The sequence below is a fragment of the Diorhabda carinulata genome, chromosome X, assembly GCF_026250575.1.
Source record: "Diorhabda carinulata isolate Delta chromosome X, icDioCari1.1, whole genome shotgun sequence".
NCBI lineage: Eukaryota > Metazoa > Arthropoda > Insecta > Coleoptera > Chrysomelidae > Diorhabda > Diorhabda carinulata.
Window position 1 is genome coordinate 20,008,605 of NC_079472.1, and position 265,470 is coordinate 20,274,074.

Sequence of the window (265,470 nt, forward strand, 5' to 3'; positions counted from 1 at the left end):
AGAAAATTGTGCTTAACTTTTGTTTGTTTTCGCGGGCCGGATTTCAACGCTTTGCGGGCCGGAGATGGCCCGCGAGCCGTAGTTTCCCCATCCCTGGTGTAGACGATAGGAGATCATTCTATTTACTAATTAGGTAACGTAATTATTAACGTTATTAATGTTTAATTAACTTTTTATTACACAAACTACCAGTTCCTTTTTTTACTTCAAATAACGCCGATGACTTTTGAGAGATCCATTTATTACTGTAATTACGTTACCTAATCGTCTACGCTATTTCAATTACCTTATTCAAACTGATGAATGATCCGGAAAATTTAGTTATTTTTTTTTTGGTTTCCTTTTTCCCTAAGACTTTGGACAAAAAGGAATATATTTTTTAAAGGAGAGAATTAGGAGCATTTGATAGGTATTTTTAGTTTTTCCAGAGAACACTTTGGGCCGGAAATAAAAAATATTTTCTAATCTGAATTTGCAACCAAGGTTTTAATTAATATCTTTTTATCGAATCAACAAGAAAATTCGTGATTTGAATATTCAGAACGAGCATTGAAAATCCTTTCGTTTCATATATTTTTTAAAATTTTTCCGAATATTTGGCTGCTAGCTTGATGGAGCTGGGTTATGTCACGGTTTATATATCAAACATTATCTGAAATTTGTACATATTTCACAAAAATTTTATATATAATCATTGTAGGACTGAAATATAAATTTTTAATTGTACTTCATGAATTTATTGAGGTTATTCCAGCTGCAGGAGTAGTCGATTTTGAGATGGCCGTATTTACTGAAACCGAAATGCGGTTTAATTTTTTTCTGTTTTTCTACATCATCGTAAATTGGATACATAGTATCTCTTCGATCACTAGGAAATTCTTCAGTTGAAGTTTGTGATTGTATCCTAGAATTGTATCTGAAAAAAAAATTAAACAGAAAATAAATATTTAATATATGTAAAATTATAAATTGTATTTAGTATGTCCGTTTAATGCACTACGAAAAAATAAAAATAAGGAACCCAAGTATAAATAACTAAATTCAGAGATAAGACGGAAAATAAGATAAGCTAAATCTGAATGGTTTTCAAGAGAGTGTACAGAGATTGAGGATGGAAGGCACGAAATATTTCATCTTCATAAGAAAATCAAAGAAACCACGGATGTGTAGTAGGTATAGCAATCTTGAAGATAAAAATGGACAAATCATCTTAGATATAGATTGAAAGCTAGCTATGTGGAAAGAATATATAGATGATTTATTTGACGATGATAGAGAAGAGATCCAAAGAATGAAAGAACCACTGGTTGGCCCAGATATAAAAATAGATGTAGTCTGAAAAGCCATTGCAAATACAAAAAATGGAAGCAGTCCTGACGGAATTTCTACAGTATTGTTTAAAAATCTTGAAACCAATTACCGTAGATTACTAACTAAACTGTTTAACGCTATCTATCACAAGGATGTAATTCCAACGGATTGGTTGATATCTTCTTCTTCTACTTCTTGGAGATCTGTCGATCTGTTAATTCTGAAGCTGCCTCTGCATCTTTTCCTGAAAGGTGGATTGCCAACTATCTTTCCACCTTTTAGGTGGTTTCCCGGGAGACTTTGAGCCGGGCGGGTTGTTTTCTAGGACTATTCTCGGAAGTCTGTATTCGTCCATCCGTCTTACCTGGTTGTACCACTGCCTCTTACGTTGTCTTCCCCATCTCACAATGCCTAGTATCCTGCATTGCTCTTTGACATCTGTATTTCTTAACTGTCTCTTCTTGTTTTCCCCACTATTGTTCTCAGTGTTTTCCTCTCGCCCACCCTCAGCATTTGTTTCGTCTTGTTGGTGTCCTCGCGGACTTCCGTTCAGTACGTCAGACAGGACTGTATACTGTCACCTAGTACTTTTCAATTTATACTCGGAACATATATTCCGAGAGGCCTTTGGTGAAGATGTTAAGAAGGTATAACAATAAATGGGGTGACCATAAATAACTTCCTATACGCCAATGAAACTGTCCTCGTAGCTGATTCAATCGAAGGTTTACAAACGTTATTAGATCAAATGGTTGAGAAATGTAAGGAGTATGAAATAAATCTTAATACCAAAAAGACTAAGTACATGATCATCAGCAAAAATCCAGTAATCGATGGTGACCATATTGTGGACAATGAACCATTGAAACGAACGGAAAAGATTAACTATTTGAGAATTAAGAAAGTTAGAGCAGCATTCATTAGACTAAAAAAACATCTTGTGTAGTCACGATCTAAGTTAACAATTTTCGCGTCAGGGTATTAAGATGTTACGTGTTTTCTATTCTTTTGTATGGTATGGAAGCATGGACACTGACTCTTAAAAAGCAACAGGTCGATTGTCACTTTATGTTTATTGAAAATTTCTGATTACTATTGACGCCAATTGAAGTCGAATCACATCAATTCTTATATATTTGGCTGAATTGGCGTTTACTTTTGTCAGATATATTCGATTTACAGCCATTGAAGCCGTATGAGGTCGATTGTCAACTCTTAAAAAGCTCGAAGCTTTCGATATATGGACATATAGGCGTATGCTCCGAATCAGCTGGCAGGATAGAATACGTAATGACGACGTTATGGTGCAAATGAGAAAGGAGAGAGAGATTATAAGGTTTGTTAAGACCAGAAAATTATCTTACTTCGCACATGTTAGACGCATTAGTAACACGTATAATATATTGCATCTTATCATCTAGGTAAATATAGAGCTGCAGTGAACAAAATTATCATAGCCAACATCCGATAACGGATTCGGCACTATAAGAAGAAGAAGTGTAGTTCGTGGGTATTACTCCATACTATTTAAATAAACACATACATATATAAGATGTAGTCACTGAGACTCTTCAGTCTAAGTTGGAATTAATGTATTTTCTAATAAAAAAAATAATATTTGGGTAGTTGTATCCACAAAGGTGATATATCTTCTTTACTTACTCAACGCATGAATCTCCATATGAGTAACTTAGACTTCTATCTCTTGTTTTATAAGAGAGTGGTAATGCAACTCGTCGAAACATCCCCTTTTCATCGTATATACCAAACACTGAATTTTCTTGCACAATTCCTTCAGCGTAGGGAGACACGTCTTCTTCTGCAATTGAAGACAACATCTTTTTAGTATAATTATTTTATCAGTAATGTCGTTTATTGTAATAAATATTGATTATTGACATATGACATTTATCTATAATGTTTTTATTAAAATTTTCTAATAATAAATCATACTTGTCACTTTTTAGACTCGAAATATTTTGCCAATTATTGGTTTTAGTGTAAATCGACGTTATTTCAATTTTCGTATTCGCAAAAATTAGGACCTATTTGGGCATTTAGTCATTCTAGCTTTCTCGTTTGCTACACATAATAAATATATGGTAGTTAAGGCTTGAGGTCTTGAATTCAAGACTTTCTTATCGATTTTAATTTCTTGTTCAGTGACTGAAATATTGATATTTATTGACCTCACATGTTTTATTGTTGAGTCTTCCTAGTACATTAAAAATTGATATTTGAATGTATTCATGATATTCTTAATATCTTCCTAAAATGTTAAGCTATAAATCAAACAGTGGAAATAACTCCTTAGTCGATTTCTCATCAATTTAGCTCTCAATTTCCACTAATTACTACAAGCACTGCGAATCCCAAAAGAAAGCTATTATATCCTTACGAAATGGCTGTACGTATCAAAATAGAAACGCAGTCCTCACTAATGTCCTCCAGAACTTGGTCAAGAAATATCGAATCACCATAACCATTTAGAACTAGATGGAGTAGGTTTCTGTTCAGAATGCAGTCGAGCGAAGACTAAAAATAAGCATCTTCTAAGTTATTATATAGCTGCTATAAAAGATCCGAATACATGGGTTTATGAAAGCACTCGTCCTGGACGCTTAACATATGGGTTTTACTCGTCTAGTGATGGTTTCGCCTGGCGTGTTCTCGTGTCGTCTGCGCTACGGTGCCTTCTCATCCATGTTTTGACAGAAGGTTCCGTTTGGCCCATGATGTTTTATAAACATAAGGCGAGAACATTAGAGACATTTTCATTTTCTTCCTCACCAAACCGTACAGCCGGCCACTGATCAGTTTCCAGGACTTTTAAGTCTGACAATAGTCTACCTTACTGGCTGAGGTAGCATCCGCTGACGCTGATGTTGATTCATGACTGGATTTGGTAGAAAACATTCTTTTATTAAGATTGTTTATTACACTGGTTATAAGTTAGCTATGGTTCATGACCTTAATCTTTTGGTTGTTTGTGAGGGGAACATTGTTAAAATGGCCCACTTTCTCAGCAACGTAAGCTTCAAGAGACTTGGTTCCAGGTTTTTCTTTGAGGAGTTCAAAAAATTGAATACTTCTTCTGATTAACTTATCCGGATAAACAACAGTAGTTTCTCGAGTTTGCAAAAATTCTGACAGCATTGAAAGTTCTGTCAAAATATCGTACATAACGGCAAGATTTAGTAGGAACTGAGATGACGAAATCAGCTTGGAGAGACCACTGTACATAGCTCTTTCTGTTGAAGTTCTGTCTGCGTTTACTTTAGCCTTTTCAAAATTGTTGTATATAGCAGAGTATTCATACCACACTGAAGAAGCAGTTCGGAACGAACTTGCTACCCATCTAGTTTTCAGAATCTTTCCTATTTTCTGTATTTCTTGTTCTAGCTTTGAGGCAAATTCAGCTAGTTCACGCTGATGTTTCGGTGATTTAAGTATAGATAGAGTATATTTTATCCATAAAAATCTAAAAATCATTTACGACTCTAACTTCATCGATTGCATCAGTTAATACACAATAACACACAATAATGCCTGGATACATTTTCCTCGGCCTCTCTGCAACGCCTGATTTCTTCCCTAACATTACGCTGGAACTATCACTCGCAAATGAAATCAAGTTCTCCTTCAGGTAATTTTTGTCGAATCCGTGGTTTTTCAAACAACCCAGTAAACTGTCTACGACGACTTCAGACGTTTGTTTACTCTATTAGGTCTAAAAATAAAAAGTGCGGTGGATGCTTTTTGCTGAATTCGCACTTTAAATAGACGATTAGAGTGGACTTTACACCAAGGGTAGTTGACTCGTCAATAATTTCTGCTGCCGTATTCCTCGAGTATATTGTAGCTTTTGTAGTTCTAAAAGATCAAAATGGTCAGTATAGGGCCTATTTTTTTGGCTAAATAATAAGCCGTTCTGAACACAGTTTTTATTGTCTCAATGTGTGTAGAATTCATTGAATCACTTATTTTTTCAATTGTCTCAGATTTGGCTACTTCAGTGATTCGTTCTGCTGCTTTGTGGCTGTACGATATTTTATGGTCAAAAATCTTTTTTCTCAGTGACGTTAGTTGAGCAGTCTTAGTTTTACCATTAAAGGTAACTAAGTACGAACGCCATTCATTAGGTTGCTTGATCGTTCTATCCTATAGGTATCTAAATGTGAAACATTTTTACATTTGATACAGCCAAGTTTTCCATTTTGCAAACAAGGCATGGAAAAGCTTCTTTTTTTGCACCCACATTTCTTGGGTCCAAACAATAGGCTACTTTAATCCGGTAGTAATGGTTGCTTCCTCTGTACAAAGACGTCCATCCAAATTAAGTAAAGGATTGGGTTGCGAAATATCATCATAGGCATTACCTTTATTTTCATAGTACACTCTGTATTCCCTCGTCATTTGAAGAAGGAGAAGAATCAGGTTCAGGTTCTATTTTCCCTCGGATGAAAAATGAGGTTAAAGTTTTCTGTTTTTTCCTATCAGGTTCCATTACATTGCTTAACCAAACTCAATAGGAAACATGCCAAAAATAAAAAATAACCCAAAAATAGAATCGATTGATAGCAAATGAATTAACCGAATACAACGAACACTGTTAACGCGCGGATCAGTGACAAGTTACTGAGAAAAACAAGGCGAGAACTGCGTAGTGTGGAGAGAGGCCATTGGCACCGTGGTAGCACGTGTCTGAGCGCGCAACTCTCAATGCGGCCATTTTTATAATGGAGATCACAACAGAAATATTCGCGATCGCAGCGGTGGTGGAGGGAGAGGATGATCTTTTACATTAGAAGTTCTATTGCACTTTCAATACAGACAGAGTAAGGGGTTTTTTAACTTCTTCGCTAAAAATTATGATTTAGTTTACTTTTTAAATTTATGTAACAGTAATTTTGTCATTACTGGCCGGAACAAAACACAAAGCATATTTTAAAACACCCAAAAACCAGTACCGGAACGGCGTTCCGACACGTTCCGCTACCATGACACCACTGTGTAGGTATTATTATAAATACCTCCTTCAAATTATTTCTTAGAACCATCAAAAACTAGCAACTTATGCTGATTTAAGTCCTTTTAATTTTACTGTAGAAAATAAATTACTAATAAATCTTCGTAGCGTTTTACCATCGAAGCAATATATATCGATGCATCTGTGAAAGTATATAAAATTAATGGATTAAGAGTAATTCTGGCGTGAAGAGCTTAAATACCTAGTAATTACCTTAACATTCAATGAATTTAAAATACCATTTAACATCGTATTTTGCAGTATTATAGTTTTTAACGAGCAGTCCGATTGTGTGAGGTTAGTTCAGAAGAAAAATATAGCGATCTAGTAACACTCATCGTTAATCTACAGGTTTTCAACCAGAGATGCAGAGATATGAACAGGGTTGTATTTTTCACCTTTCCTATCAAAATTTATTCCGAAAAAATATTTAGGAAAACACTGGCAGAACTATTAGATGGTATCAAATTCAACTGAGACGCAATTAACTATACTAGATATACCGAAGACACAGTAATTACAGTAAATAAAGATGAATAGGTACAAAATATGCAAAAAATATACGCGATTATATTTTCGAACATCGAAAATATAACTGGCGCAGTCATTTATTTTTCCAGAAAAAAGTATTATAATACTACAGCACGAAATCTACATTCATCGAGGGACAGGACACTGTAAGTGCCAAGTCTCCTATATCTATAATTTTTCCTTTTTTCACTTTTTCCTTATAACATCGTTGAGTAACTAAGTATAAAAGAAGATAATCCAGATTAAAGATGGTAACAGCAAATCCTAAAAATCTCAACTGGGAATTATTTAAATTAAAAGTGGAAAATATCAAACCTTACGACGGCGATATTAATATTTTGAATAAATTTACCATAGAAGTAAAAATCTAATTGCATTTTATATTAATCGTGACACAAACTTACAAGTATTAGAATGCATACAAGTTAGTGGGAAAAGTTGTGGTTTTGTTAGGGAATAGAAGCGAATTAAACACATGGCTAAACATTGAAGATGCATTAATACAATGTTTTGCTGCCAGAAGAGAGGTAGACTGCATATTACAGGAACTAATAAGAGCAGGACCCTTCAAAAATGAAAACCTTATAACTATTGGAAACAGATTACAATTATTAAAGAGCCAAACAATTCAAAGGATAAGTAAAAATTTAAACTTGAGTGATTAAATGATTAAAAACAACATGCATCTCAAAAAGCCTAGCCCGCTAGAGGATGTTATGGCTTATGTCAACGAAAATTTCGAAAAATTATATGTTCAATTTAATAAGGAAATAACCAAAATAATCAATACAATAATAATAAATCTTTATATACCCATATATACCCTTTATTACCCATATCGTCAACACTTTAATAATAATAATAATAATAATAATAATTATAATAGAAATTCTAATTATCCTATAAATAATAATTGTTATGAGTATAATAATAGTAATTACAACAATTTCCGCGTCAACTAATAAATATAAATCCTAGACCAAAACAGTGGCGAAATTATCCTACTGACTGCGCCAGTTATATTTTCGGACATCGGTCATCTGCTTGAATATATAAAAAAAAACAGAAATACGAGCTCGAGCTATGTTTAACAACATGAAGAAAATATATACCAGCAAAGATATTTTTCACGACTGAAATTAAGTGTACTAAGTTGCTACATATTTCGAAAATATCCTGGACGGAGCACATCAACAATATGGAAGTTATGTAGAGATTAAGGAAAGAGAAGTTAGTCGATGGAACTGGATTATTTTGACCTCATACTAAGACATGGTTGCACAACCTACACCAGTGGTTTGGAGTATCATCTGTTGACCTATTTAGAAACTCAGTAAAAAAGATAAAAATAGCCTTGTTAATAGCCAACGTTTGTAACGGATAAGGCAATGACAGAAGGAGATATTGGTGTTGGAGGTTTATTATTAATAATATAGGAACGAGCTATAAATAATTTAATTTATTTATTTGGAATTTCAAGTTACAAATAAATTGAAAATTGATTATATTGAATTCTAGCATATTTTATTGCGGTTTTTTCTGTTAACTATCACCCTATTCCCTGAAATGACCATTTTTTTCATTAGATAAAGCGGAAATATAAAAATAGTGTCACATACAATCAAAAAATAATAATTACATTGTAAAGTGAAATTATTTATTTGGGTTAGATATTTATCATGTAATATGTTCAAACAATTAAAACTTACTTAACAGAAATCGCTCCTAGCAATCCATTTTGACCTAATTTTTTACTAAATTACATATTTAAGCCCATGGTAGCGTAACGTTATATTTTATCTGAGCATTTTTAAAAATTAACGATTTCCTTCATTAATTTCATATTGAAAGTTACTTAGAAAATGAATAGGTAAATGTGAGTTCTATTTCAACACCTGTTGTTTCAAAATTTGTTTTGTTGCCACGTCTATTCTCCGAAAAATCTACTTCTGCTTTTTAGTATGAAACACAACTGTCAGAAGATAAACAAACATTCATTATAAGTAGTAGCAATCTGATAAAAGTGTTATCCTTTGTTATAGTAAATGAGATTTTCAAACAGTGGAGGATTTACAGATTCGCCACCAGTAGGCTATTAATTTTTTTTGCCACCGACCTCTTAAATTTGATATCTCAGCGCTAAATTATTCATATTATATTTTCAATTAATAAAATTTCAACTTTATAATATGAAAACTATGATTCCGTGTAAGATCCTTGTGAATTTTTACTCCAAAGAACTATTTAAGCAAAAAAAAATGCTGAGATCCCCCCCACATAGGCGAATTTTTCTTACTTAAAGAACATGCTACCGTTTCCCAAGCTGAGGTATTCGCTGTGATTGATTGTAAACGTGGGATAATCAATTTAAACTAAAAAAGCAAAGCTGCCGTACAATCCAAAACCGCCGAAATGTTGTGCTCTAGGTTAGTAGTGACTGGAAGAAAATCCTATAAGAACTTGTAAGTGATGACTGCAAGATCTAACAGACTCGTTCAATAGATTGGAATCGGCAAATCCGCCAATAGGCTCAGAAACCATTCTTGGTGTTGTCGAAACAAGTTGAGACAAGCTAAGGCACACATAGATGGGCCTTCTACCTCTGTTAACAACTACTTCACTCTCGACTCGACAAGTGACTAGACTCTTAGCCGAACACGGTCATCTTAGACGTCATCTCTACACTCTAGGCATCACGGACGACTTGGTGTACTGCTAGTGTATGAAGGAGGAATAAAGTGTTGACCAACTCACTTGTGAGTATACAATACTCATACAGGTGCAGTTCAAACACTTTGACAAGCTTCACAGCTTGCTTAATGATGTCAAAGGCTCTTTAAAATGGCAAGTATAGCACGATGAAACTACTAGAAAATCTATGTGCTTAACAGTCTTCCATTCTATTATGAACTATGAAGCAAAGAAAATTTCATGTACTACTTCTATTTAAGATAAGTGACGTTTTGACAATTGCTAATTACATCATCAATATTGAATGTTGATTGAATTGTTTATGTAAAATTAATAATTCAGGGACATTACGGACATGGGACATAGTTAAAAATTATAGTAATTATTAGTTCAAAACTATTATTGAATAATTTGTAGAAATAACTGATTTTCTGTGAAAATTTCTCATCCTCCCGTGCGAAGAAAATTTGCCGCCTCTTGAAAGTAGGCTACAGTCTACTGAGCCTGCTGGTGAATCCACCACTGTGTTTAATATGAAGTTTGAACAACCTTTTTTAAGTTTGAAGGCCCACTCCAAATTGAACCCAGCCCACGCGAGGGCCAGGCCCAGCCCATGTCCACTTTTTTTTAATAGTAACGCATATTGAACACAGCCCATGCTCACGATTTATACCCAAATCCCCATTAGTATACAAGATGACAGCGACCCAGCAGCTTCTTCTCGATCTGGAGTCTGAATCTGAGGATGACAAAAGATTTATTATGTTGGAGCTACCAAAAAAAAAAAAAAGAAAGTAATACAAATGAGTATTTGCGAAAAAGAGTTAGTTACGGAGAGTTCAAGTTATCTGGTGAAATTCCAGAAATATGTTCAAGAAGGCTAGCTACCCACGACCCACTAAACCGTGTTGCAAGTACAACTCGGTACCACGCGAACCAGGTTGGGCCGGAGCTGGTCGTGGGATGGGTTCAATATGCGCCCCTCCATTTGCAACAACGTTCTACAAAATAATCCACGCGTGTGCTATGAGTGGGTTAAATCAAGCTCAACAGAAGGTCACGGAATGTTTTTTTGTCCCTATAAAAGATTTAGCACCATTCGATTGCTCATATTTAAAATATAATATTTTTCCATCACATCACTGAATTTCGTCACTTTTGTTTTTTTTTATCAAATTAGTTGGTAAAAAGTCAGAGCGATGTACTCGTTAATGAGTATTTACCAGAAAATTGGTTAAAGTTAATATTTTTAGAGCTGACGAATATTGTATTTTCGACCGGCAGACCAAATAATTTATTCGCTTTCCTCTCTTGAATAAAAAATGTTCAGGTTATGCAACTACGGTATTTTACATTTTTATCTATTTATTTACGATTCGCAAGACAATTGCAAATATCTCTGACAATAATTTCGGCCCCGAAGGTTGAAAGTTGTTTTTAACCTAATTACAGTTTCCTGCCACTAAAGGACAAATACAATTACAGTATTTAAGAGATTTTATAAGTCTTATCTCTGTAATCAATAGTCTTATTTAAAAGAATAGTAATTTGATTTGGTGCGGTGTGTATTTTGAGAAATTTAGTTAACCTCGGATATATCTTTGTTACTTACCTACAGCTTGAATTATTCCGAAAACAATTAAAAATGAAAAGGAAGTAAACAATTAGTAATTATTAATTATATCGTTATCAATTTGTCTTCAGTGATATGTCACTTGTGAATAATAGATTTACATACGATACAAATCAACTGAAGAACTTGGTTTCTCTAAGATTTATAAAAAATTAGATCATTAGTGGTAAGTTTGTTTGAATGAATGAAGCAAAATAAATGCAAAGATTTCTATTTATTTCAATTAGAGAAACTCATGCAAATATACAAGTTAAGTCCTTTAAAAAAGTTATGTAATAATTATTTATTACATTTTATGGTGGATTATATACCGCGTTATAACGATCGATATTGCATTATACTATTGAAAATGAAAAACTGCCCGTACTGCAACTTCTTTTTCAAAACGGCTTAAGAAAAATTTCATGAAAAGTTGTATTCTGTACAACGTTTATAATAAATGTATATAGCAGTGATACTTTTGGAGCAGAAATCTGAAAAGTTGATTTTTGAGATATTTCACGCCGACAAGATATCTGTTAAGACTTTTGGGTCAGCTTTTGGAATTTGAAAATGAGGGTCTATTCAACTTTTTATCTTAATAATCTTCATTTTGAAGTGAAATTCTGAATATGACTATATTATGTCTATTATCATTATCATAATTACGAAGAGGGTCTCAGGACAATGTGCACAGACAAAAAAAAAACACACACAAAAATGTTGAAAAAATATATATTTATTGCGTACTTATTGCGTAATGTACTTAAGAATCGTCAAGCTCCTCAAATTAGCCATTAATTGCCTACATAACATCTTCATTGTTGGAATCTTTGACCATTGAGCCATTTTTTCCAGGTCTGGAAACGATAAATTATCCAATGGGGCCGAATCTGGTGAATAGGGTGCATGAGGTAGTAATTCAAACTTTATTTCATTAATTTTGCCCATTGCAATAACGAATGTTTGAACCGGTGCATTGTCTTGATGAAACAACACTTTTTTTTAGACAAATGCGATCGTTTTTGCTTGATTTCTTCGCTCAAACGTTCCAATAAGTTTGCATAATACTCGCCGTCGATAGTTTTTCTTTGTTCAAGTTAGTCAATGAAAATTATCCTATGCGCATATAAAAAAATCGACGCAATGACCTTGCCTGCAAATATAACGGTGTTTGCCTGCTTTGGAGCCGATTCTCCCTTTTCAGTAAATCGTTTTGATTGTTCTTTTTTTTCAGGTGTGAAGTGATGGATCCACGTTTTATCCATGGCTCTATTTCAGTGAAACATTTATAAACACTCGATGGAAACATCTTCAAGACGCTGTTTTAGATCAATTGTGAGCAAACGCGGTACCCATCTTGAGCACAGTTTTCTCATATTCAAATTTCAAGTTAAAATCGATACATCGCACTTTTTGAAATGCCTACTAGCTCGCGCACTTTTTGTCGACGATTATTCAATATCCCTTTATAGATTTTCTTCAACATTGCGGTGCTGGACTTCACAGGCCATACGGCCTCGTTTAAACAAAAAGTTCACTATTGAAGTTGCCAACCGAACTAGGTACTTCTGGGAGCATCCTCGTATATGAAGAAAAGAAAGTCTTTTGAAACAATCACTATAATTAAAATATTTTCAATACTATACATTTTCTGTTTAATTTTGACGCTGGTATTGATGAACGCTTTCTAATGTTTCTAATTACAAGTTTACTTACAAATACCACGGATTCAATCAATCGATAATTTCAGTATTTTATAAATGTTCCATCGTCTTCTGTTTTGTAAACGGCAAAACATCGTTTACCTACATTTGGTACAAGATCATAACCGTAAACCAAAAAAAGTATCAGTAATTACTAGACAAGTTCTTATTGTTTCTGTAATGATTACTTACCAGTTTTTTCTAATACTGTTATAGTTTAACAAACTAAAAATGAAATTAGTCAGCTCTGTTTTTGGTATAAACATTCAAAAGCAACTAATAGTACTGTAGGTATAGGAATTATCATCTTTTTCATTTCTTAGACCTTTTTATATATTTATATATAATGATTTATGTCGGTTTTAGGTCTCTGTTGATAGAAAATCAGTTCAAAATAACAGATAGAAGTTTGAAGTTTCGACTAATTTCCGTCTTTATTAGAACATTTCTTGACATTGACAATTTACGTTATTATATTAATCAACACATCACCTACAACATGAATATCAAAATAAAGATAAAATCAAAATAGAAATTTGTTTTAACAAGAAAAATTTAATTCTTTTACATTTCAAAAATACGTAGCAGCCATAATGTATATAATTAATATAATTACGCAAATTGTCAATGTCAAGTCATATTTTGCTGAAGACCGAAATGCCACCTGTTATATTAAACTATTTTGTATTAAAAGAAACCTAAAATGAACATGAACCATCATGAAAAACATTTATAATCTGAAATATTGGCGCTGTTTAAATTCCATGTTTTATATTTATGATAATAGACAATATTCGAAAACTAAATAATGATTTATATGAAGTAGAAACTCCTTCAAAGTGTCTTCTGCTGTAGTTATAAGAGACCTTACCTGTCTCATAATCATATGCCATTCTTCTTTTGGTTGGATAGTACATTTCACTTCGAGTTTGTCTATTCTTCTTCTCGTACTGTTGAATGTCTTCTATTGCGGCGTAATTTTCTTGGTCGCTTAAGATTGAATCGAATCTCTCTTCTCTGATATTCGTCATTGCAGATGCAAAAGATGAAGATACTATAAAAATTGGTATAAATTAGTGAATTTTGACTTTTCTTGGAAATATTTTGAGTATTCATAACTAAGTCATTCCATGTAAAGTATACTAAAAATTGTTTACCTGGCTTAGCTTTTTTTCCGGGTACATAATCGAATGAATTAGTCGGTTCTGCAAATTCTCCTGAACTTCCACTAGGACCACTATGACTAGAACTAAGCTCCATGGAGTCGAGGTGCTCCCTAATATAAGCGTAATTCTCCAAATCCCATGGATCTATGTAAGGTTCTTTATCTACAAGAGAATCGTCCGTCTCGTTTTCAGTAGGTGACCAGTAGTAAGAATCACCTGGCATTTTGAATCCTAAAAGAAGTTATCATAATATATTGATGCATCTCGAATCACGTCAGCACTTTAAAAAGAGGTATGGTATGACTGAATATTATGAGGAGATTAATTTAAGTTTACAAGAAAATGAAAATTAACACATTTTGATATTTAACTAAAAAATTACAAATATAATATTAATAAAAAAATAAAATGAGTGGCGATTATATTAATGTAACAGTCGTAATAGTTTGAGGTGCAAAGTAATCATCTTTATAGTAAAGTAGATAAAAATCGACTACAAAACTTTCTTTACTTATTTAACCTTGAAAGATAATGGTCTGTTTTTGAAATGATCCTTAGTAAGTGTGAGAAATTCTAAATTAATCCGTAGTTCAAAAGTGTTCAAAAAACAATTTGTAAAAAATTGAAGATAGTTTTTTTGAAGAACGATTGATACGAATACCAAAAGTTAGTGCCCTTTTTTAGCAGAAGAAAAAAGCTGGTCAAAAGGTTTTGGGCCAAAAATTGAGCTTTGTTGTTGGGCTTATAGTTATGCAGGGTTTAGAAAGTCTTGTCCCAGAGTATTGAGAATCCTACAGATTTCGCACTCGTACGGAAAGTATAGCAAAAATCCATCTCTATTATTTAAATATTCTTTTGTCAGAAATTTAAATGGTTTAAAAATAACGACTCACATCACACTGGTTGTAGACACATCCAGTAATCTAGTGTACATTTGGTGTTCTGTTTCGTAAAATTCCAGGGATCTAGTTCAATAGACAATCACAAACATGCGTGTTTCGATAACCAAGTTATCGTCTTCACATCTGAAGGTAAGCAGTGGTGAGTGTTTGTGTAGTGGTAGTGTAAACAGCGTATTTAGTATAAGTTGGTGGTAGAAATTGAAGGAACAGCTTCTGTTAGAGCTATTAGTATGAGGAAGCTAGTCTAAAAGGTAGTAAAGCCAAGTCAATCAATTTAAAGCCGTAATAAAATTGTTTAGAATCCAAATGCCTCGATGAATTAACTCAATTTTTTTAAGAAGAAAGTTGAGACAAAGTGAAAATTGTGATTTGAGACTGAAGTATAAAGAAATTTAAGTACAAAAGGGTAATAATTGGATGAATATAGAACAGAAATAGTGAGTACTTGGTGAACATAGAAGAAATTTTAAGAGTGAAAAAATAAAAACAAAACTCAAACTATCTAAAACAACAATAAGGCTCATCTCGACAAAAAAAGGCCGAAATAATGCTGACAATTATGAGACAAAAACCAAAAAAGAATAAATGAAGATATAGAATTGTTGGAGGGAGAGGATGTGGTAAAGATCATAATAAAACAAATGCTAATAAGGCTGGAATATATAGAGAGATGGACTGGAAGGTGGGATAAGAATGATGGTGGAGAGGACGCAGTGCTCAATGGAACGAGGTCGAGATAGTAGGATGAGGTGGATATGGATTTGGTGAACAAGCAAATTGCTATAGATATGCAAAAATGGAGAGAGATCTTAAACGAGCTGAACGATGAAGAGTGAGCTTGACATTAAAAGGACCTCAGAAGGTCATATGAATTCTATATAAATGTACTGAAAGTTGCGTTGATGTATTCATTTGTGGCAATACATTATTTCAGGGCTCTGCCACAATGACGGAAATGTAACATCGAGCTCCTGAAATCTACTACTTAGTCACCGAGCCTCAACCCTTTAGGAAATTTGTGAGAAAGAGAGAAATGCTTTATTGTCAAAAAATTGTTACAATTTTTAGATAAAAGCTTGTAAAAACTAGATACAAGTAAAATAAAATTCCAATATACAGAAGAAAACTACAATGGGTAACAAAATTATAGGTAAGAGAATTAAATATTATAAGAATAGTTTACAGAATAGAAGGCACTTTCCAGTAAATATGCCCTAAAATTATTGCGAAATGCAGGAAAAGATGATATCGATTTGATTTCAATTGGTAAGTGATTGTGCATTTTTTTGCATTGTAAAATATTGAGCGTGGAGTAGGTAAGTAAAAATCGTGCCTCCGTTCTGAAATTGGAGAAGCGTGCTTATGAATTAGGCGGAATCAATGATGAATAAGGAAGGAGGAATCAGAATTTTCAATCTTTTAAAAAAGTCCCTGCAGTTAGCCCTGTGGTTTGGTCTCTTTTGTAGTTTGGACATTGGATCAATTGGATCAATTACAATCACAATAAGTGCATATTAAACTGCTAAAAAGTGGATAAGTTTATTTCTTTGGAAACTGGTCTCAGCGCAAAACTAAAAAAAGCTGAAACGCAGCTGGAGCTCGTAGACTATGGAAATATTATAATCTTTATGTAAAAAGAATTTCTAGCGTAATAAAAGCAAAAATTGGACCTAAAAAGTATTGGGTTTTTATTAAAACTCATATAAATCTAAGTATACTATGTTGTAATCAAAAAAATTGACAGATCGTGTTAAATACTTTTGGAAAAAAATGTAGAGTGATGGATATGTACCACGACAATGTCGTATATGGAGTGAATGAATATTCTTCTGACTTCTTTTTTAGGAAAGGAGAGATATAAATGGAAAAATAAATCTAAAGCATTAATTTGAAAAGTGGGTGGATTGCTCCGAGAAAGTTTACTAAATATATGGGTAATAGATAATGGTACAAATTGAGTAAGAAAAAGAAAAGGTTATTGAATTGGTGATAAGGTTCAAAATAATCTTTAAAAATGTCTCATCAATGGTACTAAAATTGAGAAATTCTGCATCCGAAATAAATAAATAAAACGTTTTTACTAAGATGCGATAAAACACAATAAATAAAATCACCGTTAAGTGTGACTATTCCCATAAAATTTTCATGTATATGTAAATTTCGTGGGACCTTTTCAATAAGCGTAATAAACCAAAGATTTTATAATGCTCAAGACGTTGCCGTTCTTAAACGAGAGTTGCATAAATATTAACAAATTGGTTTATTGTTTTTGCTAAAATGTTATGGGTAGGTAGAGAAAAATTTTATTTCTGTTACAATTAAATGTGTTCGAAATACTTAATCGCCGACATACATACATTAATAAACAATACTTATATACCATGTGGAATTAAAAAAGGAATAAACTCGTTTGGTACAGAGCTTTTTATTTTAATTTGACGGGAACAGTATAAAATATAGTTATGTTATGTTGTTATTGAACATTAATATTATATTTATGAGATTCTGATAAGATTTTGTACCAGTTCGTTGATTCGACCTCTTTCATTATCTTCATTTACAAGACATCGTCGACTTATAACCAAAAATAAATAAATTAAAAATTAAGATTCACAGATTTAGAGGTTTAGAAAAAGCTAAAATCAGGTACAAGTGCAAGTGCGTTTTCTTATATATATTTCTTAATTTATGTTTCTAAATCTTCTTGATTTTAGGTCTCTTATTTATAATTTTTCAAGATAGATACAATTGATGTTTAGACTTTTCTTTAAGTATTTATCAAAATTTGATATTGACACTGACAATTTGCGTATTTATATTGAGAATAGATCAACTTTATCATAAATATCAAAATAAGAATAAAATCAAACTAGAACTTGTTCCAATAAGAAAAATGAATTTTTCTCTAGTCCTTACATCTCAAATATATAGCAGTGGTTAAATCAATTATTTGTAGTTTTATTAGAATTTACAAAATAGAGCAAAAAATGTTGCTTAAATTATTTAAGTATTTTTTATCATTTATAGCTTTTTCGTTCTTATGAATGTGAATAATTTCTAAAAATTCTCTTTTTCGGGTATTAGATTCCGTTTCAAGAATTTTTGAACCTTTATAATTGAATTTATGTTTTTTTTTTTGAAATTTCATGGTTAGTTAATGCAGTTCTATTTTTTTATCGTATTGATGACCTCTTAGTCTCTTTTCTAGATACTAAGATGTCTGCTCTATGTAGAAAGCATAGTAATATGAAATAAACATTCAGAAAGCGTAATTATTTTTACATTTGGGAAAAAATATGATTTGGTCATCTTGACCTGTACAAAAAAAGAAGACACACTTGACTCGGTGAAAATTAAATGCAGTATAATGTAGTCAAAACTGAACTTTATCAACTTACTTTGACACAAAAACTGAACTAGTTAGAATTCGATTCAAACTAACTTTCATAGTTAGATGGTTGTCGTACTATAGGTTTCTTTTTGATATCATAACGTTTGTCGAGCATAACATTAGAAGGCTGCTTTTCTTTTTCTGTGCTATTGACAACCGACTGATTCACAATTTTATGAAATATCACCTTGTATTTTGCTACCATAAACTTGTAGAGCATCAATATATTTGTATTTGAAAGGATATCAACTATTTTTGTTGCATATAATGTGTCAATTTGATAAATCATTGATAAAGTATATGGCAGCATTTGTCTCTGCAGTTTGTCAATTCTTTTCTTAACTTTTTCTTCATCCCTTTGCTGTAAATTTTTCTCGTAGGCTATATTGGAAATCTCGGTTTTATCTTTAAACTGATTACACGCTTTGGGCGGAAGAATACAATTTTGTATTCTTCACAAAAGGTTATTTCTGTTACATAACTTTCACCTCTTTCTGTGCTAAGTCGATCTGGTCACTCTTATTGATTCCCTTAGTGATACGATTCACAAATTTTCATTGATTAACGGCTGTTGAAGGCAAACATTTATGTAATTGCACTAATTATAGTTTCTATATTTCCATTTTTTTGCTTTCTGTTAAAATGTAAACTAAGTTAGATTCCGAATTCAATTCTTTGTATACTTTCATTTATCATATATCAAATATCAAAATAACAATAAATAATTTACCATAATTTATATATTTTTTAAAATAAACTATCGTCACTATCACTCGTGAATTCAGTTGAATTTTTCTCTTCCGAGGAGAACATAATTGAATCACAGTTGTTTTCTACCTCATCAAGTGGTGCCAAAAGTTCTGAATTTACGACGGTAATACTTTCCATCGTTTCTGTGGCAATTTTCTAGGCTTGTAATAACTAGGTAAGATGAAACTGGCAAAATACTAAAAATATTTTCATAAGTGAAATGTTTTGACGATTTTCTAGTGTAACTTCTCTGATATGCTTTCAAATCTTCTTTCCTGAATTCTTGTAATTCTTCAGATAGTTGCCCTATGGGATATGTATCTACGGTTTTCAACATCGTTTCTATTATTATTTTTGGTAGTGACTTTTTGTCTATTTTGTATCAGTAAAGAGCGCCAATGCCTCATTGGGTGTATAAACCATTTTTGTTACGATTATTCTCTTATCATAAATGTACTTTTCTTCTTCTTCTTCTACTTCAGTGATCAGTGTCGACGCATCTAATTTTCCTTCTCTTCTTAAATTTGAGCTGCTAAGCCAACTCTGATGCGCCCAATTCTTCCCTAACAGATTTGGTTTTTCTTCTTTTAGTTCTCGGTACAAAGTTACTTCGGGGTATTTCTTGCAAAAAATTGATGGTATCTCATCATGCAAATAGGAATTGAAAACAGTTCATTAAGCCAAGCACCATTTTGCTCCAGAAATCTTGTTTCTATTCTATTAGCGATTGGCCACCTTTTTGAAAATGCGAAACAGCTCAAAAATACTACGTTCTACATATTTTAAAGTTTCTTGATCATGCCCTTCAGATATTAAATGATTGCGAACAACATTCTGAGCATGTTGATATTTTTTCATATTATTTTCACTCTTCATTTCTTGCCAAATGGAGAACGGAACCTTACGATTCGTAAGAAAAGTCGTGAAATGGAATAACCGCATAAAAATTATTTTTTAAAGGGGCTGCTAATTTTCGTTTAGCATATTATATGTACTGTGCTCTTTTTTTTAAAACCAAAAATTAAAACGCAACTAGGCGGGTCTAATTTTGTATCTCTAGAAAAATTTTACTATTTATTAGTTTTACTTTGACTTTAATATTTATATATTAATATCAAAATATGTTCCAAGATTCCTTTTTTCCATAACTAGATTATATTCGAAAAACACAAATACTTAATTAGCTCAAAATTTTCTTTAGATTCACATCCCTTTCACGGCATTCCTGAACTCTTTAGAATTCAGACTTTTTTTCAGATTTTCAGTGTCTAGGTTGCATTTGTTTGTGTAGGTCTTCAAGATGCTTACAATTCATCCCATTCAGGTTTTATGGACAATATCATCTTTTTTTTAATTCTTTGTTGATGTAATAAAGTGAAAAAGTAAACTCTGTATTGATGCAACAAAATGTATGCATTTATGCATCGTGATTGATTCGATTCTCTGAAAGAACGTTTTCATGCATTTCTGTTCTTAATTCGAAAGTAGATCATGGTTAAACTCACATATCGTATTAAGAGAAAAAAGATTTATCTATATAAATACCTGTTTACTGAAATTGGAAGTAAACTAAATATCAGTAATATTAAAAAAGCGCAAATTAGCACGGACTAGTACGCTATGAATAAAAAAAATGCTCGTGGAAAAAAAGCTGTTAGTCTACACAGCAATAGAAAATGAATTTATGTATGAATGATGTGAGATAATATGAAAAATCATATAAACTTGGTACGAAATACCTCGAAAAACAATTTCTTCTTGACCTCTACCACTATAGGAGCAGCTGAAAAAATATGATTTTTTGATTACTTGTGTGATTATATGACATTTTATATATTGTAGCTAGACATTTTGAAATGACACGGAATCCCAGACTATAACAAGTCGTTGGGGTGTCCCTCGAGAACTTATGAATAACTTCATAAAGCATATCATGTTTGATTTAATGTTGACACAGACATGTAAGTATGAATAATTTATAACATTATCTGTTGTAAATGAAATTGCATTTCGTGTTTTGTTTTTAAATAAACTGGAATAACTGACATAAATTGAACAAAACACTATTTGAAGATAGAAATATCAGAAAATATTTGAAATCGTTAAAAGCATTCCGAAAAAATATTAAGTATATACACGGAGGATGTTTTCAACGTTCACCTGAGATGTCAGCAGTCTGTATAAGTTGAGATTAATATTTGGGCTTTCGTTGAACCCCCGACATGGTAACTCCTATACATCGGAGACAGCCATAGAGAAGGCGAAGGACTACTCGGATTAGAACTTTTCTTGACAAAAAAAGTTGGAAAGAGTTTACCCGAGGCAGCGAACCACACACACACACAATAAGACAATCAGGAAAAGAAGCCAATAGTGTATAGCCAACAGACAAAAAGATAAGACTTCCCAGAATATCCCACAGGGGAGAGGAAGGAGTCTATGTGCGAAACTGCGACGCGAACGAGGATGAGGACCTGTCAAAATGACAGGTGGTTCGTGGAAGATCCTTTTTCGCACTCATCCGTGGATTTATCCGGGGGCGAATGCTTAGAAAGACGGGTTTTTTCACGCTCACATGTGTGCGTTCGTTGAGTAGTTCTCATTGGAATTTCAATCATTTGAAATGCTTAAATGGAAAAAATTGGGTTTCTAAGGCTGTCAGTGAATATTTGTTTTTCAAAGACAATGCGTCTATTTAAACGAAGGGTAGTTAGACACTCCTCATAATCATGTACATAAAATTTTGGAAAAGTAGATCCTATTCTTTATAGGACAGAATGCAGCTCACCATGGTGGATGGTAAAGTGTACAACGCTGCTCCACAATGTTCTTCAATTTTCCTATCAAAAAAATGACAGATAAAGCATGCTACCTTTGGTCAAACAAGGAAAAGCGGAGACTCAAGAGCACTTAAGCGTGAAACGTACTGTAGACGTGTGGAAAGGTGATTTTGGCAACACGAATGATTTCGCCACCTACAAGTAGCTGGAGTTAGGTTCTTATTTACCGCCTAAAAGTGATATGAAGGTCATAAGGTGAAATTGAAAAAATTCGAAGATCATGGGATGGACACGGTCAAGCTTCACGTTGAGCTGTATCTATGCCAGCCTAGGTTCCCACGCTCCATAAAATTCCTCTGCACGAGACAACTGTGATGAAACATGCTTTATTACCAATTGGATTAACATACGAAGAAGCTGCAGGCAATTCCGGTAGCCCAATCCAGTAGGTGATACATTCTCGGAAGAATCTGCAGGAAAACTTAAGGAGATTTATTTTGAATAATCGTTAGAGGTTATTACGATTTTTATTCAATAGTTTTTAGTTTTCTTGTTTCTGCGCTTTGGTTTTCACTTTTGTTCAGTTTGGATCAAAAGCACATGCCTTATTGACGCGGTATAAGCAAAACGAATCGGAATTTTTACGTCGATTCATAACTGTAGATAAAATGTGGAACCACTATGAAATTTCTGAAACGAAGAAACTGTGAGGACATTCGATTGCACGGGGCGAATATGTTTCTAGAAGGCTAGGAAACTAATTTGATAAATAAATATGATTATAGAGCAAAAATGTCTTCGATTGGATGATAAATCTTGAGAAGACCCTTGTGTAATCGTTCCATTTGCCAATGTTTTATGGTCAAATATCGAGATAACTTGATTGGTTTTTATTAACTTTTTAACGCAATTCATCTGAGAGGTCAAGTACATTTCTTATTATTGTTCCCTTAACCGAAAAAGAGAGGCTAGAAGTTTTAATGACGGTAGGTTACTTGAAAGAATAAGTTTCATTTAACGAGACCAGGAATAAGCGACGATGCAAATTTTTATATTTTGCTGTCAATAGAAGACAACGCAACAGAAATTGCCTTGCATTAAAATATTAGTCACTCGTTTGTAGTTAAGTTTTTAAAAAATAAAAACTGTACCCATACAAAGTTCCACTTGTTCACGAACTCTTGAGAAAGGATTTTTGTGAAATATTCATGAGGCATTGTGATAAAAATCCGAATTACCTAAATAAGGTAGTATTTTAAAACGTTTTGTTCAAGTGATACAGTAAATCTACACAATTCTCCCTATTGGGCTTGGCAAAACCCCCACTGGATTCGATCAAAACACAACCAGCGTCCCGAAAAAATTATATTTGGGTAGAAAAATTCATTGGTCTATAATATAGAAATATTAATTCTTTTATGGGAATTTAACAGCTGAGCGATATTTGGAACAACTTTGTATGGCAGTGCTTCTAATTGCGACATTTCCAGATCAAAAACATAGGGAAAACATTATCTTAATATTTACAAATGATTGGACCATATGGTGAACTGCCAATTATTATGGAGTTTTTCTAGTGTTGATATTAAATGTCACAAGAAATTTTATTCTCTTATAATCAATGAAACCGTTTCACTCGATACCCGTCCTAACCTCTCAGTTCTTCCAAGGTATGCCGATCACTTCGTAGTACCTCAGCCAGAAATAGTAATCCAAAATATTCCTTGAATTCAGCTACCTCTGTAGGCTTTGCGTTTCTAACTCTTAGAAAGATAGATGGAAGGTCTACTCTCTGTTGTAAAACTATTTAGATCAAAATATTTTCTACTCATTTTAGTCAATGTAATCCCATACCAGTTCCATTTGTCAATTTTATAGTGTAAGAGACCTATAAACTGATGCTTCCAATAAACTAAGCGCATCTGTTAATACTTCCTGCTCAACCATCGGTCACAGTTTAATTAGCGTATAATTAGATATATTAAACTTTATGTTACTACCATAAAACAGATTTTCACTTTAACAAGCTCCCTTAACAAATTTTAAACATTACAACATCAATTTATAATTAATAATATTATTAGTTGAACGGCATCTAAAAAATGCGCCGTTGCGTGTCCGAGAATTCAAATGTAAATAAAGAAAGCCACTACAGGTATTTTTGTTTGTATTAAATTTCATCTGTTTAATCCCATTGTTACGGTTCGCTATAAAAGATACCGAGATATATCTTTACATGAATCTGGTTGAAAAAATAAGCATCATTAAAATTCTAAAGTACTAGTTGTGGAAGAGATTTCCGCAATATACTAAAATATATATATACAAACTTATGTAACGGTAAATAGGTGACATATTTTTTATTACACATTGAAATAGTACTTTTGAGGTTTCTGTTAGAGAATGGATTTGCCAGTACTCACCAATACAAAAATTCAAGGTATAGCACTCACCAATTACATGAATATTTTGTCGAGTGTCGTTTTGAATGTTGTATTTTGAGTGACATGAATTAAATAATTTATAAAAAATTTAAGATGTCACAGTCACAATTCTCTATTAACTGATTCCCCGATAAAGTATACATTCGAAGATGTATTGATATCTAGTTAGCCTAGACCAGTTCCATGCATAAGCAAAATATTGTGTTACCAAAGCAACGAACAATAAATTATTAGAAGTGTCAGTGTAAAGTTTGACGTCAAAAAAGTAAACCAGAGCTACGCAATAAATTAAAAAATTCGAGTATAGAGCCATCATCAAGTACCTGTATTTAAAAGGGTTAAGAGGTAAGCAAATTTACGAAGATATATAAGAAATTGGACTGCAAGCTTCTAAAAAGGTAAAATTTCCATTGAAGATGATGACCCATCGGTAAGGACATTTTCTGTGTTAGTCCCCGAAGATATCAATGCAGTTCATGACATGATTTTATGAGACCGACGAACTGGGCTAAAATGAATATCTGAAACACTGAATATTTCATATGAATGCTTTCATCATATAGTTCACGTCAATTTGATCATGAAAAAAATTGCTGCAAAATGGATCCCCAAATGATTCAATGTTGACCAAAAGCATGCAAAGGTGAAAGCATCGCGTTCGATCTGTACTCAATTTGAAAACGATGTAGACTTCTTAAACCGAATTGTTACTGTGGATGAGACTTGGGTACATTTCTACGATTCAGAAACAAAGCAACAATCGATGGAATGGCGACACTCTGGTTCTCCGAGACCTAAGAAGTTTCGCGTTCAAAAATTTGCTGGTAAAGTTCTTGCTTCAGTTTTTTGAGATTGCCATGAGTAAGTATGTTTGATTTTTTGGATAAGGGTAGAACAATAATTGGAGGTTACTATTCGACCACTCTACGGGAAAAAATTAAAGAAAAAAGACTCGGAAAGCTATCCAAAGGTGTTTTGTTTTTGCAGGACAAAGCCACTACACACAAATCTCATTTGGTCATGCAAAAAAATCGATTTGGCTTCGTCCGACTATCATCTCTTTTCTAAACTGAAAAAAAGTTTAAAAGGTCGTAAATTTTCTTCGAACGAGGAAGTAATAAAAGCTGGTTTGCGAGTAAGAACCTTTTTTTTTTGAGTTACTTATGGGACGCCGGCGATCCGAATTATAAAAATAAATCTTTAATGAACTCTTCATTGTTGTACTTTCCTCTCACTCGAAAAGGCAACACTTAATTTTTTAATTATAAGTAAATTAATAGCACTTCCACATGTTCTGTCCAATGTGGACAGGTCGAATAACTGGTTGAATGTTTTGATAAGCGTCTGTATTTCTCTGTTGCAGATAGTCATTGTCTATTTTGATAATATGATTAGATCATACGAGGGTAAATGCAATACAATGTAACCATGTTTTTGTATGAGTTCATCAAACTAACACTTTATTTATTCGTATAATTTTTTCCATTAGTCATTCCATCTTTCAGTGAATTGTTATTGGATTAACCTGTATCAAATGATATGATGGATTGTCACAAACGAATAAGGATTTGGCAGGTAGATTTGGTATTAGTTTTTCCCCTAGCATTTTGCCGTAATTCACTGAATTCGTTTCAAAATGATAATCTCATGTTTTGATACCTGAAGTAAATAACAAACAATAACTAAATCTCATGTGACCTCCCGTAGGAACTATTAGCAATTATTGTACTTTTGAAATAAAAAAGTGTTTTGTGGATTTAGTCACACCAACTTTTCGAAGAAATCTGACCTGCTATCATTTTTCAAAAAATTCGTCTTGTTGAGATTTCCTATGCGTTTTCTTGTACTGCTTCCCGCATATCTCTGTTTTCATATTGACTCTTTCCATAGAGCTTATTGGAACACCTCATTTCTCCTATTTTTTAAAAAAATTCAGTAAGTTCAACTCGAAATAAACTCCGTATCATAGAATAGTTTTTCCTTTTCTCTGCGTGGATAAGTTTGCAAGTACTGCATAATTTAAATTTAAAGATGCTTTTTTCCACTGTGAATACAGTGTCCAAATCACCAACTTTCGAGGCGAGTGATCTATGTAAAACTTAAATCAGTTATCCTAAGTTCAATTTATTTTTTGAACGAAAGTGATGTAATCCAATTAGGTGTTTTCCAAATATGAACCAATAAATGATTCCTTTCTTTTTTTTGGTATTTTCATTTGATGTTAAACCTATTCTAATAAATTTCTTATAAAAATTAATTTCAATAATATATTTCGTAAAGATTGAAATTCAAAAGTAATTTTTATGAAAAAACCTACTTATTATTAAAATATATTTAGAATGAAGAATATATATTCAAGAAAATGAAGCATAATTTCCATATTTCATTTTGTAACCTATCTGTTCATCTTTATGGTGTTACTGATTCCCCACGAGCTAATACATCTGATATTATGAAAGATTAATAAAAAAATCAGATCAGAAGTTTGCAGACGTTTAACTATAAAATTATATCATTGAAACAATTATACAAGTTGTTTCTAATACGGAAATGATGAAATTTTGATCTGGATTTGCACGCTTTTATATTTTAACTAATTAGTACATTCTTTAAGCTACAAAACGTTAATTGTAATAAATCTTTGCTTTCATCCATTTCATTATATTAACAAATTGTATAATGGAGCTAGACATTCATTCATTTCAATCTATATTAAAGTAAACATACTGTTGAGTATTTTGTACCCCCTTGACAAACATGATTACAACAGCAATTATTTTATAGAAATAATATTATATAAAGTAAAGCTTTTAGTAATAAAAATAACAGCTTTGTGAACTAAGAATGCATTAATTTAAGAAAAGTTTTAAAGAATTTGACATATATTCGAATGAAGAAAATTGTCATTTGAGATTGCGCATTCACTCACAAATGCACAAACAGCGTAAAATATTTCTGACAAATTAAGTTTGCTGCTGGGTCCTGCAGAAATTATCGTTTGTTTCTAGCAAACGATTACCTTTTTTCATAAAAAAATGTCATGGTGGTGTATTTAAGCTTTAGCTTTTGATAAGCCAAGAAATAAGTTCAGAAACACTGATATGCTCCAGGATTACCGGCAAATATAATAATTCGATGGTTTCAAGAGTCTAGAAATGTGATTAAACAATAAGTGCTGGACATCCAAAGCTCAAAACTATGAGGATCAGTCAATTCTTATCATACAGTTTTTTTTTCCAGAAAGAAACGAAGATATTTTGAGCATTATATACGGTAATTGGACAAGACTTGAGTTTGTATTGTACGACATTGCTTGACCACACTGCACAAGAATGCTTCAAAATGAAGCAAATATGTAGTCTAAATCAGACAGTGAAGTCGCTGGAAATGAATTCTATTTTTTACACACGTGATAATTAGCGAATAGGACATATTATTATCCTCTGATTGCTCATCTGGAGCTGATTATAGCGATCGAAGGATAACGGTACAAATTAATTATTTCATTGCTACGGGGCGTATCAATTTATTACCTTTATTGAAATATTTTCTGATTTTATTCCTACTATTTGTATATCAGCTTCTTAGTTGCTTCAGATAAATTATTTAGTAATCTAAGTAATTGCATCGTCTCCAAACACATCAACAGTTTTGCTCTTTTTATTGTGTCGAAGATTGTTACTAGATCTATAAATTTTTTTTCTTCTTCTGGATTTTTTCTCAGATAAGTTTTTGACAAAATTTTTTGTCACTAAAAACTTAATGTATAGCTTATTTTTACTAGATTCATGATTCTATTATCACCTTCAATTTCTCCTTCTCTATATGCCGGTATTATAAAGTTATGTTCCAGTCTCTTGGTATTCTTTGTTCCTTCCTGCTCTATGCGTATTCCCCAAATCCATTTTTTTTCTTTTTGTCTACATATTTTATCATTTTTAGAGATAATCTTCTTCATTAGAATTTACTGTCTTTATTTTATAAATTGCCTCTCCTACTTCTGTTTCTTTGGTAGTGATTTTGGTTTTGTATGTTCACTTTTTCTTCCTGTGCTTTGAGTTCTTCTCTTTTACTGCCTCTACATCTTGTTATGTGGGTCTAGAATTTTCTATTATCTACTTTTTATGCTCATCTACTGCTCATAAAATTTTCTTTGTTATCCCATATTCTCCTTTTTCCTTTTATTATAATAATCTTTAACTTCTTGTGCTTTTCTTGTCCACCATATTCTCATGTTTTTTATCTCTCCATTGCACTCATTCCATTTAGTTAGTTTTTCATATATCTTATATCTTTTCTGAAGCTATCAATACTTTTGTATTAAATGACATTCAGCTTTCTTGTAAATTAGACTATTTCCTTTTCTAGTATTTGAAATTGTAGACTTGTTTAATTCTCATTCTATTTCTGTTCTATTTTGTAAATATATTGTAAATTGGTGTAGTCCATTGTAGTCATATCAATCACATATTCAACCACTTGTCTCGATCCTTTCATAGAAAATATATGAAGACACATTTTTTAACTGAATTTCGATTTATATACAATCAGACACCGAAATTTCCAGTACCAGAACCCTCTAGAATATCTAGAATTGCATTCCTTTTTGAACTTTCCAGATTATTCTGAAAATTTCTAGAACATTCTAAGCCGATAAGAATAGTTTGCACTCATATTAGAACTTCCCAGATAATTCCATAAATTTCTAGAACTTTTAGAAATATTCTAAGTCGATCATAATAAATTGCATTCCTTTTGGAAGTTTCCAGATCAATACAAAAATGTCTAGAACTTTCTAGAACATTCTTAATGTATTAATTCTGAAACTTTCCAGATCATTCCAGAAATTTTGGGATTATTTCACAAGTCCTCATGCGTTAGAAAAGGACAGAAAGATGTTTTCATATTTTTGCCATCCACAACTACCCTCCGCGACCAAACTTTGTTACTATGATCTGAAGACCACCCCAACAGGAAGTTGATTGGAGTTGGTGGTGATTGCGAAAACCGTACCAACAAAGCATTTTATGTGTATTAATTATGGATTAATTGTAAGAAAGAAAAGAAATAACCGGGATTATTATGAAACATGTAGGTATGATTGTCTCTAGATTGTTTGTGATATATTTTATTTTGAATATAGAAATTCCATCCCAAAATTTAATAAATGATTATCATAATGTCCATGCTTTCACAAATCATTGACTTGCTTATTCGTTTGTACACATCTCTTTTACAAATTTTCTTTTCAATACACAATTTAAATCTCTTACGACTTCATTTATACTGGTTCTTAAGAAGACATTTTTGTTGTTCGAAACTAGACAATTGCGAAAGTGTGTTAATGTCAGTATTAATTTTTCTCGTTTATACTACATACTATCTGTACCTTCGCTTATACATTTTCACAATCACTGGCTTCGTCGTGTAAATAATACATAAGACACAAGGTTTTATATGAAATCGAAGATTGTTTTGAACAATTAATATTTCATATACATACCAGGTTTTTAATGACGTCAGCAGAAAAACTAAATCTTAGATGAATTTTTACAAACGGTGAAAGATATTTAGATCATTTTTTATATACATAAATTATAAAAACTTTATTTATATGTTTTTTAACTAGTTGAAACCAAGTATGATTCTTAAAAAGCTGTATCACCTTTACTTAAAATTGTATAAATAAATTTGTTGAATTCATCGATTTTCAAAGAGTTTAAAAGATGGTGTATTCCAGTATGATGTTTACTCGCACTTGTAGAAAATCTTCTAAGAATTTTTGTTATATTTTTGACAAATTTCAAGTTGAAAAATACTATAAAGTATACATGTACGAGCTCAAGATAGAAAAACGTGTAAAGAAGCCTTTAATTTTCTATTCCTATGGTATATAAAGGAACAAAGAAATCAAAGGTACTGTTTCGTTGTCGTAGATTCGTTGTTTTGCTCAAATATTTCTAGTCTAGGGAATGAGTTTGGTATTCAATTGAAAAAACTGTAGGCTTTTAATCGATTCCTTTCAAATTAGTGTGAATACTGACCTAGATATTGATATAGGCTATGCATATCATGGTTGAATGATATGTGGGGGAGTAGGGTAAAAAAGTAGCATTAGTGCAGAAATAGCTAAGCCTGTTAAGGAAAACATGCTGCACATAAACTTGCATCTACTATCTATATACTTTGAATTAAGTCTTATGGATTAGTTCCTAAACTGGACCATGTTTCAAGTTTCTACAACTTTAAAAATATAAACAAAAGAAAGCGTATTTTTCAAATAGGTTTAAATAGATTTCAATGACTTACAAGTATGATACAACTCTACACTACACCGGGAAGTTTGGTAAGTATCTTAGAAGCTACACAAGAAGATTCAAAGGAAAAAGAGGAATAATTCTATAAGTAATCCTTTGCAAATACTGTCAAGAACAATTTTTAAAATGGTTTTCCCCCTTTTAGTAGCAGGCGGTTTATTTACAGTATTTCTTCTAAATAATTACTAGGAAAGTATATTTATTTTCGCTCTAGAACTTTGTAGAATTTTATTTAGGTATATAAATTATTTGTGTAAACGCTGTTAGTTAGTTTTAAATAGTAGTGAAAATAACGAATTAGTAAAAGTAATCGCGGAAATTATTTAAGTGATATTTATAAGTAAATTATAAGTTAAATGTAGTGCATAATGTGTAAATAAACTTAAGAGACAGTGTTTATCAATTAACTCTACGAATAGAAGGAATGTGAATAAATACGAAAAAACGTTACAATACAAACCATATTATTTATGAAGCACGGAGTTTCGTTAATTCCCCCGAATAAGGGCTTTATGTTATTCAATGAAAAGCATATTGTTCTAAAAATGAAGATGTGCTAAATAACTTATACCAGTTTACATTCTACCAACAAAAATTCATGAAAATCGACAATTAAAGGGAAAAACGTCTCAAAAATAATTAATTTGTAAGTCTGTGTTATCAAAAAATGAATAATGTATTATCTCTTCCAACTTCATAAAGTGTCAGTTCAAATTACTTGTAGAAAACAATGAATAATTTAGTTTTTGTAACAATATCCAAGGAATGAAATTTCCTTTCATGAATTTCTAATGGTTATATATCGATGTCGTTTCAATTTCTTTCACAAACGCCCATAACCGGGCTTCACTATAACTTCTACCTATTAGGAATAAAATCTATTAGTATTTGTTATTTAAGACGTAATAGCTAATACTCGATATGCAATTATCCACTTTCTATGTACCGAGATTGGATAATTTAATTTATACGTACAGTAAAATAATGTATAATGTATTCAATTTCTAATATATATTAAGTGAAATATTTGTTGTTCTGGTACGTTCAGCTACTAAATTTTTATTGAACTGCTTGCGTGAAAATATCATCTTTTTCTTCTCTAAAACTCTTTATGAGTCTAAATATTATAATATAATATAAATATTAAATTTTATGCTACTACATTGATTGATCTTATTGTTTTCCATTCTTCCTTCTCTCTGTGCTACTTCTTGTGATGTACTTCAGGATTCAGTTTTAGGTCGAATTCTCATTTTGATGTTAATCAATGATACCACAGACTTAATAATTAATATTAAATTCATTTTATTCGCGGATGACAATAGAGTAATTTGTAGTGGTCCAGATATATAAGCTTTACATTCTATCAAGAACACTTTACACAGTCCTGATCTGAAGCGAACGGACACTGTGTAATCACTGAGAAAAAGCTTTAGTTTTATCCTACAACTGAGTTTAACAACCTCTAAAATCAACAATGACTTAATACGATCTTCAAATTTGATCAAATTACATGTACATGTAGAAACTGGCGGAAAAATTTTCATCTGCTTTTGTTACCATTAAATCTGTGTCTAAACATGTCGATTCTCGTTCTGCTTTAACAACTTACTCGTTGTTCGAATCGAATCTTCGCTATGGTTTGCAAAATCTATTTTAAAAAATTCAAAATTTTAACTCTTTCCGCTACGCCACAACTCAACTGAGAGACATATTTATAGTTATTCTATTAAAAGAAAAAAATTGGACATCTACTTTTACTATTTACCTCTAGTCTGGTAAAAAACTTCATCATATTCAATCAGTTTACCTTCAATCTCTGAAGACGATAACTTGGTTATCGAAATGCGCGACAGATAGTGTAATCGTGAGTGTTGGTGTAGAGGTGTTGCCAAAAAATTAATATATCAGCTACTTTCAGAATAAAAATTAGAAAATACATTTAAGTTCCGAATATTGACGAAGGCATTTCTGCTTGACAGACCTTATTATAATGTGGCATAATTCTAAAATCTATCATAAATTGGGATAGATCAATTTAGTATGAAGTAGGAATTGTATTATAATTATTATTAAGTCAAATTGTTATTTTATATTATTCAATATAAAACTATAAAATAAAACACAAAATTGTAAAATATCTGGGTATACTTTCTATCTTGTCTTATATCTTTTTAACTTTGTCTGTTTTCTTATTAGGCTTTTAGGGGTTTTCCTTTTCATGTTTTCGTAGCAATTTAAACATCTGTTGACTATTTTTCTTAGTTATTTGTTAGTAAGTCTATTGTTTATTACTCAAATATCAATTCCACATATTAAGTTACTATTTTATTAATAGCATAGTAAGAGGATATATTGATATCTAATTAGCCTAGACCAGTTCCATTCATAAACAAAATAATGCGTTACCATAGCAACGAACAATAACTTATTAGAAGTGTCAGTGTAAATTTGATGTCAAAAAAGTAAACCAGAGTTACGCAATAAATTAAAAGAAAAAAGATGTCCATTGAACTTGTAAAACTCGAAAAATTGGAGTCATCATCAAGTACCTGTATTTAAAAGGGTTAAGAGGTAAGCAGATTTACGAAGATATGCTTAATACCCTTGGTGATCAATGTCCTTCATATGCGACTGTGGACTGCAAGTTTCAAAAGAGGTTTGTTTTCGGATGAAGTGATGGTTATTTTACTTGGTAGGATTAGTGATGAAATTTCGAGTCCAACATTCCGTGGGTAAATTTTAATGGTATAGTAAAAAAATTCAACTTCGAGCATACAAATCAAATTTAATATAAAAAGAAATACTAATTTCATAATCAACAAAATTATAATTAAAAAATATTAAGTAGCAAACGAAGTTATTGTCATTGATGACTTCTTATCAAGGTAACCGACCGCCTAATCGAAAAATCCATCTATACGTGTAGGCCAGGCATATTAAATAATCTCCTTAATGAGATTTGCATCTTACCGACAAATAATACAGTGACGTGTTCGTAATTATAAAATCTACGTACACTAAGTTTCAAAAAGTCTACACCCTCAGCAGATGTTTGTTTTGAAGTAATATCTGTCCTTCCAATCCATTTTAAAATTTAAATTTAAATCATATTTGTATTGAAAAACAAGTATAAATCAAAACAAATTTTGAAAATCTGGATATAGCGTCATAACGTCGTCCCAGTGCCAAAGCCAAGAATGTGCAAATTCACCATTTAGAGAAGTAAAATGTCAATAAAAGTTAATTGACGTCGAAACCAGAATTATCTATTTTTTTTTGTTTTAAATCTTATTACTGACAATGATGTTAGCTTAGCTCACAAGTCACGATTCGGACGTGAAGAAAAAGTTTATTGACGCTGAAATCGCGTAATATAATATTTATTATTGCAAAATTTTCTACCGACAATAATGTAAAGCTTAATTTACACCATACGGTTCAGCTGTGTGAAATAAGAAGTGAATTTACGTCGAAACCAGAGTCATACATTTTTTTGGTATTTGACCAATTTAAAATTTCACCAAATTTCAATAATTTGTACTTTATAACAGAGACAATAATTGGTCGAGATCCCCCCAAAATAGTTAATCTCAATATTTGGACTTGCCGGATTTTGATACTAAGATTGTGATTTGGCAGGATTTGAAACAAAAATAAGCTTAGGCTGCAAATGGGGAGAGCTATAAAAGCTCTACTAAAGTGCTTTGTTAGCAATTTCGCAACAACCTTTATTTTTGCAACTCTAAGGCTAACCACTATATTAATGGCTTTTGGGTTTATGTGAAACATATTAAACTTTGGGTTTGTAACAGCTTAATAAGTTTCAGTTTTATAAAAGACTTTACCCTGAACCAGAATGTTATTTTTTTCTTCTTGTTCTTCTTTAGCATAATCCTTTATGATAGATTGAACTTGAAGTACCACAAGTTCGGTTTTTTTCATCTTTTTCAGACTTCCAGTCTTTAACCGGGACAGTGACTCCAACATAATGAATGGTTTTCTCAGAACTTTTTTATACTCTTCTGGCTTAAGAATAGTGTCCTTCTTTTTCAAATTTTTCTCAATCAATTCTGTGGAAAATAAAGCGCAAATGGTAAGCAACTCGCAGAGGATCATGGGTAGTCACGTGACAAAACTAGGCCGATTTGGATTTGGCGGATTTTGAAACTGAAAATGGCGTAACTACCTTTGGACTTGGCGGGTATTGCAACTAAATCTCAGCTTTCACCTCAAAATACACTAGGATGTGGCGGGATTTGCCACAATAAAACAGTTGTACTGAATTTAGCGTGGAAAAATCTATAAGAAACAATATAAAACTCAACTTTGAGAAAATATGGACTTGGCGATTTTTGATTCTAGGCACCTATACATCAATTTATAGTTAGGTTAGGTTATGTATTATTATTACTATTATTTTATCACTATTAATAGTTATGTCTGTGTATTCATTTCTAATTTAATATCATACTTAAAAGACCGCTTACTTCATAGAAAATCATACATTGTATGTCACTGACCAAAATTCGCTTAATTTCATATGCAATAGTGAGTCGTTCGCTTTGTAACTTATTGTTGACTGAATATGGAAGTTTTAGATAATGGTATAAAGACAGGATGTGGGTAATCGTTTTTAAATAATGTACATCACGTCGATATTCTTGTCTCAACTGTACATTATGTTACTTCGACATATAAAGAAACACGCCAATGAAATTATTTCAGAAGGTGGACGATCATAATTTGCTTTCTTCACTTCATAATTTTCCGTTTTAAAATAAAATCGGACCTATTTGTAAAATCGTTAAGATGTAAATAAAATATTAATACTTCACGAATTAGAAAAAAAAGGCCGAAAAAGGTTGAAGCCAACTAAACTTTACTTTAAATTTTAACTACCACATCTCCTACAAAAAAATTTCCGTCAGATTCTTCTTTTCCCAATTTCGTTATTCTATAACTGTAAAATACAACTTCTAGATTAGATAGCGAGTAGAAGGGGTATATATAAGCTGACAGTATTTGAAAAATTATTGTCCAGTTTAAATCCAATTGACAATATTTGGTTCGAATGGTTTACAATGAAAAGAAACATCCAGACTTGAAGGGAAGAGCTGAATCTTGAATACAGAAAATTAAACTAACTATGCACTAAAAATCCAAAACGTGTTAATGATACACAAACAGGTATTAAAGCCTATGAGGATATATGATATACAACTTTACCAGTTCAAAAAAATTTAAATCAAATAAAGAATCCAAAACAAGGTATTGTCAACGCCCTTTAGTATGTAAAGAGCAGCGACCTCCACAGAACCTAGGAATTGAAATAGTTACAAATAAAATATGAAGAGCTATGACAACTTCGAAGTAATTCACTTATTCCACCAACGTGGGATAGTGAAAAGATTCAAAAGAGTTAGAACTTTCGAGCTAATTAAGGTAGTGGCAAAAAAGCACAGTGCGTATTGTATAGTGTAAGAGCAAAGACAGGACAAAACTGAGATAATCGTTGGTATAGATGAATACATGAATCAACTTACCCGACAGTACAGGCATTAATATAACTATCTAATGTTGAACAGTATTTTTTCATATAATAATTCAGTATATTTTCAGGGAAATATCTTGAATTTATACAAAAGCGAAAACAATGGTTCTCATATTCTGAGGGGTGGTCAAGAAACCTTTTCTAGAAAATAAATCAATACTGAATAATTTCAGACCTTTTTGTTGTCTTAACCATTAACCCATAACTTGAGTACATAAAGTGGGCAAACTTGGTACAGTAAAAAATTGAGAAAACAAGTTAAGGAAAGGACTTGAAACATGGACTTTCGTCTTCATCTTAACAGCTCACCACTTTTGATTCGCGACTTTCTGGTACGTCTGTACATATCTAATCTCCAAATTTGACACCATACCTCTATTGACTTTCCAGGAAAAAGGAAAATAATTAAAAGAGCAACAGTTTTCCACAGAGACAATGAAGGAAATTTTTAAGAAATGCTTCCAGTCATGGATTTGACATTAGCATAAGAGCAGTTCTAAGGGAATACTTTCAATGAATTTTGTTTTTATCTTTGTTCTCAATTGAACAATTCACTTACAGACAGGTGTGAAATTAATAGAACTGTGAAGATATATTATCAGGCAGAAATAAATTGTCAGTTTAAAACCGCACTTTTTAAAAAATTGATTACAGGATGAACAAATCAATTTATATTTTTACAGAATGCTTTTAAACTTCTAAATAAATTGTTTACAAATCTTTGAAAATCAAAATAAGAGCTTTAAATTGTTCAGATATTTATTTATATATTTCAATTTCTTTCATTACCTACTATATAAAAATTGTTTAAATGTGTTATAAGACTTATTACGCATGTTGTTTATCCGTTAGATAGTTACAAAGTTGAATAACAAGTGCAATTATTGAAGGGACCTAAAAACACTGTTACAGTTGCTTCTTTAGCGGGATATCCAAACTTGGGATTAAGTAGGAAGTGGTAACATCAAAATCGGCAATATAATGGCCAGTATTAACCCACATATACTTTTAAATCTACGCTTTATTTTACAATAAAAATTTTAAGTAGGTTATTAACAATTTCAATCAAAATTTTACCACGTGAATATGCACAGATGAGAATAATATTATTAATTATCTTTTTTTTTAAATAGAGCCTTCAGTTGAGCCCAAAACTGTAAATATTAAGAATTCTAAGGAATTCTAAATTTGTGGCAAAGTGCGAGATGTTTTGTCATTCCTGGAAAACTGTACTTCTAGGAGAGTTATTAAATATAGTAGAACTTCGCCTGGAAGAATAAAGGGGGAGAAATATCGAGAGGTATAACCTCAAATAATACAGCTTTTCTCTACTAATATAGTATAGGGAATAGAGAAAGTGATGTGTGAAATCGTTCAATATTTTCGTATCAAAACAAAACGACGATATTGTTAAAAAAATATTCGACACACATATTTAGAAAGCATCATATTCTTAACGAACTTATTAGCTCCACTGAAATGTCATAATAATGATTTTAAACAAACAAAATTGGAAGATCCACCTAATTTTTGATGAAACTAAAATTAAAAATTCAAACTTGTGGATGTTATGCAAATTCTATTGCTGAAACAAACGCATGACAAAAATTTCTAATAAATTGGGTAATAAAAATTAAAATAAAAAAATCTCCTCAATATTTATAGCTATCGAAAACTATTTTAGGTATTTTCATAGCGATTCAGATGTAAATTAAAATGTAGCAATTTGAATGTAGCCTTCGAAATTCTTGACTAACAACCATTTAGTTTAATATAAACTAGTATATATTAGATGAGTAGTGGAAAAATAACGAAATTTAACAAAAATTGCAAGTAAAAAGTATTTATTGAACGTATTACGTGACAAACAAAAACTACTGAATGCATTTTATAGGGCTCTTACCAATATATAAAGGATTTCATTCATTCAAGTGTTGGAAAAAGTGAAAGTTCCTATGAGTTTTCATCGTTTACGCTGCCTAATCCCTTTATCCCTTTGATATGTACCAACATAACACATGATGGGATATTTTCGTAGCATAGATTTAGACAAAATGTTTTGAATTACATGTATCTATCTTTTAAAGTTAACTTATTATTCCCGTATATAGTAGAATCCATCTTCTGAGAATATATCGAGTACAATTCAATAATTAAAAAGGTATTTACATCGATACTTGTGGTTATTATGTAACAGATAAATCTCAACCACATTATCGACGCATAAAATAGATGCAACCCTACATAGACAAAACGCTTAATATGCTCTATTTCTTGTGCCCGAGGTAGATCACTGGTTTTCATATAAAAACATGAAAAAAATGATACTTAACGAGAAACGAGAGAGGATATAATTATTCCCATACAAAATCAAGATTTAAAGTAAATGATTTTATCAGATATAATCTAAGAATTACAGTAGCCAAGACAATGCTTGATGGGTATTCTATGGTTTCAAGTTATTGAATCCCATGCTAAATCAAGACGCTCAAAATAGATCGACTCATCATAGGAGAGGTCTTCGTCGCTGGTTTTTGTATAAAACTATCACGAAAACCAAGACAATGCTTGATAAATATTCAATGGTTTCAAGTACCCACAATGATCGATGGGATTTATCAAATGCCATGCTAAATCAAGACGCTCAAATTAGATTCTCTCATCACAAATCATTAAATGAATTCATAGAATTACGAAATTCTAAAAAAGTGTGTAATTTACACAAGAGGTCCTCGACAAATTTAACTGATTTTTGTATAAAAGTATCAAGAAAACCATGATAATGCTTGGTGGACATTTTGTACTTAACTTACAAAGTTTGAGGGGATTTATTGAGTCTTATTTTACTTAAAATTAAAAGTTTATGCAAAATTGTGAATAAGAGGTAATAGTAATTAGACTACTTCATACATGTCCTGTTGATCGTAACAATCCGTTTGTTTGTTGTAACTACTTTACAGATTACAAATAAAGTGGAGTATTCAGAAAAATATTTGTTCATTACTTTTCTTCTAATTACATCAAGTTGTAAGTTAGGTATCATTAGAGATCACTGAATATTACATTGCGGGAAGATTAAGAACAATCTAAGTACTTCCTGTTTTCGTAATCGTTTACTAAATGAAGAAAAATGACAACTATAATTTAAAGAGGTTGAAGGAGTTAAAATTTCGATGAAACAATGTATTGAATTAAACTTTCCATCAACCCTCGTATAGATTTTTCGCAGTATCTGACACTTATTCATATTCAACCCGGTTATTCCACTTTACATGACTGACTTGTACAACGGACCCTAGGAGTGATAGAGATCAGAATATTAACACGGTGACGTGTTGAAAACTTTTATCATAACTTGTCAGTCCATCATATAAAAGTGCAAAAGAAGACATTGTCTGTATATTCTTAAAAAAATAATCATGAAGCGCGATCGGTACCTATTTAAATATATTCAAGTGTCACGACCAAGTCCAAGAATTATATAAGCACGAGACCACCTTTGGACTTACATCTTCGATAATTACATAACCTACTAGTGGTATTGTTCACTAATTTGATTCGTAAATTACTATGTTCGAAACTTAATTTGTTTTTAATCGATGTACAATTTATAAAAATATCCCATGTAATTTATGTGTGAGATCATCAATAAAACAGTTGATCTGTCAAATGATAAATTTGTTTCTCATTCCAATATTGACAGCAATGGTGTTCTAAACCAATGATACACACAAGGCTCTGTCATTCGCTCTATTTTCTTTCATATTGATCACCTCTATCTTAAAATATATTCTAAAATCTACGACCTACAGAATGATGATACTGATGATGGTTCAAATACAAATCGGAGTTTTTGAATAAACACACGAAAAGTTGGCTGCACTGGACGTTAGATTATTCTGTTAGGAATCGTAGAGAATAGCCGGGAGTGTTAACCTCGCTTTTTAATGTAGGTACTATTAGCCATGAGGGAGTAGGATATACTAGTGTCTGTTGCGCAAAACATGATTATTCGTTTCTTGGTCAAAGATAATATAAAATAGGTGAAAATTTAGCCAAAATTACTCAAGCAATTCGGGAAGGGGTGCCTATCGAAGAATCGAGTGTATGAATGGTGTTCCTCTTCCTGAAAAGGCCTAGTAGTGGTGGCCAAAATTACCACATGAGCGGCGCCCCACAATAAGTGCCGTAGTAAAACTTATTTTGGGAAACTGACGCAGTACTGTACGCGATATGGCTGAAGAATTGGGCATCAGCGTAGTTAATTATTAAGTGCCGGAACTTTTAATTTTTGCATGCGTCGTTGAATTATAAACGCTTTTGGAAATATTGAATGGTAACAAAATGTTAGCTGGAATTGAGGAGCTCTGCTTTCTAGTGCACATTTGTTGTGCATAAATAAAACTTTAGAAACAACAGGTCAGTTTATATGCAGTATCTAAACTCAGAGGCACTTTAATTAACATTAAGACTTTAGAAATGATGTTTTTTTGCTTTTACAATAAGTTTGGTAAACATCTGTCTGTCTACATATTTATTAGGAATGATTGTGATATCTTATCCAACTTTTTTATTTTTTAAATGTAGTTTCCAACTTTTAACTTTCTGTGCATTGCTGTATCATTATTAACAATTTATTTACCGATAAAAAGAGTGCAAAGTAGTGTAGTAGTGCAAAAAAAGGTAACATTTCACCTGTAGCAAATATAAATCATTATTGATCAATAATGAGCTAATATATTAGCTTTTATGATTTAATCGTTTCACTAAATAAACCTTTTAGTCACTTCTCGTTCTATATTACAAATGACAATGTTAACGATTTTATTCAGTTTCCATTTTAAGATTTTCAAGTGGATAAAGATAAAGAAACACGTTCTGAAATATCTACTTCGGTAGGATGAAAATGAAAGTCACGTTATTTATTCTGTTCTAATGAAAGTCGTTTCTATAATTATTTTATAATTAAAAGTTAAAAAGTGGAATTGTTGTTTTTAATTTCATGTCCATTTAATTTTAATGCGTGAAATATCTGCGTATGGTTGAAAATAAAATTGATTTTGAGATTCAAAAATTAATCTTTTCTTTCAATATCAACATTAATATCAGTTGTTGCCAGACGCAAGGAAGATCTATGTGAAGATTATATAAAATTCTTTGCGGAATTTGGGAAAAATCTATAGGAGACTTTGTTCTAACCGTGAAAAAAAGGTCTGATTTTATCACACGTTACACTCGCAATTTAGACTAGTTTCGATAATTTTTGAAACCAAAGAAAATAATAGTAGTATGGACCCAATGGAAAAGGTGGAGAATATAATATAAATGGAAGAAGAAAAAGGGCTATCTAAGGCCGGGAAGGGGAAGGGGATGAGTTTTTAAGGGTAAAATCGGTTTATCCGGCAAAATTACAAGTCCTATGGGAAAAAGTCAAAAAGCAAAGTTATAGGTAATAAAAGTATCTACAACTTTTATATCCACACGATTTTCACATAACCTCAATGTTTATGTAAAAACTTCAAAAAACCAAGTTCTGGGTTTTATATTTTTTCTTTTACAGAAGATTTTTCTTCACGAAATTTGATGGAAACGTATCTTTTTCTGTCTTAAATTCAATGTAATTTATTTGATTCGAAATATTAATTTTTTAACCTTATTTTGACTTAATATCGAAAAAACATCCTAATTATCAATCAAAAATTCTCTCGCCAAAATATCAGCTTTTCTTAAAAAGTTGATGAGTTTTTTGTTCGTTGAAATCTCTACTTCCTGCTGATGTAAAAACATTACGAACACCATGATGAATTTACTCGGAAAAGGCAAATGAAACCAAAAAAAGTCGAAGCCGAAAAATTTTTCTTAATCATTTGTACAATTTTCAATTATATATTAAATTTTCACTGTCTAGTGGGAGGTTCCATGTTACATATATATGTTATATATATATGTTATATATATATATATGTTATATATATATATATATATATATATATATATATATATATATATGTAAGATAGAGTCTAAAATTTTAATAATTATTTGAAAAATTTGCATGATTGAAAAAAATTGACCATAGTGATGGTAATATTTTTTCACATCATCAAAAAGTAGAGATTTCAACAAACAAAAAACTCATCAACTTTTCAAAGAAAGAGATTTTTACAGTATTGAAAATTAGGGTCAAAAGAAGGTGAAAAAATGTATAATTCAAATCAAATAAACTATAATGTTTTCGTAAAAAAAGTTTTTTGTAAATAATAAAAATTAAAAATCAAAATCTTGGTTTTTGAATTGTTAACATAAATTTTGAGGTTTTACTGATTTATTTCCCCCGTCCTCTTCCCGGCCTCAAATCTCCTGTAAATTATTTTTCTGTTAATTTTCAGTTAATTAATTTTAACTTATCTTCCTTTTCCATACCAAACATTGTCCAATGAATATTTGTGATCGAAGCTAGGGCAAAGCACACACCTTTTAGATATAATAGGTTTTGCTAATTTGTTTCTACTTTTATGATTTCTAAACTACAAATAATCTTGTCACATTCTCATATGCTGTTTCCAAATCTATAAGGATTATGTGTGTTTCTATTCAATCGCAATAGAAATTTCGAAATAAACCAAAACAAAATTTAATGAAATTAAGAAAAAAGTGAAAAGAAATAAGAAGTTGGTTAGAAGAAATTACGAAGAAATCCTATCTACACAAATTTGTTTTGTTTTTTCTATAACTTTTTACTTATTAGATCTTTTCATATGTTTTTCGTAATAATTTGTCTCCATTTGATTGTCGTGGTAGAATACAAAATTATTTTTATAGCAAAAAGACATACAATCAATTCAAATTATCAAAAAAGACAAACTTGTTTTAATTTGTTAATTAAACATAATATTGTTTATCCAAAATCAGAAAATATACAAAAAAAATATTTACCTTATCAATTGTCTCCAGCTCTGAGTAGAATAAATTTAAGTTTGTATTCAAAATGAAACCAATCAATCTTCACATGAAACCACAAAAAAAACCAACACCGACCACTTTCGTTTTCACACTAATGCATATTTCTCATTAAAAAAAAAAATGAGATTAGAGTGTAAGCGCCTCGAGCAAAATGCACGCTGTCTTCCTACTATCACCATCCACTACGTACCAGTTGCATGTCTTCAACGTAGTCCTGAGTTAAGCGGTTTGCGAGTAGAGAAAGCACATGGTACTTTTGATAATCTTCGGTAATAGGGAAGAGATGGAGGTGTGTTCCACCAGTAGACACGAGTATAATCGATCGCAGGTAGCTTCAGTTATTAATATTAAAAGGATTTTTTTATAACTAACATTTTAATTTATAAATTATTTTCTATTTTATTATATATTTTAATAGAATTTAATATTGAAAAATTAAAATCCTATCCTTATATGTCAAAATCCAAATTAAAATATAAAACAATTATTTGTAGTTACATGGAAAAGATTAATTTAGCTCAAATTATGAGGTTCTTTTTCATTTATTTATTTTGCTCCATTTTTATTTACTCTTTTTTATATTTTTTTAACTCTGATATTTCATTATTTTTGTATTGACAATTCATCAGTCTAGTTTACGAAAATTGGGATCTTTGACATCGAGACCTCTAAATTTCATATTATCAAAAATAATCTAATAGCTGAGAAAGTACTTGAATATATTTCAAGGGTAGTTGGGTTAAATTTTGTTTTCGATCTCTTTTATTTGTTGATTGATCATATTATTTGTTATTATTCATCATTTTTAGAGGATTTATGGGCACTATTGTTTAGTTCAGAAGTTTAATCGGTGTTGGATCGGGTCAACAGGTACATTACTTCAGTTCTAGCCATTGCCAAGGTCATGGAGAAAGTCGTTAACCAGCTAATCTTGAGCTTGCTAACATCATCAGCGACCTTCAATACGGCTTCCGTAAACATAGATGAACTAGCGACCTCCTGGTCTATGTCACCAACGTATGGAATGAAGTCATAGAGAATATATTGGACACATCGAAGGTTTTTGACAGGGTTTGGCATGACAACCAGAAAGGTTTGAGGACAACCAGGGATGCATATTGTCACTTACTCTTTTTATCCTATAAATCAACGATCTACTCGACAAAACTGCAAATCCGATATATAGCTTCGCCGACGATGGCACACTGGTGTCGAGGCTCAAATCAACCACCCCCATAAACTTGGTTAAAACTCAAATCCGTAAGCAACAACAGATCACCACCATCAATAGCTATTTTGAAAACAAACTGGAGTGGGGGGATGCAATTTGATTGAACATTGCATAATTGAGGAATGTTTGTGGAATGTAAATTGTGATGATTATAAAAACTGCATTTCTCATGTGGGTATCTTGTCGCTGAATATCGTTCAAAACTTTCAAACCTCATCTAATTTATCTACTCCCATTCGAAGATGATTCCTATAATCGGAACCGAATCGAATCAGTTCCAGTAGAAGGATTCTAGAGATCCACATTTTATGTCTTCTTCCGTTTGGCTTCTGTTTACGTAATATCCTATCATCCTCGTCATCTAATTTGTTAATTAAAACCGTTGTTAAGTTATTTATATAGGCGCGAAATCAGACTAGTCACAGGATACTGCCATTTAAGACGTCACTTTCACACCATGGACATCACGGATGATCCGGAGTGCCGCTGGTGCATGGAGAAGGTCTAAACTGTAGACCACGTTATCTGTGAGTACCCTGTGGTTTAAACACCTGGGCAAATCCCACAACCTGCCTAGCGACATCAAAGGGTTCTAGCCAAAGCGCTTTATCGGCTTCTCAAAGGACATCGGACTTTGGTAACGTCAAGTGAGACACGACGGACTATCTGAAAGCCTATTTGCTCAACGGTTTACGGCCGCCCACACCTACGAACTATGAACGATGAACTAAGTTATTTATACAACACTTTATAGCCTGTCAGCAAGCTAGCATGTGTGAATACCAAATCTTTTGCTAGTAACGCACGCGCATTTTACTCAACCGAGTACACTGGCATGTCGGAATGAGCCTCAAGATCCGACTGCATTCAATATGTCCCTAAAAAAGGAGATAAACATTTACCAGTCAGGCGAGGAGAGGTGGAAATTCGCCAATGAGAAAGAGTTGTTGGAGGCAACTTCTATTTAGGAGATTCGGAAATGATAGGCTTAAATTCTTGAAATTTTTAACAATCCAACAAATCGGTAACTGCTAGAAGAATGATGGAATATTTCAACGATATCAATCTGTTTTTGACAGCTTCTTACATTATTCGAGGATGGAAATATTGAATTTCTTCTCTACCCCTGACTTGTCCTTCAATCTAATTGTTCATAAAAGAAAATTACCCAACGGAGAGCATTTTATGTCTAAACAGTTGAAAAAAATTATTATTTTTTATTTTCACTATTTGATATTTTATGGCTCACATTAATAATAATATATATTTGAATTTCTATTATTTTCAATTACTTACTTTGATTTATATACCGTGATGGAAATATCTTACAAATTTCTTGGAAAATACGTATAAAGCAATCGTAAGACATTTTGCTTATTAAAATTCATAAATCAGGGAAAAAATGAATGTGGCCCTTCCTAAGGAACATCTATTTATTTATGTGTTTACTACAGTTTTCAATTTGTTCATAAATTTGTAATTTCAAAAAAAATCGATTCTACTCTCCCTCTATGAATTTATCAAAAAATAAAAACAAATATTGTGAATTTAGTTTTACTAGAATTTTGACTGTTGGTGGAAGAGTATCTCAACAGTTGCATTAAAGAGCTAAAGGCGATGATAAACACAAGACACTAGTTACACACCGTGTTTGGCGTGCATTAGTTACTGCTTCAAAAATTTTCTATCCGATTCCAATTTCTTTTATCTGAAGGCTACAATCTAGAGACTAGTTTTCCAATTTTACCTTACTTCCATTTAAATAGTGTGGGCATGATAAGCGAATCCTCTTTACTTTGAATACATAATATTCAGCTTTGAAATAGTTAAGTTAAAAACAATAGTAAGTATTCTTTTATTACAACTTGTGAAAAGTTGGATTATAAAATTATTTAAAGTTTACTATACAAACTTTTATGCTTTTTCGTACAAAGGCTCTCCTTCTCTCCATCCTTGACCCTTTCACAATTGAAAATTAGCGAAGATTTCATTTTTATTTTTCCAAATAAAGTTTCCATTTTATATTTCTGTATAAGACGTGCGCCATTGTTTCTATTTTGTAGTAGACAATGTATGTACAAAAACTATTAATTGTACAGAAAAATTTTTATTACAAATAAAATATTCAAATTATTGCAATAAAGTGAAAAAAATAATGCACTTTTCCCATAAAAGTAACAAGAATAGGTTTGTGTTATAATCATATATGAAATAAACGATTGTTCTAGTCCTATACGATAAAACATTGATGAGAAACTAAAAAATTATCTAGCATAACATTTCCCATTATGATAAAATGTAATTTTTTCGGTAGCGAACCCTAATACGTTTTCCTATTTACATATTTTTTTACAACTACGTTTTGTTAAAATATATACTAGTGCCTTTTGTTCTGTGCATACTATTTGAACACCAAACGTCCTTGCTATAGTACCATGATTTTTTCCAGTATAAAGAGAAGTGCTGAAAATAAAATTGTTGTTTTATCTTCTTTTATATAATCGTTGTTGCTCCTACAAATTAGAATAAGATTAAACCCGAAACTACATTGGGTGCTTCTGATTTTCTATATTTTCAGAGGTTTTCGGTTACTGAATTAGTCTGGCAAATCTTAACAAAATTACAAGCACGGGTTTTCGAAATTTTGTAACTTTTACCTCAAAAAAAAAATTTTAAATGCGAATAACTCGAAAACTAAGAGGAATTCGAAAAAAACTACTCAAACAAAATATGTAGGGCACAAAATTATCTACAAATAAGGTATCCACTCATTTTTTCGTTGGAGCTACTATTTCTGAGTAAATCTCCCAAAAGCAGGAGCATCCGCTCGCCAATTCTCGCCAGTGCGAATTCAAACCAATTTACGTTCCAAGGGCATATGCAAACTGTTATAACTCTTGAAAAACTACCTCGTTTTCAAAAAATCAAAATACATCATGACGGTTGAGATATTTATTTTCTACTAGGGTAAGCTAGCATAATTTTCGGTTTTGGAAATTTTCGAAAATCTTGCGAGATGAAGGTATATTGGCCACATAAGAACTTGAAGTTTCAATGAATATATTTCATCACTCGCCATATAAAAACAAGCAAACCCAACGGAATAGTCCTGGAGGCAGCGTTGCAAATGACATAATCATTTCAAGTCGCTTGATTCATAGTTTTATTGAATGTTTATTAGATGTAATCTCGCTATATGAAAGTCAGTAGGAGCAGGGAGGGTGGATGGGCGAGGTGGAATTTTTTATTCAGGTAAAAATTAAATTATCCAAAACTGTTATTAGGCCGTTCAAAAATTTTACCAGGGACTGTTTATATAATACAAAAAATTATTACAATAGTCAGCGGCCTAGATAATGACAGCGATGTTATTTAAAAGTAATTATATTAGATTCATTTCAGACCGCATGAAATTAATATACATTACTTTTTATATCAAATAATATATAAAAAAAAAACCAATCAGCAAGTTGTTGCTCGGTGATAAGGTCGTCAGCAGGGCGATAACAGCATCAGATTAGCCATTGAAGATCAATTCAATGAAATGTTCAGCTGACAAGGAATCCACCTTTAATCCTTCTGCTGACCCTTCCGTTTATTTACAGTATGTATTGAAATAAATAAATAAAGAATTATCCACGGCTTGATTTTGGTTTTTTTTATTGAAATTCGCGTTTTTATCTATCTCTTTTATAATAAATGCGATAGACATCATTTTCGCGAGCTAAATCTTTATTATTTTTAATTTAAAATCTATGCTGACCTTTTTTAATAATTTTTATCTTATTCAAACTAGTTTTATACTTAATTATAAATAATTATTAACTAAGTGAATAATCATATTTATTATTATTTTTCTTTTCTTTTTTCAATAATTTAATTTTTACCTGAATAAAAATTTCTACCTTCCTCACCAACCTTGGGTACACCTACTGACCCACCATTCGATTATCAGCGTTATTGAAACTAATTGTTTCAACTAAAATCTATCGGCTTGAAATTGCCATGAAAAATGCAACGCTGCCTCCCGGACTAAAAGATTTGTCGTTCGTGTGGTTATCAATATTTTCATGTATATAACACACATAAGTACTTCTTGGTTTCAAATGTACTAACTTTTAAACAACGCGATCATGAACACTATCCTCATTCTCGGTCGATTATTATTTCAATATTCATAGACTTCTTAATAATTTATCTTTCACAAAAATGTGGCTACTCATTTAGTGCTTTACCAGGTTTTGGCTCCGGGCACTTTTTTTCGAATTCTACGTAGTTTTCGAGTTGTTCGCGAATCAAAATATTTTTGAGCGTTCAAAACCATTTTATAATGGAAATTTTGAGGTTATGAAAAAATTCAACCCTTTTTTGTACAGAATGTTGTGCTCCACATTTTTTCTCGGCAGTTTTTGTCAACATCCTCATAGTTTTCGAGTTATTCGCAATTCAAAATTTTTTTGGGTACATGAATCTATTTTACAGTGAAAATTTTGAGGTTAGGAAAAAATGCTTGAAAACTAATCGGTTGCTTCAGCACTTTTTTTCGAATCCTTCGTGATTCAAAATATTTTTGAGTGTATAAACCCATTTTAAGGTGAAAATTTTGAAGTTAGGAACAAATACCTAGGAAACTTTTTTGTAGAGAATTTTGTACACTAAATTTTTTGTTACTGCAATTTTTTTCGAAGTCTTCACTTTATAGTTTTTGAGTCATTTGCGTTTCAATTTTTTTTGAGTTTAAGTCTCAAAATTTCGAAAATCCGTGCCCATAATAAGAAAAAACATAAGAAAAGGACTATAATGACGTTTTCCCTATTGAATATTGACTATTAAATGTTTCCATTTTAATATAGAGATGTGACTCTCATTTGTAAACTCACCATACAAAACAAACTTTCATTATACAATCAAATCATTAGACCCATTTTAACATATACAGCCCCAGTCTACTACACAGGTACCAAACAAAATTTCCGCACTCAGTAGGTGCTAAAAAAAGTGTAACCGTATCGTTATTGATCATTCATGCTACCCAAAACTTCGTGGTTACATGAAATAGCCGTCATACCCACTTGTCAAAAGACAAAAATTCCAACAAACTTTTACAATTTTTGTCTGCCAAAAGATCTTCGAGAAAAAACTCATAGCCGTAAATCGCGCAGGAGATATCCACACGGCTTCTGCATGGTTCACCACTTACATAATTTGGTTGTAAAATTTCAAATTTTATTAACACCGAAATCATCGTAAGTCAAAACTTCCACATATCAATACGAATTATGCAATAATGTCAGTCATGTTGCCATGTCGCTTTTGAAACCCTGTTTTTAAGCTGCTTTTCAGAGATATTTCAGCCGAGATTCTGGGAGTCACAACTATATACCAGGAACAGATTTATTGTATCTACATCAAACTTGTGGATAATGCCCCGTTGCAAGGAACCACAACATTACATCCAGACGTACAAACGACATCTATGGATCGCCAGAACAACGGTCAACGTACTTATTGTTAATCTTTTAGATGAAATATAACTATGAAATTATAACAGAAAATAAAGACATTTTTAATAATATTAATATTCTCTCGAATTCGGGCTTCTACCATAGCCACGCTTCAACAGATTGAGACTTCTAAGTTTAAAGCGTAAATCTTTATATAATAGATTACAATCTGACTTGATGTTGAATATATTGATTATGATTCAGTTTGAATTTCACTGTTTACACTACCACTACACCAACTTTCACAATTAGACCGTCTGTTGCACGTTTTGATAACCAAAATATCGTCTTCAGAAGGTAAGTTTACCTTAAATCAGTCAGTGTAATTTTGAGTGTTGTTGTAGTGGTAGTATTAACGGCTGTAATTTGAAAAAGGGGTCAATGGTTTACCCAACGGTAACCCAGATGTTTACAGTATATAGACAACTCCGTACTAGCTTAGAGTGCCTTCAAAGCTTCTTGACAGAAAATAGCTATAGAAGAATATGGTCTTTTTTGCCTCTTGGTATTGTAAAATTCACTATAGAAATGTATTTTTTCATATTAATGTAGAATTCTATAACATAAACGTTGTTTCGAAAGATTCCTCTCAATAAAATGTCATAGATTGAAGGTTTAAACTTTTTCTCGTCTATTTCTTTACTTTATTTCTATCATTTTTTCAATTCACTATTTCGAATCTTAACTTGTATATTATCAGTTTTTTCCTTTTTTGGGTATTCCACTTTGTATTTTTCTCTTACGTCATTATTGTTATTATTGATAATGCCAAGGTACCCGTTGCTGTTCATATATGTAAACAAGATTATTGATGTTGCCTTGTATATCTCTAACATATTGTTTACACTGTTATACCATTAACCTGCTTACTGCATAATTAAAACAACTCCGGTCTGTAATGATAGATTGGTAATTTTTTTTTATTTATTCCACTTATATTTCAATGTATGTATAACAAAAATTTTACCGGCCGTTAAACATAATTTCCTGTACAAATAATGCCAACGAAACTGATAAGATTACAAATATGAGCATTAAAATTCTACGATACAATGACAAAAGATAGGTTAGCCGACTTAATCAAGGTATACTTATTCATATATATATTGATCATAATCGAGTTATATCATTTTATTTTTAGGCACAAGATAAACAAACAACTAACGATGTTAAAGTGACTATTAACACTGTAAGTACCGAGTAAAATACTAACCTCAGTAAACACACCCATGTGAAATTTCATTTACGATCATATTAACATGTTACACAATTGAAATATTGCTTATTATTTTCTGCTCATAAAATTTTCCAATTGAAATTATTTGTTTAAAGAAAAAATAAAATTTATAAAATTGTTACCAAATCAAAATGATGGATGTCCGATTGGCATACTCCAAGTTACACCAAACAATGAATATAAATAATTGTATCATTAAATTTACCATCATTTTCGTATGAATACAGTTGAACAATTTCATTGAAAATATGATTGTAATAATTTCGATAATATCATATTAAAACATTCCATTAACTCACTAGACTTAAAATTACATATTCCACGTTCACGAATGATGAAATTTTACGAAACTTTAGCAAGTCGATCAAAATGGGGTGGATCTAAAGAAAACGTTCGAAAGGGCAGAAGTTATAGGACAGTGGATAGAGGGAGTTGAGAGAAATGTAGAGACGATTAGACAATATCTGAGACAGCTAATTTCACCTAATTTCACAGGTAATACAAGGTGAATAAATAGTATAGGGATCGTGCATCTAGACTTTTACGCCAACTAGTGGTGAAAATCTCAAGTAACTGGCATTGTTTATTAATTTATTTTTTAATCATTAATATTAAAATTGATATTATTTTAATTATGTCACCTTCAAGAAAGAATTGTTGTATCCGTGGTTGTGATAATACATCACGTCAAAAACGTGGAGTTGATGTGAAAGTGAAATTTTATAAATTCCCAGGTAGCAAATTTGGAGCCGCTTGGAAAATAGCAAAAAGTAAACAGTGGATAAAAGAAGTAAAAAATTATTTGTACGTTCTGTATTGATCAACAATTTATTACAGAATTAAAGTAACCGAATTTTTGGGTATATATGACAATTTCTTCACTGTATTTTTAATTCACAGATTTAGCAACTCCGTAAGCGTTTGTTTTGTCTTCATTTGAATAATTTTTTACAGTGATTCAGCTGGTGCAACAATGACATTTTTCTATTCTTCTAGTTTTAACATTTTCCAAGAGGTGTGTTAGCGAATAAGCGGTAAGTTCGTAGTGGTAATCGGGAAGGATTCCAATTTTGATGCTTTTCGACACAAAGAGCTTCGACATTCTTTGACCTTAATCGTATCCCAGAAATTGTCGTTGGATTGGCTTACTCCACTCTTGCAAGTGACTCGTCTTTGAAGATGAACTTTCTGGAGAATTGATATAATGAATCAACACACTGATGTGCTTGCTTTTGTCTCCCAGACCTGCTTCACAGGTACAAACAGCATTACTAATGTTTCGAATCTTTTCAAGCTGAAAAACACAATTTTTATTATGATTTCAAATCACATGTCAAGATTTCTGAGAGTTTTAATTAAATTGGAATAAAGCGTTTTTAATTTAATTTGTAAAAGTACCAAAACTTTCACATCATATGTATGTGACACAACTTTAGCGGTTATGACACTTGCAAATTTGTTTTTTCAAATACACTATAGAAATCGTGAATAACTTTTTCACTTTTGCATCATTTTGGCCACGTATAATATTATTGACATGTTGTTTTCAATGAATGTTATGAGCCCACTATCTTCGCCAAAGGAACACTAGAGAGCGCTTACTTCGACAGTAGTGCTGATTTCACGCACGATCCCCATATTAAGACTATAATATGGTTACAAGAATTATGTTTGTTTTTGGTTTTAGAGCTAACATACAGATTAGAAGATTTATTTCAAAATAATACGAGTATATTTCATAAAATAAATGGAAAACTTAAAGAACTAGAAGAAGAAGTGACTAGATCAGATAACGAATCGGCTGAGGGAAGAATAAAATCTATTCAATATAATACATTGAGAACTCGATATATGAAGGTTTTTAAGAAGAACAGTGAGGAGTTGGAAAACTTTAAAAATATACAAAAATCAAATTTGGAAGCGCAACTTATTGCTAAAGGAGTTAGAGTTACAGATGAAGAGTTAGTTGCTCTTTTAGATAACAAAACCGATATTCAGGTCTTCACAGACAATGTAAGGTTTTAAATTTATAATCAGACAAATTATTATATATAATATATTGTTATAAAGAGTTGATTAAGATCACATCTTCATTCTTCAGCACTGTAAACTACTATAATTTATATTTGCAATCGATTAGTACTGAATTGGTACAGTCCAATATCTTTAAATTGAAGGGTTTGATCTGCAGATGATGTTAGTTGAAATGCAGTAGTTAAACTTCTTCTTTTAATTCAGTGTCATTTTGTTTATGATGTTATATGACAAAAGCAGTTGAATTTTTTTGTTACATTTAGATTTTAGCAGAAACACAAGAAGCCAAAAGAATTCTGGCAGATATTGAAGAAAGACACCAGCAGCTTTTAAAAATAGAAAGTATGTTAGTTGAAGTCAGGGATTTGTTCCTTCAAATGGCAATTTTGGTGGATACACAGGTAATTTGATTTAAATTACAAATCACTGGATTGATAGAGGTCTGCTGCTGACCTCATATCCTTTACTGGCATATGGCTCATTATTTTAAAATGTAAAGAATGTAAAGAATGTAATGTAACTGAATGTATGTGAGAAAATTTTAAATTTTTAGCAAGATTTGATTGACAGAGTCGATTATCAAGCAGAATTAGCAAGAGAATTTGTTGGAAAAACACCAAGAATTTTAGATAATGCTTCAAAGAAAAAGCGAAAGTACTTAAAGGTAATATTAATAAAATTTTATTGAATCTGAACTATATCTGAATATTTTTATTTCAGTGTAAAATAATTATTGGTATTGTGATAGTAGTATTTTTTATATTACTTCTAGTATCATTATTTAAGTAAATATTTTTAAAAGAAATATATGTGAATATTGTAATTTGAATAATAAATGCATTGAAAATTTATCTTAGTTTTTAATTTTTCTTCTAGACAATTAAATTTCTTTTTGGAGGTTAATGACGTATTAATTGTGTTTGTAATATATACGAGGATAGTTTCAAAAGAACCTTGCAATTGCTGGAAAAATAGTATTGTATTAAAAAGTATTTAATCTACACAGTACATACTTCAAATTTGAAGACGCCTCGTTGTTTAGTATTATAGAAAGTATATAGAATAAATAAAGCCGAATTTTTACACCGTTCCATAACCATGGATGAAACGTGGGTCCATCACTCCACACTCTAAATAAAATAACAATCAAAACATAGGTCTGAAAATGGAGAGCCACCTTCAAATAAGGCAGAAATCGTCTGCTGGCAAGCTTCTGACCACGGTTTTTTGGGATGCGCGTGGGATAATTTTCATTGATTATTTTGAAAAAGAAAAAATCCACCGGCGAGTATTATGGGTATTATTGCAACTTTTGAGCAAAGAAATCAAGCAAAAATGACCGCGTTTTGCTAAAAAGAAAGCGTTGTTTCATAAATACAATGCACTAGGTCACACATCAGTAATTGCGATTGCCAAAATTAATGAATTAAAGCTTGCATTGCTACCTCGTGCACTCTATTTGGCAGTTTTGGCCCTTTGGGTTCTTTTTTGTTCTCAGACTTAAAAAAATGGCTCGGTAGTCGAAAATTTTCCAACGATGAAGAGGTGATATAAGCAGTTAATAGCTATTCTAACGAGCTTGAGGATTTTTATCATAAAAGGGATATCAAACTTTTTAAGATTGAAAATTTTTGTGCTTTCTTTGTTGGGCCAGGTATTTCTGGAACCATAGTCGTATACAACCAATTCATCTTCGAGTTGAATGTGTTGCCTATGCACGGGAGTATTTTGGGCTCATTTTAACTTTAAATAATGAAAACTTGCAAAATTATTACTCTTATATAGATATAATATTTACCATTTTTAATCAGGGGTATCCTCAGTTGCCTAATTTTCGAAAAATACTCTAAAATTCAAAGAACATGCATGTGTGAACTATGTCGTTTTGCACTGCACTTTATGAGTACTACTTAGTCAAGTATAACTTTCAATTGGGCAGAATTGAGATAGATCTAGCTAGATACAATTCTTTAAACGAAGAGATGAATATTAATTAACGAAAAATCGTGAGACATTAACTTAATATTCTAAGAAGATAGGTATCAACACCGACATATATAGATGAGTGCAAGTCTGCTCAATGAAATTGTCTGTTTCCAGCTGAATGAGTAAACTCATGGATCCTTTTCCCAATAAATGAACTAACAAAAAAGGTGGAATTGAGTAGTCAGTTAGATCTACAAACCTTCAACCGTTGGTTGTTTTTTGCTGGGATTATCTCAAGAATAAATTATGTACGATACAGACAAATAATCTTGCAGAACTCAAATAGACTATACCAATAGCGGAATGTAACCACTCAAACTTAGAACGTTGAAAACGTTGAAATAGCAATGATGCGATAATTTATGTACTTGTTACAAATCAATTACATCCAAGTATTAAATTTTTTTGAAAAAAATCATCAACTTTTCCAGTTTTCGTTCAGAATATGCTTTATATTACTTAGCTTTTACAACATAATAATATATTAAAAATAAAGATACGTTAGGTTTGTTCTATGTAACCTAACCTAACCTAACCAAACTGCTTTGCCATTTCCAAATTATGCATCCAGAATACAAGGACAAAAAGATAAACTTTTTTGAACGAAAGCGAGAACAATTGTTAAAGTCAAAAATATTCATGCGCCACGCATCGCAGACTGTTAATGAAAATGCAACTGAGGCATCCTATATTGTTATTCATACAAAATTGCAATGGCTGGTGAAGCCCATACCATAGCAGAGAAGCTTATAAAGCCGTGTGCAATTGAAATGGTGAAATGTATATATGATGAAAAAGCTACAAAAGAGATGTCAAAGATTCCACTTTCAGATGATACAGTGGCTCGCCGTATAAGAGACTTGTCAGATTACGTGAAAACGGAGTTATTTTCCCGTCTTAAAAGTCGTGATTTTGCTCTACAAATGGACGAGTCCATTGACGTAGCGGGGCTGGCAGTATTGCTTGTATTTGTACGGTATGAGTTCGAGCGTTCTATAGAGGAGGATCTTTTAATTTGTGAGGCGTTAGAAAGTAACATTACTGATGCTGAAATTTTTAACTTGGTTAACAAGTATTTTATTAAAAATGATATTTTATGGGACAACTGTATTTATGTTTGCACTGATGGGGCAAAAGCTATGGTTGGAAAAACTGCCGATGCCGTTCCAAGGATTAAAAATTAGTCAGGCATTAGCCGTTATAAATATGCCAGTTTCATTAAAAACTGTCCTCGAAGAGTCTGTTCGAATAATAAACTTTATAAAGTCTCGACCGTTAAAAAACATGAAACTGTTTAAAATCTTGTGCAATGATATGGGAAGCCTTCATACTTCTCTACTACTTCACACAGAAGTTCGATGGCTATCTCTGGGTAAATTACTACTTCGATTGTTTGAGTTACGAGCTGAAGTTCACGCTTTTCTTTTGGAACATCCTTTTGATTTACAAAGAAGAATAATTGATAAACACTATTTGTTTAGACTTGTCTATTTAACAGAAATATTTTCTAAACTTAATGAAGTGAATTTATCACTTCAAGGAAAACAGATCACAGTGTTTACAGCAAATGATAAAATAGGATCTTTTAAAAGGAAATTACAATTTTGGCTAGGTAAGTAGCGTCGAAAGTGAGGAGTTTTACTGTTTTCCGACACTAAAGGAATTTTGTGAAGAGACGAATACCTCAAGAAATAGTTACTGATATCACTAATCATTTTAGAAACATGGGAAGCTCGGTAACACAGCACTTTCTTAATGAATTGGGTACCAATCTGGAAAAGTATTTATGGGTTAAAAATCCTTTTCTTATAAATGAAAAACCTCCAACTTTATGCTTTCAAGAATACGAAAAACTTATAGAATTTACTTCCGATTCTTCACTAAAACTAAAGTTGGAGAATCAACCAGTAGCAGAGTTTTGGTGCAGCCTTAAAGAGAAGTATCCAGAGTTGACAAAAAAGCTTTTTCCTTCCTTTAACCATTTGTAAGCACATACCTTTGCGAAACGGGATTTTCTTCAAATATTTTCACCAAAAGCAAGTACCGCAACCGCTGGATGCCGAACCAGATATTAGTTTACAGCTATCTTCAATGAAGCCAAATATTGAAGAAATTTGTAAAAATAAAATACAATATCATCATCCATCACATTAGTCTTGTTACATACACACTAAAAATAAAAATATGCATTTTTTACTTGGTTTTATTAATTTAATTTTATTCCTACTTTTCTTCAACTAAACACCATACGGGGCTCCGTCATATTTGACTATGTAGGGGCACCGCCTTCAAAAAAGTTTGAGAAACGCTGCTTTAGAGTAACATTGTGGTCGTTTTGTTTTTACAAACAGAAAAAAAACGTTTTATTATAAATTCTTTTCTGAATATTCAGTGATACAATAGCATTTACAATTCGCTTCCCTTTTTCTCTATATATCGGGATAAAGAAGAAACGGTTTGAACCAACTAAATTAGTATAAAAATCATAAGAAAACTCTTCAAATTATATATGAGAATGTCATTAGATTTATAAAATAGTGAGAGTTTTTACGTTAATAAACATGAATGTAAGTACGAATAAGATAAGTTACGTAATGTTTACAAATGTCAAAATTTTATTTTTTTAATCAATTAAAACTACTTTATTATCCATAATTAATTGCTAGCGTAGAGTTTATGAATATAATTTTGTGAAATTAATGGTCCAATAACAAATAAATTCAATGCTAATAAGACCATTACTATGAAACTTTGATGTAAAGGTCTCTTAGACAATTTTGTCTCGTTTTGTTCAAATAAATTGAAAAAGGAGCAGACTAAATCAGTTAATTCTGGAAAAAAACATTATAGCTTCATATTTCCGCTGAGAACCATCCTTGACCATTCGTATCAACGATATATATTAGAGATATTTTTGAGATTCGTAGGGAGTATTTATATTCAATCAATCAATGTAATTTGTAGGACGTGACATTTTAGAGAAGGTAGTTTTAGTGAGTACAAAACTCTATTCAATCTAAACAATAGTGACCGTTACCTAGCATTGGTTGTTTGGAAGGTATGTGGCATTAAAATCATAAAAATATTATTAAATATTCTCCTACCAATAGAACCTGCTTTCTCGTATTTTCTTTTTCTCATTTCCTAATATATTGAAATCGAAATATTTCAACTTTAGATCTTATTCCATATCTTCTTCATTTTCTATATAAGTTCCATGTTCTTCTCGTTTCTCCTTCATCATCTCTGTTTTGTTTTTGTTTATCTCTATATTAATGTTTTGATATCAGTCATTTTTTGATTTTAGGAAACTGGAAAAGGAGAATATAATTTATTGTGAATATTACAAAGTTCGAAAGTTACCTTTTCGAAAACATATAATTAAAAATTATCTCCGAAACATCATGAATTAAAATAGAGGCGTTGTTATGAAAAAAAAAGAAAGTAGTTGGTCCATTTTTTAGGTCTGTAAAGTTTCACAAACGAAGCTTGTCAAATTCTGAATTTCCCATAGTTTCTCTTCAACAAATTCTGATTGATATATGTCCACATAATAAAAGGAAACAATGACCATCACCTTGATTTTAGACTTTTATTGATGGGCGAGTTTTTACTAAATTTTTCGATACGATAGACATAAATGAAATCCAAATCTCCATATTAAATTCAGATCTTCGTGAAGACAATCTTTAAATTTCGTATAAATACAATTATATTTTCTCTTTGTTTATCAGTAAAATATGTCTGATCAAATATGTCACTCATGTCATTTTCAAATCATCTATTAAGCTGTCTTTTTTCTTTTTAACGTGCAAGTTTGACCACTTTTAGCATATTTTCATCTGGTTTTGAAATCGTCTTCTGTTCTTAACTGTCTCATTTCCACGTCTAAATTGCTCCTGTCTCTTGTGAACTGTCATCAAAATCCATCTATCAAGATAGACACTGTACACAATTTCTGGCTAAACATATAGAACCAGGCGGACATGGTTACTCAAGTAAGAACTGACCATAATTTAGAGCTTTACGAAATTTTTAGTTATTTTATTTTCTGTGAATAAAATTGTAGCTATACCTATATGAGTAACGCCATTTTCTTTCCAGTATCCATTTTCTAAAGTAATTCAATAAAAATGATCACTACTTTTGTTCTGTCCATGAAACGAGTTGTTCTAAATTTTGTGGATTTTATTTATATACAATTATTCAATAACGCAATTTATAAACATTTATCTTTTGACTTATGAACGTTTATAATTTGTTTTTATTACAATAGATAATATGGTATAACAAACAAATTAAAGCAGCTAGAACAGATCAGTTATATTCATACAACAGAAATTATGTTATTGTTGACATTTGTATTGCTGCTTATTTTGACATTGATTTACAAAGTATGGGCGTATCATAATCATTGGAAATATGTAATGAAAATCCCGGGAGTTAGGGAGCTACCGATTATAGGAAATATGCTGGAACTTCCAACGGACCCTGGTAAGAAATTTTTTAATAAAATATTAGATTGCGTTAACAAACACCTCCTTAGGATCGTAATATCCATCCATCACATTTTTTAACTTCTTGTTTATTGTAATTTTTTTACAGCTGTTTTTTGGAAAAATTTGTTGTAGTTCTAAACAATATATCCAACCTTTTCTTTTTCATATTCCTGAGCCACAGCTTATAATCTATCATCTATACATCTTATTATCATCAATAGCTAATTTTTGGGTCATAGTTCATGGTTAATATGCATAGGTAGTTAGAAGATTTTGCGCATATAGGCCTTCTGATAGACCAGAAGTACCATTGGGTAATCCTAGTTCAGTAAAGCGAATCAGCTTTGTTATTACCCATGTTGCTGAAGCACCCAAACGAGCTGGACCTTGGAGATATAATTCACCAACTCATGTAGAAATTTTTATCACTCAAACACCAGCCCAGAGTACATCATTTCAGCCATTATGGCTCCATATCAGCTCTGCTATCTGAACAGATTGTATTTCTCTGGTGTTTATTGAGTAGCGCACGTCCGTATATTACATCACAGCGAATATTGTGTCATCCGCAGAAGCCTCTTCCGGCCAGGACATTCATCCTGGAAGCAACGGTGTACCAAGTGGCTTATAAGCAACGTTCGCTGCGCACCGACTTTCAATTGACCAGTTGCTCCAACCTATAATTGGTAGAGGATATTCAGTGTATATGCTAACCTTACGACTTCAAATTGTAGAGGTAGAAGATTTAGTACGATTTCAAGGACAGTGGTTAGTTCTTTTCTAGTGGTCAACTATCTCTGGTGTTTTTTATTGAAGATGCATCACAAGATTTGGGAGCAGTCTCAAACCTCAGATAATGATAGACATATTTCCTGCTTCTTCATTTTAATATCGGATTCATGGTGCTTCTCTATATGTTCGTTTGTAATTTAATTTAGTGTCCATAGCAAACGGATGAAACATTTTTACGATTAACATTTCTGTATGGATGCATTGATTTCTTTGGTTCTTACAAAAATTGTTACAAAAATATCGTGTTTGTTCATTTATTATTGTTATTGTTATTGTGATTTGTACGTGTTTTTATGTATCGCAGTGAAATTATTCAAATATGATAGATGGAGAGCGAAACATTTATATCCCATTCATAGACTGTGGAGCTTTCATGATTACTACATTTCTATACTGGGTCCCGAAGATACAGAAGTAAGTTTTTATCACCAAATACATTTTCTGGACTTATTAGAACATTTGTAAACATAAGAGTTCAAAATATATACCATCCATATCAATACTAGTAATATTTTTTATAAAAATAAAAGAAATTTTCGAATATTTAATTTTATATTTTTCTGACTGTTCCTGTAAACAATACAGATTAAAATTCATGAGGTTTTGGATATTTATTAGAAATTTAACACATTCTCATGTTTGGTAATATTTTGGACCTTTCTTGGAAATTTTATTAACTTTTCGAAAGTTTGGTAAAGTTCTGAATCTGTCTGGAAACTTCCTAAACATTTCTAGACAGTTCTGGATTTTTCTAGAAAACTAAGAACACAAGGTCTATTAACAGTCTGTATATTTATGAGAAATTTTAGTAATTTCTCGAAACTTTGTTTACGTGTTGGATCTTTCTGGGGAATTTGAGCAATCTGCATATTTCTAAGAACTTTGAACAATTCTTAATAACGTTCGCCCAAACAATTTCTGAAGTGCAGTTACAGTCCACAACTGAAATTTTCTACAAATGTTTAACGTTCCTCATATTCTAGGAAAATCTGAGCAATTTATAGTTTTATTATGTTTTAAATTGTTTTGATTAACTCTTAGCAATCACTGGAGAGTTTGGTAATGATCTGGATTTTTCTGAGAGACTTAAGTAATTTGTCAATAGGTGTGTGACGTTCTGAATCTTTTTAAGACATTTTCATCGATTTATGTGAGGTTATTAACATTCCAAATCATTCTGAGAAATTTTAGTCATTTTTTATAAAGTTCAGTAACTTCTGGGACACTTTTCTTCAATAGCTTTATGACGATCTAAATTTTTTTGAGGAACGTTGGGCAATTTCTAGCAAGTTTGATCTAAATCCTTTGGAGAAACCTTAGTAAATTTTATTTTGACCATATTTATCAATTTGGAATAATATTTGGAAAGTTTGAAAACTTTTTCAGCTATTATTGAAAAGGTTCTGTATCTTTCTGAGAGACTTGAGCAATTTCTCAATAGGTGTATGATGTTCTGAATATTTTTGAGGAACTTCTCAATTTATAGTAAATTTAATATCATTCTTAATATTTCTGTAAAATTTTAATAACTAATTTTCTAGATCTAGATCTTTCTGGGAAATGTTGAGCTATTTCTAGCAGCCATTTACTGGAGTTTTTCTCAAAATTTTGGACACGTTCTCAACTTTACTCGGAAATTGGGCTAAATTGTTATATAACTATCGCTGAAGCGGGTTTTTTACAATTAGTTTATTTAAAGATTTTGATGTAATTGTAATTTAATACCCTGAAATCATATTTCTCATTTCCTTATTCATTCATTTCAAGCTAATATTGGCTAATCCCGTTCACAATAATAAAAGCCAGCTTTACAAATTTTTACAAAGCTGGATGGGAACTGGATTGATTACCAGTAACGGTAGCAAATGGCATAAGCGAAGAAAAATTCTCACACCGGCTTTCCATTTCAACATCCTGCAACAATTCGTAGATATTTTTAACAAAGAAACTGAGGAGCTTACCAAACATTTACTTGAATTGACCGTTCAAGATTATGTAATAGACATAATCAAACCCATAACTAATTATACTCTAAGTTCAATGGGAGGTAAGTAGAATTATCTGTGGAATACTAAAAATATCATTATTTTTTCAGAAACATCATTAGGGGTAAATTTACGTGATAAAAACTGTGACGTTTACAAAGATGCTGTACATCAAAGCGGTGAGGTATTAGCTAATCGAATTGTAAAACCTATCCTTTTTCCGGACATCATTTTTATGATGACCTCTTCGTATTGGAAACTAAGAAAAATGGTTAAAATATTACATACGTTCTCTACGAAAATAATAGAAGAGAGAAAAACGTTAAAAACCGTTGATACTGGTGGTAACTTTTCGTATTCGAAGAGAAAACGATTGGCATTACTGGATTTGATGTTAGAAGCCAAATCTGCCGGTGAAGATATTGACGACGACGGTATAAGGGAAGAAGTCGATACATTTATGTTTGCGGTAATATTATTGTAATGCTTATTCTGAATTCACGTTAATCAATACACATTTTTACAAGGTCTGGTTTTGACACTATAGAGGGTGTCTCATAAATAATGTCATCATACAATCATACAAAAAGAAAGTTTCAAAGTTTTTCCCATGCAAGAATACTGCCATTGATCTGACTGAAGAATAAGTAATCTCACTGAACAAGTTCTGGGCTATATACGGGATGTTCTAGAGTTCAATGTCACCAAAACCTTATCTCTCGTATCTTTCGCAGTATGTGGTTCAGCATTGTCTTGCTGTGAGAGAAGGCTATTGGTTAACTAACAATGAATATTTCTCCTATAAAACCTCATACATTGTCATCAGCTGATAGCTCGACCATCTGGAATTATCATAAGTCCGCCAAACACAAAATAAAACTTTCTGCTGGATTTCTTGGAAACGCAAATAATGTTAACGTTCAAATTTGGTGAAGGGCGATGTTTGGGAAAACACGAATCAATTTGAATTTAGTAACTTAACTCTCATAATTTGATTTGAATATTTTTAGACTGAAATTAGCCGTACTAAAAACTTATAAGCATACAACTTCATTTGAAGTATTCAAAAATCTAATGAAGAGGAAATGTTTTTGAAAATAAAAAATTAATTTTCTTTGCATCCGATTGATTAGAACAAAAGAAATCTGCTATCGTCATACTTAATATGAGAATTCATTACTAGGTCCCACGCAGACGAATGACCTGACCGAGAACGATCTTCAAGCGTCAAATCTCCACTAATAAAACGGTTAAACCAACGCTTACAGATCGCTCATTTATTGTGTCTTGTGTAAAACTTTTTTTATTTACCATAATTATGAGCTTAGTGACTAACAAAGTTAATAATTTTAACTATAAGAATAGGTCAGTGCTGTTCAACTTGACTTCTAGGACTAAATCCATTTCGCGTATTTTTCTGAAAATTCTACGCCGTAATTGTTCCTATTTTCGGTTTACCGACCTTAATCATACACTTTGCGAGATAAGGGCTCAAAAATTTCGATATGGACGGGTTCGAGATACATTAGAAAGTTATTTTGTCTCGGCACAAGAAATATGTTATTCTGATGTGGCCAATTTTGAGTTTCATTCATTATATCGTATCTGTCATCGTAGAAAATTAACTAATTTAGTTTGTGTTAATGCAGTACTCTTTGAAGTTTCTATTCATGAGCCAATTTTCTTATTGAAACCCCGACTTCGTCTTTCTGCTCTTTTTCGGGTAAAAAGTCATAGTTTTCGACTTTTTGGAAGGGTATTCCTTCTTCACATTCGCCTGAAGCACAGTAAATGCTGCGTGAAATATTTTAGTTTTGAAAAATGCGAACTCTATCAGGAATAAGGATCTGTTTGAGCAAATTATAAATGATGTTTCTTATTTTCAGCTTATGAGACATTTTTATGCAACTTTACTTAAGAAAGGACTCGTCTAACTAATAACATAAACAATTTTTTTACAAAGCTGTTTTGATGTATCATTACGAACTAATTTTAAACTTGTAAATTTTTGTTTCAATACTAATTTTATTTTTTGCCCATACAATTATGTACGAGAGAGGTAGCTAAATATAGGTCAAATAGTTTAGGGGCGATAATTTTTTAAATAAAAAAAAATAGTTGGATGAAACTTATTGGAAAAGGTGGAAATGATAAAAATTAAAGGAAAAATAATTTACGGGCTATCTGAGGCCAGGAAGGAATAGTGGGTGAGTTTTTAAGGATAAAATAGAGTTATTTCGATTTCAGGCAAAACTACTAGTCTTATGGGAAAAGTCAATAGCAAAGTTGTAGATAATGAAAAGATCTATAACTTTTGTTGATATAATTTTTCCATATAACCACAAAATTTACGTGAAATATTCAAAAAACCAAGTTGGTGGAAAACGTGTCACTCCATGTTACATTGATAAAAATGAGTACTCTAAAATTTCAATAAATGTTTAAAAATTGTACATAATGATTAAACAAAACTTTCAGATGCTAATTTTTATTCGTTTTTTGCCTTTTCTGGAAAGGTCACCATGGTCATGTCAATATTTTCTTGAGATTTCAACAAACAAAAGTTTCAATAACTTGAAAAAAGCTGATATTTTGACGGGTGAATTTTCAACTGAAAATGAATATTTCAAATCACATAAATTACAGTGAATATTCACAAAATATTTTTCGTAGAAAATAAAAAACTTTTTTTAATTTTTTGAGATTACGTGTAAAAAGTGGGAATTCAAAAGCTGTAGATTTTTTTACCTATAGCTTTGTTATCTGACTATTTTCCATGAGCATTGATGTTTTGATAAAATCGAGATAAGCTGTGTTTTACCCTTAAATACTCACCCTCTTTCCTTTCCCGACCTCAGATCGCCCGTTAATTATCTTTTCCCTCCAATCATATTTTCCTACTTTTCCAATAAGGCTTCTATCCTGGTCTAATGGCACCAGAAGTGCAAATGAAAGAAGAGGAACATATAATTTTTATTGTAACGAAAATTAAACTGCAAATATTGTTTATAAAGAATTTTGCCAATCAAAAGATGATAACTTGATTAAACGAAAGCTTTTTCTAGGGTCATGACACATCGGCAGTAGCTCTTTGTCACATGCTAGTTATATTAGCAAATGAACCTAAATATCAGGTAAGAACATGATATAATATTTGCTTGACTTTCTTTGTATCTATGTTTTCAGCGTCTGTCTGATTCTTTTTTTCAGTAACTCCCCCCACCCATGTAAATTTAGCTCTTTCTCACTGTGATGGAAACTTTTGTTCGGTTCCTGAATTAATGTTTTTAAAATTTACACAGCCTAACCTCACACAGCATTCTAAAACTTTCAATGCACGTGTATGTGAAATTAAAACATTTTTGGCGATATACAGTAATATAATTATGGTTGATTCATGTCGTGAATTAGTTAATTTTGAAGACTGTAAAAATTTTCGGCCATTCCCATTCCACAAACACCAATATCTAATAGTATGAAAGTTTCGGTATAACCATCAACTCTTTACAGTTACAGCTACATCCTAATTTTGTTTCACCAATGGTCTGTGGTTTAATTGAATACAGCTTCGATTTAAGGTAGCCCCATCGTCTATTCTACGAAATCACATAGTCCAATTCGTCATCCGGGAAAAACGGGATTTAAATAATTAAATACCCATAGAAGATAATGAGAAGAAGACTCATCTTGTAATTGATCTGCAGCAGTATTTTTTCCATTCAAATTTCCATCAATAAATATTGATCATAGTAGATAATCACCCATTAAACCCTCTATCTTCTTGGGAACTTATTGACATCACTAAGCTGCTTGAAATTTTATCCAGACCAGAACCTCTCATATTATTGGTGAACGTGGTGATTAAAATAAAGTCATTAGTACTTAAGAATTGGATACGTGAAGAATATATTTTCCTTCTATTTAATTCGATACATTAGATCATTTTCCTTTAATTTATGAATTATTAAAGTTGTGCCATTCCTTTAAGGTAAAGATTCACATGTTTATAAGTTAATATTTCTCATTTATTTTTCTGATATAACCTCAAATTTTCCCGAAATCGATTGATTCCAATAGAAAGAATTTTATAGGAAGAAGTATATGAAGAGATAATATCCATAGTTGGCGATAATCAGTATCCCAATTGGCAGCAATTAGGAGAACTTAAATTCACAGAAAGATGCATAAAGGAATGTCTTAGATTGTATCCTAGCGTACATTTCATATCCAGAGTTGCCGGAGAAACATTTAAATCTCACAGTGGATATACAATTCCGAAAGGATCTGTATTGAATTTGTATATTTATGATTTACACCGTAGTCCAGAAGTTTGGGAGGATCCGGAGAAATTTGATCCTGATAGATTTCTTCCTGAAAACATATCTAAACGGAACCCATTCGCTTATGTTCCTTTCAGTGCCGGAGGCAGAAATTGCATAGGTTGGTTTTATATTTCAAATCATATAGTTAAGAAATAAATAACTGATTTGATTTTACAGGACAAAAATTTGCTATGTTGGAATTGAAAGCGGCACTGTGTGGAATTCTGAGGAAATTTCGACTAGTGGAAGTAGATAAACGCGAAAATTTAGTACATAAATGCGATTTGGTACTAAGACCAGTCGGAGAAGTTCGTGTTAAATTTGTTCCTAGATTAAAACAACAATGAAAATTGTATAATAAATCTTTTTATCAATATTGAAGTTTGATTATACTACTTAAGTTCGCAGCATATATGATTATTAGATTTGATTTAAACCATCATGCCGCTCTGGATGAACTACCGTTTCAGTACGACATTTACCTACCTACGAGGGTTGCTACTTAAGTTTTGAAATATGGCAATACTGATTTGAATATGTCAAATTTGACATATTTATAGTGAAACTACAGGAAAGTGTTGTCATGCAAGTGCTATTTGAGTTGTTTATATCAGATACTGGAAACATTCATCTTGACTAAAAAATGGAATTTTCGACATGGATTAAACCAACAGCAATGTGTCGATATTGCAAGATCATCATGTAACACACCGTGAGATTGTTGCATACTTGGGCATTAGTTCCATTTGTATGTATTGCATGAACATTTGGATGTTAAAAAGACTTGTTCGCGTTGGATGCTAACCAAATCCAACAAAAGTTATTCGCTCACGGAGCAATTCAATGTAAATGGTTGCTTGTTTTTTCAGAACTACTGGACAGTTCACCGCCGTTCTATTACAGCAACGTAGAAAGGTCATTTTGAATGGTACACCAGCATTTGTTTGTCAGAAGTGTTTGAAAAAATCAGGGAAACCAATCGCAGAAGTCGATTCATTCTCCACCACGATATTGCGAGAACATTAGTTCAAACAAAAACGTTTCTGAACATTCAAAACATCGAATTGATGGGTCATACGCTTGTTTGGCACCCAATGATTTCTTCTTATTCCTGCAGTTCCAAAATAATTTGCGAGGTCAACGTTTTTCTATACGTGAAGAAGCGGTTGATGCGTTCAAATCACAAAATTTAAGTAGCAATACCTATCTCTCATATACACATCAAGTTTTGGACATGCATCTTCTTCGATGTTACAAGTAGACAAAAACATAATTGAATGAAAAATCGGGATTTTAAGAGAAATTTCTGTTCAATATTAAGGAGTAAAAGAAACCATATCATATAAACAACTCAAGTAGGTAATACTAAAAATGATACTAATTCTATTGCTTAATAATTGAACTCCGTACCTATATCGAAAATTTTAAGAGTCTAAAGCTCAAGGCTAATCAGATAAGGCTCGATAGAATTGAAAAAACATCAGCAGAATTGTAATATTTATATCGTTTGTTTCTGACCCCAGTTCTCCTAAGTATAAACTACTAGTACGAATGAGATAAAGGAGATATTCAATAAAAAAAAAATGAATTTAATACTACTCGCAATATTTTCAATTTCGTTCTTGATATTTTATTTGTGGAGGAGAAAACGATATGAGGAACTTTGGAAATATATTGAGGCTATACCAGGACCAAAAGAATATCCTATTATTGGAACGAACTATAGCATGCATCATACAGCAGGTAAAAAGTTTTTGTTTATACTATTATGTATATTTCGCTTGTGAATATTGGTTTTTATTCAAATAGATTTCAATCGGATGAAACATAGATTTCCTTTAAACAAACAACAATCCGAAATCCGTATTCTACACTTTTACATACAAGTAACGCAAGTTTAGATCATTGATAGATCAAGGTCAAATCAAATTAATTTATGTTCAAAAAACTAATCGAAATCGATTCTTTTAAATTTATTGTTGCGAAAACTACATTTTTTAATATTTTTAGAAACTTTATTCATTCGGGAACGAAACCTAACTAAGGAATTTTTTCCTCTATACAGATTATGGACATTAAATGAAGCAGTAGTTACTGTATTTACTCCAGAAGATGTTGAAGTAAGAGGCATATTGATTAACCCGTTTTACAAATAACCACAAATTTATAATTTTTTATGTAAACCCTATTACACGCGAGTAGTTCGAGTGATGCTTGCCGAGTGCAGATGCCTGTAGACATTGACCTTGAACTTGAACTTGAACTTGAAAGACGTGCCTTGGTAGTTGACAAAGGCTTGCACTTCTCCAATAAAAAGGGTCCTGATAAATTGACGTTTTGGTCATCTGCAAGCGAACTCGGTGTACATGAGCCACGTCTGCCTGACAAGTAGCTCTTGCAAATACTGCCCTAAGTTGTATTATGTTCAACAGGTCAAATAATTGTGCTAATTTAAGATTCAACACAAAAGGTCGATCCACATAATCTTAATATTTTGTTTATAAACTTGATTTATTGTTTTTTTTTAACGGTATTAATTTAAATTTAATTCATTCGCGTGTTAGGAGTTTGCTGAATAATATATCTAAGTCAATCAGTTAACTAGATCCATGTCAGCATATCTGATCCGAAAAACCTGAAGGCAGCGGCTCCTAGGATATAATTCAAATTCTAAGGAAATAGGTTTTTTTCAATTTCTTTTTATTTGTTTGCCACTTTTTTTGACATCAAAACAAAGCTTTACACCCTCGTATATATAGTCAAAAGTGTTCAAACCATTCATATTTCCAACAAATTTCTTTTTACTTGTTTACTTTTGACTCTATAAACGAGGGTATAAAGCTTTGTTTTGATTGTCAAAAAAAGTTATAAAGTGTATGATACTAAATCTGGTAAGAAAAGTGAATGCAGATATATAAGGAGTCTGTTAGCGGCCAAAACTGGCGAATTAAAAGCAATTTTGAGCACTGTGCATTGTCTTGACGAAAATAAAAACTTTCGGTCCACATCTCAGTATCTTTCTAAATTTCGACAATAAAATCTTTGAATTCCATGGGAAATAGAATAATCAATTCAATGTCTGAGAACATTTTGATCATTATTTGTACTTAAATGAATTATTTCTACTTTATTTCACCTTGAAGGTTTGTTTTGTAAGACACGCTATGAACAAAATCTCACTAAACTGACTATAGTAGCAAATTGACAAGCTAGAACTGGTTCAAATTTGTTAACGCTCATATTAACCCTTGATTGTTTGAGATATACCAATTGATACAAGTAATTGTTGCAATAAAAATTAATCATCCTATTTGCTCATCACACATCATATTTCAGAATCTTTATTCGTCAGACAACGAACTAGAGCTAAAGAATTCTTTCCTTTGTATAAATTATGGACGCTCAATGTGGGAATTGTTTGTTTATTCACACCAGAAGATGTTGAAGTAAGCAAATTTTTTGTTTATCTCGGTTCACAAATTGCTACTACGGATTCAAAACATTGAAGTTATTTTCAAAATATCGTTCAAATTCCAAAAAAGGATTGTTCGTTTCAAGTCCTAGAAGAGAGATTTCGGTGTATCAAAAAGTGTGCATTGAAGGGGAACAAATTGAGGTGGCGCTTTAGTAGCATGTGGATAGATTTCAAAAACAGCGCCAGAAATTATTAGAGAAGAATAGTAAATAAATTCTTATTTAAAAGTCATATCTATTTGAACAAAATCATTAATATACAAATCCATTAGAAAATTGTACATCTAGACATGATTGTTTAATTAAAATACATTATCAAAAACTTGGTGTAAGTTCTGTGTAAGTTCATACAAACAAAATGTAATCCCTACTGTACAATCGATTATGAAAGAGACACCAATTACACTGGAGCCACGTTTAGGCTTTATTTACGATGACGATTCCTCGTTTGACTTTTGACTACATAAAACAAATCAGAAAATTGAAAGAAGAAGGACGTATGATTATATATCTTCGTCTGGAGGGGTGTTAATTAGAATATTGATCGCCGTCATTGATTCGTGGCTCGTGACAGTCCTGCATTCTTTAAAGTGCCAGGCAACATCGGTCGGCATCTGATTTATTGTATGTGTATAGTATATGCTTATATGATGATGGTTACCTTACATACTGAAATATATTTTATAAACTGATAACATTTGAGTCCAATAAGTCGATTTTAAACCGAATATTCTACTTTTACTAGAATTATTTTTATAATTGTAAGAACGTGATACTTTTAAGACACCATATATTTTAGAGTAACATCCAAAAAACGAATGATCAGTTTTTTATTTTATCGTATATGTTACCTGCCAAATCCGATTTCAGGACTAACTAGTTTTGCCTAGGCCAAACTAATTATTCCTATACGCGATAGGATCAACTAGGGTAACTTTTTTACTTTCGCGATCCCTTTGTTTTTTGGCACTAGAAAATCGAAAATCATCCGATTTCGATGAATTTTTTTTAAAATGTCCGTTTTTACGGCGGATTTTCGCAAAAAATTAAGGGAATAAGAAAAATGAAAGCTTATATTGGTTTCGGGTCTTTAAATGTTGATTAAAATGCAATCATTCACGTATAATTGTATAATATCTCTTTTCCAAATAATCAAATGAAGTTTTTTTTCATAATATACACAAAAAAACGAACAAATTTAATAGAAAATTATACAAAAATGTTGATTTATCATGTTTTAAAAATAATAACAATTTCTCTTAAAATGGACATCTTCTCAAATATAATCGTTTGTACCTTTTTTATTAAGTAATTAAAGTTATATGAACAAAATAGTATATTATGTAACAAGAGTTGTAAGTAACCCATAACGCATAAAGTGAAAAATTTTATGGGCTTACAACTCGTGTAACGTACTTTTTCTACCTTCATTCATGCATGCTACTTAAGAAAACGTGTCCAATTTGTAAAAAAATTGCATAATGTGCTGCCTACATTTAGGTAATTTAATTAAACTAAGAAGTTTAAGTTTTATTCTGAAAACGCACGTGTATGTTATTGTTAAATGTCATTTACAAGGAATTACGATTTTTAACGTTTACAGACATGGGCGTAGAAAAACATTCTTAAAATCACTTATTGTAATTAAGTGTATAATATTAAAATATAAAATTAAAAGTTAAGTGAAACTGAAATTAAATTGAAAATTTTCACCTTTAAAAAAATGGTATCTTACTAACGTTGACTGTTAGAGATAAAAAATGAACAAATATTTTTCAATTTTTTTTCCAAAATATTCGTTTTTTGTGTAGAATAGCAAAAAAATATATGAACCACGTTTGATGCTTTGTAAAGAAGTTATGAACGATTATATGCGAAGAAGTGCGTTTATGACCACATTTTAAAGTCATAAAACTATATGAAATCTCCAGGTGAGATGTTTCCCATATTTTATTTCATAAATCCGCCGTAAAAAAAATTCATCGAAATCGGTTGATCTTTCGATTTTCTAGGGGCAAAAAACGAGGGGATCGCAGAAGTATAAAATTACCTCAACTAGTAGGGCCTAGTTGAAACCAATTTAGCACAGTCGAAAGTAATTGAGCAAACCTGTCAGAACTTGCACATGCGGAAGTTAGTTTTGTCAATTTTAAAAATTGAGTTATAATTATTGCTTCTATTAAAAAAAACACTTATTATTATCTGTTATAGTATGATTCTTTGTATAACTTATTATCCATAGCTTTTAATAAGGAATCATTATTGTTCTAATAAAAATGATTATTTATATTGACTTTTTAGATTTACTATAATGTTCAGACTAAGCCGATGTAGTTTATTGTAGAGTTTGCGTTTTTATACCTGGATCAACTAGATTTGTCTAGGCTATACTAGTTAATCCTATCGCGTATAGGAAAAACTAGTTTGTCCTGAAATCGGGTTTGGTCTATAACAAATACATTTTTGTCTTCACTCAAAAAATTGCAGAAAAGTGCTCAGAATTGTAATTAATTTTTTATTATCACATAATTGAACAATACGTTTGAATTTCCTCCTCTTGGACAAATATTTGAAAATTTTTCGACAATTTCATTATCAAGTACGATTGTTGCACGGTTATCCACTTAGAAACGCAGAGCACGACATTTACCTACCTACTCCACATCAGAATTAGTTAAGAGCTCAATATTTTACAATGCAAAAAAATGCACAATTACTTGCCAATTGAAATCAAATCGATATCATCTTTTTTCGCATTCCGCAATAATTTGAGGGCATACTCGTATTTACTGGAAAGTGCCTTCTACTTTGAAAATGTCTTCTATTCCTATAATATTCAATTGCGGGCTGATGCATACTGGTCGAATGCTGCTACGGACCTCTGTATATTGAAATTTTATTTCATTTGTATCTTCATTTAGTTATTTTTATATTTATTCTTTGGTTTTCACAAGTTTTTGTCTACAAATTGTAACAATTTTTCTAAAATAAAGCATTTTTCTGCCTCTCTCAATTATCTGAGAATAAAGCGCCAAGCAATTATAATGGTTGTTAAAAAAATCTGAGAACTTATAAAACTGGTTTCATTTAAAAAATAGTAAATTAGTAAGTCGCTGGTTAGAAACTGAAAAGTGGTGGCTGTTTGTAAAACATTTCATTAAATTTGAGTAAACTCATTTTTATTATCATAATACAATATTTTTCAGTCGGTGTTGGCTAATACTAAACACAATAAAAAGGGCCAATTATATACTTTCCTTCAAGCTTGGCTTGGAACTGGACTTCTAACTAGTGGAGGTAGTCATCCATAATATAAGAATTTTGATAAAGTATAATCATATCTAATTAATTTTTCAGGTGACAAATGGTTTAAAAGAAGGAAAATTCTAACCCCGGCGTTCCATTTTAATATATTACAAGAATTTGTGGAAATGTTAAATACAGAAACTGACGTTCTTGTAGAAAATATTGAAAAATTGTGTGATGCCCCACATATCGAAATTACAAAATTGATTACAGATTTCACATTAAATTCAATTGGAGGTAATTCTAATAATTATTTAAAATTCTTTAAGCTTTACAGGGAAATAATTTGCTTGTCAAGAATGGAAATCATATAGTTCTTCAATAAAAATGCAGATGTGAAATCCCTTTCTAGCCGCTCAATCAATTGATTTATTTCTATATTACATCAGAATCCTCTTAATGCAAAAACTGTAAACTTTGCTGTGGTAATCAATATAACTTTGGAAAATAATGAACAGTTTAAGTATTTAGAAAGATTTTCTATGGAAACTGAAGAGAAAATATATTGTAAGATTGGGGCTCACGAAGTCTTGTTATCATCGTGAAATCCAACAATATCTTCTAAAACAATGTGTGTGACGAGTTGAATATGTAATAAGATAGTCATGAAAAGACCAATGGAGGGCTAAAAATTTACTGGAGAAATAATTTAAAATAGAAGTGTAGCATTGTTAAACAGACTTGGTTGGAGGAAAATACTGTGATTGATTTTGTATAATCAGAAAACTTGTTTTCGAGATAACTCGGCTTGTTCAGACATCAATTTAACTTTTCCTTGAATTGTGAAGAACCCCCATAGTAGAATTGGTCATTTAGTTGGTTCTCCTTCAGTTATCAATCAGATAATTGTGGATTGAGATTGTGTTATGAATTAGTGTACCAAGAAGAACACTTCCTATTGAAAAAAAATTCTGTTACTTTTGAAATAATAGCTTCATAATCCAAGCTATTCATTTATAAGATGATAGTTTATAATCAAACTAGTTCATATTTGTTTTAAGATAAGATTCTCCAGTATGATCAGATCACGATTACTAAAATAGTATAATTGAACAGACTATCTTCTTTTTTATCTTTCGAACAATAGCTATAGAGTTGGATCCCCAATGACGAATTAACAGGTTACAATTCGGGCAATTACTGGATATAAAAAACGCAGTGTCATCTTCCAAAGCAATAGGTGTACTTCCGTTCGATCCCTCAGTCATCCCTGACTATGCTTACCCTATTGGTACGTGCATAAACCTCTAGAAAGACTACAGTTCACTTCAATACCAAAAAACGTCCGATAACGCTTTAGCTAAGTACTTCATATGTCCCATTTCGGCTCTATAAGATCCCACCTCAGGAAAAATGTTGGATCAAATAATTCCAGTGCTGGTGACATGTGCTGTTCAATCTACAAGAAAACGCAGTAAACAGATTACTATTGTTGAAATTGCGAAGACAAGAGCTGTAAGGTAAAACCAATTTTCAAGAAAAAAGGAAATACTGTTCTTGAATCTTCAAACGATGAAGAAGAAGAATCTGCAATTATCTACGATGATTCTTCAAGTTGTGAAGATGTGGAGAAAATTATAATAAAACAAAAAAAGGAGAAGACTGGATCAAATGCAATCGGTGGTTAAAAGAAGGGTGCACCATTGTTGATGTTAAAACTTAACTGATACTTGCATATCTCATTAACGGTAATGAATCAATACGGCGCCGGGTCAATACTGCTTTTAAATGTGAGTTTGTTTCAGTTATTTCCAATAACCTGTATATTTTATACCAATAAAATGTGCGCTTAATGTCCTCGATTTGACTTTTTGAATTTTTTTAACTAAAAAAGAAACACTACTCGCGTCAACAAATATGTCAAGATTCGAACTGCATCATTTACTTTATAAGTTACTGGTAGCAGACCGATTTGAGAAGAATATTCAAATGAAGTATTCGTTACTTCTAGAATAATAATAATGTTCATTTATAGCCATTGTTTCGTCTTTTTCTTTGGGGAGGCTACCTGATTCTAGGTCTTGAGTACTTTTTATATTCCAGATAAAGATTCTCTCAAGTTGCAAGACAACAACAATGATGGCTAATTTGCAATTTGTCCTCTTGATTTATTAAATCTGAAAAATGCATCTTCGTGCTATTTTGTGTTGTTTGTGCTCACAAAACAATATAGTTATCTAAAATATGCTTTTCAATTCCTTAAGTATGGAATTCTTTATTCAAAAAGTCACGTACTCATCGACCTACCCTCGTAGACACTCATACAGAATAATTTTTTGTATTTTGTAGAAACTTCCCTTGGTTTACCTCTCCGACAAGATCCGAATTGTAATCAATACAAACAATCTGTATACGATTACGGTGAACAATTGGCGTACAGAATCGTACGTCCGTGGTTGTGGGTTCCTTTCATATTTCAACTATCATCTTTAGGTAAAAAAAACAGAGCAACAGTGAAAATCTTACATTCTTTTTCAACGAACGTTATCCGCAAACGAGAGAAAAATTTCAATCCCGAAGCAATCAGTTATTCTGGTAGAAAAAAATTGGCTCTTCTTGATATTCTTCTGAAAGCGAGACACGATGGTGCCGATATTGACGAAGAAGGTATAAGAGAAGAACTAGATACATTCATTTTCGAGGTATTATAAAACTAATCTTCTTAATATTCTCTATAATATTCTTCAAAGATTTTATGCACATCACTGACAGCTCCCAAATTTTCGGAAAAAAGTGTCAGATAGGAATGGAGGAAATGAATTTTCAATGGCATTCGGGCACCAAGGGATTTGTATGCGTCTCGAAGCTCATCAACTAACTGTTGGTAGTTTGGATCCATATTGTTGCCCAAAAATCCCCTCACTACACTAACAAATGCCTTTCATGCTCTAGGTTCCTGTTTGGTGAGCTTTTTTGCTAAATAGAAATGCAAAAGGCTTTTTTTCTTCCCATTCATCCACTGCACCAATGACTCGCTACTACTAGCACAGCACACGTGGGGGGCCCACTGTTTGTCTTGGTGTTCAATTAAAGTACCAAAATATTTGAAATAGGCTTTTTTCAAATTTTCGGAAAATGGCTTGGCTTGCAATTTCACCATAAATATAGCAAAATTTGTCAGGAGAAGTTTTACAACTGCGGCGCGTTTGACTCGACATTTTCGTCTTTATAATCACTTTTTGCACTATGAACAGAAGAGAACCACTTATTATGAAACTCAACAGAATATTAATTTTTAATGTTATTATTCTGAATAATACAGTTCAGGTATTTTTTCGGCCATAAAATTTACCGATATTAACCGCCTCTTTATAAAATTACCTACCTGCTAATGTAAACAGGGATAATTCAGCTATTGAAAAGTGGTAAGTGTTGAGCTTAATAAATATTTTTTCTATTATTGAACGGGTATTTCCATTTTAAAAATAAAGATCTTGCATGTGTTACGAAAATCTTGTCGGCCAGTGATAATTATAACAGTCTAGTTTTTAAGACACGATAAATGTAAATTGAATGAGAAAAAAATGATGAGGATGAGAAACTTGGAGTCTCTTTTGGCCTCCTGGTTAATCAGTTAAGTCACCGGGGAATAATCGGGATGAGTATTTGAATAAAAGAGCTTGACGCTACTGCAACCAAAATCTTTCAGATAGTAAAGCATATGTTGAACTAATTTTGGCAGATGGGTGCTTTAGTTAGCAAGAAAACTTTTTTTGCTGATAGAAATCATCATTCATCATTAAATAGTAGTCACATTTGAGGTCCATCGAATAATCCAGTTTATCATTTGTAGAAACTTTTTGAGCATGCAATCAAAACAGCTTCACCAAACTGCTTCATTATTTCAAGTTCTATATGCAATGAAGTCAAAATTGCTTTCCAGAGACGAATATTTCTCCAATGGTGGCTTCTATCCCGACTATCCCATAGACAAATAAAACAAGAATATTTAGCATTTTAATATCGACACATATTCGCTAGTTATTTCCATTGTATTTGATTTTTCCTATAATGGAAGATATATCTTCGTAAACTTCTTTACATATCGTGGAATATACCATAGAAATCGCACCTATTTCATTGCCGTTATATAACAAAACATATTTTAAGCTTCTTCTGTATCCTTCTCACATAATTTGACATGTTAGTCAGTGGAATCTGGAACAAAAATAAACAGAAATACTCATCTCTAACCTCATAAATCTCCATCTGATCTACTGGATGCAGAATAAAAATTCGCAACTTAACTATATTATCCCAAATCGGAGTGTAGTTAGTCATCCAGTTATTAGTTGAAAAGTCCAATCATCACGGACGAGTCCAAGTGTACCATAGATGAATTCAAATCATTTCATATCTACATCAAATGAGTAAGAATAGTTAATTTTCGTATAAGGAAATTTTCATGCAGAAAAAGTTACGGTGTTGCAGGTTTTCTGCGGTTTGCCTGTAACGTGGTGAATTGGTACCCACCCAGCAACCATCCACCGAAATCCATTTGGTTCGTCCAGCATTCTTTTTCGTCGTCGTTAATAACAACCCTCCAAAAGAAAATCTTTCCTATATTAGGGCTAATATTAAAATGTATCTTATTCCTCATCGAAATGTGTCTATTCCACACAAGAAACAACAATTAAACGAGTCTCGCTCTTTATATCATCTAGCTTCAGACTGTTATTTTGCTAGATTGAAGCCTCTTTTTAACCCTTGTTTTGGTCAGAATTTCTTCTATTATAACTTCGGATAAGTGATGGGGGTGATTTAACTTATCTTTTCCTTTTTCTGCCGTCAATTTTTATTCGGCGGATGTTTGCTGTGCATGATGAAGGTAAAACTGGTTAAGAATAAGTAGCCGATTTTCTGTGAATTTAAACACACGTTCAACACAAACTATGATAAATACTGCGGAATATTTAAACCTGTAAAAGAATGAAAGAAGAAATTTATGAAATTCTAAATCAGCTTTCATTGTTATTTCAGTGTCATATTTTATGTAGAGTATCTAAAATGTTGATTCTATAGATTAATTTCAAATGCGTAATGATTTTTCTTCTAGGGTCACGATACAACTTCAGTTTCATTATGTTATACCTTGGTCGCATTAGCTAATGAGCAAGATATACAAGTAAGTATAATATTAAACTATATAAACGGTAAAATAATAAAGTTTTTATCCTACTAAATTCTTCACTGAAAATAATAGAACTAGGACCAATTTTTACTGACGTGTTAAAGAAATCGGGCTCGTTAAATCAGTCTAGAAAACATGATCGTACTTAGAAATGCGGTGCCTGCGTTGCCTTCATGAAGGATTCGCCACTGGAGCTTGGGTCTAGTTAAGTCGACTACCCCTGTAATATAGTGTATCATTGTTGGTAATTTTCTAAAATAATCTCCTTGTCTAATTATTTCATTAATCTGTGAATTAACATTAATTTTGTTAATTTATAATAGAAGCATTATAATTATGTTACAGGAAGAAATCTATCAAGAAATTTTATCGGTTGTAGGCGATTCGAATGCGCCATCTTTTCAAGAACTAGGCGAACTAAAATTTATGGAAAGATGCATAAAAGAAAGTTTGAGATTATATCCAAGTGTGCCATTAATATCTAGAAATGCAGGTGAAAACATTCTAACAAAAACTGGTTATGTCATTCCAAAAGGATGCGATGTAAATATTTACATATATGACTTGCACCGTATTCCTGAAATATGGGAAAATCCTGAAAAATTCGATCCTGATCGGTTTTTACCTGAGAATGTTTCTAAAAGACATCCTTTTGCTTATGTTCCTTTCAGTGCAGGAAGCAGAAATTGCATAGGTTAGTCCCTTAAAAAGATTTATAACTAAAATTAAATTTTGAGTTTATACAAATTACACAATTTTTGATATTGTGAAGAGATGAGAAAAAAGCACTTAGCCCAAATTTAAAGACCAACCAAACAATTACCTTTTTAAAAGATGATTTGAATGTTTATAAAGCACAGCCTAATGTCTAAAGTCCAATAAGCAATGTTCTTAGAGCAATTATAGAACTAAAATAGGTATAATTTGAATGTTTCTTGGGCTAATAGACAGCGAAAGCCTTACGCATTTAATACAATAGGCAGAAATGTATTCAGCATTTTAGCTATATAGTCATTTATATATAAACTGCGAATATAACCATTTTATAGACAGAACCGGACCACCGAGCAGAAATCTAATAATTGAAACTACTCCTTACAGGAGCCTAGCTGTAGTTAGCATCTGGTGCTAGCCTCCAATACATCACACCTCCTGGTGGCTTTTGAACCATATATATACGATTTGATATTTGCTTTGAAAATTTGGTAATTATTTAGAATTGTGGCTTTAGGCAAAAATCGTTCCAAAAATTTTTTCACGTATTTGGGGTTGTTTCTGAGGGTACAAATGGTAAATTTAAGGCGAGGGAGACATATTATTTCCATTATTTTAGACATTACATGGTACAACTTACATATGATAACTCAATGAAATCTAACCTAACCTAACCAAGATGGTAATTATTTAGAATTGGTTAGGTTAGGTTAGGTACTCAGAAACAAACCCAAATGCGTGAAAAATTTTTTGGAAAGATTTTTGCTTGGAGCCCCAATTTTAAATAATTACAGAAAATTTTAGTGGCAGATTTGGTTTCCGAATCCCCTTTTCTTCATAATATCGTGGTAAAAACCTTATCGATGGTTAATTTTCTGGTTGATGATTAATAAGAAGATTCACTGCTGATGAGATATATTTGCTGTACAAGAGCCACGTTATCAGTACTCTAATTCTCTCATTATCTTTACCTTCCTTAGATATCCTGAGATATCACGAGCTCATCTATCTATCACTAAATGGGAGATGTGTAATGGCCTCTTGTTCTGTAATGATTATGTATTAATTTGCATCAATTTTAGGTCAAAGATTTGCCATGTTGGAATTAAAAGCGGCGATTTGTGGAATATTGAGAAAATTCAAGTTACAGCCAGTAACAAGACCAGAAGAAATTATTTATAAAGCTGACATGATTTTAAGGTCGAGCTCAGAACTCAATGTTAAGTTCGTGCGGAGAAAGTAAATAATATTCTATGTTTTTCTTTAAATTAATAAATTTGATAATAATTATATTTTGAAATAAAATTTTTCGCATTTTAATTTTTTTGCAGATATTTTTTTACTAACAAAAGTATTCATATCATTTTAATACTGGAACATAATAGAAAAAAAAAGTGATTTGCGTTAACTAAAACGATACAAAGATAAGCTTTATTAGTTTACTTAATAAGAATATCAATTTAGACAGATAAATTTGATAGAAATTATTCTACAAACCTGAAACTACACTTGGATTACGTAAAAAACACGGACGACTTCCATCTTTGATATTTCTTATTTAATTTTTATACATTTGTATACAAATTAATTCAAATTTCAATGTCAAATGACGACCTTTGCTATTCTTTCAAAAAAATTATACAGTGTGGGCTTGCGTTACTGTTTATTTTTTATATCTATTTATTATTCAAAAGCTAGCATCAACAACAACGAAAAACTACTACTGAGCTTTGCTGCTGTGTACTAAAATACCATTACCATTAATTGATATTAATAATTTTGTTGTGTTTTTCCACATTTTAACTGATATTAGGATTACATTCCTCGAGTATCGCTAAAATATTACTTCAGAAAAAACCTCACAAAATATGAGCTTTGTAATTCAACTCGAAAGGGTTGCTTTTTATTTTTTCTGCGTCAACTATAGTTTCATTTTTTACATTTCTTTGCCCAGAAACGTAAACAATTTTTGGCGGCCATATTGCTAATTATAACGTCTAATTACAGCAGTACAGCCTTTAGAAGTTGAAAAACCAATCCTCTGATCTATGTTCATAACCCAGTTTCAATATCAAGCCCTCAATGGCGTTAGAACACTCCAAATCGTTCTCTTTAGAAAACAAAACAACAAATGAACAGCTGTTTCTTTGGGTAAAATCAAATCTCTTTTGGTATCATAAGCCCCAAATGGTTAATCAAATGTGGTACTTGAGAACTGACGGGAGGTGTAAATTCTGTTTCAATTTCTTCTTTTCCGGAACTGCTTGAACTTTTTTCAGCACGACAAACTGGAGAAGACACAAGAAATACTTCCGAATGAAGGATTGCTTTTATTATCGGAGACACCTCCGCGTATGCTTCGATTTCTTCGAGAAGTTATTGGTCAAGCAAAAATAACATTTGTTTATGTTAATGATCAATTCGCGACATATCACTGTCTATTAAAGCAACCAGTCAAATTTCAGTAACATCAGATACAGAAACTGTGTAGCTCTCAATATTTATCTTGATTTTGAATATCCAATTTGAAAAATGCACGATACCACTTCATTATTAAAGGTGTAATAGTCTTTTTTTGACTTTTAGGTGTATATTCACCGCAAATATAACCAAATAAGGCCTGAGAATTAATAAATTTGCGTGACGTTTTACACGATTCAGTTGTCAACTAACTTCCAAAGGTAACTTCGCGAAAATATTAGATAACTTTAAGCCGCTTACTGAGTTAATCGGAAAAATTAAAATTTGCTTAACAGAATATTGAAACGATTTTAAATGCGAATGACAAAAACTGATATTTTGAAACGCTACAAAAAAAAACGCACAACAGATTTGATTCGAGTAATTTTGATTGTTGCCATTGTAAGTAGTTTTGCGTCCCAGATAGAATTTACTGAGTTTTATATTTTACTTTATATAGTTAAAAGGCAGTATGTCTCATAATTTTCATTTTCTTACAATATTCAAATAGACAAGAGATTTTCAAAGTTCTTCCCTCGTAGACCACTTTCAAAATCTTAATGTCTTCCCCATTTCCTGTTACATATTCTAAAAACTTGTTAACAAATGTGAAGATCTAACGACGGAAATCCCTGTAGAATCTCTCCCTTGGATCTTGCTGATTTCCTCTGGATCATTTCAGGAATCTAACGAAATTTGTACAGGTTAACCTGTTCCAATCTGAGAATAATAATAGACGAATTCTAATTGTTTTTCAATACCAGTATTAAAAAATTATTGAATCCAGCAATATACCAGTATCAATAACTACTTTGGAATTTTCTTCATTTAATTGGATTGCAACAATAAATACAATATTTAACATTTCATTCACAATCTCAGTGTTTCGAAATCATTGATCCATTGGATTTTATATAGATTAAAATCAATTTTGATTCGACTTAGTTGAGTCCAAGGCTTTCTGACTATGAAAATAGCACATAAAATTTATTGATAAAGTCGAAAAATGCTTTGGCTGTTTTAAAAGAGTGGGCTGCATCATTCAATAGCAAAATATTGGAATCCAAATTGTGTAAAGAATTGATTAATATTAAGTATACTTTTTCTGTGGTGCAATTTTCATATCTTTAATTTCGAAAATATTGAATATCAAGCCCATTTTCTCCTAGTTCCATAACTATCCCTTTCTTCAGTTGATACATGAAACTTACCCCTTATTTTAACCTTTATTTATTTATTTATTTACCAGAGTAACAGTACATTACATTACAAAGTAATACAAAATCACAAAGTAATCCGACAGAGGAAAACGAGTTTCCTGTTCGCCAGTCTGGAGACGCGAGACAAGCATGGCAAGACCCTTCTGGCCATGTTTGTTCCCCTTACAACTAACTTAAAACTAATACTACTAATAATAATACTGTTTTGTATAATGTAACAGTATATAAAAATTTTCAATACAATAATACTTATTTTAATCAACGTCGGTATAATTCCTGTTTAGTTTTATAGACTTAGATCATTTGTTAATACCTTTAACAGGATCAAGTCTTATCTTAATATATGTATATATTTTCGAAATATAATACCCATAAGTTAAAACTAAAACCCAGTTCTTCAACTTTACCCATTTAATCTATCTTTTACAATCAATAATCTATATCTTTGAGATCGTTCTTCTTGCTTTATTAGCTATTACATATATATATTTTCAATAATCCAATCTTTTAATTTTTTGTGAGAAGCTTTCATACTTATATCTAGTTCTTTAAGTTCATTTGGCAACATATTAAATATATTTATTGCTTTAATTTTGTTATTTTTATTACTTACAGTTTTGTATGTTTTTGGAAGCTGTATTAATTTACGTCTTGTAGTACTGCTCGAGTTTAAGTATATATTTTTTAATACATTATAATGATACTTGAGACTTTCTAGTGCAAACATTTGTGTAAGATTTATTGGTTTGTTTTGTGGAAAAGAATTTTTACTTATTATTTTAAGTATCCTATTTTGAAGATTTTGCAGTAGTTGCAAAATACTTTAAATGGTAATGAAATGGAAAACTTAACTGCTTACGTTGGTACTCTGCACGTAGACATGAGAAAAATATTATAAGCTTCATATCTGTTTAAAATGTACTCATTGGACTTTTAAAGAAATTTTAAATCAATATAAAGAAAATTACGAAGCTATTAGATTTTCAAAAAAAATCAACTTCTACTCATTTAATTCAATAATAACTCGCTATAAATCAGAATACGGTCCTGAATCTATTAAAAAACAAAATTGACTCTCAAATTGTTGTCAATAACCTCGAGAGCTGTTACGACCATGAACGCGTTGGTTCTAGTTGCTTTATTATTATTATTTTCTCTTTATTATTTTTGGCGGAAATGGAGATACGAAACCGTTTGGAAATATGTTTCAGCAATTCCTGGTCCTAAAGAAAAACCAATTATAGGAACATTCAGTTTTGGTACTGCAGGTATGTTTGACAAAGTTTATATGTAAGTAGGTTTTGTATTTATATTTTGTCATTTAATATAACATAACTTTTGTAGTTTTATTTTTCTGTTGTTAGAAAACAAATTTGCTATTAAAAGAAACGATTTCACTTGTTGGAATTATACAGATTGTACTTTTTTAGACATTTCAATGAAAATAGAAAGCTAGCCATCACTTGGTGATAAATATAAATAATTATTATTGAACTAATGTGGGTCATATTTTATCTATTCTGCCAAAAACATCAAACAAGTACGAAATATATACATTAAGTAATACCTATTCAGAAATTCCACATTTGGCGATAATACTCAAGATTGGCTGAATAAAATCGATTATAAAACAATTTTTTTTCAATTCATTTTTGACGAAGGAAAGAAAGTTTATTTCAAAATTATTGAAAACTCTTTCTAAACAAACACGTTCGTGCGCTATGCTAAAAATGCACTGCAACCGAAAATTGCGGTTCATTTATTTGTTCTTGTGACCGTTTGCGACTTCCGTAATAGTCCAATCATTTTAGGTAGATTTAGGCAAGAATTTCGGAAAATCGAGATACCCAGCTATCTGGGTAAGTCGTTTAAACTTGTTCATTTGATATCGTAAAATTCCTCTCAAAACATATAATTCGATGTGAGCAACTTTAAAAAAGTCAAAAAAACCGATTTTTTGCACATGTTTTGCAAATAACTCGTTTCCTACGGGTTTTCGCTATTTTTATTTTTTATCAATATTGTAGAGCATTAAATTCTCTACAACTTTTGTTTCAAAATTTTTTTCATTCGGTGAATCGTTTCTGAGATAAATAATTTTAATTTTTTATCAACAATTACATTATCTCGATTTTCCTAGATGAACTACCTTAAATGAATGGACTATAAGCACAACACACTTATTTCAAGAATTCATAGTGCAATATTCCACACAAATCCGCATGATCTGCTAGTTACAAATCCTTCCAAAATAAACTAAATCGATTATTCAAGTTGTTGCCTCCTGATAAATTGTTCTTTGATTACTTTGTAAACTACAATTTTCCCTGACGCTCTTTCAATACGAGTCGTGAACCAGTCAGCGCATAAAGCAGATGATTATCCAGTTATCGCATGGGTAAAAAATTTTTTTCGACGAAATTTCAGTCGAATCAATGCACATAAATTTTCATTGATTCATTTTCCCCTGAAAAATTTTGAAGCGGCGTGTAATACTTATTTTACCTACTACCAATATGTAATATCAAACATTACGATACTTTACCGCACTAATGGAATGAACTCATGAATAAAAAAATTGAACCTGTACAACTAGTGATGTTTATTCCAGCTGATGTGGAGGCCATTTAAGAATCGTAGTTTTTAATTTCAATTGAATTTTTTGTAGAAACGATTTCTCCTCCCATTATTGTAGAAGCTATATTTTTATTGTTTTCTAAGGATGTTTCTACATATCCTTCAGCGATTCTACTGGATTTCTATATCAGAATCCACATTTCCACAGTCGGAACTCATGTCGATACAATTATACCAAACATGGACAAATTTCCCATCTCATTTCGTAATATGAATCTTTACGACACATATCGTAAATATCTATTATGCCACTGATAAACAACAACTTTTTTTAATAAATTTTTTCCCGCATTATTTGAATAGGGGCATTCGTTGAATGATTTTTACATAAAATAATAAACCATTTCTCGCCAACTCAGAGATGCTGTATTTTGACGACAGATAAGCAAGGAGCCTCACACTTTAGGATCTTTGAAAGAAGGCGTCACGGAAACCCATTTGCAAACTATTTAGAGACGATTATTTCGACAGGGGAAATTTTTTTATATATAAAGATTTGTTGGAGTTAATCCTGATATAGAATTTGCTCCTTTGTAAGGCTGGGGTTTTGGTGAAAGGATTGTGCTGTCTAGGCTAGGAAAGAAAGAAAAAAAGGCGACAATGGCTTGAAGAATACGAAAAGAGAGGTCAAACCTAAGTGAAAACGGTTCCCTTCTGTTTGGGGATATGAGAATATATTTTGTAAACTTTTTTTGTTGTTTATCTATTTATTTGCTTCTTTTTTTTTGGTTATGTGAGAATTTTATGTTTTTTTTTCTGTTTATTTTTAATTAGAAAACAGATAATTGGGAGCGGGCAGTTACAGCTTTTGCAGTATCATTTCCTATCAACGGCCTATTTGGCTGGTGAACCGGATCATTTTATTATTATTAGATATTGTAATTAAATAATTTCAGAATAAAAAAATGGAATTTATTTATTGAATACAAATAAAATAATTTTCACTTTCAGAATATTTCATACATAAACCTCGTCGACGTTACAGTTTTTCTGCGGTTTCCCTGTAAGCAGGTGTATTCGTTCGTCAGCCCTTACACCCATCACCTACACAATACACTCCTACAGTTGCTGCGTTATCATTTTTTTTTTTCATTTTCAATATATTCTCTCTCGCGATAATAGGAGGACACACACACAGTGAATGAGTCCCATACTGAAAGAAACCATATTAAAAATCAGCCCTATCTCAGCTCTGTGAAGGAAATTTTTTCCTATATCAGGACTATTCGTGAAACATTCCAAATCTCAAAAATGTCCCTATTTCCCCAAGAGATTCCCCTTCTCTTTTGTATCTTATCTAGACGTGGTATTTCTCGAACATTTCATAATGTCGAGATAAATCACGAATTTGTGATACATTTGGGAACAACTGTCTAAAACTTTCAATTTCTATTAATACCTGAACAAAAGTGTTAAATTCCAAATTTTTATTCGGAATTGTTTCAAAACGGTGTGAAGCTTGCGCGTAAAATCAATGGAAAAAGTTTTCTTATCGTTTCGTGACGGTCTTAAAATTATCGGTTGGAATAAATTTGTAACCGTTGTGATTAAGGTCATCAATAGTAGTGACTCGAACAGTTACTATAACAGAGCTGTACTTAGGTCAGTTGAACGCGTTTTTACTATTTCTAGGAAAAGCATCTGAATTTTGGCTTTGTTGTTGATAGAGAAGATATGAATGTAGGAAAAAATATGTTGATCAAAAATATCAAAACAATGTTCAGGGCAGAAACATTTTGATTTGTTGACAAGTTTCATTTATAAAAATTAAGAATAATTTCACTGTATTACCTTAACACATGAAGTAATGTCCTTCATGGTTTTAATGTATATCAAATCTTTTCTTTAAGAATCACAATTCCTTATCGATCGAAATAATGGAAAAGAATTTTATCCTATTTATAGGATGTGGACATTAGATATACCAATAGTTGGTATATTGAATCCAGAAGACATAGAGGTAAATTACAAGCATTATACAGTTTACCAAATTCATAACATAAATTGTATTGTAGCTCATTATTAATAATCCTAAACACAACACTAAAAGTTATGTTTATGAACTTATACACGAATGGTTAGGAACAGGACTTCTAACAAGTTCAGGTAAGGACAATAAAATGATATTACTAAATTGTTTAACTTTTTTCGTGGAAATGTATAGCATCTACCAAAAATTCTCGCTAATGCTAGAAATACTCGAGACTAGTTTTTTAGTTGAGATAGTAACTAATAAATTGTAGTGCTGTTTGCTTAATACCAGTTAATTTCAATTTAGTAACATTACATTGAATTTCAAGGTCAAAAATGGCAACATAGACGAAAAATGTTAACTCCAGCATTCCATTTCAACATCTTACAGGAATATGTAGAAATATTAAACAATGAAACAAAGGTGATAGTTAATCAGTTGAGAGATTTATGCAATGAACCATTTGTTAATGTCATCAAACCTATAACGGATTATGCATTGAATTCCATAGCAGGTAAGTTGTATTTCTGTCAGGGTATTTTCAGTTATTTGATCTGCATATGGTTTTTAATTTTTCGAATCAAATTGAGAACAATATTTACAATTACCACTACAGAGACCGATAGTAAAAAGTCTGTGAAAACTGTAACTTGGTTATCGTATTGGGAGTCAGACAGTGTAATTGTGCGTGTTTAGTGGTAGCGTAAACAGTGTATGCATTATAGAAAGTAAAGTCCAAAAATAAAACCAGATATAAAAATAAACTCAAAATAACGAATAGTAAATATACCCAAATTTTCTAAAGCTTTGAATGTTTCACTTGAAGTTACTATAATGGACTTTGTTAGTTATTCTATTTAATTATGTTCTCCAAAAGAATTCAAAAGTCTTATTATATTATTAATATTGTTAATTTGATCTCGCACAACACGTTCAGGTAAAAGAGGTCAAAGAAAATGCTTTTATTATTGTGAAAAGGTATATAATATATATTTTTTATTATACAAAAATAATTTTCATACCTGGCCATCGTGGAATATACATCGATATTTTTTAAAAAGACCTGTGTACCTGTGTACCTGTGTACAGCTTTCTCTCGTTATCGGTAATTTATTATTAGTTAGTTTCGACGGTGTTAGTGAATGCTGCAGAAATTCTGAAGATTCTTATATTATTTCTTACCTTACTACTTATATTGCCATCACAATATGAAGAAGTTTTTGCCTTCTTTAAGGAACACTTCTGTTATGATAGTTGTGATAGATAATTCAATAATTAATTTGAGTTCAGTTGAGGTAAAAGTCTACTTAATGCCTCATCAGTTAACTGAAATTCAGAAAACTGCCATTATTATCCAATTGAAGGAATTGACTGCTCTATCAGAAGAGTAGCAACTCATAATGAAATTTTTTTGCACAAACTTAATATTGATAAACATATCAACAAATAATAAGCTAAAAATTGCAAAAATCTGTCCCAAGACATGCTATTCCAATAAACAGAAGTGTACGCCATTTCGTAACTAACGTATATATACATATTTGATATTCCAAGAAATCAATATGTACACAACATTAAAATATTGTCTCACTTATAGATTAGCTGTTTTGTGGGCCTTTAGCAAACATGGCAATTGACAGATAATATCATTTGAAAATAAGAGGATTGCTACTTAAGTTTTAAGATATGGCAACACGGCTGTAAATATGTCAAATCTGACATTGCCTTTGTAAAGTTTGACATTTTGAATGGTAAACGTAGTCGGAACGTGTTGTTATACGAGTGCTATTTGAGTTGTTTACAAATACTTGAAACATTCATCTTGGTCAAAAAATTAAATTAAATCCCCAACATTTTCATGCGGTCATTTTCTATGACTTTCGACGCGGATTAAATCAACATCAATGTGCTGATCAAATCGCTTCGAATTTTAGTAATGAAGCACCAGTTCAAAGAAATTCTGAAAAAAATTCAAGTCCAGTCCAAATCAAAGGTTTTGGACGTACCTCAATCGGAATGGAAAAAATGCTTCAACAATTGGTTCAAACGCATGCAAAAATGTATTGATCTTAATGGAGAATATTTTAAAAAAATGTATTTGTGTCTCAAAAATTAAGTAGCAAACCTCGTAGAATAGACAATAAAAAAAACTTCTTGTGTGTTCTAAGGTTTCTCAGTAAATTTTAATACATATACTAGTGAGCTCCAATACCAAGAAATTATTTTTCTGGTTCTCGAAATTTACAATTAAAAAACGCAGGAAGATGCATCAATCAATTTGCAATAACTTGCTACTTGATTGAATTGGAAAAAAAATAAGAATCGGTATACACAACAATCTTTTACCAATCTCATAATTTTGATTCTTGCATAACAACAAGTACACTAACAAGTAAAATGGGGAATCAAACTTCCTAATTTTATATATCCCATAATGCTACCATTCCATTTTAATGAAATTTTTGTGGTTTACTCCAGCAACAGTCTTATATACAGCAATAAGAACGGCCTTGATATATCTCCTCCATGGTTTTGATAACTCGATGGAATCAGTTTCGTTATTAAGTTATCAGGAAATTATTTTTAATGACAATGCAAATAACAATCATATTAATTAACAGTCCGTTGGAATTTTGACGCTTCTTAATTCGCTCCCTATAGATTTTAACAGATAAAAATTGTACGATAATCCCTAATATAAGGTAGATTTGGCTTACATTAGGCGTTAGTAGAATATATCCAAAGAATTTAGATAGGAACAATAGTAGAATAACATTTATTAGTTAGAAATTTAATTTAATTTAACAAAGAAATAATAAACTAAATGAAATTTTAATGAGAACCTTGAGGTTGCTGATCTTGACAATGTTTAATAATATTGGGTTCTAATTTTGACAGATATAATCGTAAGTCACCTTGTTGGCAAATGTTGAGGCGATTTCTTTGCTTAGTCAGCATTTGAGAAACCGCACTAAAACCCTTTTCCACTAGGTATGACGTTGAAAATGCCATGATTAATAGTCTTATTTCTATCCATAGTCTCTGAAATGTGTTAGTACTGCTAACTTTTATCCAAAATTCTTCTAAATGAATGTTTCGCTTCTACATTTGCCTGCAAATCTATTAATATTTCTTGAATGTGCGAAGGAGCATTAGTATGATCAGTACTAAATGGATTAATAAACCAATCAGGAATATGAATAATTTCAACATCTTTAAACCGAAGCTTCATATCTACAATTAGGCTTTCCAAATGCTTATAATAAAGTGCAATATTTTCGTCCTGTACAATTATATTACTTAAACAGGGAAATAAAGAAAAATCTTTTCTACCCATGTTATTTTTATAGAGTCTTAATTTATTTATAAAACCAATAATTAAACTTTTCACTTTAATTATGGTCACATTGTTTCCTTGCAGTTTTAAAGGTAATTCATTTATTTTTGCATATATATCTGCCAAATAAGCTATGTCACTCTTTAAAACAGATATCTCCTTTGGAAAATTATAATTTGTTGATTCTAAATAACTAATGACTGACCTCCGTGTGCAATAATAGGCGCTCATATTCTTCATCATTTTCATGGCAAAGTTGCCGAAATAATCTATCATTAAGTGGGCGTGCTTTTATTTTGTTAATTATTGATTTTACTAAATTTATTGTTTCATGTAATCTCCCGCCAATGGATTTGGCAACCAAGTGTTGCCTATGAATTATACAATGAATTGTAAAGATATTTGAATTTTCTTCCTTCAACATGGTTATAAAACCACGATGATGTCCTACCATCGAAGGGGCACCAGGCCAATATATTTTTCAAAGGAATTTGTTTTTCATCAAAATACATTTTAAAACATTCATATATTGATGTGCCTTTCGTATCAGTGCCTAAATGTCTGCTGAATAACATTTCTTCTATGATTTTTGAATCCTTTATGTACCTAACATAAGACATTAATATTGCATCACTATCCTGTACACTACTCTCATCCAACTGTGTAGTGAACTCTCGTGTTTGGAGATCCGCAGTTAGTTGATTTTCAACATCATTGACCATTTCATTAATCCTTCTTAATATAGTATCATTACTTAATGGAATCATTGACAAAATATTGGCTGGATCTGCTGAAGTCATGGTAAGAGCTTCCTTTATAACCGGTAATAAAAATTTCTCTCCAATTCTCTCGCATTTTGAGCTATTATACGTGAAATCTTATATGACACCACCAATCCCTTATTTATATTTGTGGTTGCTGTTTTGAATACATTGATTATTTTATTTCTTTTGCTAAACATTGTTTTTAAATTTTCGAAATATTCAATGTCTTTATCCTGCTTGACGGGATGTTTTCTTTTTAAATGTTCAATCATCCGGGATGGTTTCATTGCTTCATTAGAAAATACCTGATTACACAGCAAACACATTGGAAGTTAACTATTTTGTGGCGAAAAAATAAAACATTACATATTCAACAGAATATTGTCGGTTGTTCTTTTTCTGGGACATTTTTAGGAGTTGATCTATAATTCAAATTTTAAAAAAATCTGTTTTAAATATATGAAAAATAGGTAAAATTGAAAATATTTATTTACTCAATGGATAGAGGAGAACTGCCATATGCGTACCACTTAATTTCAAATGTGATTTATATATTATTTAGTAATAATTTATAGGAATATTACAATTTGAAAACAATCTATAACTACCGAAGTTGCCAATTGACCACAATTTTTTAATTATTATTCATGAATATTTGTGATACAATCATTTTTCCAAGACAATACATACAGTATGCTTTCGGATACCGGTATCCTTAAACGTATCTATATGAAAATAGTACTTCTTGAATAAGTTTATATGTACGTAAACCATTTTATTCACAAAAATATATCTTATAAAGGAAGCTCAGAAAACTCACCTGATTTCTTCAATCTCTCATAATTCACAACAAAACAATTATTGTAACGGAATTTTTGTTCCTACTTTATCGATTTAATTAGAACTTAACAATATAAAGCCTTTGTTTAGCAATAAATGACCTAATACGCATTAGGTGACCAGTATACATATGGCAACTCTCTCCTATAAGTAATAATTAACTTACCTATGATATACGGAACGAAATGAAATACGTTTATTTTAAAAATAATGCAAATATCATATATGGCGAGAGCACAACAGATTACAATCACATTGAATATACATTGTAGCAATTAAATACCAAAGGATAACAATATTGTTTTACAAAATGTTTTATTCGCTTCTTTCACAACGCATTATAAAAATGCAGTGGCCCATCACTGAAAGTGGGTATTCAAAATGATTTCGCCCACTCAAAATGGCTATCGCCCCCCAAAAGTGTATAGTCAAATAATCGCCCACTGTAAGCTTTCGATCGCCCCCCCTGGTTGAGAATCACTGGTTTAGTACTATATGTATATACGAGTAAATTTACTAAAAAAATAGAAGTCACTAATTTCGTATTGACTTATATTTTTTACAGAAACAGCCTTAGGTGTTTCGCTTAGAGAAGAATCAAATTGTACGAAATACCGAGAAGCAATTCATAATTATGGTATGTCGTTTGTTCATAGAGCCGTTCGACCTTGGCTGTTAATACCATTCATCTACAAACTAAGTTCCTTGAGAAGAAAAAATGAGGAGATGATCAAGATAATGCATGATTTTTGTGACAACATAATTAATAACAGAAAAATAAATTTTACTCCCGAAACAATGGATGATTCAAGGGGGAAACGACCAAATCTACTAGAATTGATGTTAAAAGCGAAATACACCAAAGCTGACATCGACGATGCAGGAATCAGGGAAGAATTGAATACGTTTACGTTTGCGGTAATTATTTCATCTATCGTTACCTATTTGAATTTTCTTAATACTGTATACTTAATCATTCAATTTATCATACTTTTGCCTTCAAACCGTCTGCTAGATGGTTGACATTGAGCACTATTGAGATGTTTGTCATCATAATACGTATTGAGAAAGTTTAAAACTAGTGAAAACATTCTTTGTTCCTCAGCCTGCTTCTTTCTCTAGCTTGAGTTCATGTGAGTCTATTTTTTTTTCAAATATAAAATAATTACTCATTTTGAGATACTCTATCACATTCAAACGACTGTAACTAACCAGCTGAAGGTCATAAATCTGTATCGGAGCTCCAGTGATGCTATATTGTCTATATGAATCATCTCCAGCAATGTACAGGAAGTTATTTTAAATAAATTTCAAATATATTCTTAAAAATATGCCATTTTTAATTCCAGGGTCACGATACTACAGCTTTGGCCTTAATTTATACTGTGATGCAATTAGCAAATCAACCAAAAATACAAGTAAAACATATTACCTGCTTCCTTTGAAAATATCCTAAATAATTTATATTTTAGGATGAACTTTATCAAGAAATAATGTCAGTCGTAGATGAATCCGATAAGCCATCTTATCAACAATTGGGAAAATTGAAATTTATGGATAGGTGTATCAAAGAATGCTTAAGGCTTTATCCAAGTGTACCAGTAATCGGTAGAATATCAGGCGAAGAAATAAAAACAAAAACAGGATATGTTATTCCAAATAATTGTTTCATTCATATATACATTTACGATCTCCATAGAAGACCTGAATTATGGGAAAATCCAGAAAAGTTTGATCCCGATAGATTTCTGCCTGAAAATGTAGCTAAGAGGCATCCATTTGCTTATTTACCATTCAGTGCAGGAGGAAGAAATTGTATAGGTATGACCTCGCAATTAACAGATGAATTTTTGAACCTTCAATCTGATCTAAACAAAAAAAGTCTATAATTTGGAATACATTCAAAAGGTTAAATCCCATTTTTGGAAAATGCGGGAGTGTGTTAAATGGCAACGCTGTCATTTTTATAGCTATTTTCATAGAGTGTGCAAAGTTGTACATAATTGCCAAATATCAAATGGAAATATCATATAAAGTAACAAAGTTATGAAAAATCAATAAACAGATGATTAAATATTTATGTAAGTCAAGCAAATGCTCATAATGATAATCATCGACGATTTGCCAAAATCCTAAACGTAATCGCGTTAACCATTATAACTGATTTAAAGTGAAATTATTCGACACTTGACCGGCCGCTTGACATAATTCAATATAACGTACAAGAAACTGTATGCAAGTCTCTGTAAACAGGAAAAGTAAACAAATTCCCAACCTCAAATTTTATCTAATAATTTGTACCTAGTTTAACAATGAGATACCAAAGCTAAGTTTTACGAAAGTCAGCTGATTTATTAACTAGTGTTACAATCAGATGAACCTCATCTGCGCATCCTTTTATTAAGAAATATTGCGCCTTACATTGCATTGCACGTTTTATTGCACCATGTCAAGCGGCCTTTACATCCTCAATAATTTCCCTTTGGATTGAAAAGCTCTGGGGTTTGTATCATTATAAGAATACCTGAGGATTGAGATCTGAGGATCTCAATGAGCGTTTGATTTTGTTCATTCATAAGAAACTTAGTTGTATCTTTCATCCTACAGCCAATTCCTCAATCTTTCAAATGGAAATTTAAAAAAGAAAAAATGCAATTACTTTCTAATCTTAGTTGGAGCAGCTCCTCAATTTCATCGTTTATTTGTATTTACTTCTATTACGTAAGTTCACTTTGTGCTAAACAGAAAGGTGTAATTTCACTATACAAGGATAGGGGAGAAACAAAGCGAAATCGATATATGTGAGAAGTAAAATAGAAAAGATAAATAAGGCATACCGAAAAAGAAAAGCACAGAAAATTAAACCACTTCTGGTTACCGATGAATTTTACTGATATACTATTTGCTGCAAACTTTTTCAATGCTTGATGATACTATTGAAATATTTATATTTTGATAGAGACTGAAATTCGTCAAATTTTTATCTGTCTTTCAAAAATTCATTTTATTTTAGGGCAAAAATTTGCGCTATTGGAAATGAAGATATTTCTTTGTGGAATACTGCAAAATTTCAAACTGGAATCTGTGACAAAACCCGAAGATATTATTTACAGATCAGACATAGTTTTAAGACCAAGCACAGATATAAATGTTAAATTTGTACCAAGATAAAATTTAAAAAAAAAGTGAATAAAATTGAGGATTTTATTGAAACCAATCCCCTTTATAATGTTAAGATAACATTAGCAGCACTAACAAAATCGTCCATTTCATCATCACTGTCATTTTATTGCTTACTTACTTATCCAGATCCTTTTTGCCCTTTCAGGTAGAGGGCTTGCTGGAGTTGAGTAATTATGTGGGCTCTCTTTTCCACAGTTGTTTCCATTCATTTCTATCCTGTATATGTTTTATTTCTTGCCATCTGTGCAGCACCTTCTAGGTCCTTTATTTTTTTGTAAACTCATATATCTTCCGTATTAATCGTTCATCTCATGACTTGGCTAAACAATCTCAATTACCCTTCTTTTATCAAATCTTTCGATTAACAATGTATTGAAGCCTATTTAGGTCGATTGTCACTTGATGTTGATTGATGCTTTTGATGTCTATTGACGTCGATTGATATTGGTTAAGCTGATTGAGGTCGATTGTCATTTCATATGGATTGATGTCTGTTTATGTCGATTTATGGCAATTCATGGCAATTCAAGTAATTTCAGGTCAAATGGCGTCTAAAAATATAATTAAGTTCCAAGATTTTCTTATAAGAGTGTTCATTATTCTGTCGTATATTGATATATTGTCTATCTTTCTTAGATACTGTGTCATGTTGAATAATCTTACGCATGATCCAGTTTCTCGTTTATATCTTGTTCCAGTCTCCTATTTTGTGTTAGTGTGATGCGCTCAAGGTATTTAAAACTTTGGACTTGCTAAATTTTTTATTCTTCTAATTTTATCTTATGTATTATCTCCTTATGGCTTAATATCATTTGAAAAAAATCGAAAAGTATTTCTACCTGGATTAAAGTGTTGACTGTTTAAAAATAATGATTCGAATCGAAAGGGTCCGTGTATCGTTTATAAGGACCAAGAAGCTTCTCGGTAGCCGCGACTTGAGCTTGGAGAGAAGACTGGAAGCGTCTTCGAGATATGAACCTACTGTAGAATACTGAGAATACCATGAACAGATCATCTGACCAACTTTAAATATCTTGACCACATCTGAGAGGTCCAAACTATAAGATATGTAATTAAGGAAAATAATATAGGAAAAATATCTATTGGAAGGAGATCTTTGCTTAGGAAACAGTGAAAATAGTTAAGCTTCACATCATCTAATTTATATAGGGCCGCAGTTTCCGGAGTCAAAATAGCTATGATAGACAACCTCCGAAATGGAGATTGTACGTGAAGAAGAAGAAAGTTAATACATAGTACTTTATATCTAATTTATGGATAAATGCGCTAAGGTAAAAGCACTAATTTTTGACACTAGGTGAAAGAAAAATCATTCAATTCCGCGTTCTACAAAAGTCTCCAAGAAAATAAAACTTAGGTAGTTACTAAGAATTGTGATTTCCTTGTGAACAGTTTGCATGTATTGGACTTACCAAAATAGTTTTTTTCAATTATAACAAATTTTTTCAAACATGCCTTTTTGCACCCAAAGTTGACACATTTCTCTACAAAAATTGCATATGTATTGACACTCTATCTCTATCTACACTATCACTTCTGTATCTTGTATCTTCAATTAGTTATTTTTATGTTTGTTTTGTAGTTTTTACAAGCTTTTGTCTACAAATTTTTTGACAATTAATCATTTCTCTCTCTCTTTCAGAATAGAAGGTAAATGAATTTTTAGCATAACTACCTAATTAAATTGAATTAAAGAGAAACAGACACAGAAACAGGGAACACGAATTTTTCGGGATTGCCCCAATAATATCTGGACAATTTGTATTGTGCTGACCGAGAGAAGATCATTTCCGTTGCTCGAAGGCTTAAAAACGTCCTCAGTATATTGCAGGAAAGAAGTGTATTACTTCAGCATTATCTCCAGAAACAATTTTGACAACCAGGCAAACGCATTTCGTTTCACGTTTTTTGTTAGGCAACACAACCACAACCATGTCTCCTTCATTAATTCGTTCAAGTACTTCCTCGTCACTGGACAACGTCCTATTTCTTTTACGGTGGTAGTTTTTTCAGAAACACAAAGCTATAGATTTTGTTTTGCCTGATTGAATACACTCTTTGAAGGTACGCCCAACTTAACCATGGTTTTCTATTCAAATTTAGGGCATTAATGCTTTACGCATTTTTCCTTATGTTATTCATAGAGCAGAAGAATTGAAATGGTAGTTTTTACTCACAATATTTCCCTTAAAAATTCTAAATTTGTTGTCTTACCTCACTAAGATGCAGGACAAGGTTAGCGTCGCTGGAGTGTCTGCTACATCGGCTTCAACATCAAGCAGAATATTTATATCGGAAATTGTAAGTAGTGGAAGCGGCCGACCTCAATAACTACATTCTTATCAGCAGAATTACGCCAATTTCGAGTACCTTCAGTGGCAAAGTACCTTATTTTTACATTTTGAAAATGAAGTGTCAACTTTTGGATTAGTGTCAACAATTGATGCTTTTACCATAGTAGTAATATCAAATATGTGCGGAAATTTGGACAATGACCCGAATAAAAATTATTTCAACATTCTATTTATTTGGATTGATACTGATTGAGAATTATAAACATCATTTTATCCCTACACGTCTGCAGCGTTTTAAACGATATTAATAAACAATCAAATAATATAAAAATAGATAACCTTGTGTGAAATTACATTGCAGCCTACTAGAGACAGCATTCATTCGAGGTTGTTTATTCTGCATATAAACATGTTTTTGATAATAATTGCAGTTTTGGTGACGGTCATCGGTTTTATTTTTTGGAATAAAAAGAAAAATGAAGGGTTTTGGAAACATTTAATGGCAATACCAGGCCCCAAGGCGTATCCCGTAATTGGAACTGAATATCATTTCGAGGACTCAGGTTAGATATAACCAAAACACAAATTCAATATGACATTCTTATAATAATTAATTAACAACATTGAGTGAATCATACAATTGAATACGTGAGTCATAAAAATGCGTACAAAATGTGTCAAGAATGAATATAGTTTTCTATATATTAGCTTCAGGAGGATTGTAAAATAAGAAAGGTTTTCATATTTTTTACACACTAAAAACATTATTTATTGTTTTTAATTCGTACATCGATGAAAAGCTTACACTGTTGTCCCATTCTCAACATAGTTTCCCATTTTTTCGCCATACTTTTGAAGACAGTGCTCCTTCATAAGTCGAAGTAGTCTCCCGCCATTTCGTTGAGGTCGTCTTTCTTAAAGCTTTTGCCGTTCACGGACAGTAACCCTCTGATCTTTAAGCAGCTCACTGTTGATTTTCTGGAAAATCGCATCTGAGATCTGGTATTATTATTCACGGGAGGAAGCTCATTGGTGGGAAAATTTAGTATATAGGATCTAGTTCATCTTCAGTCTTTGAAGACGACAACTTGGTTATCGAAATGCACGTCAGACAGTATAATTGTAAGTGGATATTGAATTTTTCTTGTTGTACAGATAATAATTTTCAATTATATTTTCTTGTATTTATGTCGGTGGTGTTGGAGTATTATAGATATAATATGTGACAATAAGAACAAACATGAGAGGAATTGAATCCTGTTGCCAAGCTGCCTGAGATAAGGATGGGATCGAGAGTGGGGAAGCCTATGCGCACGGCGCTGTTGTCGGATTTAGCTTAGCAGCTTCCATCGAGACTGTACCTCATTGGGAACCTCACTTCTTGTGTAACCCTCGTAGTTTTAACTAGACAGGTTTCCAGTATTTTATGTAAATACAGTGATTTTAACATATTCTTATCAGTTAAGTTAAAATTAGCGTGATTTTTACATCGAAGAGAAGATATTTCGACACAAGAATAATAATTTTATTTTTAAAAGATTATTGCTAACCTTCGTCTACACTATCAAAAAAAGTTTAATTGGATAAAATATTCATTTCTCTAACAATATTTTTTTCACAATTATTTATTTACAAAAATATAACACAGCACAAAAGTGAAACCCTATTAATTTCGAGTATTTCGGAAGTGCTTGCCCTGTAGAGATGCCTTTGGATATTCATCTTGAACTGCTCCATGTGAGATTATACTGGACAGCTAGGAAAAGAATCTACCCTGCTAGTATAGGTAAAACAGATTAAAGTCAGCGACCTCTGAGCTGTGCAAGTTTCTGGTTAACTCTGGATCGCCTATAAGTCGAATTGGACTCTTCTGTATTGAATCAAGCATCCTCAGGTTATGCTTGGGAACCGAGCTACAAATGTTTGAACAATTCTCCTAGGATAGACGAAGCTACGCCTGTTAAGTTTTGAGTACCAACTAATATGTTTAGGAAATCATTTGGGTCCTTTGTAGATTTGTATTTTGTACCCCCCTCTTCAATTTAGCTCTGGTGCCATTATATGATAAATATTCTCTCATCTTCTTCGTTCCACTAATTCATTAAGTCAAATATTTCTTCCTTATTTAGGGCAGTTGAATAGACTGATATACTATTTTGTCTTTTGCAACCTTTAATTCTTTGAATTGAATATCTGCTCATGAACCAAACGCCCAATTTGGGTATTTTTTTGTTATTATAATCAGATCGTGAAGATCAAAAAGCAATTATAAACAGTTCACCGAATAATATAATCGTGCAAATCAAAATTAATTTTCAATAATTTACTGGAATGGTCTTTCCTACTGTTCCAGAGGCTATGTTTAATAGAGATAGAAAACGTTCTGTAGAATATTTTCCAATTTACAAGATGTATACGCTAGGCATTGCAACTGTTTGTTTAATGAGTCCCGAAGATATTGAGGTAATTAAATGAATGTATCACTTTACATCGCCGCAAATCACATTTTTTTAGTTGATTTTGAATAATTCCAAACATCTTGAAAAAAGTCAAATATATAACCTTCTTCACGATTGGCTTGGAACGGGGCTGTTAACTAGTAAAGGTAAGTTTAGCTATGTATCTATAAAATGAATTCAATTAAGATACATTCTCATTTTATTATACAGATTTTCAGGTCAAAAGAATCATTTTTGTAGCATAGGGACTCAAATAATTTTAATTTTCGGAAATACCTTTATCCGTAGTCAATTATATTGAATTCTATGATGATAATGAGAACAAAGAATTTTCTCTGATGCCTTCAGAAAATAGAATGTTGAAAATGTAATTGACTATATATGCGATATCCCGAAAATTTTTCCTGGTTAATACGTTAAATATTACGGGGTAGCACATTCGAATGTGGAGGAGTGAAAGTCCCGGAAATAAACTTCAGGTCACCAAAGACGAAAAAACTACAAAGAAAAACTTGGAAATTTATTGTTTTGAGAACACAAACATAAAGATAAATGAGAAAAACTATGATTGTAGGTAACAACTAAAGATTATAAGAAAGAAACAAGAGAATAAGGAGAATTAATTATAATTAAATTATACTCACTTTAGGATCAGAAACATGGTCCACAACACAAAGCTGAAGAAATAAGATATAGAGCATGGAGATGAGATATCTAGAAAAGATACGAGGTAAAACAAGATTGTATAGAATTAGAAATCATACACACAGAAAATTCAAGGAACCAGAATGGGAGAAAATAGAATTATTAGAAGAGTATACGAAGCAAGAATATCAAAAAATACAAAAAGATCAATAAAACTATGGAATGAGGGAGTTAAGATAGCGACAGAAAAAAACGTTGACTTGAATGATATAAGATGGGAAGAAATGGATAGAAAACAATGGAGGATAGTTTGGAGAAGTGTTACTCCTTTGTAGCTCGATACCACACGCGCCTTACATCGAAATACCTTTACTACATCGACAAGGATAAAAAGGCTTAGAATGAAGTTAACTTATTACGTATAAAAGTGGGAATAAGAGCGTCTCTTGTATAACTCGAAACTCTATTATACATGTTCATTCGCACTCATTTTTAAAATTTTATACCAGAATTCAAAGCACTCGGTTCGCGATGAAATGAAACAAATGAGTGAATATTGACAAAATAGTCCTTATAAAAAGAATAAACTACAAAGTACAAATGAATCAACAGTATGGTAAACACATTGTTTACACTGAAGGTAAACAGTTTGCCTTCAGTCTCCGAAGACGATAACTTGGTTATCGAAACGCGCGTTAAACAGTGTAATTGTGAGTATTGGTTTAAATAGTGTGTTCAGTATGAATATCACCAACGGTTCCAGAAATTCCAGCTTAATAGTATGCTGTCGATTCATGAAGATCTATCATAGAAACGGTGCAAACTTACCTGCAGAGATTTCATGAATAAACTTTCCTAATGATTGTTTTTGGGTAGGTAATGGATTGATTGAAATTTTTCAATTTAAATAGTTTATTAGTTGAAAATGGTAATAGATTCATAAAGTTTAAAGTTTATTAATAACAATTTCGATAATTTTAGTTCATAAAATATTTTTTAGGTCAACAATGGCACTCGAGAAGGAAAATTTTAACGCCAGCCTTTCATTTCACTATTTTGCAAGAGTTTGTTCATATTTTTAATAAAGAAATGAACCATTTAGTTGAGGATATAAAAAAATTATGCGATCGACCCTATATTGACGTTGTCAAGCCTATTACTGAATTTACTCTGCACTCAATTGGAGGTAAATATATCGAATATTTTTTTCCTGTTTAAATTAACTCAAAATAAAATTAATGTAAATAAGAAGTTCCAATTGTGTGGCCCGACAAGGAGGTTTTAGTTTTCTCATATTTTATATCAAAACAACTATTTATTTGTTATATGCAGGTTCTAATAAAATATATTATAAAATTGGGAGAAAACAGAAACAACAAGCGTCTTAAATCTTAAATCTATACCATAATTTTGAAGAATGAAAAACTTAGTAAACTAAACCAATATATGACATTGGTTAGAACAATGATCCCATATCCGATTGAAACCAGAGTAATAAACAAAAATGAAGACGAAAATAGTTGAAGAAAAATTATGGGAATAATATTGGGACCAAACAAGAAACTAGAACGAACAGGAAAACCAAAGAAGAAGAGCTAAAATATATAAAAGCAAAAAACTCAACTGGGCGGCACACATAATAAGAAGAAGACAACATTATATAATTATGGTTATTGCAAACTGGAATAAAAAGTAATGAAAAGATATAATAAAAGTAGTCAGAACAAAACTTACTTGCAATCTTCAAGTAGGTACTGAAATATTTGTTGTAGATCAAATATAAGCTTCGTTTTGTCTAGTTTTGTTGTATCTTTTCATTTATTTTCATTCCAGTCTACAATTCCCATCGTCATCTGTCTTGTTCCTCCAGAATTTCCAAGGTCAAGTCATAGTGTTATTTTAACAATTATTTCTTTTCATTATTTGTGAGTATTATTAGTTGAGTCTTCTTTGTTTTTATGTTTTTTTTTTATTTTAATTCTACTACTTCCGTTTCCTTTTTTTTACAGTTTCTTGCTTGGTCCCAATATTATTCCCATCATTTTTCTCCAAATTTCGTTCGTGTTATTTCTCTCGTTCATATTTTTCTACTGTGGCTAGAAGAGAAAGTGATGAAGATATATAACATCATTTGCTAGGACAAAAAAATAGCAAAATTAATCAGAATACAAAAAACTTTAAGGGATCTAGCTCAAAAGAGGATTTAAATACAGATTTAACGGTTAAATGATGCTAAGAATCTTATATTTGATCTATAGCTTGCATATTATTTCTTATCTTATCCTATATTTAAGCTAGGTGCCAATGTTTTTTGTTATCAACCATTTGTCAACCATTTATCATCTTCTTCCTATGTGCGAGTTTTCCTGGTCTAATGAGATATGTTCTGAAGCCTAACTTAGCTCCATTAGTCACGAGGAAATTTCTGTAATATTTTAATATTTTATACAGTTAATAAGTATGATAAATAAGAAAATATCAACTCAGACCTGTTAAGTATTGTAACTGACTGAGATTGAATTATTTATAATTAATAAACCAATATTTTAATAGAAATTTAGATTTCTTTGCTAATAATTATAAACTTTCCGCTTTTGCTTTGTATATTACAGAAACATCTCTTGGAAAAGATCTCCGAGAAGATCCCAAAAGTAAACAGTACTTGCAAGCAGTTCTTGATTATGGAGATAATTTGATGTATAGATTGAGCCGACCCTGGTTATACCACCAATTCCTTTATAAATTAAGTTCGGTTGGAAGACGTAACGAAAAAACCATCGAAATCCTACACGATTTTTCCAGTAACATTATCAAAGAAAGATATAAACTATTCGAAGATAACGGACAAATTAGTTACACTAATAAAAAAAAGTTGGCATTATTAGATCTGATGATAAAATCTAGAAATAGCGGTGCTGATATTGACGATGTAGCGATGAGGGAAGAGGTTGATACTTTTATTCTGGGAGTGAGTGTTTGCCAAGTATTTTTATAGTAATTATACCTGTGTATTTTTTAGGGTTATGATACTACGGCTGTTTCTCTATCACATACATTGATGATATTAGCCAATGAAGAAAAAATTCAGGTAAATCTATCGAAACGTTCACTTTATCGTTACTATCGTTATTATTATTATATCCACAAATTAAAAATAATATAAGGATATAACCTTGTTCCTTTTCTATACTAATCGGTGTAGGGTGAAATAAGAAAGAGATACCAAATTATATAACAACAATCAATGTTCGTTAAGAGAAAAGTCCACAAAAAGATCATATTGAAGAAGACTTTGTCACAAGATAACAAAAAACCAGGTTCTAGAGAATGATGACGTAGAAATAGCTTGGGAAAAATCAGAAAGAACATAACATAACGAAAAGAGAAACACCAAATCGTGATTCATCAACGAAGTTAAGAAATCAGTAAACGAGAAGAAGACAGCATATCTAAAATTTAACAAACAAATACGACAATTGAAGAAAAATAGTGGTAAACATAACAACAGAAATTGAAGCGAACTTATAGGGTGGTCAGAAGGAGGTATGAAACATGTTATGTAACACAAAACTAATACAAGAAGTATAAGTAAATACTTGATAAGAATGGATAAGGTACTTTGAAAACACATAACTAGAATGATAAAAATTAGTTAACCAAGTATGAGGAAGAGAAATTGAAGAAACAACTCATCAACTTATTTCAGATAAAAATCTGAAAAAAAAACCGACTTTTGAAAATTCAGTTTTTTACTACATCATGGTGATAAGACTTGAAAATAAGATTCCAACGAATCGGGATCATATCTAAATAATTATAGAAACCAGATGGGCAAAATGGACAAAGCCAGAAAACAAAAACGCGCAGACCACTATGCAGGACACCAACTAATAAACTATTTTTTTGCCGAAATTCCGACTCTGCTCATGTGAAATAATAGTAGATAGCCATTTAAGGGAAATTAATGCTTTATAAAGATGAAAATATCATAAAATCCCTTTAGCCAATCGCATTTATCTACTGGTCTACCGGGGTAGAAACGATCCTATCAAATTACTAGGACCCGATTAACTCGATCCGTTTTCGAACATCGAGATCATGATCGGGTTAACCCAGTGGTCGGCAAACTTATTAGCCAAAGAGACAAATATGCAAATTAAAACGAAAAAAAATTTTAGAGCAAAATCTGTTTGTAAATGTAGTAAACATTCATCATAATTTTAGAGATTCATAAATTATGGATACATTGAATAAAACTAGTAAAGTATCCATATAAACACTACTTAATGTGGGGGAACGTTCTTGCATCTCCTTTGAAAGTTTGCTGAAGTTTGGTTTGTAGGTTGTTGTTTTCAATTTTAGGCACATTTCCAGGTTCTCATCTATGAGAGGACTTTGTTTTTAATAAGATTCATACTTAAAAAATATTGTTCGCATGAATACGTTGAGCCGAAAAGGAAAAGAACAGCAAACGCGAGTTTTTTTAGCTGATTATAAGCATCCGCAATACTAATCCAGGCATTGAAAATGATCATGTCGTCTTTCTCTAGGTTTTTTAAAGCAGACCACTTGTGTTGAGAACTTAGTTTACATTTTTTTCTTCTCCAATATCTCCAAATCAACACAAAGTTGTACAAATTTAGAGCTCCATATATCCTTGTTTTCCAAATTCAGTAATTGTATTTCAAAGTTACCAATGTCGATGCCAAAAGGAGAAAATTCTAAATCTGTTATCTAGCATTAAGTGGTTTTTGGCGAATGCTAAGGTCGCTTTGCTGTTTTTAAAATACTGAAACCTGTTGAGAAAGGCTCCCCTCATATTTAAAATGGTTGTTTTAAAATAGTATTTGTCAATAGAGGAATTATTTTCTTGGCGATGCTTCCTCGGGCTTGGAAAGTGAAATAATGTCCTCTTTCAAAATCTTAGGCAAAAAGAAATAATTTATTTTAGAATGAAGCGACCAACATCGAAAAAACTGTGTTCTCCTTCCTTTTAAGTTTATAATTAAGCTGATTTAGATGAGAAGTAACGTCTACCATGAAATAATGCTTTTATTTCTGGTAAAACGGACACGAAACGTTTTAAAATATTCCCTCTTGACAACCAGCGTACCTTGTTATGAATCAAAAGATCAGCGTACTCACTTTCCATTTCAAGTAAAAAATTTTTAAATTGACGATGATTAAGAGCTTTAGCTAAAATGGAGTTGATAATCGTAATCACTAATTCCATAACTTTACAAATTTCATCTGGGAATGTTTGAACACAAAGCGCTTCTTTATGAATGATGCAATGGTATGCAAGAATCTTAAGCGTCAACCCGAAATGTCCTAAAGTAAATTTAACTGCGTCTGTTCGTTGCAGTTATTATTAGTGATGTCATTTTTTAAATATACAAATTTTTTGTAGGAGGAGTTGTACCAAGAAATTATTACTATTGTGGAAAATCCAAACAATCCAATGTTTGCTGAGTTACAGGAGCTGAAATATATGGAAAGATGTATAAAGGAAAGTTTAAGAATGTACCCCAGTGCCCACGTCATCTCCAGAATAGCTGGAGAGGATATTCGAACTAAAGAAGGATACGTTATTCCAAAAGGGTGCGATATAAATATCAACATAATAGACATGCACAGAAGTCCACATCTGTATGAAAACCCTGAAAATTTCGATCCTGATCGATTTTTACCTGAAAATATTGCACAGAGACATCCTTATGCGTATATACCTTTCAGTGCTGGCAGCAGAAATTGCATAGGTGAGATGAATAACGGTTATAAACTAAGATTACAAATGAATTCGTTCTGGTCAGTAGTTTGGCCTACCCCATAATCCATGCATTAAATTTCGAAATAACACACTTTAATAAATTTCTCTTTCATATTGTCCATCGAGGGTCGAAGCGGTGTCTTACAAACCAAACCGTTATTTTTTATTTTGTACGAGCGCGTGCATATACTTTGTCCATAAGCGCGAGAAATTAAAATTTGCAAGTGACGACCAATTTGTTCATTATTCTGTAACTATGAACTATTTCTTTCGTGTTTACTCCCAGTTAAACTTATGAGACGCTATGATTTATACTTTTCTTTACTTTTTTTTTTTGTAAAGTTCGTATACGAATTGTTTTCGTTCTCTCAAATTCAAAATTGTAAGTTTTGAAAAAGAAAACTCGTGCAACAAGACAAAGGTACCATTTAATACTTACTTCTACAGTGAAAAGGAGATTGAGAGAAACTAGCCTTTTTAGGTGGGTTGCAGTGAAGACGTCAAAATAAAATTTGGAGGTTGCAGTTGGCCAAAGAACATAAAAATTGGACGCATGAAGAGTGGAAGAGAGTTTTATGCAGTGATGAATCAAAGTTTGAGGTTTTTAGGTCTAAGAGAAGACTGTTTGTGTTCAGGTCAATGGAAGAAAGGATGTTAGATGTGTAATCCCGACTGTACAACATGGCAGAGGCTCGGTAATGGTATAAACCTGATAAAAATTGGAAGATATTTTGAAAAAAGAAGGCTATAAAAAATATTAAGGGAAAATGTAGTCCAGCGTCTGATCGGCAGCATAATAACGATCCGAAGCATTCCTCGTAACTGCACAAAGAGTACCTATATGAAATAATTGTAGAGGAAAAACGTACTGAAAATAATAATTCAACACGATTGAGTTGTGGGACAAATTGGAGTTAGAAAGTATTGTCCTATTTCCATTCCACATCTTTACAATATCCTGAAAAACGAGTAGAACCAATAGACCACTATTATTTGTCGTAATTTCGGTCGTATTATTTTTTTTATTGTGTATCAGATAAACTATAGGGTTGGGAAGAAATTGTGACAGATAGTGTATAAATTTATTCATTTACAAGAGCCTCGTAGAACAGATTTACTTGTGAACAAGCCTCTTCATAAAGAATTGAAGAATATCAAGACAATTGAACTTATATTATAAACCACATTATTATTTGAAATATAATATATAGAATAAATTTCAATTCTAGTTTTTTTGTGTGTAATATTGTAGCCACTTGAAATCATTTGGTTTATTAGTGCGACCTGTTTCCTTGGTAGCTAAAGAATCTCTTTATTGATACTATTTTATTTATTGTTAGGTCAGAAATATGCTATGTTGGAAATGAAAGCTGTTCTTTGTGGTATATTAGGCAACTTCAAGTTAGAAGCTGTTACGAAACCGAAAGAATTGCGTCACAAAGGTGACATAGTTATAAGACCAATCGGTGAAATAAGAGTTAAATTTGTTCCTAGAAAATAAATACTTCAAATTGAGTATGCAATATAAACAACTTTTACGATAAGTTAGTAAAAACATAAATTATAATCTAAGATATACACCAATACCTAGTGGTTAGGTTAGGTTAGGTTAATTGACGTCATATATTATACTGATAAGAAAAATATGACAGAGAATAATAAGTTCGTTCTAACCCATCAAAAAACCGTCCTTGGTACGGTGACGAGTCTGCGCAATAGATATTACGTGTTCCAACCGGACGGTTACCGTTATAAGAACGATTCTTATTTGAGTTCCAACCGACTATCGTTTGTGAACCGTTTCTGGTACGGTCTTTTAGATACTTTGTTGATAGCAAGTACTGTTACAAGAACCGTGCATAGCTGGAGAATTCCATTGAAATAATTTGAAACTAATACATAAAATTTAAAAGAGTTCAAGATGATTTTGATTTCCTTAAGTGGGCTCCTCGAAATTAGCCCCAGGCCCCACTACTTGTTAATCCGAGGCTAACTGTTTATACATGGTATACTAATAGATAATGCAAACATTTAGAATATAATGTCCTCTGGTACATAAACAATGATTTAATTTACATTCCGTATATTTAAATTTTATTTATTGGTTGTAATATCACTACAAATGTTAAAATTGCAAACTTAACGTGAAAGTTCTTTATATGCACAGTTTAAAATTTTTAAGACACTGCTTACCAATTAACACCTTAACACAACCTAACTCACATGCTCCATATATTCCTTTTTTTCATTGACCTTCTTCGGGGTATTTTGCTTTGCTTTTTATTCCCTATAAATTTTTAAAACCTTTTATATTGAATAAAATGATATTAAATATTATGTGTTTTTCATTTTCCGCCTCTCATCAGCTTTCAATCACATGATTATCTACAAAGTTTTACAAAAAATCGAAGAGCTATCCATCGAGAAGAGAAAATCCACAAAATATTTAGGATTCACATTAAACTCGATAATGAGTTTTGGAGAACATACCTTGTACATCGTTTTAATAATAATTAAAGTATAATAAAGGTATGAATAGGTTATGAAAGACATATTTCTCAGAGTAATAAATTTATTAATAAATAACTTCACAAACTACACAAAAACACATTCTAAACTTGATAGAAAACGTGAAATCAATTGCACTGTGGTGCATAGTGCTACACCTACAAAATAAAAAGTAAACGGATATAAATTAATATATTACATACACATTTAGTAAGTACTTTTGTACAAGTCTGCGTAGAATATGAATTACAGGCATTTAGAGCAATAAAGGATAAGGTCTAATAGGGAAAATTTAATAAAAATATTTGGATTTGTGATACAAGTCGTGACAAACAATTATACTAATTTACTGAAACTTGAATTCTGAGAATCAAAAAATATTTATAAATTTATATATTAATATAATATTGAAAATATTTTAAAGATACATATCATGTCATATATTTTTTCTTTCATCCACCCTCGTACATACTAACTTACTGAAGACCACATTTTGCCAAAATGACATTACTTAATATCAAAATTATTAGCCTTAATCCTTCAATACTATTTTTGTTTGTATATGTTCAAAATTAAAAATAATTCAATAAAATAATAAACATAGTTTTTGCCAAGATTTCATTTTTTCTGTCAAAATAGGCTATTTATAGTCCTTACTTAAAAAATGAATAAAAGAAAAATAAATTTCAGCAGTCTTTAAAAAAAATTAACAAAATTTGTAAAGAAATCTACTCAAAACATAAAGCAAAATATTTCAAAGGCAAAGAAGAGGTTCAGGAATAAACATACATCTGCATATTGTTTTTTTTTCTACAAGTTGTAACTTTATGTGGCCAATAAAGGGACTCAATTCGTATGACAATTGCTTTGAAATAAGAAGGCCAACTCCATGAGATTGAGAAATAAATAGACTATCGGTTCTTTAACCGTTTGTGCATCTTTTTAAAAGCTACAGCATTTTGAAGTTACTTTTAAGATTTTGCACAAAGTTGATTATCCCTTATAACCCCTTCAATTGCAAAAAAATATTTTATAAACATTAATAAATCATAATTGGGATTTCAAGATCAATCTGATTTTCCAAAATCGCAATGTCTATCGCAATTCACTGGAAAACCATTGTCAAAATCAAATTATAAAAAAAATTAAAAAAAGTAAACTTAATCATTCAAATTTTATTGAAATGCATACATACACTAAAACAGAATCCAAATTATGATATAATATATTTCACAAGAAACAATAATTTTAATCGATTCTAAAAGTATAAGGATATTGAAAATAGAATTTCAGCAATTATTTTCTTTTATAGCAACAAAATATATTTACGTGTCATTTTCAACAACCGAAATTAAATTTGAGTATTAATTTGAATTTAGAAACCAATTGAAGCATCAATTGTTGGTGAACAAGAAGAAATTTTGGCATTGTGTCAGCAAAGAGAATATGTAGTTGTCATGGTATTTGATAATACATAAAATCTTCCGATACCTAAAATCTCAATTCAAGAGAAGTTTATTTAAAAAACTATGGCTTTACATGTTTTGAGATCACGACTTGAAGAGTTATTCAGCTGATTTCTACACTAACCAGCTAAACAAAGGAGGCCCAGAAGAAGTGTGTAGTTTCTTGTGGAAAGTATGGATCCCTTTGTCAAAGAATATTACGTCTTTAGCGTTAGCGATATTAATAATAAAATGTGAGAAATTATTTTTTTTCTATCAATAAAATACATTTACATGTTATTTTCAACAACTGTAATTACAGTCGAGTATTACTGCTAATTTAGAAATCAATTGAACCACAGATTAGAAGAGAATAAAAGGCAATTCGCCACGTGTCAAATTTTTTCATTTTATTGACGAAGTGCTTAATTGTGAGTTTGAAAAAGGGAATAAAAACCATTCACTTCGCATAAATTGGTGGAATCACAAAAACCTTTAGTAGAAGGAAAGAAATAAATCCTTTCTTTAATTCCTTCTTCCAACTGACTTTCAATTATACGTGTATATAAGTAGCGTACTTTTACTATTTTTTTTTTCAATATATAAAAACACGTCGCTTTTAGTAGTGTCACATTGGTTTAACAACGTTGCAGAAACAGTTTTATTGAATTAATCTAGTCAAACTACTATTTAAAAGATTTAATACAAAATGTTGTAAATCTTGCCTCTAAATTTGATTAAAATCTAGAGGCACTGAAAACTATGCAAAAAAAATAAACATATATATCAGAAAGTATTAAATGTCATGTGTGATATGAATTTATTGTTAAAATATTGAAAAAATGTTAGATAATTCTGCTACTTATCTCAATAATACTAAAACAAGTTTATTTCAATTAAAAAAATCAGTTATTACAAATATTATAAAATTAAAAATATCTTCGCTTAGCTCAATAACTCTATTTTAGTATATGGAATTATCTCATTAAAAAAATATGATCAATAAAAATTAAAATCATTCTTCTCATTCAAAATTAATACATAATTCCATGCTTTTTTTTTAAATAATTATAAGCAATCAAAAACATATCAAACAACATAACCTCATAAACGTTTTAAAGTTCTCTTTTTGTCTTTAAGTATTTTTTTCTTTTCTGCTGTTAGTTTTTTATCCCCTGCGTGTTTTTTGGCAAGAGGACCTTCACCAGGATAACCCTTACATTTATGTTGCTGAAAATAATAGAAAAACCAGTGATGATAAATTAATTCAAGAACACTATAGCAATATTAAAAAAACTCTTTTTAACCACCACAATTTTTCGTATTCAAATACATTATATGAATCTAAGTATTTCAATTAGTTTATGAATAAGAAAGTTAACAAAACAATCTATAATGTATAAAGAATGTAATAAAATAACTATTGCCTGTAAATTCAAGTGTATCAAAGAAATATGTAGAAATATTCTCTGAAGATACAAAAGGGGAAACAGTAACCATCCAAAAAAACCCAAAAATAATACAAACAGAAGTTAGTGGAAATATAACCTTTATATATGACCAATAGTGGTGGCTGGTATAAGTATTGAATGTGAATGCATAAGATGAACTAAAAGTGACTTTTCTGCAACCTGCCGATCACGTTTCATACCAAAATATGTTCTATTGCATATCAAAAGAAAGGGCATTTAAAACTAAGTAAAATGACACCAATCTCCTAATTTAATTAGGAGAGAAACAATGGTGATTTCAAAATATGTTGGTTACATTTTTTAGTGGATTTTGGGAAGCTTTACATAGCCGTAATTCTAAAATTTTCAATTATATGAAAAAAATTTGTAATTTTCTTAATCTCTATATGAACAACCTTCATACCGAATTTCATCAAATTCTGAGGTGATCAAGTAATTTTTTTATTTTAGTATGTTGATTTCATATGGTATGATCATATAACTTTTTGGTCTTAAAAGAGGGCTCCAAGTTTTTGTGAAGCTGCCTTAGCTAATTTGGTATTTCATATCCAGATAGGGCCAAATCCTGAGCTGCAGTGTCAAATACGATAAATTAATAAAAACAGTGTTCACTTACCTGTGCATGAATTTCTGTCATCATTTTTGCCCTTTGAGAATAGTCGTCATAATGTTCCAAAAGTAATTTACCGGCTTCCTCATTTAGTGCAGATTCAGCATTTGGTACAATAAGAAGACACTTTACAGTCTAAAAATTAATCTGGTTGCTAAAAAAATTTATTGAACAAATAATTGATTAACTTACCAAAAGTATATGTTTAATTCCGAGATCTGATTTCCAATCCTTCTTAAGAGTGTTTACACAAATTTCTCCATTTGCAGCTACATTGGGATGAAAAATTTTTGTCAGGAAATAAGCTTTAGGAGGTTCCTGTGGAAAACCTTTGCCAAGTGTAAGTTTAACTTTAAATACACCTCCAAAATATGGAGTACCTGGAATAAGAACATTTACTATCATGACTGAAATAATATTTTATATCTATATTAGTCATAGTATTCAAAACCACATCAAACAATACGCTAACAAAATGGAATCTACAAATACAGGAGGCATGTCTTAAATTAATAAAAAATGCATATTGCAATTAGTACCTGCTGGTCCATCAATAAAAGCTTGAATATCAGTCACATCTTCTTCATTGATTTGAACTTTTATACCTTCAGGAGGATTATTGACTAGATCTTGCATTTCTTTTACAACCCCTCTTATTATTTGTGGGGAGAGGTTTTCTACATTATTTGACATCTGAAACAGTTTTTTTATTAAATAACTCATTTATCAGAAAAATTCACATATTTACAGCTCCAGCAGACGCCATTCTATAAAATATCACAATTATTTAACAAAAAAAATTAACAATACAAGCATGAATACATTAAAATAACGCCATAACAACTTTAACTAAGCGTTCTAGACAAGTCAGAAACATTTTGAAATTTTCAACCAATCAGATTTTCTCCTTCATTCACAGCTTGTGTTTATCTTCACATGGTATGTTCAGACAAGATTTTTAAAAAATGATCTATTAAAACTATCTAGATCTGTACAAAGGTTTCAATCAATTTTCAGGTCAATTGTAGACTGATTTAGTTTTGTTGAAGGTATTAAGCTGCAATACTTATGATTTGTGAAAGATAAAAAAACATTATGAATTTGAAATATAAAAATGCTAAAGATCGACCATTTTTGCTAACTCACTAAAAACTGCTATTTTCAGTGTTGCCAAAAGTATCATGATACCAATTTGTATACAAGCTTATTAGATATAACTAAAAATTTAGAAGTGAAAAGTAATTGGCATAGTCATTACATTAATTTATATTCAATATTTCACATTTTTAAAATTTTTACCTAAATAAAACTTGATTCTTATTATATCTTGTAATAAACGGCAACGGTGGGAAATTGTGTTCAAAACAAAGGCGCAAATTTCGTATAACGTCTAAAACGTCAGAAATAAAAAGGTTCTGAGTGTATTCATATAAAACTATGGCTGAAACTGTAAGTTTTGTTATATTTTTTTTATATTTATTACTACTGAGTATTTCAGGATTTAGAAATCACTCATGCGCTTTCACGACATGAGTATAAAAATAATTCAACTGAAGATTTTCTCTATACAAACATTATTAGAACCTATGAAGAACCATATCCCATATCCGATCCCATTGAATATAAAATACCCTATGCTCAAACCATGGTACAAATATAATATGTAATATAGCAATTTGCTAACGAATTGATTCTGTTTTCAGGAATGTCAGATTCGAAAACTAAGATTATCTTTGGAAACTTACAGAGAATTTTTGCTTAATATTTATAGTATATTATTATGGGAAAGACAATGGCATCCAACATCTTTGGCAGCGGGTATGATAAAATTAATAGTTCAAATGTTTCTATAAAAATATATAATTCTAATTTTTAGGATGTACAGTAATTTTTATGTTGATCTGGCTGAGTGAATCCAATTTATTAACAGTTATCTCATTGCTCGGACTGATAATTACAATTGGAGATTATACTTTACCAACACTAATTTCCACTCTTTATAAAGAAGAAACTTGGAATACACGTAAACAAAATCGATTCGAAGAACTTTGCACAAATATTATTCTGTATAAAACAAAATTTGAGCTGTTGGTTTCTGCCTATTATAGAATGAGAGAAACTAATCCAAAAATGGTATTATAAATTGAAAGAAATACATAAATACCTATCATCTCTTTGAACCCGTTCCTCTCATTATTATTTAGCACATTAATGTGCTTCTTTATTTCTACAACTTTGAATTGCCAAATGGAGGTGTCTTGAATAATTATGGAGGATAGTGTAGTTGATGTTATTTAAAAAGATTTTTTTATTTGTACATAATTAAATCAGTAATTAGAATAAAAAAGGTCTATAAGTTGATTGGCTGGTATATCTCCAAGTTGTTAATGGCATGATAAGGTCTCATCCAGTGAAGAGCCCTCTATATTTCATTTAAGATCTATAGGCAGTCATATTTCTCTTTGAGGCTCTAATAATGCTTGTATCAGAATATTCTCGTCTCTCGATCATGATATTTGCTGCTATGCTTCTGGATTTATTCTGTGATGTATGGTATGCCATAAGTTCAAATTGATTTTAATACAATCTTATAAATTTAGATCTTATTGTCCATAGTTAATTTATATGTACTTCCTAATAACCAATATAACTTTTTGATTCGCAAATTAATATGTTTCAACTTATTGACTAGGTGCCATATGCTTTAGATCCAGGTGTATTCAAAGATAAAGGACTGAGTGTGTTACTGGTATTTTTATATTATTAACCATGACTGATGTTCTTTCTTAAACTGAATGTTATTTGTGCAGATTTATCTCTATTTTTGACTTCTTTGTCCAATCTTCTAAAATATTCAAGTAGTGTTGGAGATGGGCTGTGGGAGTTATTGGATAAAATGACTGTATCATCTGCAAATGTTTCTATTACAGTATTTTATGGTACCCCAGGCTTATCAGAAATGTGTCTGAGACTGTTTGCTTGTTAGGTAGAACTTGAATTATTTGAAAAAGTGTTCGTGCCACAACTCAAAGGTTTGGCTTATGTCAAGGAATACGGATGAGTAATATTTTGTTTTTTTTTAAAGGATTGGTTGATTGTATGTACAACTCTGTGGAAATTGTTGGAAATTTAAAAAAAAATGGTTTTAATCCAATTTGTTTACTACACTCTATTTTGCTTAACTCATTTCATATTGGTGATTTGTGCATATAGTTAACATTGAAGATCCAATCAGAATTAATTGCAGAGAGATAGAGTGCGGTACACCCATTTTCTCTATCACTCTATCTTTAGTTTAAGCCCACATGAACAAGCCTCACTCCCTCTATCTTTAATCTTAATATTTAGCTGCGGAGGTCATTTTGAAGGGCACGTTCCAGATCAGGCTTATAATTTGTTGCAGTCTTTCCCAAAAAACATGTGGTCCCAACTGTAATATTATCTTAGGGTAGCCTAATGGAGGGAGCTAGTGATACGAGCCTGGTGATATATTTTGTTGCTATTTTGTAGTTTTAATCTGGTTTTATAAAAAAATTCCAAAACCCACCCTACACGTCAAACTCACCCTCGCGATTACTTGCACTATCAAGTTACAGTAGCCAACTACGATTCTCGGTAGCAAAATAAGCTAACGACACGAACTCAGCGCATATTTTGTTGCTATTTTGTAGTTTTAATCTGGGTTTATCGAAAAATTCCAAAATCCACACCTATCCTGTAAACCTACTTTCCTGCGTTATTAAGCTACCGTAGCTATTGGGGTAGGTTTTGAAAATTATTGATAAAGTCACCTTGTAACAACAAAATATGTCGCTAGCTCAATACTGAAGTACCGCAACAATACTGCAAATAACCCAAAAAGAGTTATCAAGTAATATGTTATCATGAAAAATGGATCATACCATCTGAAAGCAACAACAACAAACTCTTGCCCTCCAAAATGAACCCCACAGCTTAATATACCTGGGTTTTGATAAATATTTGCTAGTTTAAAAATTTTATAATGTAAAATTAATTGAATTTTATGTTTCAGTATTTTACAGTAACAATTGTTGCTCTTTCAATATTGACATGGATTGGTGGTAGAGTAAACAACCTCTTCCTGACTTATTTATTTATCATGATCGTTTTACTGCTACCAGGAATGATACATCATGGTTTCTTAAATAAACTAACGGAGCAATTATCAAAACTGTTCACAGATCTAGTCGAAAATGCTAAAGCTAAAGTTGGACAGAAGAAAATTCAATAATATTTTCACTTGTTTTCGTTATAGATTTTCATTTTTTTCTTTTAAATTGGTATCTTGAGAAATTGCTCAAACTCAGAATATAATTTTAGTTGTAGTTATACAATTTTTCATGAAAAATTCAGTGTGATATTTAGACTGACGTTACCATATAATTCCTTAAATGTAAATTAGTTTTATATTCAATAAAATAGTTTTTCAATGAGTTTTAATTTGTGTATTACATTCGTGATCATTTTAATAACTAAAACTCTTGCATAAAAATAAATTTTATTATATTTTATATCACAATTTATGATTTTTATTCATTTAGAGCCACTTTACTTGGTGTCATCATTGCAACCTCATCATCTTCGGAAGATTCAACTTCTAGTACTCTCTCTCTATGCATTTCAATGCCGAGGATGTCTTCGAAGAACGTATGAAAATTAATTTCCTAAAAAATCGACGTTTAGTCGGAAACATAACTACATATTGAAAGTCCTCCACTGCCTATTTGATCTATAGTCCAAAATTACTAAAAAAATGTTTACGACCATTTCACTAATAGATTAATAAGGAAAGTTTAGGTGTATGAATCACACTGATACATCACAGGATGTACACGGCAATTGTAAGACCAATCATCTCACATGGGGCACTAGAACTAGTATGACTCAAACCCAACAGCTACACTAGAAGTGATTCTAAATCTCCCACTTCTCCACATAGTACTGGAAAGAGTCGTAGAGGAAACAACACTTGGAATGTTCAGAGACGAAATAACCAAAGAAAAACCGTCCTTAAATAATGACCAACAATGGGACATGCCTCAAAATAATGCATCGAAAAAGTTTAACATTGAAAAAAAATTACCTCAACACTAAGTTGTACAAGTAAGTGGGATCATAACACCATACAAGAAATGATATTAAATGGTATAGGGACGGATCTAAAACAGCAGATGGAACTAGAATAAGAGTGCATGGGCCCAGAACCAAAGACTTTGAAAGCCTGGGCAACACACCAAGCTAATGATTCATCTATCTAACCTTTCGCCACTATAGTCGACTTCCAATCCCTATGTCTTTTCAGAATTGTAATACCTGCATCCACCAGGATTGTCGCGGATGACCTTTTTACAATCAAACTGTATCCCTGTGGGCCGTGGTTGTAAACTCTAACCACCTTTTCTAAATATTTGCAATAGAACCTCGTAATTCGCTTTATTGGACTAATAAATCATTACTTGAAGCCTTTAGAATTTATAACCTCTTACCTCTGGTAAAAAGTCGAAATTTTCGTCTGTAGTATCCACTCTCATTAATGTTTTAAAACATTTGAAACAGGCTGTTCGAGTTAAAGGTTCTCCTAAAATGATGAATCACTGTAATCAAATATTTATTCGGTAAAAAATCAAGCTGCCATAGACAATTTCTGGGTAACGAAAAGAAACCATATCAGTTTAAATAAGACATAAGACACCTCATCACTATTAAGTTAATTTCATAAACAACCTTTATATATTATATATATAAAGGTATTTATATATATATTTTTATGTAATTGACGCTAAGTTTTTAGCTTATATTTCGGTTGTTTTTTCACTTTAAACATTTGGTGGGATCCAGAAAGAGTTAATTTCATCTTTATAGAGATACAATCATGAGAGCTAATCTCCCATATGTACTGATTTTTTAAACGCCCAGTGTGTGATAATCGACTTATATATTTCATTTTCTAGATAAATAAATCGTTTAACTGTGAATTTATATTTATTTCTGGTGGGTCCACTTAAAAATCCGCTATGAACCTTTGACTCCTCAATCGATGTTCTACCATTTCCCAAAGCTTCACCAATGCTCTATGTACAAACAAAAAGTTTGTTGTTGAATTTTGACTGTTACACCTGAGAAAGCATTAGAGGAAGAGCAAGGAAATCACGCGATGGGGAATAAGGGGAGCAAACATGTTGCTCGGCGGTCAAAACAGCTTTTGTAGTTAAGTGGATGAGTGCTGTTATGCAGGAGTCGTCGGCAATTCGACGGATGAACGGTTCAATAAACCAGCCTGCCACGACGATCGAGAGTAGTCGTATGATACGATACCTTCTTTAAGTACACTAAATCACTCACTCTAATTCATTGGCGAAGTCCTCGACAGAGTTAATTGAGTTCGAAGTGCCTGTCTATACACTCTTGCAATTTTGCGAGTAACTTATTGTGTTTAAGCTTCGTCTCACTTCTATTTATTCGATTCGAGCCAAAAACTGACAATGGGTTTATTCCAGAAGACTGTCTGTAGACTACTAGATTTTGACGATATGAAAATTGCGTTCCGGCAGTATCAAGTTCATGTAATGAACAAAATGTTTCACGTTCCAGAAACAAATTCGACTTGTTCAATACGAGAATTGCTATTTAAGTTTTGAGATATGGCAACACTGATGTCAAATCTGACATCGCCATTATAGAGTTTGTTATTTTTCATGGTAACCGTACTCAGAGCGTGTTGTCATACGAGTGCTATTTTTTACAGATACTTGAAACATTCATCGTAGTAAAAAATGGAATTACGAACAATTTCGTGCGATGATTTTGTTTGATCTTCGACATGAATTAAACCGACATCTGTGTGCCGATTAATTTTCTTCAACTTTTAGTGATGAAGCACCATCTCGAGCTACCGTGTTCGGTTTTCCGAATTCAATCGTGGTCTCACTTCGCTATAGGGTGAATGCCGTGAAGGTCGTCCAAAATCGGCTGTTGTGCCAGAAAACATCGATGCTATGCAAGATCGTCATTTCATACACCATGAGATTGAGGCATACTTGAACATTAGTTCCACACGCATACATTCTATATTGGCTGCCAAAAAGATTTATTTGCGTTGGATATCGCATATTTTGGCAATCGCTCAAAAAAGGTTCGTGTCGATTCGTGCATATAATTCAATGGTGGTGCTGCATAAGATAGTGACAGGCGACGAATCACGGATCCATGCTTACGAACACAATCGACTGAATGGGTCTTAAGAGACGAGCCAAATTCAATAAAAGTTGTCGCATTCGAAGCACTCATCTGATCACAATGGAGAATGTTTTAAAAAACAATAAAGCCATAATGTTCTAAAACCTCGTCCTAGGCCAGGATACCCAATCAACTGACAGTTGGTTTATCTGATGCAGTATTTTTGTTTCCAAGAAGCTTTATTTGTTATAATTGTTTTCACCAAATTGTCGTTACCTAGAAGTGCAAACAATTGATTTCATATTCATTTCAAAATTTAGACATTGTTGATGGCACTTTTTCTTTGATACAAGTCTCAAAGCTTAATTCTTTTAAGATATATTATCACATAAATATTGAAATTTCTGAAAACTAAATGTAAAAAATATAAATTTGGAAATTTTTGAGCTTCAATCAAAAAAGAATATAAATATTTAAAATATTCATATTTTTTATAGTCAAACAATTTGGATTAGATATATCATAAAAAATAGGAATCGATATGTATCGAAAGTAATTACGATTCATAGAATTCCATAGTACTTACACATTACACTCCAGGCTGTGGAATACATATATCAGATATTTATATTATTCAAATATAGTCAAAACTCACCCCCTGCTGTTAGAAGGTCTATAAATTCATCCCTGCTTATAGTATCTCTATCTTCATCGTAACAGATACGATTGAAGGCATCTTCTATATCGAAACTCGAATAACCGTACACAGGTTTGTAATTACAATACAATTTCACAAAATCTGTGAAATTGATGTCGTCGTTTGTTGTGTTACTATCGTCTACGTTTCTATATTTTACATCGATCATAATATTTTCTAACTGAAAAATGAATTTCTGACAGTAAATGAAATATGAAGAACTTAAATGTTGAGCAACGATCTAGTGGTACCGCCAAGGTGCTCTGGCACAGCGGTACAGCTGAATAGACTAATTTAAGTACTGAATCGCTGAGTTTAGTGAGAGCTAGATCCCCTTCGGTAGCGCTAGCACTGCGAAATCACACTAATAACAAACTGATTGAGAATAAGTCATGTGTCGTCTCTATTATCTAATATAAATAATCATCTACTGTTTAACAGCTTAGGGATGGTTAATTTCAGTACTATACTACTGACGTTCAGTGGAGGTTAATAATCTCAATCAGAAGAAGAAACTGTTGAGCAATAGTGAAATAATTCGGTGGCACATGCGCTATTAACTGAACACGTTCGTGGCAGACGCCATGTTTCTGAGTGCTTTTAATTTGTGCTAGGTAGCGTTTGTAAAACGTGAAAAAATTGAACTAAAACTATGACATATTAAACCAGAAATTTCCCCGATCAAATGTGTTCTGTGATCAAATGATTGATTTCGTTCATGAAGATGAGGTAAATGAATTGTAACGTTCATTTCAATATGGACTAACTATTGAGAAAAAAATAAAAAAGGCTTGACAGTGAACGCTGAACACGTTCCGCTAGGTAGCAGGAGCGCTATGCGCTGCGTCCGCCGAATGCGATCAATGAGGAAGCTTAGACTTTTGAGACAGGAGCACTCATAGGAATGTAAAAAGGATAACCGGCATTCGTCGTCGTACGTAAAACAAACTTTTTAAAAGTGTATTGTAACAATTATTAAATTTAGACTTACGCTAAAAGTCTTCCAAGAAAGTATTTTTAACTTTATTGAAACTAGTATAGATTATGGTTTAAGAGCAAAAAACAATATACTGATCAATAGAAAAATATTAATTTAGAACATTGAATTTAATATTACAACAATTTCAGGTTGGATCTATAACCTTCATGTAAGAGAAGTCCCTCAGATTGGACAGCTGAATAGACGGGAGATAAAGACTTTGGTAGGCCTAAGTTGCTATCTCTTCTCGATATTATGAAATCATTATAAAGCATTCAAAAGAATAAAATACGAGTGCAAGTATGGTACAGGGTCCTTCACGACGAGCTGAATCGATATGCATATGGGAAAGTACTGCGACTTGTATTCTGAAAATTTGCATGCATGGGTTTACCGAAATACTCGTTTCAGCTAAGATAATTTCAGTTTTCTGAAACATCCGATTATACGGAAAGTGGACCCAAACTTCGTTATTTTAAACGGAATGCTATGGTTTTTATTAAATTATATGACGCATTGTATGCCTAAAGTCCACCATTTTTTAATTATTTCACTTTTTCCAAATTTTTGGACACATTCGGCTCTCCACTAAAAAAATTATATTTCTATGTTTAAGTGCCTCAGGTCTAATATTTTTGGGATTTGGACAAATAACACTTACAACTTTCAAAATCTGTGACAAAAATTTATATGGGGTGTTCAGAAAATGATGCCCAATTTCGCTATCTAAAAACTTTATTTTTGTCACAGATTTTGAAGGCTGTAAGTGTTATTTGCCAAATCCCAAATATATTAGACCTGACTCACTTCGATTTCGAAAATGTGAAATAATTAAAAAATGGTGGGCTTTAGGCATACTATGCCTTATATAAATTTATATTCAAATTTCGCGTAGATTCCAAAAATTTAATAAAAACCATAGCATTCCGCTTAAAATAACGACTTCTGGTATAACCGGAAGTTTCAGAAAACTGAAATTATTTTAGTTGAAACGAGCATTTCGGAAAACCCATGCAAGCAACACTAGTCACAGTACTTTCCCATATATAGATTCAGCTCGTCGTGAATGACCCTGTATGTCTTTCGGCTGTCAATGTCAGTGGAAAAAGTAAGAATGTATAAAGTTAGTGTTCACTCATATCTATTGTATGAAACTTCGGAACGAAAATCAGTGTAATTGATTGTTGTTCATTTACCTCAAAGTCGGAAGGGTAAAAACCGATAGTTCTGAATAAATCCGGTATTTCGGTAACGCTGATACTATCCGTAACTCTTCTAGGAAGATCGATATTTTCTTGTTGTAAAATTTGCATATAATAAAACAAATCTTTTATTTCATGAAAGAGCCAACCTTGATAACCGCCTTCTAGTAAACAGTAAAATGGTTCTAATTCTTTTCCACCGATATGTTTCATTACTTCTACAGCGCTAGAACATAAATTAATTTAGTCTAATGACAACAGTGGAGGAATCGATAAAAATCATTGGTGGGAAATTTATATTGACTTAGATAAACCCCGTTTAAAGCCGCGCCTACTACCGACTAGCAGTGACTAATTCACCAATAAACGAGTGAATTTTATGTATGGAACACCTCAATTGTCCCGGAAACAGCTTATACGATTTTTATAAATTTTTGGTATTATGGTGGTATCTACATTGTTGTCAGATATTTCCTTTTTCTGGACAAATAATGAGCTTTGTTACTTCAAATAGATCACCCTATATATTTCGAGTTTTTAGAAATCCTTAAGAAACACTTATTATTCATCTAATGTTCCCTATACCTAATAGCCATAATTTCTCTACCAAAGTTACAATAAATATTGTACATTTAGAAGGCTACGATTGAATAAAGTCGTTTAATTTGAATATTCTTTAATAATTTATATACTACAATATAGAGTCTGAATTTATTCATTTTAAATGCCATCTACTAAACGCAAATGTTTTCGAACCGACCAAAAAACTTTTCATTGGTGAAATGTATCAATTTATGTATGAAGAAAAACTATTTGCTATTTTTTCAAATGTTGAGATCGCTATGCGAATATTTTTAAGTATAGTGCCATCAAATGCTAGTGGGGAAAGATCGTTTTCAAGGCTCTCCTTAATTAAAGATGACCACCGAACCACAATGACTCAAAAAAAACTAAAGCAATATAGCGTATTGTGTATTGAAAATGAGCTACTGAAATCGATTGACTGCACTAGTGTTATTGAAGAATTTGTAGGTAGCAAAATAAGAAAAAAATGTTTTTAATTTATGAACGTAATTTTGTACTATTTTTAGTTAGAAATAATGAATAAATTGACTATAATGAAAAATCAACTTGATGTAAGAATTCACGTAAAACGCCCGCCTTACATAGGCCCCTTAAGTATTTTGGCCCGGGGACCACGATAACTCTAAGGCTCTGAATATTTGCAAGTCTATGATCCATATAAATTGCAGACCAAAAAAGTCTCTTTGGAAGGAGATTGCAGAAAATTGACAAGTAAGTTTATTAGATTAATAAATATCCTTCTTGTTTCTTCCATAATAGGTTTATCGCTTGTTCCTTATTCGATCTTTCTCCAATTTGGCTTTAGATTGTCACTCAATATATTTCGTGGTCGACCTTTGTTCCAATAAAGTGATTAATAATCGATTGAAATCCTTCTAGTTTTCTTCTTTTAAGCACCAGTATAATTTCTTTCCTTTTTTGCGTTTTTGACGTAACCTGAGTTGTATAATTTCTTAATTATGATAATTTAACAATAATACAGTATACTTCTAGCATAGTCCATTTCACGAACTTAAATTCATTGTTAGGTATACTTGGTCCTAGTCGTCGACGACCAGCGACCATAGTTTATGGTTTCTTGTTAACTGGGTGTGAGAAGCTGCAAAGCAACGAAAACTTTGTACAAAACCCTACGAGTAGGGGCAGTAAGCTGATGACTGTTTGGAACGATTTTTTCGATGTTTTCGAAAAGAAGAATTATTTGCTTGAGATGATTGGATTATTGTTTTATCGATTGATCACTGGTGATGTGGATAATAACTGGAAGTTTGGTTGAATTACAATAATTCTAGGAGAAACTAACTCGATAAATAGTCTAATTTGAGGTACTATCTTCAAATCAATAATGACCACCACTGTTAGACAACATTTTGCAAACACCTTATTTGGATAGACTGGGCGTTTTACGCAGCTTACTCTTCCTAGTAAATGTTTACAAAACATTTTTATATACTTAGTAAATTTAGTTTGGAAATTCGTTTTAATTTCTTCTTGATTCATAAATGTGTTTGGTTCATATCTTTATGCTAAAAGTGGAAGAATAGTTTTTTATGTTTAATATGTTAAATTGTTCATCTGAAAAAACTATAATTTCATATACCTACTTACTTTACATTTACTCGCCATTTGAGAACGGAATGGTCATTAGATCCGCACGTGAAAATATATTTTCCGTCGTGAGATGCGCGAAAATCGTGCAACTAAAATTAGAGTTTTAGTCATAAATTTCTATCGTTTATATATGTGTCTCAAAATTTAACTAGTAATAACAAAGATACAAGAAATTTATTTTCAAAACTAGCAATTTTGACTTTTCAATTCAATTCCAATGTAACAATCCATACGTATGTCAACAAATTACATGAATTGAATAAATGTTCATCAAAATTTATTTAAAGTAAGTTTTTTTTTTATCGATACATTTAGAGAAAAGTAGTAATTGAAGCATTTTCGATTTTATTTTTCAATAGTAACTGCGAATTTTTTTATATCGCGTATGTGAGAATGACTATTTCCTTCGAAAAATTTAAGCCAACCAAAAAGCTGTAATATTTTATGTTTACCTAGCAACGATCAAATTTCAGCGATAATACTGCACTAGTGCAAATTATCGATAATTTGCACTAGTGCCAAATTTTCGTCTAGGATTAATAAACATCATTTGGTTTTAATTTTATATTTTAAGAAAAGGAACAATTATTGTTTATTTTAAATTAAATTTTTCTCAGGAAATAGTCTGCCAAAATGCCCTCTCGTGCATGTCAAATTGTCTCATAATTTCCTCTCGTGCGCATTCGCGCACTCGAGAAAATTAAATTATCGACAATTTGACATGCACTCGGGACATTAATATTGACAATTCAATTTTAGGAACGGGAACAAGGGATATTGATTGAGATTTTCAGTTTTTGACTCGAAATAACCCCTATTTCTATTCAGCAGTCAGTTGTCCAATGCCTAATTGTCACTCTTTCCTGTCGCTGCAGTTCTAATCGTTCAGACCTCCTACACACCTGACGTTCTATTTATTGTCTCTCTCCTTAATAATGTGTACTTTAGCCTAAACAGCCATCATTCCACTGCAACAACTTTTTGTGCTTTTTCTAAGGCTTTTGATTGTGTTGATATGATAATATTTTAATTAACAAATTGCAGTACACCTCTCGGATGGTTCAAGTCATACCTTACCAAAAGAGGTCAACTTGTAAGGGTTGATACAACGATGTCATGCAAGCCATTAGAATGAATAGTGTAATCACCCTTGAATCATGGTGCGATTCAAACCTTCTCATTCTCAATATTTCTAAAACGAAAGTTTTATCCTATAAAAATACATCGCAGCCTTTTTTATTAAATAACACCACCAATGATGTCGTTGGATCTATAAAATTTTTAGGGCTTGTTGTGGACAATTCGTTGAAATGGGAGTTATATATTCCGCCTTATCTAAAAAAAATTAAGTTCATCCTGTTTTGCGCTGAGATCAGTTTCCAAAGAACTGAAACTATCCATCTCCTTAACAGTCTATTATGCCCTTATTGAGTCGCATCTCCGATATGACCTTCCCTTCTAGGGTACTTGTGTTTCGACTCAAGCGAATCTTTAAATTACAAAATCGAGCTGTTGGAAATTCACTCGGACTAAACATCAGGGATTACTAAAAGATTAAAAATTCTGACTCTTATTCTTCTTCCTTATTCATATTTGTAACCGTTTGCCTAATTCATAAGCACGGTTCTCCAATTTCAGAAAGATCGTTGAACGGCTATCCAATTAGGAACGCTAAGAGGCTCAATATTTTACAATGCAAAAAATGCACAATCGCTTGCCAATTAAAATTAAATCGATATCATCTTTTCCGCATTCCGCAATAATTTGAGAACATATTTACTGGAAAGAGCATTCTATACGTTTCAGATCCATATAACAACGTAATCCTAATGATTGCATTGTAGATTCTGAGTCTTCGTTATTTTCCTATTTCAGTATTCCACGTGATTTAATCATTTTTCTTGCTCGAATTATTCTACATTTTTTTCTGTATTATGTGCCCCTTCTTTGTCAATTTTTTCATACTCATTGGTATTTGTTTCATACATGAAGGTCCAATAGTAGCATGTCCTTCTAAGTTAGGTTAGGTTGAAAATTATGTAAACTATGCATAATCCATTAGTTTTAAAATATCCACAAATGGTTCAGAGGATACGTTTTGTGTTATTGGTACATAATGGCTAAGACACAGATACAGCTTTCTCACATAATGATGGACGGTGTCTTACAAACACAACTGCGACCACATCTAAGCCATTGTTGAATGCCCCGTATAATAAGAACATATTTTTGAACTTATTGCAAAATTTGATGCTTCCTTGATGTATTGAAATGAATCACAGTATACCTTTAAAGTAAACTAATAAAATATAGTACCGTTAACAAATTAAAGATATTCATAATGAGAATTTATTGGAGAAGAGAAAATATTAACCTATTAAAAAATCAGTGGGGTTTTATAGAATAAATTCACTTTCTAATAGTAACGGTTACCTTTGCTGGATGGGCGAGATACCCAACATATTTATATGGATTTCCATCAGGAGGTAAAATTTGTAGACCAAAATGTTTTTGCGTACCAAAAACCATATATTTCGACTCACAATTTGCAAGTATCTGAAAAATTTAGAATTTACTCAAAATAGCAGGAAACGATATCACACGGGATCTCCCTATACATTTTTAATTATATTTTATGACGTTTTGCAACTTAATAAGCTTTACTTCAAATTTACCTCCATTTTGAGCAGGTGTTGATACTTGAAGCAGCCAAATGCCGGAGCTAAAACGAGACATTTGGGAACTTTCGTCTGTTGATAATAAATTTTCATCTTGTGCTAAAAATCGTTTTTGTAAGTAACATTTTTACATCATAGTATTTTTAACACAAAATCCGTTATAACCTTAAAATCACAAAAGTAATTTCCTCGACTATTTTGACAAACACGGCAAGGTTATGAAAACGTAGGTGATCTTTGAGAGATTTAATTTAAATTTAAAACTGAATCTTCGTCATTAATGTAAGAATTTTAAATCAATTTAAGTATGAAGTTGTCGCAAATGAAAGACATTTTCAGGTCACGTTTGATAGAAATATTGAATAGAAATTGTGAATGTTATATCTGTAATTTAGTAGAGATATGGAGATTATTGAGATTGAGTTTTTGCTCTATGTCCAGATCTAATCATTTGTGAAAAGTCAATTTTATACATTTTAATTACATTAACCTTATTGAACGATTGAACAACTGACTACTTGAGAATGAAATTTTTTCAAACTTCGAAACATTTTTTACCTCATAAAAATCTACAAAACAGTTAATTATACAGAGGCATTTATTTTACTCTTTCTTCCCTGTTTTATTTATCTACATCAATGTTCTCTATGTAAGGACCAAGGATCTCAAATATATAACAGTAATCAATTAAATTATTTGAAGTTTTATTGGAATTTACAAAATAGAGCTATAAATTTTACTTAAATTATTTATATCTTTTTTATTTATAGCTCTATTTGGAAAATTCTAATAAAACTTTAAATAATTTAATTGATTACTGCTATATATTTGAGATGTGAGGACCAAGGAAAAACTGATTTTTCTTATTAGAACAAAAATATCTAAGTTGATTTTATTCTTATTCATGATAAGGTGATCTGTAGATCAATATAATTATGCAAATTGTCATTGTCAATATCATATTTTGATGCAGACTTAAAGAAAAGTCGAAACGTCAAAATTTTTCTATCTTTCAAAAATTATTAAGAAAAAACTAATTTTGAAACAGAAGAGACCTAAAATCAACATAAACATATTATCAAAAGGTCTAAGAAATAAGAAAATATATACATACATATTGCCATATTTATAGTAGGCGGAATGTTTTCAATCTTACGTAGTTCGGCTACTACTTTTTTTGTAATTGTTAAAAAATAAAAATTTGTCAGCTCTGTTAAACTTTACGCATAAAAATTAGCGATCAGAATAACGGTGATTTTATTTGGCAAAATCAACGATGATTATATATAATAAGAATACTATGATAGAAATTATTATAGTTTGACGAAATTCGATGAAACAGGAAAAAGGAAGTTACCTGATCATCGGCTATAACGATATAACCAATCTGTTTATCCCCCACGGTGGATAACCAGTGAACGAAACACATTGGCACAGCAGTTTGTTCTATCCTATCCGAGCTTTCGATACTTATTTCTTTGCATGGGCCGCTATATATAATTAATATTGTCAATAAATATTTTGATCATTTGCAGTTTCTATATTAACACAGCACGATAGTTTTGAACCTCTTTAAGCAGGACTGGATTAAGATTTATAAGGCCCGGGGCTAAAATAATGACGGGCCCCCCTTAAGGAATTCGGAAACCCACAAAAATTCACAAAATAATATCAATACGTTAGATTTGTGGTATCAACACATCAAAAAATACAGAATGATTTCCAAATGATGGAGCCCTCTTGGACCTGGGGCCCGGGGCTATAGCCCTCCCAGGCACCTAGCTTAATCCGGCTCTGTCTTTAAGATTAAAGCTAAATCAGTGATCGCCAAACAGTCGATCGCGAGCCACCAGCACTGAGTGTCTGAGAGCGCTGCAACCGATTAGTGATTGCCGGAGTTACACGTTTTTGTTTCGCAGACTGTTATTGTCACGCTTGTAGCCAGAGTGAGGTTATGTATGTGCCGTATGTGTTCAATTCACGTGTACACGTTTAAGATATTTCCTTGTTTGTTTTTACTATGACCAGTTCAAGCAAAAAGCCGAAAATCTATCACTATCATGCAAACTGGGAAACCGATTCCTTTTTTACGCAAGTTAAAGATGAATGTGTGTGTTTACTTTGTAATGTGAGTGTTTCTGTTGGAAAGAAAGGAAATTTGAAGGTCATTTCAAGACAGTTCACACTGGAATTGAAAAAGATTATCCGCTGAATTCAGCTCTGAGAAGAATTTCAGCTAAATGCACAACAGTTAACTTTTTTTAAAACAATAGATAAGAACAAGACAGCTACCGAGGCGTCATTCCGTGTTTCCAAGGTCATCACTCAACATAGGAAACCATAGGATGATGGGGAGTTGATAAAAACTGCTTTTATAAAAGCTGCAGATACATTATTTGATAACTTCAAAAACAAAGCTGAGATCATGTCTATTATTAAATCTGTTCAGTTTTTTGCTAATACAGTGAAGCGAAGAGTTGAAGCTATGAATTCTGATTCAGCTTCACAGATTAAAGCTGAATTTGATCATTGTAGTTATTTTCCTTACAACTTGACGAATCAACTTATATAGTTGATACCTAGCCTAGTTGGCTATTTTTGTAAGAATGGTATTTGAAGATTTTGAAACAAAAGAAGAGCTGGTAAAGGTGGTACCGGTGGTGCTGGGCATACAACATGGATATGATATATTTTTAGCATTTAAGCTCATTGAATCTGAAAACATTTCTGTGGAGAAGTTAGTAGCCCTAGCTACGGATAGAGCTCCTGCAATGGTAGGCGTGGAGAAAGGACACACACCAGCAGTCATTATGTGGCTCTTCAGTATGAACAATGTCATGAAAAAAGTTCATTGGATTAGTAGGTAGAGGTAGAGTTATGCAACGTTTCAAAGAGTTGCTACCTGCACTGGTGAAATTTTGAAAACTCAGGGTGAGCATCTCTCCAAACTGGAAGATTCCACATTCCTTTCTTACTGATATAACTGAAAAGTTGACTGGCTTAAACTTGCAGCTTCAAGGTAAAAATAAGAACATCGGTGAAATGACGTAACATCGTTTTCAAAAAAGCTCGAGCTATGGGAAAAGAATATAACCCTGTTTGAATACAAGCACTTTCTTAGTCTGAAGCAGATCGTTGACAAACAAAATCCTCTGCAACACTCCAGCAATAACCAAGAATACGTGGAAATTCTTTCAGACTGAAGACAACAATTTGATCAACGATTCCAAGATTTTAAAAACATATTGATTATGGCACAGTTCGTCAACTCTCCCTTTGTAGAGATCGATGCAGAATATTTTTGAGTTTGTGTTGTAAAACATTTTGGTGGAGATCAGGCTGCGGTTGAAATCGAAGTTATTGATTTTCAGAATGACTTTTTCTACCACTGAAAATGTCTGGCCTCTAGTCCCCAAAGAAAAGTATCCCAATTGTTTTTCTAGATGCATTGAGATCTAAAGCTTTGTTCTGTTCTACTTACTTGTGGGAAGCATTTTTTTCAAGTATGAAATTCTTAAAAAACAAATAGGGTAAACCAGGCAAACGTGCCCCAGTCGAATATGTGCCCCACTCGCGAAACTCAGTGAAGCATTTTAAATTTGGCGCTTATTTGATCCTAGCTGGTCAGTGTTCCAAGTATGGCCGCGATGTAAACAACACTGTGCTGGTTTTTATTTAGTTTTAGTGAGAAAAAGTGATTAAAAGGTTTGTATGACTACATGAATTTGTTTTATATCTATTTTCACGTTGATTAAAAGTATTTGCTCCATATTATTTCGTGTTTTTAAAGTTTTTATCGAAAACTAACCTCATTTAACTTTTATTTGCCTATAATTACGTTCCGTTTTTCGTAACAAATATCAGAATTATTTAAGTGGGGCACATTACACTGTACATCGTCTAATGCGCCCCGATTTTTTTCGGCTAATGTGCCCCATTTGGAGATAATTCCTGAATTCTTATTTTGATTACTTTTTAATATTGTTTTTTTAGGAAATGGGAAAGGTTAAAGCTGTTGATCCAAGAAAATGAAGCGAGTCGTTAATATGAAATACCTTCGCGCACATTGCGAAGACACATCCTCAAGGGTTGGAGGTCTAAGCAGAGAATTGGAAGACCTTCTGAATTGGGATATGAGAACGAACTAAAACTTGTAGCTCACATTAAAAAGCTTGAATCCATCGGATTTCCCTTGGAGCCATCGAGACTGCAGTCTATAGCTTACGACTTTGCTGAAAATCTTCGATTGCCACATAGATTCAATAATGAGAAGAAGTCAGCAGGCTGGGATTGGTTTCAAGGATTTATGAAGCGTCATCCAGACCTGAGTAAACGTAAAGCAGAAGGCCTGTCATTGGCAAGAGCTAGTGGTATGAATAGACAGGATGTCGATAAATATTTTGAAATGTTGTTGAAGGTATTGACTGATAACGATTTGATTAGTAAACCAGAAAGAATCTACAACATGGACGAAAGCGGAATACAAGTTAACAATAAAACTGGACGCGTAATTGCTAGCAAGGGTGCGAAATGTGTAAATACTGTAACCAGTACCGAAAAAGGTGAAAATATATCTTTGATTGCGTGCTGCAATGCGGAAGGTACTTTCCTTCCGCCTATTTTGATACTGAAGGGTAAATCCAAAAAACCGGAATTTTGTGAGGGTCTACCAACTGGCTCAAATGTATACATGAATCAGAAATCATCTTACATCAACGCTGAACTATTTTTGAAGTGGATGAAAGAGCATTTTATACCACGAAAGCAAGATGGCAAGGTTCTTCTGATTTTAGATGGGCATTCTTCGCATTCCAATTCATATGAAATGCTACAATTGGCATCTGAAAACGATGTGATTATCCTCTGTCTACCAAGTCATACTACTCAGGCTCTTCAACCATTGGATAGAAGTTTTTTTAAGCCATTCAAAAGTTACTTGTCTAAAGAAGTTTCCACTTGGTTTATCAACAACAAAGGCCGACCTTTTAATCGATACCACATTTCAAAAATGATTGATGATGCCTGGTTCAAGTCTGCTATACCAGCAATTGGCGTTTCAGGATTTAAAGCGACAGGGATTTGCTCTTATGATCCCAATGCTGTGCCTGAATATTTCTTCAGAATTTCTGATGCATCAATGGGAAGTATTCAGAATAATGATGATTCGCAAGCAATTAATAATCATTCACAGCCAACTCAGAACACTATTGCTCTTTCCTTGCCAAGTACATCCACATCTCTGATTAGTAATAATAATAATCAAGCCATTCAAATGTCCATATCAGAATCTTCTGAGACTGCACAAGAATTAACACCATCTAAGACCTTACAAATAATTAGTCCATTGCCTATTATTCAACAAAAAGCAAGTAAAAGGAAGCAATCTGTTAAGGTTTTGACATCAAAAATTCATTTGACAACTCGTAAACTGTTTGAAGACAAAAAAAATACAGGAGAAAAAACGTAAGAAGACTGTTGTGAGGGATTTATCATCGTCATCAGAAAGTGAAGTAGAGTTGCAGCTTAGTGAATCTAGCGAAGAATGTTCTGATGAAAATGAAAACACATGTGTAGAATGTCACGAGAATTACTACCGTACCAAGAAGAAGAGCGAATGGATTCGATGTTTGCAGTGTTCTGGCTGGTTACATGAAGACTGTACAAGTTATAGAGAGAAATGCAATAACTGCGGTACCAAAGAAAAAGGAAAAGGGAAAGGAAAAAGAACCTCTAAATGAGAGGTTTTGCTGGGGCACATAAGACGGATCTATCCTTGTAATGTGCCCCACCCTAAGTTTCACAAAATTGTTGATCTCAGTTATATTCAATTATATTTTAGAAGATTTTTTAGTTTTTTTTTATGCCAATTGAGTCAGAGGTTAAGACTGATTACTTTAATAAACATGTTCTAAACAAAAAATGATTTTTATTTCGATTTTTCGAATAGTGGGGCACATTTGCCTGTTTTACCCTATAGAAACAGACTGATGAACATTTGGAAAACTGCATTAGAATGGCGGCTACATCATACTCTCCAAACTTCAAGAAAATACTTTATGGCCAAAAAGAGTTCCACTCCTCTCATTGAAATGAACATTTAAAATTTTTTTCATTACACTTCTTATATATTTTGTTAATACTAGAAACAAATGTTCGTTTGTAATAAACTGGTTTAAATTCCATTTTGTGTACTTCCTTTGGCACAATATTCCTAGGTAGCTCGCTAAATAATCCGGTCAATTAAGACATTCGAAGTTACATAAATTCCCATCAAGCTGAAAATCAGTAAAATGTTTATAATAAAATTGAACATAGAATTTGAATGTACCCTATCATTTCCGTGTATGAAAAAAATTTTATTCAAGGTCAAAGGTAAAAAAAATGAGTTTTTCCCAATTTTCAGTGAATTATATTATGCTTTTTTCCTACAAGCTACTGTTTCTGAGATATAATGATTCAAGAAGTTACACCAATATATTTTCAGCAGTAAACTTTTCTGATAACATTGAAATTATCCGAGACTTTGTAAGAAATTTCTGTTGACTGGTTGGAACTGTCATAAGTTCATCAAATAAATTATCAATTGACGATGATCTGGCTACGATGTTGTTCTGCAGCTTTGGTATATATTAAATACGACAGTAAATCATTTTGAATCGTTATATCTCAGAAACGGTGGCTCGTAGGAAAAAAGTATTTATACGTTTCTTGTAAATAGTTTTATGACCTACAATTTTTGTCTAAGATATTTTTATAATAAAATTTTATTTTCCATTGTATATTAAACAATTTTACTGATTTTCAGCTGGATGGGAATTTATGTAGCTTCAATCTTATTTTTTGGTTTAATTTGACCAGACTAACAAGGTTTATAAAAGCTAGGATGGCACACTAAATCAAAAATTTGGCGACCACTGGACTAAACAAAATAAATTAGTATATCTTTAAGTTACAATAAACAAATTATTTGTAATTTTGTTAATTCATCTTTCAATAGACAAAACTTTCAATATAAAATTCGATGCTAAGTCATCAATATTTTTAATATAAATTAACCATATTCAACTCAGTCTGACTTTAGTCTTAGTTTTGTTATATTGTTAATTATGTATACTTTTGAATTTCTTCTAAAAGTTGAAGTTAATAAAAATTTTTATACAAAAGTGAGTTTTCAAGACACGATTCATATTTCGCGTTGGTTTTGAACCTATTTGAGTTGGAATAAACAAATTACATGGGATGTTGTCTTTGCTAATTGAGCAAAATCGAAGAAATATTAAGGAAACCTCAATTACAGTATGTTAGATTGAACAAATTATATCTGATACAGAGAAGTAGAAAAATATTCGTCACTCGACTTTAGTTTTAATTTTATTATATTGATAATTTTGAATTTCTTGTGAATGTTTATAAAAGTGTTTTCAAGATACGATTCATATTTCGGTGGTATCATTTCCCATATGGATGAATAGCTTCTGTTTATAAATAAATAAATAAATTGTTCGATAAAACTCAACTTACTTTTCCGTGCAATTATTATATTGAACTAAATGACGATCTCTAGCTATAGTGCACAATTTTGAAGGCTTTCCGGGTAAGAACATCATATCTGTAATATCATCGTAATGTGCCCTTATTTTCCCACAGAATTCCCAATTACTTGTTACGTAATTATATGAAAAAAGACATACTGTTCGTTTGTCGTCCTAGAAATTTAAAATTTACAATTCATAATAAGATTTATACATCCTCTTACGTAATATGCAAACTGTATTGGAATATGAGAAAATTGTATCTTCAAAATTTTATTTTTCGTAATTTGAATTGGTTCCGTTATCTTTGGTTTTAATAAAATTGGTTCTAATATCCAAATCTCTCCATTTGTTTTGCCGCACACTAAATGAAATGCTAAAAATAACCAAATGACTAAAGATGTTCAAGGTATTAACATTCAATAAGGAATGAAGTAAAGAAAAGGAAATTAGAGTTGAACTGGTCGATGAGTATTTCCAATCGCGTGTTTCACATACAAAAATAATGTATACAGGCTGGCCAAATTCGGAGATATGGCTTATTCGTCGAAAACACAAATTCTTATTTGTTTTTTCAGCTCTTACACAGTTGTAGTTTTTCTTTTTAAGAACTTTGCTGAATAAGTTTTTAAGAATCAAGTATATGTGCTTTAAAGATACTGGCGATTGGATATTATATCATTAGATATTTGACAGCTAGAGACATTGAGATTTGTTTGAATAGAAATTAGTAAGCTAAGGTCAGTTTGTTGTTGTTTTTCATCACATCTATGATGACCCTAAATTATTTTTCAATTTTACTCAAAATACTTCACACGGCTGATGTCGCCGGTCGAAATAATTTTCTCTACACAGATGCATTTGTGCCAAATACAATCACTTTGAAAAATACAATATTGTGCATTTCAGTTGTTCTTATTAAACAATTTCGCCAAAACAAAGGACTACTAATAATCGATATAAACTCAACAGCAAAAAAAACGGACACTTAGATTTGGTCTTATAATTTTGTTAAATATAATAATATTTTTAATTTACGGTAAGAATTGGTTAATTTATAGGTTATTGAAACAAATCTGTCAAAGTGAATAATTTTTATTGATTATTTACAAATGATAAATTAACACATCTTTAAAAAAACGTTATTCTTCATACGTATTAGGGTCTCTAACAATTTATGTAATTCTAATAGCGGGTATTACTCTCTCTGCTGCGGCGAAGGGATATAACCCTGTTAGGCATCGAAGAAATTAAATTCTAGACATATTCCACCCGCAAAGTATCTCATTCTTCTCGAAGAGCAATTTGGAGCTGATTTAAGTCACTAGGAGAAGGATGACCCCGTCTAAGAAACCTTCCCTAAATAATCCCACAAAAAATTTATGTACTTCATATCATTCAGAACTGCGAATCTCACTTGCTATAAGTATTCGATAACAATTCTGGCGTTATGTGGACGAGCATTATCCAGCATTAAAATGAATTGCTCACCAATAAACGGAGCAAATGGGATCACAGCCTCTAGGAGGACTTCCTTCCGAGGGAGTCTGTTCAGTCCGGGCGTGAAAATTAATTGCACTAATCTCCATTCACATGCCATGAATCACGAGGGTTCAATTGAGCAAATCGTTCCCTTTTTCTTCGATGCTTTTCCAGGAGTTGGGTCGCGGGTCACCTTCAGGGCCTGATTAAGCTAGTAGCTTGGAGGGTTTTTCAGCTCCGGGACCCAGGTCCAAGAGGGCCCCATCATTCGGAAAACATTCTGTATTTTTTTATATGTTGATACTTTTGATATTTTTTTCGTGTTTCCGAATTCCTGAAGGGGGTTTCGTCATTATTTTAGCCCCGTGTTTTATAAATCTTAATCCGGCTCTTGTATTTCCCGCACGTCAGGAGCCGTTAAATGCCGATCTCTCAATACCGGCTTAATAAATCGATCGTCTACTGCCGTTGTTCTTCTTAGATACCCACTGGCGGCCTTCGTATCGTAGCCACCAATTTCAGACGCCGGAGTCCATCGTGAATGGTAGACTTCGTTACCCCAAGCGTTTGAACATTTGAAAGAACCATTATTCTGGACCAAAATAAAAAAAAACATGTCTATTGATCACAGAAAAGGCTTAGTTAATAAATTTAAATGTGAATAGAATAGAAATTCAAGACAAATAAATCAAACCTGAGCTTTATGTAATTATTCACTAATCCTAAAGGGATTAGTTCAATGAACTTAGACCCTACATTTTCTAGAACTAGAATACCCACAAAAACACACATTGTTGAAAATTAGTATTTAATAAGAAAAATATCAAGTATCCGTTTTTTTTTGCTGTTGAATGTATTTTCTACGAAATATTTTTTTATTTATCACAAACCTCAGACACGGCTAATTAATAACTGCGCGGTGAAAAAGACATAGACAAATGAAAACCAAGGATTGTATCGACATCAACCTCCTCAATTGGAATATTCTTTCTAGTATGGATGGTTTCGACCAAGGACTACATAAAATGTAGAAAAAGCAACCGCTTTAACCTTACACAAATTCAAAGGATAGAATCAAAAGTTTTTTAAATCTTCATCGCCTCATTACCTCTATTAGAAGTGAATGAAATATGATGGCTAATTGAGGTTTCAAAGGTCTGGTATGAAATAATAGAAGTACTCGGTTCTGAACTACTTTATATACTTAATAATTGAAATAGAGATACTTTTTTTACAAAGTACTAATCATTATTATGCTACTAATAATACTGCCAATTTAATATCGATTTCTCTACACGTGTTTTGCAATACATGACGCGATTCATTTCAACAAACGTTCAATGTGTTTTGAAGAACGCTTGACCTTGGTCAATCAGGTCTGGCCTATCAGAAATTGCGATTATTTCAATTAGAATGACCAGTTCATAATAACACAGTAATATAAAAGTGAATTAGATACCTGAGAAGACAATTTTTTGATTACATAATTACGTCTAAGTATTTGTATACTCACATTCTTTGCTGTACTTTATGCAAGATATACAATTCGGTTCTTCTTCTATATTTGGGAGTATTATTTGACTGATAACCTGATTTGCCTCATAATCCATTAGAATGACTCTATTACTATCATAAGCAATAACCAGATAATTCCTGAAACCTTTTACTGATCACCTAAATATTTTCTGTTAGATTATTTATTGACATATTTCATCATCATTTCTCAAATCTCTAGGAAATGTTTAGATCGTAATAGTCAAGGACATACTCTAACTTCTAACTAAGACCAGCTGAGTTCAAATCTCTTCAGTTTGAACATCAGCGGGAATAAAAATTCGGCACACCACTTCTCTGAAGACAATTACGTACAATTCTGCTGTATAGATCCTTTCTACTTATGGTAACTGTGAAGCACAACAAAGGGATACATACAGAGTGATCTTTAAGTATGGAACTCAGAGTTTTTATATCTATTAAACAAATGGAAACTATAAGTTAGATGAGGAAACTCAAGTCGCATATTTGAATGAAATACTAGTGACCTAAGAGCTATCTTTTTTAAAAAGGATCAGTTTCTGAAAATAAATGTTATAGTGAAAATTATGAAATAGCAACGGGCAGTACAAGATAAAGACATTAGAGACAGAAATAACGCTAATACGAAAGCTGAATTTCGATTAATTTAAGACTAAGGAACCGAATTGTGAGAATTATGGAGTGTAGAGAAGGAGGAACATCTCTGGGTTAAAAAATGTGAGCTGATTTTTGATGGGAAAATAGGTGGCGCTGATTATAGAGGGTATTCGCTTGAATTTTACGCGCTGATTTGAAAATAACTGTATAGTAATGCTTTAAATAATGCACCGTGATAATGAAATTAGTAGTATTAAAATAATGAAACGATTAACAAAACAGAATCTCGTTAAATTAACTTTATTATTTAGCTATTTATTTGGTTTAGATAATACATATATTCTAATATGAAAAAAAAGTAGAATCATGTAACAATAATGAAAAAGTATAAAAAAACATTTTGGTTAATTAAAATAAAATATTGAACTCTATCCGCAACAAATATAATAATTATAGTTTTGTTAAAATATCATTGGTAATTAGCTTATACAAGCAGGTACAGAAATATATCAAGTTCTTAATAAAAAATAAAAATCTAATAAGATATTAAGGATTGTACAGCTTTTCACATGAATATAATCAAACGTCAGTCACAACTTTGATAATTTCTTATACAGTAAGTGTTTAACTTCAGATCTCAATCCCATAGTACAATCAGCGCCACGTATTATCCCTACAGAATTCAGACCATATTTTAAACGTACCGTCCATAAGAGATGCTCCTCCTTCTCTACACTCCATAGTGAGAATGAAAAGACTATTTACTATTAGAAGAGTTGTTACTTCAATTTTGAGATATGGCAACACTGAAATACTGAATACACAGGAACTGGAGGACCAGTTTACCTTCAGTCTCTGAAGATGATAACTTGGTTATCGAAACGCGCGTCAGACAGTGTAATTTTGATTGTTGGTGTAGTGGTTATGTAAACAGTGTATTCAGTTTGAATATCGCCAATGGTTCCAGAAATTCCAACTTAACATTGATATGTTTGAAGAGTCAAAACATCGAATTGATGGATCATCCTCTGTTTTGCACCCAATTATTTCTTCTTATTTCTGCAGTTCAAAAATAAATTGCGAGGTCAACGTTTTTCTACACCCGAAGAAGCGATTGATGCGTTCAAATCACATGTTTTCGGAATGGAAGAATGCTTCGAATTGGTTCAAACTCATGTAAAAATGAATTAATCTTAATGGAGAATATTTTTAAATCCTATTATGAAGATTTGTTTTTATTTGTCTATTTCAAAACTTAAGTAGTACTCTCGTACCACTACATCTGGACTCGTTATCACATTTTCTAGCGAGTGTTTTCATAATCAACTCTTTGGTTTCTGATAACGATAATTAAATAATGTGTATGAATTTCCAGAAATTCCAATTGACTAGAATTGAATTCATTCAAAGTTTTCATCATTGTTCGTTCATAACAATATTTCCATCAATAATCTTTCTCGATTTGTCTGTAGTTTAAGGGTGAATTTGATACCAAATGACATAATTTCACGTGAACTTTGGCAAGAGTTGTAGAAAAATTTTTTATTAATCTTGCCGTAAGGAATGGGACTTTTTTCAAATACTATTTTTTATCTTCATAATCTCTGCTGCATATCGTAATCTGATGGGGTTTTTATTTTACCTCCCGCGACAAACAACCGAAATAAATTCAAATTTACATGCATTTCAGAGTAGTCCGGTTTCAAAATTCATAGAAATTCATGCCCTAGTGTGTACTGAAAATCGTAAAACCTACCTTACCAGAGAACGGTGGCAGTAGAATGTCAGTATTTAATGTGGTTGCTAACAGATTTAGGTATCAGTCATTGATAACCAATCTAGTCGGTTTAAACTACATTAAATATCGAAATTTTATTGCTAGCGATGTCTGTTGGCCGATGTACCCACTTCTACAGGCTCTGCATTTTTTATTACTACATTTACTGGTGCAGAGTTTCAATAAACCATAACATTTGCTTGTCTTGTCACTTGAACGACAATATAAGAAATTTGCTTATTTTGGGAACAAACAAAAAAAAGGCAATATAAGCTTAATTCTCCTCCGAAATGAATATACAGAGCTATGAACTGTAATGTCAGAAGAAAAGTACACGCGTATATAAAAGATACTTACGACTCTTCATGAACGTCAATAGCAGTTACACTACCATCAGCAAGATGAAAAAGTGGAACACATGTATTCTTAACAACGTCTATTGCATAAATATTACATTGCGCAGTAGCTGTTGATGAAAAAATGGATTATTCTATGATATTGTTTTTGAAGATTGTGTCAAACGACATTTGTTGGCAATTTTTCATAATATTAAAAGTGTGTGTTGGAATTGGATAAGGATAATTGAAAAATGTATTCTAAGGAACAATATATTGTGGTAAAGGTACCAATTGGAAAATTAGTTTTTATATCGAAATCTTACCGACAACAAAATCTCGAACAATGAATGGTTCTCGTTTAATTGTGGCATCAGTTGGTAGATCTTGTTGAAAAAGAACTTCCAATTCTTCTACCATATCTCTAAAATCGCAGTTGAAGATTCCCCCTCCTTCTTTGGTTGGTACTAAAATAAAAGATGAATTCATAGTGGATTGAATACAGAATTTATGAATGAAAGATGTAGATAATTGTAATAGTGGAAATACGAGGAACAAAGAAGTGAACAAAACCAGAGAATTTTCAACTTTTCTAGATTGAAAACCAAAAAATAGTATCGAATGTATTAGGATTAAGATTAATACGCAATTATATTATAAAGACAGAATTTTCTTGTTGGGAATAGATTGAAAATGATATAGTTATTCTCATTTGTTGTATCATGTGCATCTTTGAATTCAATGGCTACAAATAGATAATATGTTCATAATATAGTTGATTTACATTATTTATGAGCTTTTGATAATGGAAATTAACTTTTTATCATTAGAAATCACTGTTACTTGGTAGATTTTAAGAAATCATTGGGGAAGGTGGGTATTAACGATAAAAATAAACCCTCAGACAACGTTATTATATTATCATCGAAAACTTGCACTATACTAACGTACAGTTAGTTTCAATCTCTGAGGAAACAAGTTGGTTATTGAAACGCGCGTCAAACGCTGTAATAAGACTTATTAGTGGTCAAGTCATACCGCCATTTTAAAGTCCAGGTTCCAAATAAAAGTTAATGTATTGTTAAATTCCTGTAGGAATAGATCTCTTATGGTTGCATCGCTTTAAAAGAATATTAGTACTTAATGGGATTACGTAATTTATATTTTATACGCTAAAACTAAATGATTAACTTTTAAGTAATATTTATGTACACACTTCATTTAAAATACACTTTTCAGTTCACTTTTGTCTTCACTTGTCACTGTTCCTATGTATTTGCGATGCCATCTAATTATTGTTGATTAACTAAGACTGTTAAACTTGAGCTTTATATATAAAAATCATATTCTACATCTTTCGGGTTCTTCAGATCTCTAGAATACCGCCAAAAATCAAAAAGAAAGTCTCTTTATAAATACAGCCATATAACGAAAATGTGAATAGGCCACAAAAAATATGCACAAAATTAAGCTGCAATAACGTAATAGAATAGAACCTTGAATTTCTAGAATATCGTGAACAAATATAAAGGACTTTTGGAAATTGTTTTTATAAAAACGGTCACAAAAACATAATGTAAATAGGAAATAGTAAATATGCGCATCCACCAAACTTTTGTTTTGGTAACAGATTAGAACAGGATCAACTTTACAGTTCGTTTCAATGAACGGATTCGTAACTGTAAGAATATTAGTTGGTTTACCAGAAACCACTCAATTGACTATTACAATTTTATTTATTCCTTACCATGGTTGAATTATTTAAAACCCAGATACTGAACTACAATAACTTTTTGTTCTTCACTAACATCCCTGTCATTTGGTGCTCAGAAGTGCCAGAAAAACAATGGGGTAAAAGGTTTTTCGACGGATTCCAATGTTTTTCAGTGTGCTAGATCCGAATCTGTTAGCCAACAAAAACAGTGACAGTGAATTTCTTAATTGTAATGTAGTAATTGCTTTGTTGTAGTTAATTTGTTGTTAATAGCTATCTAATACATTCTTTTTCATTATATTCATTTTATTTAATTTTTGAAATCAATAATAAAACGACTTGATCGGTTCTTTTTAAATCCTACCACGTGCAATGTTTTTCGATGACTCCGTATCTTGTTACCATCATAGAACATGAATAAAACACGTATCCATGGAGGAAGTGAAAAATTAAAAGTGACCAGTACATTTCGAATAAAATTTTGGCTTGGTAAAGTGTGGAAAATTCACTAGGATGCTTACTTTTCGGGCGATTTTGTAAAAAAATCAGAAGTTTTTTGTTTTTTTTTTTGAAATTTTCAAAGTGAAGCCGTCATTTTTTGCTAGCAAACTCTATAATCGAATTTAGCATACTGAAGAATATAAGAATCCGCCGAGAAACCTTCCACCCTAATTTTTTTGTCAAAGCTACGATTTGACTGAGTTATAATTCCGCGCATTGGTTTAGTAGTATAAACACAAGGTGTGTTCTTCCCGAGGGCTCATTTTCGAATCGTTCTGCGCATCTCTTTGGGAGCGAACTCTCATTGTCTGCTTCCCAGCTGGAGCGCCCTAGCACACTCTTTACATCATGATCAAATACGTCTAAATGTTCACGTGAATGGTTATAGAAATACAAAAACGAACAACTTACGAACATAATACTTGTTTAGGTCTTGTATTTGGAGTTTTGCATCCAAACAAAAACTTATAGAAGCAATTGGTCCCAAATTGAAATCACGAATCCAATATAAAATTTCTATACGTTTATTAAAAAAATATATTTCTCCGCGTGCGTCTCCGGTTATCACCAATCTGAAATATCAATTATTTTTATTAGAGGAGGAAGATTCAAGTATACTATTAATCAAAATTTTGTGAATAAATTCATATGAAACATAATGAGGGGTTACCGCACAGATTATTATAGTTAAATATTGATTTGCATTAAAAGTAACTCAGTTTGTCAATCAGTTTAGTAACTCCACTTCCACTCCTTTAAGGTCAAAATAACTTTTTTTATTTCAAATTAACAAATTTCACGTAATTTATACCTAAATCGCGGATTTATATTTTTTACTAAAAGAAAACATTGTTTATGGTGTCAATTTATACATCATTAGAAATATTAAACTAATATGTATTTTTAATCATAATTTCTATTTTTTTCGATACATTTTTGAGGACGGTGCTCCAGCTTCTGTATTCTTAGTTAAAGAAGGCTCTCGCCCATCCGCTGAAGAAGCGTGTGACCTCTGCTAGGACTTCATCGTCGTTTTTGAAGAACGAATTGTTCGTTTAGCTTGAAGAAGAGTAACATTCAATTTCTATCTGAGTTCATTGTTGTCCAGGTTGCATTAAATCGCTGAGGAGCCCCCCTTCCGATCCCAACACTCGCCATAACTTTTCCTTGCGACTACTGTTGTTTGAAGTTCTTTCGTGGCGGTGAATCATAGTGACCCTACTGACGGAAATGTGTTATGAAACACAAACATTCAAGATTTGACAGAAATAATAAGTCCGGCGGCAAATGTTCAGTAAATTATTGGGCTTGGATGATTATCAATGGGCCTGGCGTTTGTTGGAGAATTGTACAAGATTCAACTCTGAGGTTGACCTTAATATTCTAGACAACATTAGGTTGCCATTAAACTTATGATGGAAACGATTTTAATTAGCAACATGGTAATCGCCCTGTTCATTCCGCGCGCATAATTCAGCAATGGTTTCGACAAAACAATATTGAGAAGTTACCGTGGCCGGCACATAGTCCTTGTATAAATCCCACTGAAAATTTAAGTGGGAAAAACGTTACAAAAGGAATTTTCGTCCCAGAAATCAAGAAAATCTATGGGAAGCCAATGAAACAGTATTATTGTGGACTTGTAATATAATAGGTCGTGGGAAGTTATCTTGATCCATTTAGTACAGGAGACGGATCTATCTGTCAAATCATTGCAAGGAACTTTACTGAAAACAGACCGGAAAGCAATCAAACTCGCTATTCTAGAATGAACCCATACGATTTGTGTTAATAAAAAATACCTTATATATTGAATTTCCGATACCCTTGGAATCATAAATAACGTACTTACTTAGTACTTACCCTTCAGTCGAAGTACAATATTCCAACGAAACTGGCGAAACTTTTATGGAATCTATGAATAGTTTGTCGTTATTGATTTCACCTTCTGCAAACGGTTTCGCATACAAAGTATTCCCGAAAACCATAATGCACCCTTTGCTACTAGAAGCATAACATTCATGACATTTATTCGCGTACGTTCCACCAGTTATATGTCCAATTTTATTTTTGTGCATTATTTGGGGTATACACGGTGATACAAATTTATTTTCTTCGGCATTCTAAAAAAATACAATCAATACTTGCTTAAAATTTGTTCATCCGGATGGATTTGATTGGAATTCAATTTTATTATAATAATTATTACCCAAACAAGGAGAACAATTTGTTTTGTGAATATGATCATAATATGTTCTTCAATATCAGGATTATAACAGATTTGAACTGGAGTCCCGTTAGAACAAGGTATTCTATAATGATCTGAAATATGAATGAACAATCATTATCAAATTAAATGCTAGGTTGTGAAATCAATTTCGTATTCAGTTTGTTACAGTCAATATTTCTTTTCTCGCCAACAACAAAGACTTATTAGTGACTAAAATTATCATAATATGGTATCGTCCAATTTAGAAAGGTCATAGCTATATATTTATGAATCTTATTTCATCGAACAAACTCCGCCTGGTGTGTTTCGGTGTGGTGGATTGAGTAGCCCACTGGACACAACTGCCGGTCCCAAGCCCGGGTAAAGGAGGAGGGTCAAGTCGATAGGCCAGCCCTCTATCACTTGGAAAAAACTTCTTTTGGCTAAAAATCCGAAAACTAGGCCTCGGAATATGGATGATCAAAATGGAAAACGACAATGGCAACGAAAACGGACTATGATTTGTGGAACATGGAATATACAGGGAATTAGAACGAAGGTAGATGACATTTTACAAGAAATTAAAAAACATAAACTGGACTTTATTGCTCTCTCTGAAACAAAGAAAAAAGGACAAGGTACACAAACACTCGGGGAATATATCCACATATACAGCGGCGTTAACAAAGAAGAACATGCAAAAAGGGGTATACCGCTCCTTATACATGAGAAGTATAAGAAGAACGTCTCCAGCTGGGAAGCAATAAGCGATAGAACAATAAAAGTTAATGTCAATTTAAAAGGCTGCAAAATAACAATAATTGCTACTTATGGACCTAATGAAGACGCACGGGTAGATGAAAAAGAAAAGTATTATGAAACGCTAAATGAGCTAATATCTCAGACAGGTAACGATCGAGAAATCATAATACTGGGAGACCTAAATGCTAGAACTGGCAAAGAAACGAAGCATGAGATAATAGGGCCCTACGGTGAAAATACCAGGAATGATAATGGCTCCAGGTTGATAGATGTCTGTCAACATAACTTACTAAGAATAATGAATGGGTATTTTAAACATAAGGAAATACACACATATACATGGACGCAAATAACTAGAAATCTAAGATCAATAATCGACTATCTTATAATGAAACAAAAAACGAAGATAAAAGTGCACAATGTCAGAGTATATCGATCCGCAGAATGTGGAAGTGACCATCATCTGATAAAAGCTAAGTTAATAATGCCAATAATCAAAGACAACAAACAAAAGAATCAACTGCAAAACAGTAAAGATTTAACAGATATAGATATACCAAACTATAATATAGAAAGCCTTATGAACGAGAGCACAAAATTATTATACCAAAAAAGACTGGACCAAAACCTCCCACAGGAGTACGAACAAGAACCAACAGACAATCTTACCAAAGTAGTAATTGACAGCATACACAAAGCAGCCAAAGAAGCCTTAGGATATAAAGAAATGAGAAAGAGAACACGAAATTATTGGTGGACTGAACAACTGCAAAATTTAAAAGAACAAAAACAACGATTGTATCATACCTGGCTAAGCACTAAAAAAGCAGAACATAGGGAACAATATAGTGAAGCTGTATCAAAATTTAAAACCGCTGCGATAGAGGCCAAAAACCTCAGCTGGGAAAATAAATGCAAGGAATTGGATACCTATTTAGGAGGACGCCAATCCAGGGAATCGTGGAGATTTATAGATAATGTTAGATCTGGCAGAAAAGAAAATATCCCAATAGGCACCATATCACCAAATAAATGGCAAGACTATTACCGCTCATTACTCAGAGAACAGAGATCTGAATATAGTAACATGCCGGCTGAAGACATACGGATTACAGGTGAACCAATAAAAATCAACGTAGAAAAAACAAAGAAAGCTATAACACTACTTAAAAATGGGCGCGCTCCTGGTCCAGAGGGAATACCTGCAGAATTAATAAAAGCAGGAACAAATAGGCTGTTTAATATCCTAACAGAAATTATCAATAGACATCTAAATGGAGAACCAATACCGCAAACGTGGAAAGAAGGATGGATCACGTCCATATACAAGAAAGGAAATAAGGAAAACTGCAATAATTATAGGGGCATTACAGTGACTAGTACGCTCAGTAGGTTATACGGAAAAATAATAAAGGAGATCATTTGTGAAGAATATCACCCATACGAATCCGAGGAACAAAACGGCTTCAGAGCAGGTCGATCGACGATAGATAGTATTTTCTGTCTATCACAAATAATCGAAAAGAGAACCGTAAGATCACAAGAAGTGCACCTACTATTGGTAGACTTGAAGAAAGCGTATGACACAGTACCTGTCTCAAAATTATGGGAGGTTCTGGAAAGAACGAGCATAAATACCACTCTAATAAAGGCTATAAAAGAACTATACAGAGACACAACAGCAAAAATAAAAATAGGTAACAAGGTGACAGACGGCTTCAAAACAACCAAAGGCTTGCGACAAGGGTGTTGTTTATCCCCAACTCTGTTCAACATATACATAGATGAAGCCCTAAGAGTTTGGAAGAAAAAATGTAAAGGAATGGGACTAACTATTGGGGAGAGCACCTTGTATACACTGCACTATGCCGATGACCAGGTAGTGGTAGCACAGGAAAAAGAAGATCTGGAGTACATGTCTAGAAAACTTATAGAAGAATACCAAAAATGGGGTCTACAGGTTAGCACGGAGAAGACACAATACATATGTATAGGATCAGAAGATTCACCTGGGGATTTAGATCTAGAGGGAAAAATAATTAAAAACTGTAAGGAATGCATATACCTAGGTGTAAAACTAACAACAACAGGACGAAACGAGGAAACAATTAGGGACAGAATAACCAAAGGAAGAAAAGTAGTAAGAGCCCTGAACTCAGTGCTGTGGCAAAAGAATATTAGACCAGAAACAAAAAAGAGAATATACAACGCCATTTTACAACCAATAATTACATATAGCTCCGAGGTTTGGCAACTTACAGAAAAGCAAAAAAATAACTTAAATGCAGTGGAAATGGATTTCTGGAGGAGAGCAGCAAAAATATCTAGAACGGAACATATAAGAAACGAGGAAATAAGAAGACAATTGAAAGTAGAAAGAACTTTAGTAGAAGATATAGAAAAGAAACAGTTGATTTGGTACGGACACGTTAAGAGAATGGGAAGAGAACGACTACCAAGAATAATATTAGAATGGACCCCCACAGAAAAAAGAAAGAGGGGAAGACCACCTAGAACATGGCTACAAGGAATCACTAGAGCAATGTCCGAAAGGAACCTAGCAGTCGACGACTGGCAAGATAGACAGGCCTGGAGATTAGGAACCCAAAGGCGTATAACGCTATAAAAGGGGATATATATATATATTTCATCGAACAAATCGAACAATATGCATACATATACATAATAAGCTCTAGAGTTTTATGTGCTTTCCACTAGATGCAGTAGCGCGCTTCTGTCAACGCCCAGCTCAGTAGTTATCAAAATACACGATAAAAAGCGTTGTGTGTTGAATACTTTGTTAATAGAGAGTCAGTAATCTCCATATTGGGAGAACTTCGAACCAAATATGGTGTTGATAATTCGACGTTCTCTTAGGGACTTTCATTTTCCTTCGACATCAATCTGACGTTTGACATCAATGATGACGTTTGCATATGAACCGTACAGATTCCAATTACTACAAGCTTTGCATGAATTTAACCAAATCCAGAGGATGGATATTCAGTACCAAGCATAGTGTTTTCATGCTTCTTACATCTTTTGGAAAATTATCTCTTCATCCGGCTCACTGAACTTAACGATTCCGCTTTATATTACCGGTCAGACCTTACTGTTTGTTTTTATTTTGTGGAGATTTGTAAAAGACATCAAGAAAAACTTTCATCAAAATTTTCAATCAGAAAAGACCTAAAATCAAGACGATTTAGAGACATAAATATGACCTTACGGCTTCTGTTTTTTGTTGGGATTTGTACGAGACACTTAAAAAAACTAATTTTTAATAAGAAGAAACCTAAAATCAAGACGATTTAGAAACAAACATATCAAAATGTCTAAGAAATTGAAGAAATTTACTAATAATTATTACTACATCAATTTTCAACACAGTGGACTTTGAATTATTAGAGTTGCACTATTCAAGCATCAGTTAAACCTACATTTTCACTTCTTAGTGGGATAATTTTAATCATAAATGACGAACAGATCATAGAAGTTAAAAAAATTGAACCGCCGAAATTTTCACGAATGAGGTAGTCTGATATCCCCTATTGATCTCATTTATTTAGAGCCGTCTACAGTTTTTCTTTATACCGGAAGATCAGTTATTTTAATTAGAGCATCCTATACGGGTAGAGTCATAGAAAATAGTCCATAACGAGTATTCATTAAACAGAAAATCTGATAGTTGATCTAGCGTTACTTACAACTTAAGAGAAATATTTCTCTTTTTAAAGCAGGTGCTGCAGCTTTTGTAGTTTTAGTTGAAGAAGGCTCCCACCAATCCTCTGAAGAAGCGTGTGGCCCGCTCGGATTTCATCGACGTTTTTGAAGAATTTGCCAAATAAGTGTTCGATTAGCTTGAGGAAGGGTAACATTCAATATCTGTCTGAGCTGATTGTCGTTCCAGGTTGCATCATATCGCTTAGGAGTACCCCCTTCCGATCCCAATAGTCGCCATAACCTTTCCTTGCGACTACGAAATTTGCCGGAAGTCCGGAAAATTTTCAGAAAATGTTTGAGCTTGGATGCGTATAAATGGGCCTGACGTTTGTTGGAGAAGTAATGCAAGGTTCACCTCAAGATTCTATGTTTTCATCGAACTTATGATGAAAACGATTTACTAACATGATAATTGTCCTGTCCAAACTGCGCGAATAATTCAACAATGGTTTCAATAAAAGAATATTGAAACTTCACCGTGGCCGGCAAATAGTAGGGGAGAAAATCTAATATCTGATCTAGCGTTACTTACAACTTAAGAGAAATATTTCTTCAGTGAAACCCCAAACCTAAACAAAGACTTAATATTTAATATTATATATTGCGCCTTCTAGTTACCTTCTGGAACGTCTTTGCCTAAAGTCCATAACCACAGATCTACTGAATACGTATCACATCCAACAGCTCCTACTGTTATAAGGTATTTACCGGTGGGGCTAATTCGAGCAAGGCTAAGGCTATAATGACCGTATATTGAATACATCGTGTACACTGGGGTTCTAAAATTGGAAATTTCTATTAAAATTATAGGCGTTTTATATACTTTGTTGCCCTCGGATAGGTGAAAACATTTTAATTTTTTAGATTCCAACTAAAGTATTTAGGAATTTTCATAAAATCTTTTTTTGTACAGTAAAATGCTTTTTATGTGGCAAATGCGACAAAAAGTTATGGAAATAAGTTTTGTTAGAATCTTTTACCAAAAATGGGGGTTGTTCCTCGACTTAAGACAACGAGAATCTCAATTACGTAAGTAAATTCTTAGTTGAACAAAACTTGATTATTTTTGTTCCTTGGAATATCTGGGATACATTAACAACATTCTCATGAAATATGTGAATTGCTCCCAGTTGTGGGTTTTATCTTCGTAAACAATCATTTTATGAATTTCAGTTAATTTAACTATTCTTCCGAATTGAGGTTGAACAATTGTAATTATAATATTGTATTTATAATACTGAGAACTTATAACTACAAAACGATTTGCCAACTAAAAATTTGACTATGTTATAGCGAACTTCGGTAAAAAGATGTTTTTATTTTATTTTATTCTAATTGCTGAAATAAACTTGAAAACGATAACATTTTTCAATGAAAATGAAGATATTTGTCAAAAGTTTCATCACAAGCTTAAACTTCCATTTGGATTTTACAAACTGTGAATATAAATTAGTGAATTAGCTTTAACGTAAACGTCAATTATAGTTTTAAGACATTACTTCACCTTTTTTCAGATTCCAACACTTGATCCATATCCCATATATGTAGGAAACCATTTTTAGATGCTGATGTCACTACCCATCTTCCAGTGACATCACAAGTTATGGATGTCACAATGTTTGACTACAAGGAGAAAATTTTTATATTCGATTTGGTTCCAATGATATGTTCATAAGTTCATAATTTGGATTTTGTTAACACAATAAGAATGCCATTTTTTGGTTTGTATGTCTTCCATAATTGAATTAAAAAGTTTAAAAAACAAAATGTCACAAAATTATGCGAGTTAAGAAGCAAAACAAATCAACGCCGCATTATTGTGGAAAGAGACTTGAAATTTCTAAGCCCAATTACCAATGTATTAATTTAGTGAAGCACTAACTATTCCTTCAACTTCGCCAATGTAAACGTAACTAGTCGAGACGTGCACTCGATCATGGTCGAGAAGAATGACTATAGTTCACTGTGCTTGAAACGGTTCCCAAGATCAGAGCCTGAAAGTTGCAAGTAAAACCCTAGTCCATCATAAAATGGCTACTTTGCCGGTGCGAAACGTTTGCGCATGAAAATGCCGGTTTTCCACGTTGTAAGACTTGCGAGAAAAATCGAAACGGTTTCCACGTAAAAAATGTTTAGAAATGTTCTTAAGGTCTCAGCTAAAAGCGGTAAAGCAGGGGCAGAGGTTTAGTCGTACAAAAAACCCTTGGAAGAGGCGATTGAAAAGTGTCGGAAAACCCCCCCGAAAAATCGATACTGTTCCCGCGCCCACCTTTTTTCCCAACATTCTTCAGCTCTTAACTCAGAACTGTGCATGATAGCAGAAGTTTTGGATGACAATAAACCCTCAGCAGAGATTATTTAGTTGGAAAATGTCAACAAATACACGATTATTTGTTAAGTTTGCAAGTTGAGGCTAATTTAATTTTATCTATGTCATTAACTTCAAATTCTACCCCAATTTAAAAAAAAATATCACGATACGGTTAAAACTTGCTGAGAAACTCGACTTATACATTCATTTATTATATATTCATCGATCATATATTATTTTTAATATTATTTTGTATTTTGCATCATTAAAATACTATGCCAAAAAATTTATTCTGCCATCCGAAACTTCTGCCACCACGCACAGTTCTTAGTTAAGGGCTGAGGAATGTTGGGAAAAAAGTTGGACGCGGGAACTTTATCGATTTTTCGGGGGGTTTTCCGACACTTTTCAATTGCTTCTGTCGAAGGTTTTTTTTACGATGAAACCTCTGTCACTGCTTTACCGCTGTTAGTTAAGACCTTAAGAACATTTCTAAACAATTTTTACGTGGAAACCATCTCGATTTTTCTCGCAAGTTTTTCAACGTGGAAAACCGGCTAGCATTTTCATGCGCAAACGTTTCGCACCGGCAGAGTATTCATTTAATGATGGACTAGGGTTTTACTTGCAATTTTCAGGCTCTGATCTTGGGAATCGTTTCGAGCCGTTTTTATGTAGCTAACTCTTGGACTAATCTAACTCCCATGAGAAAGGAAGGGACGTAGTAAGCATAACGCGTGTCTAAATTATACGTGTATGCAGATATCATGGATAATATCAATTTCTTCGCTTTTTGGGAAACCTATAAAAGATTGTGATTCTATAAAAGGAGTTGTTCAGACTTTCTTCTCCAGTTGATCATTAGCGTAAACTCCGGTCTGGTCGGTTACATAGACTATAATAACGTTGTTCTTTGCTACCAGATTGATTGCAGTCACATATTAGCTTTGACTCAATTTTATAAGATTCAAGAGCTTTGCTATATAAATATCTTTGAAAAACGATAGTTATGTTGTGCACAATGAGATACGCATGTAAGAACACTGTATGTTTCCGCCTGGTTTAATCTCATTGACATAGGTAGCTTGATTGCTGGGCCATATATTCCTGTCCCTACTTGTCCATTTTCCAGCCATCAGCGTAGAATATCAATGAGTCTCAAGGAAATGCAATCTCTGGAATCGTTCATTAATCTCGACTTGTTATTATGTTTTTCTTTTTTATTTTTTGATGAAGTTTGAAAGACATGGATTTCGTGATTATATCTATTGACTCTTACATTCCTTTCGAATGCTTAGATGCCCGCTTAGTTCGCCGGGCTTCATGTTCTGTCCTCTCTAAGCCTTTATTGCTTTCTATAAGGGGACAAGACGTGAGATTGTTATAAATTTATTTCGATGGCTGTACTATATAAGGTTTCTGATAAACAGCCATTTTTATTGGGACATCCGGTACAGTTAAATAGATTCTTTGGAGATAATTAAAATTAATTGGCCATTTGATTGATTGACATCGGTTATTTATAAAAATATGTTTTTTCTTTTTTTTTGTTGCCTAGAAATTGTTTCTTCGTCTGATGTGTATTTATGATTATACCTATTTATCAAATATATATGAAACTTGACAAAGCAGTACTTAAAACGTTTCGAATTAATCACCCTAAAAGGTCTCTGAAACCCTTCAGCAAATTTTTTTTATCTTGTTACTGTTTTATTATCTGCAATTAGTGAACAAAAGTATTTTTTGTATACTTACATGACCTTCTAAATGTATCATCTTTTTATCACAATAATTGTATATAATTGGATAATGAGAGCAAGCATACATTATTATATGTTGTGTTTTTCTAGTTAAATTTACAATTCGAACTTTAGAATTGAGTCCAAAACACCATTCTAGATCCTAAAAAAAATTTGATGAAAAAAATTTTATAAACATATATATCTACCTTTATAAATGCGGAGACTCAGGACTTGGCCTTCGGCAACTACTTTTATGCTAGAAATTCACAAATTAGGAATAGCGCTACCATGACGAAGTATAACTACGTTAAAAGCCGAAAAAAAAAAGAGCCTGATGATGCAATCTCGTCCACATTGATATTAAACCAAGCTACGCCTTTGATAATCATAATTACAAAGGATATTCAGGATGTTTCAAGAATAAACCCCTGCAGAGGAGGAACTCCTATATCAGGACCAATTCTAATGAACTTTCCTCTTCATAAAAATTTTCTCATCCTACCCAAATATACCCAACCAATCTCTGTCTCTCAGGAATATGGCTATGCGCCCCTTGTATCATCACGTCACTGATTTATTAGTAATTGGCTATCTAAAAAAGTAACGAAGTTCGCATTAGCTGCTTATTGAAAAAAGCACGACAATTACAAACATTTATAAAGTAAAAACAACTCAAGGCTTATATATGCCACAAATATGAAGCAGCTTCTCAAAAACTTGGAGCCTCCTTTAAGACCAAAAAGCTATAAGACTCGATATAGAAGAGAACAATTATAGGCGATCCAGAGTAGACCATAAACTTGGACAGCTAGAAACGTCGCCAAACTGACTGTGTTTTACCAATACTAACCCTGCTGTCCAACATAATATCACCTAGAGCAGTATTTGCAATATCTACTCGACAGGTAGACGTGGCTCATGAAGACCGATCTCGCATATAGACGCCCAGAACTTACATTTTTTGGGACTCCTTAAACAGGCACCTCCACACGATAGACACACCTCGAACTACTCGAGTGTATAGATTTATCCTTTTGTGCTTGATTACATAAAAAAAGAAGCAGAGATGTTGCAGTCTTAACTGTGGCTTAAGTTTGTAGAAATGTTGATGATATTGTGGTGTTTGGTTTGGTTTTATAATTTTTATTCTTCTTCTTCTTCTATAAGTGTTGCATCTGGTAAGCGTTGTAAATAACGAGACCGCTTAGAAATCGTGGCTTATATTTTATCAAGCTTTTCGAATTGATTGGAAGAGCGACAACGAATTTCTTGTTGATCTGAGAAGTGACTTCAAGAAATGACTACCCCTCAATGGTTTCCGAGATACACTGGAGTGGAGAGAAGAAAGAGACTTGCAAAAGTAGAACCTGAACACTTTCGAGGAATCATCTACTCTATCTTTAACAGCTAGAGTTAACGCATAACCTGAATTTTGGGTCCCAATAGATCCTTAGGCTTGCAATTTATACAAAGCTCTTTATATTACTTATAGCTGCATCCCTGAAAATGTGAACAACACAATTTGTATTCTTTTACACCCTGCTCAGCCCATATCTCATAAACTAACAATGATATAGATTTATATTTCTCAACATTCTACCATTCCTCTAATTTACCCTGTATACGTATAAATGTGTATATTATTTTTTAGAATGGTTGAAAATAATATTCTTTGAAAAAATATTTTAAATTTATATAATTACGAATGGTTTTGTTTTGGCCATAACTCTTGGATCTTTGAAAACTTCTGGTCCCAATTTACTACCGACACTATTTAATAACTCCCTTGTAGATTCGCTAATGTTGTCGACGGATGATGGTAAGGATGTATCGGAACCGATGGATTCTCGTATATAGACATGATCTTCCTCGTACGAAACCTCATCTAATTGAAATCTTTTTGCTATGTAAAGCAAATTTTCGGTATCTTCTTTATTTGTAATACTTTCGTCAGACATTTCTCTCAATATAATTGAAATATATGAACCTATATTTTGATATTAAAATGACATTTAGATTATTTTTGATCAACAACTTGATTTTCATGTTATATGCCACGATATGTAAATAAATTTTTGAGGTATCAAGATTAGTGGTATTTGGATGTAAGGACTCAATAATGTTTTCTATATCTGGTTTGTACTTTTATTATATAAAACATAGATTAAACGCTCCCTAAATATTTGTTCCACAATTTATCTAGTGAACAAAAGAAATCTACAGATGTCTCCAGCACTTGTAATGAAAACATTTTATTCTAAAGACAAAGCCATAAAATGTCAATTCTATGGTTAAACCAGTTTCTGTTTATTTCTAGTGTTTTGTGTTCTCTCTTTCACTTTTAATTTACAGGGTTGCCTATCTATATATTCCCCAACAATAATCTACAAACATTCCTAGACTCCATTTTCCTGAAATCGTTTCTCTTTTTAATTAACTATTTTTTCGATTTATGGTTTCTTAAAAAGTTTAAAAAACATTTCCTGGTAAGTTTTTCCTGATCGTTTAATATTTCTTTAAAGCTCTTTTCTTTTACCAGTTGCCGTATTTGTAAACCTACAAATGCTCTTGGGCAAAGCTTCTACTAAATTTTTCATCAAGTCTAACTTTATATGCAACGTTGGTGAAAGAATGTTCACTAAAAGACCTTTTTAACATTTTTATGGTCTGGAGTGTGTGATTTGTACTTGGGTCACACTTTCTTCGTAAAATGACTTTATCTGTCTCTACTTACTGTCCCGTGACCATAGAATTGAAATTCTGTTTATCTCTTGTGTTTTGTGTTCTTTCCTTCACTTTCAATTGACAGGGCTGCCAATCTACATATTCTTCCATATTTTTTAAAACGCTTCTTTTCTTAATTAAAAATTTTTTCGATTTATGGTTTCTTAAAAAGTTTGCAAAACATTTCCTGGTAAGTTTTTCCTGGTTATTCACTATTTCTTTAAAACTCATTTTCTTTATCAGTTGCCGTAATTGGAGACCATAGAGGGTACTGGCATTGAAAATGCGCCATATTGTTTTTACTGAATGACAACTGATTTTGCATTTCTTCTTGGAGTATGTTCTGTGGCTTACACTAACTGTATAAAACCAGTTTGTGCTGAGTTCGTACAACATGCGACTACTGATTCTGTATAAGCAAAGAATTTCAACAAATCTTTATTATTTCATTTTTGTAAGAAATTATAAATCCTTTTTCCATTTTCATACAAAACACAAGAGGTACCTGGGAATCTTGTCACTCTATTGTGAATAAAAAATGTTTTAATTTTCACAAAACATTGGAAATAGTTGACTGGGTCTAAAAATTCAAAAATATATAATTGATGAATAATAAAGAAAATCACAACTACCTACAGAGGGCAAAATAGACTTTTCTTTAAATTTGATCATTTTAAAGTGTTAAACTTGATAATATCTCTAAATGTTCCATTCTCTTCAAAACTAACCCCTTTGCTACGACTAGTTTTTGATAATTTAGATACTTTTTCTAATATGCGTTTTTTAATTGTGTTACTAGTCATATTTTTATTGTACTTTCTCCAACCATACTCAGTAGAAATCCTAAATTCGGAATCCAATAGAAACTTACTCAAAATATTTGACGAATATGATACTTTTGAATGGTGTTTCCGGTTGAGGACTCAAAATAAAATTGTCCAATAGTCTTTTTAAAATTCCAACGTTTCGATCTTCTCATTGGTCTTTATCACTGTTTTTTAAATTATTAGACGACAAATAAAAGATCGAAACGTAGGCATTTTAAAAAAAACTCTTCATCAGTTTTATTTTGAGTCCTCAACCCGTAACACCATTCGAAAGTAAATACTAGAAAGGACAATAATATCAAACAATGATAAATAGGGTATAAAAATGAAATTCAACAGTATATACGTTTATTAATACCTACAATATATACATATGTCAAACCAACAACAAATTGACAATATCAGTAATTTAAATTACTATCCGAGAGCTCAACATATGCATTTAGTTATTATTTTGAAAATATTATTTTATTATATATGCAAACTTCTCGGTTTTTATTCGAATACTTTATTTCCAATTTAACTTGGAAAAGGACTACTAGATCTAGAACCGACGGTGAAATCTTTGTATTGAGAGAAAACACAGATCTGAAATGAAAAACCAATAATTATTAACCATTATTATACACAATTTTTAATAAATATGTTAAATAAGTTAGTGATATTCATACTAAACACATTATTTGTTGCTGCTATTACACCAACAATCACAATTACACTGTTTGACGCGCGTTTCGATATCCAAGTTATCATCTTCAGAGAGTTTACCTTCAGTCTTTAATGATAATAATGTGAGTGTTGGTATAGTAATAGTTTAAGCCGTGTGTTGTGTATTTGATCCTACAATTACACAATAATCAAAATTACCTTATCTTTCAGTTGCTGGCATAGCTGCAATCCGACTGTAAATAATACTAATACCTCATTCAACCAAGGTACCGAACACTCTGCTGGTGTAGGATCTGGTGTCATAACTCCTTGATTATTCATCAAATGGTACATAACAAATACCAATTTATGACTCTGTATATAGAAACTTATTGCTAGGTCTTCAGCTAAAGGAGGCGAAAGAGATTTCTGAAATAAAAAGTCAAATTTTTAAAAATCATGATAAAAAACTAAGATAGGAATTCAACCTTTCATAGGTTTCCCAAACAGCCATCATGGACATAAAAAGAATGGAAAAATGAGAAGAAATTAGAAACATTGAATAATACTACGGTCGAAAAGATTTCTGTCGACCAATTAGTCTAAAAAGAACCTGGTATGTTCACTGAACACTGTCTGGAGAACTACCATCTAAAGAACAGAAAAGAGAAATTTAGACAGCTCTTGTCGTTTCTGTAAGGAACCAAAGGAAACCGCCGAACACCTCCTTTGTGAGTGCAAGATAATCCATAGACAAAGACTACTGTAAGATCTAAGCCGCATAGCCCGCAGACAGGTAGCGTACTTTACTAAGTCGTTGCTACCTGACTAGTGAATAGAAAGGAGTACACAATAGATCAATAGGTCAAAGTGTTAGCAAGGTAAATTGACGACCTTATACTCATCTTATCTAAGATAGAGGTGTAATGTATCTTCGGACTAACCAATGATGGTTGACCATTTTCGTTGTATTGAAACATCAAAAATACTTTGAAATAAACTATTTGTTAGATAATAAAATGAGTAGTTAAACGTGGTTTCAATAATCCTACGACTATACTCGAAGGAACGCCAGAATATTAAGACATTTATCTGTTTACAAACCGCTCTAAAATACTGAAAACCCTATTGTATGAAAGTTTAAAATTATCTATAAGTATGGTCGTTCGAGTCACATCAATACAAATAAAGTACGTAATTTAATACCTTAATGGAACTCAAGTGTCCAAGGGACACCCTGAATAAATCATCTATGATGTGGGTCCCCATTAAGATCGTGTACCATAAATCTTGATGAATACAATATACCTTGAATTAAAGTAGCTCAATTTTTGATTCTTCGCAGTTACATTAGACAGCATATAAGACAGAAATTTGGTTATCTGAGAGTGAGTTAAATTACACACAAGAGATTGTATCACTGTTTGGGTTATATTTGTGCAATGTTTTTAAATTTAATAATACAAGATGTAGTAGCTTATAGCAATAGTTTGATGTAATTAATGACATGTTTAATAAAAAATCAATGTGGGAGGATTTATCAGGTTTTCAAGTTGGACGTTGAAAAAAGTTGCGGGAACAATAATAGTAAATTGAACACCCCAAATCAAAAAAGGTGAATCTAAAAAGGTAGGGGGAGAGAAAATGAGGATAATAAGTTAAATTGATCAAAACTGAGAAAACTGATAAGCAACAGGAAGAGACTTTTGCAAATAAGCCCATAATATTTTCTATATATCTTCACATTTGTACATCAGAATTCCAAAAAAAAAGATATTGAAATATAGTTGTTTTCTTACTTCAATATTTTCTGGTTTTTTGTCAAAATCTGTTCATCATACTTACCATATTGCGACTTTTAAGTAAATCATAAATTGTTTTCTTCCTAGGTACTATTAAACTAGTTCTGCCCCTCTGTAAGCTACCCAAAATATTTCCTAATACGTGAAGGACCTCATCAGATGACCTGGAAACAATTTTGTTAACTATAACTTATGATCACATCAAATCTATCGAAAACAATCGATGAAACCAACAGAGATGAAATAATTAAATAGTACTGTAGTAAAAAAAATATTTTGGCCCAAAAGGGCGTAGACTAATACAAAAATTATTGATAGTAAATCCTCAGGAATGTGGACCTCATCAGAAGACTTGGAAACAATTTGGTTAACTATAACATATGACGACATCAAATACATCGAAAACAATCGATGAAACTATCAGAGATGAAGAATAGTACTGATGTATAAACAGAATTTGGCTTAAAGGAGATTGATTAATAGAAAAATTATTGATAGTTAATCCTCAGGAAGGTAATAAAAATCACACACAATTAAATTTATTGTAAAAATAACCTGTGGAAATTTTATATTTATATCAAGGTGAGTTCGCAGTAAATATTGAAAAAGTAAAAACCAATTGAAAACAAGAAACGTGGAAGAGTTTTGATAATAAGCTGAAAACTGTCTAAATAATGATTACTGATTCAAAATTTATTATGATATAAAATAACAAATAAATATAATTAGCAATTAGAATAAAATTAAAACTAATGATCGCCAAAAACCTTATCGCTCCAAGATAGGAACAAGTAAAAATCCACACACACTACTAAGATAACAATTAATAGAAATAGAATCGATAGTGGTAACAAGACTATCCATAGTTTTAGCTGTAACTGAAGACATAAAATAAAATTAGGAGATTTAAAAATAGAGAAAAAATCACGAACTTTAAATACCTTGGCATGACCAGATAGGATACTGAGGCAAACGAAGAAACTGAAGCAGCTGGATAATTATTCGCAATTAAGACAGTTTCTATTTAAAAAGGAAATACCAAAACAAAGAACAGAAATATGTAAAAAAGTAGTCACATCTATATTAATAAACGAATTAGAGGAATGGACACTCACAGAAACAAAAAAAGCAAAATATAAAGTAAAGAAATGAGATAAATGGAGATACGATAAAACAAATTACAACATTATGAGAGAAAATTTGAATATAAACTCAATTCAAAACAAAATAGAAGAACAATTGAGTTGATTTAGCCATGTTATGAAAATTGGAGAAGAACGATTAATATATATATTATTATATATGTGAACCACGAACTTACAAAAAAAAAAAAGAAAGGAAGACGGATGATGAATGGGACAGAAGAAATTAAGATGGCAGGGGAAAATCGAGGAACAAAATGGGGGGAAATGAAACAAAACACACATAATAGGAAAGAATATAAACTGGTGTGGAAAAGAGAGCCCATGTAATGACAACTCCAGCATGTCTTACACTTGAAAAGATAGAAAGGCTTCAGGATTAAGTAAGTACGAAAAGTGGTAACCAGACTAGTAGTAGTTTTAGCTGTGATGATATGTTATAATGTTGAAACTAGATATAAAGAAACAAAAAAAAAACAAAATACATAAACAATTGAGATGGTTTAGCCATGTTATGAAAATTGGAGAAGAACGATTCATATAGAAGATACATGAACCACGAAAAAGGAAGTGAGACGAATGATGAATGGGACAGAAGGAATTAAGATGGCAGGGGAAAATCGAGGAACTCCAGTATGCTTTACACTTAAAACTATAGAAAGGCTCCAGGATTACGTAAGTAAGAAGAATAGTAACGAGACTAGTAGTAGTTTTAGCTGTAACTGTAATGATTTATTATATTGCTGAAGCTACATATAAAGAAACAAAAAAAAACAATTGATATAAACAATAAACCTAAGCTAACATTTGGAACGAAATAATGATTACATTCCAATAGTTCATAAGTCTTGATGATTATTATGATAAAAACGATCAGACAGAACATAAAATATTCAAATGGAATAAGATTGCAAATTTCTATATCAATATAACACATTTCATTAATGTGTGTTCCTTGCAACTTTTGAATTTTCGTTTTATTATACCCTGTCCTCAATTATGTAACAGAAGCATTTGTATATTTTGTCAATGAAAATTTCCCAATGACTTTATATTTTTCTCTTATAATTCATAAAATGTGACATTAAAATACAAATATAATCTATTTACAGTTTACACAACGAATTTTATTACCTATTGTTTTTTCCTACCTTATTTTAGTAGCTTCCAGATATATTTACTCAATTGCAACATAATAACATACAAAAATTTTTTTATATCATGCTTTTAAATTATTATTTATAAGTTATTTTGAAAATACCGGCTTTACCAGTACTAGTACTATACTAGAATTAATTTGTTTTTATTACATTCATAATTCATATTTGTTTCATCCCTCAGAGGCAATTCTGTAAAATTGAATTTTTTTTCTAGCAGAAGTAATTAAAAATCATGTTACATATCAAATTTCATTTTATATAAATATTTAAAACTAAAATGTTTTACATATTTGGAAACAATATTTCAATATTATGAATATAGTATTTTAGCCAATCGATCATTTTCTGCTGTCATAAATGTACAGATAACATTGAAATAAAATTGATAAAAATTTAATAGCAGAATTGGATATCAGAAGTTCAATTCTGATTATATAATAAACTGCAAAAAATAACAACACAGAGTTAATACTTTCCAGTTTCAAATACATTCCCCAACATAACTAATGCAATAAAAATGTTCAATCTTGTTAAATAAGACAATTAATTTGAGTGAAAAATAAATATTTGGAATTAAAACTTCTTAAATAGATAATTAAAAAATCTTGAAGATATAGCTGATATAAATTATAACATGAATTTAATACACACATTTAAAACACACCTCTAAAATAGAATAATTTTTCACCTATATAATGTCTCATTATGAACCTTCAAACTCAAAATTATTCATCTAAATCTAACAATAACTCTATTGATAAAAAAGAAAGGTTTTTAAAATCTTGTGGGATCAATATTTTCTTAATAAATAATAAAAGAAATAGAAAGACAAATATTCATCACTTAATGTACAGTTGGATCTTTCATGTAAACGCTTTCTATAAGAGATATTTCAGGAAATTTCAATTTCAATGTGCCTCTCTATCTCCTACTCTCTGGAATATTAAAACAAAATTTGCTTTGTCTTTAGATCTTGAAAGCTAACGTATGATCCATGACCATAAAATTTTTTTTCTCTAGGATGTAATCAAGTTTCACATAAGTTTCCTGACAGTCTTTATCGCTTCTGCAGGAGGTTTTCTGAACGGCTACATTTCTGCCACTGCTTTAGCGCTCTTACTTGAGCTCTATAAAAACCTATAAAAAAACTTTCACACGTGTACCCCATCGGTTTTTTAGGCACATTTGTTCCACGTGGAAACTCGGCTGGCATTTTCATAAGCTTCCTGTCCGAACAGGCAGAACAGCTATTTGGTAACGTCACAACTATTTTCAAGGGGTTTACGAACTCAAACATCGTGTACTTTATTGGTACAGTTTAATGTAGCCAGCTCCCCGACTAATTACATAATCACACTCACATTTTGATAACCAAATTATTGTTTTCAGAGACTGAAGGTAAACTAAAACCCATTAACTTGACCTACCTATTATATACTAAATTTTCCCACCAATGAACCTCCTTCTGCAGAAAATAATTCCCAGTGGTTACTTCTTGGGCGGGAAACTTCACATTTATTCCTTGAATACTAAACTAAAGAGTGGACTATAAAGAATAGTCCTTTGTTTCTATTTAAACCCACAGCCTACTCTATAATTTAGTAGTTAAGGAATTAATATGAAATTTCCCACCCAAGAAGTTGTAGAAGAAGGCTCATTAGTGTAGAGTGTTTGTGTTTGTGTAGTAGTAGTGTAAACAGTGTGTTCAATATATACACTGTACATAATCATTCCCTGTATACTTTGAAATTTGATAAACATTTTAAAACAAAGTATACAAATCTTGTGTTTTTTTAGAACACCCAATATAATGAGATTTCATATTAATCAATTTTTCTCTATATTTCTCTATATTAATGAAATATTTGAAAGCAGATTTTATTGATAAATTTATTAAGAAGACTTAAATCCCAACAAATTATAGATATCATTGTCCAATGAAAACCTTATCAAAGATTAAAACTAATGCTGGCAAATTTGATTAAAAACAAATATAAAACATAAAATCAACAAAATACCGCCAAAAAATATTATTAAAGTGAAATAGGATGCTACCAAACCCTTTCAAATCATTATTACCAAATAAAAATTAATTGCTAGTATATAAATTTAATATTCAATTTGTTGTTAAAGCAACCAAAATTCATGAAAAAAAAAATGATAAAATTAAATTTCTTATTACTAACTTGAATTTGTAATGTTTGCCAACATCGTCAATGTGGTATATGGCTTGCTGCAAATGATTTGCTGCATCTTGTACCTGCTGTAATTTCCAAGGATACTCACTTTGAATTGTCGTACGTACATTTGTGACTGTCGTCTGTCTCACAACTTTAAAATTGATATCCTATAACAAAAAATGTTACATTCATCTGCAAAGTCGATGTGTATATCAGTTAGTGAATGTGTCTCTTCATGTAAATACCTACTGCATGTGTAATACTATCTCCTGTTAATGTGACAACACATTTCAACTGATCAGCTGGTACTGATAAAACGAATTTATCTTGTTTTGCAGAATTATCATGTCCATATAAAGCAACTGGAAACCTTCTAGCGCACTCCTATAATGTCGAACATTAATTAAACCTACTAATATGTACAAACTTTAAATAGATCACTTACCACTAGTATCTGATGGATCTGGTCGAGACCTTTATGAACTTCTTGATTTAATACCCATTCGAATTCTTTTTGCTGAAATATAATTAATCAATAAAATTTGACCTAGTTGTTTAAATTGATTTATTACCAAATTTGTAGCTTCCTCTTTTTCGCACTCCGTCATATTTTATTTTTCAAATAATAGAATAGTATTATTTGCTAAACAACGTTTAGATCCATTTACTGCTTAAAATTCGGTTTTTAGGAACATTTTCTGTCTCTGCAAATACAATTATTTTGACATTTCAAAATTAGAAAACTGTCACTGTCATTAAATAACAATTTACTTAATTACAAATATGTCATTTTTATCTTAATTTTTTTTATAACAATGATTTGCAATTTCCAGTTGTTAAGCGTCGTTGAAACGAAAAGAAAAAAAAGAAACGGTCATTTTTACACCGACAAAATGCTTATGGGAGCTGGGGGCTCGGGAGTTTCGGCAACATTTCGTAAATGTGTGTGTTCGCTAGTATTTGCCTACTAGCTTTAAAACCTTGTGGGTAGATGGCAGTGCAAAAGTAAAATACAATAAACGTCAAGTATATAAACAAAAAAGAGGTGTGACAAGTTTTTGAAATTGAATAATATTTTTTAAATCGGGCAATAATTTTTATTACATAAGGAATTACACAATGTCACAAGATATCATTCTAACTGGTGAGTTTAGGTTCAAATATGTTTTGTTAAAAGTACGTTAATGTCTGGAAATAATACATAGATAATACCATTTTAATTAAAATGAATTAAAGTATTAATTTTGATATACTTTACATTTCATCAGGAAATTTGGATATGCTCCACAGTTTATATGACTTCAAAGCTACGTATGCCAAAACATTGAGTTTCAGAAGTAATGAGTACTTTTTGCTTCAACAAACTAACACTAAACACAAAAATTGGTGGGAAGTCATTAATGAAAGAGGTGATACGGGCTATATACCCTCTAATTATGTGGAAACAGTAACTGTAAACCCTTCGTTTTTCTTACAATTCATAGACAACTGTTTGGTAAACTTGAAAACACCTTCAGAATGCTCAATTCGTGATAAAAGTGATATAATAAAGAGGCTAAAAGAGTTGAGGAAACAAATAGAGCAGCTACCAGAGGTTTCCATAAACTCCGTTGGAGTCGATAGTGATGAAAATCCTCCCTTATTATTTAAAAACTCGGATGGAAAGATAGAACCTATAAATTCTTCCACCAGCTGTTATTCTGAACGAAGAAATAGAAGGTTAGTCTTATAACTGCTCAATGACTATTATTTCATACTCAATTAATTCTAGTCTAAATGAAGATCCAATAAAACCCATTAGTAAATCTAGCATTAGGAAATCTATTGAGAATATTCATGATGAAATTAGATCTGATATATTCAAAGAATCTAAAAAGTCTGAATCAACTGTTTCTAGCTCTTTAAGTAGTAATATTTCCCCTCCAATTACTCATCAGTCCGTTTATGATCTAGTGGAAAGTGTTAGAATTAACACTCAACTTTCACATGAGATGTCCAGAATTGCCATGGTTACTGTAGTTCAAGGGCAAGTACAATATATTGAATTATTTTTTGTTACTATTGTGAGTTAACTTTTTCATATTAATTTTTTTATTGATTAGATTACATGAGTTACTTCCTGCTTCCGTATTTCCATATCTGAGTACAATTTTATCTCATTCACAAGCTTCCTTAGTGGATGATGTTCAAATAGACCAAACTCATGATGCTAGTCGCTTGAAAATCATTTTCAACGAATTAACTTCCTGCAAGGAAGATGCTCAACAAAGAAGTTGGATGTTACATGAGGATGAAGATGTTATTAAGGAGTATATCATTGAGATGATTTCAATTCTGGTAATATCTATAAACATTTAAGATCTACTTCATTTATAAGGATTAAGTATAAGCTATTGATACTTTTATAGAGAAACTTCAAATTTTTTAACATCTTTTGCAGTCCAATGCAGATGCAAGCATATCTAGACATGTAATATCTTCTGACCAATATCATGTTATTACCACTCTAATTCAGTATTATCAAATGGAAACAAGATGGTCTATTAGGCAATTATTATTACAAGCATTTGGAGTTTTATGTAGTTTAGATAAAACTGTTATTACTATTATGTTAAATTCTGTATTACCCAGTGAACTCGCTAGGTAAGTAACAAAAATTGAAAATAAACGTTCAAATATTTAATTATCTGGTCCAAACTGATGATGAAAACGTAACTGATGCATAAGGAGAATTGAAAGACTTAGTTATATTGTCAGAGGTTTCAATTCCAAATTCCCTTGTTTCTCTATGCTGGGCTTTTGAAATGTTGATATGTTTTACTTTACTCCTTTTCTTTTAACAGATGGGAGAATATGGGGATGTTTGATTAAAAGAATTTTTGGTTTATAATGGTACTATTGAAAATTTCTCAAATTAAAAAATAAAAAGATTGTGATACATTTTTCTTCAATATGTAAAGTGTCTCAATCATCTTACCCTGGGATAGTTTATGACAATGCTAGGGAAGTATTGGAGCACAATTAAAACAACAGAAATTACTGAAAAGTTTATATTTCCACATTATTATTATATATACTGAAACTTCATGATTTTGAGCTATTTATTTCTGTTTCTTTAGTTACTTTATTCTTTTTTGTTTTTGTTTGTCTTTCCAACTTTTCTGAAATTAAGGTTAGGTTGTTATTTTGGAGAAAAATCAGCTTCTTGCAGCCTTTCTTGCAAAATAATGATGTCCCAAGTATCCACATCCTTGAACTTCAATTTATCGTGTATTCTTTTTATATTAAATCAATGTAGCTATTTTTGAGCTTTTGATGTTTTTCTTCTCATTATAATATATTAACACATTTACAATATTTTTTAATCTGATTTGATTGTGTCTCTTTAAGGGGGTATGTTTTTATTCTGTTGCCAAGTCACCTTGTTTCACACCTCATTTGACTTTTTTTCCTTCTCAAATTCTTATATTTTTTCTGTTATTAGATCATTAAAAATATTTTCTAGGGATATCATGTCAAATCCAAGAAACATTCCAAAACTAAATTATTCGTCTTTACTATTAACAATGGTATTTTCAATGGGAGAACCAATGCCTGTGACTCATAATGGTAATCATCAAATTTTGATGAAATAAAAAAGAATATTTTTAAAAACAGTTTAATATTTTTTAGATTTTTTGGGAAAAAGATTCCTTTCATTCATTCTTGATAACATCGAATATCCTCCAGATACAGATTTAGAAGAGCAGATACCTGATTTATTTTTGAATCTAATAATCTCCTTTAACCTCCAATTTTCTGAAGAAAATGAGAATCCCGTGTTGGCAGCTTTAGAGGAAAGGGATGTAGCTAAAACATTTACAGAAAAAATATTGTTACTTATTAATAGAGAAGGTGATTGATCATATTTATATACTGTTTTGTTATTGCAAATTTAATTTAAATTGCAGAGGATCCTGTAAGAATATTTGACCACGAACCAGCACCGCCTCATTCGCTTCTGAAATTATTCAACGACTTATTCAGTCGTAGGTCCACATCTGATTTATTTTATACTAATGACATCAAAGTTCTTATTGACATAATAGTTAGAAATATTTCTGATTTATCTACAGGGGATATGGTAAATATACATTATCTATTTCATTTATTAATTCTGTTATTCCAAAAGTTTTCATTTTCTTTAAAAACTGGAAGAATTTTTTTTCTGGAAAGCAAGACCTTGGGATTGCTATTTATCATAAATAGTACAACGATTTTGTCTTATTTAATATTTATTGAATACATTTTGAATTTTCCTCTATCTCTCAGTGAGAGTACGTATTATGAAAAGTTGAATAACTTCTACCTTTAAGTATAAAAATTGTAGTTTAATCAATTGTGTGGAAAATTTCTCTTGAAAATTTGTGAAAATACATCTAGAATTATTTGAAAAAAATTAAAGAAACAAGGTAACCAAGAGGCAGAGGATATATTTTAAGACAGAAGAAAAGATACTGATCAACACATTGCTTGAAGTATTTTTTTATTGTTTATTCAATAATATCAAACTATTTTTCCACATTGAGGGTGTTTCCAAGTGAATTTTATTGTATTTTTAGTATTATTTAGATGTTTTGACTCATGGATGTTCTAGAAAAACACATGTTCAATTCTGCACTTGGCCTTTCTTTTTTATTATTTTTAACATTATTTTCCACTTCTTTTTAATGAAACTGGCATGACAGTATTTATTCGAATCTACTTTTGGCATCCTTGATCTCTTATCAAACTTTAAGGTCGTTGGAAGGCTGACAAGCTTAGTTTTTTGCTGTTTATCAACAATTTCAAATTATTTATCCACTTTAAGTATGTTCTTGTTTGTTTTTATAATTTTTTCAGCATTATTTTGATTCTTTTAATAATAACCTTTCTATAAATGGGTGAACAGATTCAGTTCATCAACAATTTTCACATATTTCTAACATTTAGTATGTTCCAGTACCTTTTTTTCAATTTTCTTGGCACGAGTTTAATTTTAATTCATGGTAGTATTATGAAAATGATTGTTCAAATTTCCTATTAACTTTTTCTTACTCTTATGAAAGTTTTGTGCTCAGTTTTTGACTTTTTTCCCACAATTTTAGACTATTTTCGCACTTCTCGCGGATCTAATTATTGTTGTAGCATTATATTAATTATGAAAGTACCATATCGAACACTTTTTTTATCATTAGAAAGGTTGATAAATTTTGGATCTACTGTTTATTAACAATTTCAAACTATTTTCCTACTTTAATTATATTTCAATGGATTTATTTTTGTAACAATAATTTCTCATGAAGTCATAAATCTTTTAATTTATGACTTCACCACAACACTAGTTTTAATTTGATATTCACATTTCTTCCTTTTTTTATGAAAGCTTAAGACGCCATTAGAAGATGAATAATTTTTTTTTGCTTGTACAACAATTTTAAAATACTTTTCCATTGTAAGTATGTTTTTTATTACCAAATTAACATCAACCATATACTGGTTATTAGCGATTCAATTATTTTAACAATAAGAGTTAAATGTTAGTATTTTATCCACAGATATTTGTTATATTAAGCTAATCATCGAGATCTGTCCATGATGTGCCAATTTGAAACATTTGAATTGAATACATGATGTAAAGACTACAAGGTGTGCTATTGCGCACCAGCTGGGAAGCAGCCAATGAGAATTAGCTCCCAAAACGACGCGCCAATTCGGGACTGAATTCTCATTGGCTCTTGAGAGATGCGCAGAACGAGTCGAAAATGAGCCCTCGGGAAGAACATACCTTGTTGTCTTTACATCATGGATCGGTCTGAGCTAATTTTTGAGGTTAGTTGCATTGTATTTAGGTCCTAAAATTTCTTCCTCTGCGATTATTTGTTTTATAGTCAATTTGCAATTGCAGTTGTCACATTTAGGTTCAGGTGTAGCATCAAATAAGTAGCTATGAGTCAAAACATTATTTCCACGATTTTCCGGTAGCACTGACCATGGTCTTTCAATTAACTTAAGATTGAGCGTCGACGTTGACCTTTTGTAGCATTATTTTCCTATTTTAATTTATTGTACTACAACACTTGTTTAAATCCACTATAGACATTTCTACTTTCTCATAGGAGTATTAAAAGGGCGAAAAAAATTTATATTTTTATTAAAAATTTCAAACTATTTTCTACTTTTAAGTATAGATAACCAAATTATCTGTTGAAAGAAAATCATTCCATCCTAATTCAATAAGATTATTTTGCAACAGCTGATGTAGTTAGGTGTGGATCATAATTTGTAGATGGCGCCACGCATTCTAGTTATATGTTATTTGTCACAAGGATCTTCCCATGTGTGAAATGTCAACATCAAGTACTGAGCGTAACATGGCGGCGGTTTGTTGCTCTTTTAATTTTCATGTCATTTTTGCCAGTTTTTCTAATTAAAAGTTAAATAATACTTCGTGTTTTTGTTATAATAACCTCATTATCGATTTTAGATGGAAGATGTTTAAATTTGCTACTGTCATTACTTTCCTGTTAGAAAATAATTACAAAAAAGTTTAAAAGAATTTAATTTAATTTTTGGATTAAGATGCAGTGTATTATTTATTATTTTGTTACTTACAGAGAAGGAGATTGTATTTGGAACTTTGCCGTAGAGTAATGCGAAACACAAATTACGAAGAACACCAACACAAAGTTGACGAAATCTTGAAATGTTTCACTAGAATATTTTGCGAAGAGAGCGAGACGAGTAAATTCGATCAAAAGTTAGTCAAAGAAATATCAAATGAATTTCCTCATCTATTCAAGTAAACCAACTTCATAAGTACGTTGGCTGTTTATTTATATGTGATATTTTTCCAATTTAATTTTTTTTTATATCAAAACGTTTTTAAATTTTTTTACTTTATTGTAGTTTTAATTTTGGGTGTTTGTAGGATAGTAAAGGGTGCCATATATTGCTTAGATATATATCTCAAAACAAAAAGGGGAAAACTCTTATTCTTCTTATAAATTTATCTAATTAAAAAATTATGAAGGAAAGGGAAGAATATTTAAAGTCATCTTTGAGTCTTATTAATGACCTGATTGTTTTTTTATTACATATAAATATGTATATTACATCATATGAGATGTGTAGAATGGTTTTGTATGAGAAATATTTCATTTTCTGTCTTGAAAATATTTTAAATGGTTTGCTTTACAGTTTGTACTTATATTGAAAAGATTCTTATTTTACCTTTGTAGAGGTTATATAACAGTATAATGAAGTACAAATTTATTTTTGAGAAACAATTTTTTGCTTCTATATAGCTTGGTAAGAACTTTTCCAACAAACAGTTTTTTTTAATCCTTTCTTAGGTCAGCTGGCCAATTTATTTTCAGTCTTCTTGTGTTTTTGGGTTCTAGGAAGCTTTGAAGTAATACATTGATGTAGTTTTAAATTTATTATGGTGTTTCATACTTCGGTTAAGGATTTCTCCTTCTGTATAGGGAAAAAGTGTTTTTCAGTCATTTGTTAGGTTAGCTGGCCAATTTCTTTTCCAGTTTTCTTGTTTTTATGGGCTCTAAGAAGTTTTGAAGTAATACATTGATGTAATTTTCAAATTTATTGTGGTGTTTTATACTTCGGTGAAGGATTTCTTCTTCTGTATAAGGGAAAAGTCTTTTTCAACCATAACTCTTTTTGAATCTTCTTTGTGTTTTTGGATTCTAGGAGGCAATGAAGTAATGCAATTTGCTACTTCTCGAAATCTAATGCCTTTGGTTGCAACGTACCCAGCCTGCCAGTACATTCACCATTTGAAGTGTTGATTATCATGAGATTTTGTTGCATGTTGTTTAATAAAATTCGTAAGTAGAGATAATGTTGCAAATATTTCATCAATTGATGGATTAATAGTATTAACCAATATTTGGTTAGCTTTTCCTCTTTTTAAATAATATAAAAAATATTTTAACTGTCAAGTTACCAAAATATATTGCTATAATACAAACACTCATCTGCGGCCTAGAATTTGAGGTATGCACTAATTTCAAAGTTACCGTTCAATGATATAATGGGAAATATTTTATTTTTATTGAAAGCACTCAATTGTTTATTCATATATTGTTGCACATTACTTGCCATACGATATATTTTTAGAATTTTTGCACTATAAATAAAACTATGTAATAACTCAACAGTATCACAGTACATTGTACTTATTGAAGGAGTTGTTATATGATTTTTTATGCTTTTCAAAGGTACAAATTAAAAAGAAAATATTAATATTTTACATCTATATTTAATAAATATTATGTAAATAGCATGTAATTAAAATAAATATTTTTCAATGTAACTCAAATTAGAGTTATGTTTACAGTTATATAAATAAAAATGTCGGTAACAAAAAAAAGTTGTCTTATTTATAAATAATTATAAAGATAAAAATTTCCATGTGTTTTTCTACACTTCCCCAGTCATCATCTCCATGAATTCTGAAACAAAAAGAAAAGTAAATTAAAAGTTTTTTATGTTTCTAAATCGTCTTCATTTCGGGTCTCTTCTGTTTTAAAATTAGATTTTATTGTAATTTTCGAGAGACAGATAAAAATTTGACGTTTCGACGTGATATTTTGATAAAAACTGAAATAAATAAATAATATCGGTGAAGTCGTATTCTTATTTTCACGGTGGGTACTGGAAGGGCATTGAGATTGTCGGAGAGTCACGTTGCCGTTTATTGTTAAAAACGCATCGTATTTTCCTGAGCATTTCGTCAGGGGATATTTTTTCCGCTAAAGGTTTCGGCACGGATATGTGTGGATCGACCTTTAACTATATTAATTATATTTTCGTTAGATCCAACCCCTAATCGTCAAGTGAGTTTGTTCAAATTAGTAAACTCAACACATATTAACTTACCATCAAAATCTACTGTTCCAGAACCATCTGTGTCAATTTCTTCAATCATCATGTCTAATTCTTTATCTGTTAGCTGGTCATCTAATTCTCTTAATATTTCACGGAGACATGTGGTAGGGATGTAACCATTCCCTGAAAATAGATGAGTTTTTAATATTCAAACAAAATACAAAATGTAGAAATTTTATGTCAACACAAATTTTGTGTAATTTTGGCTGATGAATAGTAGTTGAAATTTTAATTACTAAATAGATGCAATAATTAATCATCAAGTTTGAAAGTGAAAGTTTGGCTATCAACCAATGTTTGTATCCATTCAGCATTAGCAGTGGAGAATAAATTAATTTGAATCAGATGATATGAGGAATGGAAGCTTTGAGATAAAACTTGGCAGACACAGAAAATTAATTTCTCAGATTCAACGGTCATTTGTGGACATTGAGCTAAAAAGTTGTGAATGAACATTTTGGAAAAAATTGAGAGTGATTTAAATCATTGTCCATTTTATACATATTAATGATACCTAAATGGAACTTTGATCATCTAATTCAGCCAACACAATATGTAGTTCAACTTATTTCTCATAATGGAATTTACCTGCTTTGTCGTATAACCTGAAAGCTTCTTTAAGTTCTTTTTGCATAGCTTCATCATCTTCTTCAACAATGAATTTGGCGGCCAAAGTTACGAATTCCTCGAATTCAAGACGGCCAGATTCTAAAAAAGTATAAGACGTAAATTTCTTGAGAAACTACGGGGTAGAATTTTATCATAATTTTCGAATTATCGGGTACAAATAACTTTTTCTTGTTTGTTATGAATGAAACCTTCAAGTATCAATCTTAAAAATAACTTACTGTCGGCATCAACTTCTTCAATGAGTTCTTCCAAAATTTTTTTATCGAAAGGTTGGCCCATAAGACGCAATATGTCAGCTACCATGTCACATGGTATGCTTCCGGATTTTTGGCTGTCGAATGCTTCAAAAGCTTTACGGAGTACTGAAAAATGAAAACAAAAAATTAAAAAAGAGCTAGAACACTGCCTAAATATTAACTCATGTTTTTATATTAGAATCAAATCAACGTAAAGAATGATAATGTGTTGATTTATTGAAAAAGATTTGTTTTATTTACGAGGATGGACCAACAAAAATTTTTGAAAAAAATATATTTATTTTTCAACGTAATCTCCTTTTAGCTACATACACTTTTCCCAACGATGTTTAATAAGTTCGATACCCTTTTTATAATAAGAATCGTCAAGCTCCTCAGTCTTTTCATTGCTGGAAAATCTTTGACCACCGAGCCATTTTTTCAAATATGAGCACAGGAAATAATCCGGTTAAATATGGCGCATAGAGGGCATGGAGTAGTAATTCAAAATTTAATTCATTAATTTTGGCCATTGTAATAACGGATGTGGAAGCTGGTGCATTGTCTTGATGAAACAACACTTTCTTCTTAGCGAAATGCGGCCGTTTTTGCTTGATTTCTTCACTCAAGTGTTGCAATAAGTTCACATAATAATCGCCGTTGATAGTTTTTTCCTTTTTCAAGGTAGTCAAAACAAATTATCCCACGCACAATGACATTGCCTGCAGATGGAACGGTCTTCGAGTTCTTTTAAGCCGGTTCTCCCTTTTCAGTCCATTGTTTTGATTGTTCTTATGTTCCTGGGATGAAGTGATGGAGCCACGTTTAATCCATGGTTATGAAACGGCGCAAAAATTCTGTACAACATTCCCAAACACTCGATGGAAACATCTTCACGACGCTGTTTTTTTCCATTGTCATCCAACGTAACGGTTATGTCTGCTAGGTAGCGCACTTTCAGTTGACGATCATCCAGTACCGCTTTGTAGATTTTCTTCAACATTTCTGGAGTCTTCACCTCATTTGGTCGACCACGGCGATGCTGGTCTTCGCAGATCGTACGGCCTCGTCCAAACTCTGCCCAATATTTTACTGTTGGTTGCAGTCTCACCCAGAGTTCAGCACTTATACATATATCCTGTCTTGAGGTGTCAAGATTAGAGGAAGTCGCGTATTTGTATTCAGCAGAGCTGTTATGGAATTATCTCTGCTTACTTTTTTCGTATGTTTCTACATACTGTATATTAATTATATGAATTGCCTAATTGTGTACTAATGTGTACTAATTGGCAATTGTCCTGAGGGGTGTTGTAAATGAATATTTGAATTGAAATCAGATGTGACCCTTTTATTTGAAATCGAAACAATTATTCAATAAAATTTTCCTAGAGTTTCTCTTTATTTAATTTTCCGCAGACCCGGGAGGCTCTTGTGAATTAATAGAATTACACAAATAAATGAGGCAAAGTCGAATATCAACAACCGTATCGAGATCATGATTCTTCCAGTATTTATACATTTTCACAATCGTTTCATTTTGCATTCTATTTTCGATAACGAAATTAACTGAAACGATGAACGCCGCCAACGCAAAACGCCGCATTGAACTTAATCATTGGCCTATTACATCAAAAATGAAAAATGCACAACAAGTGGAAAATATATACATCAACTGGAATAATGGCGTAATCGAGGACATAGTTTTCCAAAATAATTCGTAATGCGTCGGTGAGAATTTAATATCTTTAATATATCGTTACACAATATACTACGATCTAGTACCTGCCAAATGTTTCTTTGAATTATTAAGGTTAGAGAGACTATTTTCTGTTTCCAGTGAGTTACCTACTAATTCTTCTTTTTTGTGTGTGTGATGTTTTGTACCTTTCCTGTTATCTTTGATATGTGACAAGACGAAATAATTTTTACGACAAAATATGATTCGAAGTAGCTTATTAAAACGATTCATTTCTTTCCTATTGATATTCAACTACCACTCTTGATGCTTTATTATCACCCCCAGCATGAATAACGAATGGTTACTATCAGAAAATCTACAAAGGATGTCAATTCGGCCAATTCAAGTACCTTACAAACTTTTAAGTTCAGTGGTAAATTCGGCCAAAAAGTTTCACAGGTTATGTTGGGTTTCATTTCGTAAAATCGATTGCTTAATTTTATGCCGTATAAATACTTATTAATTCTTATTTTTCAACTTTTCAAATTTTATTGTATTTGTACTAATTTTTACATTTTAGAATAATGTTAGAAAACTAATAGGCAAAAAGTAGAAACAAAACACACAGGCCATTAGACAGACATGAAAATTGGTGTAAGAGCTGGAGCTCAGCTTTTCAAGAAGAGCTCAGGAGTGAAATATACGAACTTGAATAGGACAGGGTACTATTGGAGGAGAAAGGGGAAGATTAATTAATAGTCTGGGTGAGGAATTAAATAACGTGTTCTTGAAAGCGTTCAAATCACAGAGGCCGACGGATTATTTCAAATAAGCCGTCTCATTATTTGCATAATCACCTCACAATTTGTAGTTAAAAGTAGGATCAGTTTTTATTATGCTGCTTAAGATTAATCACCCTCGACTGTGCAATGGAATCAGACAGGCTATGAAAAAGGGCAAGGCAATAATCATAAAGGAAAAATACAAAGATGATGATGTCTAGATCCCGCGTATACCGATGGTTCTAACGGATTTACCATTCGATTTTAAACGTTTACCATTTCCGGTACGTCCCATTATTTGCATTAAATCAAATATTCCGTTTGATTTCGCCTGTGGGCAGTGGTGGTTAGCAGCGTTGTATCAAAAACGTGCTATAATTATTTTAATTTGTTCCTCGGATTTCGGCACACTGTTGTTGGTTTAATTCTCATCGAAAATCATATAAAATAATCATTATATTTTCGTCTTCGTAATAATTTCAGTGGTACTCCTGTTTTACTTTCACAACGACAACAAGTGCTTCCGCATGTGCAAAAGTTACACATCATTTGTGCAAATTGTAGAATGTTTATATTAAGATTAAAACGAGTTGATATATTAAATTGCAATATTTTTAAAGTTTCCTGGCAACGATATATAATTTTGGCTCGAGTACATCCATAAACAGGGTGTTTGTACTTGATTGCCCACTTTCGTGTCTTTGCCTCTGTTTTTAAAACTGGATTTGTGCCACAAATGAAAGTTCCGTGCGTAATTTCTATTTTCTAAATAAAATTTTCAATTTTCAACATTCGCAAAATTATTTAAATACCGTATTTAAAGAATGTACTTTTCATTTTCAGTTGTTAATTTTGATGGTTGCTCTTGTGCTTCTTGATATGTTTGTTTTTGTATTTACAGAGACTTTTGAGATTTTAAGCATACATTGTAGTTAATTAATGAAGCATATGCTGGTGTTTACAACAAAAATAAAATTATGGAAGTGTTCAAAAAGTGGCTAAGAAGCAAAAATTCAACTCAATAGGGAAACTGATTACATGCAACATTACGAAAAATTGTCTTGTCACTTGTCTTTTTCCAATCTTTTATACGGATTCAGTAAATGTTTTGTTAAATTTGATATTAATAAACCAATGAAAATACTCAATCGTTTATTTACATATATATATAATTTTGGTCTTGAATTATTTATGGAAGTCCATAGAAGGTTTGAAAGATGAATAAATATGATAACGCACGGAATTCAATAAAAACAACAATTTTTTTTCCTTCATGTTTTGTCACAAATTAAATTTCTAAACGCAACCATAGTATTTGACATTAGAAAACGAACTAATATGTCAATCCATCCTCTATGTAGATCGATACCTCAAAGTGAGTGGCGATTACCTCTACGTGCGCGAGAGCTTTCTTTACCTCGGTGATCCTTTGTGATAGTGACATTTTCATGTTAAGTACTCTTTTTTTATCGATATTTTGTGATAGGGACACTTTACTGCATTTGAAACTGCGAATGTGTTTATATCACATCACAGGTTCAAAAGAGAAGTTTATTCAGCGTGTTTTCCCAGATATAGCGCAACAGTTCAATAACTATAATTGGTTGGGTCAATTTTTTTCCGGGACAATTGGTTCCTTCAAGTCAGTTGACACCGTTATGAACCAAGATGACGTGTTCAACTATACTCCGGAAGTTTTAAATTCACTGGAATTGCCTGGATTACCACCTCATAATTTGCAGTTAAAAGTAAGATCATTTTTTATTATGCTGCGTAACATTAATCAATCTCGACTGTGCAATGGAACAAGACTGGCTGTGGAAAAAGTGATGAAAAACGTCATTGAGGCAACAATCATAAAGGGAAAATCTTGAAAGGAAAGTCTTGATCCCGGGTATCCCGATGATTCCAACGGATTTACCATTCGATTTGAAACGTTTACAATTTCCGGTACGTCTGGCCTTTGCGATAACCATAAATAAATCGCGAGGCCACTCGCTGGAAGTTTGCGCTATCAGCTTATGGTTTTCCTGTTTCACACATGAAAAATTATACGTCGCGTGTTCGCACGTCGGTAAACCGTCATCTTTGTTTATTTACGCACCACAAAAACAAAACAAAAAAAAAGCTTTAAATTGATTAACAGACTGTATCATAGCTGTGTGTATCTGTCAATATCAAATTGAAACCTTATAAATAGACAATATTTCAGGAAAACTCTGTTTTGTAATTAATCGAAAATAATAATAAAACTTCATCCCTACTGAGCATTTTTTTTACTTGTTTTAATAGGAAAAGATTCCTAGTCAGCTAGTATATAAAAAAAAATTTAAAGTAAATGTGTGAAACCTTTTTTTTTATAGCCTTACTCTACTTAAAGTATCCAAAATACAATTCAACTAACAGAAAAATAAAGATGTCAGAAATATTTTGCACAAAAACACACACAATCGCGCATGAGAAAGCCCGTCCCTCTAATCATTCACTCGGATATGGGGGGAAAACTAGGAGGATACATTCTAATCCTTCTGGTTGTCTGGACGTCTTTGAGACAAAATGAATATGACATTCAATTTATAGGGAACCGTTGTATCACCTATCAAGGATAAAGGTACTCTCCAAAGTACCATTGAGTACTAGATTGTGAGTAGAAGTGTGTGGAGTTTTTGAGCCTTTTCGGTTTTTCCACCCCATTGTCATATAAATACAGTTACTCAATATAAGAGTTATTATTTGGAACTGGAGCTCACCCTATTTTAGATCATAAAAAATCAAAAAATAATATTATTAGGTTAGGTTAGGATTCCCTTCCTTAATGCTTCATACTTTCTTTGTAACGTTGTGTGAATTTCATAATTTAATTATTGTATAAGAATTTGTTTTTTATCAATTAAATACGATTAATATGATTCCAATATTTCTTTATCAACCAAAGTATTGAAATTTTGGTTTTTAAACTTAGGTCTCATTTTTGGCTTAAGAGCATAAAAAAAATTGAAAAAACTTGTAAACATTCTTTAAATTATTATATTTAATTGTGATATGCAAAAAAATAGTACAGTAATTCTGATACAAATCGGAGATTTATGGTTTATTATTGCCCAAAATTTTAGTTTTTAAACTAAATTAGAACAAATCTATTTAAATAAAAAAATGGTATATCATATAACTTGATAAATTCAGTCACCACTGAAGTCATGGTAATTCTGGAGATGTCAGTCCTGAGTCAAAAATTGAAACTGCATATTAGACCTTGGACAAAAGTTTTTATCGTTTTCTTGATATGATTCCTGATATGATTGAGACTTTGTTTTGATTATTTCTCAAATTCTATTTCCGAAATTTCATCGAGTTTAATAATATAGACAGTAATCGTTGGTATGAAGTGAAAACAGCGTGATTAGAAATTATTTCAGATTGCTTTTATTACGAGTAAATTTATAAACATATACGCAACAAACGCTAGTTTTTATTGCACGTAAAAATTTTTATTACGTTTTACTTAAAAATATCACGTACTTCTCCAAAGATATTTATAGACTTTTAGTAATATGGATTCATTAGTTAAGCCGGTATTCAAGAGTACTAAAATGAAAATATCTCAAAATATCTCAAATATCTATTATTCAAAAAATGGGAGCGATTAAATTCGCATAGGTTTGGAGGAACCATTATTTGAATCTGTAATATTATATGACAAAAAATGGAGTTGAAAATAGTGATACATAATATACTACTGAAAATGAAAAAATTGTCTACACGATTAGTATCATCAATGAAAACCGCACACAATCGATTGTGAGAGAGAGAGAAAATAACATAAGAAATAGAAAGATAAGGATTTCTGAAAAAATTAAAAAAATTAATAGAAATAATACTAAATAAGAGTGACATTAAAGTAAGGGAGACTCGATGTCAGCAACGCTATTCAATATAATATTGGAAGACAGGGTGAAAATTACAGAATAAGAACATTATAACAGACATAATACAGATAGTACCATACGCAGATAATGTAACTATCATAGTAAATGAACAGAGGTAATTAATAAAGGCGATCAACGAATTAGAAGAAGAAGCAAGCAATTACGGACTGGAAATAAATGCAGAAAAAACAAAATATATAAAAATAGGGCAAAAACCAGCGACATGATAAAGGAAAGAATACAAAAAGGCTATCAAGCTTATGGAGGAAACAAAAACCTATCAAAAAACAAAAAAAACCAAAAGAAACAAAATAAAAATGTGCAAAGTCCTAATAAGGCCAGTAATTACGTATGCGATGTAATCAATAAAAGGAAAGAAGAAGAACTTAGAAGAACCGAGAGAAAGTTAGTGAGAATTACAACAGGTCCAAACATAACACAGGAGAGAGAAAGGAGAACAAGGAAAAACGAAGAAATAGAGAAAGAGCTTGGGAAGGAAAATATAGTGAGATAGATAAAAGCACAAAGACTCAACTGAAATGATCAAAAGAATAATGCAATGGATCCCATTATGGCCAAGAAGAAGAGGAAGGCTGCGAAAGACTTGTAAAAACGAAATACAGAAGACATTAGAGCACTTAATATAGAGAACTGGAGGGCAAAAGGCCGGAACCGAAAGGAAATGAAAATAATAACAAAAGCAGCAAAGATAAATGATAAACTATAAAGAAAACAAAAATAGAAAACGAGGAGTAATACACGTCAAAAAAGAATTTTAAAGCACTAAGAACGATAGCCATAATCAAAAGGATTGAAGGGCTTGATGATGATGAAATTTTCTTGAAAGATTAATCAAAATTTTGGATCGATGAATGGAGATCAAGAAGCAGAGTAAGGACTCTAAGCATTTAGGTTCACTACCTCCGAAAAAAAATCAAGAAACCATCTTCAGCAGGGAAAGTTTTGCTAAATGTATTTTGGGAGCTTATTATGCCAATTTAGTGCCAAAATTTAAAAAAAAGTAGTCTTTTCTGACAAATTCTGTGCTCATAACCTCACAAAATTAAGGTATTAAACTAAAGTTGAACGTTGGTGAATTCTAATTTTAATTTACTGTTAATTTTCTGCATGAACTACAAGTACCTTTCAGTGTCTTCCAACTAATAATTTAATTTGTTATTTTAACGGTAATTTTTAAATTTGGCTATATAAATCAAGATTTATACATATTTGGCTTTCTAGTCGGTTTCAAAATTTAAAAAACATTTTCATGAAGAACGATTTTCTTTTGATAATGAAGTCATGTATACTAATTCATTGGTTGGTCAATCTTTCATTCGAGACTCATTTAAAATTAACCTTATAATATAAGTATATAGCTATAAAAGTGTGTAGCTGTCCTTCAGGCCCCGAACGCACCAAGTTTTGAAAAGACCATCGAGTTACAAGAGAGAGAAAAGACAAATGTTTTGAAGCTAAACGATACTATCTTTTTAGATATCGCCCAGGCATTCGACAAGGTTTGGTACGACGGAGTACTATATGAGATTAGTACAAACCTCCCGTTCAACCTTTTCCTAATCCTTTAATCCTACTTGCAAGACAGATACACAAGTCAAAATTCAACACCACACCACAACTTTACATCCAATAATGTAAAGCGTGCTACAAGAGAGTGCAATGGACCCGATCGTCTATCTTATGTAGACTGTTGATGTCCCCACACAAAATAACTACCTTAATATATGCAGATGATACTGCTGCACTAGCATCTCTCTCTCAAATATTGCAGACCAACATTGATGCTATTCCCTTGTGTCTAAAAACTAGTAGTTGCACTAAAAAGAAAGTGCAAAATACATTGGAAATCATCTGGACCGACAACTAACCTACCTGAAGAAAACACATACTAACCAAGAGAAAGCAATTGGGTCTAAATATCAATAAACTGTACTGTTTAATAGGTCAAAATCCGCAACAATCAATAACAAACTACAATGTATCAAGTCTAAAACCCATCTGGAGTTATGGGGTACTGCTTCCAACTCAAATATAGTAATTCTAGAAAGATGTTTGTCAAAAGTATTCTGAACTCTTCTAAATGCTCCATGGTATGGACTGAACGTTATTGTTTGTGACCTTCAAATTAAGTCAGTTAAAGAAGAAATACGTCCCTTCTCCCAGAAGTATGCTCACCAAATTAAAACTCCTCCCACCCAGCGAAGGCTTAGAAGGCATTTTTCGTGTCCGTGTGATCTCACTGATAGATTTTATTATCATAGAAATTTGTTTTGTGGTTATCCCCCAATCAACCTCACTTATAAGTAAAAAAAATTGTCACTAGGCAATATTCCTTCGATAAAACATTCTTCTTGGCATCCGTAAAAACTTCAATTTCCAATTTTTTTAAAGCATTGAGGTTTATAAAGGAGACATAATAAAAGTAAATTTCAAAATACGTCTGATCTTAAATGAAAATTACATACTTGAAACTCTGGTATTGATTGTGGTCTACAATATGAGGTCGAGAAAACGCTGTCCTATTCCTATTATATTGAAAAATAGAAATGACGTCTTGCCAAATTTTTATTTCAAGTAGGCTAAAGGGATCAGCTCATGTAGGCGTGTGGTTATCGAAACGTCGAGCTTCAAAATCCAAACGTTTTCCAGCTCATGAACTCGATATCTCTCTCAATGTATACAATGTTGTCAAATTGATATGACACGTTACTTAAAATTATGTCGAAAAGTTTGTATTTTATGGATTCTAACTTACCGGCTATTTGTTCTGGTGGGAGTTCATCCTGTGAAAAGGAAAAAAGAAATTTTTATAAACATTAAAAATATTACTGTAATAAACATTAATAAGTCATAATTAAATTCCTTAACGCTCAGTTATGTCTTTATTGTTCAATAAGTCATAAAACACGTCATAAATCATTAAATGAATTTTTCTGTTTCTAGTGATTAACATTTGGCTGGAAGTGAATTTTCCGGTACGGCTAATTGCAACTTGTATATCAGTCTCTTTCTCAAAACATTCACAGCTCATCAGTTTATTGAGTATTTTTTGAAACAAGTTACAAAACATATTGTTCACCGCAGCGTAAATGAATTTTTTTCTATTTAATTTTTATTCTACAATCTAAGTAATTGGATCCTTATACCCGATTAAAACTCTTACGAGGTGCCTCTTAGAGATTTTCGGCTCGACTCTTGGCGATCCGAAACTACAAGAGTACTAGTCATCCACATCGATTTAATATATTTTCATGTCGTCACGGCATTTGACTCGCGCCTAAAAGAACGACATGGAGTGGAGCTACAGGGAGACTAGGCGAGTCAAAGCGAGCTCTCTGTCCACACTTTACAATATAAATTGAATTTACCGCAATGTTTAACATTGCAAATCCTATATTTTAGTTGTGGGAATCTAGCTTTGTGAAAATATGGAAAGGGTTCTACTTGAAAAAATCTAAGTTTGATTTCTTCTGTTATCATATCGATGGTGAAACATTATTCAATCGTCATGTCAAAAGTCAATCAAAATTAAATCATGATGCATGGGAGCTTGTACACTTGTACGCTTGTACGGACCAACTATATCCCATGAAAATAGAAGATTACAACGATTATAGTCGATATATCCGTCAGCAAAATTTATAGAAAATATCTTCCATCGCGACCACTACATGCTACATCAAATTATTTGTTTCTAAATTATCAAAATGGTATATTTCTAAAACTGGAAGATCTTGAACTTCATATCATATCTGTGAAAAATCTAGGAATCTGGAAATCAACTGAAAATACCAAAGGTTACACCGATGATAATATAAATAACAAATTACAAAAACTAATAAACGAAAATAATTATACCATACATTGTGTTAACAACTACTAATGATATAATGATAGTTGTAGATAAAAAATAGTATTCTATTCGTGAGTAATGGCTATAACTCGCCTATTGATATATTACGCAGTCATAGTCATTAACTTGAACGCCAAAATGACATTCTATACTTCTGTCAAAATATTACTTGTCAAGGCAGAGTAAGAAAAATTTTTTTTCGTAGTAGGCTGGTTATAAGTTTTAAATATTGATTGGTTACCTTTACAAATTATATCCAACACCCTGTGTAACGCTTAAACATTTGAGTGCCGAACATATGAAGGGGTTTTCATTTTAAATGCGACACACTGTATATAATTAATAAACTATTAATACAACTTATACTAGTTTAATGACGTAGTTTATGACTAATCAAGCATCAAATTAAGAACGCAAAGATGTTATTTTGACAACTATACGTTATTCATAAATGCGGTAGATAATAATTATTCGCGACCGTTACAAAAGCAATCTTCAATTAATATCAAAATATTTTCGTGAATATTAATTTTTTCCTTCTTTTTCTATAGCAAAAGATGCAAAATTAATCCATTATGATTGTCAAAAACTGGATTTAGAATGAAAAAATATTTCGATCTTTTTATAGAAAATTTAATCGTATAATTTGTAATTGATTGTTTCTCTTTTATGCAAATAATGGAATAAGCAATTCATAACTTCATTCTATTTAAAACAATATATATTTCTAGGAAATGTATAGGTTGTTTTAAACTTACTTAAACTACTATCATAATTACCAAATAATTCATAAAATGACCCTGTAATTTAAGCAAATGATTTCCATTTTTTTATCCAAAAAACGCTGACTAGAGGATCTCTTATAGGGTAAAACACGTAATGTGAAATTTCATTTAGAAGCAACATGTTGCATTAATAGAAAACTTAATATTTTTTGATATAGGAGCTCTTAAATTAAGTACGTTTATGGAATTAGAACAATTGATTGTGATTTATGAATAAGTTATAGTGGGAGCAAAGTAAAAAGTTACTAACAACCTCCTCAATTTTTGTGCGTGTTATAATTCATTAGTTCAGATTAGACATGTTCAAAAAAAATCCATTAAAAAATCTGATTTAAAAAAAATGTTTTTCATAAAACGGATAAACACCAAATTGAAAATAAATATTAAGAATGTTTTCCAATAAACACCACACGAAAAATGAATTTCACAAATAATTAAATAATTCCACTCTCCACTACATACGATTCACTAAAATTACAAAAAAGAAATTATGAAAAGTAAATACCATTTTGAAAGTTAAAAAATGTGTGTGGATTAAAAATCACAGAAGAACTGAAACCTCAAATTTCGCCTCTCCTTATTATTACTTTCGACAAAGTTATAGTGGTTTTCTAGCTTTTCACTTATAATTCTATAATCGAGGTTTCGGGCCGTAGTCCAGCCCACGCTTTAAACTCACCGAAATCGTCCACTAACCAATCAGAATATTCGAAACCGGCAGCAAAATCTGCTTATTTCGTATTTTTAGATTTATCTTTGTAGAACGTTTAAGTTCACCCACTATTTATTTGATCTAGAATGTTTATTTAATATTTTAAACTTGCAGGTTCCAATTTCGGTCGATTAAATATACTAGACGTCCACAAAATTTATCTCCAAACAATAATTGGGTTTGGTAGCCTCAAGAAACAAAACAAAAATTATTAGTGGTTTACGAAACACAATTTTTCAAGTGAGTCATCATAACGACTTTTCTGAAAATGAAAAAATTGAGTATCAAGCAGACATTAAATATTTTTATACAAGGAAATATGGCTACGGACAGTGGCGGAGCTTCCGATCTTGGGGGGCCCTAAATGCCTCCGCGTTCCCCTGATCAAATCCTAAAGAAGACTTTAAAAATGTACTTAGTATCATCGAAGTCTTAAAATAAATGGAAGGGGTCACAAGAAGCGCGCATTTGAAGACGATCAAATGAGCAATAATGTCTTATCATCTCTCACTCCTTCTCAGGAAGAAATATACGTCGTTGGTGCCATAAAAAAACCAAAATTATGCCTTCGTGTGGTTTCCCTTTGGGTAAAAACAACACAAATAAGTTTAGGAGTCTTTTTTTTATGATAATAGATGACGAGACGATGGTAAGCGTCTCGCTTGTCCATAATAGTTCATTGCCACCCAGAATATAAAAATTCTGCTCGTCACCCTGATATATTAGTTGTTGAATATCTAGAGAAATTTTATTTGTTCTTTTCGTCATCTTCACAGACGTTTATCGGATACTCGCTGGAGTGCTCTTTAAGAGTCAGTAAAAGTTAAGAAAGAAAACATAGAGACAATTGTGAGTAGTTTGGAACATTTTCAAGATCCAACAAAAGCAAATCTAGATACAAGATCATGAACAAGCCTGCTCCTGCCGCTGGTTGTGGTTTCACCTATATACAATTCTGATTTTCTATACTGGAGGAAGTAAATTTAGTTCAACAATATTTACAGTCTCCAAAAATGACTCTGCATATAGGAATTACCAAACTAAATGCATTGAATGAGTATTTAGTGATCTAATGAAGCACGATTTTGGACAATGCTGTAACTTTTGGCATAAAAAATGCAATGGCCTGGACATTAACATCTAGAAACAAGGAAGAAGGAAGATAAAAAGAAAGATGTCGGGTGAATCAGCTCATGATACTAGATTATCCATTTAAGAAGAAATACGTTGGTCAATGTATGAATGTATGAATAGACTGATTTATACAAGGATTGTCGTCACGATACGATACGATACGGGACCGTGAAACAAATACAAATAATATTTACCAAATTATTGAAACAAAGTTTATCCTCGAAGCTTTAGATGACGCTCTGGCTGTAGCAGTTGACAATCTGATACAAATTTATGGTGAATTTGACAAGGAGCAAGTTTTTCAATAAATAAAAAGGTACCGCAGGCATGTAAAAGCCACCGATACGTGTGTGGACGTTGCTGCCAAATGGAGAGCCCAAGAAATCCTTCATTTTATAATAAAATGGGACTACAGTGAATCGTTACCCTGCATATCGTTTATACTTCAATACTTTTTGACCATTTGCATCTCGGTTGCATCATGTGAGAGGAGTTTTTCGAAACTTAAGCAGATTAAAAATTATCTTTGATCTACAATGGGTCAAGAACGACTGGCTAATCTAGCTTTCAATAGAAAAAAAAATTTCAAAAGAAATCAATTTCAAAGAAGTTATTGAGGAGTTCAGTAAACTGAAGGTCTCGAAAACACATATAACATGCTACAAAAAATACAAAAAACTATGTTTGATTTATTTTATCTAATTTTTTTGTCGATCCATTTGTATTTTATTTTCTTCACCCATATCATTTCCATAATTTAGGTATATGTTTATTTAGCCTAAATAATTTAAGTCGAATTTAAATTTCACTTGCCCGATTTTAACGAAATAAACATAAACACTTATTTATACATATGTGAACTGAATAAAAAGGTAGTAAAACAACAGTTTTTAAAGCCTCATTCAGCTTTGATGCACCGAGTCTCTAACGGGCTGACGGAAATGAAAGAGGTATTAGACACTATAGTTAAGTAATACAAAACAACCCTCTTCACAGCGGCGCATCATCATCAAATACTTATTTATTATTATGAACACTAACCTCGTTGAGTTATTGTTGCTATAAATTAGTTTGTGTTTAGTCTCTCTATGTCAGATTCCACTTCAACCCCATCAAGGTATCGTTTTCAATTATTTATTATTTAATTATTATTAATGTGACAATATATAAAGAAGAAGATTTGCTAAACAAATTGTTTTTAAAAAGCAAGTTGGTAAATTGAGTTATTTAATTCTATGTAGGGAGACTGTGCGTCATCATTTACAACCGTAAAAGTTGAACTTGACTGACAACGAGCATTTGGTTCTTCCAAAAACTGCGACAACCGAAGATAATGTCGGCCCATAAAGAAAACGCATTAGCCATAAACTGAATAAAGAATCGTAGGATATTCGCGCGTTGGATACTGCATTTGCTCATTTTGGACCAGAAGACTTAATTCGTCATAATCTTTATGGAATGTATGGAAAACAACGTTATTATCTCTTTCACGGAGATTATACGAGGAAACTGATGGTAAGATTGAATGTACCATTACAGCTTTTGTGGTGTATTCTACATCGTCTATTCAAAATAATAGTCACAGCGCTTGCAAAAACTCAGAATAGGATATCTCGAAATAATAAAGGCAGCTAGAACGTAAACCGAACGATAATCTACCTAGATGAGATTTGGTACATCACCCACAATATACCCAGTAAAGGATGGGCTGAGGGATCAAGAATTATCATACAAAAGCGCCTTCTAATTATTTTACATGAGGGGTTATAAGAAAGATGAATGCCAGAATGTCTGTTTATAGCAGCCAAGAATATTTCGGATTCTAACCTGGATTACCACTGCGATACAATCGTGGTAGTTTATAATACATTTTACCATAGACGCCAGAAGATTGAGATACCAGGTTCCAGTAATAGAAAAAGGGAAATTCAAAATTTTTTGTGCGAATGAGACATATATTTCCATAAAAGTTATAATGATCTACAATTGTTGAAAATTGTAAAAAGTTGTAATTTTTCAAAGGAATATGGTTGTGACAAAATTAAAAAGGAAGCATGTTACGACGTAATTAGGCTTCCACCATTATTTTATTTTTAATTTCATCGAATTGATAGGACATAAGTTAAAGTCTACTGTACGACAATAATACACCTACTTTAAAAAGTAGTATGATCAAATTGATAAAGACGGAAAATAAAAATGTAACCGCTGAAAACTGGAGAATCTCTATCGAACACGTGAAAAAACTTGCTCATACAGAATTTGTTCCTATTTGTACGAGGTCTATGAATGCCCAATATTACTTAGACAACATTATTACCGAAAATGTAATGCCTTTTGCTCCGTTTGTTGGGCCAAGTTTTTTATTCATTCAGGATAACGCTCATTCATTCATTGGCTATTTACATGATGTCAATATCCCTTTATTAGAGTTGCCAACTAACAGTTCGGATATGAATCCTATGAAACATCTATAGAACTATCTCAAAAAGAGGATTCGAACTCATAATCTTTCTGTTTCTAATCACAACCAACGCATAGAGGTCGCTATTGGCGCAAGCTTTTATTGAACATTTGATATCAAGCATGAAGTGCAGCAAAAACAAACAGTTACGGAAAAAATAAGGCAAATTAATGTTATGTTAAGGTCATATTCGACTAATTTATAGGTTTTCATTATTATTTTAATGTAACTTAGTTATATTTTGTGTTTATATTGTAAATATTTATAAATAGGTTAGAACCCGTAAAAATACTTTTTATAGGAATGCAGGAACTAGTAATAAGTCAAATGTAATATATGTACGAGGATGTATTGAAAAATTCTTAGCCTACTATAGAACAAAACAAAATTTCAATGTCAAAACATTTTATTACTCAACATATTCTCCTCTTAATTGGATACATTTATTACAGCGAACCTGCAACGTCTCTAGACCTTTCAAAAAAATGTTTTTTCTTGCTCTGCAAACCAATCCTCCACAGCTTTTATTATCTCCTCGTTGGAAGAAAATTTACGACCTTTTAATTTTTTTTTCAGTTGAGGAAAGAGATGATAGTCGGACAGAGCCAAATCTGCTGAATAAGGGGGGTGTTCTAGTAATTCAAACCCTAAATCAAGAATTTTTTACATGGCAACATAAGATTTGTGTGCAGGGGCGTTATCCTGCAAAAAGAAAACATCTTTAGATAGCTTTCCGCGTCTTTTCTCTTTTATTTTTTCCCGTAGAGTCGTCAGTAATTGCGAATAGTAATCTCCAGTTATTGTTCTACCCTTATCCAAAAAAATCAATCATGATTACTCCATGGCAATCTCAAAAAACTGAAACAAGAACTTTTCCAGCAGATTTTTGGACATGAAACTTCTTAAGTCTTGTAGAACCAGAGTGTCGCCATTCCATAGATTGTTTCTTTGTTTTGTATTCGGTGTTTTAGAAATCCGTTTTAGCCCAATTCAACGGTCTGATAAAATCATGTCATGAACTGCATCGATATTTTAGGGGACTGACACAGAAACTGCCCTTTCCGATCGGTCATCATCTTCAATGGAAAATTTACCTCTTTTGAGGCTTGCAGTCCAATTTTTCACGATCGCACACGAAGGACATTGATCTTCAAGGGTATTAAGCATATCTTCGTAAATCTGCTTACCTCTTAACCCTTTTAAATACAGGTACTTAATGATGGCTCTATAGTTCTTTTAATTTATTGCGTAACTCTGGTTTACATTTATAATAACTTATTGTTCGTTGCTATGGTAACGCAATATTTTGTTTATGCATGGAACTGGTCTAGGCTAACTAGATATCAATACTTCCTCGTATTTACGTATTAATACATTGTTTCTTATGTAGTAGTAGATTTAATATTTAATTGTGAATTTTCTAATTATATTAAAATTTCAAAATCAATAATGATACAATATTGTAAACCTTGTAATAAAATCGAATAAATTTCAAAAAATTTCTCTTCAAACTATAAGGAAATTCCAGGTATCATAATATAATGGTTGGGTCCTGCCCAATGCCCTGCCAATAAACAGTAATAAATTCGTATCGAATTCTATATAGGTTTGGTAGGAAAGTCATTTTAGACTTTGAAACATCCTATACGTTATTGATAACGTGCATTAACAATGTATAAAATATTCTTCCATTAATTAATTCACTTATGTATGTCGAAAAATAAATTTAAATGATCTCATATTGGTTATACCGATTCACATAAGTACTTCAATCCGATCTTAGAATGTATATTCAACCATCCATCATTCGAACTATACAATGTTGAATTGACGTTCCAAGTATCAGAAAGCTTTTTTTTTTTTTCGAAGTGGATATTCGAAATTAAATGAACGATAGTCGAATACTTGTGTCATTTGTTTATTATATTATATGAAAACTTCAAAGAAAATACTTTCAAAATAAACGAAACACGTCAGTTTTAAATCTCTAAGTTGAACGACTTTTATTTTAAAATCATCAATTGATTATTTTCTCAAGATGTTGAAAACTAATCACTCCGAAATTATGATTTGTCTGCTTGAATTTGAAAATAAAAAAGATTTTTAGTGAATTTCACCAACAAACGTATTATGTACAAAAATAATTGGTCGCTATAAATAACCTGAAAATAGAAACTTTGGATCAAAACATTTTGATAAAAACAAACCGTCACACAATTTAATAACGAATCGTCATTTTGAAAACCCATTACAAAAGTGAGGAAAGCTACGTTGAAATTCCTATTAAAATTTCGAAATTTTCGCTCGTAGAAATTCACATGTCAAAAAATAGAGTTTTCGATTTATGTCTCAGATTCATTTGTTTTGTATATGATAGTGGAACTTGGAATATCAAATTGCTCGAAAGAAAAAGCAATTACGTTCCTGATTAAATCCGCAACGAATATTAAATTAAATTATCGAACGACACTTTTATAGTTATTGATCGACATCTCTAATCACATTTTGATTTTATCCTGATATTTTTCCTCACAAATTCTCTCAGCTTACCTTAAATGTCCCACCAGCTTAAATTATTGTAGAAGTTACTTGCCCTAGAAAGTTCTGGTACATTCGCAAGGGGTATGATACATGAAGGTGAGTCACGCTTTCATGAAATACGTTTGGATCAAACGTGTCGTTTCAAGATGTCGGAGCAACAGCTTGGAGTTATAAATACAATGCTAAGTTCATTGACAATGAACCCAAACTTTTTATGAGTAATATTCAATGAAAAAATGTTGAATGATCCAACTTTACATGAATACCGTGGTAAAGATTTGCGCGCAGTTGCTGCTAATAGGATAAGCTTTGAATTGTATATTCTTGAGCTTAGGTCAAAGGAAATGATTGTGAAATTCAGTCATCTAAAAATTCCTTACTATCAGTAGTTTAAAAATATCTGACAATACAAGGTCTGGAGAAGGATTCCAAACTTTTGTAAGTCATCCTTAATTTTGTTTTGCTTGTCTCATGTTTGTGTTGTATTAAGTAAGTAAAAGGCATTAAATCACTCACAGAAGGTTTTTGAAATAATTTGGAAAACTGCTTGTTAATTCTACATCAACCAAATTTGATGACCCTAACGTATTTCTTTGCAGTATCCAAACACAAGCGTTTTTTTTTCAATTTGAGGTCATTGTGTCTAGAAGACGATCAATCTTTTTGCTAATACAGTACAAAAAAAGAGCTCTTGGCGGCATACCTTACAACAACTAGCTCATTCATGATCCTCATTCAAATATATTGTGAAAAATTTTTGATTGATTTACGTGTCTTCAACTTAAAAATATTAAGGTACTCATTCTCGTGTGACCAAAAACTCAGAAAAAAGCGATATCATTGAAATTTATCATTAAATTACATTTTCTGCTAATTTACAACTAAAAGTAACCAGAGGCTTAATTGAACGCAAATGAAGTTTGCTTTTGTACATTTAACAATGAAAAATAATTATTTTACTGTATTAGCTCACAAATCAAGAAGCAAGGGCAGATTTAGAAAGGGGTTTACAAGAGAGTAAGGGGTGGTAGAATGCCTGTGTTGCGCTAAATCTAAAATAGTTTCCAAAAATTGTCAAAATTTGTGGCGAAATTGATAAAGTAAGATCTAAAAAATTCAGCTCGTCGTCAAATATAAAACTCTGTCTAGTTGACCTCAGTCTCTGCGCTTAAGACAGTGTAATTGGTATAGTGACACTTAAATTATCATGTAACAATTGCACAAACGCATTAGATGGTTATAGACTACAAAGGTTGTCTGAAAAGTTTCCAACTTTAACCTGAAGATGTCAATACTTGTCAAAATAAATTGACGTTTATTAGCACACACGTTAAAAGATTTTACTGAAATTTCAGTTATTTTGGGTAGTTAGTGGTTAGTTTCTGTTTGATAATCATGAGTTAGTCGTTGCTTTTTCTGAAAATGGAAAAAAAATATCAAACATGTGTACGGACCAAGACTTTACCATACAAGTGACAGGTTTTAGAAAGGGGCTACAGGAGTGTAGGGGGTGGTAGAATGCCTGTGTTGCGCTAAATCTAAATCAGTTTCCAAGAATTGTCAAAATCACTGTTTTTGTTAAATTTGTGGCGAATTTAATAAAATAAGAATTAAAAAATTCAACTCGTTGTCAAATATAAAACTCTGTCCAGTTGACTTTTAGTCTCTGCAGACGATAACTTTGTTATCAAAACGCGCTTAAGGTAATGTAATTGTGAGAGTTGGTATTGTGGCACCTAAATTACATATAATTATTGTACAAATACATTAGAAGATGATAGACTACAAGGGTTGTTTAAAAAATTTCCGTCCTTAACCTGAAGATGTCAAAACATGTCAAAATAAATTGACATTTATTAGAGCACACGTTAAGAGATTTTTACTAAAATTTCGGTCATTTTGGAGTTAATGGTTCGTTTCTGTTCGATAATCGTATGAGTGAGTCGAAAAAATGTATCAGACATGTATACGGAGCCTCTACACTATCATTTACTATCGTAAAATTTTGGGCAGCTAAATTCAAACTTGGCGGTATCAGTTTGGATGACTGATGACTACAAGGGTTAGGAACGGTCAAAACTTGCAACTGCCAGTGATATTACCATAAAAGATTACCAATTGTTATTGGAGTATCGTCGGATAAAGGTTAAAAAGATTGAAGAGACTATTTGCCTAATAAATCAAAAGAATGCATTTGCCATACACTAACTGATAAATAAATAAGCGTCCACTTGTTGGATAATTGAATCAAAACCACGTCTGCTCATTTTGGAAAGTGCGTTCGAATTTCTCAGACTTAATCAAAAAGTATAATTCCTTGCATCGATCCAGAATTATAGATAAAATAGGGATCCGCCATTACATCGGGAACGATGAAACAGTTAAGATAGTAGATTGCAAACATGCTCCGAAAAAAAGAAATATGATTTTATCTGTCTGAAAAGCGATGACGATCGTTTTTTGGGATAATCATTGGATTGTGTCTTCTAAAGGGTAAATCAAGAAGACGAAAGGATGTTGAAAAATCAAAATAGTTATGAAAAAATCTTGTTAGGTGGGAAACCCTCGTATTTCTATATTACTATAGCCGACATTTTGGGTTCACTTTCCAATTGCGTTAATAAATTAATTAAAAATGGATTTTATTTTACTCCAGGACCTCTCTCTGTATAAATTGGTTACATTTATCATCCGATGAAAATAATAATTTTCTTACAGTTTTAATGAAATAACTAAAATATATGTAACGCTTGTTAGCTTTAGTAATATTTTCAAATCCCACTAATAACTGTCAAAATATGATAAAAATAAAATAAATATTGAGAGCCGGCTTTTTACAATTTGCGATTTTTGGCAACAAAATCATTGGTAATCAGTTATGTCTGAAGAAGCGATCAAAATATATGGAAATGTAGGATCGTGTTTCGCGGACTTTTATAAGCAGCAGAAGGAGCATTGGTCGAAGAAATAATGTCCATTAAAAAGCACTTACATTTGTGTTACTAGCATTAATATAATTTTTAATTGAAGCCTACTATTAAAGTTGGTATTATTAATGAGCTGATATCCAATAGCATCACACTTCACAGCACAAACATATATTTCACTAAAATTCAAACAAATACTAGATTATTGAAATATCACTTACAGCAGACATTGCGGGAGAAAGAGCTGCACTCAAACAATACAAAATTTATAATGACTGTGATGTTGGGGGAGTATACGCCTACTGATTGAAACAGATCTTCTTCTGCTCTTATATATTTCCCGAAATAAATTTTACGAGATGAACGATTTACGAATTTGAAGGCTATAATTCTTGAGTTTAATGGTTATATAGACCCCACTGGTCTTACTGTTTTCCAGAACTAAATTTTCATCAGAGATGGAACTGTTACTTGTCGAAAATAACTAATTTTGTATGAAACTGCGATACCAGATGTATATAAATTTGACAAAAACAAAAATAAATGTGCAAAACAATTTTATTTTTCTGAAAAAGAATTATTATAATTTCAACGGATATTATAAATAAACAAAAAATTTTCTATAATAATTATAAATTAAACAAAAATGAGTTTTTCATTTGCTTTTCTGCAGTAACCCAGCTACAATTCTATACCAAGGGAAAAGTAATTGTAGAATGAAAAACGTGTGATATGTTATTTGGTTGATAAGATAATCAGAAGTTGTCTAAAGTTTCCGACCTAAAGTATGGTTTACGCGGGTCAAATGGATTGAGCGAGTTGACACTGGCATACTGACTCGCTTAATATAGACAGATCGTGGAGTCGAGTAACAAGCGATTGGGCAAAATCGGTCAGTAAAGGTGATATCAGACGGTTCACTTTTTATTCATTTCTGTCTTTCATTCAGCATATTTCATTAAGAATGAAACGTCTAGGCATTAAATGAATCAAAAGTGATAAATGAATTTATTAGTGAACCAATCCAGCGATGTTAGATTTCGGTATTCGGCATCAATCACTCGCACTCCGAATGAACGAAAAATCGAAAAATGAAACATATGAACACGAAGAGAACGTTCACTCGAGTTCGTTTGACGACATATTCGAGGAAATGAGCGAATTAAGTTCATTTTTCAAAGTGAAGCGTCTGATATTACCTTCACACCAATTTTCCCTAGAGAAACGTCTGTTCTCTGTTCAGTTTCTAGGTTAGGTGAAGATTTTGTCCTGTGGTTAATTTTTTTGTTGGGTTTTTAGTTGGTTTTACTGGAAATTTAGAAAAAAAGTGAACTGAAGAGGAGACAGTGGAGTTTGTAAGTTTATACCTAGGCAATTAATGCTTCTGTACTCTTTCACATCTTCTACGGCGAGTTCGCGTAGCAAGAAACTACTCCCAAGAGTGGCTCTTTTTTTAATCAATTTTCAATCGTCGCTGCAGGTTTTTTGTTAATTTCCTCTTCCACAACTTCGTTTACTTTTTTTTATAGGTTCTTAACCTTTTTTGAAAACACTTTCTTGTCAAGAGCTTTAAACTTTCTATCATCAGCTACGGTCTGAAATCTAGGTCTAGTAAGTACTTGGAAGAGTTAAAACAAAACAACTGGGACTAGTTACTAGGCCGATTAGCCATTCTATTCGACTCGTGTGAACTAGGTATGAGATAGAAACAAGACTTTTTTCCATAATTTTTTTTATTGTTCAACGTAGTCTCTTATAAAGTCTATATACTTTTTCGAACGGGACTCTAAGTACTTTAGTTTCTCACAAGGTGTATTTCGTAGTTTCTTAAGTAACAATACGTAATAGTTTTTTTTACTTTTTTGGAGGTAGTCAATGAGCACAATTTAATGACTCTCAAAAAAGGTAGCCATAACTTTTCCGGTTAATGAAACCGTCTCAGTGTGGTTTTTCTTTCAGAGTGGGTAATTTTTACACTTTTCGTAAAGATTTCGCGTAACACATAATATGATGTGGTTTCTTAGTAATGCTCGCAGTCATTCTACTGGTGCAACCTACTAACCTCTCTCCACACCTGTAGTCCCCTCTAAACCTGTCTCTTGCGTGATAAAACAGTTGCTCCTCAATCTGTCATCCAACGTAGTAAAATATTTATTTTTTATTATAAAATGTACAAAAGCAAACTTTCTTTGCCATGAATTGAGACATTTAATAATGAAACATAAAAAAATATTCCACCAATAAAAAACTTCTTGATAAATGTGTTTTCTCTCATTTTCTATGTACTGGTTATTTACCACGAAATAAAATCCATTTCTAAGCCCGTTGTTTTATACTTCTTGAGTAAATAAAAGAATGGAAAAATATATTTTTCCTCAATAATAACAGTTCCAAGCATTTCCCATCTCTCTTTTTGGACAATAATAGAAATTGTAGTCGTTTATAACGAGCCATTTGCGGGAAATTTTGCAATTTTAGTTGATATTTGATGTCGAAATCTAATTTTACTCTTATTTTTCTATGTGCTGTTTTGTTTACCAAGAAAAAGTAATAATCGTATTTTCATGACAAGAACAAAAGAAAATCTTTTTAAATTATTGGATAATATCCAAATTTTGATATAAACAACTAGAAAATTACTTAAAAGTTACTGGTCAAATAGATATTTTGTTTCAATTTTATTATGATTTTACGTACATCAGTAACACCTAATAAAATGTTGTCAATGTTATACTTAATATATTCTCACTTGAAGTATTGTAAAAATATCAAAGAATTCCGAACGCAAAACTGTTATAGAAAAGTAGTGAATTTTACTAGTAAGAAATGAAAATGTCGCCGAAGAATACATAGTGGTTTATTTTAAAGAAGCCGCCCCATTATTTGCAGGCGTCCGGATAAAGCCGGACATAGATAGGATTTTTGATTGTGTGTCCGGCCAAAATAAACGGTGTCCGGCTTTTATTTGGCTTTTTAGATTTCGCAAACGAGCGTCGCCGAACGCAGGCGCCGAGAATCGGTCGCCCACGCAGACCGTATTCATTTTGCTACATTCACCAAACGTACAGAAAAACTCAAAAGTATTAGCTTAGAATTGAACATTCATTTTAAACAAATACTTTATCGTTCAAAGTTGTGCTCACTAAGTCTTTTTCCAGATAAAGAAAAATTTTTACAAATGTTTGCACCTCTCAAGTCGTATTTCCCAAAAAAGGAAAAGAATAATACATCCAGAACCTTGAGTGATTTTTTAAAAAAAGACCGTAACAAAGGCTATTAGTTGGCTGTTCATTCTTTCATGACCATTTATCAAAACTACATCGAAGATACAGATAAGGCTGATGTTTTTGTAAATGAATAACATAAATGCAAGAATTGAACAAGACTTTTGCCCACTGGAAGTGACTTCCATTTTGGGAAATTCAAAGAGAACAACGAAAATTCTGTACAGGTGACTACATTCAAAGAGGATATTAAAAACATGGACATTATTGCCGTAAAATATTTACGATCATGTACTGAACAGTTATACAAAGACACAAAACAATTCACTTGGATGACTTTAAAAGATGTTCCTAAATGGAATCAATTGCAATACAACGTCAAAATTGACGATAGTGAATGTTTTGACCAACTGCAAAATCTTTTGAACATTAACAAAGGAAACGTGGATTGTACATAAGATATGAATAGCCTATTTTCAATCAATAATAAGTCAAGATTGCTTTTCTGAATTCCTAACTAATCGTCAGTATCACTTTGCTATCCCAGTACAAAACGCAAACGTTGAAAGAGCTTTTTTCTTGATAGGTCAGCAATTCACGAAAGAACGCAACAGTTTACATGTTAACACTGTTGCCAAAATTTTGGTTGTAGAATTAAATTCAAAAAAATTTCATTTAAACATTTTTACAAATACATTTCTGAAGAAACTGAGCTCTTGAATGAATTATTTTTATGGTATAATTCAAAGAGAATTTTTTTTTGTTTTATTGTTTAACTTAAAGATAAGAAGTTTTTGATTATTTTTTTTCAGTTAAAAAAGTCTTTGTGCCTTCCATAAAAAGAATTAAAATGTTAATAAATGTTTAAGTATCTAGAATTTCATTTTGACTGATGACTATTTGATTAATTATAATTAATAAAATACCTACCTAAGACTGATTTGGTATTCGCTTTTATTTATTATTTCACTAGAACTGGACGAGATTTATGATAATCAGAAAAACTTTATTTAACATACAATTTTTTGCCGTACCTATTAATAATGAGACAAAATGTCCGGTGAAACTAGCTGGTCTGTCCGGCTATTAGGTTTGACGACCTGGCAACCCTATTTGCAGTGAACGAAATATTTCATTTTGTTTTTCAGTGGCGGTACATAATGTTGTAATCAAAATATTATTTTAATTTGTTTTTCGGTTCATATATTTATTTAAATTCATTGAGGGAGATGCGCTTCTGAAGTATTTGGACAAAACCTGGTTTGATACACCCGGGTTTGAACTATATATTTTTTCCATCTGTCTTCCTAATTCCAGTTTCGGGATTCTTTATTTAAATCACTGAATTTTCTATGTGTTATTATCTGATATTCTTCTTCTTTGTCTTCTTTATCTATTTTTACTGATACTTGCCTTAGTTGTGTTCCCATTTCCGTTATTCTGTGATTTTTTTTGGCTGTACAATATAGTTTTTTATACTTTTCTCACCACTACATTCAGCTACACATGTGTATCTCTCGTCTAATTGTCGAGGCCATAAAGTATTTCCAACCAGTAATTTATTTATTTGACAAAACTCCAGCATTCTTTGTCCATTTCTATTTGTTGTTTTGTAATTTTAAAGTTTCCTATGGCAAAAGTTTGGCAACCACTGTCATGAAGGATGTATAATTTTTTCAATCTAATTTCTTACTTAATTACCAGCTTCTTTTTACTGGATAATAAAGAATTTTTGGTTGTTCGGGAAGTAATATTTAATAGACAGTTTATTATAAACAAGCTGGCCTAAATTTAAATTATAAGTAGCTGTTTCCAATTAATTATCAAATTCTGCCAATTTGATTATTCACAATAAAAAATATTTTTTCTCCCACTTCATTAGCCTATGAATTGGACTGTAACAGTCCACTGAAATAATACAAATCTGAGCTTTCAAAATTCACTCTTGCATATCCCACAACCGAATGAAATAAAACTCTGAATTTTATATAGTCTAAAAATACTTTTCTGCACCTGTCTCTACACTGTTGCTGTGTTGTTTCGAATTAATGTTAAACATTTTTATTTTACGCTCCACGAAATGTTTGTAAACCAAAAACTGCGAAATTAGGTGACTGTCAAATCTTCACATTTATCTTATTATACAGAGGAAAGTAATAGAGGAAAATTACTGACATTTCGTAGGTGAGAAGACGCATTCAATTAAAATATAACGCCCACTAATCACAGGTGGTATAAATTAGTTTTTACAATTTTTGTATGATAGATTTCTCCTTTTTTTGTATCTGAGTTACAATATTTTTCATTTATATAGGACAACGTAATAGTTATATATAAAGATTGTCCCAGATACCCAATAGCTTTGAATCGAAGATGATATTATTAGAAATATAACAAAGATTGTCCCAGAAAGACAATAACTTCGAATCGAGAATGAAAGAGGATACAGACATGAAAGTCTTCCACGAGTTCATCCTACAACTCTTTTGTCTTTTTATCAACATTTTCCTCACACTTAAAAAAATAATTTTGCTATAATTAAGTGATATTTTAGTAGCGATTTTATTGTTTTATTAATTTATTAATTATTAGAATTACTCACAATTATGAACTCTTGTAAATTGTCTGCTAAATATGTTTCTATAAGTCCATTAACGTTTTTATTAATTCGATTAATTTATTTATTTTTTGAATTAATAATTCGCTAGGGTACCAAATTAATATCCTCTACTCTCTACCCTCCATCATGAACTCTTGTAAATCGAGTGCTTAATATGTTTCGATAAGTCTATTAGAGTTCTTATCAATTATATTATCAATTTTATTATTTAATTAAATTAATAATTCGCACAGGTATTATATTAATATCCTCTACTTTTCATTCTCCATAATGAACTCTTGTAAATTGTGTAATAAATATGTTTCTATAAGTCCATTAGCGTTTTTATTAATTTGATTAATTTATTAATTATTTGAATTAAGAATCTGCTGGGGAAATATTAATGTCCTCTATTCTCTCCCCTCAATTATGAACTCTTGTAAATTGGGTGCTTAATATGTTTCGATAACTCCATTAGCGTTTGATGAAACCAGAAATATCTTGTTTATTATGGTTCACTGGTGCTGACTGATTCGATCGTACAGTCCGAAATGGAAATGTTGGCAAAGTAACAAAAATAACACACTAACTTTCATATACTTTATTTACGCCATAAATACATGATATAAATATAAATTTTCTATATAATCTGCAAAACCACAATTAATACAGAAGATGAGAGGTACATTATATAATCGAGACATTTGGCATTCGTACAACAAGTTTTAGGAATATCATAGTGACAAATTAATAAAACTATAAATTGCAATATGGGCTATTTAATTTTAAAATATAAGAGTGAGTTATAGTGCTCTTGATAGTAAGTAATTCATAACAATTTTTATTATTATACTTGTTTTCGCTCAAACAGTATCTCAAAAGCTCTAGCAAAATAAAAATGATATAAGTCATCGGTTGACTTTGTAAAGTCTAAATCTCTTTTAGGGTAATAATACGTTCTCAATTGCGAATTTTGGATTACCTGAATGTTAAATATAAGTTACTTCCACGTCTCCCAAATAGATTTTTGAAAACTTTTTGCAATAATCTTCCAGATAGGAGTCAAAAATATTTTTATAAATTTTGGAAACATAGTTACAAAAAAGTTTCAATTTTACATAAAAATGTACTTTTACATTTTGTCTCTATTATTAAAATTTAGAATTTACTATGGCTAGAGCTAAGAGATGATAATTACAGCTACTACTCACTTTATTTATATTAAATTATGAATTTTAATTTTAGAGAAATATTTTTAATTGTCTATAAATGAGTTTTAATAAATTTAAATTTCATCTTTAGCCACTTGGCTAAATAGAAATTTTTTTTCAAAGTCTTGTAGTATATTTAAAAAAATAGTGACAAATTTTTGTATAATGTTCAAAGAAGACTTTGCATTTTGACCAGACAATTAACATTAAAACTAAGACAGATTTTCTATACGACAAAATTAGGAAGATGATTCTTGAGTGAACAATTTCTTATTTATAGACACAGAATGAAAAAAATTGCGTTGATATAAATGTGAAATGGATTATCAACTTTTTTATATATTCTATATATTTTTGGTATTATTTAAGATATCTACTAAAACATTGCATGAAAAAATCTAAGAACAAATTCAAATAACAAGATTTCAAACACCATTTTTTTCTTAAAATATTTACTGGTAATAGAATATTTTCGTTGTAATAGGAAATATCTTTAGAAGGTGTTCTCAAAATTATTTAGAAAAAAATTTGGCAAGCTTAATATTCTCCAATCAAAGCAAGTAGGCATTTCTTGTAATCGCCGGAAGCATCATCCTGAAATAAAAAACGATATTTACTACTTCAATACAGAGTGAGTTGAAAAAAATTTCATATCAAAAATCTTTTATTAAATATTAAATCAAAAATCGTAGGTTGATCCAAAATTGTGATTGTTTTCATTTCAATCAAGAGATTTGTAATATTTCAGATAAACGAAAAGGTAGTCCGAGTACATAATCCAACTCGTGACGAATTTATTAAGAGTATTATCTGGAATTTAATGCCCAATCCGCTTTGTAAAGTTGGAAAATCCAAAAATTAAAACATAGAATCCTTTTTGTTAGGTTAGGTTGTCAAACCTAAATTCACAATTTTATAAATACAGATCTTTTAAAAACTGACCGAGGAGAATATTTTTTATTGGACACTAATTTAACTAATAAATAATTACATTTGGATCAGAAATAAATGTAACTTATTTAAAAAACATTTTACATGGACGGTACTTTTAAATACTTGTTTTTCATTTCATAATTAAAATCCTGAGTCGTATAATTTTTGATTTTATGGCGGGTATTATAATCAAGAGTTGGCGCACGCCCGATGTAAATTGGAAATCGACTCAAAAATGATTTGAAGAGACTAAAAGTTGTGAAATGAAAAATGCGCAGAATTTGTTCAAGAATACTATTATCGTATTTAAAGTACTACTTAATTAGGCGAATTTTATAAAATTTTGCTGAAAATTTCCACTTGTTTCACGTGGTCATTTTTGTTATAATTTCTTTTCTGAAACTAATATAATCCTTTCCAGAGATATGGCCGACGGCCGTTCTCAGTTACCCACCCGGTACTTTCTATAAAACGATATTAAATTTTGAATTATTCGATTTTTCTTATTCTTTTCGTCGATATTAGAAACAATATTTTAACAATGTGCATGAAACAGGACCGCCTCTAATGAAAATATTTTATTCATATGACATTTTGGGGACTTCACTCTACTCCAACGCTTATAACTGCAAATTTAAACACGAAATCCCTCAAAGAAACAATTAAAAGTGTATTCAATTAAGAAAGTTTGTCATTAGAGAACAAAATATCATTATAACAGACAGTAATCATTCCAATATGGATCTATGGTATCTAGTTATAGGTGATTCAAGTAAAGTTTTAGGTTAACTAGGGTATTAATAGATGTTCTATGACATGTGACTAGAGTACTACACCAAGATCTCCAAATCATAAAAGTTTAATAAACACTACAAAAGCAAAACCTAAAGAAAATGAAAATTTAAAACAAAGTTAACAAGTGGACTTGAAAGATACCTAATGGAGAAATATCCCACTGGACGAATTAACCAATCTTATAAGCAACATATTCTCCATCAAGATCAATACAGATATGCTTGGTTTAAATCAGTTGTCTAAGTTATTTTTTCCATGTCGATTGAGATACCTCCAAAATATGTGATTTGAAAGCATCAATCGCCTCTTCAGATGTAGAAAAACGTTGACCTCGCAATTAATTTTTGATATGCGGGAAAAAGAATAAATCATTGGGTGCCAAACAAAGATCCATCAATTCGATAGTTTGACTGTTCAAAAATTCAAAAAAATTTTGTTTGAACTGATGTGTGAAAGCTCGCATTGACGTGGTGGAGTATGATTCATCTTCTGCGATTGATTTCCCTTATTTTTTTTCAATTATTTTTGGCAAAAAAATGCTGCTGTACCATTCAAAAACGACCGTTCTGCGTTTCTCTAATGGAACAGTGGCGATATGTCCAGTTATTCCGATAAAACATTTGCTTCGAAGTGCTTTGTGCGTGAACTACTTTTGTTGGATTTGGCTCGTCTTTAAAGACCCATCCAGTCGATGGTTGTTTAGTTTGGGTTCGTATGCATGAATCCATAATTCGTCATCTGTCATGATCTTATAGACGTTTTTTGAAGCGCTACTATCGAAGTTTTCAGCAGTTTTTGCACCAAGCCGCACGAGCTTTTTTGAGCGATTGTCAAATTATATGGTATCCAACGCGAACAAATCTTTTTTACAATCACGAAATTCATCCTGTAGCTAAGTGCGACCACGATTGAATTAGGAAAACCAGCCAAACACGGTGGCTCGTGATGAGGCCTCATCATCAATACAAAAAAAAACAGAGAAAATGCAGAATTAAAAAAAAATGTCAATAAGATACCGAATGGAGAAATTCTCCACAGGAGCAATGAACCAACCTTATAGCCAGAATAAATAGAATACAAATTGCTGTGGAATTGCTTAAACAAAATAAAATTTTGATTAAAATTTCTAACTCATAAGCATGAATATTTAAAAAATTATTCACTTACTTTTATAGCCTCTCCTAAAGACTCCCCGTATTTAGCTTCATAGGCCCTTTTGATTTCTTCCATATCAATTTCACATCTTGTAATTATGTTACGGACTAATTTTCTATCATCTGTACCCATACCGGAAACAGCATGATGTAACTGTCTGGCAAAGAAGGTTGGTTGATCTTTTATGGCGCGTATAATGGCCAGAAAACCTTCTTCAGAATCACCAGAGAATTCCCCTTTGATTGTTTGTTCGATGTCCGTTCCTATAAATTGGAAAATATTATAAATATACATAAACAGTATTCAAATTTTCAACTTACCAGATAACTTTTCGTACTCTTGAAATATAAGTCCCAACTGGGCGTAGTTTCTTTGGCACAAAATAGCATTGAAAGCGGATTCGTCGGTACCAAGCCGTAGTTCGCCTGCTGAAAGTAAAGCCTGGGCGTCTGCTGCAGCCGCTTGATGATCCACCATCATGCTTTCATCTCTGTTTGCGCAGCATAATGAAACCATCATTCTTTTGAATGTTCCTGAAGTGTCACTTCTCAGATCTTCTTCTAGTGGACGGTAATACACTGTAAAACAAAAAAAATGATAAAAGGATGGAACGTGTTCGCTAGTTATATGGATTGCTCCGAATCTTGAAAGAGTTCTCAGAATGTATTGACTTTTAGCGTTCCGTATGACGTTCCCATGCTTATCATTAAGCGATTTTATTCTACATTTGTTTTTATTCATGTGTTGTTTTTGTATTCACGAAAGATTCGAAAATAGAAAGAGTAGTAGCTTTAATTTGTGCGTTTGCAGATATTTTTGAAAATGAATAAAACGAAGTGGACGTACATCCGAAGAGCATAGACCATTTTCGAATGAATTCGGAAACATTTTAAAATTGCTCCCTCTCCCTAGACATTGACTGATAAACTAAAATACCCACTGAAGATTAGATAAATGTCCGTATTTATTATTTTTCTTATTGCTTGGTGATTTTAAGCAACCATCCCTCACAAGTTCAATGTTTGCTAATCATGTGTATCATATTTTGCTTATATTATTTATGTCAAACTTAATTTTGTGCTAAAAAACTTGACTTACAAATCCAGACGATCTCAGAAGCATTGAAAATCGAAAGTTTGGAAGTTGAAGCTGAAACTTGGAGAAAATTAACCTCGAACAGATTGAACATACTGAGTTAATAGATAACTTCTTAGTTCTTCCCAGACATTAAATATGTTTTTAGCTTTAGCTCCTACCACAACTACCATAGAAAGATCTTTCAGCATCCCCCGTTGGGTAAAAACTTAGTTACAGACAACCATGCCTGAAGAAAGAGTTTTGGGTCTCTGTGTTAAGTGTTCACGGAGATTTTGTAGAAAATAATAAAGACAAAATTATTGAAAAAGCAATAAATCGGTTTTCATAATATCCTACTACTTTTCTCTGATTAGCATTAGAAAGTAATTTTAGATGTTGGTGAGTTTTTGAGAAAGAAAATATGATCTATTTTGACTTTGCTCCCCTCTATAATTGACATTATTTGTAAATATGACTGTTGTTTTGATTATTCAAAAAAGTAATCAACTTAATGACAAACCAAAGTTGCCAAAAAGATTTTGAAACAAGTTTTACTATGTGTGAATGAACATAACCAACAGATCAGATTTTTTCATAATTGCATCACATTCACTACCAATAAACTAGAGGATATATATTAGATACAATTCGCAATAGATAAACCATTCCACAAGATCACTGAACATTTGACTTGACTCACCCTTATCTTAAAAAACTACCTTCTAAGGTTTGAATAAGAATTGTTTAATACTTCAATAAAATATTTATAATTTTTCAGCCCTGCTGGATGTAATTCGTCCGTTGTTATCTGTTTTGACTTGAATATTGTGTATTTGTAATTTTTAACCCCTATAAATAATCCCCCATACAAACGTACTTATACAATTTAGAATATAGAAATTTTTTTAAATTTCGAAAATGATTTTTCCACTTTAGACATAATTTTCTTCGAAAATATGCATTCCAAATCGTTCAAACTGTTTGATTTATTTATTTCAAATTTACTTTTTTTATCCTTTTTGAGTACTTGAAATGTTCAACCCCTATAAATCATCTCTTATGACAAATAAATGAAAAAATTATTTACGAGATTATTTTTTTACATTAATATTTTATTTTATATAACAGGGAAGAATATGAATACATTTTTAATACTTTCCACTTCATTTTTTAACCCATCTCCAATCAGTAGGTTCAATAGTTTTATTACCAAGCCAAACTTTATTATGTCCATCTAGAGCATCCACTATTGACATTTTTTGATGCTGTTTGTGGTATGCAAAAGTTCCTGTTGTCTCATTATCGTATTCTGTGTCTCTGGTAAATCTGATATATACAGTATGTAAAGTAGCAGGCCTAATACGCTACCCTGGGCACCCCTCTTGCACAGTAAAAAGTTTCCTCATTAACTTTTGTTTGGAAGGTTCTGTTTTAAGTAAGATTTAAGAAGTGGGTAGTAGTTAGCGGGTAAAGTTCTTTTAATATTGTATAGCAGCCCTTGATACCGCACTTTATCAAAAGTCTATCGAGGAAAACAGTAGAGCAGTATTCTTGGTTTTCCAGGACTTTGTTTATTTTTTGGGGGAGTCGGTGGACCTGTTGCACTGTTGAATGTTTTTGTCGGAATCCAAATTGATGGCAGAGCATCCATTCCTGTGGAGGTAGGTCTTGTAATGTACTTGTGAATTAGGATATGCTCAATGAAACAAAATACATTTTCAATGCTTAACATTTATTAAATTACATATAAAAACAATATTTCGAAATACAGTTGGTATGACACAAAAATATAATAAAAGTTTTAACATAAAAATCACAAACAAAACATATAAATCATGGATGATTCAAATTACACTGAGATTCAAATAAAAAAAATGTCATTGAAATTTCGGCTGCAGTTTTTTTAATATTTCACATTTTGGGAAAAAAGTGTTTACAGTATGAGGAATCAGATTTATATAAAAGTAACTTCAAATTTTAATGGTACAATGAAGCAATTGATAATCAGAAATATGTGAAACAATCAACCTCCAGGGTAAAATGAATTCATAAAAGAATTGAACAATTAGATAAGGGGCAAATTGGGACACGTATAGCACATGTGAGGTAGCGTGACACGACTCTTACATGCTATATCTGCTTCATGGGGAACCGTTTTCAAGTAGGAAATGGTGGGTTTTGGATTTAATTGGCAGTTCTCGACTAGCAGAGATCAAAATATGTCTTCGATAATCGAACAAAATAATCGTTGTTATTAAATTCAAGTTCTGAATCAGAATCGGATGATGCTGAAGAAGGAATGTTGTTTTATTCCTTGATATGGAAGAAATTTAAATAATCTAATACTTAAATTTATTCTATCGAAGAGAAAAAACAGTGGACAATGTACAATTACAACTAAAATGTGTGATAAGGTAGTAGAGGTAAATATGGCCCAGCGGGTAGTATGGCCCAAAATCGCTAGCACAAAAAGTAAAGTATTTATTCACAGTCTGACATCAGTAGGCAACTGCGTATATGCCCCTCCACATACCATTGTATAAGCAACCTTTAGACGCCTCGTGTTTGCGTGTTGTAACTAGTTAGGTTATATCTATATATCTGGGTTTTCCTTTTGTTTGCTTTAGATTTGAGATGGGGAAGATTTGCAAAAACCTGCGCAAGCATTGGTCTCTAGACTAACTTGAACAAGCAGTAGCAGCTGTCCGGATTAAGCGATACTCTCAAATTGGATTGCCTCTCACTCCCAAACTTGTGCGACATCAAATGTTTCGATATTGTGATCTCAACCAAATAACTTTAATGAAGAAAATCAGCTTGTTTTGTTTTTAAAAATAAATGACAATTTGTCCGTTCGCAAGGCACAGCCTATGAATCCTGCCCGTGCTCAGAAACACAAGGTGGTTGTGAGCGACTACCTTCACCAAGATAACCGAACTTATGACAACATTGAATATTAAGGATAAACCCCAAAATATATACAACATATACGAGAAAGCTGCCGCCTCACCATACACCATCAACAATGAGTTCCATTCCACCTATTATATTGTTTTGAGGAAAACGCTTAAAACCAGAATTTTGCGATAATTTGCCTCACGGAACTCTGGCAGAAATGGCACCTAAAGGCTCTATAACTACACAACTCTTCAAAGACATTTTGCTCAGTATCAATCGAACGGGTCTACACTGCTTGTGTTTGATGGAGCTACAAGCCATTTACATTTTACCATTGCTGAAATAGCAGAGTCTCTTGGTATCACTTTATTCTGTTTGCCTTCAAATACAACGCACAAGCTCCAGCCATTGGATAAGGCTGTATTTCGCTCTTTTGAAGCAAACTAGGACCAGGAACTTTTAAGATACTGGAATACCTTCCCACAAAGAAGTCTGAGCAAGAGTAGGTTCAACATAATATTTTCCCGTGTTTGGCCCAAGTATATGTCGCCGAAAAATATTGTGAGCGGGTTTAGAGCCTCAGGATTGTTTCCTCTAAATCCTGACGTAATACCTGATGCCGCATTCGCACCTTCTTTAGTAATACCCCATGAAATAAATGAAAGTCTTTCGAGTTCAAACGACGAAAATGTCCCACTAGCGACTTTAATTAGAAGCAAACCAATTCCTCAACAATCTTCTCCAACTAAAACAATGAATACGTCTTTTCAGGAAATACTCCTACCGAAGGAAAGAATGTTGGAGAAACTAGGGTTAGGCGGAAGGCATTAAATTATAAAGCTCAGCAAGTAACGAAAAACCTTTTCACGAAGAGACATGGCCAAGCAGCTAGGGAATATCCAACTTCAAAACTTTCAGTTCCGTCAACTTCCAAACAACGAAGTTCGATCCCACAGTCCGAGTTTAATCAAGTTACACAGGAGTCATGGTTATGTGCAGCTTATGAAACAGAAGACCAACTTGATATGCGAATGTGTTCAAAATGTTTAACTCGGTATCACGAGGAATGCGTTGGTCTTGAGCCTAACGACGATGAAGAGTTCCAAAACTGTTGGGAGAGAAGCCTGACAGATGATGGACATGATATAACCAAAAATATGTATCCGCGGAAAGGTACTAAAGATGATAGAACAGTATATCAGATAAAGGTAGCTGAACAAAAAGATTATTTTCTAATATTAAAATTTGGATCAACAGAAAACATGGATGTATAAATTATCATCTGACACAGCTACTCACAGGATGTGGATGTTTCATGGTTTATTTTTACCATTTTGAAATGCTCACCAATTTGTCTTTATTGTCCTTTGTTGATTCTCAGATACTTATTGAAGCAACTCTATTCATCATTGTCTATGTTCTCTGTCCTGTGCGCGAGAAAAACAAACTAACAATACGTGACAGCTAGGAGGGTGAACGAGATGAACGAAGCAAGCAACAAACAACGCCAGACGTCAGAAGTCATGGCCAGAGAGCACTTTTTAGACAAATGATAGTGTCTTTGAACATTTTCTTATATAGAAGTTAATAAATATAAAAACTATCCACGCTATTCATTATTTTAACATCCTTAGTGGAAAGATACTTTTTTGCTTATTCCACGATGCTAGAAGTAACGTAGAGTAACATATAACAAATATTGTTCATAATATGCTACTTAGCGAGAAAAACCCTATCTGATATGGTGACAAAGATAATAAATAAAAATAAATCTAGTGAATAAAGAAAGATAAGTCCAAGCAGTATGATGAAGTAATACCCTCTGGTGATTCTGTTATAGAGTTAAGATGCAAGGGGGATTAATGGGTAAAAATTCTACATATCATCGCAATTCCAGCAACCGAAATTTCTTCTGAAGATGTTTCTCTTCAAAAAGCTAGTTCCATTAGGATCAAAATAGATTAGATAGGAGTAAAATCACATCTAGTATCTCTAGTTTGCTAGGAGAGGATATCATCTATATAAATTGAGAAGAACATTATAAAAATATTTTAAATACATCAAAAAATAGTTTTATATTATGAAATTAAGAACATATACTGATTTCGATAACTATCTTTAGTTCCATAATTAGTATTCTCCAATGAGAGCCAATAAACATTTCTTGTAGTCTCCAGAGCAATCACCCTAAAAATATAATTGATTATTAAAATGTAATCAGATTTTTAAAATTTTACCTTAATGGCGTCAGCCAAAGATTCCCCATATTTAGCTTGATATTCTCTCTTAATTTCCTCCATATCAATCTCACTCCTAACAACTACCAATCTTATTAATTGTCTATCGTTAGTACCCAAGCCTTTCATGCTTTTATTCAGTCTCTTTGCGAAAAATGCAGATTGGTTCTTAATAGATCTAACTATAGCTAAGAGAGCATCTTCTGAGTCTCCTGAGAACTCATTCTTAATAGCTTTTTCTATATCATGTCCAGTGATACGAGCATACTCTTGGAAAATCAATTGTAGCTGAGCATAGTTTCTTTGACAAAGTACCATATTAAAAGTGGATTCGTCGGTACCTAGACGGAGTTCTCCAGCTTGTAATAAAGCTTGAGCATCTTGTAAGGCTCTTTGTTGATCGGTTATCATGCTTTCGTCTCTATAAGCATTGCATAAAGATACCATAAGACGTTTGAAAGTACCACCTGTGTCTCCTTTTAGATCGCTTTCTAAGGATCTATAATATACTGCAAAGAACACAAACGTTGATATACACTCTCAAAAAACACTAAGCAACACTAAATTCATCCCTAGAGGGATATGATCATCACTGAAATTATAAATAATGGAATAAATTTAGACAAAAAACTCGAGATAAAAAAAATATCCAAATTCCAATCGAACGCATAACATTTATATCTCTCTTTCTATAAATAGATTGCTTTTTCTAACTTATTTTTGAGTATTAACTTACATTTATGATATGCCTCTCTGATGACCATAATCTCACGATTAGACATAGTACAAAGAACCTCAATAAGAACATCCTCGTCGGTACCAGCACCACTCATTGCGTCATGAAGTTCTTTGGCATAAAATTCAGGAAGAGGTGTCATCATGGCGACAATCAGATTTTCGAAATTGCCGGTTAATTCACTTTTCAAATCTTTTATTAGATCCTGGATAAAAGAATTGTATTTTAAATTTCATTGATTTCAAAATTTTGCATATTAATAGTCATAAATTAAAGTCAAAATGTCAAAACTGCTGTTTAATATCATCGTCGCTGTTTAATTTTTTACCCCTTAACTCGGCTTTCCGCTTTGCGAACATAAAATAGTCGTACTGGGCGAAATCAGGGCTATATGGTGGTTGTTCAATCTCTGTGATTCCTCATTCGTGAATAGTATCTTTGAGAAGTTTTGGGGACTGGAGCACTGTCATGAAGCAAGCTCACATCTCGGATGATTTGGCCGCGTCTATTTTCCATAATTTTTTGACGCAATCCCACTTTTTAAGTTAGAGTAATATGCATTCACGGATGTAATTGATTTCTGCTTATTGCTTTTTTTAGTACGGGCTCTCCTTTTCGATGCCGCCACTCCATGGAATCTCTTATGGATGTCGGGTCATATTAAGAGATCATAGTTTCTCTACCTATTACTTTTGATCAGATTATATTCTTTCATGGTCCTCGCGGTAAAGCTCTAAAAATTGCTCACCACATTCTACTCGACTCGACTTTTGCACTCCACCTTGCACTAATTTTTGTCATATTTGAATGCTCACGAGAGATCCAGAAATTGCGGTCTGTGCTGCAATTTCTTATGTGTTTAGGCGCTAGTCATTTAGAGCAATATTTTCCACTAATATTTTCTAGAGTAGTCACCGTCACAGGACCTCCCACACGTGGGTCATCTAATGATTCTCGACTCTAGCGAAAAAACTTTAACCAAGTCACCATAAACAGCCTCCATATTAAAATAGATCGAAGCAGCAAGTTGAAACTTGTCATTGACACGAGCATAAATATTTTGCGAAAGCACTCTATTTACTATAAGAACTCATAGACTACTTTATATATCTAACCTTAGATAGGAACAAAATATATTAGTAATAAGATATGGATGTCCCTAAAGCATTTGACTGCGTACACGTAGTTGATGGTAATCGAATAAGGAGAAAGATATCATTGTAAAGAGCAATTAAGATGAAAATTATAAAAGATAGAAAGATAATTAACATATAAAGCGATTGGTTAGAATAAAAAACCTGGAATACAGGAAATAATCTCACTAGAAACATTGAAAAAAATGTAGGAAAAAATTGTAAGATCAAAATTGAAAAGAAAATGTCTAAAACCAACTTGGTGTATAATGAAATGTGGAAAGGAAATAGAAGAAGACTTAATTAATTAAAAATAAATAAATAATTAAAAAAAACACTGGTGAAAGAAGAAATTATCAGTATAGGAGTTTGAAACAATAATTTTAAGATATGATCCTCTTACTTTGACTAACCAGTACCTACATTTGCTTTTTACTCACCTTTCCGAACAAAGTTTTGAATTGCATAGCAATCTGTAGTCTCTGTTCATTAGTTCGTCTAGCCAAGACATTGATAATGGCTTTCTCATCGGTTCCGAAACCTTTCATAGCTTTCCTCAGTACTTGAGCATCTTCTGTTGGATTGAAGGGGTTGGCGGGTCTAACAGTTGGAGTTTTCTATAAAAAAATCGAAACAAATAAATTATTTTTTACAAAAATTGTTGGTATCACCATTTTGTTTTAAGCAACTTATCGCACTTAAAGCTTGACTACACAATAAATGAAGCGACAATTTTTACTAATAAGAATATTAATTTATTACTAACAGTATGGTGAAATTATATTCAAAACTATTTTTTATCTAACGAATATATGATAATATTTAGTGATAATAACATTTTTTAAATTATCGATTTATGGATTGATAACAATAGGAAATTGCAAATTTTTGTTAATAGAAAATTTGTTAGTAATGTAACCTTATATTTTATCAATAGTTTGTTAGTTTTTGTTGTTTCCTTTTAAAATAATCATGTGCCACATGCTTATTCTTAAAACTTGCTTTTCTTTGGTCCCTAGTTTCTCATTTGCGTTCTTAATAGACTACTTACTTGAATCATTCCTCTTTGACCTCATTCTAAATATTTTCTTATTTCTTATTATCTTAAACGGGTTTGAATGTCAAGCAGGTAAACCTGCTCAACCAGATAAGAAATTTACATATTGCTAGCAAATATTATGTTTCTCAGCATGATAATTTGAGATGTAAATTCGGCCAAAATAACTATCTGATACACGATTTCACAAAGGTCGATGTAAATTCTCTGGTAAATTCAAGAAGTGTCATATATACCTCTGTACAGGAGGCTAGTAAGTATATTTAATATAATAATAACGGATGGCGCAAAAAGAATGCATGAATTTGAGTTGAGTAGTGGAAGTGGGAGTAACGGGAACTGGTTGTTTTGTAGGTTAGGGCGTCGGTTCTTCAAAGTCTTCGCCACTCCACTAGGCGGCGCGCTCCAGCTCTGAACGAGATATTGTCAAAAGTAATTGAAGACTTCGAAGAAAGACTTTCGATGTGTATCAACGCGGAAGGACGCCATCTGTTTGAAGTGATCAGAACAAACAGTGAATGAACAAAATAAATCAAATTATACTGGTTTGAAATTCATGCGTTCTTTTTGCGCCACCTTGTATAATCAAAAACATTCCTAAATTAAATTTTTAAATATTGGTATAATTTTCCATACTCAATTGAACTCAATTGAAATTTTTTCAACACGTTTATATGAGTTACATCTATATGAATATCGTTGGACATAGGATTCGAACCTCCGATCTCCATGTAGGAAATTTAGCAGTTCGACAGCGTTACAACTGCACCGTTAAGGCTCGTTTCGACGAGAAGTCTGTATATAAGCAGATAAACCATTATACGAGGGTAGCATCAAAAAAATCTAGTTTTATAAAACAAAAAAATTTGTTTTCATAGTACATGAAACTAAAAAGTGGAATATGAATATAGTTACGTAAAAAACTACAAAATACGTTTCTAAAGCACAGCAAAACTTAAAAGTGAAAAATAATTTTTAAAATAATGAAATATGAATGAAAGATACCAGTATTTTTATGAAAAAAGCACGTTGTTTCATAAATCTCGTACATCTAACACCCAATGCTTTTTTAACAAAAATACTAGTATTTTTCATTCATTGTTTTAAGGTTTTAATCATTATTATTAACTTTTTAGTTTGATACGCTTCAAAAAAGTGTTTTTAGTTTTATTAAACTATATTTATTTTAAAATATTCAATTCAGTTTTTCTGTTTTTAAAATAGCATAGGTAGTTAATTTTTTCTGGAAAAAGTTTATCTGTTCATTCTCAATTCACTTCCACTGATTTTTAAATAGGCAGTAACTTCCACCTATTTATTTATGACCTGAGCATACATTCAATACATTCAAGTTTATTCCAACTATAATACCATTAAAAAATTATTTCACCTGGAGTAATACTTGACAATTTATTTATTTATTTATAACATTTATTTAATAATTAGAAAAATACATTTTATTAGTGCAATTTTGTTTTTAACAAGTGCAATATAATATTTAATTTTTGATATACAAACGTCTAATATAAAGTTTATTTATATAATACACATACAAACAATATATTATCTCCGTATTTTTTTAGTAAGTTTATCAATTTGACGCGTTCCACTTTTAATGTACTCATCAGTTTTGGAGATGGTGTAATTTTGACAGTTCTTGAATATATGTACAGCATCAGTGAGAGCTTTGTCTGCGTCTCTTACAAAAGCGGAATTGTATTCCTAGAGAAAACAATATTCGGTTGATAAAGAGCTTCTACGTTAAGTTCTCAATTATGACATTTGAAGTGAGTCACTGAATTAAATCTAAAAAAATTCTTTGCTCCTGTATCAGGGGAAATTTTATCATCGATATTTGTTACTGTGAAGGTACAATTCCGAAGACTGTAACAAGCGATGTCAATTTTAAACACATATATTTCATCGACGACATACTTCACACAGGTCAAGCGCTGGGTACTTTCTTTGCAAAGTTATAGGAAACGGATTTATATTTATAGATAACGCGATTTTTAATTATAGCACTCGAAACTTTTTACAATATTTAATTTATCATGAACCGTTAATTATATATTTAGCAAAAACCATATTGTAAAAAGTTTGGAACGCTATAATTAAAAACCTATGCGTTATGCAAAGAAATTTCCAAATAAAAAAGGTGGCAGAAATTATTATCTACAAAAATGATTACCACTATTTTTGTCGTACGATGCGCGATTCGTGAGATATACGATAAAACTTTTTTTTCAAGCGACTGACGCGGCGACCCTCCATGACTCCTACTTGGTTTATATTCAGGGACACCCCTGAACATATACCAAAAAAATCCGTTCTCTAAAACATAGGCGTTTGGCCTATTTCTTTGCCTTGTCAGGTGTTTTCTATTAATGACATTTTGCTTTAGCTGCAAAAGGAAACTTACGATACCTCAATTTGGAAACAGATAACACGGAGGCCATTATTATATTCTGATCCAAAATAATTTGTGAGTTGTGACGAACGAATTTTTTATCGCATTATTGAGAAATATCATAAATAAATAAATAACACGTTGTTTTAGACAGTGGCAGACCACAGTGCATCCTGTATTTTAAATAATGTTGTCTTATTCGGAATTGTAACGTAAAATTTATATTTACGAAAATTGAAGTGAATAAATTTCGACTAAATATGTTTCTTGTGTGTGTTCCATAGGGGCACTTGGGAAAGTTTTAGCGGTAAACTTTCCCTGGCACTTTTCATTTCAAATAAATTTTTCCTTTATGTTTCCTTGGATCCACACCTCACATAGAGTGTGAAATCACCCAAAAATTTTTTTTCTCTAGGGGAAAGTTTGGAGCTAAACGTATTAAAAATGCTTTTCGATTCTTTTGGATCGTGCAAGATCGTTTTGACGTCAGTCTTTTCATATGCTTTGCCACGTTCTTGGCCAAAGTAGTAGTCCATGTAAATATATGTGTTTACTACAGACACCATATTGGAAATTTTTTCACAGAACATTAGAATGACAACTATAAGAAAATATAATGTATAATTTCGACAGTCAAATTAGTCAAAATTTGGATTAAACAACTAGTAAAATAATAGTGATTAGTTGTACGAATAGTCTATTATAGAATATGAAAATGGTTTTAAGGAATGTATCTCTCAACATCTTTTTTAATCTATGAATATAATTCAATGTTTTTTTAATTGTGCAGTTAATTTGTTTTTTATTTCAAACATTTTATTTTGAATGTTATTGCAATAAAACTTGTATATAATTGGGAAACACTATTTTTAAAATTATTTTATGACATTAATAAAAGCTATTTACATAAGACCCCGTATTCAAAATTATAATTTTTTTTTTTTGGTACCCAAAAGCGATTTAGCGGTTCTTTGATAGAAAAGCAATATATATGTTAAGTGAGGAAATTAGGTATTAGGATACCTCTACCACCTTAGTACGAGGCGTGATAAAAAATACGATGAGTTTTTGTATTGAAAATATATCATAAAATTTGAATTCTTTCTCAATTATCGGAGCTTTCAGCTTTTCAGCTCATTTTCTATTTTCGGCAAGATCATGATTGTAAATCTGATGGATTTGGAGAAACAGGAAGACTTTAAGCGGCTAAAAACTTTTCGGTGACTTTGGACGAACTCGTACCAAATTAGTTCTTCACCAACTTCTCAAATAGCGAAGTGTTTCTCAAATTCGTTGAATTTTATATATTTTCATCTATTTTTGATGTCGAAGGACGTCCCCGCCGTTCCTCGTCCTTAATAAAATCAATTCCATTTTTCCATTAACAGTTTTGACAGATTTCATCAATTCGAGATAATTTTGTCACTTTTTTTTTCAATATAAAATATTCTAGATTCAGGTTACTCGACAGACACTGCTTGTCTCAAAATATGAGATAAACTAGCTCAAATATATGTTTCCTTAGATAATTGCTTGCCAGGGCCGGATTTAGGGGAGGCATCCGTAGCAACAGTTTCGGAGCTCGAAAAAAATCGAAATTCGTTTGTTAACACCAAAATTTGATTTCAAATATTCCTCGTTCTTGATTATATTGTTAAATGCTAAGAGAATCTACTAGGTTTCACAATAAAATATTTATTGAAAACAATTGTTCATTTTATTTGGAAAGGTCTCGATGTCTCCAGACCTCTAAATCTAAATCCGGCCCTGTTGTTTACTGGTATAATTATAATTTCCCCGTATATTTTATCACACCTAATATATTACTTTGAGAATCAATTATCAATTAAAGAAATTCATAGTTGACAATTTGACAAAATCTTCCTAGTAATAAAATAATAATCAACTTTTTATATCTTTTATGAAAAAAAATATATTAAAAAAAAATATTAAATTTTGTTATTATAAAAACTTTAACTATTTACCTTAACACTCATAAAAACTGTCATCTTTATTATTTGTTGAATCAATTACGTGGTTGCCAAGTTTTACAATATTAATTTCAATCATGTCATATTTAAAAACTTATTTAGCCCAAAATCAAATAGTGAGACAAACAATGAAATTCAATTGTTTCAACATATGAAAATATAAAAGCATTTGGTGTATTAATTCTCAATCTGAACAGTGTAATTTTCAACTATGAATATCTATACTGATTCCAACCCAGCTCATGAACAAACTCTTAGCAGATAGTCCAATTAAACATAAATAATGTCTTTATACAAAAAAAAATTGTATTCACAATACCTTCGGTCTACTAGGAGCATGTCCTTGTGGGCTACTTTGCTGGGTATATGAAAAACCACCATAAGGTCCACGCGATCCTTGATAACCGTGTCCACCGGGAGGAGCACCAGGAGCATTAGGATGTGACCCATACCCTCCCGTAGAGGGTACTGTCGGGTAAGTATTTGGAGGATACACTCCTCCACCACTTGGTGGATACGCGCCAGCAGCACTTGGTGGATACGTGCTACCCCCGCTTGGTGGATACGTGCTACCACCACTTGGTGGAAACGTGCTGCCACCACTTGGTGGATATCCTCCACCTGAGGGATAACCGCCGCTAGAAGGATATCCACCTGTACTGGGAGGATAAGCAGGCATAGGCATAGGTTGTGGCATTTGCATTGGAATATTGGAAGGATAACCGAAACTGTTGGGGTTTATTTGGGGATATGAAGGTGCTCCCCCTTGGGGTTGGTGAGAATACGGGGGTGCTCCCGGTGCTGATCCCTGAGAAGTTAAATTTTGATGTTAGTTTTTTTTAAAAAAGCCTTTTTATTGTTAAATTTGGAGATTGTTACGGTTTTATAACATAAACAAAAAAATTTAGTTACATTATATACCGAACCAGATACATTTTTTCTCTATCTTATAGCTAGTTTGATATACAGAATGTCCCACGACGAGTTAAAACTATTTGTATATGGCAAAATACTTATAGTGAAATCATGAAAATATGTACGTTCCGGTTTTCGGATACGATCTTTTTAACTAAAAGATTTTCAAAGATGGCCGACTTCCGGTTCTACCGGTAAGTAAGGAAATATGCGTTTTTTCAATGAAAAATGAGCTGTTTCAATCGTTAATAACTCTAAAAATACCAACTTAAGAAAACAGAAGGTAAAAATTCTTGGAATTAGTCAATCTATCGACCTACGAGATTATTTTAATGAAATAAATTTTCATCTCCAAGAAAGGGTGGCTTTCATCTCCAGGGTAAAAGCACCCTTCGGCACAGAGTAGATTTTGAGAAAGGTTATAAATACTACTATCATACTTACCAATTTTCAAGAAAATCGACCTTGGACGTTTAAAATAATAATTAATTTTTCTATTTTCTGGAATTGTATTTTTTTTTTGGAAAAATTGAAAAAATTTCGGAATTATTTTTTGCATTTTTCAAATCATAAAATTTAATCAATCGATGGATCTTAAAAAAATGTTATAATATGTCGATTGCAACAATTAATTTCAGTTGAAACGAAAAATCTTATATTTTTTAATACAATAAACTTGAAACAGCGCATGCTGCCATCTACAGTCTGTTTTACAAAAACGTATATAGGTTCCTTCGATGAAGTTTGTCAATTTAATTTTGGAAAATGGAATATATAAACTAAAGTTAAAGTAAAATTCCAGTATTGGGGCGGATTCTTTTCCGATGCCCAGCAGCGGCATTAAGTTTAAATCCGGCCCTGCATACAATCATCAATATTTCGTATAGTCTTAAGAAAGTTGATGTTGTAATGCATTTCGTTGCACTACAATATCATCCTGAACCTCTAAACGAGATTGCATTTAATATATCGTATCTCTTTCGCGGTCCCACAAGATTTTAAATTATTTTGGGTTGTCAAAATGATTTAAAAACAACATTTTTGAGCTGATTTATGAAAATCTATAGTTTGTATTATTTTAGTTTCCAAAGTTCATTTATAGACCTAAATAAACATAGAAAAATTGCACCCTGAAAAGTAAAAGTAAAATATTATACTTTTATTAAATGATAAGCTAATTACGGCAATAAAAATATGTTTTTGTCCTTGTTTCGCCCTTTTATTCCGTGTTGACTAATGTAATGTAATCTACCTAATTGAATTACTATGTAAAGTATATTAGATGATATCAAAAAATAAAATTAAACTAGATAACCCAAAACATATAATACAATAAAGGTTACAGGTAAGCAAAATGAAAAAAAATTACTTTGAAGTGGATTAATGTACCATAAAGTAGCATTCTTTACACTTGTGAGCAAAAAAATCGACTCGGCCGACATCGCTGCAAGCTTCAAAATTATATAAAGTATTGTAATTTTTCTTGCTCACATTGTCCAAGAATATGTTATGATCTGCAACCACTCTTTTAACTGACCCTTAAAAAAGGTTATCTACCTGACCCACCACTATTAGTTTTATGAAGTTTCCTCTATTCTGGTGAACCGGATCACCAGCCAAATGGCCGACGGTAGGAAATGATTCAGCCGCAGCTGTACCCGCTAGCCACCCATGAAAAAATCATCATCCCTAAACCTGGAAAGAGCTGTTTATTTTTTAGGCTAGAGCTCCCTTTTCTTCTTCTTTTTAAATCCACGTTGCTCTTTTTTCTTTGTTCAGCCTAAAGCAGCGTAATCACAAACCTAACACCACAGCCTCAGCCCTGCAGAGGAGCAGCGCCTATATCAGGGCCAATTCCGATGAACCTTCCTCTCTATAGAAAATTTATAATTTCTATCTCAGCCACCACTATCAGTTACCCACCAAACGTCAACCTGAAAATGGACACAACAAGTGAGAAAGCTGTTCAAGAGGTCACCCTACTGCGACAAGGCCGGAGTCAGGGAGTAGTGGCGAGTGCGCTGAAGATGAGTCATTCTGTTGTTTCCAGAATTAACCGTCGTTACCAAGAGACTGGGTTGGGGAGACGCGGTTGCGATTCATTGTCAGGACATCGCTGAGAAATCAGGCTGGTGGCTGGATAGCCATAAAAGACTTAGGGCAGCTAATCTTGAGCCAAAAAGGGTAGCTACTGGCCCCAAATGGATACGAGCAGCTCGTCTACTATTTGCCAAACACGTCAACAACGGAACCTCGTTCTCCTCTTAGACGAAAGTAGAATGTGCCTGCATGGTAGCGATAGACGATTCTACATAAGACCTAGGGGACGCTCAGTGTTGCATAAAAGAAGACTTGGCTTTTGGAGGAGGTTTCTTGATTAGTTGAACGGGCATTTTAATGGTAGCAAAAACAGAGTTGGTTTTCATTGATACTGGTGTTGGAGTGGGGGAATTTACCGGTGAACCGATACATAGAAGACATTTTAGGGTGTCACGTTATCCCCTAGGTCAGTATCATCCTAATGCATGACAATGTCGTCCACATATTTATCATACAAGATGTTAAAGTACTTTAATCCATCAGCTCATTTGATTTGACCTTAGGTGAGTTGTCAATTTTTTATTCCCCTATAATGGCAACTAACATCTTGAAGACCACAAACACACAGACAACAAATCTGATTAGCTGATTGAAGCATTTTTGTAACATCAAACTTTTAGTCATTTGTGGTGAATTAAACATTCTCGTTTATTATTTTTTTTTACTGTAATTCATTTATATTTCTTAATTTCGAAGTACTAAAACATTGGTCGCCATAGAGAAGGCAAAAAGTATCAGTTACAACCATAAGCCAACAGCAAAAGACCTGAATAATTACATATTTGTCCACAACAATCGACATTAAGTTTCGAAGAAATAATATTCTATTAATAAGAAAATATACTTTTTATGAATATTAGATATCGAGATTTATAAAAGAATTGATCTCTAACATCTATTAAATAGTTATCAATACTTAGTGTAAACAACTTTTAATCTTAATCTTGAATTTTTATAAATTACTATTCAGTATGCTCCATAAATCAATGTAATGAAATCACCTGAATCAGTTTCTATTTTTACGTAATAAACCACAAAGTAAATTACACTTTCACTTTTGACTCACCTGTTGATATGGGTATCCAGGATAACTCATTTTGTTGTCACTTCTACAAATAAAGAATAATATAAGTTTACCTAACTAATAGTCAAACGATAAAAAAATTATCAAGTAATTAAGCACAATAATAATTTAACTAGATATATTAGCCGGTAAATTAAGCCACACCTTTCGAATTCGAATAAAAATAAATTGTTAATACTGCTTGACTCGACTTAACCGAAACAAGATTAATCACTTACTTTTAAAGCTCGTTACTACTATTTTGTATTTAGATAACAATCTCCAAAAATACGAATGATTTTCAATACGATGAGTAAGTTCTTCTACGTCAACACTCAAACTACAATACGAAACGTCAACTGACAAGAAATTTTAGGTTACAGCTTAGAGGTGGGACTATTTCGTAAATTCAATTAGCAGTTATAATATAAGGAATGATTTTTACGTGATATACGCTAGAATAGTATTTAATGTATATAATGATGGCTATTATTTACGAGAATTAAAATCACCACACGAACCGAAGGAAATTGTAATCGTTCGAGGGAATAATAGTCTTTATACACAAATAGACGACTATACTTTCTGCACGACTATACAAAGAGAGAGAGAGAGATTCCACGAGTAGGACGGTTTGACCTTCTCTGAAGTTAAGTCAATACGTCAATTGCCATGGTCCCAATAAGAAAACGCTCATAATATAATTTTAGCAAAGACTTCGTTATATATATTTATATATACCGCGTTGGAAATTCTCGACGTTTCGGCTCCCACTTTGGAGCCATTATCAAGAGAAGGGGGAAGAGATATGGTGTTTATTCGTTCATTGATAGGATCGGATTTCATGGTCTCAATCTGCCTACTCCACGCAACGAAGCACCACTTTTTTCGGTTGATTCCAAGGCCTCAATCTGCCTATTTGGAATTTCATCAAGCATCAAGAACACTGTTGACAGTAACACACTCACTGCTGGTATTAAATCTAAATAGGCTATTGCTTTTTTACGCTGAACCTTCTCAAAACATATATATTTCTGTCAATCATATAATTTTGCATCTATTTTATGAATTTCGTTTAATAATAGTAACTTTTCTTGACAAATAACAATTGAATATAAATAATTATGAAAAAATAGACATGAAAAATTTATAGGGCTCAACTAGCTATTCAATATTTGAATAATATTAGATTCAGTTGTTAGCCATATTATAAGAAAGTTTGGTTATTAAGAGCAAATTTTTTTATATTAAACGTAGCTGATATTTAAAAACGAGTAACGTCCACCTCTAATCACGCGTTAAATGTCTAAAATCCGCTAGTAGGCTAGTGGAACTATCCAACTGCTAATCGGAATTCCCAGTTGTACTTCTTTTATTATCAGTTTAGCGCTGCGGGGAAAATGGTGCAATATTTTTCTGCTTTAAATGATTGTGTACACATACGTCATTGGCAATGAGTAATTTAATTTTAAATATAATACGGTCAATAACTGGTTCTAGTTCTATTGACCTTGGGACATAATAAAATATGTTGTATACAGACGACGTATCTCTCAGATAATTGACAATAACCAAGTTGGAATCATGTCGTTTAATACCAATAATCTATTTGTTTTAAGCTGACACTGAAAAAGTTAATGGGATTTCTTGTTTAATTTTTTAAATTTGGTTCACATTGAGATACATTTTTATATAAGAACTTATTAAATGATAACGTTTTCAGTTTGTTGTTGTGATCACTTGATAAACTGAAATCTATTAGATAGCAAAAACTGTTATTAACATTTTTAATGGAATAGTGACATTTACATCGAAGACATGATTATAATAATCCTTTTCATACTTTTATTTTATTATAGTAACCGTCATTATATAAGGCTATTTACTCATTGCATTGTGAAGCTTTTCCTGGCATTTTAAAGAATGCCGGAACGTGTTATTGCACTAATACATTTTACCAGTAAGTATAGCAGCGGAGGTTTCAAATTTCGTGTGTCAGTAGTTTGTGTATAGTTATTGAAATCTTTCAAACTCTCATTGCAACGTCTAAGAAATATATTTTAATCTTGACCTTGACCCGGCTGTTATCAGATGATTCCCAACTGAAGACAGAACTTATTGCCTTATACAACTACAGTTACTATACATTAATTATTTTAATTTACGCTTTTCTTTAGATTAAAATAGATATTTCTAAACTATAAGATATACTGATCATGAATATAATTTTAATAATAGCTTTCCTTTTTTCGTTCTTCTTGAATTTCATAATTCATCAATAAGTGCCAATAAACATTTCTTGTAACTTCCTGAACAATCACCCTGAAAATAAATTTGAAAATACTAAAAGTAGACAAAAATAATGTTGGTGTTATCATTCAATAAACTACGAGGTGTGATTAACAAATACAATGAATTATCAAAAAAGTGAATTAGTTTCCTTGAAAGTACCGCCTTGGTTAGCAGTACATCCAATCATGCTATATTGATGCTTCCAACATCGCAGTAGGAACTAGGTTGAGTGTATATTGACCAAATCATCTGCAAGGGGTATAGTTCTTCCAATATCAGTTCCAGAAGACAGTTATGCGAGGAAAAATCAATATTTCATAAATACGCAAGGCACTATACCACAATACACAATACCAAATTAAGAAGAAATAAAGTTTTCTCCGTGTATAAAATTGGGTAAACATCCAACAAACCGTCAGTCCACGTGAACTCATCACGAAAAGGGTTGCTGTGAATCAATCACAGAACCGAAAAACATGTAAAGAAAAACTGAAATCAGTTGACAAAGCTACTCAAGATTTTATACGTAGGACAATTTATAGTTTATATAAGGAGAACAGGGCTAAGACATTAGAAGTAATACAGCAAAAGGTAGCAGATTATTCAGAATACAATTATACAGTTTAGAAACATTGCGTCAAGTTTCGTCAGCATGTAGTTTTAATCACAAAACTGTATAGAGACTACCGAAGTTATTATAAACGAATGTGGTACAAAAAGTGCTCAGTTCACGTCTGGTACCCTCCAGGTAGGTACATTTTACTCGTCTATTTACGTTGTAAAATTAAATATTCATTTGTAGGAAGTTAACGAGTTAATAATTAAGTGCATCTGTCTAAATAATGGCTTATCATGTCGTCCACTTTATAATGATTCGATTGCCTCTTAATGAATACTTTCTCGCATAAGACATATTTTTAAAATTATTTACAAAAATAATAAATGTAAAATGAGAATATATTTCAATTTGGATGGAAATGATCGGAAAATAGATGTAGCAGTCCTACTCCCCAGTTGAGCGATCAACTAAAAAATAATCGAGCTCAAGTTGATCATGTAATATCTACAAACACTAAGCAAAGCAAAAGAAAAATTTAAATTTTGAAAAGACAATTCTGGTGAACATATATTAACCTCATCAAAACTCATTAAAAAAAGTTATCAATAATTACCTTGATGGCATCAGCTAATGAGATTCTATATCTTGCTTGATATTCTTTTTTAATCAAACCCATATCTATCTCAGATCTGGTAACAACTATACGTATCAATTGTCTATTATTGGTACCTAAACCCTTCATGCTTCTATTAAGCATTTTAGCATAAAAAGTAGGTTTGCTTCTTATCGATCTCACTATAGCCAATAGCGCTGCTTTAGAATTTCCGGAAAATTTACTTTTTATATCTTTCTCAATATCGCTGGAAGTTATTCGATGGTATTCTTCGAACACTAATTTTAGTTGTAAGTAATTTCTTTGACACAATATAGTAATGAAGATGGATTCGTCAGTACCTAGTAGATGTTCACCGGCTTTGAGTAGAGCTTGTACGTCGTCAAATGCTTCTTTCGGATTTATAATTGTGCTATTATCCCTACAAGCGTTACATTGTGATACCAATATACGTTTGAAGGTACCAAAAGTAGCTCTTTTTAGGTCACTTTGCAAAGACTTGTCCCAGACTAAAAATGTACATAAAACATTACAAAACATAAATATAGTTAAATATATTCTTAATATAATTTTATGTAAATAATTCTCATTTAGTTAGTTAATTTAAAAAGAAAATTTGTTGCATCTAGAACCTCTAGGATGCATTAGCTTTTCATCCCAGAAGATATATATTTAATCCCATTGATGGTAGATGTCGCCTAATGGAGTAAATACATCTTTTATTAAATCAAAATCGATGTAGTAATGAACAGAAATGGAATTGCCCAGTATTTAGCAAATTAATAAACAAAAAATAATATAAAACTTTTCAAAATGTACAAATTAAGTATTATCAATGTAAGATGTGCTTATTTACCATTACACAAGTTATATAACCATAGAAAGAAAACAGAAAATGTGGTACGAACTAGCGGGAATACGACAAGTAGTTATGTAATATACAGAGGAGTGAGTGTTTCTCTTAGTCATAGATGAAATAGCTAAAGAAGTAAACACACAAAGGATACATATTAAGACCAATCTACATGAGTGAACTACGACCTACTAATATTCGCTAACACAAAAGAAGAGCTACAAAACAGTATACAGAAATAGAATAATGGAAGGAAGCAATTCGGATTGAAGATAAATATACAAAAGACAAAAATAATGAAAATATCAAGTGAACCAGAAGAAATAACTGTACAAAAAACAAGAAGTGGAGAAGAGAGTTAACGTGGTAAATTATATAGGGATAATTGTAAGACCAAATGGAAGAATTGATACCAATAGGGCAAATAAGATAATATTCACATATATAGCCGTGTATTATTTAACAAAAAAAAAACAAAACGTACGAAAACGAGAATCTTAGAATCATAGACTCGATAAATTAAGGAACGATATAATTAAACGTAGTGAGTGCAGTGCAAATAAATGGAGAAGCACAAAACAGTTAAGGTGATATGGGAAACAAATAAAAAGAAAAGAAGAGGCATACCCCGAAGGAAATGGAATGGAAGAATAGCAAAAAAACCTGGAAAAAAAAGACTGAACTGGACACGGGCCAAATAGAAAGTAAGTAAGTAAAAAGAGAAAGTTATTTAATCTCAATAAATTGGTTATATAATTTATGATATTGATAGGCTCGTACAAGGATCAATCTGGAATACCAATTCTCATGAACTTATCGCAACATATGTTGCTAAATTTCGCCAATAATTCTTCAAATGTGGATTTCTACGTGCTCAATTCTTTTGAGTTTATCGATGTAGATGATTACATAACCACAAAGAAAAATTAATCTCATTAGAAGTTTCTTTGAGTAAATCAATTGTCACGTACTTTATTGCATGTGGTTTCGTCCTGTTAAAACCACATGCCAGCAAGATTAATACATAACTAACTCAGGAACGAATATATTTCTATACATGTCCCTATAACGTTAAAAGTAACGTGTTTGAAGACGTATGGATTAATAGTTCCAGAATCACCAAACACTAATTTTCCATGGATGTCATGATGTTTCGACAAAAGCTTGTGGAATATCCTCACCCTATCTGCCACAATTCTGCTTATTTACGTTCTTTTTAATCAAAAATGGTCTTCATTGCACAAAAAAAATTCAATATCAATTTCAATTTTGGTCCTTTTTATCACACAAGTTGAATCTTGAAAGATTTTTTCGTCACAACTTCTATTAAGTGTGACCATATTTGATGAGAATGGGGAAAATGAATTGATTTAGATCAGAATAGCGGTTACAAGTTTTTCAGTATGGCAATGTTCGGTGTCTTACGGGATACGTATTCTGGGTAAAAGTGATGTGTCATAAAAATATTTTTATTCGAATTATCTGTTCTGAATGACGATTATGTACACCATAAAATGGACTAAATGCACGATGAATTTATTGGATAGAACAACTATTATATTGATAAATGATTTCAACAATTTGCAAGCGTTGCTGGTAGTGAAAATCTGTTTACAATGAAATAACGAAACAAACTAAACAAAAAGCAACTATCAACTGTTGAATTAGTTGTCAAATAAAGCTAAAGTTCAAAACTATGAATTTCTAACCTGTTATTAATTACGATAAATTCAAAGTGGTAAAACAACTGATGTAAGTATATCTTAATATTGTACATTAAAAGAAAATCTACTGAACTAGACTTGAATTATGTCGTCACCCAACATAGGTTCCCCTAAGAAAATGTTGACGACACGGCACGCCTTTTCAGAAACTCCAGCAAAATCGCCGGTGTTCTCAAGAGCAATAATACGAGAAAGGCAGTCTTAAACTCGCTTTCAATTCAGTAACATATATATTTATCGTAATTGTCCTTCATATCTTCTTTTAATTGTTATAATAAATATTTTTAAAAAGTTACTTCGAACTATCAAATTTATTATTCGTGCGACCGAGTTAACGTTTTTGGGTTGAATTTTCATAATTTTGTCATTGTTGCATATGATTTCAGTAGTTTCAATCTTAACAACTAACAAACTTAGAAAATACTTAATAGAGATTGATAGTTGTATAGTAATTTCAGAAAATATATCGTTCAACATTGTTTTTCATGTCTTCTTATTGATATATTACAAAGGGGAATCGCAAAGTAATGTCGCTTTTTTAAATTAAATTTAAATGTTTAACAGGTTTTTATCATATTGATTTTCATTATAGACAATATCTTGCCAATTTTTTATTTTGTTTTGGAATTCATCCCAATTTTAAGATAATAACAATCGGAGGATATTTTTTGATTAAAGATTGGGTTAGTTCTTCCAATTATTCACAATAAACATTTGCATCAACAATTCCGCGTATACTCCACCTAACACATAAAATCTTCTTTTTGGAGGCTTAAAGCTGGTAATGCACTTCTTGGTGATTCATTTGGAGAGAGCTACTTCCTTTTGCGTTTTGGATTATCGTATAGAACCAAGTTTTCGTTTTCACTATTCAAACGATCAGAAACGTTGTGTATGGTGCCGTTCAAGCAATAGGTAGCTTATGATGGATCGGTTAGATCTGTTCTCTTTGATTATTTGAAATCCAAACACCTGCTCTGTTTATTTTGTGCTTGGAACAGGTCGGTGGATGGTTTTTGAGAGTTCCTCAATTGTCTGACATGGATTTGCTTCCACTACTGCCCTTAGTATGTCATTGTTTAACTTTTTTTAGTCTTCCTAATCGATAAAAGTCAAAATTATTGATTATGACCTTATGACATCGCAAATATTGTTGGTCAAAACTATACTTAAAGCTCAAGAACCATATTTGGTATTTGGCTGGCTTTTGATACTAAATTGCAAAAAGTCTAATATTTGATTATTTAGAAGTATAAGCCACGTTAAAATGTCTTTGACAGGATGTCGAAGTACACAATGGACAATGGCTGACAAATGACAAATATCTACATACGCAGAAACGACTTTACTTTCCGGTTCCTTAATATATTATATAAACATACGTTTTTCATAATTTTGCTTAATGAATCGAATTTCTTCGTTAGATTTTGTACACAGAATTTCTATAAGAGCATCTTCATCTATCTCTGTACCCTCCATTGCTTCCTGAAGTTGTTTAACATAGTAATCAGTTGTAGGTGTCATCATGGCAATAACTAAATTTGCAAAATCTCCACTGAGTTTACCTTTAAAGTCTTTCAATAAATCCTAGAAACAAACTAATTATCTTTGTTCTTAGAATAGTCTTTTCACAAACATGAGAATACCTTCCCAAATAAGGTTTTATATTCATTTGCAATTTGAAGTCTTTGTCGATTATTTCTTCGAGTTAATATTTTGATAATGGTTTTGTCGTCTGTGCCGAAACCTTTAATTGCTTTCCGCAGTACTTGAGCATCTTCTGTTGCATTAAATAATTGGACAGGAACAACAGTAGGTGAATGCTATAATAGAAAAAGCAATGAAAATATAATTTTCCACAATTTAAAATTCGTTTATTTGAATTAGATTGCACAATTTAAAAAAAATACTTATGCAAGGGCTTTCTAATAATAGCTGATATATTCTGGTGGTATTTACTGGAAATACTCGATACCCCATAGAAAATATCCACCCTAAATAACTGCGCATAAAAATATTTGGCATTGAGTAGTCAGGGATGTAACTAAATGTATTGAAATGGTTTGAAAGTCGTTGTACACTGCTAGCGCATCTTCTTGATCTCAAATCTCGTGCTTGCAACCATATTCTGATATTTTAACTAGAAATTACCCTTCCAGTAGCTTACCTGAGAAGCTATTAATGGTTGAAACGATTTATGTTAAACAATTTTGATCATCAATTGTGGCCCTTTCTCGTTTTCGCCCTTTTTGGTGCGTAGCAAATCTCGTGTTTATATACCGATTCCAAGACCGATTTTGCGACACTTCAGTGGCACAGAGTCAACCCTACTTGTCCCCAAAGTACTTATTGTTCCGGCAGCACTAATCATCGTGAAGTCACCATTTTTACAAATAAACTGCATTAGTACATTTATTTATCAAGATATAACAACAAAAAAAGGAAAAAAACATGCCAGAAACATTGACTGTTTTGTGTTCATGCACATATCCACTTCAATATTGTTGTATGCAAAATTTAGAAAAATAAAAATATCCTCTTTGAATTTTACGCAGTATGGGTAAGTAAACAGACTAAAATTTTTAACCGCCTCAACTAGACTTGATGCATTTTTTTACGTTATGAAACATTCTTATATTTCTGTAAAAACGATCGATATGACCACAATGTAAATACCTACCAATATATTATCAACTATATTACAAAAGCATTAAGAATCGTCCAAACATATCTGGTGTAAAATTGGAAGCCTGCATCATGCACCTATCGTTTGTTTACATACATGTACAGACCTGTCGATTGTTTACATAAATAAGATAAGATTTAGTTTGTACTAATATTTTATTATTATAATAGGCCTTTTCAAATAGCTGTCATTTGAAAACAAATATGAGTGTTACGATATGAAAGAGGAAAAAAAACGTTAAAGGGTACAAAACATGATAAACTTTAATGTACAAAATGTAATTATCGTAAATTATATCAAATTTGTAGTTTGTTGAAAAAGAATCTTCATAGAATTATTAATTCTGTCTTTGTGAAAGGTTACTTAACTCTAATTGGTTAGAATTTACTAGAAGCTTTAAGAGAACTAAATTTTGTACAAGCTTAAATAACTACACAGTTTTTGAAATTACTGTAGGTTTAATGGAGTCATACATCGTAATTCATCCTCAAAGGCAAAGAACAGATATTGCTAATAATAATAAAATAACGTTAAAATCTGTATCCTCGTAGATTTGGGATATATATTTAGAATATAAACACAAAAACGAAAACTCATTATAACGAAACAATGGATATGGATATCATGAAAATAAATTTTGGCAACAGAACGCACGATTACACTGAAAAAGAAGCAAAACCCAGTGGTCACAATAGCGTTAAACACGTTCTTCGTCGTCCAACGGCCGTATTAGTGTTGGGCAGGTCATGGTTCTAGATTGCTCTATCAATTCAAACAACTAATACGAAAAGGTGCTGAGGATGGACTAATGAAAACATATATTTATAAACAATATATCGGTGTAGTTGACAGATTATTTTTAATAACAATAGTAGGGGAGATCAAGAGGGGTTCTTCGAGATTGTGTAAATTACATATTTCTACATTTCTGCTCCTCAACTAGAACAACTGCTGATTTTATGAAAAAAGAAGCCACTGTCAGATATTTAATGGAACATTGGGCTGAAGAGAAATCCTGTACCAATCTCGAAATCGGATCTTAAAACGGCGCTTACTGCAGAAATACCATCGAGGAAGATCGACTATTTTTAGAGCCAGGGGAGAAAACACTAAATATTGATGAGTTAAATTCAAATAAATTATTATTTTGTTAGTTATAACCCTTTTTCATTGTTTAGATTCCCTTTCGATCCATATTTTTTTTTCACCAAAAATTTCAAGATGTTGACATCAGAAAAAGAGTGGAAACTACAGATTTTTGCTGGAGACTTTAGACCGCTAACGTTTAATCTGTAAAAAGACGTTCCATGTCTTATCATGAATTTTTTTCAATACATTTTGATGCTAGTTTAAAAATTCTAATTTAATAAAAAATGATGGTAATGAACTTACCAATTGATTCAAGATATTCATTTTATAACTAATTGAAAATAACAATTTCTGTTACAAACAACACCAATAACAGTAGTTTGAAACAATTTTTTCAGCTGCTATACAAACTACTCGTTTCTGATGCATCTGTTTCAACACTAAAGTCTAGTATACTTTTGACATATCGAAATTGTACAAAGTTACAGCTACACACCTTGTATTTACACAAAATACAGAAATAATCCAAAAATAAAAATTAGAATAATCAATTAACGGAAAGTGATAAAGTAGGGCAAATTGGTATTGTGCCAATGATAATGTTTTTATTATTTTAAATTCCGTAAAAGTAAATAATCTCAATAAAATTTATTTAAGAACCCCTACATATGATTATATATTCATATATCAGCGTCCTAATTATTCTTTTTATTCAATTAATTTCAACAATTTTCAATAGAAAACATGATAGTTACGTTAGGCCAAATATAAATTTCCAAAGATCGAAAGGCATCCACTACATGGCTTCTCAACCCACCGTTTACAGGTGTCTCAAAAAAAGTTCAGTTGTATTGCTTATTACTTGAACGCAGCTATTCGGAGGAGCGCGAAAAGTATGGTATCAATCAGTAGACAATAAAGCCAATTATAAATATTTCTTTTTATTGGTCTCAAATCTAACTAACAACCCTCGTATCAAATAAATATAATTTTGAAACAAAAAACTGATTATCCGTTTTTTCTGTTGAAATAAAATCTCCTCATTATTTTGTAAATCATTTAATGTTAAATACAGATGGTTTTCTTTTGTTTTTCATCACTTAAACCTTGAGTAATTTTTCCTACACCCAGTTTCATATTATATTTAATGAACGTCGTCGCTTGATGCAACTCTGTACAAACAGTCTTGTCTGAAACAAGATAATATTTTCGTGCACTCCGTTTCTTTGATGGACAGAGCATAGATCAACCCCATCCTTTAGATAGCCCATTCGAGCTCCCGTTTCAGCGCCATCTCTTGGTTCTTTGGCAGTACTAAACCTACATGAAACATCAGTTTCATTTATGCTTTTGGAGGCATATTTCAAGTTCAAATCTTTCGTTCAATTATTTTTCGAAACAATTCATTATAGTTGTATCAACTAAAATGATCATGATCGTGTTACCTACCGTTAAATCGATAAACTTATTAGTTGTGCTACTGGACCAACAGAGTGCGCTACGGTTCATTTCCCCATCCGTAGTATATAAACGAAATCTCTATATTTTCGCTCCATTTGTATGTCATTAGGTTTGTTCTAGCACATTGTGTGTAACCACTTGATCATACGTGATATTGAAATAGCATTCAAGTATCAAGTAATTGTTAACAAAAAGTTTGTTCCATTAACAAATTGAACTTGTTCAATAGTAGTTCGAGTTGAGCAAAAATATTTTGAATACATTTTGAAAAATATGGAATATGGTCAATGAATATTTTAGATCGTGAATTATGATTTATTAGTTTGTAAAATATTTTTGAGATGGAGAGTATTTAGTCTGTAGTGGATATGAAAATTTATAGTCCAGTGAAACTATATAAAAACCAAAATAATGATTTTACTCTTTCACCTACCTGGGTTTAATGTGATGTTCCAACATGATTGTAATTAGGGCAAATATCCAAAGCAAAAACATCGATGTGTCGATACATCGATATTTCACGATGTAAGTAAAAAATATCGATGGAAACATCTGTTTTTTTATGAAACTATCAATTGACTAATAGCCTGTTGTATATCATGTATTTATTTAGTGCACGTTAGATCAAATGTAATGAACAGACTTAATTTATAAAAAACGAAAAAATAAATTCAGCTTAACTATTTATAACCCCACATAGATGAAGACTTCAAATGTCACTTTATAACTGACCCAGTTATTTATTTAATAATGAACCTTAGAAAGGATACATAAGCAACACAATCCTTAAAATTAAAACAGAAGTACTCCAATCAATGTATTTTATTTACTGTAATACTCCCTTCGTAAGTAAAGTGATGTCGATAGGCTACTATATTCTTGTGGGACTGTACTTGTTTTAAACGAACGAATAGTATCTGATTTGTATTATTCATGATCAACCAATCAATCGAACGAAACAATTTTTTTCAATAAATAATTATCGAATGAACTAACTAGATGCGTCACTTTACAGTTTTGTGACTAAGGCAAGCTCTGCTAAAAGTACCAAGCATTTCAACATCGTCCAAAAAATATAGATGTATCGGAACATCGGTTTTTGTTTTTATTTTTTATTAATATATTGTATATTATGTATTATTTATAACAATATTTTCTATTCAATACATTCAACACCATATTTTTTATTTAGTAAATATTAGATCAAATGTAATAAACAGACTTTATTTAATAAAAATTGTTAAAATAAATTCAGCTTAACTATTTATAGCCCCACCTAGATGAAGACTGCAAATGTCACTTTATAACTGATCCAATTATTTATTTAATAAAGAACCTTAGAAATAATCATCGATGTAAAAACATAGTATAACATCGATCATCATATAAGATAACATCGATGTTTTGCAATAGTGAATATCGATGTTTCAGAAACATCGATGTATTGATTGCATCCCTAATCATAATAGATTATAGGCATTCATGGTGCACCAAAGTTCGAAATTTGATGAGAGCGTACTGCTGGAACAACCCTATTGCGTTTCCTATCCTCTACAATACGTTGCCAAATTTGAAATATGGTATGATACGCATCGCAACAAAACCATCAACATAACCCTCAATTGCTAAAGTCGAATATCTTTGGGGATTTTGAGTTATATACATCTCAATATTCGGAGGTTGTTAATTCTGTTTCCTTATTTTGTGATAAATTTTATCATTTCACTACTCAGAATTTCTGTACATATACTATCATATCAACAAGTTATTATATTTCTACATATCTTTGGGATCCTCTAGAGACACACCTGTAGAGAAATTAAATTAGCGGAAAAAAATAAATAAAACACAATTTTGTTATACAAAATATATTCGTTTTAATATACAAAATTTCGATTCTTACAATATATCAACCCACTAGGGATAACAATGTTTTTTTGATGTCAGAAGAAACTTCATCCTAAAAATAAGAAACATTTAAAAAATAGCTGTGAGTTTATTTATATCTCTTTGAATTGTTAATTAAAATAACAGTTCGAACAATCGACAAGAATTAGTAAATATTTTCACAAATAAAAAATAAATAAATGAAAATAAAAGCCAAAAAGGAAACTTTTGATAAAACTTTTCAACTTAGCCTACAATCATTAATAAAGCTTTTTTGTAGTCCCCGGAAGTATCGTCCTGAAATAAAATACATAGAAATAGAAAAACGAAATGGTCTAGAATTTAAAACACAAATGATAATTGAGAATAATGGGAGAAGAATTATATGGGATAACAGCTACAAAAACATATTTTTAATAAATATGTGTATTAATTCAAGGTTATGTTACAGCTGAAATGATCCAGTTAAAATTATAACAAACTATATTATTTTTTAAAAATCTCATAAAATTGAGTCGAAGCTAATATCTTTGAACTCACTGGGATCAAACAATATAGTTACTCTAATGTTGGACCTGGACATACTTCTATGCAGCAATTAACAAGCAGATCACATGGAGTAGAAAGGCGGGACACTTCTTTCATAGGACGACCACAACCTTTTGTAGCTTTCCTGAAAGGAGTCCAATATCCATAGGTGTTTGTACTACTCCTTCAAGTACTTAAGTCTTTTGATGAAATATATAGAACATTCACAGAGTAGATGCTCTACTGTTTCCATACCTTGCTCGCAGTATCTGCAGTTGTTGTCCTGTACCATGCCGATTGTCTCAAGGTGGTATTTGACAGGGTAGTGATCTGTCAGAAGATCGACCACTAGACTGATGTTCCTTATACTTCTCATCTGATACAGTTATGATTCTATTGCATTGTCCTAGGCCTGGAGTGCTTCTCCAGTGAGCATCCATCTAATTTTTTAGTAAACCGTTCAGTTTGTTAATGATGTGGCATCTCATGAGGCTACAAGTTGATTAGAGCAGCCCACTCTTCATAAAAGAAATCTTTGCTTGAAACTAAACATAAAAATAACAAGACAAGTGATGTAGTAGTAGATTTTTATCTGGCAGTTCGATTGGGCTGCTTAAGTCAACTTGTAGCTGATGTTTGTTTATAATATGTCTACTTGATTTCCGCGGAGTATGATATTTTAATTTTCAAGAATTAAGACGCTAGAGTCGATTGAATTACTCGAAAAATGACGAAAAAACACTCATTTTCAGCACGCTGCTATTATTCAAAGGGATCGTCCCAGCCAATTATCTTCATTTACATTTAAACTAATATCTTTCCCACTGTGAATTCTGTCTTGATCCTACAGATATCTTTTATTTTTACTGGTGTAAATTTTAATTTTTGGGACCCCAAAGAAGAGTTTTTCAAAGGTACGATTTTCAGACGATTTTATATGAAATGACTCAAACTAATTAACGAAAATTAGAATGTATCAAAGAACAATAATTTTCCAAATTTCAAATGTTTAAAGTATATAAAAAGAGCAATGACATCATATCTAGATTTATATATTTCTGTATAGTTGCTGGTCAACTATTTTTTTTTAATAGAAATATATAGTATAGACAACAATGTGGACATGGAGTAGTTGCAATTAGAGAAATTAATGAGAAAGGTGGCAAAACAAATGCTAGGTTTGGAGAAGAAAACAGGCAGGAAAGCATGGTTCGGCAAGGAGTGTGAAAAGAAACTGGACTTAGTACATCAGAAACCAAAAGAAAATACTCAGGCAGAAGGAGAATATACATGCGCAATAAACTACAAAATATTGAAGAACATTTTAGAAATAAAGAATTAAGAAATGTTTTCCAAGAGTTCAAAAAATTAAGAGAGGGTACAGTTAATTACCAAGTACCTTTTAAAAGGAAAAACGAGGGAAGGGTTTTAATAGATCCACTGGAAAAGTTAATAGATGGACTTTGAAATATTGAATGAAGGAGAAGAACCAGAACAGAAAGAAGATATAATGGAGGAAATAGAAAATGAGGACCTCGTGGAGAGATTTTAGAACAGATAGAACAAATTATCGAATAATATGTCTTATCTGCAAGAAGGGAGATAAAATTAAATGTGAAAATTAGAGAGGAATATCACTTTTGGATGTGGTGTACAAATTTTTGGCTACAGTTGTGAGAAACAGATTCAATGAGTAACAAGAAAGAATAGTCGGAAAATACAAGGAGGGCTCAAGAAAGGAAGAGGAACAAGGGATCAGATATTTACCATTAATTACCTTAATTTTATGTTTATAGATTTTAAGCAGACTTATGACATGGTAGACAGGAATGAAGTGTAAAATGCCTTAAATCTACTGGAAATCCTGAAAAAAATTGGGAAGCTAGTCAAGACGACATTAGATAACTCACAATAGAGTAGTGAGAAATGGAATTGTGCCAGAGAAATTTAGGGTAGAAAAAGGATTATTAAAACAAGGAGATCAAATATTGACAGTGAGATAGTAAGATACAAACAAATAGGCTCGTTTTTCACAATAAACAGTAAATAATAAAAATATTTTTTATTAACAAAATACAGCTAATATTTATTCTCAAAAAACTCGAAATGGTTAATGTAATATTTTTGTTTTTATAGAGGCCATTAATAAAAATATACATAAAATCCCAAAGAGTAAGATGGTTGGGGCATACTAAAACGATACTGAGAAATAGATTTGCTAAAAGAGTCGTTTAAGAAGGAGAAGGAGGTGCAAGAAGGATTGGGAGTATTAGAAAGTTAGAGTCAAATTAGAGTGCACAAGTACAGAATTGGAGCCTATGGAGAAGAACTGTGAAATCATTTGGAGACCAATGAGAAAAGAAAAATAAGTCATGGGCCTTAAAAGCCTGTAGTTCTGTAAATGTTGTAAAATAGTTATGATAACAGATTTGTATAAGTGGATTTTAAATATGATAAAACATGAAAGGAATTTCATTTAGTAGTTGAAATGCCTAATATTTAGAATCTCCTAAAGAATTATTGAACATGTAAAAAATAAATAATAAAATGATAATAAACTTATTATAAGTGCTAGAAAAATTTAGTTCCCTTTGAACAATCATTAAACTATATACTAACCGCTATCCTTTCAGCCAAAGTTATTCCATATAATTTTTCAAATTCTTCTTTAATCTCCTGAAGATCTATTTCAGATCTTGATACTACAATTCTGATCAATGTCCTATCATCTGTTCCAATTCCAGACATTGAATCATGCAGTCTTTTTGCTAGATATGATATTTTATCCCTGACACATGATATCAATTGCAACATTGCATCTCTAGCTGTTCCTATACACAAAGAAAAATTATAATAATGTCTCATCTAATGTCCCTTTGATAGTTCTAAAATTTACCTGAGAATTCATTTTCAATGGCTTTTTCTATTGAATGCCCAACGATTTCTTCATATTTATCAAAAACTCTTCTTAATTGAGGTAGGTTCCTTTGACAGAAGACAGAATTGAAAACTGACTCTTCTGTACCAGCAAAAAGTAGTTCTCCAGCTTGAAGTAGATCTTGTGCATCCTTAAATGCAGCATCTTCATCAACTATGTCAGATTCATCCCTACAACCCTAAAATTTAATAATATAATCATAAAGTTAGTTCTGTTAATAATGTTTTAGTAACTCACTGTAGATAATCCAACTAATAACCTTTTCAAGGTACCTGAGGTATCTCCTTTAATATCTGATTCTAAAGACCGTTGATATACTGAAAAAAATTAAATACATTGTATAAGAATTCTGTAATATTGATTGTTATAATATACTCACATCCTTCATAAGCTTGAGCAATTTTAACAACTTCTTCATTATTATGAACACCCAATATTTCAACTAAAGTATTCTCATCTGTTCCCAGACCACTAATGGCTTTATGTAATTGTTTGGCTTGGAATTCTATGGGCTCAGTCATTAGTGCAACCATGACATCCTCAAAGTTTCCTCTCAATTCACTCTTCAGTTCTTTAATCAAATCCTGCAAACACGAAATATAAATTATATAAAGTGGTCCAGAATGATCTACATCAATAAAATCCATTATTAAATGAATACAAATTGACTTTCTAAAGAGAATTATTAAAATTTGATATAATTTTTTTGATGTCCTACAGGCTTTTGGACCCCAGCACTTTTTGTAATATTTTTATTTCGATTATATTTTTCTAGCTCTTTACCCTATTACCCGCCAGATTAAGTTGCACCAAGCTTGATTTTTCTTATGTTTTAGATACATTTAAGTAAGGTGCTTCTTTGTCTACAAATAAATGATAAAAATAAAAGTACTGACCTTACCATACATGGTTTTAAACCTAGTAGCAATCTCCCTTCTCTGTTCATTACTACATTTAGTGAGAATTTCAATAACAGCATCTTCATCAGTACCAAAACCTTTGAAAGCTTGTTTCAATGCCTTCGCATCTTCTTCATCATTGAAATCTTCATAAGGATGTACTGTTGGCTATATAATTTCAGATATTATAAAGAGGGTAATTTATTTAATTATGGAAGAGGATGTTTTTTCTGAAATACTTAAGAATATACAGGGTGTGGAATCTTAGTGAAGAATCATTTTAAAAAAGATATTGAAGATGAGGAAAATAGGGAAACTGAGAAAGACATTACAAACAATAGATGAAGAACAATGGTTGTGATTTGTTGGGAATAACTTTAAAATGTACTAAATTCATTTGTGGCCATATTATATAAGTAATTTATTGTTCTTATGAGTTTTAGTAATGATGATAGTGAGTGATCATTTAATAATCAAATTTGATTTTAAGACGGGCATTTTATGAATGAATCTGACCCAAATACATTTGAAAAATTAGACCTTTAGGTAAAATGTGCTGAGAACAAAAAAATGTGATTACATATGTTCGCAATAAATATGTTAAGTTTGTAATTCACTCCAATATATTAAAATATGACTAACAGATAAAAAGGGATATGGTTTTTTGTTTGCTAGTAATATCTAATGGATTTAGATATTATAAGACGATCAGGTCAGTACACGTATACTATCGGGACTGTACTTTATTGTTAATAATTAAATAATCAAACATTTTCAAAATAGACTGTCGAATAAATTAATATGACGTGACCCTGAATTTTTTAATTACTAAACTGTTATTAATACTTTGGTGTATATAACATAAGATAAGAGGTGATTTACAGCAGTAATTTCGTATTTTATAATCGTCAATTTCTCTTCTATATTCTGTTAAAATAAAATAAATACACATACCTATCAATAAATGGTTTATAAAATATATAGTACCTAATTAGGTGTATTTTTTATGTATAAACATACATAAATGTGGCAATTTATTTTATTTATATTTATAATGGGCGTTTAAATCTAACTTGCAGTTGTGAACATTTTCACGTTAAAATACTTACTGCCATTGTTTCTTTTATTTCTGAAACTATTTTCTAGATTTTTGTTGTATAACGGTTTGTTTTAGCGATTTACTACGAACCGGCTCACCACGAAAACTGCTCATTTGAGAAATTGTTAAATATGTCAGGTGTGTTTTATTAATGTAAGTGACATCAGAGCATGCGTAAAAAGTTGAAAGACTAAATCTTGTTCCATTCATTTGGTTCGAGTTATTTTTAAAACCGCAACGTCGAACGAGTTGTGAGAAGCTCACCAATTTTGTACTGTATCTATTTAAATGGATATCATTTATACTGCTTAGCTGTGTAACTAGACGAGATAATGTAGAATCGTAATTTTATCATTCTATAATTGTCAGTAACGTTCTAAACGTTATTTTCTAAATACATCATAAATTGTATTATTCATATTTCTGAAAACTGAGTTTTATCATTATGCTGTCTTGCAAAAAATTAATGTATTGTACACTTACCATACATCGGTTTATTATGTACCTAAACATTCCATTATAATTATGCTTAAAAAAGTAATTAAAAAATGGTTATTTTAAGTATAGGGCTTTTTTAAGCCCATTTTTAGTTTTATACAATCTTTAAGAATGTACATGAAAATTGTATAGTACTAACATATGTTCCTTTGTATTCCTTTTTTCTCATTCCTCCTTCTATATCCATTATTTTTTTGTTGCTCTAAAATCTTGCATTCCCTGTATGTGACCCGGCTACTCTATTCTTTCGTTTTGCTTCCCCAAATAAGTTCCGTATTTAGTTATTTTTTCTCAGCCATAATTCTCCTTCCTTTTGACTCCCTAGTATCCTTCTGAGTATTTTTCTTTCCCATATATCTAACTTCTCTTCTTTTGCTTTGTTAAAAACCCACGTTTTGCCTCTGCAGCTCAATGTTGGTCTTATTATTATTTTATACAGATGTGGCTTCGCCTTTCTGACGATTTTTTTGGAGCTTATTATCGCATTCAGTGCTCCCAATTGTTTACTTCCCTTCGCTCATTACTTATTCTTCAGTTGTTTTGAAAACTTCCCATTGTTCTTTTCCTTTGTGGTGTTGTCAATATCATGAACTTCGACTTCTCTTCGTTGACTCTGCTGCTTCTATGACGACTCTGCGAATTTCCTTATGCTGGTTTTTAGTGTCCCTGCTTTGTTCAAACCTATTTTACGTATTATATATTCTAATTTTAATCTTGTGATGATCTCGAAACCGTTTGATACTCTTTGCTTTACCTTTATCTTGGTTTTTGTATGTTGGAGTGTCATTTTGTTAAGACTAACTAACTTTTTTAAGATTGTTCATAATGCTGTACAAATAATTCCTATTGACAGTATCGTAAGATCGAGAGATTATATTCATACCTCATTCTTTGCGTTTGCCTAAGAGTGAAAATATGATCTATGACTGATCTTCTAGATCTGAACTCGCATCGGTAGTCTCGGAACAATTTATCTCCATATTCTTTTAACCTTCTTTCTATGATCTTAGTGATTATTTGTAGACTGTATCTAGTACCTCTGTAGTTTCTGCTTCACCTTTTTCCCTCTCTTGTGTATTGGTACCATTATTGACATTTTTCACGTTTCTTCCACCGTATTTGATTCTAATTCCAAATTATTCCATATTTCGTGAACATTATGGTTCACTTTCTGGTCTATTTTGTTTATACTATGTTAAAGCAGATTGAGAATTAATTTATTTTCTTTCATATCACAGAAAGTAGCGTTTAATGTTTGACGATATCATTTTTGGTGGAATTGTTGGGACAGAGATAATTTTCTTTACGTCCTTGATTTTAAGCAAAACTTATCACGACATAAGCAGTCATTTTTCACCTCGAATAATGATTTACAAATATTTGTGAATGTTTCGTTTAATTATGTACCTATTTGGACGATAAAAATGTTATTTAATGATCAAATTTAAACTTTCAGTTGACATTGCTTATAGTCAGTTGCAGGTCTGAAGGTAAATTAAAATATTTAGTGAAAAAATGGCCCAAAGAAAAGAATAATTAAAAAGTTTTGTTTGTTTTTAATTCTGTGTTTCCAGGATATAGTTAATAATAAAGATTGAGGAAACGAGATATTGAATCTTATTCAAGGATGCCCGAACTATTGATAGTGAGAGACAGACCATAGGTATACCATTCTCTACATCTCTCTAATCATTTTTATTGGATCACAATGACGTCAAAGCTTTGAGTGATGGGAACGGCAAAGAAATCAGAAGCGAGTAGAGAAAGATAGGGAGTGGTAAACCGATTATCTCGCTTGTTCTGTGAATGTGTGTAATAATTAACCCAGACGATTGATTAACACCTGCATGTATTTAAACATAAATCGAACTTCCAAGGTAGATTTGGACATATAAATGAAACGAAATAGTGTGAAATATGCGTTTATTTCATTTGCAAACTTCTAAAATACAATTTTCATAAAATATATAAGCAGTACATAAAAAATAACAAGTATATGTATCTAAAAGAAATATTATGTATTATATATTAGCAATTTGTTCGTGCAGTCTATATTATTTCAAGCATATCGTGACTTTAAAGCGCACTTTTATCAACATTTTACTTAAAATTTATTCAATTAGCGCAACAAGCATCTTTCTGATGTTCCTAGACTCGTCACTCTGAAAAAAATCAAATTTAACAATTTTCCGAAATGGGACTATTGCTTTATATAGTTCAAAATACCTCTAGACTATTTACTAATCATGTTTTACTTTCAAATATATTGCTAAAAATATTGGAATGATTCTAAAAGGTATTGATCCAATTTCAAATTCAGAAGTGGGATAATTGAAACATTTCAGAAATGGAAAAAATATTGAACTATTTTTGAGCTGTTACTCTACAGAATTCAATTGTTATAATTCAAACAAACTCCAAATATAAACTAAAAGACCAACTTTTGTCGCTTAACTATATACGGAAATAGTAGTACTATTTTGGAGTATTTGTCAGAAGAAGAAAGGCGATGGTTAAAACAAAAATCACATCTACATGCTTTGTTAGTTGATAGAAAATGTATGGTTATTTACATTTTTTGCAATTTCAAACAACGAATTAGTATGCTGCTAATTTCACTGGCTCTCTAAGAAATTTAAATGCATCATCTAGCGAATTAGATATCTAATAAAAAATAGTGTAGTAGTTTGGTAGATTATATTAGAAATATAACATAACCTCATTGTTTCACATTTCCCCTACGTTTGTACTACTAAAATCTGACAATATTGTCAAGATTTGTTCTACGAATTGCATCAATTTTTATATTAGATATAGATTAAATTAAGTATTGGCAGTGTTTAAAAAAAGGAGTTTCAAGTATGAAATGCCTTAATTATTTTGCAAACGACTTGCACTATATTATAAACCTTGTAAAATACTGTGGAACGAAGAATTGATATTTTAGGATATTGGTGAAGGTAGAAGTCAATAAAAATCTTATAAATTCACTCAGATATTCAGGATGAATCAATAATATTCTCTGCGATGGAATTTGTTCGTGCGACACTTAATTAAACACAGTAATCTCAATCTTCTCAAGCAACAGTGAGTGATGATTGCAAGGACCACCTCGTTTAGACACAGGTCTGTTGGGCGACGGCGAGGCTGATTCGCTGGCTAGATTGGGATCAGCGGGTTCAGAGTCTATTTTTGGTGCAGCAAAAAAACGTAGTATTCGTATCTCTGAGAAAGGAAGATAGTTTTTACAGAGATGGATGGAAATACTGCAATGGAACAAGCTACGACACATATAGATGAACCTTCTGCTTGTCTTGACAATCAACTGCCCTGCTTAAACATGCGTTTCAACATATGTGCAAGCCTTAGAGTTTGTCTAGTGAAGCTGAAAGGTTCAAGCTAAGATTCCTGATCAGCTTTTTCGACATGGATATTTGGTAGGCTCGACGTGTCTATCATGATGCCTATGCTTGCTTAATAATTCTCGACCTCCCACTATCTTAACCATAAACTATTAGTTCTCAATATAGTGTTGTCAACTGTTTATTCTTATCGGGGTGAAAACAAATCTTTAGATGTCTGTAAAATGTTAGAAGATTAGAAGTTTATATGATTATAAATTTCATTCATACCGAGAAAGGTGGGCTTATGAATTGACAGATGATAACTTCGATAGCTTTGAAAAGTTTTCTCACCAAATGATAGGAAAATACGATCATAAATTTCAAGAATTCCAATAAACAAGGTTATGTTTTGCGATGAAGTCCGTTTGGTATAAATAGAAAAATAATTATGGATACTGAGCACGTGCAATTCCTCGTTGAAAGAATCCCACAACTATTATTTATTATATACAAAGTATAAGGTATCGGATGGAACGATGGGCAATAAAAGAATTGGTCCCTTTTCCATTGAAGACTTTGCTTCGGTGGTATTAAATCCAAATATTTTCCGTTGAATTTTAATGCAGAAATTTTATTTCTTGTAATTTAGTATTGGATTATCTTGGATAATATTTATTATTGTATCATTATTTACTACATATATTTGTAATAAAATGAATGACGATACATGATATTATATTAAGGTGTAGTTTTATAGAATGACCCGAAATGAATCCTTTAAATCATTTCCTGAGGGGTGACTTTAAAACTTTCATAAAAAATCTGCTAATATTCGACAGATTGTTGCAAATATTAATTTTTTTCAGGGCAGGTTTCTTGGATTTAAAAATATCAACAGCAGTTTTTACTTATTTATGTTTCGGGTTATTCCAAATGATATAACTGTGGAATTATGGTAACTTATATATCACATGAATTTTATAGAAAAAAAAAAAAACAAAAAATAGGACATGATACATCAATAGAGACATTACAGATATAGACAAAAAGCAAGTTTGATAACTGTCGCCGTGTACGAGAGAGACAATCAGAAATTTGAGTAATCCTTTTCTAACTGCGCGTATAGACAAAAACAAAAAATCTCTGACTGGCCGTCTCTTTCTTTCTCATCGAAATCGGTAGGACGTACATAGATGGCTATGACTTGTTATCTCTATCGATAATATCTCTATGTATCAAACTGAAATAGCAAAGTCCATTGTATTTTTAGAAAAACGAAATATCCGACAACAATGTAAATATCAACGTATTATCGACCACATTGGCTTACGAAGCAAAACTAATAAAAATCGTGCAAGTCTTTTCTGAGATAATTGAGACGGTACAAACATATAACTAAACACTTTTGTTGTATGTTTAAATGAAAAAATAAATAACTGTTTTTATAATGAAAACTTATTAGTTTTAGATTAGAAATTATGAATATATTTTAATAACCTATTATTGCTAATAATATGTTTTCATATTTTCCGGTTGAGTCTCCCTAAAATAAAAAAAAAATAATAACACTATTAAATAGAACAATATTGAAGCAGAAACTATTTTTTATTTCTAATATGAATAAACGAACCAACAAATATAACAACTTGATATTGTATTGAATATAATAAGATACTGGGAATTGATAACTTTTTCTCTGTTTTCTTTAACCGATAATTAATAGCAATGTCTTTAGGTATTTTCCAGAACAGTCATCCTAAAAAATAATAAAACCCTCTATCAGTGCTCTTTCAAAACTATATCCTTCAAATGATTTATTCAATATTAAAAATTCTATACAAATCTTAGGGAGAAAATGATAATTGAAAGCTATTCATTTTGCATTTCAAAAATTGATAATTTCATATGCTATAAATGAGCATTGGCAGTAAATTTATGAGGAAGCCCAACGCAAAAATGCTTAAGTGAATAAAATTTTCCAAAGATATTACAACAATATACCCTGTGGGCCTATCTGGCTCTCGGGTTCGAGATCTTTCACATGCCCTTTCCATTTTGTCTGTTTTTTGCTTTATTCTGCAGTCCTTCAATCACACTATTATCAAAGTTCTTCTTTCTGTTTCCTTATTCATAGTTTAATTTGCCCTTTTTTCTTTATGGTCCAGGTTTCACATGTGTATGTATCAATTTTGGAATTTATACCAATATTTAAAATAAATTTCCATATAGTCCTGATAACTTACTATGGAATAAAGAAAATTAATAACTACAAGGGCCATAGTAAAATGTGTATCCTGTCATTTAATTTCAAAATTGACCACTCATTGCCAGTGCGTAAATGTTAAGAAACATTTACTAAACCCAAAAGAGCCCGGTTGATATACAGATAGGTCAAAGACACAACTGGAAGCAGTTAGAGGTAATTTAGAGCTGTGTTGGACATTTAATCGATAAAAAATAAATATATTTAAAACTGCTATCACAAAAAACTCTAAAGGCATCCGAGGTGGTAGTTATCACCTCTAAGATAGTACAAAACTGTATCGAGCATTTTTAAAAACTATTAACGAAGAGTTTAGAGAAACTTGTAAGGATCTCTGGATTTTTTGGTGACACGAAAAATAAAAATGTAGACAATCTCAAATGCGCTCCCCTCCGGGATGTTTGAGAATACACACCGAAATCAAGGAGACAGATATAGAAAAAGAGTAGGTTTAGATCTATTATATGATTTTGGGAAAGAACCTAAAAAGTAATAACGCAGTATACCAGATGTATAGTTAAGTTGGTTTAAATATATTTTCATATGATTCTAGAGTTAAGCCACTATGTACGAGGATGTATTGATATCTAGTTAGCCTAGACCAGTTAAATGCATAAACAAAATATTGCGTTACTATAGCAGTGAACCAGAAAATATCGATGCAGTTCATGATATGATTTTATCATACCGTCGAATTGGGCTAAAACGGATATCTAAAGCACTGAATATTTCTTACGAACGCGTTCATCATATAGTCACGTCTGTTTGGACATGAGAAAAATTGCTGCAAAATGAATCTCTAGACGTTTGAGTGTTGACCAAAAGCGTATAAGGGTAGAAGCATCGCGTTCGATCTGTGCTTGAAAACGATGTAGACTTCTTAAACCGAATTGTTACTATGGATGAGACTTGGGTACATTTCTACGATCCAGAAATAAAACAACAATCGATGGAATGGCGATACTCTGGTTCTCCAAGACCTAAGAAGTTTCCTGTCCAAAAATCTGCTGGAAAAGTTCTTGCTTCAGTTTTTTGGGATTGCCATGGAGTAATCATGATTGATTCTTTGGATAAGGGTAGAACAATAACTGGTGATTACTATCCAAAGGTGTTTTGTTTTTGCAACTACAACGACCCTGTACACAAATTTCATGTTACCATGTAAAAGATTCGTGATTTAGGGTTTGAATTACTGGAACTGAAAAAAAGTTTAAAAAGTCGTAAATTTTCTTCCAACGAGGAGGTAATAGAAGCTGTGGAGGTCTGAGTTGCAGAGCAAGAAGAAACATTTGTTTTGAAAGGTCTAGAGACGTTGCAGGTTCGCTGTAATAAATGTATCCAATTAAGAGGAGAATATTTTGAGTGATAAAATATTTTGATTTGAATTGAAATTTTGTTTGGTTCTATAGTAGGCTAAGAATTTTTCAATATATCCTCGTATACATATCCTGAATTGATCCAATGGCTTGTTGTCTTTATAATACATAAAAATCTGATATCTTACGCTCTGCGTAGGCAAATTTGTTGATTAAGCTATATTAAGCTTTGATATTTGATTAGATGGAAAAGAAAGTAATTATATACAGCATACTGAATTTATGTTATTATATTAATTTTCATAAGACTATCAAATTAAAAGAGTAAGAGTAAGTGCTTGCTAGACATTTAGTATCAAGGCTAAAATTAGTAATAAAGCTGTACAATAAATAGGCTGGTCTATGGTAAAATATGAAGTTTGGTATTTATATTTTTGTTCAAATAGACGTAATAATATTGTATTAACCCTAAATTTGTACCCATGTATTTAAATGTTGTAAAAGCCTTGGGTCAAGTTTGATTGGCTCTTGATTAAGCTGTAATTTTGAGCTTTTAATTTTTGTTTTTCTGACGTGAATAAAAACTGTAATTCACTAGTATTTATTTCTAAATCACACTTGGAGGGAATTTAATGATTTCAAGTAGGCGTTTAAAGGGTAAAGAGAAAATTCGTGTTTTAGGATAAACGTTATGAAAATAAGCATGCGTAAATGAGAGAAAATTGATTTCAATAGGTTCGGTTCTTAGGTAGAATTAGAAACACAAGCCTTTATACTTAACGTCTAGTAAGCACTGGATGTATAGAAGAAATTTGAAGAAAATTTAAACAACTATGTGCTATAAAAAAGGCAAATACTGATATATCTCTTACCGACACGCGTTCATAAAGACTCTTGGAGTATTTAGTTTCGTAAGCTTCTTTTATATCCTCCAAATCGATTTCAGATCTGGAAACAATTATTCTGATGAGTGTTCTATCATCTGTACCCATACCAGCCATAGCGTCGTGCAGTCTCGTCGCCAAATAAGTAGCTCTATCTCTCATGCAACTCACCAAACTCAAATAAGCATTTTTGGTTGACCCTGAGAAAATAAAAATTTATATTGAAATCATTATTAATCAAATGGCCTTCGACTAAGGAGAATAATATTGTAAAAACAAATATGGGTACGCAGTCGTTTAGGAAGATAATAATAAAAATTTTGGCATGTTGTAATTCTTGGATCAGTATGGTTCCACATTCCCAAAGGTAGTGTCAATTTACTAAAATGGAATGATCCTCTTATCGATCTTTACAGATCGTTTATTTGAGTTTTAGATCCGGCAGTAGTAAATTTATAGTTAGAATATAGAAATCTGCTCTAATATTTGTCATTCGCGTGAAATACTTTCAATAATATGTGCTTGAAATGACAAATTGTCTGAAATAAAACGAGGTAGACTTAGACCTACATCTCTATGCTGAACAAACCTTCTTCTCAATGATTCCCTAAGCTTTCCAGAGATCTCTAAACGATTTAAGTCTAGAGCAGATGTAGATTTTAACAATTTTTCTTATGCTAAATGAATAATTATTCTATGATTTAGTTAAGGTTATTGTTGTTCTCTTTCTTTCATAAGTCAAATGATAAACGTACTTTAGTAAGTTTTTTCATCTTTATCTGTACTTGAGTATTTATTAGGAATTATATTATTTGAACTTTCTATTTTAAGGATGTATTACCTGAAAATTCATTATCAATAGCATCTTCAATGGAATGTCCAGTCAATGATTCATATTCATTAAAAATAAGCTTCAATTGACTGGGATTTTTCAGGCACAGAACCGAGTTAAAAACTGATTCTTCTGTTCCCCAAGATGATTCTCCAGCATCGTATAAAGCCTGTGCGTCAGCAACAGCAGCAGATTTATTAACTAATCCAGATTCATCCCGGCCACCCTGCAAATAACCAAATAAATATATATTTCGTTAAATATCAATTAGTTTCAATAATAATATTTCTCTATTTATTTTACTTGTAAATATGAATAAAATTTACCGTGGATAGGGACACCAATAATCTCTGCAGTGTACCGGATTCATCTCCTTTAATGTCATCTTCTAAAGATGTCTCATACACTAAAATATAAGAATAAGATTTAGTAGTGAAACTTTCATCAACAGTCGCAAGAGAATTTCATGTGTATTTCACAAATTTTGCAGTGATACATTGATAGCTCATTGATCATTATTCTAGATATATTTTCGACCATTTTCGATTTTTAGATAGAATGTGAATGAACGCATAGTAACAGAAAAACAATGTGTTGAATGGAAATAAGTTTAAGAACCACATCCCATGCACATGGAACTTGGGTACTTGCGTCACAGTCAAAATCCTGATACTAGTTGTGTTTCGTGCCCCAAGGAGTCAAATATAATTTTCCGATAAAAATTTGACTTGAGCCCAATTTGATTTAAGCAGTGTGTCTTACTTCAATGTATGATTTAGATAAAACAGCTTTCAAAGTATTTCTTTTTTATTTATTTAGAGGCGAAATTTTCATGAAATCGCATAAGGAGCTAACAGCTAAAATTTTACACAATTTGTAGACAAAAGCTTGTGAAAAACTACGAAAAAAAGAATAAAGACACAAATAACATAAAATCTAAATATCTAAAGTTTACACAAGAAATGCAGAATGTACATGTGGAAATTTTTATATGTATATATTGTCAAATTAAACCAGATAATAAAATAAACTATACGGTAATTCTAGATTAGGTGTGAATTTGTATTAAAAATCAATAACAACATGAAACCAGTACGCAGTATGCTTCGAATTAAATATCATTATTGGAATAAAAGTCGTTTATAGAGTAGAAGGCATTTCCCAGTAAATATGCCCTGAAATTATTGCGAAATGCGGGAACAGATGTTATAGATTTTATTACAATTAGCAAATTAGTGTGCATTTTTTGCGCATCGTACAGTATAAAGCCATTAACTAATTCTGAATAGAATTCTGTAGAATGATCTTTCTAAAAATGGAGAAGCGTGCTTACGAATTAAGTAAACGGATTCAAAGATGAATAAGAAAGAAAGAGTAAATATTTTGAATCTTTTAAAGGAGTCCCGACAGTTAGCCCTGCTGTTTAGTCTGTTTAGTCCTAACAGCTCTCTTTTGTAGTTTGAAAATTTGCTCGTGAATCGTACCACACATACCGCAGAAGGTAAGGGCATATCGGAGATGCGACGACTCAATAAGGGCATAATAAACTGTTAAGAAGGTTCAGTTCTTTTTTAGATAAAGCGGAAATATAAAACTTCCATTTCAAGGTATTGTCCACAACTAGCCATACTGATTCAACGACGTCAATGGTGGTTTTATTTGATTCAAAAGACAATGATAACAAAAGACAATGATCTGCTCAAAATTAAGCATATACAACAAGCTCCAAATAAACCATTATTATCGTTTTCGTACACCCATCTCGAGTATAAGCTTTATGTTTTTTTGCTCTCCTATAAAATTGAATCCGGATCGACTATATCATCAAAGAAAATGTGAAAAAGTTTGTATGGAACAAATTATGACTAAATACTATAAAGGAAAATAGAATATCTGCAATGATCAGTTAATTTTATTATTTTATTATTATATTATCATTATTATGCGCAAGACTTATGCACTACTCAGATTAGAGCTGGTATTATTTACCTATCCCGGATACAAAGTATCAAAAGGATTAGGCTCGATTCACTGTGGCACTGTGTGGCAAATATTCAATATTACAACCTTCTGAATGTCGGCGAAGGTGGTTTTTGGTAATCCCAGTTTGACGATGCAGGGTCTTAAACACAACGCCAGTTGCTGACATAATAACTGGGACTATTTTCACATTTTCGCCGTGCCACATCTGTTTAATCTCAATTGCGAGACCCGCATATTTGGCCAGTTTCTCCTGGTGTTTGTTGAGATCATTATGAGTGTTCGGTATAGCTACATCGACAAGAAGGAGTGAATTGACTCTTCTATCAATCACCACGATGTCAGGTCTGTTATTCGTCACCTGTCTATCAGTGATAATGGACCTATCGTAGTAGAGTCTAAAATTGTCATTTACGAGCACCTTCTGCGGCTGGTTTATAAGTATTGAGAAGACCGAACTTGTTGGCCAGTTTTTGGTGGATGATGTTGCACACTTGGTTATGCTGGTGTAGATAATCGGTATTAGCTTACACACTACAAGCAGATGTTTTATGTTGGATGGTATCTGATGTCTGTTGGCACAAACACAATCTGCATTTGTCAGATTGAGTGTTCGGATCCTTAATAATATTTTTCTTGTAGTTATTCGTGTTAATAACTTGATCCTGGATAGCCATCTAGAAGCCTTCGGTCTCTGGAAAGAGATTACCGCTAGTAAGTCATCTGTTGGAAGCTTTTTTATCAACATGCGGTTGGTTGAAGACGTGTAGTGCCTTTCGTAACCACTGTATCATTATTTATTATTATATTATCATTATTATCAGTAATTAATATCAACTATGGTTTTGAAATATGACCTTTACAGCGTTTAACGTAATGTATCGCTTTAGAAAACAAGTGGTTTATAGAAAATTAAATTTTCATGTGAGTTTCATGCCATGTTATTTTCATTATAGCGACGCAATGTCATGGGTAGGTAGTTAAAGAATTAGGTCACCCTGTTCTCATTTATAGGAACAACAAAAAAGGGAGCGTAAGGACAAAAACAAGAGGATGAGATAAAAAAGGAATGTAGGGCACTGCCTAATCAATATCGCTGAAGATAAATCTTAGAAATGTATAATGAATTTATTAAACTAAAAACTTATTAACAGTAAAAGTGGCAAATCGGTTGGAGCTATTCAGTCATAGACAAAAGAAACAGGATGATTCTTAAGAACTGTTCACGAATATTCACAACTTGTTTCAATTAACATGAATGTTTAAAAAATGGTCCAGTCAATGAAGAGATTCATGTAATGAATAAAAAAGGCAAATTTTATAAGGGTTTCTAATAGAAAGTTGTATATGTGTAACCAAATTATAATGTTGTTGAAATGAAAAAGATAAGTTTTTCTTCTCGTTGGAGACCAAGATATTGTGAATTCTGTCTTTCACTGTTTTGTCCCTTTTTGTTCTTACTCCTCTAACGTTTTCTAGTATATCCAGTAGACCTGTAAGTCGTTTCGGATGTTGCGGAATACCATTGTCAAGTCAACTGTCGACAAATGGTTTGTGCGGTTCCTAGTCGATTTCTGTATATTTTGATAAGTTAATGTAATGAATCATGAAATGAACGGATTCAACAGGTTGCAGGAAAACGGCGGAAAACCTGCAGCACCGACGATCTCCGAGAAGAAAGAGTTTTACCTATTGCGATAGAGGACTTGATGAACGATGAACGTTGAGTGATTTTCAGGGAGATATTCGTAGGCTACTAGTAGTAAATGATAACAGTGGATTTGTTTGATTCGCTGGTGCAAATTGCGAATCGGGGTTGTGGGTCATTAGACGGCTCGCAATTAATGTTATATCAATATTGATATAATCGGTGTTAATGCTATTTGTATTGGCAGTACCTGAGAATGTTTGCACCAAAAGAGCCTTTTTAGTTGGTGGTTGGGTAGGGTGCACTCAGAGTATTGTACGCATTCCCAAATAGACGTCTGGTGGAAATTAGGAGGTAAGGGATAGTTTTTGAGAGTTGAGTGTCATCCTTCATCTCTTGCACCGTTCCGAGAATTGAGTCAGGATATTTTGGGATCGGAGGTTGTTTGCGGCGTAATTTGAAGCAATTAGTGTGTATATAATTCGAAGATTTCCAAGCGGTGCTGAGGTGCTAAGGTATTATATGAATAAATGATTTACAACAGGGGGACTAGTATGTACCCTTGAAGAACGCCAATTAAGGAGATTAATTAATCAAAATATAAGGAAAGTAGTGGGACTAGTGCTCTGAAAATTTGCTTGTATGGGTTTACCGAAATAAGCTATGGTTTTTATTAAATTTTTGGAATCTACGCGAAATTTCAATATAACTTTATATGAGATATCGAACGCCTAAAGTCCACCATTTCCTAATTATTTCACATTTTCGAAATATTTGGACACTTGCAGCCCTCCACTAAAAAAAATATATTTTTAAGTTCTAACTGACAATTAAAAACTATGAAAATTTCAGTTTTTTCAAGTTTCTACAAAAACCGTTAGTTTGAATATATATGAATATGAATATATGAATTTACTAACGAAGTCCCTTTAATTTAAAACGTAGAATCCAATGGTAAAGAGAGAAATAGGGGTTGCCATTTGAAAAAATTGTGTGTTCGAAGTTTTTACATAGCGATATTCGGCACCATTTTCTGAACACCTTATATAAATTTTTGCTAAGGTTTTCTCAGATTTTGAAGGGTGTAAGTGTTATTTGTCCAAATCCCAAACATAATAGACCTGAGTCACTTAAACTTAGAAATACAATTTTTTTTAGTGGAGGGCTGCCAAAAATTTCGAAAATGTGGAATAATTAAAAAATGGTGGACTTTAGGCATACGATGCCTTATGTAAAGTTATATTGAAATTTCGCGTAAATTCCAAAAATTTAATAAAAACTATAGAATTCCGTTTAAAGTAACGAAGTTTGGGTCCACTTACTTATTTTTTGAGGGGAATGAGAAAGTTTCTACGTAGTATCATCCATAAAGAGAAAACAATAAGTTAAATATCGCAAATATGACGAAATAAAGCAATAAGGAAATTAATCGGTCGACCTACACTGCAAAAGAATAAAGATTTAGATCTTGAAGAGTTAATAAATAATGAAAAAATACCTAAAAAGTCACGAAAGAGTAGAATTGGGGGAGAAAAAAGAGAGGTATACCCAAAATGGGTTGGACGGACAGGATATAACATAACTAAAATTAAAACTCTTGAATTTCGGATAGAAAGAAATAAATCGTAAACAGTCTGTAGTGCTAATTACACATTCATGCTATATCATAAAGTTTTTTCCATTGAAATAGGTTCAAATGTGAAAAAAAACTAGACTAAAACTAAATTCAATTCTAAAGCTTTCATAAAAAAGTTATACATACTGAAGAGGTCGTTGAAAATAACTCTGAAATATGAATCGATCAAACAATCATTTGTTATGTTCAATATTATGGCCGACAATGAAAGAACTCAAGATGAAAAATTACTTTAAACAAAGAAGTTTTTGAAAGAATATTTGATAATGAAATTCCGTTTCAAAATCACGGTTATTCAATCAATTATTTATCTCTCTAAAAAAAATTTCAAAATAAAATTGTTTTAAAATTAATGTTTACCTAAATCAATTAGATAAAATGTGGCTTGTTACGGGATATTTTATATTTGAAACGTTTTGACGTATCTTTGTCATACTTTACAGAAAGATACAATACAGATAAATGTTTGCGAGGAAGATCTACGAAGGCCCGTGTGGTGAAAACTGGAAATTGTAGAACAACCACTACCGACAAAAATGAGAAAACTATTGAAGAAACGTGGTTCCGAGAGCTTGAAGTGTTTATTACTTATGCATGATTATTCAACTTACATTCCTGGTATCTTTCAGATATCTGCAGAATTTCTTCGTTGTTATGGACAACCAAAATTTCCACTAGGGTATCGTCATCAGTACCGAGACCGCTAACTGCTTTATGTAGTTCTTCTACTTGGTAGTCCAAAGGGTCTTTAAGTAGTGCCAAAATGACGTCTTCGAAATCTCCACCAAGGTCACTTTTAAGATCTTCTATTAGATCCTTTGAAAAATATTAAAAATCAGTACTGAATGAATATGTAATAAACTGAGTTTCTTTGTAGTCTTATTACGAATAATTTAAACAAATTTGAATTTGTGTGCATTTCGATTTTAAAAAAATATCTATTGATATTTCTCCAGAAAAAGATTGAGAAAAAATAGAAATCGAGTTAACTCATAAGTTAACGAGCAAGATACTTACTTCTCCAAACATTGTCTTATATGTAGTGACTATTTGACGTCTCTGTTCATTTGTTCTTTTAGCTAGAATTTCAATTATAGCATCTTCGTTGGTGCCTAGACCGTCCAAAGATTCTTTTAAAATTTGTGCGTCTTCATCAGCTTTGAAGTTTTCCCAAGGAAAAACGGTGGGCTAAAGAAAATAATGAGATAATTGAAGCCTTTAACAAATTAAGATGTTTCTTCAATTGCAAAAAAATTAAAACTAATATTTAACAAGGGTACATAGATGTCTACAAGATGAAAGGTTTGGCCAGAGCTTATCCCCAAATAACCAAGTATTCGGTGTCAAGGAAGGTGGACGTGCGATACATAATCGACGCCATAGTTCTATGTGATCTAGGTTTAGAATGTAAAAAAGTCCTATAAGAGCTGGTTGCAAGATCCAGATCATTTAGGCGCTCTATCCCTAGGACAACAAGGGCAACGAGGAACTGGACTCGCTCGCTAGCTTGAAATAAGGAAATCTTTTAATAGCCAAATGTTTCTCAATAATGTGTTCGTAACAGTCTCTATATGGATGAGACCACGTTCGAAGCGTCCAAAGGCACAACAGTCAGCTGGGAGGTTATGACTTCAGTATTTTGGGATATGCATGGAATATTGTTCATCGACTATCTTCAAAAAGAAGAGTAGCGAATAGTACATAGAGTTGTTGGATAGTTTGAATGTAAAACTAAAGGAAAACGGCCTCAAATGTTGAAGATATAATCAATGTTTCACCAATACAGTGCACTGATCCGCAAGTCGATGGCAAAGATGGTTTAATTGAACTTATTACACTTTGAATTGCTTCCTCATCCACCGTATAGTCCAGATATAGCCGCCAGTGACTACTGGCCATTCGCTTATCTCAAAAAATGCTAACTGGTACGAAATTCTGCTCAAATGAAGAAGCGATCGCTGAAAATGAAGCCTATTTTGAAACAAAAAACAAAACTTCTACAAGCACAGCATCGAGAAGTTAGAGAATGGAATGATTGCATTGCTCTTGATAAATAAAATTGATTTTTGGCAAAAATGTGTTTTTCTTAGTTAATCACACGACATATTGAGTGTTGTTAGATTTAGTTTCGTATGCTCTCAATTTTTTTCCTTATCAGAGACTTTTCTTTGCAAATTTTAATTACATCAGAACTTTGTTTACTGAAATTTCATTTATAGCTTTTTCTATTTCATTTTCCAAAAGTCGAAGCTTGTGTCGTCTTAAGTTAAATACGTGAATAATGTTCAAGAATATTATTTTGTGGCTAGATGGTGCTACCAGTTTTATCATAAAGTTGTTGTTTTCAATAGTAGAAATATTTATCTACGACTTTACTGATGAGGAATCTCTCAACGAGAATTAGGATGGGAAGTTGGATAATCTGAACGGCCGTTAACTTCAATCTCAAGTTGAAATAGAGCATTCGAATGAACATTTCTTCCTATGGTTTTGAATAGAGCTACAGAAATCTTGCTGCAAACAACTGGTCTCAAGGATAATAGCTGGATTGAATATGGGGATCTAGATGAATCAAGATGTCGGACTTTTCCAGTTTTTAAATCCCTGGCCGGTTTCAGTGGTTTGAAGGTTAGCAACTGACCGTAGTGCCATCTCCGTACTCGGTGCATCCTCTGCATCAAGAAGAACTCTTGAATACACATTAATCTGAGATCGAGAATATAATTGTTTGTTCTTGGTACTAATTTGATAAAGCTCATCATCGGTTTTAGTTAAAACAAACCCTACAATATTTCGGGCATCACCATGTCCTCTGTCAACGTCTGGAACTGCAATTCTTACAGAAGTGTCAATAGGTACAGAAGCAAACTTGTTTTCACTCGATTTCAGCATGTTTTCAGCCTGTTGTTGTAGGATTTTCTTAGCACTTTGACCATTATCTTGTAGTTTATATCCCCGCATACACATTGATATATCAAATATTTACATTTCCTATTGCTATTTAAACAATGTATAGATTTTCTAGGAAATGTATGTAATATAATTTATTTTACAGATTTCCGTGCGGTTTTAGGAATTACATACATTTTTCAGGAGTTTTATACAATGACGGATTACATACCTTTCCGGTAACATATTTATAATGATGGTTACTTATAAATATTATATTTAGCCAGTAACAATTATAGGAATTAAATAAAAAATAATCTTGGTCATAATGGGTTAACAGAAATTTAGTTGGTAATCAGTGTGAACATCTGGCGATCCAAATGACGGGAACAATGTGCAGAGTTGATTGTTTTAATATTTACTTTATTGTTATTATTAGGATCTGAACCATCAACTATTGATTTAAAATAAATGTTCACGGTTGACAAGTCATTGGGTGTAAAATAGTGTCATGATACTAATAATGTAACTATTTTTCATTGATAGAATTACTCATATTTCTGGTGTAAAATTCTTAGAAATCATTTGTAATAAAAACATCGATGACTAAACATCGTTTTTCGAGTAAAATCAGTACATTACGATTTTTATTGACACAAAATAATGTTTTCTATACTAAAATATTTGCGGAAGTATAAAGACGGACAGAAGCATTTAGAAAATATCAGACTTTTAAGTCACGAAGAAAAGTTCTTGCCCTTGGGGTGAATATAGAGAACAACTTTAATCTAATCTATTAATGTATTTATATGTTGATATGTATATTTGTTGAAAATTACTTTATCAAGATTGTAAATTTATTTTTAATTCGTTTCTTATCACTCACAGGTAGGATTTCCGGTAGATTATCTTGGAAGATTATTTATCAAGTTTAAAAAAAATAGAATCAAACATTTTTTTCTGACAATATTTTACAACTTAGTTATGTTATATCTATAAACGTTTTAAGCAAAAATTGGAAAAATTTGGAATTTAGGGGTGTCTCATAATTAACGTTGGTTTTTATATGACTAAATGACTATGTTTCAATTTAAACACATTAAGACTAGTTTCTAATTCTATGAAGAGTTTATTTTCTTCATTTTCTTGTTTATTGATGATGCAATACGTAAATAGTATGGAGTGCGATAAATATGAAAATACGATGTCTAGCTATTAAATAATGAGACAGTTCCCCTAGAGTGTGCCCTGGACGGGCGAGTATCTATAGTACTTCTTTGGGTATCTACATATCTTGTCTTTGCATGTCCCAAAACACATTTCCGTCACTATTATAGTATTTGTGCAGTAGCTGCTTGAAACGAACGTGTTTGTTTCTCGTGCCGAAAACCATGTGTGACGAAAAACAGAGGCAAGAGGCCTATGGAGATAATTGTCTAATTGTCTATCTTTTGCGCGTGTTTTTAAGTGGTGTAAGCGCTTTAGTGAGGGCCGAGAGAGCACTGAAGATGACCATCGTCAAGGTCGCCCTGTGACTAATTCAACTCCGGAAACAGTGAATAAAATCAAACAAAAGGTGCGTGCAGATCGTCGAATGAGAACCCGGATGATTGCCCAGGTTGTAAACTCCGATAAAGAAACGGTTAGAAAAGTTTTACACGAGGAATTACACACGACAAAAGTCTGTGCGAAGTTGGTGCCAAAAAATAAGACTCCTGACGAAAAGCTCTTGCGTCAACAGGTCCTTGAAAGGTTAGAAATTTTAGAAAAAGATCTGCTTTGAAAGGGACCCGATGGAAACGGTGAAGCAAAAAACGGCAGAGCTTCTAAAGGCACTGCTTTGATCAATGGAAAAAACGTATGGAAAGGTGTTTGACGAGGGGAGGGGAGTATATTGAAGGGAAGCAATTGAATGTAGAATAATTTTTATAATAAAACGCTTTCTCAAAACCAGTCTTGTTATTAAATAGTCAGATCTCGTAGTGTATTATTGGAATCAAAAATTTAAAGTTGTTGCGACAGTACGGAAAATATAAGAATTTTAATGTGAAAACGTAGTTTACGAGCTCGGCGTTGGTTTAAAATTTTTAATAGTAAAAATTTGACACTTTATCGTTCGCACTCAAGTCATCCACATGCATGGGACATTCAGCTTATAAGAGTAGCAGTTAATCAAGTACCAGCACTCGCTGATGATCGGAATCCTTTGGACATTCCAAAGATATTATACATTGCCGTTTAAAACTATTAGTAACGATCTAAGAAAATTGTCGAATAGTGCCCCACGCATTAACCGACATTAAAACATTAAAACGAAACGTCGATAATAGTTTTATTAGACGCATTGTTACTGGCGATGAAAAATGGAAAATCAGTGGTTAGGCACATGAAATTTCTTCAAAAAATAAAGTTAAATTAGAACTTTCCTTACAAAATCTTTTCCATTTATAGAAAGCTGAAGCTTGTGTCTTAAGTCAAATACATTATTTCGGAATATTTGGAAATTGTCATAGGCTGAGTGAATTCAAATCAATATTGAAGCTCTGTAACTAATCTGCTTAACAGACATTCTTTTGATAAAGCTCATGTTTATCTTTTAGTTTTAAGGGATAGGTTATTAATTATAGAATAATGAGCAATAATAATCTAATCTATCCTAACCTAACTCAACCTAAGTGAATAACTCGTAAAAATGATATATAAACTCAACGGATGAGGAAAGTTAGATATGTAGTAACACAAAACCGCGTATGCAGGATTAGAAAATATACTTTCCATATTTTATTTGAGCGTGAAATACTAGAAATATATCTTCAGTGAAACATTATTTGGAGCTACTCTAAATAAGGTTCCCACAGCTTTACGGCCTCAAATAACTTCTACGCCACTTCGTCATTATTCAGAGATGATGTGGCGTAGGGTTTCAAGTTGTTTCCTGATGGAAAATCCTCTTTTAAATCGTCATTGAACTCCTAAACTATTACTATTACATGTTCCGTAATGATTGTTTATGATCCGAATTCCATATGAACTAACGATTTATTTGGAAATTATTTTTCTCATGTCGTTGTCAAGGTTAAATTTATTGAAAAGATCATCAAGCATTGTAGTAAGAATAATTTATCTACAGAAATTAGAAATTCAATCCAAAATTTTCACTAAAGAGGATATATCATAGTTGTCACATAAGCGGAGAATGAAAATTATTCACTATTGAACATGTCAAAAAGTGGAGCGCAAGAAAGTGTCAATGTATTTAATTTGGAAATTTGGTTACTATCGATACATTTTTCTATTTCTACCTGAAATTTTTGTATGAAAAGTAATATTTTTTAATAAACACTATGAATGTCTCTACTACATTAAATTAAAAATTTATTGCGATCTAACTAACGTTTTTATAAATGTTAAATTAATTGAAATCATAATAACTGAGTGGAGTGAAAACATGTATACAAATGAGATCTACAAAATATGTAATTGAAACATTAAAAAAACACTCACCGCCATTATTACAGAAAAACTGAATGGGAACTGTATTGAAAAACAGATTCGAAGGAATACACCTCGACACAAACTGTTGCGCGCGGACCGATAACACTTGCGCAGTAATACGGTTTATATTGAAGGTTGTGAGGAGTAGAATATTTCCACCGCACTTTTTATACAGAGATTATACAAAAGTATACGGCTAGAAGAAAGAATGAAGTCGTGCTAACAGCTACCTACTCAAACACTACAAGATTTTCATTTATTATTTCCTTTCGAAAAAATCACATTTGACCCTTACCCTTTTGAAATTTGTTGAATTTCTTCTCCACAGGCATTCAATGTTTCATTAAATAGAGTCAGATCTGGAAATTAAGCAGGATTGGGTATTTATGTAACTCCATGTTTGGGGTTTTCATAGAACTATTTAGCAAAAACTTTTGACCATCACTCTTTAGAGAAATACAAAATCAGTCAGAGCCAGATTTGGAGTGATAATTTAACTCCCTCTTCAGCGTAAAAATCATAGTTCTTCCAGTAGTCGGAGTATTGACAAGATGCTAAGCAATCTTAAGCAAAATTAATTGAACTGCATACTGTCGAACTTACATATGGAAAAAATTGGAATGTATGAAAATTCAGTTGGTTAACTTACAACTTATCAAATAAAAACAGAAAAAAAACTATAGTCTACGAAGGATATTACTTTAAACTTGGAAGAACCTTATAGCCTGACAATGGAAATTTATTCTATCGATCATTAGTAACGTGATCTTTGATAGGATGTAGTACAAATGCTTATTTATTTATTCATTAGTTCTCCAAGAAGTGTTCGATTAAGTTTTGCAACCTCCTGTAAGTATATATAGTATACACACACAGAGTAAACATGATAGACGGTATAGGCGCCATTTTCAAAGCCTTTCTTTTGTAGGAGATAATTAATGAAAGAAAATTTTATGATAAATGAGAAATTTTTGTTTCACTTCGTTACTTCGTTATCCACCAGTTTTCTACAATTTCTTATACGTTGCGGAAAGGCTTGCGAGCACTATTGTGGAAATTTATTAAAATATACTATTTTTCGTTTCAAACACATTTAAGACTTAAACCTTATAAGACTACAATAGATAGTTCACATAGTACACAATATTTTCACGTCTTTTCCGCACTAGTTTATCTAATCTAATCTGAACCCCATATGAAAATGATCTTTCACCTCTAACCTTCCTAGTTTTAGATAAAAATCTGTGGTTCCTATAGATTTGTCTGAAATTGTAAGTGATGAAGCCTCGAGTATTAAAAACCATAAATAAATTTGAAGTATTCAACACAACACAGAGTATATATAAAGATTAGGAATGATACGAATAATTATTATAATTTATTTGGATGATTCATTTAATATTATGGTGACGTTGAGGTATTTTCTCATCACATGTACATCCACCATGGCCATCATTCCGTTAATTTAATCACGCACACTAATTTTCTATGTATAGTTTAAAATAGCGGCAAATTACTAATGTTTGTTTAAGTTATATTATATTTGTTATTCACTGACATGATTTAGTGAAAATAAATTGGTTACAGAGAAGATGTTCTATGCTTACGAGATGTTGAAAAAGGATAATGAGTTTTTAACTGAAATGACAAAGCTTCATTTGCAATTTGTAATTTGAAATGTTAATTTGAGGTAAACGAAATATTTATACTAATGAATGTTCAAAATGCAATGTGAATAAAAAAGAGAATGGTTAATTTTTCATATCTCTAATATAACTTCTCAAATTACCCTCCAGAAAGCAAGCCTGCATTGGGAAGGATATTACTTTGAACTTGGAAGGGCATTTCAAGATTCTGCCTTATAGTTTTAAAATGAAAATTTATTACAACGATCATTAGTAATATGATCTTCAATAGTATGTAGTACAAATGTTATTCATTTATTCATTAGTTTTTTAAATGGAAGCGAAGAGCTTTACTAATCGAAGTTGACCTTAAGCATAAATATTCTCGCACTACTTTCAATATACTCGGTATTTTGAATATGATAAAATTTTAGCTTTGAATTTCAGTTTCAGTACAATTATTAATAAGTGCTTAAAAGAAATGCATTCATTTCAAAATACCATTGTTTTTTTTAAGAGCGACTTGACCTTGAATAATTTAGAGGTTGATTTTAAAGGTCGAACAGCAACAATTATGAGCATTCCTAATTTATTGTCATGCATGAGTAAAAATAATTAACTAAATTCAATGTTAAATGCATCAGGATATTAAGAAATGTACCACCTTTTTTATTATAATTATTACATACAAACGACATTAAAGAATATTATTCTTGTTTATTTCATTGTTAACAAACGTATTTTTCCATACATTTCAAACGACCTTACGAAGGAATATCGTTTTTTAAAGTGAAGCTTCGTTTTAGGAAATAACCTATTTTCAAAGTCTGGTAGGTTGTAATAGAATTTAATCCAAAGAAAATTGTACCTCGGGGTACTATCATTTTATGTGAAACGAGATACGGAATTTGAATCCATTTCCCATTGATCCAAGCAGTGCTGGAAGTCTTCTTTGGAACTCTGCCGATTTTTGCTTTACCGCTTCCATCGATTCAAATCAGGTCCCTTTCAAAGCAGATCTTTTTCTAACCTTTCAAGGAAATTTGAACAGACCTGTTGGCGCAAGAGCTTTTGGTCAGGAGCCTTCGCATAGACTTTTGTCATGGGCAATTACTGTTTGTCAATTTTTTCTAACTGTTTCTTCATCGGTGTTTACAGCCTCTTCAATCATCCGGAAGCTCATTCGACGATCTGCACGCACAATTTGGTTGGTTTTTATCACTGTTTCCGGAGTTGAAACAGTCACAGGGCGACCTTGGCGCTGGTCATCTTCAGTGCTCTCTCGGCCCTCACTAAAGCGCTTATACCACTCAAAAATATGCGCAAGAGATAGAGAATTGTCCCCATAGGCCTCTTGCATCAATTTATAGCACTTAGTCGGAGTTTTTTAACGAAAATTTTGAGATTGATTTGTAGACGTAAATTTAGGTCTAGCTAGATCATTAACTGCTCTATCCATTACATTAAATTTGCTGCGTTGTTGATATGGAAAACTTAAAATGGGAGTGTTTTTCGTTCCCAATATTCTATTTTGAAAAAAATTCACTTTAGTCATAATAGTTAATTGATGACTTCTTAATCGATTTTCTAAATGTTGAGATATCTGTCCTACGTAAATAGACAGAAGGATA

General features: G+C 31.8%; 14 protein-coding genes and 2 long non-coding RNA genes across 25 annotated transcripts; 7 read left to right on the plus strand and 9 right to left on the minus strand.

Moving 5' to 3' along the window:
• Positions 1-668: 668 nt before the first annotated feature.
• LOC130901297 (uncharacterized) lies at positions 669-43,364 on the minus strand. The gene is made up of 5 exons (XM_057812536.1): positions 43,119-43,364; positions 14,038-14,277; positions 13,752-13,934; positions 2,974-3,130; positions 669-916 (listed from the first exon to the last, which is right to left on the minus strand). The coding sequence occupies exons 2-5, from the start codon at positions 14,267-14,269 to the stop codon at positions 718-720; spliced, it is 771 nt and encodes a 256-aa protein (XP_057668519.1). The 5' UTR covers positions 14,270-14,277; positions 43,119-43,364; the 3' UTR covers positions 669-717.
• A 7,317-nt stretch (positions 43,365-50,681) lies between these two features.
• Positions 50,682-54,002, plus strand: LOC130902189 (syntaxin-1A-like). Its single transcript, XM_057814090.1, has 7 exons — positions 50,682-50,965; positions 51,022-51,069; positions 51,474-51,612; positions 52,805-53,130; positions 53,415-53,552; positions 53,705-53,815; positions 53,872-54,002. Exons 1-7 carry the CDS (start codon positions 50,933-50,935, stop codon positions 53,938-53,940), a joined length of 864 nt encoding a protein of 287 aa, XP_057670073.1. The 5' UTR covers positions 50,682-50,932; the 3' UTR covers positions 53,941-54,002.
• Positions 54,003-59,413: 5,411 nt separating this feature from the next.
• LOC130902364 (uncharacterized) lies at positions 59,414-80,680 on the plus strand. The gene is made up of 15 exons (XM_057814460.1): positions 59,414-59,631; positions 60,733-60,842; positions 62,196-62,475; positions 62,524-62,882; positions 65,479-65,547; positions 66,505-66,853; positions 66,913-67,080; positions 68,275-68,478; positions 70,072-70,181; positions 73,416-73,506; positions 73,567-73,752; positions 75,805-76,157; positions 78,572-78,640; positions 78,992-79,340; positions 80,443-80,680. The coding sequence occupies exons 1-15, from the start codon at positions 59,481-59,483 to the stop codon at positions 80,601-80,603; spliced, it is 3,009 nt and encodes a 1,002-aa protein (XP_057670443.1). The 5' UTR covers positions 59,414-59,480; the 3' UTR covers positions 80,604-80,680.
• Positions 80,681-84,111: 3,431 nt separating this feature from the next.
• LOC130902365 (cytochrome P450 4c3-like) lies at positions 84,112-109,297 on the plus strand. Its single transcript, XM_057814461.1, has 16 exons — positions 84,112-84,308; positions 87,528-87,637; positions 87,693-87,783; positions 87,978-88,163; positions 93,156-93,508; positions 93,940-94,008; positions 94,063-94,411; positions 95,604-95,755; positions 98,423-98,651; positions 100,442-100,551; positions 100,603-100,693; positions 102,193-102,378; positions 103,805-104,160; positions 104,212-104,280; positions 106,603-106,951; positions 108,303-109,297. The coding sequence occupies exons 1-16, from the start codon at positions 84,155-84,157 to the stop codon at positions 108,461-108,463; spliced, it is 3,015 nt and encodes a 1,004-aa protein (XP_057670444.1). The 5' UTR covers positions 84,112-84,154; the 3' UTR covers positions 108,464-109,297.
• A 219-nt stretch (positions 109,298-109,516) lies between these two features.
• Positions 109,517-113,928, minus strand: LOC130901848 (ubiquitin-conjugating enzyme E2 S). The gene is made up of 5 exons (XM_057813477.1): positions 113,746-113,928; positions 113,537-113,690; positions 113,190-113,377; positions 113,004-113,132; positions 109,517-112,145 (listed from the first exon to the last, which is right to left on the minus strand). Exons 1-5 carry the CDS (start codon positions 113,761-113,763, stop codon positions 112,020-112,022), a joined length of 615 nt encoding a protein of 204 aa, XP_057669460.1. The 5' UTR covers positions 113,764-113,928; the 3' UTR covers positions 109,517-112,019.
• A 255-nt stretch (positions 113,929-114,183) lies between these two features.
• On the plus strand, positions 114,184-117,458 carry LOC130901645 (ADP-ribosylation factor-like protein 6-interacting protein 1). Of its 2 annotated transcripts, XM_057813165.1 has the most exons (5): positions 114,226-114,446; positions 114,496-114,645; positions 114,701-114,815; positions 114,874-115,130; positions 117,031-117,458. In XM_057813165.1, exons 1-5 carry the CDS (start codon positions 114,435-114,437, stop codon positions 117,247-117,249), a joined length of 753 nt encoding a protein of 250 aa, XP_057669148.1. In that variant the 5' UTR covers positions 114,226-114,434; the 3' UTR covers positions 117,250-117,458. The 2 variants fall into 2 exon arrangements, with proteins under 2 accessions (XP_057669149.1, XP_057669148.1); XM_057813166.1 differs by lacking the exon at positions 114,496-114,645 and having other exon boundaries at positions 114,184-114,446.
• Positions 117,459-117,499: 41 nt separating this feature from the next.
• On the minus strand, positions 117,500-156,271 carry LOC130901644 (cilia- and flagella-associated protein 251-like). The gene is made up of 20 exons (XM_057813164.1): positions 155,871-156,271; positions 154,181-154,327; positions 151,619-151,737; positions 150,733-150,893; positions 145,630-145,742; positions 145,284-145,543; positions 143,832-143,992; positions 141,532-141,672; positions 141,228-141,336; positions 138,474-138,613; positions 135,703-135,854; positions 135,468-135,652; positions 129,304-129,436; positions 127,944-128,045; positions 127,702-127,824; positions 125,266-125,357; positions 123,067-123,298; positions 120,850-121,072; positions 118,505-118,596; positions 117,500-117,682 (listed from the first exon to the last, which is right to left on the minus strand). Exons 1-20 carry the CDS (start codon positions 156,123-156,125, stop codon positions 117,548-117,550), a joined length of 3,075 nt encoding a protein of 1,024 aa, XP_057669147.1. The 5' UTR covers positions 156,126-156,271; the 3' UTR covers positions 117,500-117,547.
• On the plus strand, positions 125,525-151,881 carry LOC130901647 (uncharacterized). 2 transcript variants are annotated; one of them, XR_009060303.1, is made up of 3 exons: positions 125,525-125,554; positions 127,959-128,060; positions 151,629-151,646. It is a non-coding gene; the product is annotated as an uncharacterized LOC130901647 (long non-coding RNA). The 2 variants fall into 2 exon arrangements; XR_009060302.1 differs by lacking the exons at positions 125,525-125,554; positions 127,959-128,060 and adding an exon at positions 135,153-135,242 and having other exon boundaries at positions 151,629-151,881.
• LOC130901646 (uncharacterized) lies at positions 131,527-131,975 on the plus strand. Its single transcript, XR_009060301.1, has 2 exons — positions 131,527-131,651; positions 131,940-131,975. It is a non-coding gene; the product is annotated as an uncharacterized LOC130901646 (long non-coding RNA).
• Positions 156,272-158,049: 1,778 nt separating the features above from the next.
• Positions 158,050-165,394, minus strand: LOC130900772 (protein rogdi). Its single transcript, XM_057811639.1, has 7 exons — positions 165,223-165,394; positions 165,096-165,167; positions 164,900-165,034; positions 164,657-164,817; positions 160,212-160,332; positions 158,586-158,795; positions 158,050-158,306 (listed from the first exon to the last, which is right to left on the minus strand). Exons 1-7 carry the CDS (start codon positions 165,256-165,258, stop codon positions 158,238-158,240), a joined length of 804 nt encoding a protein of 267 aa, XP_057667622.1. The 5' UTR covers positions 165,259-165,394; the 3' UTR covers positions 158,050-158,237.
• Positions 165,395-165,466: 72 nt separating this feature from the next.
• Positions 165,467-173,060, plus strand: LOC130900771 (NCK-interacting protein with SH3 domain). Of its 2 annotated transcripts, none has more exons than XM_057811637.1 (9): positions 165,467-165,794; positions 165,919-166,369; positions 166,422-166,676; positions 166,753-166,987; positions 167,091-167,293; positions 168,156-168,259; positions 168,323-168,544; positions 168,601-168,773; positions 171,286-173,060. In XM_057811637.1, the coding sequence occupies exons 1-9, from the start codon at positions 165,770-165,772 to the stop codon at positions 171,472-171,474; spliced, it is 1,857 nt and encodes a 618-aa protein (XP_057667620.1). In that variant the 5' UTR covers positions 165,467-165,769; the 3' UTR covers positions 171,475-173,060. The 2 variants fall into 2 exon arrangements, with proteins under 2 accessions (XP_057667620.1, XP_057667621.1); XM_057811638.1 differs by lacking the exon at positions 171,286-173,060 and adding an exon at positions 170,958-171,115 and having other exon boundaries at positions 165,554-165,794.
• On the minus strand, positions 172,930-195,696 carry LOC130900773 (troponin C). Of its 2 annotated transcripts, none has more exons than XM_057811640.1 (6): positions 195,489-195,696; positions 183,607-183,634; positions 174,427-174,570; positions 174,167-174,286; positions 173,570-173,701; positions 172,930-173,142 (listed from the first exon to the last, which is right to left on the minus strand). In XM_057811640.1, exons 1-6 carry the CDS (start codon positions 195,495-195,497, stop codon positions 173,111-173,113), a joined length of 465 nt encoding a protein of 154 aa, XP_057667623.1. In that variant the 5' UTR covers positions 195,498-195,696; the 3' UTR covers positions 172,930-173,110. The 2 variants fall into 2 exon arrangements, with proteins under 2 accessions (XP_057667623.1, XP_057667624.1); XM_057811641.1 differs by lacking the exon at positions 195,489-195,696 and adding an exon at positions 185,995-186,169.
• Positions 195,697-201,676: 5,980 nt separating this feature from the next.
• Positions 201,677-223,409, minus strand: LOC130901825 (annexin B11-like). Of its 3 annotated transcripts, XM_057813443.1 has the most exons (8): positions 223,041-223,409; positions 222,805-222,847; positions 219,043-219,531; positions 213,706-213,882; positions 212,133-212,337; positions 205,505-205,762; positions 205,197-205,447; positions 201,677-202,895 (listed from the first exon to the last, which is right to left on the minus strand). In XM_057813443.1, exons 2-8 carry the CDS (start codon positions 222,832-222,834, stop codon positions 202,839-202,841), a joined length of 1,467 nt encoding a protein of 488 aa, XP_057669426.1. In that variant the 5' UTR covers positions 222,835-222,847; positions 223,041-223,409; the 3' UTR covers positions 201,677-202,838. The 3 variants fall into 3 exon arrangements, with proteins under 3 accessions (XP_057669426.1, XP_057669427.1, XP_057669428.1); XM_057813444.1 differs by lacking the exons at positions 201,677-202,895; positions 205,197-205,447; positions 205,505-205,762 and adding exons at positions 211,216-211,346; positions 211,397-211,905 and having other exon boundaries at positions 223,041-223,395; XM_057813445.1 differs by lacking the exons at positions 201,677-202,895; positions 205,197-205,447; positions 205,505-205,762; positions 219,043-219,531 and adding exons at positions 211,216-211,346; positions 211,397-211,905 and having other exon boundaries at positions 223,041-223,353.
• Positions 223,410-225,066: 1,657 nt separating this feature from the next.
• Positions 225,067-233,050, minus strand: LOC130902366 (annexin B11-like). The gene is made up of 5 exons (XM_057814462.1): positions 232,921-233,050; positions 230,489-230,665; positions 230,225-230,429; positions 226,266-226,774; positions 225,067-225,123 (listed from the first exon to the last, which is right to left on the minus strand). Exons 1-5 carry the CDS (start codon positions 232,939-232,941, stop codon positions 225,067-225,069), a joined length of 969 nt encoding a protein of 322 aa, XP_057670445.1. The 5' UTR covers positions 232,942-233,050.
• A 2,880-nt stretch (positions 233,051-235,930) lies between these two features.
• Positions 235,931-241,621, minus strand: LOC130901826 (annexin B9-like). Of its 2 annotated transcripts, none has more exons than XM_057813447.1 (7): positions 241,440-241,621; positions 240,328-240,498; positions 239,811-240,015; positions 239,669-239,748; positions 239,390-239,609; positions 239,113-239,324; positions 235,931-236,038 (listed from the first exon to the last, which is right to left on the minus strand). In XM_057813447.1, exons 1-7 carry the CDS (start codon positions 241,443-241,445, stop codon positions 235,988-235,990), a joined length of 945 nt encoding a protein of 314 aa, XP_057669430.1. In that variant the 5' UTR covers positions 241,446-241,621; the 3' UTR covers positions 235,931-235,987. The 2 variants fall into 2 exon arrangements, with proteins under 2 accessions (XP_057669430.1, XP_057669429.1); XM_057813446.1 differs by having other exon boundaries at positions 235,931-236,262.
• Positions 241,622-243,836: 2,215 nt separating this feature from the next.
• LOC130901827 (annexin B9-like) lies at positions 243,837-262,320 on the minus strand. Of its 3 annotated transcripts, none has more exons than XM_057813450.1 (7): positions 262,224-262,320; positions 256,848-257,018; positions 256,442-256,646; positions 250,893-250,972; positions 250,576-250,792; positions 249,723-249,934; positions 243,837-244,089 (listed from the first exon to the last, which is right to left on the minus strand). In XM_057813450.1, exons 1-7 carry the CDS (start codon positions 262,227-262,229, stop codon positions 244,039-244,041), a joined length of 942 nt encoding a protein of 313 aa, XP_057669433.1. In that variant the 5' UTR covers positions 262,230-262,320; the 3' UTR covers positions 243,837-244,038. The 3 variants fall into 3 exon arrangements, with proteins under 3 accessions (XP_057669433.1, XP_057669431.1, XP_057669432.1); XM_057813448.1 differs by having other exon boundaries at positions 243,837-246,814; XM_057813449.1 differs by having other exon boundaries at positions 243,837-247,027.
• Positions 262,321-265,470: the final 3,150 nt, after the last annotated feature.

What these genes read in the sequence shown, in the direction of transcription:
- LOC130901645 (XM_057813165.1), top strand. An exon ending in TACCCTATGCTCAAACCATG is followed by an intron (nt 114,646 to 114,700) that starts GTACAAATATAA and finishes TTCTGTTTTCAG; the next exon opens with GAATGTCAGATTCGAAAACT. An exon ending in TCCAACATCTTTGGCAGCGG is followed by an intron (nt 114,816 to 114,873) that starts GTATGATAAAAT and finishes TCTAATTTTTAG; the next exon opens with GATGTACAGTAATTTTTATG.
- LOC130900772 (XM_057811639.1), bottom strand. Translation starts at nt 165,258, where the DNA reads ATGACGGAGTGCGAAAAAGAGGAAGCTACAAATTTG. An exon ending in TACTTAAAAGTCGCAATATG is followed by an intron (nt 158,796 to 160,211) that starts GTAAGTATGATG and finishes TTTTTATTTCAG; the next exon opens with AAATCTCTTTCGCCTCCTTT. An exon ending in GCCAGCAACTGAAAGATAAG is followed by an intron (nt 158,307 to 158,585) that starts GTAATTTTGATT and finishes TTTTCATTTCAG; the next exon opens with ATCTGTGTTTTCTCTCAATA.
- LOC130902364 (XM_057814460.1), top strand. Translation starts at nt 59,481, where the DNA reads ATGTTATTGTTGACATTTGTATTGCTGCTTATTTTGACATTGATTTAC. An exon ending in CAAATGAACCTAAATATCAG is followed by an intron (nt 65,548 to 66,504) that starts GTAAGAACATGA and finishes AGAATTTTATAG; the next exon opens with GAAGAAGTATATGAAGAGAT. An exon ending in CTAATGAGCAAGATATACAA is followed by an intron (nt 78,641 to 78,991) that starts GTAAGTATAATA and finishes ATTATGTTACAG; the next exon opens with GAAGAAATCTATCAAGAAAT.
- LOC130902366 (XM_057814462.1), bottom strand. Translation starts at nt 232,941, where the DNA reads ATGAATATCTTGAATCAATTG. An exon ending in TGAATATCTTGAATCAATTG is followed by an intron (nt 230,666 to 232,920) that starts GTAAGTTCATTA and finishes TTTCTATTATAG; the next exon opens with CATTCACCTACTGTTGTTCC. An exon ending in ATAAAACCTTATTTGGGAAG is followed by an intron (nt 230,430 to 230,488) that starts GTATTCTCATGT and finishes GTTTGTTTCTAG; the next exon opens with GATTTATTGAAAGACTTTAA.
- LOC130901644 (XM_057813164.1), bottom strand. Translation starts at nt 156,125, where the DNA reads ATGTCTGACGAAAGTATTACAAATAAAGAAGATACCGAAAATTTGCTT. An exon ending in AGACCTTCTAACAGCAGGGG is followed by an intron (nt 118,597 to 120,849) that starts GTGAGTTTTGAC and finishes TCATCATTTTAG; the next exon opens with GAGAACCTTTAACTCGAACA. An exon ending in ATTTCGACTTTTTACCAGAG is followed by an intron (nt 117,683 to 118,504) that starts GTAAGAGGTTAT and finishes TCGATTTTTTAG; the next exon opens with GAAATTAATTTTCATACGTT.
- LOC130900773 (XM_057811640.1), bottom strand. An exon ending in CCCACCAGAACAAATAGCCG is followed by an intron (nt 174,571 to 183,606) that starts GTAAGTTAGAAT and finishes TTCATTTTTCAG; the next exon opens with TACTCCGTAAAGCTTTTGAA. An exon ending in TGAAGAAGTTGATGCCGACA is followed by an intron (nt 174,287 to 174,426) that starts GTAAGTTATTTT and finishes ATACTTTTTTAG; the next exon opens with AATCTGGCCGTCTTGAATTC.
- LOC130900771 (XM_057811637.1), top strand. Translation starts at nt 165,770, where the DNA reads ATGTCACAAGATATCATTCTAACTG. An exon ending in TTGAGATGATTTCAATTCTG is followed by an intron (nt 166,988 to 167,090) that starts GTAATATCTATA and finishes CATCTTTTGCAG; the next exon opens with TCCAATGCAGATGCAAGCAT. An exon ending in GTTACTTATTAATAGAGAAG is followed by an intron (nt 168,545 to 168,600) that starts GTGATTGATCAT and finishes TTTAAATTGCAG; the next exon opens with AGGATCCTGTAAGAATATTT.
- LOC130901297 (XM_057812536.1), bottom strand. Translation starts at nt 14,269, where the DNA reads ATGCCAGGTGATTCTTACTACTGGTCACCTACTGAAAACGAGACGGAC. An exon ending in GGCATATGATTATGAGACAG is followed by an intron (nt 3,131 to 13,751) that starts GTAAGGTCTCTT and finishes CTTCAATTGCAG; the next exon opens with AAGAAGACGTGTCTCCCTAC. An exon ending in TATGGAGATTCATGCGTTGA is followed by an intron (nt 917 to 2,973) that starts GTAAGTAAAGAA and finishes TTTTTTTTTCAG; the next exon opens with ATACAATTCTAGGATACAAT.
- LOC130901826 (XM_057813447.1), bottom strand. An exon ending in TGCTCAAGCTTATGAAGGAT is followed by an intron (nt 239,749 to 239,810) that starts GTGAGTATATTA and finishes AATTTTTTTCAG; the next exon opens with TATATCAACGGTCTTTAGAA. An exon ending in TATTAGTTGGATTATCTACA is followed by an intron (nt 239,610 to 239,668) that starts GTGAGTTACTAA and finishes ATTAAATTTTAG; the next exon opens with GGTTGTAGGGATGAATCTGA.
- LOC130902365 (XM_057814461.1), top strand. Translation starts at nt 84,155, where the DNA reads ATGAACGCGTTGGTTCTAGTTGCTTTATTATTATTATTTTCTCTTTAT. An exon ending in TGAATACGTTTACGTTTGCG is followed by an intron (nt 93,509 to 93,939) that starts GTAATTATTTCA and finishes TTTTAATTCCAG; the next exon opens with GGTCACGATACTACAGCTTT. An exon ending in TTGATACTTTTATTCTGGGA is followed by an intron (nt 104,161 to 104,211) that starts GTGAGTGTTTGC and finishes TGTATTTTTTAG; the next exon opens with GGTTATGATACTACGGCTGT.
- LOC130902189 (XM_057814090.1), top strand. Translation starts at nt 50,933, where the DNA reads ATGACAAAAGATAGGTTAGCCGACTTAATCAAG. An exon ending in TTCAGGTCTTCACAGACAAT is followed by an intron (nt 53,131 to 53,414) that starts GTAAGGTTTTAA and finishes TGTTACATTTAG; the next exon opens with ATTTTAGCAGAAACACAAGA. An exon ending in CAATTTTGGTGGATACACAG is followed by an intron (nt 53,553 to 53,704) that starts GTAATTTGATTT and finishes TTAAATTTTTAG; the next exon opens with CAAGATTTGATTGACAGAGT.
- LOC130901827 (XM_057813448.1), bottom strand. An exon ending in ATAAGACAATGTTTGGAGAA is followed by an intron (nt 256,647 to 256,847) that starts GTAAGTATCTTG and finishes TATTTTTCAAAG; the next exon opens with GATCTAATAGAAGATCTTAA. An exon ending in ATCTGAAAGATACCAGGAAT is followed by an intron (nt 250,973 to 256,441) that starts GTAAGTTGAATA and finishes CTTATATTTTAG; the next exon opens with TGTATGAGACATCTTTAGAA.
- LOC130901825 (XM_057813443.1), bottom strand. Translation starts at nt 222,834, where the DNA reads ATGAGTTATCCTGGATACCCATATCAACAG. An exon ending in ATGCTCCTAGTAGACCGAAG is followed by an intron (nt 213,883 to 219,042) that starts GTATTGTGAATA and finishes ATTTTTTTATAG; the next exon opens with AAAACTCCAACTGTTAGACC. An exon ending in AGAGTACGAAAAGTTATCTG is followed by an intron (nt 205,448 to 205,504) that starts GTAAGTTGAAAA and finishes TCCAATTTATAG; the next exon opens with GAACGGACATCGAACAAACA.
- LOC130901848 (XM_057813477.1), bottom strand. An exon ending in GAATTAAACATATACTTTTG is followed by an intron (nt 113,133 to 113,189) that starts GTAAGTTAATCA and finishes ATTAATTTTTAG; the next exon opens with ACTGTAAAGTGTCTTCTTAT. An exon ending in TGACAGAAATTCATGCACAG is followed by an intron (nt 112,146 to 113,003) that starts GTAAGTGAACAC and finishes TATTATTTTCAG; the next exon opens with CAACATAAATGTAAGGGTTA.